The sequence below is a fragment of the Abrus precatorius genome, unplaced genomic scaffold (assembly GCF_003935025.1).
Source record: "Abrus precatorius isolate BTA unplaced genomic scaffold, Abrus_2018 Scaffold8, whole genome shotgun sequence".
NCBI lineage: Eukaryota > Viridiplantae > Streptophyta > Magnoliopsida > Fabales > Fabaceae > Abrus > Abrus precatorius.
Genome location: NW_020874428.1, coordinates 27000319 through 27278279, shown reverse-complemented (window position 1 = coordinate 27278279; position 277961 = coordinate 27000319). Strand labels below are relative to the sequence as shown.

General features: G+C 31.9%; 44 protein-coding genes and 3 pseudogenes across 89 annotated transcripts in view; 25 read left to right on the top strand and 22 right to left on the bottom strand.

Moving 5' to 3' along the window:
* LOC113874596 (ABC transporter G family member 26-like) overlaps positions 1 to 462 on the bottom strand; it is a 3156-nt gene extending 2694 nt beyond the window's left edge. The window contains exons 1-2 of the mRNA XM_027512814.1: positions 256 to 462; positions 1 to 20 (exon numbers count right to left, since the gene is read on the bottom strand). The exon at positions 1 to 20 is cut by the window's left edge and continues 270 nt beyond it. Coding sequence (XP_027368615.1) covers positions 1 to 20; positions 256 to 462 — 227 coding nt within the window. The remainder of the gene's footprint in view (positions 21 to 255) is intronic.
* Positions 463 to 3020: 2558 nt separating this feature from the next.
* LOC113847604 (receptor-like protein 35) lies at positions 3021 to 6476 on the top strand. Its single transcript, XM_027476804.1, has one exon. It carries the CDS (start codon positions 3063 to 3065, stop codon positions 6261 to 6263), a length of 3201 nt encoding a protein of 1066 aa, XP_027332605.1. The 5' UTR covers positions 3021 to 3062; the 3' UTR covers positions 6264 to 6476.
* A 1845-nt stretch (positions 6477 to 8321) lies between these two features.
* Positions 8322 to 11214, top strand: LOC113847628 (nucleotide-sugar uncharacterized transporter 2). Its single transcript, XM_027476849.1, has 7 exons — positions 8322 to 8636; positions 9520 to 9671; positions 9828 to 10036; positions 10114 to 10207; positions 10346 to 10512; positions 10596 to 10766; positions 10920 to 11214. Exons 1-7 carry the CDS (start codon positions 8558 to 8560, stop codon positions 11206 to 11208), a joined length of 1161 nt encoding a protein of 386 aa, XP_027332650.1. The 5' UTR covers positions 8322 to 8557; the 3' UTR covers positions 11209 to 11214.
* Positions 11215 to 11881: 667 nt separating this feature from the next.
* On the bottom strand, positions 11882 to 19066 carry LOC113846055 (GBF-interacting protein 1-like). Of its 2 annotated transcripts, none has more exons than XM_027473879.1 (9): positions 18828 to 19066; positions 18126 to 18169; positions 17468 to 17567; positions 17116 to 17248; positions 15933 to 16528; positions 15189 to 15423; positions 14604 to 14901; positions 12791 to 13222; positions 11882 to 12581 (listed from the first exon to the last, which is right to left on the bottom strand). In XM_027473879.1, exons 1-9 carry the CDS (start codon positions 19003 to 19005, stop codon positions 12291 to 12293), a joined length of 2307 nt encoding a protein of 768 aa, XP_027329680.1. In that variant the 5' UTR covers positions 19006 to 19066; the 3' UTR covers positions 11882 to 12290. The 2 variants fall into 2 exon arrangements, with proteins under 2 accessions (XP_027329680.1, XP_027329681.1); XM_027473880.1 differs by having other exon boundaries at positions 11883 to 12494; positions 18828 to 19057.
* Positions 19067 to 22047: 2981 nt separating this feature from the next.
* LOC113846040 (ER membrane protein complex subunit 8/9 homolog) lies at positions 22048 to 24146 on the top strand. Its single transcript, XM_027473852.1, has 5 exons — positions 22048 to 22432; positions 22642 to 22788; positions 22874 to 22933; positions 23506 to 23672; positions 23783 to 24146. Exons 1-5 carry the CDS (start codon positions 22223 to 22225, stop codon positions 23811 to 23813), a joined length of 615 nt encoding a protein of 204 aa, XP_027329653.1. The 5' UTR covers positions 22048 to 22222; the 3' UTR covers positions 23814 to 24146.
* Positions 24147 to 25086: 940 nt separating this feature from the next.
* Positions 25087 to 28612, bottom strand: LOC113846038 (oligopeptide transporter 1-like). Of its 2 annotated transcripts, XM_027473850.1 has the most exons (8): positions 28483 to 28612; positions 28359 to 28448; positions 27772 to 28217; positions 27557 to 27654; positions 26751 to 27323; positions 26263 to 26530; positions 25953 to 26135; positions 25087 to 25867 (listed from the first exon to the last, which is right to left on the bottom strand). In XM_027473850.1, exons 2-8 carry the CDS (start codon positions 28405 to 28407, stop codon positions 25247 to 25249), a joined length of 2238 nt encoding a protein of 745 aa, XP_027329651.1. In that variant the 5' UTR covers positions 28408 to 28448; positions 28483 to 28612; the 3' UTR covers positions 25087 to 25246. The 2 variants fall into 2 exon arrangements, with proteins under 2 accessions (XP_027329651.1, XP_027329652.1); XM_027473851.1 differs by lacking the exons at positions 28359 to 28448; positions 28483 to 28612 and having other exon boundaries at positions 27772 to 28023; positions 28112 to 28214.
* A 4554-nt stretch (positions 28613 to 33166) lies between these two features.
* On the top strand, positions 33167 to 35221 carry LOC113847072 (red chlorophyll catabolite reductase, chloroplastic). Its single transcript, XM_027475927.1, has 2 exons — positions 33167 to 33645; positions 34368 to 35221. Exons 1-2 carry the CDS (start codon positions 33283 to 33285, stop codon positions 34977 to 34979), a joined length of 975 nt encoding a protein of 324 aa, XP_027331728.1. The 5' UTR covers positions 33167 to 33282; the 3' UTR covers positions 34980 to 35221.
* A 663-nt stretch (positions 35222 to 35884) lies between these two features.
* On the top strand, positions 35885 to 41492 carry LOC113846664 (SEC14 cytosolic factor-like). Of its 9 annotated transcripts, none has more exons than XM_027475163.1 (11): positions 35885 to 36080; positions 36260 to 36324; positions 38420 to 38503; positions 38626 to 38679; positions 39148 to 39222; positions 39508 to 39561; positions 39636 to 39695; positions 39767 to 39862; positions 40283 to 40384; positions 40508 to 40588; positions 41038 to 41492. In XM_027475163.1, the coding sequence occupies exons 1-11, from the start codon at positions 35888 to 35890 to the stop codon at positions 41326 to 41328; spliced, it is 1155 nt and encodes a 384-aa protein (XP_027330964.1). In that variant the 5' UTR covers positions 35885 to 35887; the 3' UTR covers positions 41329 to 41492. The 9 variants fall into 9 exon arrangements, with proteins under 9 accessions (XP_027330964.1, XP_027330965.1, XP_027330963.1 ...); XM_027475164.1 differs by having other exon boundaries at positions 39145 to 39222; positions 39636 to 39647; XM_027475162.1 differs by having other exon boundaries at positions 39145 to 39222.
* Positions 41493 to 42051: 559 nt separating this feature from the next.
* Positions 42052 to 45206, bottom strand: LOC113846663. Of its 2 annotated transcripts, XM_027475161.1 has the most exons (6): positions 44725 to 45197; positions 44465 to 44550; positions 44066 to 44371; positions 43868 to 43951; positions 42757 to 42852; positions 42052 to 42705 (listed from the first exon to the last, which is right to left on the bottom strand). In XM_027475161.1, exons 1-6 carry the CDS (start codon positions 45100 to 45102, stop codon positions 42378 to 42380), a joined length of 1278 nt encoding a protein of 425 aa, XP_027330962.1. In that variant the 5' UTR covers positions 45103 to 45197; the 3' UTR covers positions 42052 to 42377. The 2 variants fall into 2 exon arrangements, with proteins under 2 accessions (XP_027330962.1, XP_027330961.1); XM_027475160.1 differs by having other exon boundaries at positions 42052 to 42852; positions 44725 to 45206.
* A 1730-nt stretch (positions 45207 to 46936) lies between these two features.
* LOC113846934 (WEB family protein At5g55860-like) lies at positions 46937 to 50386 on the bottom strand. 2 transcript variants are annotated; one of them, XM_027475702.1, is made up of 3 exons: positions 49947 to 50340; positions 49646 to 49877; positions 46944 to 48999 (listed from the first exon to the last, which is right to left on the bottom strand). In XM_027475702.1, the coding sequence occupies exons 2-3, from the start codon at positions 49823 to 49825 to the stop codon at positions 47224 to 47226; spliced, it is 1956 nt and encodes a 651-aa protein (XP_027331503.1). In that variant the 5' UTR covers positions 49826 to 49877; positions 49947 to 50340; the 3' UTR covers positions 46944 to 47223. The 2 variants fall into 2 exon arrangements, with proteins under 2 accessions (XP_027331502.1, XP_027331503.1); XM_027475701.1 differs by having other exon boundaries at positions 46937 to 48999; positions 49646 to 50386.
* Positions 50387 to 52830: 2444 nt separating this feature from the next.
* On the bottom strand, positions 52831 to 55055 carry LOC113847751 (diphthine methyltransferase homolog). Of its 2 annotated transcripts, XM_027477014.1 has the most exons (3): positions 54976 to 55055; positions 54283 to 54696; positions 52831 to 53768 (listed from the first exon to the last, which is right to left on the bottom strand). In XM_027477014.1, exons 2-3 carry the CDS (start codon positions 54602 to 54604, stop codon positions 53050 to 53052), a joined length of 1041 nt encoding a protein of 346 aa, XP_027332815.1. In that variant the 5' UTR covers positions 54605 to 54696; positions 54976 to 55055; the 3' UTR covers positions 52831 to 53049. The 2 variants fall into 2 exon arrangements, with proteins under 2 accessions (XP_027332815.1, XP_027332816.1); XM_027477015.1 differs by lacking the exon at positions 54976 to 55055 and having other exon boundaries at positions 54301 to 54611.
* Positions 55056 to 56672: 1617 nt separating this feature from the next.
* Positions 56673 to 62350, top strand: LOC113874595 (annotated as a pseudogene).
* Positions 62351 to 63517: 1167 nt separating this feature from the next.
* On the top strand, positions 63518 to 70334 carry LOC113846023 (probable ribosomal RNA small subunit methyltransferase B). Of its 2 annotated transcripts, none has more exons than XM_027473817.1 (17): positions 63518 to 63704; positions 63795 to 63857; positions 63946 to 64100; positions 64756 to 64866; positions 65127 to 65192; positions 65667 to 65750; positions 65840 to 65926; positions 66627 to 66718; positions 66815 to 66875; positions 67130 to 67189; positions 67496 to 67556; positions 67995 to 68102; positions 68276 to 68394; positions 68478 to 68549; positions 68660 to 68745; positions 69038 to 69134; positions 69616 to 70334. In XM_027473817.1, exons 1-17 carry the CDS (start codon positions 63578 to 63580, stop codon positions 69745 to 69747), a joined length of 1581 nt encoding a protein of 526 aa, XP_027329618.1. In that variant the 5' UTR covers positions 63518 to 63577; the 3' UTR covers positions 69748 to 70334. The 2 variants fall into 2 exon arrangements, with proteins under 2 accessions (XP_027329618.1, XP_027329619.1); XM_027473818.1 differs by having other exon boundaries at positions 63526 to 63712; positions 63794 to 63857; positions 69616 to 70209.
* Positions 70335 to 77970: 7636 nt separating this feature from the next.
* On the bottom strand, positions 77971 to 84578 carry LOC113874594 (nuclear transcription factor Y subunit B-10-like). Its single transcript, XM_027512812.1, has 2 exons — positions 84548 to 84578; positions 77971 to 78539 (listed from the first exon to the last, which is right to left on the bottom strand). Exons 1-2 carry the CDS (start codon positions 84576 to 84578, stop codon positions 77971 to 77973), a joined length of 600 nt encoding a protein of 199 aa, XP_027368613.1.
* Positions 84579 to 85028: 450 nt separating this feature from the next.
* On the top strand, positions 85029 to 85532 carry LOC113874593 (extensin-2-like). The gene has a single exon (XM_027512811.1). It carries the CDS (start codon positions 85029 to 85031, stop codon positions 85530 to 85532), a length of 504 nt encoding a protein of 167 aa, XP_027368612.1.
* A 1-nt stretch (position 85533) lies between these two features.
* Positions 85534 to 96641, bottom strand: LOC113846393 (protein TIC 20-v, chloroplastic). The gene is made up of 2 exons (XM_027474590.1): positions 96637 to 96641; positions 85534 to 88140 (listed from the first exon to the last, which is right to left on the bottom strand). Exon 2 carries the CDS (start codon positions 88060 to 88062, stop codon positions 87427 to 87429), a length of 636 nt encoding a protein of 211 aa, XP_027330391.1. The 5' UTR covers positions 88063 to 88140; positions 96637 to 96641; the 3' UTR covers positions 85534 to 87426.
* On the bottom strand, positions 91230 to 92438 carry LOC113846394 (nuclear transcription factor Y subunit B-3-like). The gene has a single exon (XM_027474592.1). The coding sequence runs from the start codon at positions 92222 to 92224 to the stop codon at positions 91640 to 91642; it is 585 nt and encodes a 194-aa protein (XP_027330393.1). The 5' UTR covers positions 92225 to 92438; the 3' UTR covers positions 91230 to 91639.
* Positions 96642 to 96914: 273 nt separating the features above from the next.
* On the bottom strand, positions 96915 to 104549 carry LOC113846063 (myb-like protein X). Of its 6 annotated transcripts, none has more exons than XM_027473905.1 (15): positions 104411 to 104519; positions 103938 to 104067; positions 103209 to 103666; positions 103120 to 103139; positions 102661 to 103056; positions 102548 to 102581; positions 101315 to 101394; positions 101033 to 101092; positions 100787 to 100897; positions 100403 to 100483; positions 100199 to 100279; positions 98748 to 99204; positions 98423 to 98529; positions 97727 to 97757; positions 96927 to 97340 (listed from the first exon to the last, which is right to left on the bottom strand). In XM_027473905.1, exons 2-15 carry the CDS (start codon positions 103940 to 103942, stop codon positions 97183 to 97185), a joined length of 2079 nt encoding a protein of 692 aa, XP_027329706.1. In that variant the 5' UTR covers positions 103943 to 104067; positions 104411 to 104519; the 3' UTR covers positions 96927 to 97182. The 6 variants fall into 6 exon arrangements, with proteins under 6 accessions (XP_027329702.1, XP_027329706.1, XP_027329705.1 ...); XM_027473904.1 differs by having other exon boundaries at positions 103120 to 103194; positions 103225 to 103666; XM_027473901.1 differs by having other exon boundaries at positions 96915 to 97340; positions 98423 to 98526; positions 102661 to 103666.
* A 3935-nt stretch (positions 104550 to 108484) lies between these two features.
* Positions 108485 to 109246, bottom strand: LOC113874592 (annotated as a pseudogene).
* Positions 109247 to 123444: 14198 nt separating this feature from the next.
* On the top strand, positions 123445 to 125045 carry LOC113846962. 2 transcript variants are annotated; one of them, XM_027475753.1, is made up of 3 exons: positions 123445 to 123668; positions 124443 to 124513; positions 124651 to 125045. In XM_027475753.1, exons 1-3 carry the CDS (start codon positions 123614 to 123616, stop codon positions 124921 to 124923), a joined length of 399 nt encoding a protein of 132 aa, XP_027331554.1. In that variant the 5' UTR covers positions 123445 to 123613; the 3' UTR covers positions 124924 to 125045. The 2 variants fall into 2 exon arrangements, with proteins under 2 accessions (XP_027331554.1, XP_027331553.1); XM_027475752.1 differs by having other exon boundaries at positions 123447 to 123668; positions 124443 to 124540.
* A 195-nt stretch (positions 125046 to 125240) lies between these two features.
* Positions 125241 to 127917, bottom strand: LOC113846961 (cysteine synthase 2). The gene is made up of 6 exons (XM_027475751.1): positions 127676 to 127917; positions 127526 to 127600; positions 127195 to 127338; positions 126351 to 126737; positions 126030 to 126265; positions 125241 to 125869 (listed from the first exon to the last, which is right to left on the bottom strand). Exons 1-6 carry the CDS (start codon positions 127886 to 127888, stop codon positions 125647 to 125649), a joined length of 1278 nt encoding a protein of 425 aa, XP_027331552.1. The 5' UTR covers positions 127889 to 127917; the 3' UTR covers positions 125241 to 125646.
* Positions 127918 to 131661: 3744 nt separating this feature from the next.
* LOC113846107 (two-pore potassium channel 1) lies at positions 131662 to 134525 on the bottom strand. 2 transcript variants are annotated; one of them, XM_027474015.1, is made up of 3 exons: positions 134374 to 134525; positions 132336 to 133273; positions 131662 to 132063 (listed from the first exon to the last, which is right to left on the bottom strand). In XM_027474015.1, the coding sequence occupies exons 2-3, from the start codon at positions 133232 to 133234 to the stop codon at positions 131913 to 131915; spliced, it is 1050 nt and encodes a 349-aa protein (XP_027329816.1). In that variant the 5' UTR covers positions 133235 to 133273; positions 134374 to 134525; the 3' UTR covers positions 131662 to 131912. The 2 variants fall into 2 exon arrangements, with proteins under 2 accessions (XP_027329816.1, XP_027329817.1); XM_027474016.1 differs by lacking the exon at positions 134374 to 134525 and adding an exon at positions 133847 to 133882.
* Positions 134526 to 135016: 491 nt separating this feature from the next.
* On the top strand, positions 135017 to 138740 carry LOC113846106 (meiotic recombination protein SPO11-1). Of its 3 annotated transcripts, none has more exons than XM_027474013.1 (15): positions 135017 to 135137; positions 135227 to 135326; positions 135401 to 135474; positions 135600 to 135701; positions 136208 to 136281; positions 136460 to 136476; positions 136981 to 137050; positions 137131 to 137167; positions 137293 to 137340; positions 137433 to 137491; positions 137561 to 137592; positions 137758 to 137863; positions 138012 to 138132; positions 138223 to 138286; positions 138373 to 138740. In XM_027474013.1, exons 1-15 carry the CDS (start codon positions 135065 to 135067, stop codon positions 138497 to 138499), a joined length of 1104 nt encoding a protein of 367 aa, XP_027329814.1. In that variant the 5' UTR covers positions 135017 to 135064; the 3' UTR covers positions 138500 to 138740. The 3 variants fall into 3 exon arrangements, with proteins under 3 accessions (XP_027329814.1, XP_027329813.1, XP_027329815.1); XM_027474012.1 differs by having other exon boundaries at positions 137758 to 137905; XM_027474014.1 differs by having other exon boundaries at positions 135125 to 135137; positions 135227 to 135331; positions 136208 to 136353; positions 137433 to 137592; positions 137758 to 137905.
* Positions 138741 to 150240: 11500 nt separating this feature from the next.
* LOC113847460 (mitochondrial import inner membrane translocase subunit TIM50) lies at positions 150241 to 154559 on the top strand. The gene is made up of 10 exons (XM_027476589.1): positions 150241 to 150506; positions 150739 to 150827; positions 151033 to 151069; positions 151674 to 151735; positions 151852 to 151965; positions 152278 to 152382; positions 152469 to 152567; positions 152870 to 153029; positions 153158 to 153260; positions 154119 to 154559. Exons 1-10 carry the CDS (start codon positions 150308 to 150310, stop codon positions 154162 to 154164), a joined length of 1014 nt encoding a protein of 337 aa, XP_027332390.1. The 5' UTR covers positions 150241 to 150307; the 3' UTR covers positions 154165 to 154559.
* A 923-nt stretch (positions 154560 to 155482) lies between these two features.
* Positions 155483 to 157086, bottom strand: LOC113848308 (pectinesterase QRT1-like). The gene is made up of 5 exons (XM_027477768.1): positions 156794 to 157086; positions 156335 to 156530; positions 156042 to 156245; positions 155724 to 155956; positions 155483 to 155630 (listed from the first exon to the last, which is right to left on the bottom strand). Exons 1-5 carry the CDS (start codon positions 157084 to 157086, stop codon positions 155483 to 155485), a joined length of 1074 nt encoding a protein of 357 aa, XP_027333569.1.
* Positions 157087 to 161759: 4673 nt separating this feature from the next.
* LOC113874591 (pectinesterase QRT1-like) lies at positions 161760 to 164560 on the bottom strand. The gene is made up of 5 exons (XM_027512810.1): positions 164295 to 164560; positions 163192 to 163453; positions 162606 to 162803; positions 162245 to 162480; positions 161760 to 161907 (listed from the first exon to the last, which is right to left on the bottom strand). Exons 1-5 carry the CDS (start codon positions 164558 to 164560, stop codon positions 161760 to 161762), a joined length of 1110 nt encoding a protein of 369 aa, XP_027368611.1.
* A 3980-nt stretch (positions 164561 to 168540) lies between these two features.
* On the top strand, positions 168541 to 170019 carry LOC113847236 (serine acetyltransferase 1, chloroplastic-like). Its single transcript, XM_027476212.1, has one exon. It carries the CDS (start codon positions 168612 to 168614, stop codon positions 169647 to 169649), a length of 1038 nt encoding a protein of 345 aa, XP_027332013.1. The 5' UTR covers positions 168541 to 168611; the 3' UTR covers positions 169650 to 170019.
* Positions 170020 to 170773: 754 nt separating this feature from the next.
* Positions 170774 to 172685, top strand: LOC113848010 (premnaspirodiene oxygenase-like). Its single transcript, XM_027477357.1, has 2 exons — positions 170774 to 171652; positions 171855 to 172685. The coding sequence occupies exons 1-2, from the start codon at positions 170774 to 170776 to the stop codon at positions 172476 to 172478; spliced, it is 1503 nt and encodes a 500-aa protein (XP_027333158.1). The 3' UTR covers positions 172479 to 172685.
* Positions 172686 to 173589: 904 nt separating this feature from the next.
* On the top strand, positions 173590 to 175374 carry LOC113848174 (cytochrome P450 71D11-like). The gene is made up of 2 exons (XM_027477571.1): positions 173590 to 174468; positions 174751 to 175374. The coding sequence occupies exons 1-2, from the start codon at positions 173590 to 173592 to the stop codon at positions 175372 to 175374; spliced, it is 1503 nt and encodes a 500-aa protein (XP_027333372.1).
* A 1227-nt stretch (positions 175375 to 176601) lies between these two features.
* Positions 176602 to 180666, top strand: LOC113846610 (pentatricopeptide repeat-containing protein At3g06920). Of its 4 annotated transcripts, XR_003501704.1 has the most exons (4): positions 176602 to 176729; positions 176840 to 179727; positions 180057 to 180170; positions 180276 to 180666. XR_003501704.1 is itself a non-coding variant. In XM_027475078.1 (2 exons), the coding sequence occupies exons 1-2, from the start codon at positions 176708 to 176710 to the stop codon at positions 179527 to 179529; spliced, it is 2712 nt and encodes a 903-aa protein (XP_027330879.1). In that variant the 5' UTR covers positions 176602 to 176707; the 3' UTR covers positions 179530 to 179904. The 4 variants fall into 4 exon arrangements, 1 of the variants encoding a protein (XP_027330879.1); XR_003501703.1 differs by having other exon boundaries at positions 180057 to 180317; XR_003501702.1 differs by having other exon boundaries at positions 180007 to 180317.
* Positions 180667 to 182835: 2169 nt separating this feature from the next.
* On the top strand, positions 182836 to 184929 carry LOC113874590 (annotated as a pseudogene).
* A 1287-nt stretch (positions 184930 to 186216) lies between these two features.
* Positions 186217 to 188761, top strand: LOC113847572. The gene is made up of 2 exons (XM_027476760.1): positions 186217 to 187172; positions 188328 to 188761. The coding sequence occupies exons 1-2, from the start codon at positions 186275 to 186277 to the stop codon at positions 188687 to 188689; spliced, it is 1260 nt and encodes a 419-aa protein (XP_027332561.1). The 5' UTR covers positions 186217 to 186274; the 3' UTR covers positions 188690 to 188761.
* Positions 188762 to 190855: 2094 nt separating this feature from the next.
* On the bottom strand, positions 190856 to 193974 carry LOC113874589 (premnaspirodiene oxygenase-like). The gene is made up of 2 exons (XM_027512809.1): positions 193078 to 193974; positions 190856 to 191467 (listed from the first exon to the last, which is right to left on the bottom strand). The coding sequence occupies exons 1-2, from the start codon at positions 193972 to 193974 to the stop codon at positions 190856 to 190858; spliced, it is 1509 nt and encodes a 502-aa protein (XP_027368610.1).
* A 1244-nt stretch (positions 193975 to 195218) lies between these two features.
* Positions 195219 to 198180, top strand: LOC113846012 (cytochrome P450 71D10-like). 2 transcript variants are annotated; one of them, XM_027473804.1, is made up of 3 exons: positions 195219 to 195925; positions 195992 to 196233; positions 197017 to 198180. In XM_027473804.1, exons 1-3 carry the CDS (start codon positions 195337 to 195339, stop codon positions 197644 to 197646), a joined length of 1461 nt encoding a protein of 486 aa, XP_027329605.1. In that variant the 5' UTR covers positions 195219 to 195336; the 3' UTR covers positions 197647 to 198180. The 2 variants fall into 2 exon arrangements, with proteins under 2 accessions (XP_027329605.1, XP_027329604.1); XM_027473803.1 differs by having other exon boundaries at positions 195219 to 196233.
* A 3700-nt stretch (positions 198181 to 201880) lies between these two features.
* LOC113874996 (ABC transporter C family member 3-like) lies at positions 201881 to 208032 on the top strand. 2 transcript variants are annotated; one of them, XM_027513375.1, is made up of 11 exons: positions 201881 to 204337; positions 204522 to 204608; positions 204693 to 205343; positions 205531 to 205695; positions 205865 to 206159; positions 206269 to 206483; positions 206623 to 206836; positions 206912 to 206928; positions 207040 to 207103; positions 207188 to 207427; positions 207513 to 207869. In XM_027513375.1, exons 1-11 carry the CDS (start codon positions 201980 to 201982, stop codon positions 207635 to 207637), a joined length of 4431 nt encoding a protein of 1476 aa, XP_027369176.1. In that variant the 5' UTR covers positions 201881 to 201979; the 3' UTR covers positions 207638 to 207869. The 2 variants fall into 2 exon arrangements, with proteins under 2 accessions (XP_027369176.1, XP_027369175.1); XM_027513374.1 differs by having other exon boundaries at positions 206623 to 206928; positions 207513 to 208032.
* A 755-nt stretch (positions 208033 to 208787) lies between these two features.
* LOC113848093 (receptor-like protein 33) lies at positions 208788 to 213241 on the top strand. Its single transcript, XM_027477478.1, has one exon. It carries the CDS (start codon positions 209907 to 209909, stop codon positions 213066 to 213068), a length of 3162 nt encoding a protein of 1053 aa, XP_027333279.1. The 5' UTR covers positions 208788 to 209906; the 3' UTR covers positions 213069 to 213241.
* Positions 213242 to 214230: 989 nt separating this feature from the next.
* Positions 214231 to 223217, top strand: LOC113846555 (DUF21 domain-containing protein At1g55930, chloroplastic-like). Of its 3 annotated transcripts, XM_027474970.1 has the most exons (15): positions 214995 to 215215; positions 215715 to 215769; positions 215950 to 216047; positions 216135 to 216228; positions 216792 to 216869; positions 217033 to 217136; positions 217639 to 217720; positions 218033 to 218172; positions 218254 to 218332; positions 218443 to 218506; positions 219317 to 219408; positions 220234 to 220299; positions 221537 to 221653; positions 222073 to 222243; positions 222532 to 223217. In XM_027474970.1, the coding sequence occupies exons 2-15, from the start codon at positions 215764 to 215766 to the stop codon at positions 222772 to 222774; spliced, it is 1434 nt and encodes a 477-aa protein (XP_027330771.1). In that variant the 5' UTR covers positions 214995 to 215215; positions 215715 to 215763; the 3' UTR covers positions 222775 to 223217. The 3 variants fall into 3 exon arrangements, with proteins under 3 accessions (XP_027330769.1, XP_027330771.1, XP_027330770.1); XM_027474968.1 differs by lacking the exon at positions 215715 to 215769 and having other exon boundaries at positions 214231 to 215215; positions 222532 to 222990; XM_027474969.1 differs by having other exon boundaries at positions 215016 to 215215; positions 215330 to 216047; positions 222532 to 222988.
* A 1361-nt stretch (positions 223218 to 224578) lies between these two features.
* Positions 224579 to 224924, bottom strand: LOC113848506 (heavy metal-associated isoprenylated plant protein 47-like). The gene is made up of 2 exons (XM_027478064.1): positions 224837 to 224924; positions 224579 to 224724 (listed from the first exon to the last, which is right to left on the bottom strand). The coding sequence occupies exons 1-2, from the start codon at positions 224922 to 224924 to the stop codon at positions 224579 to 224581; spliced, it is 234 nt and encodes a 77-aa protein (XP_027333865.1).
* Positions 224925 to 227752: 2828 nt separating this feature from the next.
* LOC113848507 (heavy metal-associated isoprenylated plant protein 47-like) lies at positions 227753 to 228155 on the bottom strand. Its single transcript, XM_027478065.1, has 2 exons — positions 228068 to 228155; positions 227753 to 227898 (listed from the first exon to the last, which is right to left on the bottom strand). The coding sequence occupies exons 1-2, from the start codon at positions 228153 to 228155 to the stop codon at positions 227753 to 227755; spliced, it is 234 nt and encodes a 77-aa protein (XP_027333866.1).
* A 5663-nt stretch (positions 228156 to 233818) lies between these two features.
* On the top strand, positions 233819 to 239184 carry LOC113846363 (zinc finger CCCH domain-containing protein 18-like). Of its 8 annotated transcripts, XM_027474526.1 has the most exons (9): positions 233829 to 234534; positions 235240 to 235888; positions 235925 to 236164; positions 236258 to 236419; positions 236516 to 236695; positions 237438 to 237511; positions 237719 to 237889; positions 237986 to 238079; positions 239009 to 239184. In XM_027474526.1, the coding sequence occupies exons 1-9, from the start codon at positions 234471 to 234473 to the stop codon at positions 239055 to 239057; spliced, it is 1683 nt and encodes a 560-aa protein (XP_027330327.1). In that variant the 5' UTR covers positions 233829 to 234470; the 3' UTR covers positions 239058 to 239184. The 8 variants fall into 8 exon arrangements, with proteins under 8 accessions (XP_027330329.1, XP_027330327.1, XP_027330330.1 ...); XM_027474528.1 differs by having other exon boundaries at positions 233819 to 234534; positions 235253 to 236164; XM_027474529.1 differs by having other exon boundaries at positions 233829 to 234016; positions 235240 to 236164.
* Positions 239185 to 242233: 3049 nt separating this feature from the next.
* On the bottom strand, positions 242234 to 245441 carry LOC113846898 (transcription termination factor MTERF9, chloroplastic). Of its 3 annotated transcripts, none has more exons than XR_003501731.1 (6): positions 245096 to 245441; positions 244628 to 244694; positions 244417 to 244550; positions 243636 to 244325; positions 242755 to 243405; positions 242234 to 242679 (listed from the first exon to the last, which is right to left on the bottom strand). XR_003501731.1 is itself a non-coding variant. In XM_027475627.1 (5 exons), the coding sequence occupies exons 1-5, from the start codon at positions 245369 to 245371 to the stop codon at positions 243088 to 243090; spliced, it is 1551 nt and encodes a 516-aa protein (XP_027331428.1). In that variant the 5' UTR covers positions 245372 to 245420; the 3' UTR covers positions 242389 to 243087. The 3 variants fall into 3 exon arrangements, 1 of the variants encoding a protein (XP_027331428.1); XR_003501732.1 differs by having other exon boundaries at positions 242254 to 242679; positions 244435 to 244550; XM_027475627.1 differs by having other exon boundaries at positions 242389 to 243405; positions 243552 to 244325; positions 244435 to 244550; positions 245096 to 245420.
* Positions 245442 to 245645: 204 nt separating this feature from the next.
* LOC113848025 lies at positions 245646 to 247097 on the top strand. Its single transcript, XM_027477377.1, has 4 exons — positions 245646 to 245888; positions 246002 to 246051; positions 246143 to 246224; positions 246868 to 247097. The coding sequence occupies exons 1-4, from the start codon at positions 245663 to 245665 to the stop codon at positions 246912 to 246914; spliced, it is 405 nt and encodes a 134-aa protein (XP_027333178.1). The 5' UTR covers positions 245646 to 245662; the 3' UTR covers positions 246915 to 247097.
* A 4021-nt stretch (positions 247098 to 251118) lies between these two features.
* LOC113846453 (scarecrow-like protein 21) lies at positions 251119 to 254861 on the top strand. 5 transcript variants are annotated; one of them, XM_027474754.1, is made up of 3 exons: positions 251119 to 251342; positions 251464 to 251658; positions 252762 to 254811. In XM_027474754.1, the coding sequence occupies exon 3, from the start codon at positions 253007 to 253009 to the stop codon at positions 254636 to 254638; it is 1632 nt and encodes a 543-aa protein (XP_027330555.1). In that variant the 5' UTR covers positions 251119 to 251342; positions 251464 to 251658; positions 252762 to 253006; the 3' UTR covers positions 254639 to 254811. The 5 variants fall into 5 exon arrangements, with proteins under 5 accessions (XP_027330555.1, XP_027330551.1, XP_027330552.1 ...); XM_027474751.1 differs by lacking the exon at positions 251464 to 251658 and adding an exon at positions 251727 to 251771 and having other exon boundaries at positions 251248 to 251342; positions 252762 to 254742; XM_027474752.1 differs by lacking the exons at positions 251119 to 251342; positions 251464 to 251658 and adding exons at positions 251368 to 251413; positions 251727 to 251771 and having other exon boundaries at positions 252762 to 254742.
* Positions 254862 to 254875: 14 nt separating this feature from the next.
* Positions 254876 to 255892, bottom strand: LOC113874588. Its single transcript, XM_027512808.1, has 2 exons — positions 255688 to 255892; positions 254876 to 255465 (listed from the first exon to the last, which is right to left on the bottom strand). The coding sequence occupies exons 1-2, from the start codon at positions 255890 to 255892 to the stop codon at positions 254876 to 254878; spliced, it is 795 nt and encodes a 264-aa protein (XP_027368609.1).
* Positions 255893 to 258980: 3088 nt separating this feature from the next.
* Positions 258981 to 264924, bottom strand: LOC113846587 (probable WRKY transcription factor 20). 3 transcript variants are annotated; one of them, XM_027475032.1, is made up of 7 exons: positions 264398 to 264924; positions 262736 to 262912; positions 262181 to 262405; positions 261859 to 262132; positions 261594 to 261759; positions 261350 to 261508; positions 258994 to 259797 (listed from the first exon to the last, which is right to left on the bottom strand). In XM_027475032.1, the coding sequence occupies exons 1-7, from the start codon at positions 264617 to 264619 to the stop codon at positions 259317 to 259319; spliced, it is 1704 nt and encodes a 567-aa protein (XP_027330833.1). In that variant the 5' UTR covers positions 264620 to 264924; the 3' UTR covers positions 258994 to 259316. The 3 variants fall into 3 exon arrangements, with proteins under 3 accessions (XP_027330832.1, XP_027330833.1, XP_027330834.1); XM_027475031.1 differs by having other exon boundaries at positions 258981 to 259797; positions 261859 to 262405; positions 264398 to 264921; XM_027475033.1 differs by lacking the exon at positions 264398 to 264924 and adding an exon at positions 263093 to 263682 and having other exon boundaries at positions 261859 to 262405.
* Positions 264925 to 269902: 4978 nt separating this feature from the next.
* On the bottom strand, positions 269903 to 271898 carry LOC113847716 (truncated FRIGIDA-like protein 1). The gene is given in 3 exon segments (XM_027476966.1): positions 269903 to 270475; positions 270550 to 270713; positions 271000 to 271898. Coding segments are annotated over 3 exon segments (1584 nt in total). The 5' UTR covers positions 271847 to 271898.
* A 3594-nt stretch (positions 271899 to 275492) lies between these two features.
* LOC113847416 (probable serine/threonine-protein kinase WNK11) lies at positions 275493 to 277712 on the top strand. Its single transcript, XM_027476515.1, has 3 exons — positions 275493 to 275600; positions 276040 to 276543; positions 277036 to 277712. Exons 1-3 carry the CDS (start codon positions 275598 to 275600, stop codon positions 277435 to 277437), a joined length of 909 nt encoding a protein of 302 aa, XP_027332316.1. The 5' UTR covers positions 275493 to 275597; the 3' UTR covers positions 277438 to 277712.
* The last annotated feature ends 249 nt before the right edge of the window (positions 277713 to 277961 follow it).

Here is a 277961-nt window from a genome sequence, read left to right as displayed (position 1 = left end):
TTAAACTCTACATCTTCAAACTGCACATTAATGAGAAGCTTGAGAGCAAGTGAAAGAAATCAAAACTACTAATTAAGAACAAAATATTGTTGATAACACTATTTTGACTGATTGAAATCAGCTTTCATTCTCAAGTGATGAATCATCAAGACTCTAGATTCCATTTCTTGAAAAACTAAGATTTTAATAAAAAGAAAAGCATTGCTCTAAAAGTGAAAAAACCAAATGTTGTAGAATTGAGTCATTTCTCTCCACCTTGAGATATATGGGGAGGGGTGGATCTTGGTTGAAACTAGAATCCTCAACTTTTATGTCAATCTCTGAGTACCTATTCGGAAGGTATGCCTGAGACATGTACTCCATGCTATGACCAAAGCCATTGCTCCCTGCAATCTGCATGGAGCCCGTGGATGGGGGTGACATTGGCATGTCTTCAATCTCATCTTCTCTTCCGTTCTCCATGATCTTGGATGCCAATGAAAACTAGGATGAAGCCAAGTCTAATAATAGAGTTTAGATGTCATGAGTCAACTGTATTAGACCAAGAGCTTGCCTATATATGGAGACTGAATTTTGGTTGGTGTGCCACATACTTTTCATGGCAAGTAAATTTCTTGGTCCATGAAAGGCATGAATGTTTGCAGATATCCTCCTTTCAATTCAACCATTTTCATTTGTCAAAAGAACATGTCAAGAGCATGAGTAAAATTGGCTTGGTTAAGTAACTGAACATTTATGAAATGCAATTTGGCATTCTATCATTTAGATGCGACTACTCTCATTCAAATAGGAACAATATTTTACAAAGCATTAAATGAGAAAATTATGTGACTGAAATTAAACAGTTGCGTCCATAGCTGGGATGCGATTTTGTAGGTTCGGGGAAGTCTACAATTAGGACTAGTCCCTCTTGAATATCATTTTCCCCTTTAATGCTAATTTTTCCACTAGTCTAGTAGTTATGGATTGAAATCAAACTCCAGAGCATGGCCTTGCACTTGTTTGGATTTCTGTTCTGTAATAAACAATATAAATATATCCTAACATCTGTTCTGTAATAAACAATATAAATATATCCTAACAATTTGAAATCATCTAACGTTCTTTTATTTGTACCTTAAATTACTGAAAAATTGCAGAAGTTGGGTTACTGCAATAGGTTATCCTTTTATATCAGTTCTGTGAACAAGATCAAGACCATCAAGAGTAGGTGTACTAGTGTGATTTTGTGAGTCCATCCAACTTGATCAGATTATGAATTGTTTGTAGAAACTATAACTCAAAAACACACATTAGATACTTAAAATAGCTTTTTTTCATGCAACCTTTGTTGCTATTATTTCCATTGCTTGGAGCATTATTCTGCAATTTTTGTTGTTTTAAACATCAGTTGCATATTTATATCCATGGTTTGGATTGGACATGTTACCCGCTATCATATATGCTTCTTTTTTTCACATCTTGTCTAACTTGACTTATTGTTCTTCATGAGTCCTTCATGATTCGTATTACACGATCAGTAGCCATATTTCACTCCATTTTAACCAAGTAGAATACAATTTTTCTTTCTTATTTTGCTTGTGTTTTTGTTGAGGCATGTGGGGTTTGCTATGATTACCCTTTCATACTCTATACTCATAGCAAGCCTGTTTGCTACTAAATTATGTTTTTCCAATGCGGAAAACAAAATTATGTGACTACAAAAATTACTTCAGAATACACCTGCATTCCAAGTGAGATATATTACATCAGTCTAACTCTTATTTTTTCTTCATGCATGATTTTATTTTTTTCAATTATCTGTACACAAAACAAATAAGCATTATCTATGAGGTCAGGTATCTCACAACGCCATTATGCTGGGCCAAAAGAACTCAACATTCGGCAGCAAAGACCAATAGCACGGTCATACTTCTGCTGAAGGTGTGCACTTGCTACCTATTCCTAATTCAATTATCTCTTGACCACACTCAAGTGCTAATTCTGCTTCAATTATCCACCAAAAAAAAAAAATATATTGTATATAATACCTTTCTATGTTGCAAAAGTGATCATGATTTTTATGACCCTAGTAACCTTTGCAAGTATTAGACAAATTTCCTTGATTACTTGTATTGTTTTGCATCAAAAATTGATTGAGTTGATTTTAGTTCCTTCAACTTGTTTCTCTGGACATATATGTAAGGGCAGATTTTTATTACTTCTAAAAACTCTTAATACTCCAGTCACCTGTTAAATATAAATTAAATCAAAAATTTTAAATTAAATATAAAAATTTTAAATTAAATATAAAAGTTTTGAAATTTATATTAGTATAAAAAATTTTGTCGATTAAATTTAGAAATTAGGTTTTGTTACAATATTTTATAAAATTTAGCTTCATAAATCAGAGTCAATAGGAAAGGCAAACTCATTCAGCCGTTTATCCTAACATCACAATAAATTAAGGATAAGTTTAAATATTTATTAATTCAGGTCTTATTTATTAAAAAAAAGATCTTTTAGGTTTAAATATAAAAAAAAATTTAAAAAAATACATTAATGGTTAAATACTTTTTATATCTTTGTTTGTTGTAAGATTTATACTAATTAGATATTTATCTTTTATCCTTTAGAGTGGATATATTTATTTATTTAATATATAACACACGAATTTAATTATTTAATAGATGAATATTTTAGAAATAAGAGTAAAAATTTATAATATATAAATATTTTATTGGTCTTAATAAATTAAGTACTTAATTTTTATAAATAAGACTAAAATATTTAATATATGAAAGTTTATAATATGAATTTTTATAAAATTAATTAAAATAAAAAAATTATAAGAACCTTAAAGGATAAGCCGTAACGGAAGTGGCGAAGTCCTGTCTTTTGCAGACAAGGACATCCAAGTGGACGTAACTGGCAGTGTTGGAAACGGCCTTAATAGCGTTATAGATGGGGTGGAAAAAATGAACAGTATGAAGATGACACTACTAACTACAAATTTTATATAGGAAATTTCAATTGGCTATAAATAGTGTGTGTTTGCATTTGTTCCTTAACCAAAACCATCCATGGGGCGATTCCTTGTACTGTCTTTGCACTTGTTCCTCTTCCTTCTTGCATCCTTCCATTCCCATTCCTATTCCTTAGCTCATTCCCACGATACCTTTACCTTGCTTCAATTCAACAACTCCTTCACTGTTAATTTCACTCATTATTATTATCCTGATTTATCATTTGATTGCCCACGTCCATATCCGAGGACAAATACATGGAAAAATGGGACAGACTGCTGCTCATGGCTTGGGGTCACGTGCCATCCCACGTCGGGTCACGTGATCGCACTCGATCTCACCTGCAGTGGGCTTTCTGGTAAAATCGAAGCAAACAGTAGCCTTTTCCGTCTCTCTCATCTCCAATCACTCAATCTCGCTTTCAATAATCTCTCTCAATCTCCATTGTCGTCTCTCTTTGGAGGGCTTACGAGTATGAGTATCACACATCTCAACTTGTCTGGCTCTCTCATTGAAGGTGAAATTCCTATCCAAATCTCACACCTTTCAAAATTATCCTCACTTGATCTCTCTTTCAATTATGATTTAAGATGGAAAGAAAGGAGTTGGAAGAGGCTGCTCCAGAACGCAACACTTTTAAGGGACCTTGTTTTGGATCGTACAGATATGTCTTCAACTTCAATCAAACCAATCAATCTCGCTTCATCTCTCCGTATCTTGCATCTTTCACGATGTCAGTTCCAAGGATCAATTCCTCCCTCTTTCTCTAACCTCACCCGTCTCACTTCCTTGGATCTCTCACGGAACGAACTCAATGGTTCAATCCCATCCTCTTTCTCTAACCTCACCCGTCTCACTTCCTTGGATCTCTCATGGAACAACCTCAATGGTTCAATCCCATCCTCTTTCTCTAACCTCACCCGTCTCACTTCCTTGGATCTCTCAGGAAACAACATTGGTTCAATCCCATCCTCTTTCTCGAACCTCACCCGTCTCACTTCCTTGGATCTCTCATGGAACAACCTCAATGGTTCAATCCCATCCTCTTTCTCTAACCTCACCCGTCTCACTTCCTTGTATCTCTCATCCAACAAACTCAGTTCAATCCCATCCTCTTTCTCGAACCTCACCCGTCTCACTTCCTTGTATCTCTCAGGAAACAACATTGGTTCAATCCCATCCTCTTTCTCTAACCTCACCCGTCTCACTTCCTTGGATCTCTCATGGAACAACCTCAGTTCAATCCCAGATATGTTTGGTGGGCTAATCAATTTGGAAGCCGTCCGTCTCAATGACAACAAATTAGGAGGACAAATCCCATCTTCATTGTTTGACTTAACTCATCTTTCTCTTTTGGATTGTTCTTATAATCAATTAGAGGGCCCTCTGCTTACCAAAATAACTGGCCTTTCTAACCTAACTTATTTAAGCTTAAATAACAACTTACTAAACGAGACAATTCCCTCTTGGTGTTTGTCTTTGCCATCTTTGGTGCAGTTAGATCTATCCACTAATCACTTCACAGGACATATAAGTGCAATCTCATCGTATTCCTTAGAGTATCTAGATTTGTCCAGCAACAAGCTGCATGGAAATATTCCACAGTCAATTTTCAGTCTTGCAAACCTTACTCACTTAGATTTGTCATTTAACAACTTGAGTGGTCTTGTCTACTTTCCACTCTTCTCCAAGCTTCAAAATCTGAAAACTATTTCCCTTTCTCAAAATACTCAATTGTCATTAAACTTCGAATCAAATGTAAATTACAGTTTCCCTATCCTAAGTGCAGTGAAGTTATCTTCTTTAGGTTTAACTGAATTTCCTAAACTCCGAAGAAAATTGTCGACTTTGGGGCTTCTCGATTTATCAAACAATAAACTTAATGGAAGAGTGCCCAACTATTTATGTGAAATGGATTCATTACGAAATTTGAACCTCTCTCACAACTTTTTGACATCCACGTGCCAATTCTTAGAGAATCAAGAGCTCCAACACCTTGATCTCAGTTTCAACTTGCTGGCTGATGACATTTCTTTGTCAAAATGCAATGCAAGGGAACTTGCTATTCTCAACTTGTCCCACAACAAGTTGACTGGCATCATTCCGCAGTGTCTCGCAAACTTATCATCACTTGCAGTTTTGGATCTACAGGAGAACAAACTTTACGGCACTTTGCCAAGTGCCTTCTCAAACTCCATCACTTTGCTGAATCTCAATGGCAACAAGATAGAAGGTTTTTTACCTAAATCGTTGTCCAATTGCACAGGATTGGAGGTTCTAGATCTTGGCAACAACCAAATCATGGATACATTTCCCCATTGGCTTGAAGCTATGCCATATTTGAGAGTACTAGTCTTGCGAGCAAACAAGTTGCACGGTCCCATTTCCAATTTAAAGGCTAAGCATCTGTTTCCAAGTTTAAAAGTTTTTGATATCTCACACAACAACTTCGTAGGTCCAATTCCAAAATCCTACATGCAAAAATTTAAAGCTATGAAGAATGTAGTTCAAGATGAAGCGGATAGCAATCCGCGATACATTGAAATACCACTTAGCATCAGTTACATTAATCGGGGTGAAATTATAAGCTTCGACGATATTTTTTTCTATTATTCTATGACTATAACAATAAAAGGTGTCAGCGTTGCACTCGTAAAAGTTCCCAAAATCTTTGTAAATATTGATTTGTCAAGAAATAAATTCGAAGGGGAAATTCCAAGAGTTATTGGAGAGCTCCATGCACTCAAAGGGCTCAACCTTTCTCATAACAGACTCATTGGCCCTATTCCTCAATCCATGGGAAATTTGACAAACTTGGAATCATTGGATCTCTCCTCAAATATGTTGAATGGTGAAATTCCTACAGAACTATCCAATCTGAACTTTCTTGAAGTCTTGAATCTTTCTCAAAATCGTCTTGTGGGAGAAATACCTAAAGGAAAACAGTTCAATACATTTTCAAATGATTCATATGTAGGAAATTTGGGGTTATGTGGATTTCCAATGTCAATAGACTGCAACAACGACCCCAAACATGGTCCTTCACCTTCACCAGCCTTCTGGAATGAACAGAAATTTGGATTTGGTTGGAAACCAGTGGCCATAGGATATGGATGTGGAATGGTATTTGGGATAGCCTTGGGATGTTGTCTATTGTCAATAGGAAAACCTCAATGGCTCGTGAGAATGGTTGGAGATTTGCCTAATAAAAGAGCAAAAAGGAGGACGAGGATGACGACTCATGAAAGAATGCATTAATCTGGATGTCATGATTAAGCATGTCTTATAATATTGTATTTTCTTTCATTTTAGCTCTACTTTTCTTAAAAAATAAATCCATGAGTGAACATCTCCTTCTAACTCTTATGTATCTATTCAGCTTTACATGATGCATCGCAAGTTTTCTAGTTTTATTTGGAAGTGGTGGTTCTTAGTTGTTTCACAAATTATTATCATTACATAATCGAGTTCTTCCTTGACATATATGGATGTTTTTGTGTCTTTTGGAGAACAAAATATCAAAATTTCATGGACATCTACCGTAATTGTCATCCAAAAAACATCCCGAAACACTGCAAGTACGCTAACATCAAGCAAGCATGTCTTGAAAGAAATTAGGGAGTAGGGAGTTTCAATTGGAGAGCTATTTTATCCAAGAACATTAACACATGCTATGCGCAAATGAAATTGTCTTTGGGTACGCATGAAAGTTTTTGTATTGCCGCATAACCACACAAACATAACCACACATATATGTTTGTGTATATACACACACAAGAAAATACAGTAAATTGGAGATGTAGAACGAAAACAATCAATCAGAGGTAAACAAAGAGATGATGTGTAATGTATAATCTGCACACTTTCACTGTCCCTGTTGTAAAAGAAAAACAAAACAAAGGAATATTTGTTATTATTATCTTGTTGGCATCCCTGTACAATTCTTCATTTTAGCCCTTCAAATCACTTTCCCCTCTTTCAAAATCCTTTATGCCATGTTTAGATGAAATAAAAAATAGTACTATATATGTATATACATATATATATACAAAAGTAACAAATTTTAAATTAGAGTTAAATAAACATTTTTACTTTTCACATCTTGTTTTAAAAGAGTCAAATCTCTTTTGCAAATATTATTTCTTAGAATTAGAGCTCATTTGCTTAAGCTTTTAAAATGTTATCTAGGAAGTATTAAAAGAATAATTATTTTAAAAAACTATTTTTTGTTGCAATAAGTATTTTTAACTTTGAAAATCAATTATAGCCAGTGAGTTTGTCGTGCATTACACGGTACTGTTGACTTAAAAGGAATTTTTTAAATAAAGTAAAGTTATATTGCATGATTATTTTTAAATTTTATAAATTAAAAAAATATTTTTATTAATAAAAATAAATATTATATTAAATAGACTAAATTAAAAAATAAGAAATAAAATACAAACTATTCAAAATTTAAATTAAGATTGAATTACAAAATAAATATTGAGTACAAAAAAAGCCAAATAATATAACAAAGAAAATAACAAATCCTAAGAGTACTCTTATTTAAGATAATTCTTAAAAACATTGTTATTTGAGAATGAGAACTCACATGAAGAACTCAAAATAATTTTTAAAAACTTTTTAATTTTGGATTATTTAAGAGCTTTAAAACATCACAATAATCATTTTTAAAGTAGGAATTATATATAAAAAAAGAGAGGTTTTCAAAGGCTGAAATAAATAAGCTCTTGTTCATCTTCATTATACTTTATCTTTATTCATTTCTAATCATTCGTTTAACTCATGTTTGATAATACTTTATCATTGATTTTCAAATTTTACCCAAATCCCAACTAAATTTGCAAATTTGTTATATCTTTGCATCACCTAGTGCACAAAACGGTTAAGGTACCAACCAGTTGGTGGGATATCTGCAAATATAGATTTTAGTTAGAGTAAGATGAAACTTTAGCATCAACCTTAAGTGATGATATCTTAATCTTATCACAAAAGAAGTTGCATCCACGAGATGAGGCAATCTTACCTAAAACCCAAGAGCACATGACGGTCGTTGCTACAACTGTATTGACTGTTTCTTAATCATACAACAAAATAACAATATTTCATGATGTTACCTTAACTTCCCCGTAAATCAACAGTTCATCAATTTCAAGTATACAAAAAATTTAGACAGGTGTTACTAATACCCTCACCATGAGTTCTACCACTTTGAATTGAGAAACACGTGTTGCTAAATTGTTGGTGTCACACCAAATGCAATATTATTATTCTCGTAGAACACAAAGTAAATTCCCTTAACTTCCCTTTTTCTTTTTCTTCTTTTTCTTTTTCTTTCATGTTTTTGGAAAACCCCTCTTTGAAGAATGTCAATTTTCTGTTACCTACATTGATTGTATTTTAAGCAACATGGCCTAATAATTCATATTTATATGCCCCTTTTTTTTTCTTTGCTTTTGTTTTGGTTTCTGTATCTAATTTGTATTACGAAGAGTGTCTGGCATTTTGATTGAACATGTGATCCAAGTCCATGAATATGCCAGATTGTTATGGGGTGGTTGGATTCACTGTGGGGTGAACAAGGACGAAAGTTTATTAAAAGGAAAGACAGTGATGCAGGCGAAACAGGTCTATTCTGAATTTCTTAGCCGAGTTTTTTTGCATGCAAATGAGTAATTTTTTTTTAAATCTAATTTGCATAATTTATATCAAACTCTCGTTTATGCCTCAATTGTATTCTTGATTTTCTGAAGAGATTTCAACTATCATATGTTAATATCGTTCTCTCTTGTCTGTGAAATTATATTTTATCTTTAAAAATCATTGGATACTCCGGTTTTGATGGTTACGTTACTTTAATTCTTTTATAAAATTTCATTGTCTTTACGGTTTATGTTATGCTCTATCATGATTGCATCACATGGTATTACTGATCAGAGACTTTCTCAGACCAATTTGCATTTTTTATTTGAACTGATACTGCTCTGTTTATGTTTCTGCAAATTTGATTGATGTTCTCACTAGGGAATTAAAAAAAAAATGGACACCACCTTCGATCTTCCTTTAGAACCTCTTCGTAAATTATTGAAGCTATGTTTGGAAAATGTCCATCTTGCTTTCACTCTTCCTCCTTTAGGATCTGCTCATTCTTCTTTTACTATAAATGTAAATCAGTTCTTCTATGAACAAAACTTAGGTACAATTCGTAAGATGTTATTAATAATGTTTACCAATTACAACTAGCGTTTTCACCTCAATAAAGGTTCACATTTAATGTTGTCATGGGTTATCGATACAAAACTCTAATTTTAATTGGTAAACACAATTGCACCTCAAGTTTTTCGTTCTTTTATCTCCTCAATGTTTAGAAGCTTCCCAATCGCAATGATATATGCTATTGCTATTCATTACAATTGATGCTAATATCTTTGCTCCCAATAATATATCAATACAAACTAGAGACTTGGTGTGTACTTCAGCTAATGCTGGTTCTTATGATACAAATGATCAGGTAGAGGACTGGAGGAACTCAGAGCTTCTCTCTACAATGAGTTCCGAACATCAGAAGGAGCAAAGCGACAACAGCAAAGATATTGTGGACCAGTGGTGGCACTGACCTTCAACTTTATGGTTGCAGTTGGGATTATCATGACAAACAAATTGGTCCGTAAAATTTGCTTCTTTTGTTGCATGTATTTTATGATGTGATGACCTACTGCAAAAGGATGAAATGCTCCAACTAGACATTACCTCTTTAGAATTTCTGCCTATTGATCAAACATTCTGACACGTACAATATGCATATAACTATGTTAACAGGTGATGGGGAAAGTTGGCTTCAATTTCCCAATTTTCCTCACATTTGTTCACTACATCACTGCATGGATTCTCCTTGCCATTTTCAAGGCACTTTCAGTGCTTCCTGTGTCCCCTCCATCTAAAACAACTCCATTCTCTTCTTTGTTTGCACTGGGTGCCGTTATGGCTTTTGCCTCTGGCCTTGCAAACACCAGCCTCAAGTATAACAGGTTTCTGCTCTTTCTTTAACTTGTTCATAATAAAAGATTTAGAACTTCGCTGTTTTCTGACAATCCAGTTCATGCAGTGTTGGTTTCTACCAAATGGCTAAGATTGCTGTTACTCCAACAATTGTTCTTGCTGAGTTCATTCTTTTTAGAAAAACCATTTCTTTTAAAAAGGTTAAGAATTATGCTCCTTTACTTCTTTTTCTTTACTTCTCTTTCACAATCACAAAGCAGTTCAAATGTGTGAAAAAGGACTAGTCCACCCCCTTCTTTATATCTTTATGAACTAATCATGTCATTGCAACGATGCAGGTTTTGGCTTTGGCTGTCGTCTCAGTTGGTGTAGCAGTTGCAACTGTAACAGATTTAGAGTTCAATTTATTTGGTGCTCTAATTGCAATTGCATGGATAATCCCAAGTGCCATAAATAAGATTTTGTGGTCTACTTTACAACAGCAAGGCAACTGGACAGCTTTGGCGTAAGTACTAGTACTCACTACCGAATTGCTCCTTGGTAAAATTAAGTTATAAATACCCTGACTTTGAATCTTTCTCATTGTAGGTTGATGTGGAAGACAACCCCCATCACAGTTTTCTTCCTAGGGGCTTTGATGCCCTGGATAGATCCACCAGGAGTCCTATCCTTCAAGTGGGATGTGAACAATTCAACTGCCATTTTGGTATCTGCACTCCTTGGTTTTCTCTTACAGTGGTCAGGTGCCTTGGCATTGGGGTGAGATAGATAGCCATCCTCTTCCAACAAGAGGCTGATAAATAAACTATTTTTGACACACAATGCTAATACCCTTCCTCTTCCTTTAATATGGTTGCTACTTGCTGAGGGATAAGATTAGCCGGCTAACATCACATTTATCAATCATTGCAGGGCCACTTCTGCTACGACCCATGTTGTTTTAGGACAGTTTAAAACCTGCGTAATTCTGTTGGGAGGATATCTATTATTCAACTCAGATCCTGGGGTTGTGAGCATTGGCGGTGCTGTTATTGCTCTCTCTGGGATGTCAGTTTACACAACAAGGAATTTGCAAGAGTCCCAGGAAAATACAAGCAAGCAACTCCCAAAGCAAATTTTGCCGTCATCGAAGACGAAATCAACAAGTGAAGAAAGCGCAGATTTGAATGTAAATACTACCACTACCACCATTGTTGTCTGAGTCGCATAGTTCGATGACTACAAGAAAACCAAACTATTCCAACACTAATCTCACGACCTTTGTTTTAGCAACTCAGTGCAGTCAAGACTTTTTTTTGTATAGACGACAGATCAGTCACAATGATGAAAATATGAAATTTTGTTGAGATTATTTTAAGGGTAATTTTCCAGAAAATCCTGTCAATCTTTTAAATCTCTTGAACGGAAAAAGTAGGCTCGACGAAATGAAGATCAAGGGCTTTAGCACACATTATAAAAGTTCATTGATCACCAAACATTCTAAGATAATGAGTAGCATCGGCAGAAAAGATAAGCCTAAAACTTAACAGATGACATGTCTGATAAGGTGAGGAAAAAATTAGGAACAAGCACGTTCTTGCAGAAGAAAACCGAAAAAAGAATTACATATGGAATATTACGGTTTCAAGAAGCTGTCACACAAGGGCTGGCCAGACAATAATTTCTCTATAATTGGTTGTGTTGAAAGAGAAATTTGAATCAAGCCGTATAGAAATTAGAGTTCAAAAATTTCAAACCAAAAGAATCGGACAACATAAATCCATAAACAAGTACGTTCCCCCATGCAAAATCAGGTCAGCCTTTCGAAGGGCTAGACAACGAGACCTGAAATGTGCTACTGAAGAAAATAGATATCACAGTTGTCATGCTCCAAATAAAACTGTATAATTCAATGTCCTCTGATATCAAAATGTAATATACAGGTGAGAATTTAGAACGGAAAAATTGGCAAATCTCACCTGCTAACTCTTGGCTTAGTATATTATCACTAGGAATTACTAAGTTTCTTATACCAACAACTAAATGTTCTCTCGGGGGTAAAAGAAGAGGTGAGGGATAAATAAACTGAAAGCTCAAAATTAAATAAAGAAAAACCTGCAACTAGCACCCTTCAAAATCGTTAGCACCAAATAACTCCACCAAAAACAGTTACTAATTTTCTTTTCTCATTCTTTGGCCGCATTTTTATTTACACTTCAGATCAGGCCAGTGTTCATACTTCCTGGATCTGAGCACATCACATGTGCATTTGAACATTATCGCACCAAGAAAATGTTTTCCAGCCTAAAAATTAGAATTCCAATTGACATGTGCAGGCTGAGGCTGCTGATAAGATCCTGAAGGGAGGCCTACAGTTTCAACAGGGCCAGCGACAGCCTGAGACTGTTGCAAAAGAGTTGAAGGTGAAGCTACTGACTGCCCTGCTTGATAGATTCCAGCAAATGCCCCATGAGCAGCTTGTGTTGCGGAGAATGTGAGATGTTGTCCCTGAGGGGCAAGGTTATACAGAGAATTAACTTGCAAACTGGATATATCTTGGCCTGGTGCAGGTATCCACACTGCAGAGCCTTCATTCTAGAAAAATAATATAAAACCATATAAAGTTTAGTGATAACAGAAAGTCCAAGAATTTATTTTCATGTTGATGAAGCAAACGTAAACTCTTAATAAAATTAGATTGATGGTTTTGAAGCCAAAGACCACCGTATAGCACAAAATTTCCTATTTTATCAAGAAAGAGGCATGAATGAAATAAAAGGACATTAATAAGGAAGTAAACCAACCAGCTGTCCAGTTGTATAGATCTGATTTTCCTTCAACTGAGACACTGCAAGATCATCACTTCCAGTGGAGCTTCCAGTATTCACTGTTGGACTAGGTGCGTATCCTACAGGTGGAGTGATGAACGATCCCGAAGGAATTCCAATATGAGCTGTATTTCCCGTGTTTGCTCCTGCCTTGAATTGAGGGATAGGGATTTTTATCCCAGCAGCTGCTGGTAGATACATATTGCCAGCTGATGGCTGTTGAGGGAAACCATTATGGCTTAAAAATTGGTGTATTGGAGACACGTAAATAGGGGGGTAATAGTGGCCATATGGGAAGAAGTTAGTAGGGTATGGTGGCCTGAAAATAGAAACCGACTGTGGAGACACAGGTATAGAGCTCTGCAGGGGTGGAGTTGGGCTAGGGGATACAACCTGAGAACTTGCATTCTGCAATAATAATAATAATAGAAACACAAGGAAAAAAAAAAAAAAAACAAAATCATATAAAAGGAAAGAAATACAGTCATAATTAAAAATATTAAATTGAAAGGAAAATACCTCCCAAACATACCCAGGACGATATATATATATTCAAAGAATTAGGGTGGTAAAAAGGAGGGGTGTGTGAAGATGCAAAACACACCAGAAAACTTGACAAATCTCTGTTGAATCTCATTAAAAAAAATCAACATGTACATTCTGATTCCATAATTCAAAACCAACTGCTAATGTTTTAAACTGCAAAAGCTTCATATACCAACACAAGAAAACTTTACTTTCATGACTTATTTTACAAAGTACTGTTCTCACTTCTCACAACTGCTTGATATCTCTTGGATCATCTATGATGAGTAATCTTGTCAATTTCACTTCATATTTCATGAGGCATTAAGTTAAATGTCCAGATGGCTCATAAAATGCCAGGCCACATTAGCCCATCAGTATAACTGATGCTAAAAACTACTGATCAGTTCCAACATTGCTTCTACTTTTGTAAACCACAACTGAAACTATGTATAGGTTAGAGTAGAAATTCATGCTGTACAGTAAATTATGTACATTGATAAAAATACAAGCACATTTAAATGTAAACATATGAAGAAAAACACCGAAGATCACAATGTAATCCAAGAAACAAAACATAAAAGCAGGGCAGACTTTTGTGTGTTTATGAAGGGAACCATAAAGGTAGCTAGGCATAGTCCAAGATAGGTAGAGTCTAGACATAACACATTCCTTGCATGTTGACAAGAAATTACTGAATAATAGAAACTGCAAATATGACATTTAAATGTAAGCATATGATGAGAAACATCGAAGACCACCATGTAAAACAAGAAGTACAACATCCAAGCAAGGCTGATTTTTCATGCTTCTATGAAGCAAACCATAAAGGTCGCTAGGCATAGTCTAGATAGGTGGAATCTAGACACAACACATTCCTTGTTTGTTGAAAAGAAATAACTGATAATAGAAACTGTGAATGATAGTAGGGGCATTAGATATATTAAGTTCAATATTAAGCATGCAATCGGCAAGAATGATGTCCTTTCCTGATATAAACATTCATTTTATTGCTGATTTCCCAATCATAAAATTCAGGGAAATCAACCCAGAGCAAACAGCTTCAATATATAGAAAAACAAAAAATCACACTAAAAAATACAAAATAAACAAATGTTTTAGAATTGGATTCTTCTCTTGAATGAGTAAACTAATTTGCCAAAGCAGTAAAAGAAAGTATTAAAACATGGAAAACACAATTTTAATAAATATTAACCACAGGAAGATCTTAAGAAAAAAGAGGTAAGAGTGTAGAGAAACTTACAACAAAGTTTGGAAAACGAGATGTATCTTGTGACTGAGGCTCAGTTCCCTCAAATTGAATTTGCTGGGTCCCTAACATTGTGGACATGAAATTCAAACCATAGTTCTGAGCAGTTTGAACAGTTGGAATTGGATGGGCCTCAGGAGCCAACAAATTTTCCTTCTTTGGTTGATCAACCTTTGTGTCAGTACTAGTTATAGAATTGCCTTCTGTTGCTGGTGTCTTTTCAATCAAATAAGATGAAGAATGTGGATAATCAAGATGATCTCCTTGTTCAGTCAATGACACACTTTGGTTGCTACATCCAAACAAGAAAGACCATCAACAAAACAGAAATTACAAGAGCACACATTGACACAAGTAATACCTTTGGTAACAGGAAGAGAAATCAATTAACTACACCAAAATAATTCATGAAATAAATAATAATTGCCAAAGGACATTGAAAAAGGTATAATACTACCTCCAAAGGTAACCTTACCACCACTTTTTTACACCACTTAAAAGGGCATGACAGGAAACAGAGAGGGATCTGTGATTTGATGAGCAAAAAAAAGCAACACAAGAAGCATATGAATTACAAACCTAGAAGCAGCAGCTTCATCATTCCCTAGTGAAGCAGCAAGAGCAGAAGGGCTATTGTCACCACCAGTTCCACTGCTAGATTTTTCACTTGGGCCAAAAGTATCAAAGCTTCCAAACGTCAGACCACTTTTTAAAGCCTTGGGTACTTGGAAATGGTTTGGAAAAGTAACATGTTGCCTCATCTCTGCTGAAGATTGCACACAAGCTTCTGATGTTGAAACCTCTGTGACATTAGCTGTTTCAGATGCATGAGAATGAGTAAAAGGCATTATAAGGGACATAATTAAAGATATATTGAAAGAATGGAGAGAAAAAAAACTTGTAAAAAGTTAATTCTTGATTTTGTTAGGAAGATTCCTTCCAATATCGAACAGAGTATCTCAGCAAGTAAAATTTTGGGGTTAGCTCATGGAAGCAGAACCCAAACAAGTGACATGGCTTATTTAAATTATAGGCTTAGTCAGGCAGCTTCTCACTTAAAATACCTTCAGGAATGGTTTCAAATGTTCTTCTCCTGACTTATTTCCTCCTATTCCTGTGGGCTTTTCTTCACTTTCTCTTCTGAGAATTTACATTGTCCTACTTTCTACAATAGGGAGACCAATGATTGTATCCGTATGGTAGAAAAAGTTTGATCAGAAAATTCAAGGAATACTTCAACCAATACCCCTTGTACATCAAGGGAAACAGGATATGTAAAGCAACCCTATTAGTAGACTTAACAAATATAGAACAAAACTTTACCTTGGGGTGGCTGGCTACTAGAACTAGAAGATGGCCTCAACGAACCATTTAGTGATGAAGAGGATGAAACTTGAGAGGGTTCCAAAAACTGATTATTTTCAACTTCATTTGACTTCTGTAGGGCATTTATTTTGCTTGTTGAATTCATAGACTCAGATTTTTCATTCTTGGGTGCTGATACATCATTAACTTCATGAGGAACAACTTTATTTGCTTGAACATCTTTTGGTCCAGAAGATATCCAGTTACTCCCAACTTCCCGACTAATAGCACCACTACTACCAGGATTCCGGGAGACAGATGATGCTACTACAGGATCCAAAGAAGAATAGACACCAGATACAGAAGTTTGTAGTTGATCAGACCTTGACAGAGATTTTCCCTGGTCAGTACTGGTAACTGAGCCAAAGGTTGGAGTAGTGGAAGAGGCTGCTGCAACAACAGCAGCTTGAGGTTGAGCATTTTCTTGATAGCCAGTGTCATTAGCATCACAACTACTTTTAGGTACACCACCTATGGGAGATTGGCCAGCAGAAATATGACCTGACTTCCCATTGGATTGATTTGCCACAGCATGCAGTGCAACAGCTGAAACTCTGCAGTTGAAGAAAAATCATTTTAAAGAGGATGCATGTAACTATGAAATGAATAAGCAATGCCAATATTAACACTGGTGTATTTCTTATCACACCAATGAACATCTTCATATAAAATATATTTTAGCAATCCAATCATCGAATCATGAGGTATTATCAAGTTGATCATGCAAGTCAAATTTAAAGCAAGTTGGTTATCAATAAATCCAAAAATAAGTAGGTTCTTACTTCTTGTAGTTATTATATATTAAACCTATGAAATAATAAACAATAAATTTTAAGCATGATTTACATGATTTGATCTTTTGAATGAATGGTAAATTTTGTAAAAACTAAAACAATACCTTATAAAAAGTTATTTAGCATTATAACTTAAATGTGAGACTTGGTTGGAATTTTAGGTTCAAAAGGAAAAAAAGAGTGAAGCTATTTTCAACTTTCTTTCTTTTACTTTTGTTTGTGCCTTGCCTTTCATTCTATAAAATAAGGAAAAGATAAGCTGATTCTTTGCAACATAATATATTCTCATAAACATTATTAATTCACTGAATTAAACAAAGTAAAGCAAATATAAATGAAAATGCAACCTTGTGGTTTGAGATGTTGTACTAGTCTTAGTTTTCTGCAAAACTGGCTGGGTAGAGGGAGCATGATTTCTCTCTGCATTGTGATTGACTCCATTTTCCCTTCGAATAGCAAGGTTCCTCCCACCGCCACCATCTAAACACATACATTTGCAAGACAGTACACTGATAAGCTAACAAACTAACCAAAAAATTGCTAATTCTTAGAACAGTTCTCTGTACTAAAACAATGTTTTATATAGTGAGCAAAAGAAAACTGAAAGTGAAACAACAAGAAAAGATAAATGGTGGGGAGGAAGAAAATTAATAACAAGGCTCAAAGTCGAGCCTCTAAAAGATGGGGAAAAAATTGTACCAGGAAAGTTGGAGGAATTTCCTCCTGAAGCACCCCTTCCCCCCCTCCCTTGTCCACCTTGCTTTAACCTATACTCCTCCGAAGCCCTGCCGCTCAATCCCTGCAATGATAAACTTAAACACAAATCACTCAGGCTAAGAAATATTAAAGTGAGAAGGATGGGAAAATACAAGCACATTTACTCACTTATAACTAGACATATGCAATTACAACACACACCAACAAAATAAACCCTATACATGACAAAACAAGACCCAGATCTTTCACTCAGCATATATTGCATGATCACACACTTTATACAATTTCAACATGGAGTCTGCCAACCACTCTGCTCATAAAATGACACAATGGCAGATCATGATACAAGGAAAGCTTGCCTAGCATGTCACAACAATCAAAATAATGATTACACCATGATGATTACTGTATAAAGTATAAACAAATGAAAGATTCGTCCATTTCAATAGATCTACTCATTAGCACAAAGAGAAGACTTCAGCACTTTACTGGATAGGTAAGAAATTAATCTGATTCAGCAACTCAACTTTCGAGAGCTGTCACAAAAAACCAACCGAAACATTGAAACAGAGCAAGTAACCGCAAGTGGGGAAGGGGTAGTACACAGAACTTCAAATTGGGGGAAGAAAAAGCATCTTACCTCCTTCTTTCGGTCACGTCTCCTTCTCACTTCATGAAAAGTATCTGAGAACAAAAAAAAAAAATAATAATAATAATAACTCAATAAACCATTAATACAAGGAACATTAAAATAAAAAAAAATAAAAAATAAAGACAACAACAACAACAGAATCTCCAAGATGCCATAAAAACATTTCTTTCCCAGAAAATGATTAATGATTACGATGCATAAAGTGCTCAACCCATTAATTGAGAAACGCGAGTGAACAGAAAGCCTGAACGATACCAACAAACCAGAAGAATTAATTAGGTTATATTCAATAACTAAAGCTAATTCCTCATCACAGAAACGCAAATCCCATTCTGTAAGCTTTTATCTCACTGAAGTGCTAACACACAATCTCGTTTCCACGCATTGAATAATAAAAAAATAAACTCTCAATGTTCAAAGAGCCACACAAATAGCTTCCTCGCAGCTTAACACAAATCACCAAAAACACTAAACATTAAAAATAGGTTAAATTAAATTAAACTAAAAGTATGAACTAAACTTCCACAACCATGAGTTAACAGTAAAGTGGAGCTTCAAACTCGTAACCATTATGCTCATTCATTTATCGAGAAAGAGAAAGGGAAACAGTGTATCTACGAATGAATAAAGAAAGAAAGAGGAAAGATAAGAGAGAGGAGAAATTGGATCGCGAGGAAGGAGAAGTGAAACCTAAATAGAGAAGCTTCTGAGCGGTCTCATTGGGATCCATAGAGCATTCCTTGAGGACGGCGTAGATTTCGTCGTCGGTGTGCTGTTTTCCGGTGATCTCTCTGATGTCTTGGATGATTTTGCGGACATTGTTTGGGATCGGAACCCTAGAATTCGAAGACCCACCACCGCCGCTCATCTTTTCTGTCTGTAACACAGCAACGAAGGAGGGACACTCTCTGTTTCTCAGACTTATTACAAGAGAGAGAACACAACACAATCACTTTGAATCATTAATATACTCCAATTCTTTATTCTTTTTCCTCTTTTTCTTTTTTATCAATATTCAATTCAAATTACACTACAATTTTTGTTTATCAATAGTTTATGAAGCTCTGCATCCTTCATCGTTATTGCATGTTGAGAAATTGTGTATTTGCACAATGAATTTTTATTTTTTATTGACTAGGGAGTAGTCGAAAGAGAAGATAAAAAATGAGAAAGAGTCATGATATAACAAAGAAAAATATATATTATATAAAAAAATCGTAAAAATAATACAAGAGCTTAACTGATTTACTAATAAAATGAACAACCTAAAATAGATTTAGAAATATATCAATAAATTTATAAATGTAAAAATTATTATTAATAATATTAAAATAAACATATATTTACTTACATTTTAATGTAAAATTATACATGATAATATTTTTTAGTTAATCATGTTAGTAAAACAAAACTTAAAACTAAAAATTATCAAGGATAAAAAATTTTATAAAATATAAAAACTAAATAAAATTACTTAAATATAAAGAAATATTATACTCACGTTCTCTAAACTAGACAATATAAATAAATATATATATATATATATATATATATAAAATGAATGATATGATATAAAAAATATAAATATTTTAAAAGATTTATAAAGAAAATAATATTGTACTTAATTAATTAATATTTTATTGCATTTTTATGTATAATAAGATAATAGGGTATTTGAGTTAGGAGAAGAGTGTTAAGAAGGGACGGAAGAGGCTTAAGGTGGATAGACGCACATGACAATTTGTGAAAGGTGAAATTTTTTTTTAGAGATATTTGAAAATAAGAAAATTAGAGTAGGGTGAATCATAAGATTATTGAAAAGAAGGGTGATGGGAAAAACAGTTTGCATTGTACAAAATGAAAGTTAGAAGGTGTGAGAGGGGTGGAGGGTCAAGGTGAGTGAATGCTTGTGACATGAAGAAGAGATTGAGTTTCGTAACAATGGGTAACGTGGGACAGTGAATATGTCTAAATAAAGTCAATAAACAGAAAATTACAAAACAAGTTTCGATTGTGTGTGTAAAGGTTTCGAGCATTGAAACTGAAGAGAGATTGTAACCAAGATAGAAGAGAAAAGTAGTGTTAATAGTGGAGAAGCTACATAGATATGGTGAAGGTGAAGGGTGTGGTTATGGCCAAGAATGCAGGGTGGGTACCTAAGAGTGCAGTATCATAACGAGTTTCATGTTGACCCAGTGCTATAAGGTGGTTGTGAGAAGGTTACTCTCAATAGTGTGACTAACTGCCTTTATCGAGAATCATGTCAAGGCCATTAACATGGGTGATGATATGATTCTATTAGAAGAGAGGTTATAAGATAGTTTGTCTAAACTGTTTTATACAATTAATTGGTGACATATGGTATGGTAGTTGTTAATAGTGAATGAATGATGACACAACTTCTCGAACACATGCACTAATTAATCAATGAAGATATAAAGATTTATATTGATGATCTCGTATACTTAATCGAGATAGTTAAGGAACATGAGAGAGAATTATTTCAAGGAGTATGACGGTATCATAGTTCAAATACTTCATCGTTGTAGAGTTATGACGATACTTTATTAGATTTGAGAATGAAAGTTCAGATAATTGTGAGAAGGACTGTGATCTAACATCAGTAAGCATAGTAAAAAAATAATGACCAAAGATGGTGGGGAGAGCACAGAGGAGGAACAGGAGGTGGATTATTGGGGCAAAATTTTTTATGATTCCATATTAGACATTGCATAATATTAGTAAGAGTTTGAAAGTACGAAATCAAATCTATAGGCTTTATTAGTAGATTTTCTTATAGATCAAACAAAACTAATCAATATTGAGTTAAAGACTATATTCCCTTTAATCTAATGCTGTTGTTGAGATGGTAGTGCATAAAATAATTAATATTAGAAGTGCACTTCGCATGACGAGGAGGAAGAAGCACGACTTCAAGCTCTGGGTTCCATCTAAGCTTTGACCTAATATTTAGAATATATATCTTGAAAGTGGCTTACAACAAAGTCTTTAAGAAAAAATAATCCCTTAACATATATTATTATTTTTCTTTAGAGTTATAATGTATTAGAGTACTTTTTGTATTTTAAATTTATCTTTAATATAATATTAATATTTAAAAAAAGAATATATTTTAATTGAAAAAAGAAGGACATTATTGTCTTCATTCTAATTATAATGGACAAAGGATTGGCATGTAATTAGCAAATTCAAATATGGAATAAGGTCAATAATTTTCTTGTATTCATGTTTATTTGTTTCATTTTAAGATTACAATTTTTTTAGATTATAATGTCAGATAAATAAAATAAAATAATACTATCCTATTATCTATGTTTAATCTTTAACCGGTATGTAAAGAATAGTTTCTTCTATTTTATAAATGATATTATTTAATTATATTCTAACGAAAAAATTATGATTCACATATATAATATTTTTTAATCATTATTTGTTAAAGTTATAGTATAAAAATTAATATTTTTAAAATAAGATTATTATATTAACCAAAAAAATATGAATCGTTTTAATTTATTTTACTCCGTCTATTTCTATCAATGCAATCATAGCCGAAGTTTGATGGTTAGTTTCATACGAAGAAACATATACCGAACATGACATGAATGACCAATTTTTAACGACTTTATTTAATATTTACTGAAAAATGAAAGGAAATAGCTTTAATAATTATAATTATTTTTTCACTTATCATTGCGAGACACACTAGAAACTGATACCTATATAGTTTAACATTTTCACAAATTAATTAGAATTATTAACTTTAAATAAGAAATTTCAAAACCTTTGCAAATGCACACTTTGTATACTTGAAATGAATTTTTTTATATAAACACAACGTTGTAATTGGGCTGAAGAGCCCAATAAGAAGTGAAAGTGCAAAGCACATGCTATGATAATACGACATCGTTATGGAGAGTGGAAAGCAAGAGCCAAGAAAACGGCGGAGTCCACAACGGTTGATAGTAGATTGCATCTCCATCTGTTTGTGCTTGACAATTGACACATCAGAAGGGAACAGAACAAGAACGAGGAACCTCTTTGTGTGTGTGTCGTGAATCTGAGTCATGGGTAGCAGCGATTTGAGGTACGAGATTGCACAAAACGCTTACATCAAGGTCGTGCTTCACTCTCTTAAACACCCCACCTCCGCCGTCAACGGTGTCTTGATCGGCCGTATTTCCCCTTCAAACGATGCCGTTGAGATCGTCGATGCCGTCCCTCTCTTCCACTCTCACATCCCTCTTCTCCCCCAATTGGAGATCTCCCTCTTGCTGGTTATTTCTCTCTCTAGGGTTTTCTGTGTTTTTCTTATTCAATTTTGTCCCCTTACGGTTATTTATGAAATTATGCATACAGACCTATGCTTTTTTAAATATCATATAACATATTCAATTTGTTTATTTTTCTTTCTTTCGGGTGTCAATTATTTTTTGCGTGATTCTCAGCATTTTTTTAAAAAAATCTCATTTTTTTGGTGGAATAGATAGAGGAATATTTTTCTGCGAAAGGGTTGAACATAGTTGGCTATTTTCATGCGAATGAGAGATCTGATGACTGTGAGCTTTCTGGTGTGGCGAAGAATATTGGTGACCACATATGCCGATACTTTCCCCAAGCTGCTATTCTATTGGTATGCTGTTGAATTTTTTGCTAATTTTATTTTTAATTGTCTACTTTTGTTTATCAACTTTCTGCTCCTTTTCAATTCTTCGCAGTTAGATAACAAGAAGCTTGATGCTTTGAAAAAGAGCAAGGACCGTAGTGCCATAATGCAGGTTAGCAATACTAGTATTTGTAAACCTCATTCATCAAAGCCTCTTAACATTTTTTATAACATCACTGCGTTTAACTACTATATGAATTGTTTTTGGGATTTTTCTACATGATATGTTTGATCAAATCATTTAATAAATAGAATTCCTCGTGGGCTTTTGTGAATGGACGAAACAAACTTTCTGTTTATGAAATCATGAAAACCTTTGAACTCGTTAGAATATGTGTATCTTCTGTAGTCCCCTTTTGCATTGGACAATGAGCAGTTCGCATATGTTTGTTGGTTTCCCCGTCTTGTTTTCCTTATTTTGGCCCTTCATTGGTTGTAACATCTCGGAACTCATATTGGATGGAAGCAAGACTTAAAATTGCACGCTTGAATATTGTTATATATATTATGGCACATCCAGAAAGCACTTTTTAACTTTTCTCTTAATGAAAGAAGAAACTCATGAACTACTTGTTATATAGCTAGGTTGCAAGTGTTTATACTATTTTATATGGTTCCCCCCACATTTAGAGCCATATTTTTGTTGGTTACATTAACCGAGATTGCCTTTTTCTTATGGTTTAGCTTTATGTTAGGGATACATCTAAGAACTGGAAGTTGGTTCAGTCAGACGGGAACAATCGATTCTCTCTCAAAGAACCATCGGCAAATCTAGTCTTATTGGACTATATTGAATCACAGAAATGGAGTAACATTGTAGATTTTGATGATCACCTTGATGACATAAGCAAGTAAGTGTTTTTGCCTTGCACATTCCTTTTTTTCCTTAGTTGTTTCTTTCCTCTTAATTTGTGCAGTGATCATTGACTTTTTCCCAATCTGTATTCCATTTTGTTTTCAGGGATTGGCTAAACCCAGGGCTCTTCAACTGATCACAGCCCTAGTTGTCTCCATTTTTGCCCAATTTACTTTGCAAGTGGAAGATGTTTAGGCTTATTATGGTGCATACGCTGGATTCTTGATGATGAACAATTAGAAAATAGATTTTGACCTTTGGAACGCTGTTTCATTAAACTTTTTCAGATGCATAATAAGCAGGATATTTACCACCCGTCTGTGAAGGATTTTGGTTGCAGAGCCAATTTTTTTTTATTGGATGTTATATATTATTATTGATGTTATTGCTTTGCATGTGATGAACTTTTACTTGGTAGAAACAAAAGAACCCATGTCCTCCGTTATCTTAGTTAATCCATTGGTTTGCTTACACTTTTATGGTTGCAATGTATTCTCTATTAAGATTTTTCTTGGGTCGAATATTTTTTTCAGATTTATCTTTGTAATATTTTTTTCACAAGATAAAATTTGCTACACACAACAGGAGCGAGAAACATTGATAACATTGTAAATGATCACCGGAGGAAAAAATGAAAGCAAACATTTAAAAAAAATTATTTGCAGTAAACGGTATTTTAAAAGAATTTATAGAAATTTTATTAAAAAATTAGTTTGACTCTCAGATTTTGGCTTATTTAGATAATTTTATAAAGTAGTTTAAAGGTATAATACTAAATATGAAAAATGTTTTTTAAAAAATTACCATAGAAATTTTCCACTATTCCTGTCAATTCTCTAATTTTTTTAAAAATTTTTATTTAGTGTTAACCAGTAAAATCATCTTTGTATTTTGTAAGTTTGCACTAGTTTTTTTTTTTTTTGGTACCAAAAAGCACTGTCATTACAAAAAAATTTAAATTTATTTTAATAAATTTCATAATTAAACTTAAGACATAAACTGTCATGTAAATAAACTTTATTTAATATGCACTCTAATTAAGCTGTTTATTCAAACGCCCCATAAATCTTCAGGAAAATGTTGTGAAAGTAAATTAGTGTAATGCAACATGCACCGTTAAAGTCTGTAGAACTGCAGATAACTGTGAAAGTAAATTAGTGTAAGAAACGGAAACATAAAATAATGTACATGCCAACGGTAGCGAATACGTGTTATTGAATTAGTTTCCCATTATTTCAACCACTAACAAAGAGTTGATGAAAAATAAAAACTCCTAACAAAGATGTTTACACCACCGTGAGTTTCATCTGACAGATTTCATGCAACGCTAAACTTATATTTCATTGAATAGAAACCAACGATCAAGGTAAAACATAGTATTTGATATACAGGATTTTGGTTGCCTTGCTGAAATAACAAAATGTAATTCTGTACAGCTTGTTCAACTTTCTATTCTATTGTATTTCTACAACGAGTATAGATAGATGGTATTATGTTGAAAGAAAATAAATAATATCAAGACATTCTGTACATTTTTTATGAGCAATATTATGCCAATATGTTGAGAATTCAGTGAATAGGACATCCTGGAGCAGTTACACCTGGAGCTGTGGGGCATCTAGCCAAAGGGCAGTGATCATCAGCTTCTAGACCCCACCATGCTGGACCAGGAATATTATAATTTTGGAGTGCAAAATAGAGCAACACACCCATGAAAGCAACCCCAGCATCTAAAGCAGCTGAAAGAATGTATGTATGTCTAGCCCACCATGCCTTGAACCTACTATAAACGTAGAAGTTGAAGAAGATTCCAACAACCCCCCAAGTTATATAGTTCACGGATCTTGCTGGTGGGATACCATTAGCACCTGCAATGATGAGGGGCATGTTGATGAGTTCAATCCACTGGTGGTTGGGGAATTTGCGAGCAAGTAGCCACACTGGAACAGGAGCAAGTAGACCGATGAGGAAAAACCAATTCATCCCAGGATAAATGCCATCCTTTGTAAACATTCTCTTTGGCCCTACTACTCCCCATATGATTGAAGCATTGTAGAACACATCATCACCAGGGCATGTCCATGGACTACCATTTGGCAATGCTGATTCATCACAGATGTTTGGAATAGTTGAGAGAAGCCACCATGCTGTGCCAAAGTACACCCCTGAAGCAACTATTGTCCCTACCAACTAAGACAAAAGAAATGGCTTAAGGTTCGATACGTTGCATTAAAAAGTTTTATGTATTTTTTCAAGGCATGTTTTCACATCATACCTGCACAATGAACATAGATTTTGGAGGAATTTTCATGTAGTGGCCTAATTTGAAGTCACCAAGGAACCCAAGTGCCTGTGACATGCTGATGTACCCGTAAGTCTTGAAGGCTACATTGGCAAGGGGCCTTCCTGGGTAGAGGTACCCAATTATCAATTCTGTAATCACATTGAGTCCGGTTTGCTGCAAAACAAGTTACTGTATGTTGAGAAAGAGACAAACTTTGAAGCAATGACAAGTTGTTTAAGATGTTGAAAGAGGTCCAAGGCACCGCATGTATAACTATTTCTATTTGAACAACGGACTTTACCATATTTGTTGTTGCTTGAATGACCCCAACTGGCAAAGTGAAAACTAATGCAATTGCTAGAGAAAATATGACTCCCCACCACGGCAATTGGAGTTGCTTGCCAAAGCCTTCGCAAGTTATCAAGGCTACAACAACCATTAGAACTAAAATGCTGACAAACCACCATTCAGGTACTTGTTCATAGTTTCTCTTCATAATTCTGGTGTGCACATCACCAAGTTCTCCTTTTAGTGCACTTGTTGTCTTCGTCCACATACGATAAATCGTTCTTTCAAATAGACAATCGACAGAACAATTAGATGGTTTATTATACAAAATGGAATATATATAAACAATTAGTGATATTGTTCTCCAATCAAAATTGACCAGTGTGTCATATTTCATCTCGGTAACTAGTGTTATATTTTGAGAACAGAACTGTTCGAACCTATAGCACTGTATCTAAGTTTTATCGTATACATATAGAATTACAAATCAGGGAAACTTACTTTCCATGGAAGAGGGCAACATGTGAAATAGTGGCGGTCAGAGTTGCAAAGCTCAATCCATAGTCAAATGCAAATGTGATACTAAGATAGAGCTTGCTGTAATTGTTATAATTATCTATGTCAATATCAAAAGTCTTAGCATTCAGAATCCGACTGACATTATATGTTGCACCAGTGGAATCAAAGGTGTGAGAACTAATAAGGGGGAACTTTTTGGCATCATATAAGTTATTCCAATAGGCAATCGGAATCAGAACATAAATAAACAACACAAATCCAACCAGCATGTTGAGGATGGCAAAGCCAGGAACAGCCAAAGGACTGCCCAAAAAGCCAGCAACTGTGTTCCAATCAAGGCCAAATGAGCCAATGCCAAGGCCTCTCATGCCTGAACCAATCTGTTGAGCAAGGACAGAATCTTTCCAGATATAGCAAACAAAGGATATTGTTGATATTGCCTGGAAGAAGTAGCCTGGAATTACATAATAAGCAAAACTTGATACAAAGACCAGGAAAAAGAATTGCAGCCTAGTATTGCCTCCTTTAGGCCTTTTCTCCTTTTCATGAAACGCCCTGCCATTCAACAATTATCTGTCATTCACATATTGAATGCTATAAATCCAAAATATATGACAGTCAATTACTCTTCCTTTGAAAGCAATTTTCTTGATTCGTTTAAAAATATTAACAAAATTATTTCTCAAACAGGCAACAAAATATCTCAAAATTAAATGGGTGATTAGCTTTTTAATACCTTTCATCAATGAAAAAAAAACAAAAATTTGCAATAACCACCAATGAAATACCTGAATAGAGACACCTGGACGAGATTTGAAGGCCACCACATGTAAGGGGAGTCAACAAGGAATTTTCTGAAAATCCCAGCCCATCCATAACCAAGCATCTAAAAATTCAAGGACGCGGTTTAGCACTTAACCAAATTTCAAAATGAATATTCTTTTGATTAACCATCTTATTATTTAAAAAAATTACATAAATAGCCAAATTAACATTTATTCACCTGGGTTGAGAGGGCCAACAAAAAAGCCGCCAGTGGATGGATGCTCCTGTGGTAGAAAGCCTTAACAATTGTGATAATGTTAATGGCATAAACACCACTAGATCCAGCACTAGCAAAGATGGTGATAAGTGCATGTTCTTTCAAACTGAAAGGACCAGGGTTCAAAGAAAAAGACCATTTTGTAAAAGGGAGTGGAATTGGCTTGGTGGGAAGTGTTGCAGCCATCATTTTCCCAAGTGGGAGAGAGAGAATCTGAGCTGACACAGAAGAAATGAATAAAGGGTTGGTTCTGTAACCAAAGAATTGGTTCACAAATGACAGGATAATGCATGATGCCAACCCCAAAGTCCATGTCCTAAATGTCAGTGCTGGCTGTGTTGGGTCATCGGTTATTGGAACTGTAAGCCTCACTTGCTCAATAGGAGAATCATCCACCTCTTCATCATCTGTTTAACATATAGTAATATTTATTATGCCACAACAAAAAATGTTATAACATAAAAGTTTAATGAAAGTTAGCTAACCACGAGAATGTCACTAACTGATTAAGAACAAAACATTAGTATATGTCAAAAGAATGTTGTTACCAGCTATGACAACTTTGGATTGGTGATGATTTTCGACAACCCCAGCCATTGCAGCGGGATAACGTTGAACTGTGTTGTTGTCCCTCTCTCTCTCTCTCTCTCTCTCTCTCTCTCTCTCTCTCTCAGTTCTCACACCAAAATGCATTGCTTGTCGGTAACATTTTATAGGGAAGTGTGCAAATGCCTGGCGTTACAATGTGAAGCCCATCTGTCCCGTTTTGCGGTGTTGATTCATTTTCTGATGCAAAAATTATGAGTATCTATTACAAAATTTGGGCTAAGCGAAGAAAAATGCTGCATTTAAGGATGAATCTTTATATTTTGGCAAAAGCTGTTTCGTGATTCTGTCATAATTTATTTGCTTCGCTGTAACGCCTATATTTTGTTATTGACTCTTTTTAGTGCTTTTCCCTCCTCTTTAAGAGACATTACTGCTCACATTTCATTTCAAATTAACTGGTTCTCCAAAATAATAATAAAAAAAATTATATCAATTTAACATTGCACGAAATTAAAGTTTTGATTTTTTTACTGTATGCTTAAAGTACACGAAATAAAAAAAATACTGAAAATAAATATATCTTTTATTTCAAAATCATAAAAATTATTTAAAACAGAGTTTTGATGATAATTTAAATTATCTAATGAGGTGCATTTACTATTTCTTAATATGTGTCCCTTCACGATGTTAGAAATTCTGAGAGTTTATATAAAGTAAATTTTTATTAAAATTTATAAAATTCAATGTATTAATATTATTAGATATTATAGTATTTAATGAAATTGTATTATTTATTAATTTTTTATTATCAATACAATTGTGCAAGTTAAGAAAATTGATAAATAAATAGTAAACTTAGATTGAAAATTGCAAATTTCAGTTTCGTCAATTCTTTAAATTATGTAATATATTGTAATTTTTAATAAATATTATTATGCATAAATAAATAAATTACACTGGTGATATCCAAATAAAAACTAAACACGCGTAATAAACTAATATGTTGAGTTTAGTAGAAGAAGCCAACATTGGCAGAAAATCGAATCACAATTTGAATTTTTATTTAATATTAATATTTCATGTTTCTTGTATTTAATATTTAATTTAACGTTTATTTTAAAAATAAATTTTAAAAACATTTTTCATCAATTTAAATTTTAAATCTTAATATACTATATTCAATTAAAAATTCTTTAAAATACGTTCAATTTTAAAATTATTATAACTTTAAGAATCTTAATCTAAATTAAATTTTTAAATTAGAAAATTGATTCCCTTTTTCTTAAGGGGTAAACTAGTGATTGTAAAGTTAAAATTATTTTTTTGGAGCCCTTTTGCTACCTTTAAGAGACATTACAAAGGCAGTATTTAAGTAGCACGAATGATACATGTTGAGTTTAGTAAAATGGACCAACATTCGCATAAATGTGAATAACAGTTTATATTTTATTCGATCTAATTTTAAATAGGATTAAAAAAAAACCTAAATTATTAATTTTAAATAAAAAATTTATTAGGATTAATTCTCATCTTTGTTAGGTTACTAAATTTTTCTTATATTATATATTTTATTATTTTTAAATATTATCTCTTAATTTTAATTTGACTTGAATTTAAAATATTGATATACTATACAAAATTGACATTTTTTTTTGTCATTATATATTTTTTAGATAACTTAAAATATATGTTACTATAATCTCAATTTACATATTAACTTGGTCTTTAAGTTGATATTAACTATTTAAAATATATAATATTTTATTAAAAGTAAAGTATTTATTTCATTCTTCAAATAGAAATAATCAGTATAATAACCAATGTTAACAAAATCAAATTGTAAGAATCTAATCTCTTCAATTTAATGCTCTCCAATTTCTTTCCTTTTTATACATATTTTTACTTATAATCAATGTTATAAATGGATTCTTAATAAATTTGTAGAAAAATAAAATTGATATATTTTAATTTACATGTTTAATAAATTTGTGTCTTATTGAAAAAGGAAAATATCTTTTTTGAAATTAATTAATATATTATTATATATTCTTATAAAATGTTTTTCTGTAGTTTAAATATTAAATACTGTATATAGATATTAAATTAGTTATTTATTTTATTCAATGTAAAGTAGAATATTAAAAAATAGTAATACATAAATACACAGGAATTTTTATAATTTTGTTATTCAATTACCGAAGGAATCATCAAGCAGTCAATTAAAGAGTTAAAAAAAAAGAATAAAGGAAAATATGGTTATACTAAAGATTCATTGGAAATATAATTTTTATTTTTTCATTTTATGTACACGAAAAATATTCTTTGGATGAAACTTATAACCATTGAATGAATGATAATTATATTATACATATAAACATGTGATTATAAACTGGTTATCCAAAAATGATAATTTTTTTTATAAAATCAAATTTTAACTTTATATTTACTTATTTAATAGATTGTTAACTATTGAAATATTAATATTCTTATAGATATGAAGAAGGTGGAAGATGATTTGAACAATATTAAAATATCTCTTTTGGGATGTGCCGTATTTGTCGCATTCAAATATAAATGGGTTTTAAAATACTAATCAATTAAACATTTTAAATAATATTTTATGCTATAAATTTAATCACTAATTTATGATAATAAATTAAAAACAAATTACTTTAGCATATTATACTAACAAATTTATTCAATACAATTTTTATAATTATTAATAAACCAATAAATTTCAATTTTGTAATTGGATCATGACCATTGCTACTCTGAACCTTTAAAAATTCAATCCTTGGGAATCTCACACAACTTGATAGTTAACAAAAAGAAGACAAATATAAAATTCTAAAAAAATAGAATTAAAAATTATAGATGCTAGAAATCTTATCTTTCCCATATTTTCCAACTTTGAGTTAAAAATTCAAAGGCATTATTAAAAGATGAACAATGAAGTGCAAACCGTGCAATTGTCACACAAAAATGATTGCTTTGCCTTTTTAATATGAACGCTTCGTTTAGTCAATTTCCTTATTACTAACCAAAAATATCGTCAACATTTTCCGTACTACTTATAACTGAAATTAAGCATTAGTCTTAAGAACATTAAATTATATTTAAATGTATATTTGTACAATCTTTTCTACAATAAAGAGAATAAAAATTAAACAAATTTAAATTATTTTCGATTAAAAGTAAAAACTATATCAAAATTAAAGGATCATGTATATACACTAGAAAATATAAAAAAAATGGTGGTGGATACATTAATTGTTAATTTAATGAGTTATATTATAATGTAATAACCTAACCAAACCATGCATGTGGGTGTCACGTGCAGTGTGTGATTTCTCATTTATCACAATCAGACGTTACATTTGAAAACATATTAATGTTCACATGTTTTGTCAGTTTTCTAAACATGTTGAGAGCATCCTATGAGTTCAACCTTTTAAAGAACAAAATTTCACTTTCTTACACATAATCACACTGTTGCAAATGCATTAAGTTATTGAATTACAATTCAAATTCTGATTTGTCCAGTTAATTTTCGCAAACTCGTAATGTGTTAAATCAAAGTTCCCTAATCACAGTTTAAATTCTCACTCGTCAAGTTAAATTTTGAATTATGAATTGATGTGTATTGAATTATAAAAATTTTATATTTTTTTAATATATTTTATAAGAAATAATTAAATGCAATGTGAAATGTTGATTTTTTGCAAAATACATATTAGTGAAATCAAATTCATGCATCGTAAAATTTAAAGTCATTTACGAATTATCACATGACAAGTCAAACCATATCGAGTCATGTTATTCAAATCATGGATTAAACTATGATTAATATATTTAAATGTATATGTTAAGATATGAAAATCGACATTAAAATTGTTATTCAAATGAATATAAGTTTAAGGAATAGTGTTTCTTCTGAAATGCAAATATCGTAGTGATTGTGATTTTTAAAGAATTATGACAATTGGGCCCAACTAAATAAAAAGGCGTAAATGGATCAGTCATAGGTTTGAATGGGCCACTTCCACTTTCATCGGAAAAGTAGAAAGATTTCGTGTGTGTTGGGCCTAGTTGCTTTAGTATCACAAAATAGGTGAACCCTGTTAACTATAAACACAATTTATTCTCATTTTTTTACTTCGAAATTAATATTTATTTTGTATATTATTTTGGTATTCAAATTTTAAATAATAATAAAAAGTGTGTTGTTAAAATTTTTTTTAATATCAAATTTATTTACTTTTAATTTATACGAAATTATGAATAATTTTTTTATAAAAATTAATAAAATCATTTGAACAAATTGAAAATAATTTATATGAATAATTAAATAATAAAATTAAAAAAAATATAATATAAAATAACATTTACTTATAAGAAATTTATCTATTTTATTATTTAATTTGTTATTTCTATAAATATTTATTAAGAATTTTATTAAAATTAAACCTTAATCATTTATTAAGTGAATGAGATTACAATTTTTATAAAAACTTATTTTGATAAAAAGCTAGATTTCGTGTCTTTTATTTTTAAACTTAAAATTCTTTATTATTATACTATATTAAAATTTAAATGCAAATCCGACTCAAGAATATAAAAGACCTAATTACATAAAAAGTTTTAATAATTTAGACACATAATTTAAGCTTTTATTATCTGAGAACAGAATATGTTTGCTACGTGATTCTCTTTGTCAAATTAAAAAAAGTTAAAACAAAATTTTACATATGATTTGTTGGTTTTTAAAATTTAGTTTTTAAAGAGAGATTAGAATGGAATTTATTTGGAGGTAAAAATAAAAAAGAAGTGAAGGTGTAGTGAAGGGTGAGGGAGAAAGGCATCATCATAAACATAAATTGGTGACATGTAATATGTAACAGAGTTGTGGAATTGTTGGAGCTGATGGAAGTGATGATCTGTAACCATTTCCTATATTCACCACTCTCTCTCTTATCTTCTTCTTCTTCTTCTTTTTCTACACCTTTCTCTACTTCCTCTTTAAGCCTTAAATTCTCTGCTTCATCTGTGTCTTGCTCTCTCATGGAAGATACACACAACAACCATGGCCGCACCAAATTCTTGGAGTTTCCCTTTGTTTCAGGGGCCCACAAGAACCTCATGGTTGATCTTGTTTCAACACTTGAGAACCGCTTTAACTCTCAGCTCCTTCCTTGCTCACTTCCCCCTCATATTCAGCATTACCAAAGCCAGAGTGGTTCTGCACAAGCTTCCCTGCATATTAGAGCAGGCCACACTAACTCCCCGGTAATTTCCCTTCTGCTTTCTGCTCTCAAAATCATTAATTTCAATTCTAAATTTTCAATTTCTCCCTAGTCTCTTCTAGCTCCCAAATTATTCATGTTCTCTTGTCAATTTCTTGTCTCTCTTTTTTGTTGATTTTTTGTCCTTTGCATGTATATTTTTTTCTATTTGACTTATTTTTGAGTGGCTGATGGCTTTTTGAAATTTTATTTTGTTAAATTTTTGTCCTTTGTATTTGTATAATAATGGGCTGGGAATTAGGTACTCAATCTACAATGTCGGATTAGATACTGGAGCAAATGAGCATGGTTGGATTTTTGTCCTTTTCTGTGCTTGAATATGAATGGCACTGTCAGCTTAGTTAATGGGTGCCAACTTCTAGGCTATCTAAGATGGCTGAATTTGTTCTTTGATTAGTTGCAGCCTAAGTGTTGATTGACAATAATGATGTACTACTTATCTTTCTTAAATAGAGAAGATCAGTATTTTGAGGGCATCTTCAACTTCAGTGTTGGATATGGCTAATGCTAAGGTCCTAGCATCTAATTGTTGACCTTGTGTTATTATTTCTACATTTATTAACTTATTCTATCTGCATATGGCTAATGCTAAAGTCCTAGCATCTAATTTTCTCCACCCTTCCAACGATTTTATCTGTACGGAAGAAAAATAATTACATTTATATCCTTTGTTCTGAATTTGATCCTTGTTTGTCTTTGTCTCAGATAGATTTTGTATTGGGAAGCTGGGTGCATTCTGATCTACCAACAGGAGGGTCCTTAGATATAACAAGTCTCTCAGGCTATCTGAACACTTCAACTGATTCACCAAATTTTGTGTTTGAAATGATTCGAAGTAGTCCAACCATGCTAGTTCTCATTCTTGATTTGCCACCCCGAAAAGACCTTGTACTTTGGCCTGATGACCTCAAAACTTTCTATGAAGAAACTCAATTGGATACGCATAGGCAAGCTCTGGAGAGAGTTCCAGAGATTCAACCTTACTTCTCTTCTTCCCTTTACATCCGCACTGTTGCCTCCCCTACAGCCATAATGGTTCGAATTCAGACTGAAAACGGCGGAGGGGAACGCATGGAGGAGATCATCAGGAACCACTTGAACCACATTTCAAAGCAAGTGTTGGGGATCTGGTTGGATCATTGTGCTTGTGCCAAGAGAGAAGTAGGAGAGGCAGAAAGAGCTTATCTTAAAAAAAGGGATGGTCTCATTAGAAACAAGACTATCGAGATTGATCTAGGATCAAGCTTTCCAAGGTTGTTTGGTCCAGAAGTAGCAAACAAGGTGCTGGAAGCCATCAAGGAGTATTTCACTGTCTGAGATCAGATGCAAATTTATTTAAAATTGTTGGATATTCTCTATGTTACATCTATGTACCTAATTTCCCTGTAGTCTAGTGAGGCTGGGTTTTCTCTGAATCTCTAGTCAAATATCACGTCTGTAAATCATAGTTTGTCCTCATTATTGGCTGTGCATCAGCACTATGCTTATATATGTAGTTACTAGGGATGTGACTCAGAAATCTGGACCTAATTAATGCAGACATTTTCCCGTTTCTTAGTTGACATAATTTCTGAAAAAAATCTTAAATGTGTTGCTTAGATCATGCTATAAGAGCTAGTGCCAAGTTAAATTTTCATAAATTCACCCGATTAATCATAAAAGAAAAGTTTATTTGTCAAATCTTAATAAATATTATTAAGCTTATTCAAGAATTGCTATGCAGTATCCATTAAAAAACTTTAAATTAAAGATTATTATTAGTAAAGAATCAGCTTAGTGAATTCAGGCATCATAGTTTTGAGGAACCGAAAGCAATAAAGAACCATCAATATTTTATCTGCCGATCCGTATCAGATACTGTGAAGTGTATACGGTGGCGAATATTATAAATTTTTTAATATCCTTCACGCACTCATCAAAATTATACAATTTCCATGCACGTACGAACAGATATTTTCAGCACATGATTCTATTCCTTATACCTTAATCTCTCTGAAGTTAAGCATTTCACCTTGTCCCCAACTTTTTTTACCATATATAAGTATTTATTAAAAGCCTTAAATAGTACTTAGGGATACAATAAATCCAAATCTCAAATTAATACGAAAACAGCATATGATATTCATTGTTGAGCTTTGATGTGTGACGTGTGTCTCAGTGACATATACACACACTACATAAATTATGTACATCACAGACAAAACAAAAAGCAAAGAGGAAAGAAAATGTTAGCACAAGGAAGAAACATGGGAAGCAGATTCACCCCATTTTTGGCCATGCTCCTATGCTTTGGAATCAACTTGGTGCAATGTGAATATTATTATTCTGAGGAAACCTCAAAGGTGGTCATGTACGTGGATTATGCCTTCACCTCAGATGAGTTCAATGGAAGCTCCATTTTCTCAACATCACACAACTAGTGATGGGATTATTGAGTATAACATAACAGTGTTTCGTTAGTAAATAATATAATATATCAAATGTTACTAAATAATGATAATAAAAAAAAAGTTACTAAATAAGACTTATTTTTTTCTCCCTTAACTTTCTGTTTTACTTTTCTTCCCTAATTCCATTTTGAATGGTCATGTATGACAATAGTAGATACAATGAAGCCATTAAAATTGAGCTCGTAGTGAGGGACATATATAGGATGCAAGAGGTAACGTGTTTAAACCTCATTATCAGTATTATGTAATCAATATATCAATAATAGATACAATAAGCCTTCCAATTAAGTGGAAGTATAAATATTCTAAACTTTACTATGAATTCCATGGTATAATTGTTGCGTGGTATGTCTTAACCATATTACTCATTCAAAATATTGGAACCATGATCCATTGAAATTCAGTCTCTTTATCTTCGATTTCTTTCTTTCTTTCGTTCGCATGAGTTATGTTCATTTATTGGATGCTTTTTCCGTTTTATCTGGGTAAATGTATAGTTTAATTAATTGACATGTGTTATAACAGACAAATGTACATTTTCTGGTGTTGTTCTTTTGGCTGTCACACCACATCTTTTCATTAAATATTTAAATGAGGTGAATCTCCTTTCTTAAACAAATTAACTAAACAACTGTGATTTATTACGGCATCGATCCTTAACATGGAAAAACATGTCATTTGGCATTATCTATAATTTTCTGACTTCTGCGATGCTCTTCTTTTCTTTCTTAATGTAATCCTCTATCAACCAGCATCTCTATTGTTGGCCACCGAAATCTTTAAGCAAAAGGAATAAGTTTATCTTTTATCTACTGAAAATCACGCACTAGATGTGTCTTCATAATTTAGGAAACGGGTATTTTGAAATTCATTTAATCCACATTCTTTTATAATTTTTAAAGATTCGGAAAACAATTGCCAATTGCATACTTAGAATATTAAAACTTTCATTTTTAAAGTGAAACTTCCTCATCTCCGTATATGTACAATATATGCTGCTGCAATTAACGTTTTATATTACTTGTTGCCCATATATTAAGCTATTAATTATATAAATGAGCTCCCAAAGTCCTAATACTACTTTATTTTCCTTTCTAATGATGACCACTGTTCAAAATTCGCAGGGAAGTTGCAACAAAGTCCAAAAAAGTTGCATGCAATGTGAAGTGGACAAAACAAAGCTAGATTCTCTACAAAAAGGGTACCCTCTACCTTTCTGTGTTCCACCCGCTATTGGTGAACTAGTATAATTTTTGTGGGCAATAGCTTAAGGAGTTGAAGGGATCATTGTTCAAAACTCATACGGATTTTATTGAAAATTTCTCAGCTTGTTAGTTTTCAATCTTGTGTTATCACAGAGATAACATGGGTATTAGTAATGAGGAGGCAATCAAGCAGTTGCAGTCCCTTATGGAAAACTGTGAGCATTCTTCTGTTCTTTTATGATCCCTATTGATTTGTTATTGACAAATCTCTTCAACTGCTTTCTTGCTAAACAACTTTCCCCTCTTTTGGTGCAGTGGATGAGCAACAGAAAAATACATTCCAGGTTAGGTTCTTCAGTCTTATAGTTTGCTTGATCTCAGGTGTTGAGAAGGATAATGACAAAAATAATAAGTAGAAGTCATAAGTTGATGATCAATAACATGGAACATGGTTATATTTGTATCTACTCATCTTGAATAAACAAAATCACCATAACTTTTATACGTATCACAAAATTTTAGTTGGTACATTTCAACTTCTAAACCCAAAAAGTATATTTTATGTAGTTTAGAATCAGAAGCTGACATAATGATTGCAGTAGATGTATCCCGGATTTTAGTGATCATGTAGGAATATAAAGCCTTGCTTGAAGCAAGTGAAAGTAGAAGGATCGGAAGCAGAGAGGTGAAAACTTTGCAATCTGACAAAACAAACATGTCCATATATATATGTTGCTTTCGTCCCTTTGTTATATAACTAACAAAGAGACTATAAATGATCAATTTTATCAGAACAGAATACTACGGAAATATTCCTTTGTGTTAATTTGATTTTTGATTAGTCATCATGAAGAGAAAATTTGTCCCGACAAAGACTTTCACTTCGGGCGTAGTTAAGAATCATTGAATAAACGAGAAGTTGTAGTGTGGTTCATGTATTTTGTCAGCATTTTTCTCTTATATTTAGTAAATCTCTAAATTTGGTCGTACTATATTAGCCTATCATTGCTACATAATGTGTTAACCAGTGAGAAAATTGTTTTAGTTCTTTGTGTTCTTTTTGCTACAATCATCATGAATATTTCCTCTTTTTGTGTTTCAGAACATGCACCAGGGTTATCCAACTGAAACACTAGTTCGGTTTCTCAAAGCAAGGGACGGGAATGTTGCCAAAGCGCATAAAATGGTTAGAATGTGAGCTGTAAAAGCTTCTTGTTGGAAAATTTCCCAAGTTGATTGCTTGTAGAACCATTCTTGATTCTTTATCTTTGGATGTACACACTTTGCTAACGGTTTAAACTATCACAGTTAATTGATTGCTTACAATGGAGGGTGGAAAATGAGATTGACAATGTCTTAGCGGTGAGTTCCTTTACTTTTCATATTAGCATTGAAATAATATTGATTTTGGAACAGCATATGCATTTTAAACTATCCTGATTCCTTCCTATTATGGATAAACAACTTACATAATTGAGGACTGTCACCTTCATCTGTTGTGTAGATGGATAATTTTTTTTAGTCCCATCAACCAAGATTTTTTTAAAATTTATTTTTTACCTCAAAATGTTATGTATTGAGATAAGGATGCACGGCATTGCCTAAAATATAGGAACCTTGTTATTGCTGATATGAGAGGTTTGGGTTAAGCCAGTAAAATGAAATTTAAATGGTCACTGGAGTTATTTGACATGCTTCCTTATTCTTATTCAAATCTATGCATCATTCTTTGAGCATCAAATAGATGTCTAGTATATTTCTTGATCATCGTGAATTCATATCATAAATGTTCTTCATTGTTGAAATTTTCTCCTTTTGTTTTTAAAGCAGAAGCCAATCCCCCCTGATTTGTACAGAGGTTTGCGAGATTCTCAACTCACAGGAATGTCTGGTGTTTCAAAGGAGGTATTCTATGGTTTGGATAGATCTAATAAAAGTTTTGATTTCAGGCATAAATTTATTTTGTATTCCTTCTTCCTCATGTTTCTTCCCTGCCTTTAGCCAGTATGAATGATGTTATTAACTACAAAGAGATGGAATGGCCTATTTATTTGACTGTATAAGCATTGCAGATGATCAATAAAGATATAATCTCTTACATACAAATCGAAGATGATCAAGAAGAGGTCATCTTTTACATATAACATACGTGATTGCTAATTTATTTTATTTTTGGTTGAATAATGGCAGGGTCTACCTGTCATTGCTGTTGGGGTTGGACTCAGCACATTACATGAAGAGTTTGTAAGGACCTCATCTCTAAGCCATCATAATCCAATCATTACAATTATATTCTAAATTGCCAAATTTTCGTTCAGGACAAATACTATATACAGTCACATATCCAAATGAATGAATATCGGGATCGGGTGATTTTGGTGAGTTCCTGGATTTTTTTCCTCATAAATTCTCTGATCCGCTGCTCGCTTATTTGGATTTTTCATTGTAGCCAACGGCTACCAAGACTCATGGACGATACATTGGCACCTGTGTAAAAGTCTTGGACATGACTGGTTTAAAACTATCAGCACTAAAACAATTGAGGGTATGCCTGCTACTTAGAAAATTCCATTATCTTTTAATATACTTTTATATTAGTCCCTATAATTGTTAGTATCAATCACATTAGTCTTGACATTTTTAAATCTTTATTTAGGGTATGTTTGTTTGTACTTTTAAAGAGTTAACATACCCTTAGTCTTCGATTTTGAAAAAAGTTATTCACTTTAGATATAGTTACACCTTATTTTTCAGTTGCGTTAAAGACTAAAATGATTGAATTCAGAGACTAAATGATAATTTAAAACACTACAGATTAAAGCGATCAATGTTTACAATCTTAGGAGCTATTTTGAATCATATGGGAGTTCCTTGATAGGGGATTTATCACAATTTTTTTACCCCCTCCACGCACTAGATGCTTTCCAAGTTGAGGAGTTGACACACTCTGTTTGTTCACCTTCAGCTTTTGACTTCTATATCTACAATTGACGACTTGAACTACCCAGAAAAAACAGACGCATATTATATCGTTAATGCTCCGTATGTATTCTCAGCATGTTGGAAGGTTTGTGTCTATGTTAATGTTTGAGGAGTTCGGACTTTTTACTTCATTATCATATGCATAATTCAAAATCATGATATTTATAGCTAAGCTCCTCTTAGCTATTACTTTAACAACAAATGACAGGTTGTAAAGCCTCTTTTGCAAGAAAGAACAAGAAGGAAGGTCCACGTGCTGAAAGGTTGTGGGATGGAGGAATTACTGAAGGTAGAATTAGCTTTACTTTCAACTATAACCTTGACCCCTCATATTATACACCCTATATATATGAGGTTGCCTCTTTGTTCTCTTGACTAAACTAAAGTCACATTAATAAAAGAGAAATTAAATTTATACAATCTTTTTGTACAATAAAGAGAGATAAGATAGTTAATGTAATAGAGGGAGATAGAGAGAAAAATTAATGTTATAGAAAACGTTGAATGAATAGTCTAATTCTTAATAAAATTAAGTGCAGCAGTTGGATTTTGCCCCTTAGATCAATGTGGTTTACTACCTCTCCATTATAGAGTCCCTGCATATCACGAAGCTTCCATATTTCCCCATCTTTTTTATACTTTTTGTTAATAATCTCTGTCATGGATACTTGAAACTTAGTACTGCCAAATTGAATTCATCCATTCTTACTAGACAGTGCTTTTTAAAATTGTGAACAGGTTATGGACTATGCATCCCTCCCGCATTTTTGCAGAAAGGAGGATTCCAGGTTACCCCAAGATTATGCAGCTGGAAATACTGAAAATTGTTTCTCCTTTGATCATGTCTTCCATCAACAACTCTATAATTATATCACACAGCAAGTTATATTATTGGAGTCCATATCACAAATTAGACGTGGTTCTTTCCATGTAGAGTTACCAGAGCCAGACCCAGATGATGCCAAAATAGCCAAGACTATAGAAACTGAGTTCCACAAACTGGAAATTCAGAATGGCCTAACTAACTGACTAATGATCTTGTAGCTCATGGTCATAAAACCCGGAGAATCCGGAATACACTCTTTCGATAGAGCCATGTTTAACTGTTGAGTATTACATAATCCATTTCAAGTAGGAGGGTCATAATTCTTGTTCTATATGTTAGTTATATTCAGTTATTGGATGTCATATCAAATGTTATCATCCTACTCATAATTCTTGTTCTTTATGTTGGTTATACAAGTTATTGAGTGTAATATCAAACATTTGCATCAAGTTGATGCTTTCACGAAAGAACTTCTAATCTAATTCTATAATTACCTCGGAATGATGAGCATAATACATTTGTTCGATGTTGGAATTAATACAATTCATACAAAATGCAGAAGTGCTCAGAACTGCGTCTGCCACACAGATCATGCATGGAACTAACATTCCATTCATCAGCTTACTAAAGCAGTTAGAAAAAACGTTTTTCCTCAAGTTGATGGGTTCTATAATATCCTGCAACAAAACTTAGTTTTACCAAAGATATTAATATTAGCCTAGGATGGTTAAGCCATCATGTAATGACCTACAACTCCATTTATCAGAAATATTCACGCACTCTCTTTCCCTTGAGACAACCAGGACCTAGAATTAGCCTGAACATCTTTACGCAACTTCATATTATATTAGGAAATTTATTTATCAATCACGTTTTAGGTGAAACTAGGGTTGCCAAGCAAGTTGCATTTAGGTCTAGGATTAACTAGCAAGATTGAGAAACACCAAAACTTTACATTTAATTGAGAAAGGTTACAAAATCCAATTCTACCTAAACAAACTGTTAGTATTTAATTTGAATATTCTGAGGCTAAGGTTTCTTATATGTACAAAATAAGCTAACTGGCCTCGGCCAATAATATTTTTCAAGTAGTAAAGAACACACATCCAGACTAAAGACTGAACTCCCACTCAATTCCCTGCATGTCCAGTAAGGACTGATCTAAAGAACTACACTAGCATCTGAAAACATGAGGCTAATATATGGATATAGTGAAGCTTAAGTTATCTGAACCGCTAAATCACACAGCCTCTTATCTCAATTGTTTGTAGCAGTTATAGGCAATGGCGACTGACACAGCAGCACATACAACAGCAAGAGCAGCATAAGTATCTTCTTGCTCCCAGCCGTCAAGCCATGTTGTCAGGGAATGAAACTTGCGTGAAGCCCCTTTGCCACTATTGATCCGAGAAATCAGAGTCTCGCTGCTCTTATTATCAGCTAAGAGCTTTGCCTCCGTCTCAACAATATCAGGGTCCTTTATCTTTAATACATGATTCTGAGAGAAGGAAGAGTTTCTATTCTCTTGGCAGCAGCTCACACCATTTGATTGGCAGCAGCTCGCTAAATTGTCTTGAGATCTAGACACTGCAGTGTTGCAGCAGCTAACAAAATTATCTTGAGATCTACACACTTCAGTGCTTGCTACTAAATTTTTTATGTCATCCAGAAGAAGCCTCTGTTCTTGCTTTTCAATCTGTTCATTTTCTGATAAACCCATCTGACCCCTGATGGCAATGTTCAAAAGAGTAACAAAGAACACAAGTCAGCATATGTTCCAGTGACCTATGATCTAAAGCTCTCATAACTCAGCAGCCTGCTACAAACTATTATCTTAACTATGTAAAGGATTTTAGTAGCCTAATTTCAGAAGAGAGGGAACCTATCACCTGAAGGATCATTGTTTCCCAGTACAAAGAATCTAGGGTTTCTGAACATTCTGAAGTGGAGAAAATAAAAGCATTGCAAGAGGAATTGACCATCATATATACTTCATTTTAGTAATGACTTAAATTTGTAGGATAAGTTCTTGGTGCGGAGAAAAAGCTTTATGAGAGGAACTTGTAAATGGAAAGTTTAAATGGTTAACATTCAACAATGGAACTGGCAGGTCACAGATGCCATTTAAAGCATATGGAGCAAAGCTGTCATACCGTCAGATCAAGAGTATGAACATGCCACTTGTTACCTGACCATAATCTCAATTTGAAAATATGGAAACCAAAGTTGAATTAAGGTATTATTCTGACTTTCAGAACAAAAGATAAAACCACACATTAAACAATTGACAGTACGAGATAGACCAATAGGGGAAAAGACCATTTTTGAAAAACAAAGCTATGTCTTATTATTTGCAGTAAAACTTCGGACAAAGAACACAGCCATCCTCAAGGAGTGGAAAAATTTTGATCAGTTGATTGTATTAAAACTAATTTCTGAGAAAGCTTAGAATATTGCCAATTGACTCTTCTTTTAATGTTGCATTTCCATTTTCTAGATATTTTGACTGGCAAATGACAATAACTCTTTCAAATATAATTAAAATTTCACCTTTCTTTGTCTACTCAGACTATGTAAAATCAACTTCTAAACCTACAGGCCTAGCACCTACACTCAAAATGCCAAGAGCCAGTGGGAGAGAGATCGCCCAGCTGTTGTCTTTTAGTGGATGTAACTTGAAGTGAAACACAACCATCTTTCCAAAATGATAAAGAAAATAAAGCATCACAGGAAAATAATTACCTCCATAATGAGTCTACAATCTCCCCTTTTATGATATGCTGTTGAAGCAACAACGGTACATCATCTGGGGTAACATATCCATACCTAGATAATCAACATAACAAACAACGGTATTTTGGTATTTCCAGCTTCAAAATAATAAATAAAAAACTTCAGTTAGCAGAAGAAATAGTAACAACCATTAGGTATTCTCCTTACCAGTGCCCAGTGACTTCTCCATTCATGTCAGATATAAATATAATGACATTTCCGGCATACTTATGTCCCCCAATGTGTGAGCACGGGCTAACAAATACTTTACCTTGAAGACAATGTAATTCAATCTCTTCCCTGAATCTACTAACCAAGACAGGTCCACAAACCCCGCACCTGCGATCCCGGGATCCATGTGAACACACAAAAACAAATGAACCTTTTAACGCCTCCGGGGTTCCGGGAAGCCATTCTCCATCCTTCACAAGAACTTCTTCAACAAATGTTTCAACATCAAAATGCGTTAATCTCCTGCAATTTCACTAAAACCAGTTGACAACAACGATCTAGAGGGAGAAAAATTAAAAAAAAATCAAAACTTGCAAAACAAAAACTTATACTAACCTATATCTGATCATGTCAGGAAAGATCAACACATCCCCATTAGATGTCTCAGTCCCATCATGCCCCTCACAAATCGTCAAGCGGTTCTACCAATGTCACAAGTACAACACATGATTACAAAGAAAACATTACAAGATGCAACATTTTCACAATAAGCACTCAACAAACACATAATAATTATGAAGTTAAAACCTCACTAACAAAAAAAGAGACACCAAAATTCACATCACAGAATAAAAAAGTGAAGGGCTTTTTAGCACCTCCTTCTTCATATGGGTCTTCCTTGCAACAACAGCAGCATAAAGCAACCTGGGCAAGCGATCAAACTCTGCAGCTTCGATGCGGGGTGGCCAAAAGCGAGGGTTTTTGTAGCAGAGGAAAACATGGCGTTCGTAGAACTCAACGGTGCCAACGAGGGGGCTCTGGCGGAAATCGGGGCGGGAGAATCCGAAGTCGGCATCGACGGAGGAGTCGCCGGCGGAGAGAAGGCCGTCGTTCTGGAAGCTTCCAGAAGCGCTTCTTGGGTCTGTGAGGTAGCTGTCAAGTTGGTCGGATACAGTGATGGGTGAAGAATGGGAAGAAGATGAAGGGATTGTGAATGTGAGGGCTTCTTCTCTCTCTCTGTTGCTGCCCATCATCGTCAAATCGATATAGCGCAAGTGAGTCTTTCTCTTTCTCTCTCTAACAGGACAGGGTTGTTCTTGTTGTGTGAGTGAGTGTCTCTGTTTTTTTGAGTTTGTGTGCTCTCTCATTCCTCCTCTTTCGAGGGGTTTGATGATGTTGGACGGGGCTGTGTTCATGTGTTGTCGGGACTAGCCCTTGTTGGTGGAATCGGGTCATCCATTGGGTCATGTTTGATGGATCTATTAATACTAATAGGAGCATGAGATTTTAGGCAAATCTTTGACCCAACAAAAATAAAAAATATTTTCGGCAAGTCAGATTCTCTAGAATTGGAAATTTGTAATTTCCTTTTTTAAATTAGTTTTCAAATACAGATAATAATAAATTTTTAATGGGAAATTATTTTTTATATATCTTAATAAAAATTTATTACCTATAAATTTTTATCATGTATTATATATATTTAAAATTTTTATTTATACACGTTAATGCTTAATTTTGTTAAGTTAATATCTTTCTTTAATGGGTAAGATTTCTTAAAGTTTTTAGAGAATCCCGATTTAAGGTATGTATAATTTCATTTATGGAACATTTACACTTTTCAGTAATTTGAAAAGAAAGTATTAAATAATTTGTATTTTAATTACATGATTTATTTAACATTTTTTTAACATATATTTAAGATATACAATACAATTTTATGCATGATAAGTTTTTTTTATTGAAAATTATACAGTAATGCCAAATTCAACGTATTATTGTCATTTTAATAAATATTGACTATTTACTAATTTCTTATTATATATCATTGAACACATATTAAAAAATATTTCTTTAAATACTTGTTATGTGTAATTTTCTTAATTAATGTATTGATAACAATGTTTTAGAATTTTGTAAGTTTTATCATGATTTAAACATTCATAAAAATCATTTACGTTTAAATTATTTTTAAATATTTCTTAAAGTATTTTCTTAATCTTTTCTTTATATCTAGGTATTATTAGATTTTTATAGGGCCATCTAATTACCAAATATATATATATATATATATATATATATATATATATTAGAATAATATCAATAAATATTTTATAGGATCCGTATTAAAGCGGATAGGAAACAAAAAATAAATAAATATCAAATAATATACTTCATGATTTTTAGTGCAATTTTATCATAATTTTTTAAAATCCTCTGTTAAACTAATATCCTAACAAGATCCTATTTTGCAATATAAAAAATAAATAATGCAACTACCTAAAAGATGAGATTGTTTATTGTTTGGCGTGATAACCAATAATCAGGATCCTTACATGACAACAGTGTTTGTACTGTCATCACAACATTCATAGAATTTATAATCAAAATCATTTTTGATAAATTTTTTTTTTGTCTTGCCCGTAGCTCTATTTAAAACTAGTAGATTATCCTTTACCTGATTCACTGATTGGTTCTCTTGATCCATGTCAAATTACATATATTTGTACACACACACATTGGTGCTTCAATGTGAAATATTTTAATTTTTTATAACATTTTTTTTATTTGTAAAACGTTTTATTGGAAAAACTGCTTGAAGCAGCATCTCTCTTTAGCATCAGTAACAGTTTATTTACTTTCTCTTTATCAAGAAGAGAAATTCTAACAATGCATTGTTTTTTTACATATATGTTTTTATTGTATCTATGTAAATCTCCCAAAATAAATTGATTCAACTCTCCATCAAACAACATAATTCACAGGAAATTTATCCACTAATAAACAATGCTAAAAAGAGTAATAAACAATGTTTTATTAGGCATTTGATGAAGCATCAAGTAACTAATTGGAAAGGAGAACGAATAGAATAAGACATATGGAATAATATATTATTTTCTTTTGAATAATTATCATTATTATAATGCTTGCCATAAAATAGTTCATCATACTACCAAGATATGAAATAGCAATGTACAATAATCTATTACTCAAGTTCCATTATAAAATAATTGTGACCAAACTACTAGCATTTCAAAATTATCTTCCCTCATACTATGTTGACAAATATCTGATCACATTGGCCTCAGCTTTTTGGCATACAAGTCAACATGTTTATCTCACATTCATAAGCTGCACAAAAGCAAGAGCAAATTTCATGCAGTATTCTCCCCAGGCAGGTAAGAAGGAGATGTTCCCTCAACCTGGTTCTTTTTCCTGTGGAAGATGCCACTAATACTAGGCAACAGAACTTTCTTTGAAACTGACACCTTCTCTTTTTCTAGCTTCCTCATCTCCACTTTTTTTGGAGGAGAGTTCTGCTTTTGAGTCCTATAGTGCTGAGGAGATAGTTCTGGTGTTTCAACCAATTTTCTAGCTGCAGCTTCTGCCGCCTTCTTCTGCTCTCGCTCACGCCATTTTCTAAGCTCACTCTCCACCGCCCTCTTGGCGGCTTCAGCCATCTCAGCTCTTTTTAAGGCCTCCTGTGTCTCTGTCTTTATATCCCCAATCTCCTTTTGAGTTTCCTCCAACCTTTTGAGAACATCACTTTCACTAGCCTTCACAGATTCAACCTGTGTTGTGGCTTCAGCCACTTTGATGTCTGCTGATTTATTAGACTTCTCAACCTTACGACTTAGGATTTCAAACTCCTCCCTTGAGATTGTAATTTTTGCACTAGCTTCAGAAGTTGATGAGTGAGCAGCGCTAGTCGTCTCAGATAAGATCCTGATCTGATCAAGAGCATTTGCCTCTGTTGCTTTTGCTGCTTCTGCTTCTTCCAATGCTACTTTAAGCTTTACTTCAGCATCTTCTAACACGAGTTTGGAGACTGCAGCTTCAGTCCTCAATTCTGTTGCCATGTTCTTCATATCTTCTGCTTCACGCCTTGCATTTTCAGTTTCAGATGACAACTGATTCAGTTGCAAGATCATTTCCCCTGACGCACCTCTAGCTTTATATTCTTCTGCCAAGTAGAATTCAAGCTCAGACTCATTTCTCTTGAGTTCTACCTGCAGATTCCTAACAATGGATTCAGTTTGGGATTCTTTCTCCTTCAATTCAGACTGTTCTCTTTTTACATTCTCTAGCTCCACTCTAAGAGATTCCACCAAGCTTCTAAGGGAGTTTTCCTGTTCTGTTACTTTCTGTAGTGATTCTTTAGCATCATCAAGCTCCAGGGTGACACTTCTCAAAGAGTCCAAATCTGATGTCTTTTTATTTTCTATTTGCTTTTGGAGAGTCGCAATTTCGTTCGTTGTCTCAGTCAGTTGCATTTCAAGATTTTTGGTAAGGTCTGGATTGAATTCCCTTTTTAAATCAAGCACCTTCTTTTTCGATTCTTCAAGGGTGGATTCATATGATTGTCTTAGAACATTTTGCTCAGCGAATATCTCTTCTTCATATTGATGTGCTTGAACAGATGCAACCTTCATATGCTCAATTGAGTCCTGTACAGCTAAAATTTCTTTGGAGAGTTCTGACGCTCTTTCGGTGTTTGCCTTCATTGCATCTTCAGCTTCTGCTGCTTGCTGGAGGGCAGAAACTCTTGCTTCCAAGGATGAATCATACCCTTGACGAATTTTCCTCAGTTCTTGCTTTGCAACATCTAGTTCTATAATGACAGATGCATACCTTTTAACGGCAGTTTCTAACTCTTCTTTCCAAGCACCATTTGTTCCATCAAGATTGCCACATTTTTCTTCATTAAGCTGCTTTGCTAGATTTTTTGAAGCTTCTGTTGCTTGAATTGCTGATTCTCTGGATTCACTCAGAACTTTAAGCTTTTGTGTCAGATCCTCAGCCTCTCTTTTAGACTTTTCAAGCTCCACCAGGACTTGAGCCTTGGTAGTTTCCGCATTCTTTAGCTGTTCCTTCAATTTTTTCAGCTCTTTCTGGGCTGAGTGAAGTTGTGTCTCCTTGGCCCAAACACTCTAATTAAATAACAAAGCTTGTAAGTTGTAATATCCAATATTAAAAAGGCAAGGTACATTCACAGTTAACATTGAAAAAATCAAACAATTTGAAGAGATTGTCCAACTAGTTCACCTTGAAGAGATTTTTTTTTCCCACTTTTTCAATAACTGATTATCTAATTTGAAGGCAATACTTTTACATAATGTCTTCAAAACTTGTCACAGAACCTATAAATCCACATGAACTCCAATCTAAACCATAGAAACAACTTTCACTAATGTGGTAAGTGGCAGCACGTCATTGATGAATATGATACATGTTAACAAGGACTTGTCCTCAGCTAAAAAGGCAAAGCACAATACTGGATTATGTTGAACAAATTGTCAAAGTTTGATAACCAAATTATAATATAAAAGAATTTGAACTAATAAGAACAAATGTTTCCATTTTTTTTTAATATTTCACCATCCGCCAAACTTTTTCCATCAGAACAAGTAGAATCACAAATTTAGATTCATAAATTCTATACCAATTCTAGAAATGAATTTTGCGCTAAATTTATTGCTCCATTGTACTTCATATATGCAACTTCAGGTATAGTTTTACAATTAGCCTATGAGATTTGTAATTTATAACACATTAAGAATACAAAACTAACGTTACCTCAGCAGAATAAGGTTTTGGCTTCTTAATGGAAGGTTTTTCGCCAGAGAAAGCGCCTTCACCAAATAGAGAAACAGCATCTTTAACAGATTGAAAAGGTAGACTGGTATCAATCTCTCCAACCTTTGGTTTTGTTGGATTAGGCGAGTTAGTAACACTTCGCTTGATTTTGGCTACCATAGTGCCTTTTATTTAAATATTTATAATATTAATGGCCTTCGAAGCCAACCTGCTAAAAACGCAACATGTTACAACTTACAATACCGAAACAAAAATAAAAATACATAAAACTCAAAAATACCACATATCAGAGATCTCTTTTCGAATCCACACAAAAGCAACCACCAAATAGCTTATTCAGACATTTTAACAAAAACCCACGAACAAAATCGCATCAAAGTTTCTATCTTTAGCTGAATCCCCAAGAAAAATCGTTAAAAATGTTCCAAAAAAAAAAAACTTTCAAGGCCTGCCACTTGAAGATTTTCAAGACAAAATAGAATTTCTGGCATTGAATTGCAGAGTGAAATCGCGGTGAAGAATCTTGATATACTTGAAGGAAGGGAAAGAGAGAGAGATGGGTATGTATGAACAGAAAATGTGAAGCGTGTGTGTGTTTGAAGACAAATTTTGCATTAACAAGTAAGGTGGACAGAGTGAAAAGAGAATAATCATGTGCAATCGTTTCTATTATCAAGATTCCACTCACTGAAGTGCTTCTAATTCAAGTACCTTATACGTTCTTTAATAAAATTACTTTTATGCACAAAGCATTATTATGGCTTTGTTTGAGAAACGTAACGTAAGATTCTGTCAGAAAAAGAGTTGTAGAAAAGATGGGTATGCCACGTTAGCATTGCCACTTCCCCCGTCCAAGAAAACACTTACCAGTCACAGTGTACAGTAGGAAAATTTTAATTAAAAAAGGAAGAAAAATAGAAGAATTTTTTTTAAAAAAAATGTAAAAGACGGTGATAATTGAATTAGAAAGATGGCAAAAAGACAAGCTCTTTTGTCCTTTTTCACAATGTTTCTCAAACTTTTGCCAGCAATTATTGGCGACGCTCATGCTTTGGTTCCCCTTAGATGGATCTCTCTAATTTTCATTATGTTAATTTTTAAGGTTTGTACCCATTTAATTGCTGATTCAGTGAGATTGGCATGGGATTCCATTTATATTTGATATATTTAAATGATGGACAACTTTCTTCACCTTAATCATTAGGGTGATTTTAAAATAATAAATTCTTATTACAAAATAAATTATATATTGAAATAAAAATATTAGCATATAATCTGAAATATATCATTTTATGACTTTATTGATATTTGATTTTTAAGTATTTAAAAGTAATATTTTTATTAAATTTGATATCAAGAACTAATTTCAACTTTTTTTATATTATAATAAACTTTGAATTACAAAAAGAAGCTACACTAGTGTTAAGATTTTCTTTCATGGGAGAATGATTTGTGGATATCTTGGGTCCAAAATCTCACAGAATAACATGGCGAGTGTATGTATAAGTCACTTTCTATTCTCTGGATGGTACTAATGGTGGGGTTTCGAAAAGTCAGCTTGACCTAGAAATGGATTGGAGTAGGCATTGGGCAGCTATAATGTATTTAAAGCTCTATTATTCGTGTTTTATTATAGTTAGTTTTCTACTACCACAGCTAAATCTCATTTATTGCTTTACATGTTATTTCCTAAATCTATTTACAATTTTAATTTAATTTAAATTTTGATATACTGTGTCAAATTAAAGAAAATTTTAAAAAAACTATAATTTTAAATTATTGTAATTCTAGTAAATCATAATTTTAATTTAATTTCAAAATTTTGAATTTTGTCATACGATTTTAATAAAGATTGTCTTGGTATATATATATGATTTATTTTCATAATTTTTTGCTTATTCTAAAAGTTTTTCTTTAATTTATATCTATTTATATAATAAAATATTTATTATAAATAATAAAAAATTAATTATATACTTTTTAAATTTTTTATATACAAATTTTATTTAAATTAAAAAAACGTTCTATGCAATGTAAGTGCAGATGATCACTATTTCAGTATGACCGCAGCGGTTATTTTTGTAAGTGCAGATGATCGTTATTCTTATCACCTTATGGAATTACAATGACAAATAAGAAGAAGCTTAAATAGAATATTTGACACTTAACTGGTTAAGTGTTGATTCAATAAGCGAAAGTTTATGTTAAAAATTGAATCCTAAAATTTATTAAAACAAGTTAAACACAATTATTTTAATAAGTTTTGAAAAATTTTAGTCATGACTAGTTATTTTTACAAATTCTTTCAAACATCTTCCAAGTTTATCTAAAACACCATAACAAAGTTCTGACCTTTTATACAGAGAAAAAGCTCTGGTATGGTATAGAGAAATAGAAAAAACAAATAAACAGAATCTCCCTCATTTGACACGAGAGAAGAAACGGAAGAAAGAAAAAAAGGTATGGTAACCATGATTTTTTGAAGTGAAACTGCAGAGAGAAAACTGAGCCATTGTTTACATTTTCCTTAGGGCCCACAATTCATTGATCAATGGAGCAATCAGTGAAGCTAAAGGGGAACCCTAAAGAGTGAGAGAGAAGAGAGGTAGCAAAAATAGACAGAGTGATATAAAAAGAAAAATGGAGGGTCTCTGCATGTAAAATTCTTCTATGTTTAACTTCAAGCTAAAATTCATCTATGTTAACCAGCAACAAGGCAATAAAAAGGGTTAGTATTCTATATCGCATTATAGGTATAGTAAAAACGTTGTATATGAATAACATGAAAATATATTGTATAAATATAAACTTATAGTTATATAATTTAAAAAAAATTCTTTTTTGACACCCTAAAATGACATGCGAAACAGGTGGAAAAGAAAAGAAGAAAAAGAAAAGAATGTCAAAAAGAGTGTATAATTTTAAGGTTAGTTTTTTTTTAGGTTACTGTTAAATCATGACAATCAATTACCATAGTGAGAGTGACACGTTAACCCATGCTCCAAGCTGTCAATACTGTCATCTATTTGTCAAGCATGAGGCCGCAAAATTGGTATTTGGCATGATCATAGCCAGCAATAGTGGCGATGATATGATGATAGCACTTGACTATCTTGCATGGCAGATAAATTGTGATACCGTGATAAAATATGCATGATCCTCATCATAAATCTCACCTAAATCAAGTACGCTGGGCAGGATAGGTTAATAGCTGCATGGCCATCATTATCACCATTTTTCTTAAATAAGGGTAAGATTGGAGAGTAAATAAGCGAGTTTGAAATCATGGTAAGTTGCAGATGAAAGTCACTTAATGCAAGCACGATTCAACAAATAAATAGCTACATATTACATTTCCAACTGGGCTAACGTTAAGCATCAATCTACAAGATAATATCATTTCCGGGTCTCCATACCCGTATAAGTTTGTCATAGAATGAACAAGTAGCCACTAGTGGTTTCGTTTTCTCACCTCTTTGATTTGCTTCTCCTTTCTGCCAGTCTGCTCCGTATGCAAGAGAATCATGTTTCTTGTAAGTTTCCACAATTTCAGCTTTGTCACCTTTAATGGCAACAATAGCAAAACCATTGTGCATACAGGCAGCCAAGACCAGGCCAGGAATGAAGGGGTGGTGCTTCACCCTCCAAACTCCTCCCCCTAACCTAATTGAAGTCTCATTAACGGGTTTTGAGATAGATCTTAAATCCCATACCCTCAAGAATTCATCATAGCTGCCGGTTAATAAAATATTTGGGTCATGAGGACTCTTTTCAATGCAACAAACGCCCATTTTGTGGACTTCAGAGGTCTGAAATACCATATTGGGAGGACTATCCCTTAGATCCCAACAACTGAACTTACAATCATCAGAGCCAGTATATACCAAATTTGGCTGGTGGATATCAAAGGAGGTTGTCCAAAGTTCAAAATCATGTGCCTTCCACTCTTCCTGTATTTCCAGCTTGGATTCAAGAAGAGATACAATAGATACTGAGCCATCAGAAAGCCCTACTGTGATGGATGTGGCTGAAGGGTTCCAATCCAAATAAAGGCACATAGAGTTACTAATCTTTTCACTTGTCATCTCTTTTAGATAAGCCCCTACCATAGAATCAATAACAAATCTGAATATAATGTGACTGAGCAAATTAAAGAATGAAAGTTAGATCTCTTTAGCAGAATACAAACTTGGAAAAAAAGATAATATTAATGTCATCAATGAATCCATCAATAATTGATCAACAACATATCCTATAGGTTGACAACTTTTGACATCGCCTTTACATGTAGACGAACCAAATCTTAATGCCAAAATTAAAAAGAATAGCCGCTAACAAAATTACAATGTATGTGGAATTGTTATGAGGTCAAACAATAGGCGTAAGAAGTATTGCAGTAATCATACCAGTATGCAAGGAATAAAACCTTCCATTTAAAAAGAAACAGTGATAAAACAGACCCAGGTTATAATCCTAGAAAAAGCCATAAAAGGGAGACACACATGATAGAAGGATGCCATAAATAAATATGGTAATATGGTTACAAATGTTATCAAGTTTGATATTTTCATTCAAAAAATAGTTTAATAGAAATGAATCAAGGACTAAATCCATACCTTCCACCCCATTACAACCACCCTCCAGCATTTTAATTCTCAAGTATCCATCAGCATCTGCTTGAGCCAAAGAAGGACTCGCATGCCCTCCACATGGATTCCACTTTATGTCAAAAATCCCAGAGGTTTTCTCACTATAAACCATGTCAAGGTGGCCCAAGTCCACATCAACATTGAAGAGAAAAATGCTCCCATGTCTACTAGGCTGGCCACCTTCTAGCAGTGTGTAAGTGGAAGCCGCTAAAACATTGTGACAGGAATCATGTGGACAAAATTCCACAGCATCAGCATTACCCTCTAAATAGCACTGTGCTATGTCCATGCCAACGAAACAACTGCACAACTAGTATAACCGCCGCAACTTAACCATTACACACATAAGTAAACCACGGACAGTGGAAAACTATTAGAAATCTGTGTTAAAAAAAAATAAAAATGAGAAAATGACATCAGTTTAAGCAGAAATATTTCAATAAATTATCGATTGCACATTATCACTCTTCTATACACTGAAACTCAAATCAACTTACGCTGAGACAGAACACGTGACAGATGAAAAAAGAACAAATTAATAGATTAAACAGGATGAAAGTTGCAGAAATTTTGAAAACACAAAACCAAAAGAGAATCGTAGATTTTTATGACAAAAATGAATGGTTGATTATATAAAGTTAGAGGATACGAGACACGTACAAATTCGTTGAAGAACCACGCTTTCTTCGAAGGCAACTTCAAAGTTTCTTTCCCCTTTCTACACTGAAACGTGTGAAGCTATGGAACACTTTTTGTTTTTTTGTCCACATATATTATAGGCAAGTAAAGAAAGGACCAAGTTAGGCCCAACAAGAGACCAAACGGGGCAATAAGCCCACTTCCAAATTGTATTAGTTTGACATACTGATTTAAACATACTTCTCGACAAAAAAAAATAAGTACTTATAATTTTATAAAATATAATAAATGAATCTTTTAATTTTAATTATATAAAAAATTTATTCATTTATTTTCATTTTAAATAGGTTATGTAGAAGTAGTATCGTGCTGAAGATAAAAATAAGGGAGTTAAAGAAGGGTTTTCTCTTATTAAACAATTTTAGAAGAAAAAGCAAAAAATAAAAATATAAATGATGAAAAGAAAATATTGCAAAAGGAATCCTTGTAAAAATTTATTTCAATATTCATTGGCCCAACAAGGTCACAAAGGTAACAATTATTAAAATTGAAAATATATGTAAAAAAAACTTTAAATATTAATATGGAGTCAAAGACATAATCAATAGCAACAACAATAATAATTTTATATATTTTCTTAATTTAAAAGATGTCATTTTATTAAGAAAGGATTGTAAAAGCACATATGATAAAATATATTAAAATTTCAAATTGATATATGAAAGATAATGTCAGATATATTTAATTTAGTCTCAAAAAGAAAAAATTAAAATTAAATTTTAAATGTGAAATTTATTATTTATTTTAATTTTTTGCTACAATTTATTAGCAAACTCTCACATATATAACAAAAGGTAACTAAAAAATATTTCATTATTGTCTCTCACATAACCTTTTTTATTTAGAATGTGCACAAAAATGAGAATTTTTCAGTTATTTTAGATCATAACATTCTTAGTTAACATGATTAAAAATACATTAACATGTTGTATTAAATTTAATGTAGCATGTATTTTTATAACAAATTTTAATAAAGATACTAAAATGAATAATAAATTATATTAACTTTTTAAATATCAAATAGAAGAACTTCTTATCTTTTGTGATAAAAATTTAATATTTTAGTGAATAAAAGAAGATGAGGATGGATGGAGGAGTCAACTACAACTAGTCATAACAAGCAACTTGTTTTATATCTCCATTCACCCACCAGCTTCAAAGCTTTATGCACTTTGCTTGCTAACTCAAGCCACGATAAAGAGAAATGACGATTAATTGTTTAATACTTATATAAGTTTTAATAAAAAAAACAATCAGTAGTTATTTATTTATTATTAAAATTATATATATGAAGAATGATTTTCTTACATTAGTGTAAGTTTAAAAACTCTTACACTTAATATAAATTTTTTATTTAATTTAAATCTAACTGTCAGTAATAAACTATAACTTTAAATTTAAATTAAATAAAAAGTTCAGATTGAGTATAAGAATTTTTAAATTTACACCAATTTAAAAAGATTATGCCACTTATTTACACAATTTTTTCATTCTTAAACGATATAAATGTATTTGAGCTTCCTTTTTCACCTGAAAGTGATTGAATATTCCCCATAATCCTACAAAATCTGAGAATATTTTGTCATTTTGTGAAAACTAAACAATAAGAGCCCTGCTTAGTGTACTAGCTAATAGGAACAATATTATCAAACAGAGAGAGAGAGAGAGAGAGAATGGGAGAAGAGGGTTTGTTTGAAGCAAAAGAAAGAAGGTTGGGTGGTGTTTACAAGGTGTTTGCAGGGACGATATTTGCAGCAATGAGTTTGATTTGGGTATACAGAGTGGTAAACATGGCGAGCATCACGGAGGGAAGATGGGCTTGGATTGCTCTTTTCTTTTCGGAGTTGGCTTTTGGATTCTATTGGATCACCACTCAGTCCACTCGTTGGAGGATTCTCTATCACACTCCTTTCAAACACACCCTCTTACGTAGGTTCGTTACTTTCTTCATTTGCATGCACACTACTGTCTAACTCGATCTTCATCTTCCCAACCTCCCCATCAATGGTTCCACAAGTAAATCACCTTCATAAATGAAGGATTTGCTTCACGCAGTTATATTTACAATTGCACAAATAAAAAGTAATAATAATCAAAGAAGAGATTTTGAAAACTTGTAAAAGTTGCTCTTATTTTTCTGTCTTAGAAACACTTATTTTGGAAACAATCTTCAAAACTTCAAGTGAAGACAGCGTAATCAAACAAGTTTTTTCGTTTTTGAAATAAAACAAACTTAATTTGCTAGTTTATTTCAATGGGAAGAAGCGATGCTGTTTTTTTTTTATTTAGTTTTTTTTAACATACACATTTAATTTCTATAATCAATATTCATTTATAAATTATTTTTATATTTAAAATTTTATATTTTAATTTTTATTTTGAATATCTTATTACATTTTTCTTTTTTCTTATCAGTTAAATTAAAAAGTAATTTTTTATTAAAAATATCATAACGATAGATGTTAAAAAATAACAAAAACTCATATAAAGATTAAATAAAATTTTTTAATATAAAAAATAATTCATAAATAAATATCAATTATAAAAATTAAACTTATATTGTAACTTTTGATTATTTTATTTTATTTTTCTTACAAAAATAACATATAAGTATGTGCAAGAGGACTCTTCCTTAATTCAAATCTCCCAAACATGAATATTTTTTTCTCTCTACTATTTTTCTATCCAAATAGTTGGCAGGACCATTCGTTTCTATGTTAATTCAACTTGATTTAGATTCAATGATATTGAGACATGACTAGATGTACTCGATTTACAAACTAAATGTATTAATTTTAACATTGAGTATAACTAAATCATAAAATTAATAAAGTATAAAATTAAAATTAAAGTGTATCTTAAAATCTTATTACTATCATAAAATTATTTTAAAAAATATATTTTAAATGAAAAAAATCAACTCAAGTTGAAACAACCCAAAATATACACAAACTTTTTCTTAATATATATATCACCCCTAAATGACATGCAAATTAAAATATATAATTTCTGTATATTTTGATTTAATATTTTAACAAAAATGCAAATTACCAATTAAGGTTAAGAACAAACGACTGTATTAGAAACATTCTAGGAAAAGAAATAAAAAATAAAAAATAATAATACATCAAATATAAAAAATAGTATAAAAATATTATTATTATAAAAATTATATTAAATTATTAATGACGGTGGTTTGGCGGACCATAGCCGGGTCAGACGATGACAGCTTTTGCCTATTTATTCGATGTGGGAACGTTGAGGCCAGTTTTTGCTTCGATCTTTTATGCCTCACAACATTTGTAGTGTAGTAAAAATTGTTAAACATCTTTTTGGATACACTGTGACTCCTAAAATGCCAAATGATGAGTTATAATGGTTTCAAAATAATTATATGAAGATATTGTTCTGCTACACTAACAAAAATAAAGCAAATAGAATAGAGAACAGTAACAATTAAGAGCCTCCAGCATAAATTTATGTACATTTAATTGTTATCGCTCACAGTTTATGTGTCACATTCATGTTTACAACTATTTCATAGTTTCAAAAATATACAAAATCTTTGATGGAGCCACGTTTGGCTAAGGAGTCCACACATTGAATTGGTTGGCTTCCTAAAGCACGTGTTTCATATGGATGTCGGCAAGTTAAGCTCCATATCTGTGAAATTTTGCAGCATCATGACTGAATGTGTGTTTGATAATACAGTCAAAAACCGTGAAACATGAATTATGAATAATAAGGTTAAAGTAAATATTCGTTTAAGGCCTCTTTAGAATCTGTTTGAAACAGCACTTCCTCTATTCAAGTAAAATTTTAATTGATAAATAGCACTAATAACACAAATTTTCTCCATCTTAAAACTTTCATTTACACTGATTTTTAACCTGTCTCCTTTATTATACATATATTATTAAAATAAAATTGTAATTATAATGAGTGGACAACATTAATCATAATCATAATTATATTTACAATACAGTTGAGAAGAAACATTTATTGAAAAAATAAACATTGAAAAAAAAGTAGAAAAAGATATTTGTTTCTTTAATTTTTCCAAACTGTCGCTATACATGATCTTCATTCCATGAGACACAGAAAAAACATAAACCTAACCAAACTGTGACCTTTAATTATATTTGATTTTCTGGTAAAAGTACTGAAACATTTAGGCATATTTTACAGATATGATGAAGAGAATTTACCTGCAGTGGACATTTTTGTATTCACAGCTGACCCATTACTGGAGCCTCCATTGATGGTTATTAACACAGTATTATCAGCAATGGCATACAATTATCCTTTGAATAAATTGAGTGTATATCTCTCTGATGATGGAGGATCGGAATTAACATTCTATGCTCTCTTTAAGGCCTCCATTTTCTCTAAACATTGGTTGCCATTCTGTAGAAAATTCAACATTGAACCCAGATCGCCCGAGGCATACTTTGCCTCCCAAAATTGCAGCAGTGATAATAATAGCACTGAATATGCCCATGCATGGCTCTCCCTCAAGGTAACAAGCATCATGCATTGTCTTATCCTAAACATTTCTATGTATAAAAAGTAATATTATTTTGTTTAAATTATTAATATGGGTAATAACATAAGTAATATTATCATAAAATTGCACAATTATATACTAGTGTGTGTATCAGTTTAAAGAACAGTTTAATTATTTATTCAAATTTTAAGTTATATCCTTTATACATTTATGTGATTATTTCAAAATTATATTTTCTATAATTTGCTTTTTAAAGTTAAAAACTAAAGATATATGTTTTATTTTTGTTTCTTAATTTATTTGGTTAATTCTCTAATCTCACTCTGTGATGGAAAATTTCTCCATATTCCATTACATGTACACCAGAAATTATACGAAGACATGAAAAGTGAGATAGAATCAGCAGTAGCAAAGGGGAAGGTTCCAGAGAATGTGAGGAATGAGCACAGAGGATTCTCACAATGGAACCCGAAAACAACAAAGCAGGATCATCAACCTATCGTGCAGGTATCAACATTTTTTAAAATTCACATTGAAATGAACCTACATTTTTGGTTTTTAACTTTGAATATAATGTTTGTTCTTCATATTATAGATGATAATCGATGGAAGGGACACAAATGCTGTAGATGAAGATGGAATTCAATTGCCAACAGTCGTATACGTGGCACGCGAGAAACGACCAAATTACCCTCACCACTTCAAAGCGGGAGCTGTGAATGCACTCGTGAGTGTAAAATATTTCATCTCACTTATACAAATTTTATATTATAATATCAAAATTTATTAGAAGGATGTATTATTGACATTTTTTAATCAACTGACTGATATTAATCATCAATGCATATTCTTATTATATTTTTAATTCGTATCACATACAAAAAAATTATATATTCTAAATTGTTTTAGAAATTATAAAATTTCATGTATTAATAATACTAAATTATATATTATAAATTTTAATAAAAAATTATTATTTATTTTTTATTATACATCTTTAAGAACCCAAAAACTAATATTTTTTTTGCTTATGATGCTAGGTGACCAAAAAGGATAAAAATAAATGAGAGATACATACTATACTAATTTTTAGTGATTTATATATACATATACATATATATATATTTAATGATTATGATTTTATACTTAGAAGAGCCAACCTATATTTGCCTAGTACTTTCATTTTTCTTTATGTCATATTACATCAAGTTTTGTTTTGCAGATAAGAGTATCATCAGAGATAAGCAACGCCCCTTTCATCCTCAAATTGGACTGTGATATGTACTCAAATAATGCAGATACAATTCGAGAAATACTATGTTTCTTCATGGATGAAAAAAAAGGTCATGATATAGCTTATGTGCAATTGCCACAGAGCTTTAATAACATCACAAAAAATGACCATTACGCAAACTCTTTTGTTGTGACCAATGAGGTGTGTAATAATCTAATGCAATTGCTTTAACCTACATATATAATCTACATATAGACATGAGGGTGAACTAACGCTAACACATGGTGTTGTGTTTGATTTGCTTATATGCATATAAAGTATGAGCTTGCTGGTATATCTGGTCATGGAGCAGCCTTGTATTGTGGAACTGGATGTTTACATCGGAGAGAAAGTCTATCAGGAACTTCTTTGAAAGATTACAAAGCAAAGAGGGTCATAAAGCCTAAAACAAAAGATAATAGAACAGTTGATGAATTGATTGAAGCATCTAAGGCTTTTGCCACTTGCAACTATGAGCAAGGCACTCAATGGGGGAAGGAGGTTTGTGTTTGTGTATAGCTTTTTACCTCAGAAATTTAGATAATTGGTAACATTAATAAATTTTGCAGATGGGATTAGTATATGGTATTCTTGTGGAAGATGTTGCTACTGGCCTCATAATCTCATGCAGGGGTTGGAAATCTATTTATTACAACCCAAAAAAGAAGGCTTTTGTGGGTGTGGCTCCAACAACCTTAGATGTGGCTTGTGTTCAACATAAGAGGTGGTCAGAAGGCATGTTCCAAATTTTCCTCTCCCAGTATTGCCCTTTCATGTATGGACATAGGAAGATAAACTTGATTGTACAAATGGATATTGTAATTTTCTCTTTTGGGCTCCAATGTCTCTGCCTACTCTGTGTTATGTCATTGTTTCTCCTATTTGCTTGCTTCATGGCATTCCTTTGTTCCCGCAGGTTGTCTATCTTATGGAGTTAATCTGCTATTATTCTTTAAAAGTTAATTTTCTTTCACTTATTCCCTCTACTTCATGTTTTTTTGCAGCTTTCAAGCCTATGGTTACTTCCTTTTGCATATGCATTTCTTGTTAACAATGCCTATAGCTTGTGTGAGTATTTGAGTTGTGGGTCTACTACAGCAATGGGTTGGTGGAACTTGCAAAGAATGAAGCTCATCCATAGGACCACCTCATACCTCTTTGGTTTCATTGATGTAGTGGCCAAACAATTAGGACTATCGCAGATAAACTTTGTTGTCACGAATAAAGTGGTTACTGAGGATATCCAGAAGAGATATGAGCAAGAGATAATTAATTTTGGAGGCTCTTCAATCATGTTAACCATATTAACAACAGTGGCAATGCTAAACCTTTTTGGTTTGATTGGAGGAATTAGGAGGATTTTGATGGATTTGGAATTCAACTTAAGCCAATTGATGATGCAGATTATACTGAGTTCATTGATAGTAATGATCAATTTACCAGTTTACAAGGCACTTTTCATCCGTAGTGACAAAGGTTGTATTTCATCATCAGTCATGTTCAAGTCCATTGTTTTAGTTTTATCGGTCTTTTATCTTGCACCTTTCGTCTACTAGTATTTTCCCCCTTACAGAGTCCAACATTGAATCTTGAAAGTGTGGTGGACTAGTGATAATAATCTCTAATAATTCCTATTTTGATTTTTATTGGCTTGATGCATTAAGTTTGTACACCAATTATTTTGATTGAAAAAAATTTCAAATTGATTCTTATTTAATAAAGAACTCTTCAGTTCAATTTTTTAAAATAAAATATTAAAATTAATTTCAAAATGCATGAATTATTATTATTATAATTTTTTAAGTTCTTCTATTAATTTTTTTAGATGTAGTTGTATTAATTAACTCTAATAAAAATAATTATGTAGCATATTAAATGTAATAAAACACTTAATTAATATATGTTAATGTAAATTGTTTTGCAACACTTTCTTCTTTTCAAAATATTTTATTAAAATACAATTAATTTTTCTTTATTAATGGTAAAGTAATAAAAATTGAACCCCATTATTTTTTTTAACAATATCTCTAATAATTAAAGTTATAAATGCATTAGGAATATTGGATGACACCATTTATAAGTAAATTATTATTATTGTTATTAACCTCAATTTAAGTACATATGCAATAAAAGATAATAGTTAATAATTAAATTAACTCTTTAAATGTGTAAAATATGAGTTATTAAAAATCATAAAAGATAGAATATAAGTATTTTATAATATATTTAAATTGACATAAAATATATTCAAATAAAAATTTATTTCGACATTGTAAATTGTAATTTTTATATTAAAATATTTGTTAACTTTATTTTATAGATTTTCAAACACCTATTGAATAATATTTAAAAAAAGACAACCATAATAAGACTTTATTTGCATAAATAATTTAATACTGATACCAGATTAGTAATTTCTATATAAAACTACGCTAAATTTATCTAAAAGTCGAAGGAAGCACTACGTTTTAAAATAACTGATATACATATACGATATTGTAATTCCTTGTCAAAAAATAATGAAATAAATTTTTGCAACTACTTAGTGTATATATGTGTTATAATATAATTTTAATTATTATTCAATAATTTTTTATTTTATTTATGAGAGAATTTAATATACATTCTATTGTTATTCGAAATTGAAAAATTGTAGAACAAAAATAAATTGAATATTTCAAAATATACTTCTTTAGAGAGAAAAAAAAAAAACCAATATCATTATCCAAACATAAGAGCCAAACGGCAACAACATTAGGAATCGAAAATCATAGAAAATAAACATGGCGCAGGTTCTGCACCTGGGTTTGCCTTTCATGGCAGAACCTCAGAAAATTTCTTCTTCTTCTTCCAAATCGTTGAAGCTTACCCATAGAACTCACAGTACCAACATATCCATTCCTACAAAGGGTAACAACAACAAACCATACTCTTTCATTTCCTACGACAATGCTACTTGTTTCTCGATGCTTCGTTCACAAAAAATTTTGAAACTTTCAGGTGGTGCCAACCGTTTGCACAAAACCCAGAAGCTGAATTTAGAGGTTTCTCCTCATAGAGCTGGTATGTTCTGCTGCTACGAGAATGTTCCGAAGATGCTGAATTTAGAGGTTTCTCCTCATTTGTTGGTTTGATTTTGTGTATGTTGTAGTGTCAGCTGTTAGATTGATGAGGATTGAGCTTGGTGGTGCTTTTGCTGATCTTCTCAACGAGAAAGGGAAAGGTTCTGGTGAAAACGAAATGGGATATGTTCAAAGAACTCTTGGCTTTCGCACTCGAGAATTAAATCATCACGATCTTAGATTGGTTTGTTATCACTTTCAATCCTGTTCTCTGCTGCACATGCAACACACCATGTTCTTTTATTTATTATTTATATACTGAAGGCCCGGTTAGAAGAGTTCATAGACAGTTTGTAGAAATAGCTTTTGACTCTCCTAAGCTTGTTTTTATAAGATTCTTGGTATAACTTATCACATTAAGTTGTTTTCAGCTTATTTCAATAACGTTCATGGTTAAATTTATGACAAAAAAAACTTAATAAGTGTTTAATTAAGCTGTATATTCAAACACACTCCTAAATGTTTTTTTTTTTTTTCATATTAAATAACTTAAGAATTGGATGCTTTGGGAAACAACTTTCTACTTTTATGAAAAGATGAAAGTGAGTTTCTGTTACCTTCTATGAACATGGTGTATGGCATTGGGTCACTTATCTTCATCTGGGGTTAAGCTCAACTGTCTCTGTATAGTGTTTGGTTTACAGTTATACTGGGGTGTTGATCCGTCCTTTCCCCAACTTTGTCTTGTTTGATTTTGACCGGACTCTGTATGGCGTACTATATCACTCCTAATTAGATTGATTATAAGTATTTTGATTTCTAAACTCCCTTTTATGTCACTCGGAATCCATGAACTAATTGGTTGATTATTTCCTTGTTTCATACTACAAATTACATAGGTTACAGACATTGTTGGGGGCACGATTCGTTGGAGAAGATATCTTGATCATCTCATCAGTTCGCTCTGTCATGATAAAGATATATCTAGCATGGAACCTCTTCTCTTACAGGTGACTTTGGGCTCTATACTTCTTAGGAGCATGTTTTCATGAGCCATCAACTAAGTCAATACTTCATGTACAGCACTAATAAAAGGAGAATAGAAGAAAAATTGACCTAATGTTCTAATTTTGTTGAACACTGCTCAGTAAAGATTTTGTAGGCAAACTTTTTGAAATAAAGACAACTGGTCTAATCATATATTCATTGGTCGTAGTCCATATATTCTATGGACATATTATTACTGATCTTAGTACATTGTTTGTTGCAGATTCTACGAATTGGCTTCTATGAGATTGTCAAATTAGATATGCCGCCTTATGCTGTTGTAGATGAGGTAGTTTTTTGGCCCATATACATGTATATAATCCTTGTTTCATAATTGAATAGATTGGATTGATGTTGCTTGAGGCTTGAGCATATATTGGAAAGAATCTAATTTCAATAATTGGATATGAATTAAATTTACAGTTGCAAAAGATTTTCATTTTTTTCATTTGATTTTTTTAAATGTTGTCTGCCATTAAAGATTATTTTTATGATTACTTGCAGATTATTGATTTGAAATTCAACTTATATTTCATTTTATGAAGATATATTTTAAAAATAAAACCTGATGTCATGTTATTGTTATTGTAAATTTGATTGATTAATTTTAAGATTTTGGTTCAATAAAATTTATACTATAGAACGTGTTATTGGTTATTCCTTTTTTGTGACTGATGAATAATGAGTGGGTTGAAAGTTTTAATTATTTTTCAGTGTCCAACCTTCTCTTCATTGTTTTGTCAATACGCTGTATGACATGCAGAACGTCAAGCTTGCTAAAGTTGCTCTCAGATCTGGTGCTGGAAACATGGTTAATGGAGTCCTTCGAAAGCTAGTTGTGCTTAAGGTTTTACATTTTGCAGATTACATATGTGTCAACTGTGTGAGTAGGGAACTGTGAAGAATTTATCAAATCCATTCATGTTTGGCTTGCAGGAGAATGAAACTCTTCCTTTCCCCAAAGTGGAGGGTGATGACCGTGCCCAAGCACGTGCTCTGGCAACTCTGTACTCACATCCAGTTGTGAGTGTCTGACTTCCATCATTTTTTTGGTACCACTTTAATTCTTATGGCAGATCAGGAATGAACACATTTATTTGTGCTCAGAATCAATGCAAGTATGGGTATGACATAATCATAAGATGTGCAGAATAGCTCGAAACAAGAATTTCAACAAAGAATACTTGAAAAACTTTATGCTTAATACTTGGGTTATACTCATTTTCTACCAATCTCTAGCATGCCTAGTGCTGGTGGTATTTTGTTAATATGTTGTGGTTGTTATCAAAGCATACTTGACAGGATAACTTTGAAAAACTGAAAATTTTTATTGAGGTGGAGGATTGTATTTCAGATACACTGCAATAAAATCTATATATCTCATATTGCCATATTGAATGGTGTTTTCTAGGTTGTTTATACTTCTTAGACATATCATTGGTCAACCATAAGTTTAAGTTTGTTGTACCTAAGATCAAACGCTTAGATATATATCCTAAATATCTGTCCCTGTTTTGAGCTCATAACAATTTTATTTTATTTTTATAAATCGCTGTATAATGGATAATTAAGTGTCCAGCCAGCCAGAAAAATATTATTTTATTCAAATTTCAAACTAACAATGTAAATGGTAATAGAAACTTTATGATTCACCGAACTTGATATTGTCAAAATAAGGAAAGCAAAATTTAATTGGAACATTTTCTTATTGCCTGTTTTGTAGTGGATGGTAAGGAGATGGACAAAGCATCTTGGCCAGGAAGAGGCCATTAAATTGATGATATGGAACAACAGTGAACCCAGTTTCAGCTTAAGGCTAGTAATGTTTCTTCCATTTTTCTGTGCTCCACACAAAGTAGCATGTAAAACAGACAAAAAAGAACTCAAGCTATATATTTGTACTAATTTCAGAGCAAACCGTGCAATAGGTTTTTCAAGAGATGACCTCGTCAAGCAGCTCAATGGATTGAAGGTGCTACCACTTTCATGATTCAATGTGGCATTGATTTCAGCTTATGATACTATTAATTTTTGTTGTATTATTTTAATGTTGCTTTGAAATTCAAAGATTCCTGCTTCCTGCAATTTCTTTTGAACGAATTCCTGCAATGTCGTTTTATTACTTTAATGTTATTTGTGCACATTAGAATTATATTTTACCTCTTGTTCTCTGTATTATCTTTGTCTACATAACTAACGGACATACGCCTCTTTTATTAAAATCAGGTCCCACACAAGCTTTCATTGCATTTGGATGAATTTGTTCGTCTCAAAACTGGGTTGCAGGTATGATAATGAGACATTGGGTTGATTATTAGGATGATTTCATATGTGAATTTCCTAACTAGAATAAGGAATTTCTAGAGTCAACTACTGGTTAAAAGAGAAAAGCTGTGTGGACTGAACTATACAATGTATATTTTCTACCTTGTGATAGTGTGAAATTGGGTTTTAGGTTGCTACTGACCTACTGCAGGTGCATCTTTTCCTTTTATTCACATGGGAGCCATTGAAGTAATGTGTGTCTTGCTGTTATTGTCAGTTAGCATGACTTTCTCATTTAAGTTGACTATTTGTAGTTTCATATTTCAGACTGTCATTCATGCTGGTCTGCTCAAAAAGGGTTTATGTTCAGTTCAGGATGAAAGTGCAGGTCAACTTGTCATCTTTTCTCATAGAAGGGATGCCTTATAAATCTGTAATATCTTGAGTTTCTTTTTCCTTCTTTTGCATTTTACTTGGAACTCTGGTCTCTGCTTAACATGATCCAGCAGGAATATTGCATTATTTATATGCATTCATGTTCATGTATTAGTAGGACCATAGTTTCTTTGTAAGATTCTCTTGCGCTTAATGGAATGTGAGTTGCCATGTATTGCACAATATATTAATTAAAATAAAAATTTCCAGTTGTCTTTATTTCCCTTTTTTAATTTGCCTAGTTACCAATGGCCCTTGCCTTTTGTGTATACTATGCTTTACAGGATATATTAATTAAAATAAAAATTTCAAGTTGTCTTTGTTTACCTTTTATAATTAAAATTTGCATGGTTATATTCTCATAAAATGTGTCACACATTCTTGATTGCAGGTCTGGTAGTTTCTGTTGTGGATCCCCAACCTGGTGAAACCATCATTGATTGTTGTGCTGCTCCTGGTGGAAAAACACTCTACATGGCCTCTCAACTAAGTGGCCAAGGTATTAATTGCTCTAAGAGAATTTATTGAATTCATGTTGGATTTCAGTTTCTTCAGAAACTCTAATAAATTTTCTAACTTGCTGATGCATTGATACTTGATATACTAGTTTCTTGCTTTTTTACTTTACCACCCAACCAAATTAAGCATAAAAGGTAAAGCTTGTGTTTTCAGGTATGGTATTTGCAGTTGATGTAAATCGTGGTAGGTTGAGAATTCTTAAAGAGACAGCAAAGTTGCACCAAGTGGATGGTGTCGTTACCACCATCCATACTGATCTTCGTACATTAACTGTATGTTGTTTCATCCATACTCAATGTTAACTCGAACATTGTTTATTTAGTTATTTCTTATAGGTTTTCTTTGGATTTCCCAGGATGGTGAACCACTTAAGAGTAACAAAGTTTTGTTGGACACTCCTTGCTCTGGACTTGGTGTTCTTTCCAAGGTGCTTGTGTTAAATAGGTTATGTTTACTCATTGTTATTGTTTTCACAAAATCATTCAGTGCATGTCCCTTTTCTTGTTTTAATCTGTTTTTATTCCTTGTCTTCTGAAGAGAGCGGACTTGCGCTGGAACAGGAAGCTGGAGGATATAGAAGAACTGAAGAAATTACAGGATGAGCTCCTGGATGCAGCTTCCACGTAAGCCAGAAATCTTCTTTGATGTTCCCTCACTGTTTGTGTGGTGCGCGCATGTGAGGCATATTGACTAATAGAGTGGAACATTTTAATATTCCCTCATCCTAAACATGTCAATTCTCCATATTCTTAAAACGCTCACATAATGGTTGCTTATCATATAATGGATGAAGGCTTCTTGTATACTTAGATGATAACTTGAGTATCCAAATTTTAAAGTTAGATTGCACTAGCTGAAATTAATCTATGTCATGTTTCCCTCTCATGGAACTTTTTTCTTCTTCTGCATGTGTAGATTGGTAAAGCCTGGGGGAGTATTAGTTTACAGTACATGCTCCATAGATCCTGAAGAGAATGATGAGAGGGTAGCTGCATTTCTTGTAAGACATCCGGTAAGCATTATAACTAGTCACTAATATTCTTCAAATATAATCATTTTTGGTTTCAAATATACTTACCTTTTATAATACTTTTAATTACCATTGAGTATTTATCGTGAATTTTACATATCATTTATCATGTTCATCAGACATAACTTCTTTGCCCGCTGTTTCAAGTGCCAACAAATCCTCCTTTTAAGCTTGGTAATGGGCTTGCTTAGAGAAATTACATACTATATATATAGCAATGGAAATTGTTAAATATCTTTTAAAGTTACCTGGGAGTTCTAATTTAAATATGGAAAGTTAAACCCTTTTGTGTCATGATTAGGTCCTTATAAACTTTCTATGGCATGATTAATCTAATATTCTATTTAGACACATAACTGTGTGTGTTTGACAGGAGCAGCATGTATATCATTCTCTTTGGAGTTGAGTACTCTTGCATCCATCTCATTTTTCAAGTGCTAACATATCATTCTCTAAATTTCAGGACTTCCACATTGATCCTGTAGACAGATATGTTCCACCTGATTTTGTGACACAAAGGGGTTTCTTTTTCTCCAACCCAGTTAAGCATTCACTTGATGGATCCTTTGCAGCTCGATTAGTACGAGCTTTATAAAACGAATTTCGGGAAATCAATCCTTTGTGGCTCTATCACCAATTGAATGACATTCAATGAAAAATTAAAAGGCTGTTTATGAGCTGCTGTTCTGTTCTGTTCTATCTCTCTTCGATCTTCGCCCTTCGAAACCGAGCTTTTACCTTAAGTGGGATGCTTGAAAAGATTTATACATGAGACTGTCAGCAAGTTTTATTTCATCATAAACTTTGGAAGGATGATGAATTGATGATCCTTAAAACAAGTATGGAATGTCCAAGCTTCAAAGATTTCTCTCCAAATTCATGTGGGGCAATTACCATAATAATTATTCTGTTGCAGCAGAATATGCTGGATAGGTACTGCAGTTTGAGAGTTACTGTAAATTTCTATGCATGGCAAAGGTTGATTTTGAATGCAAGTTAGAAATGAATGTCTATAATTTGATATTTTTTAAGGTTACAAATAAACATGTTTACTTGGCGTAACATTTTCCTCCCCTCGGGGTATCATCAAGGATTGTCCAGTCCTAACCGTGCTTTTTGTCACTGGTTTTTCTAACATATGCTTGTAAATAGTAATGTTGTTTTCAATCGATTGGTTTCTGGTTAGTTTGGGCCTTGATCCGCAGTTTATCTATAATTTGATCCTTTTAGTTTAATTTTTTACATTTTTTTAATTATTTAAATTAAGTTTTTCATTCACTTTTAAGATTTATCAATAATATAATAAAAGTATGATATATTATTGATTTGTATAAATTAGTAAAGAAAAATGGATAAATATTTCAATAAAATAAGTTTGATTATGTTTTATATATTTTGATAATTATTTTTTTAAAAAAATTATACATCTTTTCTTAGAAAAAAATTGTATAAATCTATAATATGTTCCATATTTGTTAAATTTAGTTAATTATTGGATAAAATATTAAAATACGATTTAATTTGTACAATAAATTTTTTTATAGAATTAAATATGAGCAGTACAAAGACTTAAAAATGTAATGAAATTTAAAATAGAAATGATATTAAAATGATTAGAAATTAGTTATAATTTACTTACTGCAAGCAATAAATCAAACGTGTAAAATCAAATTAGGTAGCAGTTTAATTCTAATATGATCATTCTTTTATAAAATAAAAAGAAAATTTTTGACAAGAAAATTGTGTATAGTGAAGATTGATTGGATAAGCAGAGAGTAACAGTTACGTTGGCTGCGTTTACATTTGGCTTATTGGAATAATGCGTTGCCATGCATAGGCTACTGGTTGTTGTGCTTGTGCATGTCTACAACGTGGCATCCAAACTATGTTTTTTCTCAGAACAAACAAACTCTCTACAGAACACACATCATAGAGACACATTCTCAAACGCCAAAGCTCCAAGCTATGATTTTCTTAATATATAGTACAGGTATCTTCTGGAATAATTAAAAGCTGTCATATATTTTATATTTATAATTTTTCTAATTATTAAATTTTTTAGTATAATAAATATATATAATACTTATTGTATTAAATAATAGGAGAATTATTAATAAGATTTGTATGAATTAAGATTGAGCTTAATCAATTTTTAATTAAGAGAAGTAAGATGTAAAGTAAAAAAAGCAAAGTTATCCTTTCAAAAATTTAATACAACTGTATTTATTAGAACTCAAAACAAAAGATTAAATTAAAATAACTCATATATTCACATGTCTGGGGTTAGTAATGTATTATTTTAATATATTTTTAATTAATGATTAAAATTTTATTTAAAGATATTAAATGAGATGTGAGAAACATTAAATATAAAATTTATGTATTTGATAAGAATGTAATAGTTTTGAAGAATAGGGATATGTTAAAAAGAGAATGCATTTCTCTTTAATTAATTACTTAAGAAAATGATGCCCAAGAACACGTCTCAGCGGTTTGGCTAAGCTCTGTAATAAATACATAAATTTAATTAATTACAGAGCTTAGCCAGATCGCTAAGATATATACACCGTATGATGTTGAATTCAACGACCTTGATTTTGTATAAGAACCGCTACCTATCTGCGTTGTGATGCATTCCTTTCACACAGAGTTTTTGTTTGATACGTTTTTCTCTCCTCACTCTCGACCCTTCCTTTCGTTCAGGTGCCAAAAAAATGTCTTCATCTTCCCTCTCCATTACTCCATCTTAAATCTTCTTTACAATGCTTTTTGCATTCTCTATTCCCTTTCTTTCTCCCTGTTCAACCCTAGTGTTCTTGCGGTTCCTTGATCAATTAGATCATTTGGACATCTCAATTATTATTACAGAGAGAGAAGCTTTGATCTGTGAAGCTGCTTTGGGATGAGAAAATGATCAATATGCAGGTGAATTCATGCTTCACTTTTAACTCCTGTTCAAGCAAGAGCATCATGTACTAGTAATCTGTGTGCTGATTCTTCTCCCATTTATAATGATTATATATATACTACATATATCCTTATTGAGTTTTACATATTTCTAAGCATCATCAAAGATTGCACTAGTAATCTCCACACAAACACACATATTATAAAGCATCTCATTGAAATATAAGTTTGCATTGATATATGTTGATTACGATAAAATTCAAGGGTATATTCAATTACCTTTACTTTTTTTTCTTTTTTGCAAAAAAGGCCTAGATTGTGAAGAAATGCGTGGATGATCGACTAAAAATTAAAGCATCAATTTTGTTCTATGATCAAGCAATTTTCTGAAAACTATACTGGCAATTGATTATGATCCATCGTCAAGAAATGAAAAGATTATGTGTGCGTGCGTGGCCCCATAAATTTAATTATAATCGATAATTTTTTATTTTATTGAGAGACCAGTTGTAAATATAACATTAAAGAAAAGTTTTTTAAAATTTTTAAAGTATTTCTCAGGATTAGGGCCTGGACCATTTTCTGAGTAATAGTATTATTTCAAACTTGACCTCATTATTATATGTTCAACTGAAGTCCACTTTATTTAGATATCAACTACTATCTAATGAATTTATCTTATTGTAGATCTAAACTTCGTGAAACAGAAAATAATGCCAAAATAAATTCTGCAATAATTACATCAATGTATATGAATATATTTAGACCAACGATTTAGTAGTAAACGAAAAAAAAGGAAGATACAATGCATGTTTTGACATATGAAAGTTGCACATGCAATATATGAATGGTCTCATCCGAATACCTTTCTCATGCTGTTTTTGTTTCATAATGCACAGTGAGAACTTGATCACGAACAGTGCAGTAGAATGCATGTCTTGAACGGTTTATTGGCAGATGGGGATTGTGTGATGGGATATCTCATGTTGACAGAAGAGAGAGAGCACAACCCGGGAATGGCTAAAAGAGTTTTTGCCATTGTTGGGAGTGTGCTCTCTCTTCTTCTGTCATCATCACATGCCCTTGCTTTCTTGCTATAGTAGATGTGTACATGCAGCACTGTCTTCTACCATTCAAGGTATGTGAGCCTTTTCTATACCTGAGGTTGGATTGGTTAATATATATATGTCGTTTTCAAAATATTGAAATGGTCCTCATCATATCAAATATGATTGAGAATTAATACTCGAATTTAATAGGATACTTCTTTAAAAAATTAAAGAAATAGAATTTGAAAATTTTATTTCTACTTTTGAAAACATAAAAGTCACAGCTGAGAATTGGTTTTTAAAATATATGAAATAGAAGTATTCCATGAATTGAATTTTCTGTATCTTTAAGTATTGAAATTTTTATTTTTATTTTTTTAGAAAATATTCATTCAACATGTTCTTTTCTCCCTTTCTAGGAATTTCATAGATCAATTATCTAAACGGGGAAGAAATTAACAATCTCATTAAATAAAGTTGTTTAGTTACCATACACTTAATTTTGTTGCTAATCATGAGAGAAATGAGTACGATTTGTGAATAGCCGGCCTTGAAATGAGAGAGGAACCAAATCAATCAACAAGGAGAGCCAATTCGGATTCTTAAATAAAGGAGAGTAATTGTTGCAATGCTAACACCCCCCTGGTGGCTACACAAGTATAAGGAAGATATATAAAAGATCGATTATGTATTGTTATTCTGTTGGAACCCTTTTTAATTTAGTTGGTCTAAGGGAATTAATGTGTCATGCTGATATTTCAGCTGAGAAAAAGACCTCTTCCTTTCTTTTCCAATTCCTTTTGTTTTGGTGGTGTCACTGCTTGTCACATATCTAGTTTTGTATATAACATGCTTTTGATGAAAACGAATATGCACCACACATAATTGGTAGAAAAACCCTTACGTATATTTATGTGTATTTTACACCGAATCTAAAACTGGAATAAACAGAGACATATGGAAAATTGTGATGCTTACATGACATTAAAATTCCTGGATTCATGACTGAGAAAAGGTGGGTTTGGAATGAGTTTGTTCTCCAAACGTATTTACCCTGAAAGGTAAGAAATTTAATATATTTTAACGACTAAACTCAACTAATACAAAAAAAATAATAATGAAAGATTGGCAAATTTACTGTCTAAAACGAGAGATATATAACAAATCGTTTTCAAATTATAAAACACAGCAAATATAATTTCTTCTGATATTTGCCATTAAAATTTTGTTATTCCCTTTTTTTTTTTCATGTATTATCAATTCTTTACGTCCAAATCAACTACCATGCATTTTGAAAGCGTGAAATAAGAAGGCGGAATTAATTTTCAATTTACCTAGAATTAGTTCTTAGGAACTGACCAATGCCATTCAAGCATTTCTAGAAGGGGCTTTTTATGATGATGGATTAGGGCCCATTTACTAGATCAAATAAAAGAATAGAATAAGATACTTTTTTAATCTTATCATATTTTTAAGTGTCGGTTTAATCCATTAAATATAAATCTATTTTCTAAGCTTGTATTACTCTTGATTGTAAATTTTATGTGGTGAGATATCTAAGTTAGAAATAGATAAAATAGAATAATATAGTATATATAATTTATTATTTTAGTGTACATCGATCAAGTATAAAATAAAATGAGAGTTTGTTCTGAACTTATTTTATTATATTTTAATATATCCAACTTTTATATTATATTGTTTCTTATCTTATTAACAAATGGCGTCATGTGGTGTAACTTATAAGATTAATTATGAAGATCTATTATTAGATGCTGGCATGTTTTTGGTGTTATCACATGGAAGAATGGTCAAATGTTGTCTATAATTTTTAACCCTACTATAATATAGGATAACTCTATTATATTTGTCAAATCACATGAAAACACTTGAATAGCTCAAGTGTACAGTACTGCCAGCATGTGCGAAATCTCTTTCTAGCTAGAGTCATTAATGCTGCAAGGTTGAGTTGCAATATTGGCCATTCTGATTTGGGATTTTGGTTTGGACTATGGTATGATTGGGCACATGATCGAGTGGGACACTATTCCATTTCTGAGAGAATGGGTTTGTGGAAGACCATCCCATAAATTTTGCGTTGGATCTATTTGGGGTTCTGATTGTGATTTTGATGGGTTACTTTTCATTGATGCTTGGGAGATTGAAGAGTTCACAGGAACTCAATCAGGTGGTGATTCAAATTAATGGTAGGTATTTCTTTACAATGCTGCTGGTGTCTTTTTAAAAATTATTAGGTCTCATATATATATAGAAAGAGTCGGTTCCTCATAAAGTAATGAATTAGAGTTTAAATCTCTAACAAAAGAATTGTTTATATTTAATATTCATCTAATATAGGAGCATGATCGTCTTTTATGAATACTTATTGCTGAATTTTTTAAAAGATGAATAAGAGAATTTAATATATTTTGCTCTACGTTGTCACAACTACTTACAAATATTTCTTTAATTAGAGCACGACTACAATTGCATCTGCTCTCACAACTTTAATTCGGAACTAAATTTTAAGAGTCAAACATTAGTTCGTAGGAATTGCTATAATAATACTTTTAATAATCTTTAGCTTATATTCAAAGAAGTTGAGAAGTGAGAACTCCTAAAAAAAATTTGAATTTTGAACGTTAACTGTGGTTATAAATGTGGACAAAATGGCCTCGCAAGATAAATAATAAGGACAAAAATATTGCATCACAGGCAAAATGTAAACAAATGCAATTGAGTCGTTTCTTCTTACTAGATACATGGAAATTAACTTGTAATTGTGACAGCGAAGAACAGCATAGCAATTCAAAGAGAGAGATGAAGAGAAGAAACTGACAAAAGTGTATTGTAGAAAGAGGGAATTGTATATTAAAAATTTAAGTGACGGTTTTGGAATAGACCGAAGGACTTAGCTTAATGGTTAATTAAGACTTAAGAGAGTACTCCTTGTTACTAGTATTTGAACCTTAATTAAATCAGCAATTAAGATAATTAATATTAATATTCTCCAATTAATGCACCTGACCCGGTGATATCTTAAAACAGCACACTTCCTTAATCACCAACTCTTGGCACATGACCCAAGTCAGACCCTGCATATTATCGATTACATTATAGGATCTTGGTATGTGTAGAAGAACTTGTATCTCTAGTGTGTGATCTATTCCTTTTATATTTTATTTTCCTGGGAAAGCTGATGGGAAAGGAGTATTATTTTTAAGATTGTAGGAATCGAAACGGGTCTATTTGCACGGCTCTATCCTCTTAATTCTTACCACTTGAGCTAGAATTTTTTAGTTCATGACACAAATTAGCTTGTCAATAAAGATATTCATTTTGTAGGGAAATCAAAGTTAGCGCTCTTATAATGCTTAATGCCTTATTTCTAGATTCTATAGTACATGCATGACTTTTTACATAACAAAGAATAGTCCTTCAAATCATAATAATATATGCCTTAGTGACTACAGACATGTATGTATGATTCTATTTACTAGTTATTATTTCAAACAGCTTCAGCCTTCAACTGTATGATAGTTTGTTCAATTTTGACTTCCTGTTCCTACCCTTGATACTGGTTTAAACTTCTGATCAAAGCACTTTGCTTATGCTTCTGCTTCTTGGAAACAAGATGGGTGTGATACAATGATATTAGGCTTTATATCAAATTCCCTCATAAAATGGTCTTTTCCCGCATCTGATACCTGCTGAACTTGAATAAGGTCTTTGATTGCTTCAGGCATCGGTTAACCTATTTAGTATGAGATACGATAATGATTTAGTTTAATAAAATCAGAAAATTATAAAGTGAATGTAAATTTGAGCTGCTTGAGAAAAGATTAGCAAGAGAGATAAGACTACAAACAAACAAGGCAAAGATGGACTTCATTTCCTTGCTAGATATGCGCTTCTTGTTATTAGATGTGAATTAACGGCCCCCCAAGATAAACAAATAAATAATTATACAACTTGATTTTGTTTCGCTTGTAATAGTTATACATTCCTCTCAAGTTTCCATCTAATTATTAATTAATTGGTGCACACACGTTATCTAATATGTCTGTGTAAAAATGTTGTGCTTAATTACACCCGTTAATACGTTAACATAGTTTAGTGAGTTTGATATGTACTAGTTATAACGTAGTCGAAGTTTTAAAAAAAAGAGGCAACAGAAAATTTGACAGTAATATAAAATTAATAACTGAAAATACGTTAAAACTAAACTCTAATTGATATTATATTGTTAATTACTATTCACTCAATTTAATTGTACATGCATTTAATTTGATAAGACTCCTATTTTAAATTAATTGTCACTTTAAAACAATATTTTTTATATTAACAAGGTTTTTTTTTCTACTTCCATCCTTAAACAAACAATCAATGCAGTAGTTTTCAAATTTCTTTATTTTTTTTAACAGTCAAAGTTCTTTCTGCATTGCACGTGTAATGATAAAGCACATTACACGACAACATAACTGATTATACTCATTAAATGAATTATTATTTTTCTAATATTTGTGTAAAAATCTTAAACGGAAGTTAATTTAAAACGGAGGTAGTATATAATTAATAGAGAGGAGGATACACAGCAAAACACAAGCTCAATACTTAATACATTTATTGTTCCATACTTGCATTCATGTCGAGACAATTATTACACATGACAAAACAACACACATTATTTAGTCCTTAAAATACGATAAGCTTAAAAAATATACTTTAAAAGAGAATACGTTGTAACATTTCTCTTTTATACATATATATTAGAACATAAAATATAACACAGAAAGTCAACTACTACTACTCGACAAATGCATTACTTCCATGGTTGTAGTTGTTTTGCCACATGTCATGAATTAAGCAAAAGGGTCATAACAAAAGTTGGCCATAGTAGCATTGCCGGAGCCACTTCCACCTGAGACACCATTGTAAAACCCACCCGAGCCACCATTGTAAAACCCACCCATCTCCAATGTCTCAGGAAAAGTTTGGAAAGGTGCAGGGATCACAGGGAAACCGGTAGCAAAAGAAGGTGGTGGCGGCGGTGGCACGCGACTGGGGAAGCGCGCAGCAGCGTCATTTTGACGTAAGCGTTCAAGGTAAAGGGAGAGAACCACAGCATAGTTGTTGAAACCTAACGTTTTCAAAGCACGAATCAGATCTTCACCCGAAACCGTTCTGCGATGCTCGAGCTGGCATTGGTGGTTAGCTTCACTTGTGATGAACCCAATGAACTCAGTCACACACTCCAACATCGTTTCCTTCGATTCCTCCGTAACTTTTGCATGCAACGGAAGACCCTTCCTCATCAACCTCTTCACAGTCGCTAGTGGCAGGTTTGGATTCTCTTGAAGCGCCTCAGCTGCAGGCGCTTGCACCGCCAAGTCTTGGTTGTTCACTCCAGAACCGTTCCCATCTTGCAAGTCTAAACTCACTTAAATCGTGTAATTAATCATAATCCAACTATTTCATTTAATACAATCAAACTAGTCATTAAATTAACAATTAGTTAAGCAGAAGACGACACCAGCAAGTTCTGAATGAAGTTGCTTAAGAGGGTAAATACAAAGTGAAACCGAAAACAACAACTCTGATACGAAAACCTAAGAGTAATGAATGATGGAAGCGAGAAACATGGATGTTTGTTCTGAGATCCAACGTTAAAGTTGGCAAATTTTGTCTTCACCTGTCTCTCTTGCGGGAATTCATGCTTTCTCCAGGAGCACCTTTTACTATGTCCCATATGGTAAAGTTCACCCAAAAAAACAAGCTTTTCTTTTATTATCACTTTTTTAATTGTTAAAAATTTACTTTTGAAATGGGTTTTTCTTTAGAAAAAAAGATTTTTTTTAAAAAATATATATTATTCAATGGCATTAATGTATTGATTGATGTGCTATTTTATTATTTTAATAAAAGATATTTTATATATTGTTACTCTTAGATACACATTAAAAAATTTTATATATATATATATATAGTATAGGTTAGTTCAAGGAATTTATCATTAAAATTTTTTTTTTACATAATCTTCAGACTATTTCTTAGAAAAATAAATTAACAGGTATGTCCTGCAACGTAGAATTATAAAATAAAATAAAATAAAAAAACTCTTTGTTGGAAAACCATTGAAATCGAATTTCAAGCATAGAATTTTAGAAATGATATATATAAAAAAAAATAAAAAACAAAATTTTCAATGTTTCAGACACAAAGAAGCAACAATCGTGGCACAGAGAGTGTGTGACCACTGCAAGAAAACCAAATCCTCACACACAAAAAATTAGAAAAAAAAAAGATATAAAAAAAAATTACCAAAACAACATGCAATAGAAAATTAACAAAAAAAAATAAAAATTGAAAGAATAATTATAGTGAAAAATGATCAAATCAAGGTAAAACGAAAACATGCATACATTTAACAAGTTTGCATGTTTAGAAATGCTTACTCAAGTCTGAAATGAGAGGCTGGGCATTCAGAAAGAGAGAACCTTGATGCTCCATCTCTTCTCCTTAAACAAAAGAATCAAAGTTTTTCTTTTCTTTCTCAATCTGCTTCTTCTGTGGTTCCAGTGAGTTGAATTTATAGAGGGGAAAAGATGATCTAATACCCTGTGTTATAATTAAGAGATTAATATGGTCTTATTTTTAGGATTCATTTATTGTAGTGAAATGAAAAATTTAATAAGTTATAAATAAGTGGATAAATTTAAACTATAAAAATATGGTTAATTAATATCACATTTAATTCTCAATTTATTTTACCTTTAATTTTTTATATTTTCATATTTTTTATATTATTTTTCTTCTACACCGAACTCATTAAAATTTTGCTTGGAAGTTAATTTTAAGAGAAAAAGAAAGAAAAAAAATTATAATAATTAATCTTTGTGAACTTTTAAAGGTGAAATATAATTTTATATTTTTTTCAAAATTTTTATAAATTCACGTTTTTAAGTTCCTTAAGTTAAAAGCTTCTTTTATTAATTTTTTTATTATTTTTAAATTTTTTTATTTTGTTTTAACGTTTTTTAAATAAATGGTTGTTGCAGTATTCTTAAACTTGAACTTGAAAAGCATTAAATACTCCTCTAAATTATATTGATATATTAAAAAATATTTATTTTTTAAATAAATCACTAGTTTTATTATTAAAATAAACCGTCGTAATTATTAAAAGAGTATAAAATACAATTCAATTGCTAGAGTATTATAGAATTTACCTTTAAACAAAGTTTAATTAAATATTTTTAATAATTTTTTAAAAAATTATAGTTATTAACATTTAACTACAAAGTGATTAGTGTAAATTTTGTATTTAGCTTCTAGATAGATTAGGTGTAATATAAAAATTGTCATATATTAATAAAAAATTAAAATTTTTAAAATATATTCAATATTAGATGATAAAAAATTATATAATAAATTTTTGTTAAAATATATAAATTATTAAAAAATTCCTAAATTTTCCATTATCTAAATTAATTGAATCATTTTAAATTTTTTTAAATTGAAATTCACAAGTTAAAAACTCATATTTTGAGTAAATATAAAAAAAACTGAAATTTTTTTATAGTAAACTCTAACCGGCCCTCATATCACAAAAAATTTAAATTTTATCTAAATTGCAGAATCTAATATCTCAAATAATTTGATATCCTAAAGAAATTTATTAAAATAAAAATTTTAAAAATTATTAAAATAAAATTGATGAAAAACATACTTGATTATAATAATTAAAACATAAAAAAACTAAATTAATTCAAGCAGGGACTAAAAACGTACATTAGTCATAATATAGAAGATACAAAAATAAAATCAATTTAAAAAAACTTAGGAGATATGTTTAATAAGATTGAATTAAATTTTTGATCTGTTATAAAAATTGCACAATTTAAAATTAATTCCTTATAAATTTTTTGTTATGATATAATATTTTTCACAAACTATCGTGTGTAGTCTCTTTAACTAAGTGAACAATATAAGATGTTATCTAGATCACATTAATTAGAAAGATTAAAAATAATAATTTGTGAAAAAGTATAAATTATATTTTAATAAAATATTTTATGAGAATTAAGTTTAAATTTTTTAGAAATTAAATATTTAATTAAATAGATTAATAAAAACCATATTGTCATAACATTTTTTATTTAAATAGCATTTACTTTTTCATGTATTATTATTTTTAATTTTTTTAACTGACAGTTTTTTAGATAATATCAAGTGTTATTTTTAGTTAGACTATATAAGTTAAAAAAATTAAAAATAATAATTCATAGATTATATTCTAACAAAATATCTTATAAAAATTAAGTTTAAATTATAAAATTTGTGTAAGAATCAAACATTTAACTAAGCATATTAATAAAATGAATGTTAACCTTCCATTAATAAAAATTAACATTTTATATTTAAATTGAAATTGATAGGGTAAAGTTACACATTAATTAAGAGCATTTATGTGATAGCATTATATAAAGTAAATATTCAATGAAAATATTTATTAATTTATTAGTGTGTTGAAAACATAACCACATTTCTTCATTTAGTAATTAGAAGAATTTATAAAAATAAAATGCACAAAAATTTAGAGTTATTTATATATAAATTAAGTGATAAAGATTCTATTTAATGTTTCAGTTATTAATTTTTCTTAACTTTCCCACGTTTGTTACTTTTTTTTTTCTTCATATTCATTAAAAAGATTGTTTTAAATTACTTAATTTGATTATATTAATTTGTGAAATCAATCAATGATAATCAGATTGGTGTAGTATTATAGCTAATTTTTACTATTTAAATTTAAAAGAATATATATATATATATATATATATATATATGGACAAAATTTTCTTATACTGGTGTAAATTTAAAAACTCTTACATTAAATTTGAATTTTTCATTTGACTTATATTTAACGAGTTATATTTATTACTTTACTGATTATTAAATGTAAATTAATTAAAAGATTAGTGTAAGAATACTTTACTGATATATATATATATATATATCTTAAAAATTTATAAGTTAAATCTCACTTTATATTATTTTTTTCTCTTCTTCAATTTCATATTCTTTTAAATAATTTCTAAAATTTCATAACTTAGGTTAAACAGTTTATTTCTACGTTTTCAAATGATATCAACATAATATATAGCTATATTATTTATTGAAAATAAAATATTAAAATTAATTATAGATTTTTATAAATAATTTAATAGCTAAAAAACTTAAACAAATAATATAAAAATTAATAATTTTATTATACAAAATCTCCTCATGTTTCACATAGTATCATTGGAAGGCTAAAGAAAGTCACTATCGTTTTGAAGAAATTCAGGAACTGAAAAAGAGAGCATTGTCTAGAGTCAGAAGGATGTTCTTATTGAAGCAATTTATCGGATATTTTTACATAAATCATGATTAGTTGTTTTAAGATTCTTGAGATCGTTTGCACCAATAAAGATTGAATCCATGATATCTAATTTCTATTGGGGCAAAAGCAAGAAAACGAAAGTTTATATAGTTTCAAAATCATTAGATTTCATGGAAGAAGCTTTGTAAAAGCAAGAAAAAGAAGGTTTTGAAGTGTTTAATACAATGATATTAGGCAAACAATTGAAGGCTCCTCGAAAGCCAAGATTCCATAGTCTTTAAATTGTCAAACAGGCCAACTTAGGGTTTGAACATAGATAATTGATTGGAAGATTTGTGTGGAGAGAGCATAATTGGAGCAAAAATGTTTTTGGGAAGGACATAGATCATTGATTGGAAGATATGGAAGGAAAGTGGAGATTTTTTAATTAACATAGATGGCTTCTTTTACAACCAAGACTTCAATGTTAGATTCCAAACTCCATTGATCCTAAAATGTTGTAGTTGACATGATTATAGATGAGGGAACCAAATCTTGAGAGTAGAAATTTATTGACTCCATCTTCATGGTTCACCCATGCGCAGGGAAGAACGAAATTAAAAACATTCCAATCCGTGTGCATTTACTACTGATATCAGGAAGCAAGATTTGGAAATTGAGAATCCTCTCCATTTCTAAAAGAACAGCACAGATTAGTTCATTGTTTACATTTAACAAACTAAGTTTATAATTCATTTTTACCATATTATAACAGTAAATGTCTCAACAATCCCACAAATAATATTTTTCCGGGATAAAAGCAGATCACATACGAAGTAACATAATGACAATACATCTATGAAGCATTCTTTTTCCAAACTACATCATTAGATGAACTTAGCGATGCATATCAACCTTAACATGTTAATGCTCATCAGCAAAGTCCAATGGCACATGTAAACACAAATTGCTTTCAATATATATGGCCTTCTAGTGTGAACGTGGAGTATGACATAATATAATAGAAAATTGGATTACTCAGAATATTCTCACACACTAAACACTAATTAGCTGACTATGACCACAATCTACATGTGAAATTGGTCCTCACATTCTTTAGCCAATATATAAAGCAACATAATTCTCTTGTAGCTTCCAGTCACAGGCCCTCGCGTTGTGGAAAAAGACCCTGGAATAAGAATGATGGATTCTTGAATACATGCACTGAAATTAGATTCTCACACTTTCTTATCAATGCCCCTTTATCTATATAACTCAGATCCTATATGACACCCTGCAGTCAAGAGAGATATCTTATAACAAAAAGCTAGTTTATGTTGAGTAACTTCCTAATTCCTATCCTACACTATGCCATATATAGGATACAAGTTTTCCTTATGAATGTGGTCAATGAGGTGCTATTGTTGGTCATTTTTCTACTACTGTTTTACTTTCAAATCTATGTTAATTTCTATTGACTCCAATTTTCGTTGGTGTGTTTTTACTTTTCTCCCAAAGTGAATGCTGTTTGAGGAATATGCTGTCCATCCTTTTACACAGAAGCAAGAGCTCTTCAAGTACGAAATTGATTTATGCTACGCAAAGTTAGAAAGGTGCTATGCTGACTCCCTCCACACCAATCTCATCATTTTTCTAGGAGCAGTTGAGTTATCTATATTTAAATAGCCATGATATGGACTAGTCTTCAAAGTCAGTCAAGGTCTTGGACAAAAATTGATTGACGTAATGAAATGTCATAAATGTTTCTTATGTCCCATCTTTAGCATAGCATACTTGTGGGATGTGGCTCTCTTGGGTCGAAATTCCAATAATCCCTTGACATAAAATAATCCTATGATTGGATTGAGATTAAAAAATTGCAAATTCAAAGTTTTCACCTAAAATTTTAACTTCGTTTTAAATTTTAAAACTTTCATCTTTGGACTTCCTTATTTACATACGAACAGAGGTTGTAAAGATGGTAAAAAAGATGTAGTGAAATCACGAATTCTTTTTTATTATTATTGTTTTTTTCTCCACTTAAAAGAGGCATTTCCTTGATAAAACTTTCTCACCTTTAACAGTCATCGTTGTGATGAACTCCATTATTGTCGATAGTACATGAGTAGTTATCTATATGAAAAAGACAGCTTCTAAGCCACCATGCAAACAAAAAATGAAAAGAGAAGAGAAGAAACACACCTTTAAAGAGAGAAAAAGAAAAAGTAGGTGTGAAAAGGAAAGGTTGAATGTTTAACAATCAGTTAGCACAGAGACTCATGCAAAGTGGTCGACATTTGTGTGCGTTGCTTCAATACTATGATGCCATACGGCACCACATCCTGTATTCAGTACAGAGAGAGGCGAAAGATCCAAGACTGTATTAAAACAGGTGCTGGTTACATATCAAAACAGGAAATCTAGAAGACTCTTTTCCTCTAAAGCTTTTGTCAGATCATCATTGCAAGCCTCATCATTTTACTCTCCACTCCTTTCCTTCTTTCTTCTTCTTATAAATTAATTTTTCTAGTCTGAAGTAAAACATTACTAGACGAGATGTTTCCACCAAAGTTTCTGCCAGTTGTAGTAGTTGTAACTCTTTCGTTATTAGAGTCCAATTTTCATTTTGAAGCTTATGGGGATGAATTAGGTGATGTAATCCCATCTCCAAGTTCTTGTGAGAACTGTTCCAAATGTGATCCACCTTGTCAGCAGCAAGTAAATCCACCACTTTCTGGTTATCCTTCTTATGGAGCTTCATCACCACCATCTCCTCCTTCTGGCTACTATATATATGGTGCCCCTCCACCACCTCATGAAGCAGGCCACACCAAGTGCCCTCCTGCTACAGGTGCTCAGTGTTGTACCCCTCCTGCTCCTTACACTTATGGATATGGTTATGGACCTCCAAATCCTTACTATGCACCTCCAAATCTTTATGCGCCTCCAAATCCTTACACCTATGTGCCTTATGGAGAAGGTCACGGCCATGCTTCCATGATTCTGCCAATTCTAGTCCCCCTTACCATGTTTTTTTCTTCTTTTATTTTTCTCGTCTGAATTTGACTGCTTTTTGTTGTTTATCATCGTTGAGTTAGGGAAAAAATTAGTGATCCTTGTAAATTGGACGTCGTGTGTAATATATAATAAATATCTGGTTGTCAATAATAATTATAGATGCTAGTGTACCATATTCATCTTGTGTTGCTCCATGTGGTATATACCATGGCAAGATCATCTACTAGTTCAATATCCATTAGTACTATAGTTTTAGTTAAATTTCGTTTTATTTATACTCTCGTCGATAAATATTCTTTTATGCAAATTTGTGAACGCAATTTTACGGGAAAAATACTTTGAGAGAACAAATTTTAGAACTAATGTGCCACACAAAAAAGATATTAGAACTAACGAATTGTCGAGCAGATTCAATTGACACATGCCACTTTATGCAGTGAGCGCACGAAATTCTTCAGCAAAAAGGTGAAAAATTTGTTAGGATTGTGCTCATCATATGGATTGTAACCCGTCACACACCGCTATATATGTAGTATCTCTTGTATCAGTAGCATCAGTGGTTCTCTGAGGTGTGCATACAAAATAGTAAGCAAGGGAACACGATGTGTATATTTGCCTCAATATTGCATATAACTACTGGTCTGTTAGCATTTGTCCTCACCTTACTATGCTGCCGACACTCTCAAACGAAACAATTAAAGTTGTCAACTTGATTCACAGCCATCGGTAGTAATTACGCAAATAATTAGCCCTTTTTGTGGTATTTTGACCATCAAAGACATGGTTAAATTCATGTAAACCTCATTTCAGTCACGATGTCCATCAAAGACACAACTTGGGAAGAGACGCGGACCGTTACATCCACACATCAGAAACTATACTGTATCAAACAACTTTCAATGCTAAGTGAAGATTGATAAAACACCGTTAGAATTATCCCAGTCCAACGAACTTTGACCATTGACACAATATCTTGTATCTCCCCTCAGCAAAGCTTGCAATAACTATTTACCAATTCATGTCATGCATATTTCAAGAATACTTACCACTTGCACTTTCAACTCCTGATCACACCCTATCATGACCATTATACATGTATTTAAGTCATAAACAAATATATTATTAATCAAACAGTGTTGAGAAACTAACTAAACGCTTTAAGATCTAACATAAGGATCCCCCCGCCTCTAAATTAATTAACTTTCCCTTGTCCATTAAGTACCCAAGAGTACATTTTGATTCAAGGCCTCCAGCAATAGCAGAGAAAATTGACATTAATACTATCCTCAACTGCATGATGCTTATGCATTCAGCTATTGATTTTCTTGCTGTTGCCTCCATCATAGGTAGAGAAGTGTACCAACTCAGAATACCAAATGGAAAGAGATATTTACAGTAAAGATTATAACAATAGGAAATTACTTCTATCTGCTTCCTCTTCTACTTATGCATAACTAAACTGTCAAAGAAAAACATCATTTGATCTCCCAGGAATAGGTCAAACTAAAAACCAACGATGTAAGAACTAAGAAGAGAAGATAGATAGAGTGTAACTGATTGACTAACATACAAAGAGCAAAAAGAATATCAGACTCGCCATCAAATACTAACTACATTATCCTTTCCATGGATATGTAAAATAGCCAAGATATGACAACTCAAAAACCATAACCATTCAGTAATTCCAGATATATATAACATTGAATTCAATTACCAATGAAGAAAGGGAGGTTCCTCTTTCTCTTCGTCTTACAAGAATTCAATCCTGATTTTTAAAGACATACTAAAATCCAGCAAAGCAAGAGAGAACTAAAATCTGTTTTGCAGAAAATTTCTAAGATTGCTACTAAGTGAAAATGCAAACTTTTCCACTACTATGCTGAAGTTGAACAAAAGTTATTTTCCTATACAAGTAAATCATCAATGGGTACAGGATTCAAAGAACTTGCCTATCAGCGGCATCAGCTACAATGGGCAACCTGGGGAGTTGACCCAGCAAGCAAGAAGAAGAACCATAAATCAAGCACACCAAAAGGAACAAGAACACAGTGCTATCCAAACTCATCATCAAATCCAATCCCAACCCACTTCTGGGATTAAACCCTCTTTCCAATAGGTCAGGGAAAATCAAGAGCACATCAAGCACAATTGCTTGCATTGTATTGAACCTGACATATCTACTAAAATTGGGGTTTCTAACAACAACAAAGTAAAGGGTCAAAAACACAAGAAACCCATTTAAGGGGAAGCTCTTGAACACTCGTATAGCAGGAACCAAAGGTTGAACAATGGCTTGAACAGGGTAGAACTGAGTGATAACATACTTTCCATATTGTATGCCATCAAAAAAGGGGTAGAAGTAACAAAGGGCTGAAATCAAGCGATCAGGAACATCAGCAGTGTCATTTCCATTGGATTTGGCAACTATAAGGCTTCTGAATTGATGGGGTTTTCTAAATTTCTTGGGAAGAATGAAAATTGTGGAAGAATGAAGAAAGGTAGAATGAAGAGGTTTGTGTGAGAAGGTGGAGGATCCAAATGTTACAGAGGAAAGGAAGGTGGAAGTGGCCATAGTTCCACAGAAAAGATTCAATTTTGGGAAGTGGGTAGAGAAGAAGATGAGGAAGGAGAAAGGGATAGATAACACTCGCTCGGAAAAATAAAAATCTTTGCTTAGGTTAGTAAAAAAAATATCTTATTTCTTTCGACATGCATAACACAGAATTTGTTTTTTCCTTTTAAAATGTTAGTAATTAAGGTACAGTTAATTCTAAAAAGTGTTTTTATTATTTTTAATTGCTAAGTTTGATTATAAAAATATTATTTTTTTAATTTTTTTTTAACATTTATACAAGTACAATAAAAAATAAATTTTATATGGTTAATTAATTAAAAATTATCTCAATTTAAAATAAGATATAAATTTTGATATATTTTGATTAATATAAAAATTTATAAAGGAATTAGAATACACAATTTACAAGCCATTTCTTTTTTATACATTTACAATTATAGTGAAGCGGAGCAAAGCAATGGGAATATGGTTTGCCATTTGTTTTTAAAATAGATTTTATATTAGATAAAATATCAATTTCAAGAAGTAGTAAATTTTTTATAAAATAATTAATTTTAAAATTGAGATAAACAGAAGATAAATTTTAATTAACTACAAGATCATCAATATTATTAGCGTTGTTCTTTGTTCCAAATTAGAGTTTCATTTTAATAATTTAAATAATAAAAATTGATATTAAAAATTTATCTACTAACATTAAAAACTAGTACACATTATTTAAATAAAGTTTTCTTTAGTATAAAGAATACACAGTTTTTCAAGACATTTCTTTTTTATACATTTACGATTACAGTGGCGTGGAGCAAATCATTTGGAATATGGTGTGTCATTTGTTTTTAAAATAAATTATATATTAGATAAAAAAAAATCAATTTCAAGAGAAGTATTTTTCTATAAAATAATTAATTTTAAATTTGAGATACATAAAGGATAAAATTTAGGGTAAATCCATAAATGTTGTTAGTATTGAAGTATCATTTCAATAATTTATATAATAAAAGTTTATATTGAAAATTTGTGCAGTAGCATTAAAAATTAGTACAATTTATCAAAGTGAAATTATAATTTTAATTGAAAAATCCATGCTTAAACTTTCAACATAGTAACTATATTTACATTTTACAAATTTGTATATTTTAACGTCTCAATAAAATTACTTCTTTATTTTGTTATGAAAATATCATTTAAAAAAATAACTTTTTATCTTGAATTCTACATAATATTTTAAAAATATTATATTTTTATTATAATTGTACTAAATTTTAATTACACTTTTGATCTCCATATTTAGATGTATATATATTTTTAATTTTAATTACTCATATTTAATTTTTCTATTTTTTGAAAGGTTCAAATTAAGTCATTCGTTATAAATTTAAGATTTTTTTGGTATATTCTATTTTTTATATATTTTAAAAATATTTTATATGATTTTCTTTATTTATAAATTAATAAAATATCATACTTTTATTAAATTTTATTAATTACTAAATAAAACTTTAAGGTGTAAGACTCAATTTGAGTATTTAAAAAATTTGAAGAATTATACATGAATAATTAAAATTAAAAAGACTAAAATTACAAATACATTAAATTATAAAGACTAAAAATATAATTAAACTTAAAAATAGACAACTCTTTATCTAATAATCATGAATGTTTAATTTTTCTTTTTCATCTTTTAAGAAAAAAAAAAAGAGCTCAATAATTAAATTTCTTTGATTATTTATAAAGTCCATAAAAATTAATTCATTTATAGTAAAACATGAGTTATTACGATCTTAAAACTAATAACGAAAAACCAAAAAAGTATTGAATAAAAGTATGATAAAATTATATGGTTTAATTAAAATTTTATTTAAATATTTACATTTTAGTTATAAAGTGTAATAAATATATTATATAAATGTGAACAGGGTTAAATATTATAATGTCTATATTTTAGTGTATACTGACCCATTCGATAGATGCAAACCCTATTTATTTAAGATATATTTTTTAGATATTTATTGGGCTTGAATTTTATTGTGGTTCCCTAATTTTTATATCTTTTAAATTGTTTAAAAGTTTGTCGAAAAATGATTTTAAGATATTGGTCAAAGAATTAAAATGAAAGTTATCATAAAAAACAGATTACATATTTTTAAAAAATAAACATTAATAATTAGCAAAAAAAAAAACATTAATAAGTGATTTTAAGATATTAATTAAGAATTTAAAATTAAAAAATTATTAAAATAGTTTTTAAAATGTTTCTAACGTGATTTTTATTTTATTTTTGTTTTTTAAAATATTTTAACGAGGAACTACTGTATTTCAACTAAAACATATTGTTTATTTATGCAAAATTATTCATTTTTTGTGTCTATAGTTTTTTGAAGTCCCTAATTTTGTTAAAGTATACGTTTTTTTAATTTATATGATTAGATAAGCTTCATTAAGCAATGTCGCGACATTTATAATATATTTAAACCTAAATATTTTATAAAAAAACATTACACTCATTTCAAAACAAAATAATGATCTCCATAACCCTACTTAATTGAAAACAATCTTTCCTCAGCATCAAGTACGATGAACTGGTAGAAATTGTTCAACTTTAGAACAAAAAAAGAAAACCCTTTAAAAGAGCCTATTTGATAAGTGTTTTGTTCATCTTTAAAATCTCTCTTTTTAAGCAAATGGATACTATATAGTATATACATCCCAAGCCCAACGATTTCCCATTTTCATGCTATATGCTTTGTTTACATATCCTGGGCATGTCATCGTTTCAGCATGCATCGTCCATATATATTCTTTAACGTGAACGTTTCTGTGTTGGAATCATACTTTGCACCATTTTTTTATCTAATTATTGAATTCACGTGATCTCAATGCTTGAAAGATTTAACACCAATTTATCATCATAAAGTCTGGTTCATCATTTATCAATGTTCAAACCCATCAAAGAAACTGGACTTGGGAATAATCACTGGTTATTGCTTTTGCCATACGGATGAGTATAGAAATGCCATTATCTTAACCTAATATCTATCTCTTCCCAATTACTATACATCCCCACGTTCTTAACTGTTTATAGTATTAAAATGAACGTAATTTGCATTTAAAAATAACAAATGAAAATGCATCATATCATAACGTGAACCTTACTATATAATAATAATAAAATTAATGGATACCATTCACTAAGAAGGGGTAAGAAAAGGAAAGGAATATTTGAGTAATTGGATTGGACGTAAATAATAAAAGATGTGGTACAAAAAAAGGAGAAAAGAAGCACTATTTAATTCTATCTTAGAACAGTAACAATAACACTAACCCAGATTGGGATGGAAGAAGTGTAAAGTGTGTACTTACATGACAGATAACAGAGTGCTGCCAATCACCAATGACATTAAAATCCAAACTTATTTTTTGGTGTAATAGAATTCACTGAATGCTTCTTCTCACAAGCCCCCAAATTAGTCTTACAAGCTACAACTAAAACTCTTGCATTTTTATCAATTTTTTTTTAAAATACAAATGAAAAAAAAGAAGGGAAAAAAAAGGTAGTGGAGAGCGCACACCACATCTACCTGGGTCTACCCGCATTGGATCCAGCGGAAGGATAAGTGGGCCCGGGCTTACCCAAAACAGGAGAACCACTACCACCAGTGACACCCACTTGATGAAACGCATGAGAACCGTACACGTGTCCTTGGTGCATCATCATCCCTCCCCCTCCTCCGCCCGCAGCGGCCGAGTACTCGTACACGTTCGCGACGGCGGCGTCCTTGTCACGTGCGGCAACGGTCTTCTCTCCCTCCATCTCCCTAAAGCGTTGAAGGTAAATCTTTAGAGGCTCAACGTAGTCCTCGAAGCCCAAGGTCGTCATGGCCCAAAGTAGGTCGTCGCCGTTTATAGTTTTGCGCTTCTCTCTCTGGCACTTGTCGGAGGCTTCGCCGGTGATGAAGCTGATGAACTCCGACACGCATTCTTGCACCGTCTCTTTCGCGTCCTTTGAGATCTTGGCGTTCGCCGGAAGCGCCTTCTTCATGATTCTGCTAACGTTCGCTATCGGCAAGAACCGGTCTTGCTCCCGGGGCGATAACTCGCTGCTGTTGGCATTGTTTCCCGCGTTGTGCGCTCCTCCTGAGTCGTTGTCCGAGTCCGCCATCTTCCCCACTCGCTGGCTCCGATTCCAACTCGCTCAATGTTTGAATCTGCGTTGACTTCGAGGACAGAGTAATTTCGTCGAATTATGGAACGAGATGGTGATGTTGGTGATGTAGGGGACGGAGACGGAGACGGACGGACGGACGGCGAGTGTTCCGGCGAGGAGCGGAGAGAGGAGTGAAATGGAATGAGCAGGGTCCGTTGGATCGGGCGGGTTAATAAGGGTGTATCTGGTGGACACGTGGACCGTTGTGGACCGTTGTTAGTCGATAAGTGTATGGTTTCACGGAGGAGTTATGAGCCATGGGATTGGATGAGGGATGAATGATCTCCACCCTTCCTTTCGTATCTGCCACTGACTTGGACTCTCTAATCGCCCTCTCTCTATTTCCCCCATTTTTTATTTATTTTTTCCTCTTACTTTATTATATTAATAAATAAATTAGAATCTGAGTAGTAGTTTATGTTTATTATAGATTCCAATATGTAAAAATACATTGATAATCTATTTTTAAAAAGATAAATAAGAGAATCTTTCTATTTTTATGTTATTATGTATAAATTTGGTTACTCCAAAACAATAAAAGACAGCAGAGGATATTGATGCCAAACAAGTCGTCCATTACTCCATTCTCTAATTACTTCTTTGATTTTGTTTAGAAGCTTCTCTTTGAACCTTTCCATAAAGATTATTTTAATCTCCATAATCATCTAATATTAATTATTATTTTATATTATACATGTAAAAACCAAGTGAACAAGTAAGCGTAGTTTCAAATTCTATGCACGTTGTGTTAAAAAGAAAAAGGGGTTGATTAGATGTGTCGGTGTTGCTAATGACACGCTCTCTTGTACGGTGGGATCCTCATTCAGTTGCTATGCTGTGGTCGTTTAATGGCTTTGTGCTGTGTGCTGTGTGTTGTGTCCACACAACCAAACACTATTCACAAATCGCAATAAGTGCAAATGTGAATTATTATTCACTAAACGTTCCTTTTGTTTCACGATATTTTAATCTTTAAACTTTGACTCTTGTTAACTGTTATTTAGAAATTATTGTTACAAATTAACATGTTATTTTAAAAAATTTATATACTAAATTATAACGAGAATTTAATTAATTATTATTTAGAGGGTCCATGACGTGGAATGAATACTGAACAGTGGTTGGTGACTTTTACTTTTCTTCCTTTTGAAGCAAATTTGATCTTCGCTTAATCTATTTGGGCATAACGTACATGGCATATTGAAGCTGCACTTAGAATGGGAAGTTCACTGTGCAAGTACAAATTATGACCCTCCCAAATCATTGTCACGCTGACATTCAACATGTTGGATATTTCATCCATTGGTTTGATTAGTTTTTGGGAAAGAAAAGAAATGTAAGCTGAATTGATATAGTTAAAGTAAAACAACTTGGTGTGATTTATTAGGTTTGATAATTTACTAGTTAAAAGTTGTTATATTATAAATATAAGCAATAAAAAAGAAATATAGAATATGTTCGAATTATTTGGTTTGATAATTATTTTTAAAATGATGCATTGCAATTGATATATGAACAAAAGATTATTTAGTTTTATAATTTTCTTTTCAAACCAAAATCTCTTAAGAGAGGAGATAAAAATATTTGTGGGCATGATCAAGTGTTACCTCATAGATATTAAAGCAAAATGAAATTAATTTATTTTATTTTTTAAAAGAAAGCATATGGCATGTCTTCTTTTTCCCCAAATCAGTTGACCTCAACTAGAGAGACCCCACCATTATATGTAGCAATCTCCAAACTCCAATTGTTGCAAAGCACCTAAAGCTATTTTCTTGCAAGAACTAGTGATGGCCCCAATTCCTTGAAAACATGGTCACTTCTCCTCTCTCAAAATCTCACATCCAAAAACACTCCCATCTCATCACACATCAAATTCATCCTTTAATCACTAACCAATTAGAAAGAAGAATAAATTATAATATCATACATCGTAAAAGAAAATTAAAAAAATTATTTTTTCAGTTGAAATACACGCATTTCAATTATTATAATTCATGTTTGAGAGAACTGATAAATTTAGGAAGCAGCAGTTTCATGGGCACAGAACATTGCTATACATCATCGCACTATTCTTGTTTGTAATTAAATTAAACTCACCTAATGGGCTTCTTGAAGCTTTTATTTTAATGAATTACTCTTAAGCCTTTAATAAAATTCCACTTATACAAAACTAAAAAGCTTAAATAACTAAACAGTTCCTTAAATAAACAACACTTTTGTTTCTCCATTGGTTGCACTCTACAAATATTAAGATACATGAAACATATTTTAATAGCAGATATTTCATGATCGAAAATGTGATAAAACTTAACCTTATTCTTCTTGGACTAGGGGATTAACTTATATACCAGAAATAAAAGATAAAGAAGGTACAAGCAAATTGTTTATCTCCTGTTTTAAAAAATATTTTACGTACACTTATTTTAAGGCTTTTGGAATAAGTAGAACAATTTTACAACTATATATTGAGAAAATGTATACAAAATTATTTACTGGCTTGTAATAGTTTTTATCACCAGTGTCTCTGATTTTTTTATTTTTTTATTTCTACATATATACTATACATATTTAAGAAAAATAACATAAAAACTTATAAAATTACATATTATCGAATTCATGTTACGATGTTATAGAATATTATTTAATCTAAGCACTTATAAAGCTAATTAGATAAGCAACTTTTACATGTTATAATAAAATTAAGTAGTTATCTAACTTCAACCATTCAAATAAAATAATATTTAAACAATGTAATGTATGAGTGCAATTCATCAGATGTTACCTTATAGTAGACATATATATGTATACCTCTCTGCAAACGGTACAAAATATGATACATCACTTGCATATCAGCAACACACATAGGAAAAATAATTATAATATCGGTGCCATGTAATAAAAATCACTTTAAAACAGTAAATAATTGGCAAATGATTGATAAATAGATGCCATTGACAACCTCGTGGTACCACAAGCTGAATCGACAATTGGTCCATAACTTGTAATAAACGATGAAGAAGAAAATGTTCAATTATGACCTCCAAGGTAAGAAGATAATAATAATAATAATAATAATTGACTGCTAGTCATCTAACTTTTATGTAATATATTCGGTTTAAAAGAAGGAAAGGGAGGGAAGTAACTTTAACAAAAGGAAGAAATATTTTATTTAATTAATATAGTTTTTCTCTTTTAATTTTTTTTATTTTTTGAAAGAAATTAAAGTTAAATTAGAATAAATTTGAATTCTATCTCATTATTTTTTTTTAAAATATCTCTTTCCTTTCATTTTTATCCAACTATCCACTATGTTTGGCGCCGTATAATATTTCTAAAGTAATGAGTCTTATTACATGGTTGGGACTATGATCTTATGTGGTTAGTTTTTTAATTTCACAAAATCTTGACCATTTAAAATGTTCCATATTATAATAAAAATATTGGTGATGATTAATTGTGCACCTAGTGCAGTTCAAATTTTGATTAGGGTATCGAGTGGCATGTGAGAGTACAGAGCATTAAGTTATATACACACACCCACCCACATAATAATTTAATCATTTGGAGACATAGGCCTTTCAAATATACAAATAGGTGGCACTAGTTATAGTCAGTGGTCACATACATAGTGACTATGCATGTAGGCCTCCACTATTAAACATTATTAGGGGTTCTAAGTGGGTCACCGACTCATTCATCATTGGTTTAATTTCTATTCTTGATGTGATGTCCTTTACCCAATTTTGTTTCATATTTTGTTCATACTCTCTTGTTTTTTACTTATATTTCTCTTTAGTGATACGAAAACTAGAAGATATCAAATTCAATTGGGTTTCAAAGTTTTTTAACACACCAAGTCTTTACATAACTATATGTGATCTTTAAAAGTAACTTGTGTCACTGTAAAGACGAAATTTTACCCTAAATATATATTGGGTCTGGACTCTGCAATCCCTTGAAAAGGATTAAGAACACAAGTTAAAATTTCAACTTAGATTACTCACATTAAATTGTACTTTCCCATTTTAGAAATACTTCAACAATACTACTCTTCTTAATTTTAAAAGCTATACTCCATTTCATTGAGAAAGGAATCATGTTACACTTCAATTCGTTTTAATGTAAATTAACATCATAGAGATATCTTTCTCTTTCTGCTGTTCTCCATATCATCATTAGTTTTGAACTTTTGTCATCAAGACTGTGACTTTATAAATTAAAGATTTTAGATGAAGTCAATACCAACATTTAAAACTTTATTTTAATACTTACATGTGCTTAGATTTGACCTGACTATACACTTCATGATCAAACCATGGTTTTGTGGTTCCAAAAGCTAAACCAAACATGCTTTAAGAAGACACTTGTTCTAGATTTAAACCAACAGATGTTTTAAAAAGCAGACTTAGGAAGAAATAGATCAGACTGAAAGGCAATGGACTTGAGGTTTATGGCATGGAACTGATGGTGAACAAGCCACCCACGCGATAGAGTCAGAGATATACAAATGGTGTGGCTATGACAAATCAAATGATGCAGCCACAAAGTCTTAAGATTAAAACGATAAAAGACTTAACCCCACAGCATCATTACAAGCAATCAAAATGCACATTAAGGTGACAACTTAAAATGTTAAATATCTATTAAACTGGCAAATTGTATTTCTGAGCTATATTCATGGACAGTAAAACCCCACAAAATGTGTTCATGTCTACTTAAAAAACTGCAAACTGGCAGCTACAAAAAGCCTTCAGGCCCTGCACTAAATTTTGCAAATACTGTTTCGTTGTCTCATAGATTGGACGGATGCTAAGAATAAGTTACAACCACTTATATTCCACAAAGTGTACAAATAATGTACAACAGGGGTCAAAGTATACATTGTTAAACCTATCACCAAGCAGTCATATCTAATCCTCAGAGGCTTCTACGTCTTGGCCGGTTGATTGAGTCTCAGCATCCTCTTCATCATCATCATCTGCTGCATCAGCTAGTTTTGTCAGCTCTTCCTGAATAATGATCTTTATAGATGCCTTTCTTGGGGTGAGATCCACATCAAATTGCTTGGCTGAAAAACGGTCATCAATTTTGTTAGGCACCTAAATTTAAGCCAAATTCTTGTTTTTATTTTCACAAATTGTAAACTTCGTTTTATGTCCAATGTCGGTCATATTTGCAATGTTTGGCCTTTATTTTTTTTTATAGAACTCTTAGTCAGCTGTAGATCCTTAAATATCCAAGATTAGTAAACGGCTTTAGCTACAGTGGAAGATATGCTACAGGTTCCAAAATAATTATTATCAGCCAAAATTCACAGTCGCACACAAAATGAGGCTTTGCTCATAAAGCCACTAAAGTCACATCATCCGTAATGTAATAGTTGCAACTAAAAAAGGTATCAATATCATTATTAAAATTAAAACCAAAAAAAGGTAGAAGGGAACCTATACATACCAAGTTTCTTCAGAATGTCAGTAAATGTAGCCTGCAAAAGAGAAAGAGCTTTAATTTTAAACAACAGAAAATTTTCAGTGAAGGCATAATTAACATTAAAATCACATTAACAACTAACATAAATATAAATATCTAATTGAATATGAGTAGCAAACAGCATACCCAAAAGCGGGAATGGTAAAGTAAAACCACAAAAAAACAAGATATTAAGAAGCAGAATCAACACCCAAAAACTCAATCACAGTCAGTCACAAAACTCAGTTGTACAGCCAAGGTCACATGCCATCACTCGGCTCAATCACACATGAAAGCAAGGTTTTTGGGTAGAAGAACAGGTAGCTTTAAGTCTGGACTCTGCATGGGATAGTCGGACCTGGTGGTCTTTGAAGCATTGGATATATGTGATCCAAGCAATTCCACAGTCTTACACGTGATTCACCAATGATCCCAGAGGCTGGGATAAGGTAACAAGTAGAATGAATGATTCTGAGTTAAGAGTATAATAAAAACAACCAAGGCAAAAACCACATGGACACTATCATTTTCAAAGCCACAAGACATTCTGTAAAAATGAAAAAGCTGGCCAATCTAGTAGTAACAGCAATGCAAATTGTAATATGTTCCTAATCTAGTTTAATAAATTCCATTTGCAATGGGGAAGAACCGTGCAGCTTCCAAAATAATGCAACTTCTTACCGTATTGAAGTCAACTTCTTTGAGAATTTCACATGTTGCATCACGTAACTGATCATCACTCGGAGTTGACTTTTTGTTATTGCGTTTTCCTTTAGTAACCTTTTCTGCTTGATACATACAGAAAGATTTGGTTTCAAGTACACAAGGTAATGATGTTATGTTTAGACAAATGAGAAAAGTAAACGTGTTAACTTGTAAGATTGTATTGCTCATTTCAGCTAAAACTTGTTATTTTTCACCAATCACCAGAACATTAAAGGTATGCAGATCATAACATTTGTAGAAGAAATAATGAAAACAGGGATGGAGAGTTCATGATATCTACCAGTTTTCTCTTTGGAGGAAGATGACTTAGTCATGGTCAAGGTCTTCTGCTTTCCTCGTTTCTCATTTTGCTTCTTCCTTGAAGAGACCTTTGGACTTTCCTCAGTATCATCATCAGACTCTGAGTGTGTTTTCTTAGAAATTCTCTTTGGTGCTGAGCGAGATTTTGTTTCAACTGTATTTTTCTTTCTTTTACCTTTTGCAGCAGATTGTTTCTTTGTGGATGATGTTTTATTAGTTTTTCTTGGTTTCTTTGCATCTTCAGATTCATTATCAGAATCACTTTTATCCTCACTTTCAGATTGCTCTGGCATTTCATCCTCAGATTTGTCAGGAACACCATTTTCATTTTCCTCCTCATTTTCTTCATCTTTCTCTTCATCCTCCGACTCATCTTCTGTGTCAGTTGTACTCTTTACTTCATCAGCTACTGAAGAATCTTTATTTTTCTTCTGAATCTGGAAAACATACTGTAAAGGTTAGAAACCCAATCAACTAAGAAGTTCTCAACACAAAAGCAAAGTAATATTGCACATGCCATTTATCAAGCAATTAATAGCAGTATATGGTCATCACAAGCATTGTATTCATTTACTATCCTGGGGTAGCTATGCGGTGCTCAAACAAGTCTCATTAGATTTACAAGTGATGTCAAAGATATGCATTAACAAGACAACAATTACAATAAGAAATGTTACTACTAATGAACCACTAGATATAGCCTATAGTGCTATCCAATGATATTAAAATCAAGATCCTATGTAAGATTGAGAGAGGGCTGAAAGATTATAAATCATGTGATCATAACATGGATGGTAAATCCTACCAAAAAAATAATAGTATATTTTAACATAAAAATATAATAACATAATCAACTGACACATGCAATAATTACACTAAAATTCAAGTAAAGAATTTCAATGTTGATTTTACAGTTTATGTGTTTGTTGCCTTCATTTGGTCAGTTAGAATCACCCCAAGGATTTGATGGGCTTAACATCTCAGCCCATGACACCAATAACAGGTGCAACAATGCAATCCCTTAAGCTAGATGTCCCTTCAGCCATCATGCTGCCATGGTTGCCATTTGACACCACTAAATATACATTTTTAACTAAACAATCTAATGATACTCAAATTTCTCACATAAATCATTTAACTTATATATAAATTTATTAGATATCTATAAACAACCCTTTACCCCCTTCCCCTAGGGCCCTAGGTTCAAGTATGAGAATAAAACCAGTCACTACTAAAAAAGAATTATGAGGAAAATAGCAATGAAAATAACGAAAAACATGCAGAAGTTGGATAAACACAAAGTCTAAGGGCAGGTGAGACTGATATTCTACTACCAGACTTAAAACTTAGAAAGCACTAAACCAATTATAGTACATATCTTAAATCACATTTTAATTTCAAGTATCTGCTATTCAAGGAGTGAAATAGAACCTTAGCAGAACGTCTTGATGTTGTTCCAGATCTTGATGAACCTTGTCTAGTTGTGCGCTTGCGCTTTCTTCCCTTGGTTGACTGAGAAAATTGGAAAAGGAAAAATAATATGAATATGTTCCACCAGAAACACATGCCTTTAATAAAAAACAGAGTAACACAGTACCCTAAGGGAGAAAAAATCAAAAGGGAAATACAATAAACCTTCTCCTTTTCTGCAAGAAGCACATTTGTTGTGACTTGAGGGGTAACCAAAAAGTCTATTAGCTTTGCAATAATATCTTCCTGCTTACAGAGAATATTATTATCATAGAAACAACAGAGATGTTAAATCAAGCAAAAAGGCTTCACAGCAATAGATGCACTATAATTATTATTATCAACTGCATTAACAATTGTCTTAATCCATGCACATACTCAAGTATGAACAAATATAAAGTGAATTAGTCATATCATCCTGTATTGAAAAAGATCACATTTTTAAAAGAAATAACATGATTAGCAGATAAAGTTTTGACAGAAAATTACTTCCCATAAAAGTGTTAACAATTCACGCACAACAATTGCATCAGCAGTGCTAAAACAAACCTTCCTTGTTGTTGCCTTTGCAAGTGGTATGTCCAGCACATCACAGAATTCCAGCAACCTCTCCTTGTTACACTTTTCAAACTTTTCTTTTACTTTAATCATTTGTTTTTCCTGCCGAAACAATATTTGGTTTTAGAAGTTTAGGCAAAGAACTTTATTACAAAAACAATCATTCATTTAATGAAATTACTAGAAACAAGTCATAAAATCCTTCATTTTTTTATATTTGACTTGATTACAAATTACCTCATTTTCATTCCACACAAAACCAGAAAACCTTAATATATTGCTCTTCATTTGAACCGCCTGCAAAATATAAAAGCGTAAAAATGAGTCACAGAGGCAAAATAAAATCTGCATGACTTGCCAATTTCATTATCCCAGCTATGCGTAATCTTTTACCAGTCTAAGTATGCACCATCCTATATCCTTAACTACAGTGAAGGGGTAATATATATGACAGCCTAACAGGACAATAAAATATGATTGAGACAGAAAAAAAAAAAAATTGTTCAGAGTAGGAAATACCTTCCCTCTCCTACCAAAGAGGATGTTATGGAGCATTTTGATAGTATCATCAATCTTCCTTCTAGAGAATTTAAAGGCCACTGAAGCAGAAAATACAAGAATCACAAAGTTATTAGCAGTTCTGAAGAAGCAGAAACAAGCATCCCCTACCCATAAGACAAGAATTATTCCAGGCCAGCCTTTAAGAGAAACAAGAGATAAGCAATAAGCCAAATATTCTCTGTTACCAAGAGAACAATTTAGTGTTATTAGAGAGTCAGTGTCTAACACATCACAAAATCATGGCTCCAACCTGAAGCATAGATATTTCATTGGTGCTCCAAATTGGTTTAATATTAGTAGGAGCCCTGAATCGCAGAAAGGTGGGACTCAGCTTCATAGTTGCCAGTTCAAGATACAACTCATGAATCAGGAATCCCATTCCCATTTTACAAATTGTAATATTTGCAAATGAAATCATGGGATACAATGACAAAGTTGATAAAAAGCTAAAAAATTAAAACATTTCAGTTTTATGCCATCATACACCACCCAACAACTAAAATTTAATGCTTTCCTTTTCTTTAGTTTAATTTTCCATAATGAGCCAAATTCAATCTGATTATATAACAAAAAGTGCATTAATTTAGCTAAATAAATTTCATCCCTAAAATATAAAATTCCTCAATTGAGGGCCTACAAGTTTTCTTTGCACCAGAATTTTCATTTTATTAATCCATTAAATAGTGCAAGCAAATGAACTTGCCAGTATCATCATTAAGGCAGCTAAAAATGCCATACATCTAAATGGTCTACAGTTAAAGGCTTGATATTTAGTAGGAAAAAAGCATTTAAGAATTTATCCTTGACTCAATCAATAAAGTATAACCATTGAAGGGTAAATACACAGCTATTCAATCAACTATCTCCATGGATGGAATACTCTAAACCGTAACAGGGAAAAATATAAATCATATATGTCCAACTTTGATCCAGCATTGCTTGCCTGAAATATATTCTATTATATCCAATTCTTACACTGTTATTTCTAGATTTTGTCATAACACAGAATAACATAACATGCTGCTGACCAGTCTGTGCAATGACAATATGCATTAGGTTAACTTCTGCTGGCTAGACTAAATAGAAGGAGGTTTGTAAACCATAACAACAATAACAACCAAGCCTTATCCCACTAGGTTTGTAAACCATAACGAAAGAATAATTCAAACAAAGGCAAAACCAACACCATACCATTGGGTATATCTTTCAAAGGTGTACCACGACCCTGCAACATAAAAGCAAACTTGTAATATGTTCTGATATATCATACAATTAAGGTTAAATATGAAACTATAAATGAATACCTTTTCAATGTGGAATTCTTTGGAGGCATCCTTCTCAATGGATGTTACCAACCTCTCAACTGTTTTCCTTTCCCGCACAGGGCGATTGATAGCAGGAGTCCTGGGCTCTGTCTCCTTCAGTTCTTTTCTTTTCTTTTTCACCTTCTCCCCATTGATCTTTCCTCTTCCTCGCTTTTTCAAACCTTTCTCAACCTTAATATCTTCCACCTTATCTTCTTCTTTTAACTTATCTTCAATCTCAAACCCATCATCCTCTACTAGAATCTTCTCCTTTTCACTGCTCTCACCTTTATCTATAGGGATGCTCTCATCTTCTTTTGCATCTAATTCTGGTTCCTCAGCTTCAGCATCTTCCTTTTTTTCTTTATCATCCACAGTTTGTTTAACTTCAGTTTCTTCATCCAATTTGTCGTATTTTAACCCATCACCATCCTTCTTATTTTCTCCTGTCTCATTCACAGAATCATCTTTCTTATTTTCTTCTATTTCTTTCACACCATCATCTTTCTTATCTTCTTCTATTTCTTTCACACCCTCATCTTTCTTATCTTCTATTTCTTTCACACCGTCATCTTTCTTATCTTCTTCTATTTTTTTCGCACCATCATCTTTCTTATCTTCCTCTATCTCCTTCACACCATCATCTTTCTTATCTTCTTCTATTTCTTTCACACCATTATCTTCTTTATCCTTTTGTATTTCTTCCACATGATCAACTTTCTTATCATCTTCTAATTCTTCCACACAACCAACTTTCTTAAAGTCATTTACTACTTCACCATCATCAACTTTCTTATCCTCTTCTACTTCATCTTTCTTATCAACTTCCATTTCTTTTATGCCGTCCTCCTTCAACCCTTTGACTCCATTACTCTCCAACACTTTTCCTCCCTCAGATTTCAAGTCTTTCTTTTCACTCATATCATCTAAAGTTTTCTCTGGCACGCTTTCCACACCCATACCAATACTGGCCTTGCCCCCAAATCTACAAACAACTTCCTGCACACTGCTTCTACAAACAACTAAATCCTATCAAAGGTAAGAAAGAAAAACCCTTTAGTTTAAGAATGTCAAATAACACACAGCGCAAGCAGGCAGGATTACTAACCCTAGAATACGCAATATGCATACAAATAATCCCATTTCATATGATGGAAGATAATTTTAAACAGGTCCACATCTGAGAAAAAAGTTTTTTTTTTTTTCAACTGCTGTTCCAATTGAAAAAAAAAAAAGTCAAATTGACAACCAATTTCAATAAAAGATTATAAATTTGCCCCATCCCAAACTCAAAAAGAAAAATGCAGTTTACATACAAAAAATCAACAAAACAAACAGCACTCCCCAACTAGGAAGGAAAAATAATTGAGCTGAAAAAAACAATGAATTTAAAATTTGCAATAGTTCCTGACAAAAATCAGTAGACCAAGGTCACACAAAAGAAGGGCAACCATAGTCATGCCACTTTCAACCAAAAAAAAAAAAAAAACATTAACAGAACTGTACATACACAGTGAACAAAAAAATTCCAAACATCTGAGTATTTGTCTGTCAAACCCTGGAAAAATCACCCCAGAAGCCAAACAGAAAATTATGTCGAATTGTAACAGGGAGAAGCAAAGTTGAACTTTTTTTCGACAAGAAGCATTTTCAAAGCCCTAAAGTCTCACACATGAAAGATGCAATTTTTTCACTTAAGAAAACAGCAAAAGCAGTGAGAAGAGAGGGGATTTGAAGAACAGAAGCTTACAAATTTAGAGGTTGAAAGAGAACAGAACCATGCTTTGGATTTCTCAGTGGCAAGTTTGCTTGCTTCGATCTCTCACACACACTCAGTGACTCAAACGTGGGGTATTTCTGTCAATTTATATTCGGACTTCAAATGCGAATTAAATGCAAAATTTGTGCCACGTAGGACGTGCGTTTTACTGGGTTATTAATGAGACATCATCGACGGCTGAGATGTGTTGTTCGTGGCTACGTGATAGATCAACGGTTGTGATTTGAATTCCTTATAATTTTGTCTTTTCTCGTAGACACCCTGGCCCTCTATGCATGGCATCAAACCACACTTGTGAGCTCATTATTTGTTAATTCTTTTTAATTACTTGATTAAGGAGTGTTTATGATTATGTACTTTAATTCTAAATCGTAAGTTTTTCAAAAATCTCATTTGCTTCATGCATGTTGTGTTTTTATAATTTCTTGGTCTTTGTTTAATGAATTGCAAGTATCTTATGTAATGTTTGAGACATGAGTGGTGAAAAATATTTTCACAAACCAGCTAAATTTGATCCCTTATTATTGCGATAATGAATAAAATATATAACAAATACTTATTTATTTAATAAAATTTATTGCTATTAATCACTTAAATTCAACTTTTACCTAACAATTTTTTGTAATATAATACAAGTTATGACAAGTGCTAATAGCGTTTTTTATTTATTTCAATCATTCAAAAGTAAATATTTAACACATAATGTGATAAAATTAATGTAAATTTCCAAATATATTGGGTTGACTGAATTTTCAAAAAAATACTTAATTATTTAATTAATATTTTACCTTTGAGACACATTAATTGTTTCCATTTAAAATATCCAACCAAATCTTATTTTTATGAAAAATAATTATCAACATTTAGTAAATTATTAATTTATTTCAATATACTATATTTAAAAATATAATTATATTAATAACTAAAACATGACCATTATCATTTTCAAAATTCATTAATGAGAACAATACAAAAATTTCATGAATTTAAATAAAAAATTATTTTGATTAAATTATATTTTATAATTAATTAAAATTGATTGTAAATAGAATTTAATGAATAAATATCAAATTTTAATTATTTTTAATTAAAAATACAACTTATTCAAATAATTATAAACATTTAATTAATGCAAACTAAATAATATGTAAAAAGATGAAAAATAATACTAATATGGGAATTTAAAATTTTAAGTTTATAGATACAGTAAAAAAAAAACATTAATATCGGTAAGAGTTTAATTTCGGTGTGTTGTTAGGGTAAATTCTATTATATTATTAACCAATTTAAATATATCATAAAATTTATTATTTTTATTAATATAGTAATTTATAATTAAATGATAATATTAAAAAATTTATACTTTCAGTGTATTTAAATTAAATTTAATATTTATTATTATTTTCACAATAATTTTTATGGTATCTACATTAAAATGCATTTTTATAATATTCTTTAATTAATTGATAAGTCAAATTCTTACACTAATAATACATTAAAATTAAACTCTTAAATTCTTATATTACATGGAAGAAAAAATTCTTAAAGAATTATAATTATTATGTCTCTCGTTTAAAATGATTTACCTCTTTTATCATGTTTCTGTAGCTGTAATTTCAACACTATTTATAAATTATTGGAAAATATCTTATTCAATCAATTGATATATGAAGCAATATTGATTATATCTACTATAATAATTAAATTAATTAATTAATATTTATCAAATATTCGTACTAGGCTAAATAAATTTGACATGAAAAAAAAAACGCAATCAGATAGTTTTAGGGTTATTATTTTATCAGTGTATAAATGTTTGAGTCACACAAATTTTTCAATCTTTTTATTCTTTTTCACAAAATTTTTCTAATCTTTTTATTTTTTGTTATCTCCAATCTTAAATAATATTTTAAGATATTTATTTAGATGGATAAAATTAATATTAAATAAATGTTGTGTTGACTGATTATTACATTTAATAGTTGATTTTAATACACTAATTAGTAAATTATATATATAGAGAGAGAGAGATTGGTATTAATTTGTTATAATATATATGTGAGACAAAGCATTAAAGTTTATTTAAAACAATGAAACTATTTACTTAATTAATGCAAAATATCCATGACAACAAATTTTCTTATAAATTTTTAATATAGAATAATATATAACAAATTTGAATTATCATTCTAAGATGATTTTAATGTTTGTGCATTATACAAAGAAAAAGTATATTGGTTTGTTTAGAATATTTAATTATAATTATTTTTAAATGTTTTAAACAATAAAAAATTAATCGATTGTAAGTCTTAAAAATAATTGGTATATATATATATATATAGACTTAAAAAGATTTTAATATGAAATAATTTCTAAAAGAACTAGATTCTTCAGCTAGTTAAAATTTCTTGCTAAATATATTCATAAAAATTTTGACCCTTCATATAAGAATTTTTTTATAATGATGAACATGTATTTAATTTCTTAAAATAAAATAAATAATAAGACTCAATATTAGACCACCGTATTGTCTCTTCAAAATAAGAAAGATTTTTTTTCCTAAAACTATAATTGTGCAAAAACGTTCAATGTTTTTATTATTTTTAAAAATAATAATAATAATATCAATACTATTAGTAAATTTTTTTCAAACTTATAATTTTTAAAATAGATATTTTTAATATTTTGAGATTTTGTATAGTTTTAATAATAATGATTTGCTAAAAAATGGTATACTATCTTTTATATTTAATTCATCTCCATATAAATAATTTTAATTAATGGTGTAATAGTTTTATGCACTTTCTTTATATCTCACTTTATTCTTTTTTTTAATCAACGGTCAAAAATCAAAGAATATGTTTAGGTCCAAATGGTCTAACACCAATATCTACTCACGATTCATAGCTACTGTCGCTAGTTCAACAAAATGTTATATACAGTAAAATTCGAATACATCATTATTTTATAACATTTTTGTAATTTATATTTATTATTTTAATATTATAATACCATTTTATTAAGATGTCTAAGTTTATGCATCATTATTTTATTACAACCATGGAAAATATATGTATATAATTTGATTCAAATTATTTAATTATTTAACAATAATGTATCCTTAATTGTTTTGTTATTTGCGGCTTAGTACACTATGAGCATTATGTTGGAAATAAATTACCACAATGCAAACTTCATATAAAAAAATTACTTATCACCCTATATTTAATAATTTTTAACTCCATAACGTCACATGATTTATATAATTAATTTTAATTAAACAGTACAATATTCAGATTAAAATATGTAAAAAAATTGACTTAAAATATAAGATATATATATATAATTTCTTTTATCAGATCTATCACTTCCCTAGATTGATGGATCTATATTTTATTATTTCCAGAAAAGAACAATTAGAAAAAAAAGATTGTTTATCCACTGGTGAGACCAATTTTGATCCATTCATTGTTCATAAAATTCATGGAGATGCCAAGCATACACATTAGAGAAACAATTAGCATATTGGTTACCTAGAATATGTTTTGTCAGTGAATCACTTCATATATAGTGTTTTTTCATTCAAAATAGGCTTTGATTGTTTTGCAAGGAGTAACACATTGATTCATAAAATTACGAATACTAATTGATTTAATTCCTAAATTTACGAAAATAACATTTGCCCCTAAAATTATCAACGTTGATCAATATATTCTTTATTCTATAATTCTCTGAACTAGAGTTATGCAGGTTGATAAACTTTCTTGGATATAAAATGGAATAAAAGATCTGAAAAAAGAAAGGAAAAGAGGAAAAGAACAACAAAAATTAATGACCTGCACTCAAAAAAGTTTCTTTGTGGATTGGAGGAGGAGCCATGTGTAAAGGCATTCAAACAAAGATAATCATACAATCTGCTAAAGATTAAGATGCAAGTTAATAGAAGAGAACAAAATTTTGCTAAACATGAAGAAGGAAAATAGTTAATGGCTAAAAAACTAGACCTAAAATAGCAGCTTGAGATAAAAATTAGCAATAAGGAGGTCAATCACTAAGAACACATTGAGCTCCTAAACATGTTGACTCCTTCAATCTCTAATCTTGATGTTTGGAGGATCTCAGGGAAATATCAATCTCAATTAAATTTTCATCATCATTCATCTCATTAATTTCTGTCAAGAGGTCAGTGAGATCCTGTTGCTTGAAAATGGATTCTGGCAAGAACTTTGAAAAATTGGAAACAGGATCCTCAGTTAAACCCAAGAAGGTGTTATTTGGAAGTTTGATTTCAATCAGGCCATCCTCATCATCCTCATTATCAAAGTCCAAGCTATGAAATATATCCATATTTTGATTTCTATTGTGATCAATCTCAAAACTTTCGCTCATGATTGAGCTAGGACTGCTTTCACTATCTGATGGAAGTGAAGTATCTGACTGTGGATCATCTTGTTGCTCATACTTCTGATCACTGAGTTCAAAACATCTATCCATGATGTTTCTGCTTTCACAATCTAATGGAAATGAAGAATCTGACAGTGCTTCAGCTTGCTCTTCTCGCCCATGAGCAGTTTCATTTTGTTGGGTATGAGTAGCATTGTGTAGGGACCATTTTTTCTTTTTCAGTGAGACAAGGAACAAGGTAGATAGTAAAGCAATTAGTACTGTAAGAAGGGTAGATGAGGATTCAGAAACTGAAAAGAAAACGAAAATTGAAAATAGAACAAGAACCAGAATGGTAAATAGGAAAGTGGAGAAAGTAGAAGCCAACTTTTGACAAATTTGTTGCTTGGTTACTGTCTCCATGACCATTCACTGAAATATATGTCAAAGCCACACCAAAAGCTAAAAACCAAGTCACCCAACAAAGGCTGCAAGAACTACTGTTGAAAAGGAGAAGAAGATCTTTGGAAACACTGAAAGCAAGTGACTGAAAATTTGTTCAACTTGCACCTTTTTAACCCCTTAAAATAAGATTGTAACAGAGCAAAGCTAGAGAAAATTTTCAACGTGCGACTGAGAAACCTGAGAGTGTCAAAAGAGCCTTTTAACTGTCAGCTTCTACCCTTTTGCCCATTTTGCAGAACCGTTGCTAAAATGTCAAACAGGAAGCAAAGGGGGAAAGTTTTATCTTTTCATATGAAGAAGATTCAATAGATCATAGCTTGAACTCCAAAGCTTTCTTCTTCATCAAACCTAAAAAGGGTGACATTTGGAGATCTCATTCTTGAAAGATCATTTACCTTTCCACTGCTCAGCAACTGCAAACCGAACCGTTTCTTCTGTTTTTCCTCTGACACGAAACCTTTTCTTATTAATTTATCTGCAACTGATTCTCTTGGAGCTACCAAATCTGTTTGTTTTCCAACAATGTTTACAACCTCAAAGCCTTGGACCTGTGGAATGCATGTGACCCCTCCCCAACACATGGCAAGATACCGGACCCAAGAAAACTATTTCATGCTTCTTCCTCTATTTTTTTCACAACCAAACAAAATTATAAAACCCGTTAAAAAAATCTCAATATACCAAAACAAGTAACAACAAATTTTCAAGACAACCCTTTTTTATGAGAGTTCCTTTGTTGAAATATTTTCCCAGTAAAATAAAGTAAGCATAGGCAATTCTATGACATTTTTCCTTACTATACCTCAACCACATATATCAAAGAAACGTTTAAATTTATAACACTTTTTTTATAGCAGTGAAATTCTGTAATAATGATACAAATTCTATAATTGTTCTGAGGTCCTTTTCTGCATGGCTTTAATGGAGTTGAGGCCCCATTGTAGAAGAGATCTTGTGGTGACATTGTTAGGTAGCTATATTACTATACTTTTCCACACTGGGAAACATATCAGCTACTAGGACCAATTGGTTACAGTTAGCGATTGGTACAAGGCTTCAAGGCATTGCGTAAGCAACTTACTAAACTAGATGCCTAGATTATCTAATTTGATCCATCTAAAACTACTTGTGTTTTGTTGGTGAAGGATCTTTCTAATTATAATAATGGTTTTGGTAGGATATAATAGATTTTTTATAGTAAGATGGGGTTAGTGATCATGCAGATACACATACTATTTTGCCTGAGAGTAATTAAAAAGGTCTAACAAAAAGTTAGGTATATAGGTATCAAAAATATGGATTTGCAAATCTATTATCTTAAGAAATTATGAATAGTAAGAATATGTTTGACAATTTGTAATGTTAAGTTTGTTTAATAAATTTCTTTAACTTTCAACTTCTTAATTTAGAAATATTACCATTTTTTCACCTTTGCGATGCACGAATTTTGACAAGAAAATAACAATTATTGATGGGAATAAAATTTATTAATTTTTTTTTTTATAGTTACATATTATTAATTTGTATCAACTAACTAAACATTACAAAAGTTTATTTAAAACTTTCTTGTAAACAACATTTTTAGTTGTGTTTGAAATAATATTTTTCCTATCGTAAGTGCCATGACATTTAAGTGGAATAAGACTTGGAGTTGACATATTCTCATTCTACCATAGATAACCGGATTTTTCACAAGAGAAACTTCTTTTAACAAAACTTGACAAATTCTTGAATAAATTATCATCAAGTACCATTATAAGATGTAATTGCTATATTTGGTAAAAAAAAAAAGGCTAATATTAAAGAGAACTCATTGATTACAAAATTATATTATCTCAATCAACTATGAATTGATGAAGAACCTAGTTGCAAATTTAATGTTGCACAATGCCCTTGGGCTTCACTTGAGAATTAATCCCTAAATAAATATCAAATTTACCACTATATCTTAGACCATAAGTTCACCAAAAATATATTTGGATAATTTTTATTTTCATCCATTGCATGATGATAATAATTGGGCCTATATCTTACACCAAATAGTGCACTATAATTTCTTTTTCCTACACATTCGAATATGCAATATTTTATGTATTTGAGTTAAGGAAATATTTAAATACATACTAAAGGAGAATCAAAATCTTCAATGAAAAAAAATTTTAAACAACTAAGGTTAAACAATAAACCAAAAGCACACTTACTCAATATCCTCAGAATGTAGAATCAACTTCCAATGACGCACATCCCTTCTAGCTTTCTTTGAATCTTCAATCTCATTAACTCATCGCATAATATCTAAATGGTTGAAAAATAATTATCAATAGCCCCACAAAAGTATATGAATATTAAAAGCACTATTTGTCACATTATTATAAATACCATAGAAGGAACGACATACCAACTAAAATTCGATCATCAACTCTAGAAGATAACACATCACCAAATGACATAAATATTAACCCAAATTAATGAATAACATCAGTAGGCTCACAAAGACAAACGGAAGTTAAAGATTGGAAGTTGATCTTAAAATAATGGTTAGTGCAACAGTAATCTCTCGTATTCTGTCTCACTCCAAAGTTACCCAAAACATAAAGTTTATCTTCATGAAACACATCCTTAAACTTATTTAGGTTGTTAAGGAAAATAAATTAATTCAAAATATTATTATTACTTCCTGCAAAATTATGACTAATTCAATAATAATATAACTCACATGGACATCAAGCAAAACTATTTCAACATAAATAATATTATATTCATTACCATATTTAGTTATATTCTACTTGCAAATTACCCGTGCCTTAATTTTTTATATTAACTTGAGTGAAGAAATGTCAGAAATCTTGTTCAAATTGGGAGCCATATTCTCACAATTAAAGGAGTGCCAAACTTACCTACCAAATTAACTTTCAATCATTAAAACCTTAAGGGACAATGAGGAACTTAACCAATTGTTAGTGTTTAAGAAAAATAATCAAACAATATATTGAAATAAAATATATGAAGTATGAATGAACATGCCTATTCCAAAATAACAAAATATAAACACTATTTCATTATATTATAAAATATTAAAAGAAAAAAGAATGTTATCACAATTAAATAATGAATATAGTCACCCAAAGAATTATAGATGTGACCATTATTTTATAGCAAAATGTATGAACATAGTCATCAAAGGAATTATAGGGTATACTATAATAATTAGTATTTTATTTTGATTTAATTTTATTTCTGATTATGCACTCTTAGAATAATTATAGACAAAAATTCTCTCGCATTAAGACTAATTAAAAAGCATATAATATAAAAATAAGATAAAATATTTAGTTCAAATTATTTATTTTTTTATTTAAATTATTTTATTGTATCTCTAATTCAAAGATTTTTTTATTATTAGAAAATTTTCAAAAAGAAATAGTAACTATTACTCTATAATTTCTTTAGACAATATAATTTGATTTTATTGTATCTCTAATTCAAATTTTTTTTATTATTAGAAAATTTTTAAAAAGAATTATAAGGTGTACTATAATAATTAGTAAATATTATTATTCTTGTTTAAGGTATTTTATATTGGTTTAAATTGATTTTTAATTTTATTTCTAATTATGCACAATTGAGTAATTAGAAAAATTAGTGCAATTAAAAAACTAAAGATGAAAAGAGAAATTTCCATTGCGAAAATTTTTCTTGTCAATTAGTAATTAGAAGAATTAATGCAATTAAACTAGTTTCTCATTTACGGTTAAAAAAATTAAAAATATTTTAGAATTTTTTATTTTTAAAAACTCTTTAAAAATTCTCCTTCTACCACATCCACGTGTAAAGAGGTAGATTATGTTTAGTATATTATACAAATGATATATTAATTATTAACTTGTATTCTCTCTTGTCAGTTTACATAAGGTTTGTCACGACCCTAACAGATCGATAACATTTATCAATTATCGACTTACTAATAGGCAATACAAATTAAAAGTATGAAATCCATATATCTCATTCAAAATTCAATAAGGTTTCTTACAATAAAGTTCATCAAAGTCATAAAATAATACATTTAACTTAAACTACTCAAAATATATATAATTCCAATACATAACTTCCTCTACATGAGGTTTAAAAATCCAAAGAAAAACTACCAATGCTAAGACTCAACTCTAGCCCTCTAACATTTCTCAGCCTTTACTACAGTATGATCATCGCAGTACACACATACACAATAGCATGGATAGAAATACAAGGGTGAGTTTACTAAAAAAAAATCATAAGAATAAAATAAAGATAAGAAGCAAAACATACAACAATAACTCCATGCATTCCCCTCCCCAGCCCATCTAATGCAATGCATGAAATGATACTAACTGGTTTCATAGTTTAAGTAATCCAGAAGGAATCGGTCTGGTCAGAGAGTGACCTTTCTCGATGTCTAGATCCAGACAGCACAGCACAGCTCAACATGTTTTATCGTTACACATTTAGGTGGGTAATACTAAGCTCTATAATGGTACAAAACATATATCTTAGCATGATGCAGCACATTTGAAATCATATTTTAACAGCTCAGCTAAAAAAACATGTTTTATGACATCACAGCCAGATCTCAGCATATTTCAATTGATTATCGGCATTTTCAATTTAGAAAACAACTTTTCATGTATCAAATCATCCAGATCTAGACTTATTATAGAAAACTCCATCATAGTCATATCAAAACTTCCTTTAATAGCATAACAAATTGTTCAAAACATAGTTTAGTAGTTGAGGTAAGCTCCCCATACCTTAGAACAACGTTTATCACCAGATCCACCAAATATTACTTGTTTTAATGTAAGATTCATCGAAGATTTGACTTTAGAACAAAGTTTCTCCTAAGAACACCATGAACATCTATGAGAAAGAGAAGAAGAAGATAAATGAACGGTGAATCTAACTTCAAACTTAGAGAAACTTACTTCAAATCTATTAGAACGGACGTAGAATCACAGATTTGGAGAGAAATCTAAATTTAGGAGGATTTAGTATGAGATAAAATGGTGGAATATGGCCTTGGAACTCTTGAGAACTTTTGAGAATTGTAAAGGAATGAAAATTTCATGAAAACCTACTGTTTATAAGAAAAAATTTGAAAAGTTATTGTTCATGCTGGAATTATTATTCATCAACATACTGTTCATGCTAGAATTATTGGTCGCTCTGACATTACTGTTCATCGACATTGTTCACTTTTTAAAAAAAAATAAAAAATTTAAACTCTATCTAAATCTATTCAAATATTAAATAATCATTCAATTAACATTTAGTAAGTACAAAACATTACAAATTATTCAATAATAAATTACAAGACTGACAAAGTTAATATTTTATATATAAAAAAAACTCTATTTCACATTTAAATTACAATTAATTTATATTTATTTTGATGCTATTAGTTATAGTTTTTGCATTACATCACATTTATAGTTTGTTTTTTTTTTTAAGTTAATCTAAATATACACTAAATTCGTGAATAGATTAAGATGGGAAAAAAAAGTTTCTTGGCCTTAATCCCACTCATAATTGTTTGCTCATGCCAACGAAGAAATGATGTTATGAAAAATAAAAGAGAAGAAAGACAAGAAAACAGAGGAATGTAGAAAAAGACATTGCATTGCTCAAATGCTTTCTCGTGACTTAGATTGCATTGTTTGATTATTATGCCTACTCGTTAATCATTCTTGTACTTCACATATGTAAAATTTTCTCCCTTTTTATAATTTATTGAATTCATCTTATTTTTTCAATATTACTTTTTAAACAATGAGGAGAGTTTTCAGTAACTTTAGTGTATAATTAAAATTGCATCAATATATAAATACATAAATAATAAATTTTCAATTGTTATATATATATATATATATATATATATAAAACAAGTTTTTGTCTTCAATTTGCTTTAATTTCATTTTGATTGCTATTTTATCTATTTCTTCATATTTCACTTACTCTTCAATTATAATACATATTGTTTAATGAGATAGGATCTATTGACACTAAGTGTAAGTCTAAAAGACTTACACCAAATTTCAACCGTACAAATCAAAAAATATAATGATTGAAAAGTTATCTTTTCTACGCTCTTGTATTTTATTGCTTTAGTTAAACTAAGTAATTTTTTTGACTTAGGGACAGTAACAATTTCGTTTAAGATATTAAGTAAAGATTGTATTTATTTTGATATTCTCTCCATCTCAAAAGGAAATACCTATGATTGGCATTTGACAGATACTTTGTGTAAAAATCCAAAATGAAACTATATGAATATAACAAGTGAGAACGACCTATATTCAAATGGATTCTTCCCAACTCATATACAATACTGCTATGAACTTAACTCATACAAAACTAAAGCTTTAAATCTAAGCTTAATTCAGTGTTTGCGCGAGCTGTAGCTACCTGAACAGTGTACATCACAGGCGACAATTAGATATATAGATCGGTCTAATCCAAGTTGCAGTGGTCCATCTTAGAAACAGTTAAGTGAATTAGTACATATAGATAATAGACTTGCATATAAACAATTGGGCTTTTCACTTTCAACTTGTGGGGTAGGCTGGCTAGGCAACTCTGGAAAAAAAAATGCCTAAAAAGGAAAAAAATGAGCATATGATCTCAAGAATCCCACTTGAGAATTGAAACGACAAAATTATCCTTCTGAAAAACTACACTATTAAGGCCAGTAATGGAAGACTGATCGATATTAAACACCAAAGAAGAGGGCGAAGATGCACTGCTTATATGAGAGACTTGTCAATGGAAGAATAACTCTAGGATTCTTAACTTTCTTTACAATTTTGTGATGAATTTTTTTGGTCAAAAAATCTGTTACTAACCTCCTTGTGACGAATTTCTTTTGTCAAATTTATGACCTCATAAGCAAAACTCTAGGCGCATTTCTTTTGTCAAATTTACGACCTCATAACAAAAACTCTAGGCGCATTTCTTTTGTTAAATTAACGACCTCATAAGGAAAACTCTAGGCGCAGAATCGTTAAGCAACGGATTTTTTATGTCAAAAAATCTGTTACTAACATACTTGAGACGAATTTTTTTGTCAAATTAATGACCTCATAAGGAAAACTCTAGACACAAGACCGTTCAGCAATGTCTTTTCCATATTAAACACAAAGAAGAGCACCAGGTTGCGTTATCCTCGCTTGTATGGAGGTTCGTCAATGAAAAAATAACCCTAGGAGTTCTTAACTTTCTTCACAATTTTACGATAATTTTTTGTTTTCAAAAAAATTGTTACTAACCTACTTGTGCCAATTTTTTTTTTTGTCAAATGTACGACCTCATAAGGAAAACTATAGGCACATGACCGTTCAACAATGTCTTATCCATATTAAACACCAAAGAAGAGCGCAAAGTTGCATTTTTCTTACTTGCATGGGAGGTTCGTCAATGGAAAAATAACTCCAGTAATTTTTAACTTTCTTCACAATTTTGCAACAAATTTTTTAGGTTAAAAAATCTGTAACTAACTTACTTGCACCAGATTATTTTTGTCAAATTTACGACCTCATAAGGAAAACTCTAGGTGCAGAACCGTTCAACAATGCTTTTTCTATAGTAAAAACTAAATAAGAATGAGAAGAAGCATTGTCCTCGCTTGTATGAGAGGCTCGTCAATGGAAGAATAATACAGGAGTTCTTAACTTTTTTCACAATTTTGGGACGAATTTTGTTTTTCAAAAAATCTGTTACTAACCTACTTGCGACAGATTTTTTTTTGTCAAATTTATGGCCTCATAAAAAAAAACCTAGGTGCAGAACTGTTAAGAAATGTCTTGCCATATTAAACACTAATTAACCACTAAGGCCAGTAAAGGAAATAACTAATAGTGATACTAATTCTATTTTGTTTGATTGGTTTCATCATTTCTCCTCTTTAATTTTCAACAACTTACTTGATGACTCTCATTCTGTGGATTCCTTGGCCAGAGTGCACCAATATCCAAATTAAATTGCAAATCCTTTTTCTCCATCTTTATAGTTTTGATGTAAGACATGCTGAACCTGTCAAGCATTGAAAATATTAAGTATTTTTTATTTCTAGTTTATAGTTTTGCAATAAATGAAATCCTTAAGTATTTGTGTGACAATTTTCATGTCCATTAATATTCCATGCTCATTATGCTTAAACTGTGATATATGAGAACACTCAAATGGACTAAACTTCTGAAAGTGCACGATCTTACACAAGTCATTATTTGGCTTATCTTCATGGTGCAAATTAAGATTTTTTAATAGTTGTTGTCCATTCTGACAAAAAAAATACAAGTAATAAGACAATAAACACAACTAAAAATAGAAGTAGAAATCAAAATTAGAATCATAATTTCTCTACAAGCTATACTTTATGGGCATCGGAAAGGAGTTTTAATTGTGCTTCATTGCTGGCTTTACTTTTTTGGTCAAAAAATCTGTTACTAACCTACTTGCTACAGATTTTTTGGTTAAATTAACGACCTCATAAGTAAAACTTTAGGCGCAGGACCGTTCAGCAATGCCTTTTCCATATTAAACACCAAAGAAGAGTGTAAAGTTGCATTTTTCTTGCTTGTATGGGAGGCTCGTCAATGGAAAAATAACCTCATTAATTCTTAATTTTCTTCACAATTTGGCGACAAATATTTTAGGTTAAAAAATCTGTTACTAACCTACTTGCGCCAGATTTTTTTTGTCAAATTTACGACTTCATAAGAAAAACTCTAGGCACAACACTGTTTAGTAATGCTTTTTCCATATTAAACACCAAATATGAGCGAGAAGAAGCATTGTCCTCGCTTGTATGGGAGGCTCGTCAATGGAAGAATAATACCAGAAGTTCTTAACTTTCTTCACAATTTTGCGATGGATTTTCTTTTCAAAAAATCTGTTACTAACCTGCGACGACTTTTTTTGTCAAATTTGTGACCTCATAAGGAAAACTCTAGGTAAAAAACCGTTCAACAATGTCTTTTTCATATTAAACACCAAAGAAGAGTACGAGGTTGCGTTGTCCTCGCTTGTATGAGAGGCTCGTCAATGAAAAAAGTAACCCTAAGAGTTCTTAACTTTCTTCACAATTTTGCAACAGATTTTTTTTTTCAAAATTTTTTTTACTAACTTACTTGTGACAGATTCTTTTTGTCAAATTTATGGCCTCATGAGGAAAATCTTAGGTGCAAAACTGTTCAGCAATGTCTTGCCATATTAAACACTAATTAACCACTAAGGCCAGTAAAAGAAATAACTACTAGTGATACTAATTCTATTTTGTTTGATTGGTTTCATCATTTCTCCTTTTTAATTTTTAACAAATTACCTGATGACTCTCATCATGTGGATTCCTTGGCTAGAGTGCACCAGTATCCAAATTAAATTGCAAATCTTTTTTCCCCATCTTCATAGTTTTGATGTAAGACATGCTAAACATGTCAAGCATTAAAAATATTAAGTATTTTTTATTTCTAGTTTATAGTTTTGCAATAAATGAAATCCTTAAGTATTTGTGTGACAATTTTCATGTCCATTAATATTCCATGCTCATTATGCTTAAACTGTGATATATGAGAACACTCAAATGGACTAAACTTCTGAGAGTGCTCGATCTTACATAAGTCATTATTTGGCTTATCTTCATGGTGCAAATTAAGATTTTTTAATGGTTACTGTCCAATCTGACAAAAAAAATACAAGTATTAAGACAATAAACACAACTAAAAATAGAAGTATAAGTCAAAATTAGAATCATAATTTCTCTACAAGCTATACTTTATGGGCATCGGAAAGGAGTTTTTATTGTACTTCATTGCTGGCTTTACTTTTTTTGATAAAAAAATGTTCCTACTTGCGACGGATTTTTTGGTTAAATTAACGACCTCATAAGTAAAACTCTAGGCGCAGAACCGTTCAGCAATGTCTTTTCCATATTAAACACAAAATAAGAGTGCAAAGTTGCGTTTTTCTTGCTTGTATTGGAGGCTCATCAATGGAAAAATAACCGCAGGAATTCTTAACTTTCTTCACAACTTTGCGACAGATTTTTTAGGTTAAAAAATCTATTATTAACCTACTTGCGCCAGATTTTTTTTGTCAAATTTACGACCTCATAGGAAAAATTCTAGGCGCAAAACCGTTCAATAATGCTTTTTTCATATTAAACACCAAATAAGAGCGAGAAGAAGCATTGTCCTCGCTTGTATGGGAGGCTCGTCAGGAAGAATAATACTAGGAGTTCTTAACTTTCTTCACCGACGAATTTTTTTTCAAAAAATCTGTTACTAACCTACTTGCGACAACTTTTTTTGTCAAATTTATGACCTCATAAGGAAAACTCTAGGCACAAAACTGTTCAATAATGTCTTTTCCATATTAAACACCAAAGAAAAGTACAAGATTGTTGCATTGTCCTCGCTATGAGAGACTCGTCAATGAAAAAATAATCCCAAGAGTTCTTAACTTTCTTCACAATTTTGCGACGGATTTTTTTTTCAAAAAATCTGTTACTAACCTCCTTGCGACAGATTTTTTTTGTCAAATTTACTGCCTCATAAGAAAAATCCTAGGTGCAGAACTGTTCAACAACCTTAGATGTGGCTTGTGTTCAACATAAGAGTGGTCATAAGGCATGTTCTAAATTTTCTTCTCCTAGTGTTCCCCTTTCATTTATGGGCATGGGAAGATAAACTTGATTGTACAAATGGGATATTGTAATTTCCTCTTTTGGGCTCCAATGTCTCTGCCTATTCTATGTTATGTTAGTGTTTCTCCTATTTGTTTGCTTCATGGCATTCCCTTGTTCCCACAGGTTGTCTATCTTGTGGAGTTAATCTGATTTTATTCCTTAAAAGGTTAATTTTCTTTCACTTACTCCCTCTACTTCATGTTTTTTGCAGCTTTCAAGTCTATGGTTCCATCCTTGCGTATGCATTTCTTGCTAACAATGCATATAGCTTGTGTGAGTATTTGAGTTGTGGGTCTACTACAACAATGGGTCGGTGGAACTTGCAAAGAATGAAGCTCGTCCATAGGACCAGCTCGTACTTTGGTTTCATTGATGTAGTGGCCAAGCAATTTGGACTGGCACAGACAAACTTTGCTGTCACGGATAAAGTGGTTACCGAAGATGTTCAAAAGAGAGATGAGCAAGAGGTAATCGATTTTGGAGGCTCTTCAATCATGTTAACCATATTAGCAACAGTGGCAATGCTGAACCTTCTTGGTCTCGTTGAGAGAATTAAGAGGATTCTAATGGATTTGGAATTCAGCTCAAGCCAATTGATGATGCAGATAGCAGATAATCATGTTCAAGTCCATTGTTTTGGCTTCATTGGCCTTTTGTCTAGCACCTTTCATCTACTAGTCTTACTCCTTGGCAGAGTGCAATACTGAATCTTAAAAGCGGAGTTCACTAGTGATAATAATCTCTAATAATTCATGTTTTGCAACACTTTCTTCTCCTCAAAATACTTTACTAAATATAAAACATAATTAATTCTGTTTTATTTATAGTAAAGTAATAAAAATTGAACCCTGTTATTTTTTTTTTAACAATATCTCTAATAATTAAAGTTATATTAAAATCTATAAATGCATTAGAAATATTGGATGACACCATTTATAAGTATATTATTATTATTATTATTATTATTATTAACCTCAATTTAAGTACATATATAATAAAAGATAATAGAGAATAGTTTAATTAACACTTAAAATATGTAAAATATGAGTTAGTAAAAATAAAAAAAGATAGAATAGAAATTTGTGTGTGTAACAATTATTTTATAGGAAAATATATGAATATAGTCATAAAAAAATTATAAGATATACTATAATAATTAGTAAATATTATTATTTTTATTTAAGATATTTTATTTTAATTTTATTTTATTTGTGATAATGCACTGTTAGAATAATTATAAAAAAAATTCTCTCGTGTTAAGCCTAATTAGGAAGTATATAATAAAAAATATAATTTAATATTTAGTTCAAATTATTTTTTATTTTTTATTTAAATTATTTTATTATATCTCTAATTCAATAATTTTTTATTATTAATTTTTTAAAAAAAAATACTAATTATTACTCCATAATTTTTCTGGATAATTATTTTTTATTTTATTGTATCACTAATTCAAATATTTTTTTATCATTAAAAAATTTTAAAAAAGAATTATAGGATATATTATAATAATTAATAAATATTATTATTCTTATTTAAAATATTCTATTTTAATTTAATTTAATTTCTAATTATGCACTTTTAAAGTAATTATAAAAAAATTGTTCAATTTATCTATAAAATTATATAAAAATTATAATATTACAATTAAGATAAAATATTTATTGACAACTTTGACTACGTCCTTCTTCAAGATAACTTTTATCCTTTATTTTAAAATTTATAAATTTGGTTATCAAGCATAAACAGAAACATTTAAATTTTGTAGAAATAACACAAATTCTAATAAGGGTAGATCACCGTTTTGTTTGGTTTATTGTTAATTAAGTTATATAATTTGTCCTTAAATTAGACAATAAATTAGAAATATAAAATAAAATTATAATTAATATAATTAATTCTTCAAATGTATAAAATATGAGCTAGTAAAAATCATAAAAGATAAAATATAAGTTTTATATATCATATATCACTTGCATATTAATAATATATTTAAATTGACATAAAATATATTCAAATATAAATTTATTATGACATTATAAATTGTAATTTTTATATTAAAATATTTGTTAACATTATTTTATTAGATTTTCAAACACCTACTGAATAATATTTTAAAAAAGATAACCATAATACGACTTTATTTGCATAAAACACCTACTGTATATATGTGTTATAATATAATTTTATATTTTATTTATGAGAAAATTTAATACAACGTTCTATTGTTATTCGAAATTGAACAATAGTAGAACACAACAAAAATGAAAAATTCAAAATATACTTCTTTAGAGAAAGGAGAAAAACCAATATCATTATCCAAACATAAAAGCCAAACGGCAACAACATTAGGAATCGAAAATCATAGAAAATAAACATGGCGCAGGTTCTGCACCTTGGTTTGCCTTTCATGGCAGAACCTCAGAAAATTTCTTCTTCTTCCATATATGTGAAATTTTGTAGCATCATGACCAAAGGTGTGTTTGATAATACAGTCAAATAACAAGGTTAAAGTAAATATTCGTTGAAGGACTCTTTAGAATCTGTTTCAAACAGCACTTCCTTTATTAAAGTAAAATTTTAATTGATAAATAGCACTAATAACACAGTTTTTCTCTATCATAAAACTGTCATTTACACTGATTTTTAACTTGTCTCCTTTATTATACGTATATTATTAAAATAAAATTGTCATTATAATGAGTAGACAACATTAATCATAATCATATTTATAATAATACAGTTGAGAAGAAACATTTATTGAAAAAAATTTAGAAAAAGATGTTCTAAATGTTTTTAAAATTTTTCCAAAAGGTTGCTATACATGATCTTTAGTGGACCTTTTTGTATGCACAGCTGACCCATTACTGGAGCAAATCATCGACTTTGTGACCCATTACTTTTTATGTTTAACCTATAATATAATTCATCGGTCGAAATACTAAAGAAGGACAAAGAATTACTGTAAAAAAGACCTCACACTCAGCATGAACTCACTCCGAGACTTTCTCCATCCCAAATGCTAACTTTCAATTCTATATATCAGATGATAGTGCAGAAATAAAATCTATTTTTTTAAATTGATAATTATAATAATATTTTATGCTCCAAAAAAGCATACTTTACTCTCAAAGAATAAACTTTTTAGAATACATATTATTTATAAGAATTAAAATAAAAATTAATATCGCATATGTGGACTTTTTTAAATTTAACAAAAATAAAATAGCGAATCATATTTTCCAATATAATATTGTGAAGCATATGATCTCAAGAATCTTCTTGAGAATTGAAACGACAAAACTACCCTTGTTCAGTGGACAACTACACTACAATCTTCAAACAATTGGGCCCCAAATAATGGGGCAATTCGGGCACTTATTCAAACGCGCCTGCCGAAACCCTAACTCTAGGGTTTAATTGCCCTCCCAAATCCCAATTTCCTCCACAAAGAAAGCATCTTCAATCTTTGGATTGATTGCTAAGGTTCGTTTTTTATTTGCCTTTTATTCGTTTCTCTGACATCGGTGTTGTGAAATTTTGGTTGCTCTCTCTCTGCAATCGGGCTTTATCGCCCATTGAGCGTTCAAATCCATGGTCGTCAGTTTTCAATGGACCCCTTCCCAGTGCGCACCACTCCTCCAATTGAACAAGAAGACGAGTGGGGTATGCCATTTTTTCCTTCAATTCTTTTTTGGTAATTTTTTTCTTTTTGGGTTCTTGAAGACACAATCAAGAAGGAGAAAAAAAGGATCTTCTGAGGTTGTTGTGTGTTAACTTTTGGGTATGTCATGTTTTCTTTTCAAAACAATTTTTTGGGGAGGTATTTTATTGATTTGCACATGGGTCTTTAAATTGGTGAAAAATATGAGGTTTTGTTGCTGTGTTATGCCCAGATTGCATCTTGTTGATTTATTGCATATGTACTGATGCAAAAAATTTGACAGTGAAATCCGTTATCTGTTCGCTGTTCTAATTTTCTGTCATTGGGACTACATCCGTGTGGAATGCATGTAGCTATGGCTTGATTTGATATCCGGCTGAGTCTGATTGATTTTTTTTTTTTCATTTGTTTTAAATCAATTGGCACTAGTTGATTTTTATGTAAGGTTGGCATCATAATGTCCCAGTATACATAGAATTTTAGCAATGGTATTATTGCATGTTTAGACTTGTGCTTGAATATTTTTCAGATTTACAATTTATCATGCCGTTTGGAGTTGTACTTGTTTTCTGAGAATCAGGTCTGTGACTTGTGCTTGTTTAATGGTCTGGGGAGTAGTTGTTTGGTACTTTGGTTTAGGTATTTCCTGTGAGATACATCATGCATGCATCTTAACATTAAATTTTGCCGAAATGGGATGGGTTTTTTTGGGGACAAATGGATTTTGTTTGCATTTAACTTTCGATTTTGAATGGGTGGACTCTTTCTTGTTGTAGACACTGATGGATTTGTGATTCCAAGTTTGGGAATTGGAGACTCGGATCGAAGTAAACCTTTTGTACCCGAGATAGAATCTTCAAATTCTTGTGCAAAGGTCAGCTGAAAGAAATGTTTCTTATTAGACTGAAAGTTTTTAAGTTTTAGGTGTTGGAACTAGTTGTGTAGACAAAGTATATACTCACTATATATGTTTGTGTATCTTAGTCTAAGAAGGAAGAAAACATCTATTTGGGCCCGCACGGAGCGCCTCCTTCACAATCAAAACAGCAAGAGCTAAATTCATCGAACCGGAAGCAGCGGTTGAAGCAAAAATTGAAAGAAGCTGATATGAGAATTAGTGGGACGGGTAGGGAGAATAAAGTTGATAATCTGAGGGAGCTTGTGGGCGGTGGAAAAAAAAGTGTCAACATGGCAGAGGGATCCCCCAAGGACTGGTTAGATCCACATTGCCATGAATCTCAGTTTGAGAGGAGGTAATGCATGCGTTGGAGATTTTGGTTTCATTCAGCTATTTTTTCTTGGAGAACGTCCACTTTAGCCCTTTTTGTTATATCGTTTGATGCATCTCTTGAAACCCCCGTTTCCGACGTTATGTACTCTGACAATAAATTTAGCACTTGGTCGTTGGATAATAAAGGTCTTATGCCTCGTAGTAAAATTCAGTTATTTGAGGAAATCATAGCCTTCACACTTTGATCTCGGTTAAATACTAGTATAGATCAAGTTTAGTATTACTTTAGTATTACTGGTATTACAAAAAAAAAAAAAGTTCTCACTCTGAATGGTGTGTCATTTCATTAATCTTGTAATAAAAAAATCTTGCTTAATTCATCGTTCTCAAATTGTTTGAATTGAACATACTTTGCTGACAAATAATTGGTAGTCATCGTTCACTACTAGTTAAATAAATCATAAAGTCTAACAAAGAATGAAAGCATATAATATCCCCTCTCCAACCCCAAAAAGGCGAACTGTCAATCAACAAGCATAATACCCCCTCGAAGTTAATTACAATGAACTTAGTTCTAACTTCGTGGTGGCCACTCACAGATGATGTGAAAGAGGTCGTCCGCATTGGCACCTGAGGCAGGGCATTAAGCACCGGAGATTCAAATAACATAGTACCGAACCAGTAGCAATTTTTTTTGGTCAAGAACCAGTGGCATATAAACTTCAAAACTCTGAAAGTGGAACCAAAATTCATGTGATACCTAAGAACTCCAATCCAGTTGCTTTGGGTGTCAAACCAAGCTGAGTCAAGTATTCGGCACTGTGGAACTTGCTCAGATGTCTCATTCCACTGTCGCAAAGAATGGTTACAATTGTGTGACCAGGGCCAATTGACTGTGCTACTCTAACTGCTCCAACACAGTTCATTGCAGAGGAACTCCCAAGGAAGAGCCCGTCACTCTTCAAAAGAAACCTGATACATTAAAAAAAAGACAGTTGATGACGCGCATTAATTCTAGTTCATTTAATCATTTATGCCAGTTGTTGACACATTATAAAGAACAAGGACGAAAGAAAAAAAAAACTTCGAAAATAAGAAAAGTAGGATGGCTAAGAAAAGAGTAAGGAATAACCTGGCCATTTCAACAGCCTCCCTATCTGTGCCTCTAAATGCCCCATCAAGTTTTGCCATCGCAAAATTTCTTGTTATCCTGTTAATTCCAATCCCTTCTGTTATAGTGTCAAATGGATTCTTAAGTCTTCGTCCTTCTGCCTCCTCTTTGGTGTACATCACCCCCCTTGTTACCTTATTAAACAAACCAGAGCCAGGAGGATCTACGAGGAAGCACTTGATTCTTGGATTCTTTTCCTGTTGAACATAAGACAACAAATTCAGGCAACTTTCACAATCAAAATGAGAAAAAATCTAAAATGTGGAGGAAAGGGAGGTGAACCTGAAGAAACCTAGAAACACCAGCCAATGTACCACCAGTGCCTGCTGCTGCAACAAATGCATCTAAATTTCCTTTGGTCTGTTCCCAAATCTCAGGCCCTGTACCCTCATAATGGGCCCTGAAGTTTGCTAAGTTCTCAAACTGATCAGCAAAAAAGCCACCTTGACAATCATTAGAAAAGACCGAGCTGTGACAGTATCCATCAGATTCATGACCATTTATTTTCTCTGCATCCTTGCCGTTCAAATGTGAATATCCATGCTTAGATGCAAACTCATTAGCTTCAGATGCCCGCCTTCTTGCAATATTGACAAAATGGTCTTTGTGAGTAATTGACACTGGTCGTACTCTCTCAACAGTTGCCCCAAGGGCTTCAAGTGTTTGAGACTGAAGGGTGGTTCATGCAAGGCAATCAATCATATACAAAATCTTAGGTTTTATGGCTAGATTGTATAATAGGCTTATAGCACGTTTGAACCAAACACAGACTTGCTTGATTAGGGCTGTGTTTGGTAACACAAGTTTATGATTAATTTAGGAGCTTATAGCTTTTTTTTGGTCAATAAGCTAACAGAGTTGTATGGGAGAGAAAAACTACTTCAAGTAACTTTTAGCTTATTGAAAGCTGGCTTCTAATAATAATTTTATTCATTTTTACCTTTAATCTTTTAAACAATTTACACTCACACAAAATAATCTTAAAATATGTATTTTTAATCATTTTACATATTTCAACTAGTTTAACAACTAAGTAAGCCGAAGAACTCTAATTCAATCGGCTAGTTATATGTTTTCAGCTAGTTTTATCAAATAGAGCCTAGATTACAAGGGTAAAATAAAATACCTTCTCAGTGGCAGCATCATCTGGTATAACAACATGGGTTTTGCATCCAAATGCAGGAGCAACAGTGGCAATGCTAATGGCGGTGCTTCCAGCACTCCCTTCAGTAACAATTCCACCTGGAAGTAGCTGGCCAGATTCCAAAGCCTGCAAAGAGCAAAATCAACCACAGGGAAAATGAAACAAAACACGAAGCTAAGATAACTGAATGATGAATTATCCCTTCTTATATTGTTCGTATAAAACTCTGAATAACAGAACATGTGAGTGATTCAAATAGAAAAAAAAAATTAAAAATACATGTACAAATTTTTAGACTGATGAATTTGTCTACCTCTTCAATGATTTTAACTGCAACACGATCCTTGACACTGCCACCAGGGTTCAGAAACTCGCACTTGCCGAGAATCTGAAGAGCAATTAACTGTGAGTTGAAATTCTAAAGAGAAAATAAAAATCAATATAAGTGGAGAAGGACGCTCACTTCGCAACCAGTGGCGTCAGAAAGGCTATTGATTCGAATCAAAGGAGTGTCTCCGATAGCGTCGACGAGCCCCTTCGTAGATTTCTTCTTCTTCTTCTTCTTCTTCGATGAGTTGAAGCGACGGTCGCAGAAGAAATAAGCGACAGCGAGTGAGACGAAGATGGCAGCTCCAACGCTAACGGCGCCTGTGCTTCTCCCTGCCACAGGCGCCATTTTTGCACCTTCCCCACTCCGTTTTCTTTTCTGTGAAGTTTCCAAACATTACATTCGCAGCGATGATTCCCCAAAGTTAATGGGCTTCGCTGATGTTTGGGCCTCACTTTCTTGCTGGCGCGCTTACTGTTGAGTTCATATCTTTCCAAATGTAATGACAACGAAAACAACTGGGCCCAAAAATGTTTTATGACCAAAAAATTCCAAATGCTCAAAGGAATAGAACTGTGGGAGTGAGAGACACAAATTTATTTCCTTACCTTCAATGTTGCAATTTTTCATTGGAACAACTATGCACATGTCATTATCCCTTCTGATCTTTATTTAATTGAAAAACAAATGTAGTTAAGAACAAAATTGTTTTTTCTTTGTTATTTTCTCAATTATTTAAGGAATAATTTTTTTTTCTATTCACTCAAGTAGTGTAAAAATTCTTATTTTCTTTTTACATTTAATTAAAATGTAAAAAAAATAACACCAGTTCCATTATTTCTAAACATTAAATAACTGAGGTTATATTTAAGATTATGATACAGTTGGGGTAAATTTCTAAAATTAGAAGTTTTATTCATTTTTAGAAATTTACTTAAGTTGAGCTTATATATGATTACATTTATCTTTTTATATATTCGTTGATCAAACATTTTGCTTGTTTTAATTTAAAATAAAAACTGTGGAGTAGAAAATAGTCTCTGCACACTTGAATTAGTGTCGTGATCTGGGGATAAAATGGAGATTCCATTTAAGGGAGTGAAAAAAGAGTGACTCAGCGAAAATCCAAAAAAAGCAGCACTTTGTGTGAGAGAATCTCTGCAGAGAAAACACAGAACCTCACCTTGTCAATCACTCACTCACCCATGGAGATCCCAGAAAAGGTTCTCAAGTTAAGGTACCATATTCTTGGGGCACTGGTCCTCTCTCTCATCATTTTCTCTCTCCTATTCATGGCTCCAAAATTCATCACACTCTTCGCCTATTTCTGGCCACTCTTCCTCTCCACAGCCCTCGTCCTTGCCCTTGTCTTCTTCTTCGCCAAGACTTCCCCTTTACCCCATTCCGACGCTAATTCCCTCCACAATGCAGGCCAAGGCCTCCTCGATTACGTCGCCGGCCACCACGAATCGCCATTCGATACTCGCTACAAGTTCGATTAAGGTGACCGTCTCTCGCTTCAGAATCAGAAACTCATCGTTATGTCCTACTGTATCACTGTAACCCTTTCATTCAACTCTAATCTTTCTTTTTTATGTTATTTTTATTGTAACTTTTTTTCTTAATTATCAGTTTTGAATTTGATACTATTAATTTAACTTTATTTTAAGTAACTTAAAAGGAGAAAAAAATTATTAACATAATCGGTAATTTTTGGTGCAATATATTTTATTTTGAAAAACCTTAATTTATTGTGGGAGAATAAAAAAAAAGGTAGTGTTAAAGTGAATTTTATTTGGGGGTTGCGGCTGTGACAGGGTCTTTTTAAGTTTTGATCAGTGGTGGCAGTGTTTATGAGTGACAGTGAAAGATGAATTGTGTACACAATTCATCGTTGATGAAGTAATGCTTTGGTCACGACCAGGCTACGATTGATTGCTGCAAGTTGCTTTGAATATATTTTGTTTATTGTGTAAAGTAATAAGAAAAAATGTTTATTGTTGATTTAGATTTTTTGACAAAACAATGTACTAACTAGTGATTACGCGTTTGATCTCTTGTTTTAGCTGGAAAAAGCCTATCATTAGGAAGAGTTAAGCCTTTGTTAAGAAACCTAATTTCGACTATTCAAAGTTAAGCCAAACACCAAAGTATTTAATTATATGTTTCATTGTGATTAATTATGAATTTCTTTTATATATGTGTGCGTAATTTGAACACAAGTTATATTAAATATTGAATAAATTAACATAAATAAACAGGTTCAGATAGTGATTAGTATAAATTAATTTTTAACGATGGGAATCCAAGAATCGGTCTCGAAAGTTGTAGAACCGTCGCACTGGTACATTGCACCATGTGCCATCCATTTTAGCTATCGAGTGCTTATTTGTTAATGGGTCCTACTAATTAGTACTTATTTCGGTTTTTAATGTTAGGGGTATATCGTGTTAAGAAATGTTAAATACACTTATTTGAAAGTGAAAAATGCTTTTGAAGGCAAATTAAATGTAATTATTTAAAACTGTTTTTAAAGTAAATAAAAAATCAACATTAAATGATAAAATGAGTTTTAAAATATTTACTTCACAAAAATATATCATCTATTTAAAAAATTAGGTATTTTGTTTGACTAGATAATTTTTATTTTTATTTTTTGTTAATCAACTTACACTGAAATAAACTCGTAGGAATATCTAAAAACAAAATCCTTGATATCTTTGTTGGTTTAAAATAAATAATTTAAATAAAAATGGGATGCTGATTCAGTGAAGGTGAGTATGCAGAAAGAGCAATGATATTCATACAGACAAAGAAGGTTCTGACAAATTGTTAATTTTAGCCACCAACCAAAACTGATAAATTTTAATTGAAATGTAACTAAATTCGTAAACATTTTATGTACAGATTGTTCTGGGCCTTGAATCTGTTTATAGCTATTTGTCTTTGCAGGTGATTCGATTTATAGCAGTTTGTCTTTGCAGGTGGGTGTAAAGGTGATGCATAAGCGACAATGCCATTATTTTTAGTTTGAAAAAATGGTGGTGATGGTAATGGTGGACCATTACCATTTTTTGAAATTGGCTGCAATTCATAGACAGCAAACGATGAGGATGCTTTATGGATAGAGGGATAGATAAAGGATTCAAAATCTTGAACTAGTAGATAACAGCCAGACAACTCTAGCCCATGTTTTTTTTAATAATTAGAAAAGTTTAAAAGTAAAATTAATAAAAATCGTGTACTTTCTTAAATGATTATGGAAAAAAGCTCTGGTCCAGTATTTTTTTTAAAATCAAATATACCAACAAAGAAAATTCTAAAACTAAATTTAATTTTTTTTCCGGGTAAAGTTTATTCAAACATTGCTGTTATAGTTTTTGGTACTCCATTTTTTCATAAGAATTTTTTAATGCACTATAAATAGCCGTTCAACTATGAAAAATAGCACAGCTTATTTTCCTACCTTTCTAATATAATTATTACTATTATTATTATTATTATTATTATTTAGCTAAATCATTTTTTAAAAAAAGTGTTAACTTCATTTTATTTTCGCTATAAATTTTAATGGAAAAAGGTGTATTTGGAACCCTATTTTAAATTTTTTTTTACATAATAAACTTTAATATCAGGCTAGACTTTTAAAAAAGCACAAGTTAGATTAAAAAATAAAAAACTTATATCAAGTAAATAAGTGGGTTAAACTTAGGATTAAAGTTAAAGTAGATAAAGGTTTGATCTTATAAATCCTAGCTTAGGCCAATCCATTTCTACCCTTGCCACCGGCTTCCCTATTTCCTTTGAAATGTTTATAAGTTGGATGGATGATATATATTCACCTTCAAAACCCTATTAGTAAAATTCGTCCTCATTCACATTAAAAACATCTTTATGAAAGTAAGGTTCCTTATGTATCATTTCCTTCTTGTACTGATCAATCACTAAGGTCAACCCTAACATTTTGATGCGACTCATTCTCAAATTTTTAAACACTTATCCATAAAATTTACAAATAATAACCTCCAAATCAGTGCCTTGAGCTTATTCTACTTGATCGGACTAAAAGTGTAAAATAAGCAAAAGGCAAATATGCCTTGATTGTTGCAAGTTCATGTGTATAGACAGGAGTTTGTTAAATACAAAAAACTATAAAGATTAAACTTTTACGCTTTATAGTTACATGATATGATATAAGAAGCTCCTTGATTAAGTAGTTAAGAATTTGAAAGTCGGAGACTGACCAATAAGCGCCAACCCTTCAAATAAATTTCAGACTTTTCATCCTCATCAAAGCTCTAGTGTGCAATTTGTGATCAAAGTGGAAAATGCGAACCACTCTTTATCAACTTAGTGAATGTAATGTGTTGGTCTAAGAAGACTGAGTAAGTGTTAAGTCAGAAGTTGACAGTGTACCGGACTGATCAACATCAAGCTCTTCAAACTCTTGCATTACAAGTGATATATCTTCTTGACTAATCTTCCCCATCTCTTTGAGCTTATAAATAACAAACTCAGCAGCCCTAAGATAAACAAAACAAATGAGATAAACACAATGAAGCCTTGTAAATCATTGATGGTATAATATATATAAATTTTTCTAACCTGTGCAAGAAGTTATATAATAATTTTTTAATAAAAATTACAAAATTCAATGTAATTAAATGCATTGATACTACTAAATGTTACAATTTTCAATAAAATTTTATTTCTATACATATCTTTTTATGTTGTACAATGTTTTGCAGGTTAGAAAAATCACATATGTATGACTTTGAAAGAAGGCTCAACTAACCCAACAGTTCCATCCTCATCAAGATCTGCAGCCTCCAAATCCAAATTGGTCATCTTCCTTGTAAGAACCCACTTGACAAGCTCCTTTTGTCTGCTTTCAGTGTTTAGCTCAGCAATATAGAGGAAAAGCTGAGCTAAAGAAATAGTACCGGTCAATATCCAAAACACAGCAAATATTCTTCCTGCTTGAGTTGAGAAACTTTTATCTCCATAACCCAGGGTTGTAAATGTAGAACAAACACAGTAGAAGGCATCAATAATATCCAACTTCTCAACAGTGACCAAGAAAATAGTCCCTGAAATAATGAGAATCAAGAGAATGGAAAGGACCAGAATAAATTTGTATCTCGCTTTATTGATCTCAACCTCCTTTAAAATTTCAGTTGGACCAGATTTTTTGTGCATGCGCATAGCTTTAACAAGCAAAACTTCTTGTTTCTCAACCAAGTAATCTGCTGCTTTGCTTAGGATTAGTCCAATCAATGCCATTCCAGAGAAAACAAAAGCACATGCAAGTAGTTTTGTAAGGCTGCTATTGGGAACTAGGTCTCCATATCCAACAGTGGTCATTGTCACAATTGTAAAGTATAAAGCATCAAGAATTCCATCTGTTTTCATCCCCTTGATCTGGTTCCTCACAAGGTAGAAGATTAAAGCACCTACACCTAAATAGACTGCAAGGTAGAGGGCCACCTTTTTAAAGCTTGGATGTAAATTCTCAAATATGGACACATTACGAGGAACTGATTCATTGCCATTTGTTATCTCAGTAGGAACAATATCCATGGCAGGAGCACTTCTACAGCGGAGGAACCTTCTCTTGTTTAATGGCGGTTTAGCATTTTGAGTTGCAGGATCCAGTGATCCCAACAGCGGCTCCTTTGCACCATTATTGTCCATGCAGATGAACTTAGAAAGAAAAGATCAGTAGAAGAGGACCTGATTCAGTTGCAAAGTAGTCCAAACGAGTAACGTCAGTGAAATAACAGAGGGATTTATACATAACTCCATAAGATGCAAGGCTTTAAAAAAATGAAGCATAGAGTAACTTCATCCAAATAGCTTCATGGAAAAACGTGGCAGTGATCAATCCAAATTCTACTTCAATTGACTACCACAAACACAAAATAAATTCCTTTGGATCATCGCATAAAAGCCATATATGGATATCCCCAATTGCATGCCTTCATTTAATAAAAGAAAGAAAATGCATCCATTTCTTCCAGCTATAGAGAAGGATATTGACCATGTAAGCACAATAACTAATAGGCATTAGAAGTAGCATAATAGAATCAAAGCACAGTAACCTTTGCGAATAAAATCTAGGTGAAAAGGACTAAAAAAAAAAAAAACTTGAGCAGAACCCATCACATCTAATCAACAAGGACTTCCCAAACACTTCAAATTCCATCGTCATTAAATATGATGAACGAACATCCCTAGTTAAGTTCTCAGTTTGAAAAACAGAATAAAAGGGAACGGAAATGAGATAAACCTAAAGAAAAACAATACAGCTTTGAAGAAAATTCCATTTTTTTGCTCCCTTTGCTCAGTTCATTAGTGACCACATGAAACTTCACCCTAAAAGTATTTTCATCCAGTCATGGGCAATCCTCCAAAGAAAAACAGTTCCCAACAACATCAACCCAAAATGACACAAACAAGACAGGCTTTATCCCTTCAAAATAGCAACTTGCACGAGACATTGCAAAGAAATAAAACTATAGTTCAAGATCGCAGTTCATAATTTAAACAAAATTCTGCTTTGTTAAGAGTTAAGACAATAATGATGATACATTAGATTTAGCATAAACTGTACAAAGTGGATCTAAGTTAAGGATCCTACGGGTAACACTTCTAATGCTGATCATGTGAAAGACTTGTTCCACTGTAGTCTATTTCAAGTAGCATTGGATTTTCAGAAATAGCAACAGTGTTACACAAATTCAACCTAACAGTAACACACACACTACAAAAACTGAAAAAGAAAAAAAAAGAAAATTACGTACTTTACCGGTCAAATATGATGAATCACTAACCAGAAGGGAATTCAAACGAAACAATAAGCAGTGGCGAATCCAATCAAGTAGGAGCTGAGCTTATGAAAGCTTTCACCTTTCAAGCGATTTTGTTGTTGCTGTGTGAGATCCGTGTGGTGAAAGCTTCCGAAAGCTTCTGATTCAGTGGAAGTGGATCCCATGTTCTTGTTTCTCCATAATTTTTTAATAATTATGAACTAATATCCATGTTAAAGAAAATTTGCTTATTTATTAAAATAAATAAATAGCTCGCTTTTTGTTTTTAAATTTTTAAAAAATATTTTTTAATGTTTTTTTAAATTCTCACTTGACCACTAAATATGTAAATTATTTTATTAAGATCGTTTTAATTAATTAATAATTTTGAGTAGCTATGTCTGAAAGAAAAAATCCCACTTGTCAGGTGTTCTTTCAAGTTTCAACCATATGTTGACTTTTCTTTTGCCAGAGTATAAAAACGACATGGTTTCAGTTCCGGATTTGGAGAACACTCTTCAATTTTGCAGCAATTGGTTCGCTTGGTTTTTCTAGAATGCGACGTTAACTGTTTCGGTCTTTGTGGGCCAAAGCCCATTACTGCGTTGGCATTTGGGCCATGATGAACTAAACATACTCGCTGACCAAAAAACAAACCAATATCTCTTTATTCAAAACAGTTCTATCTGTTCATAAATTAGAAGAGAAACGAAAAATGGAGGGAAAGAGGATGAGGTCCGGATCACAGTCACAGCCACAGAGCGTGATTCTACTCGCCAAAATCAAAGGTTACGAAACCGTTCAATTTTCCTAAAACTGAACAATTCATTCACCTTCAATCTCGATTCATTGATGCTTGTTTTCGTTGCATTTGCAGAATTCACTCGAGTTTTGCTTTCAGACCTCACCAACGGACACTCTCCGCTTATTCATATTAATCGCTTTAGAAATTACTGCACCCTTCCAGACACCAACTGGTTCCGTTCGAATCCCACACAGTTATAAGTTTCGTTTACGTTTTAACTCTTTGATCGAGTGTTTCGCAATGCAGCTTTTGCGGCTCCGATTTGCCGTGCGGAAAGGAAGTTGTCACACTCCGCAGGGAATCTCACGTCCACCGATTAGGTCAATATACCTTCGATTTTCATGAATTTGAATTATTATGTATATTACAGAAACGAATACGGTTATGTTGGTTTTTGAATCTGTTGACGAGGTTTTGTTTTGGTTTGGATTTGTTCTACTTTCAGATGTTATGTTGAGAGTGCTGCTGATTGTTCAGAAACTTCTGCAAGAGAATAAGCATAGTTCTAAGAGAGACATTTATTACATGCATCCATCTGTGTTTTCCGGTTAGTTCTTCAATTGGCAATATGGATGATATTCTTTTCTTTAACTTAACTGGATGATGAATGAGATCCATTGGTTGGATTTGGAAGTAAGGGTTATATTGATTATTGAAACAAAATTATGACTAGTTATGAAATGCAGTGAATGCAGTATCCATACTGAAAGAGGGAATTGCCTTGCATTGGTATAGAGTTAGGACTCTTTAATTTTCTGCTTCAACTGTCTTTCCCTTCGTGATGACGTGATTTGTTATAGCATCATAGGTGTAGGATAACATTGTTGAAAGCGTGATTGATATTTTTTAACTGCTGCGGGGTCATCAAAATAAAATTGTTTAGTTTTACAATACAAGGTTCCCTTTCTACTTGTACCATTGTCTTTTCATAAAAGCCTCAAATGTCATACCGAAAGTCTACTATGATTCTTCATTATACTCAGGTCTAACTTGTCATAATCTTGGAACAAGGGTTTTTTTTTTTCATGTATTCTACTTCTTTTCACAATGCAGATCAGTTAGTGGTGGACAATGCAATTAATGATATATGTGTTCTTATGCAGTGCAGTCGTCATAACCTTAATGTGGTAGACTTCTTGCTCTTTATCGTCGTGTGCTGTTTTTCTTTCCCTTTTGCTCTCTCAATTTGGTGGATTTTGGTGAATAAAGTTTTTACTTCTCGAGTTTCTTATTCATTTGAAATAGAAAGTTACTCGTTTCACGTCCGGAATGCTTATATTTTTTTTCTCATTTTCTTTTTTGTAGGTTTCTGCAGGGAATGGGTACAATATGAGATCACACTCAATTTTAGAAAATGCACTTTGCTGTCAGAATTCTCTACACATGAATAATATTAATATTTTTATTTTCACTTGTGATACTATTTTACGAATGTGGGTACATTTTTGTATGAAATAAAATCCCTCCATTAGTGCATGTATAAGTTATTATGAACTTCAAAGGATACAATTTTGTCTTTTTTTTTTTTTTCGGAATTATGAGATTCGTTGTTGGTTAACTTGGTTTTGCAAATTACGTTGTTATCCTAATTGTTTTAGAGTGATAAAGTGTGATTCATTAGTTTATATTTCGTACATCGATAAAGCTGGCATATGTGGCATTCTGCCTTATAATTTATTAAATTCCTCTTTCTCGTTGCATTAGAATTATTAATTACTTTTCTCAAAACCGATCCGTTTTGTCTTCCATTTACTTCATATTATAATGACGTGTTAGAAGTTGTTTTAACTGGTTAGACTTACGGGTCAAGTTTGCTTTTGCCATAGGTTAGTTATGGGCTGGATAAGATTCTTTGAAGGAGAAAGATTCTTTGACTGCATCAGTTCTCCCAACACCGTAAGAACTATGAACTAAATTTAATGCAGTGATAATTTTTTACCATTCAAATTACATGAAGGCATTTTGCTTTTCTGCAGGCCCACCCTGTTCCTGTTCATGTTGAGGAAGTTAAAGGTATCCTAATTTCTGGGTGAATATGTATTGCAATTGTTTAGTTTCCTCCTAATTATATTTGCTACTTCACATTAAAATACAAAGTCATTAGCGATGAGAAGAAACGCTGCTTAACTCGTGTACAGATATCGTTAGTTTTGCTCATTACATATTAGTTGTTGAGAAGGAATCAGGTAAGAAAGTGCTATTATTTTGGAGAAAAAAAAGGTTCTTCCCTAATATGTTTTCTATTGAAAACACAGTCCATGTTGAACTTGGCTTGCAGTTTTCCAAAGATTAGCAAACGATAAATTCTGTAATGCAAATCATTGCATTGTAATCACTGTAAGCATTTTTCTAAAGACTTTAGCTTCTTTTACAACATTTCTTTGTTTGAATTCATTCTTGGTACAGGGAAGAGGCTACCCAGACATTCCTACAAGAAGGTCCGGAAAATATTTTTAACATGCTTAAGATATTATGCTATCAAGTATCAAGCCATATACCAGCTTGCCTTTTCATACTGCTTCTTAAAGGTGTCTGTGTGCACAGTTGGGAATGTGCCTGCTCGGTCGTTGGTTTTATGCATTTTGTAATTTGTCCCCTGACAGGTTTTTGCGGCTTCTGGTTGAGAATTTGCACCTGCCTGCTTATTGCTTGGTAGATTGTGATCCCTATGGCTTTGACATCTTAACCACTTACAGATTTGGTTCAATGGTTAGTATTTGCAAGTTTCTCAATTCAGGAATTCTTCAACATGTATGTGAAATGTACAGATTACTGAGTGGAGTATTGAATCTCTGCGTAATGTCTGGGTAACATTTTGGTTCCCTGCCTGACTAATCTATTCCGACTATTATGTTAGCACATGGCTTATGACACGACACATCTTCGTGTCCCAGAGATTCACTGGCTTGGAGCCTTTCCTTCGGATTTTGAGAGATATTCTGTTCCAAAGCAGTGTCTCCTTCCTCTGACTGCTGAAGGTAACAACGGATATTGCTTGTGGTGCTTCATCAGACTGAAATAGTCACATTGATGATCTAATCAATATTCTCTTCAATGTTCTTTTTTAGACGAGAGAAAAATTGAAGCCATGTTGCACAGATGCTACCTGCAAAGGGAGGTGCCACAATGGAGGTAATATTCGTATACATTCCTCGTTTTTCTTCAACCAGATTGAGATAGTATTCTGTGTGTCTTAAATCTTAATGTTGCTTTTGAAGGCTGGAGCTAAAGCTGATGCTACAGAATGGAGTAAAGTTTGAGATTGAAGCGTTATCTGTGCGAACACTTTCATTCTTGTCGGAGTTTTACATTCCGTCTAAAGTTCAAGGTAAAATGAAAATCTAGCAAGTGTTTCGGAGTTTTACACACTTTCGTTTATGTGTCTGGCACTCTATATATGCAATTGGGTTTGGGGACATTTAGTGCATACCATGTATTAAAGCTTTTTGGAAGATTAAGGTGAAGTCCACTGTTTGGACGGCAGAATTCAAGCCAATAATTTGTTTGCAGACTCGAATATAACACACAAGGGTATTTCTACTGTGTCAATGTATTTCGGAGTTGATCTCCTCCTGCCCAGTAAGTTGTGGAATGGGCTCACTGGCATTGTAGGGTTGCAGTGGGCTTCTCTTGGATCTTTGGGTCGATATTTGCATACCCAATACAAAGGTTTTATAAGCAAGAATATATGAAAAATCTTCGGCATTGTTCTTTGTTTGCTGTGATTTGGAATTCGTGCCTTTGCGGGTTGACTTAACGCCGGAATCTTGAATAAAAAATTTCTCCATTCTCATCTTATGGGGGAAAGTATTATTTCTTAGCTTATGCATTACTTTAAGAGCCCAAGAGCAAGTTTGGTGAATAAGATTACATAGCAAGATAATTTTTTTTTAACATTGCTAATGATAAAAAATTATACATAAAATTTAATTGAAGATTACATAATTTAATACATTAATGCTTTTAAACATTATAATTTTAATAAAAATTTATTATATAATTTTGTTATCTTGTGTAATGTAATATAAGTTAATTTTTGTATATCAAAGTTTATTGTATAAGTATTTTTTTAATGTAGATTTTATCTTATGAGATTGAGTTAAAAATAGATAAAATATAATACATCTAATTTGGTATCCAAACCAGCATCATATGAAAAATGAGATAAAAATTATCATACCGTTATTTATCTTATTCTTATCCAAGTTTTATATCCTTTTTTATTTAATTATTTTACTCGTAAAAAAAATCCTATGCACTTCCTGTCATGGATCTTCCATTAGATAAAAAGAATGAGATAAAAGTAGTACAAATCAACAGGCAGATTACTAACATTTAGATTCGTGTTGAAATATTTTATATTTTCTAACTTCTACGTTTGCTTCAAGTTTAGAAAATTTTCAACATAAATATATTTTTTTTGGGTAGATTTTAACATGAATCTATATACACACGATAGAACTGACAAAATGGCCTTGATTGCTGGCCCGTTCAAACAAATTTTACCCGTCCTGTTTCGGTAAACTAATGGTAGGATAAGGAGAACTTGCTTGTCGTACCAATCTTTTCTAAAAAATTTAGAATAATTAAAATATATTCCCCATTAGTTTTCTAATTTATTAGTTTTATATTATTTTAATTGGGGAAACTCAAGAGGAGACACTTAAAGGAATCGGTGATCTCTGTTCCAACTTTGCGTCAAATAAAAGCTTATGAATGTAAGATTACAAGACACACTTTTACCAAAATTAAAGCGCCATTTTTGGTGCAAGACCTTTAGCTCAATCTGCACAAGTTTTAGTGTTACATCTCGTATCAAATTCCAAGTTTTTCCCGTTGTTTTAGCCAATCATTTTCATCTTTATATCAAATTGTACACTTCCTTGGCTAGTCATCAACCAGTGAAACAAATTTTTAGCTCTCCAAAGAGTATATGATTTTAATTAAAATAATGACTGATATGTATGATTACTTTTTTTTTTCTTTCTATTTTAATTCTTTTAGTCAAATAAAAGAAAACTATCAAATTAAGAGTACTAAATATCAAAGAAATAGGTAATAAGTGTACCAAAATTTTGCTCCAATCAGGTTCATCAATGGAAGACGCGTTCTTAGTGAGCACTCTTGTAGATTGTCACTTGATTTTGCAGGATTTATGAATTTTTATTTAATTATGTAATGTATATAATTACACCACGATAACAAATATGTGAAGCCTCCGACATTTAGAGTTTTATGAGCAGTCGCGTGTTAGCTAAAAATTGCTAACTGTATTTCTGCATTTATATTCATATATACTGTGTTTGATACAATCATTATTTAATTTGCCGGACCTATATGGAAAACTTTCAATTCTTATTTGGTGATGTTAATTGTTGACATTGTGTTATCGAGAGTAAATTTCACCTTAATTAGGGAGAAATTTCAGGAAGCGATGAGTAATATGTTTATGGAAATGAAAAAATTCAGTTAGGCAAGTTAAAATGTCATTAATTAAATATAAACTACACAAAATCAAATCCTGTGCAAAAAGAGTATGAAGTTAAAATAGCAGATGCTGGTTTGGTATTGCACTCGAACATCACCACATATTTCATGCTCGATCCAAAGTGATAATAAAACCTTACTTGGTATGTCAAAGGTGTAAAGTTGTGACTCACGCAATGGACTACTCTTCAGCTGAAATGGTGATATTAAAATATATACATCTTCATTTTTCGATCTGTTTCGTTGTGTTTTCCCCTTTACACATTATTTGATTTTATATCCATTCTTTATCCTTTAATTTGTTTTCAGACTTGTATTCTAAAAATAAATATCCAGTGCGAGGGATGTAAGGCAAAGGTGATGCAGATCTTGCGGAACATTCGCGGTATTTGTAATTATTGAATTATTTAAATTATTGAAACTGGTTTGGAATGTACAGGGCTTGTGCTTTTCTATTGAAAATAAATGATTTCATGCATGCATGATTATTTTCAGGGGTGTACAATATCACCGTTGATGGAGAACAAGGAACAGTGCAAGTTACTGGGAGAGTAAACCCAAACATATTATTACGTGTGCTAGAAAAGTGTGGGAATCATGCAGAAGTGAAATATGTCAAGTTTGATGGTGGGGCTGTGGAAAGGAACCCTCTTTATAATAGTTATGGAGAATGTGAATATGCTTCTCCCTATGGTATGGAATGCTCATATCCCCCATTGGGATGTCCTCAGCACCAAACAAGTCTTAGCTTTTCTCCACCTTCGCTTCCACCACCGCCTCCTCCACCACTAGCATCATTCTGGACACCACCACCTCGTCCTTATGGACCTCCTCCTTATATGGTACCTTTTTCGACACCCCACCCACCTACTCATACCCGCAAATCACGACAAAATAGAAAGATGGGAACGGAACGAAACCATTGCGCAGTCATGTAGCTAGGAACTGTTACAAGTCATGCTTCAATTCTCTGATTGATTATTAGTGACTCGCAAAAAGCAATTAATGATACCCATGATCATAGCAGGCTACAGAAGATTTGTATTATGGTATTTGCGTGATGATATATTGGTATGAAAGAAAGAAACCAGTTAGAAATGATCATTTGTTGAAGGACAGTAAATTTGTAGCACAGAAAATGTCATTAGAGCAATCTGCGGAGAAATTGCTCAATTTTGTTTGCATAAAGATTAATAAAAATAACTTCTTTAGAAAATATGTATCCAAGCTGAGTTACAAGGTTCATTTGTTTTTATTGCTATTTACTTTCTAATTTGTCCTCAACATAATATTGGTTAGCGTGGTTCCATGTGAAGGAAATTTTGCATGTGGGCTCTTACAAATTCTGATCGATCCACGAATTCAGAACTTGTTGAATATTTATTTTCTTTTATTATTTGACAAGTCACAGAAGTACATCTTATAGTTGATATCATGAACTATCTCAAGAAGACTCAAGAGGTCGAAATACAAAATCTGCTGGAACTCTCACTCCAGTTAGCTTCATTCTCTTTGATCTTATTCACTTTCTGATTATGAACACGATGCCCCGCTTCTTCTTAGGTTCTTGATTCTTTATAGACACATAGGATAATTAGTGCTAACCAATTAGCCTAGCCATAACCAATTGGATGTGATTCTTTATAAGCCAGCAAGTGACTCACAGCTGGCTGTAACTATTCTCCTTTAAAGTTGTTTCACAAGAAGATGTGATTTGGATATTTTATTTTAAAGGATCTTTGTTGTCACTCTTATGTTTTTTTATTGTTATTTCTATTCAAATTATTTTTTTCCTTTGTTAATAAAATATAATTAAATAAGAACAGTGATAAATATAGCAGAGTGACGATATACAGATACTTTCTACATTATATACTATGCGAATACCTAAATATTAGTTTTTTGGAATATACAAGAAGGTAAGAAGGTTTTGAAACTTTTTCTCTAGTCTATCATTTAGCCATTTTCTTCATCATCGTTTAAGCAATTATAAAAAAGTGAGACCTTAAGTCATATCATACAGCTTTTTGAAAGCATTCTTGTATCTCTTTATCATAATTAAGGTTAATTGAAAACTTGGACAGCTTTGGATATACCCGTTTCACAATAATGTATGAACTATTACAAATTTACAAGTCATACTTGAATCTCTGATTAACAGTGACTTGTACAATGTAATAATGCACACGATAATTATAAAATAAAAACTATTATTGTATTTGTATGATACTACATTATTGGTATGAGACCACATTTGACAATAATCAATTTGGAGGACAAAAAATTATAATATCAAAGTGTACTTAGGTTGCCTCGATTTTGTTTTTTAATTATTTATAATACAAGACTTAATAAGAGTGTTTGTATGCTGTATAATTTTTGTACTCTCCCAAGTCCTAACCAAATACTGTGCTCGTAGAGGCTTGTAAGATTACTTTATAATAGATATATCAAGTCACTGAGGCCTCTGTCTAGTTTCCCCTGCACCAGAAGGAAAGGAACCACACTCAAAATGCCATTGAAAACGTCAAACACTGCTTTCTAGGATCAAGATTTTAGATATATCATAATTAGTTATTACCTTTCTTTGAAGATTTAGACATCACATTAAAATATCCAGCAACTATTATTTATACACAAATGCTAGTTTATTGAAAGTACAATATAGCAGTTGTGGCATTATCCTTAATACAAATATCATGGATGCGGTCTAGTGTAAGTGGTAACACAAAGTTATAGAAAAAGAATCCTAATCAGTTCTAGATAATATTGTTTAAGTGGGCCTTTCTGCATACTTATATATTTACATTGTAAAAATAGCATCAAATATGAAGAATTAATCCATCAATTCTAGAATTTACAACTTTTAAGTGAACACTGTACAGTTTACATATCTTTGGGGAAACATCTGAAAAATTAGTCACTTTCAAGAATCCCCCAAAAGCTGTTGTGCACATGTGTGCACTCCACTTAGGTTTCTATTTAGCACATTATTGAGATAAAATTTGTGATGTAAATCAATTGCAAGCAGCAAACATACAGCTCCCATTTCTCATTCTTTACATGAAGTAAATTAACTCCATTTTCAAGGGGCTAAGCTACCGGATTAAAAGACCCCACTTCATTATTGAGTATAGAAATGCATTATTGGTGTTGAAGGGACAATCTTTTCAACTGTCATCATCAATGTGATTTATGCATGTACCTTCATATGTGCTTAGTTTTACACATCAAAAGCGACTTCTAAGTCATGCTAATCAATAATTTATCAATCAAAGACACCCTTGCCACATGATATAAGGGCTCACGTGGACGTTCATCTTCCATTTTTATGTAACAATCTGTACCTTTCCTTATTCTCTATCTTGGATTTGCCTTCTTTTTATTATTGAGTTATTTATGCATGCATGAATCAGTACCTTGTAGGACACAAGGACAATCTTTTTTTATCTAGAAGGAAGATATCTTAAGTTAGACTTTACTACTATTATGTAGTCTTTTGTCTCGTGAGTTATTCCCACCAAGTTTGAAAGGGTCCTTCCACACCTCATACATAATATCCTCTATACCTAAGGGAAAGATCAAACAAATTGTTTCAATTTCGAGATTGACTTCACTTTGGTGGAGAGGATCCACTTGGGACTTACCTACATTGTTATGAAAATCCATTTAAGGGAGTGATAATGAAAGGCCCATAGTTTTGTGCTATATCAATGTAATGGCATTTATGGAGTCTTGGCCATATGTACCATGTAACTTGCTCTTAAGTTGCTTTCAGAAATAAAAACAAAGTCTCTAGTTTTTTATTTTTAACGTTGTTATAGTAACATGCTGTATTTGTTTCAACTTTCAAGCCTATAGTTACACTGTTCTATATTATTAAGATCCTACATTTCTGCTTCAGGGTAAGATTCCTATTATACCCTTGTTGGCCTTACATGGATAGATATTAGAAATTTGATTGAGCATAGAGATATGGCATGGACAGTAGGAAATCAAGGAACTGTAACATGGTTTAATGGGTTTGACTTTGAGAAGGGTCCTGAAAAATTGCTAGTGCTGAGTTAAACTTTCGGGTGAAATTACACTTTGTATGTGGGTATGAAGGTGTGTCACATCAATTTTCATTTTTGTTTCCCGTGTTATGGAAAAATGAAACTGTAGAAAAATCATGTGGCTGCAAAGAAAAGGAACTACATGCAAAGCTTTATTGATTGATTATGTTACCACTTTATAAAATTGGCTATAATTACCACTCAGAAATTTCACAACATAGTGTTTATCATGGCTAATTGTTTAAGGTGTATAATGCTACGTATTAACCTTAAGCAAACACGGTATCTCGAGAGACAACATAGGTTTGAGATGTGAGCTAAGTTTTTTGTTTTAAGAATAAAGAAGCATTGCCAAGTATGAGAACTTCTAATTTTCCGGCCCCTCAAATTTTTTGTATCAATTCTTTGAACTTTAACTGTGTGTCAATTATTTATATATTCTTGGGGCCATCTTCAGATTTGATATTCTGAAACTTCACTTTCATAAGGTCGGTTTATGTTGGGTGCAAATCATTAACTCTATTTTGCTCCTAGCCACTGTATGAGACTTGTCCGTGCGTACTTCAATCTTTCTAATGCATCAAAAGTGAATTCCGAGGAGGAAGTAGCTAAATTCTGTTTGATGGAAGTGAAATAAAAAAGAATAACAAAAGGGCAGTGAGAATTCTTATTATTCATCTTTTTATTTATCTATTTAGTCGATTAGATGTCGGTTCCTTTTTAAATCTTATTACTTCAATTGTAATTTGAGTTATTTTTTCACGGGAATCAGTCTTCACATAAAATAAGATATGTATGTATAATTCATTAAAGATAATGGATGTCAACATATATAGTATCTTTAAAAATAATAAAGTAAGAATGACTAGGGAGTTGAGTAAATTTTCAAATTAACTAGGGTTTAGGTATGAACTATCATTAATCTCTCAGAGAAGATCAGTGTCATTATCTCAAAATATTGAGAAAATAAAAAAGCTAGTTTATTTGGTTGTTATGATTGACTCTCAACTTAAAGACAAAGATATTTATTTATTCAATAAACTTGCACTTTATTTCTCATTAACTTATGATCAGAATCAACTCACATACTATGCCAAAAATCAGATCTTCCAAGTGTTTACATGTTTAGGAATAATTGCTTCTCTCCAAAGAATGTTATTTTGTCCGAGATCGTACTATGCTTGTACTTTGCAAGTTGATGGGAATAATGTGTGTTATCTTTCTTAGCCATCAGTAACTAATCACTGATAGGCTCATGAACTGTATCAATCAAATTTGGATCCTACCATTTGCTCTGGCTAATACGATCGCAAATCCTTTTCAATTATTTGGAAAACGGTAGAATCATACAGATGTTTAATTTCAACCATAGTTCAACATGTTTTCTTCAAGATTCCACTTATTGGCCAGACAATGATATAAGTACCCATAACCAAACAAATGGTTTGTATTTGTGGTCCCAAATTTCATCAACTAATTGAACATGTATATAAACATAGTACTGACCCACTTCTTAATTATGAATCTCGGTTCTTAATCATTGGTTTGTTTACATTCAGATTACCAAGTTTTATTTAATAAAAGAATAAAGACTAAGACATCTAGTCTGAATTTCTCTCGTGCACGTTAAAGTACGGCCATATTCTGTTGCTGAGATCATACTATATTTTTTAATATAGATAATGGACTCTATGATCAATCTCGTGAGTTCTGCATAATATAAATTGTTTCTCATCCTCCCTAATAATTCATATCCTATTATTTAAGACTATAGTAGAATCCAAATTTATTTCTATTCCGATGCACAACATCATGTTACGAAATCCTAAGAGTGCATTGCATAGATTATAGTGGAAGGGGATACTTTTTATTGTGTCCTCAAACTGTGCCATATGTGTGGATTTACACCATTAACAATGTGATCATGTGCTTGGATTATGGTTTACAAAATTCATGAGCCGAGCTTGCTCTTTGATGTTTGCAATCATTGGAGAAAAGCAGAGAAATGGTTTACAAAATTTCAGTTGATACATAAGATACAAGAGAAGTGGAATAAGAAAAGATGAAAGGATAGACCTAACAAATAAATAGGTCTCCCAAGAAAAAAGACCAAATGAAAAAAAAAAAAAAAAGAAACATGATCAGGGCTATCACTAAGTCAAACAATGACTAATTGCCTTTGAGCTTCAGTTCTTAGACCTTCCTTCATCTTTCTAATGAATTCTTCTATTTTTTTGTTCAACTCCTCTGTGCTCAACACACAACTTTCTTCTTCTACATCTTCTTCTTCTTCTTCTATGTTCTCTTCAATCAGAAAGTAATCAGTTTCTGACCCTTGATCTTCCTCTTCATCAGCTACATCTAACACTTCAGTTTCTTCATCTAGCTCCTCCTCCTCTTCTTCCAAAACTAACTGACTACTTTCTTTTCCTTGTTCTTCATCTACCAAAATTATCTTCTCAATGTTTTCTTGTACTACTTCTTCAGCACAGGTTTTTATTTCTATCACTTGCTCTATTGCAAAGCTATGCTCATCAGGTTCACTAGTTCTCTCTTCAGATTCTATCTCCAACATTAGCTCTTTGGCCTCAACATCTGGAAACTGAGCTTGTGAACCAACTTCAATATACTTAGAAGGTTTATCATCACCACTAGACCCAGAGAGAGATCTAGTTATACCAACAAAAACGAGGAGACCATTGCAAAGGAGAAACATGCAGTTTTTGTCTATGTTGTGGGTGTAGAGTTGAAAAGGGAATGTGGAGAAATAGAATTTGAAGTAATGGAAGAAAACAAGCAAAGAAGAAGGTGAAAAGATGAAGGAACACACAGAAACTGAAACAAACAATTGGGTAAGCATAATTAGATAGTAATGAGATTTTATGTTGTGAGTCAAGGTTGCTATATTTTGGATTTTATGTTGATCCATAGTGTCCTCTCTATTGGAGAAAGGAAATAGCACTAGGGAGGGTTGGTAACACAGGTTGTTCTGAAATGGTGTGGTTGGTGTATGAATTATGCAAGAGGTCTCCTTATATAGAATGGTGGGGTGATCCTATTATTATTTTGGTTCCAGAAATGCCCATGGATGCCAAAATTATTGTGAGGCAGATGGCACTTTACACTGTCCTAAGGTTCACCTGCTCTTCAGGGATTTTGTCATAAATGAAGATAGCTACTTGAAGGGTAAGTAGCCACTTGTCAAACTACTGTTTGTTGCAGAAATTGACTATTTTTTTCTTCTTCATTCATCCATTTCAGATTTTGAGGTTCACTTGTGAAGTGGCATTCATTCAAAGTTATCCCACAATGATTCTAGGACTAAAAGTTTTTATTGAAAATCATTTTTAGTTTTTTAGTAGGGATACTAATTAGATTTTACCTTAATCTCATAATAAAATTAAAAATTGAGATAAAATAAATGTGTAATGTTATATATGTTTTTGGTGCTATTATATATGTAAAATTTAAAGAATAACATAAAAAATACTTATAATACAACGCTTAAGTTTTGTCTTAAAAATTAAAGTTTCAATGCTCACGTGTTGTTGAGTGAGTGCTTTTGAGTTGCAAAAACTATGCTGTGTTTGATTATTGCATTAATCCAAATGACATTGCTAATAGTGGTTGGTTTTATTATCAATCAAAGACTTCATATAATAATCACTGTATAACAAAAATATGAATTTCTTTTTTTTTTCGTTTCTCCTAATCTTCTCATCATGAGTGTATTAAAATTAAGTAGTAGCTTGTTTGGAACAACTCATTATTGTCATGGAAGCAGCGTTTAAAGATATGCACCAAAATATCATTTACACTTTTTGCCTCCACCACACCCAACAAGAACAACAAATTGCATAAACTATAGAAAGGAAAGGAATAATAGACAAGCACTGCATTTTTTTAGTTCTAAAAAGAGGATGGTAAAGCTTGGGCCAATTGATTCCCTATCTAAACTTTATGTGAAGTTGATCCTAAAACTCAATTTTGGGATTATCTAATAGAAAGTTAACTTATTCACTGTGACAAGGATTGCTCATGCTTTCGGCATAACTTATTTACTATTCTTTATATCTTGAAAAGGGTTAAGATACATTAAAACGTTGAAAGAAAAAAAAATTAAAGAGTTTTTAAAAAAAAAGAGAAAAAAAAAGTTTTAAAGATAATAGAAGAGAAAGAAAGGAAGAAAAATTAATACAAGATTTTCTAATTTGTAGAACTTAAAATCATAGAATTAGAGAAGTTTTAAAAGCTTTATAAATCATCTTCTTCCCATCTTAAAACTTCTAAATAAGAATAATTATAACATTAGTCCTTTTATTTTTTTAAAAAGAATTTTTAAACAAAGTTTAAAGGTACATTAGGTAAAAAAACGAAGATAATTATTTCACAAAAATTATAACTTTTTTCCAAATTAAATAAGATAATCGTAAATACTAATTTTTAAAGTATTTAAAATTTTAAATAAAAAGTACCGATAAAATTAAATTAACTTGTGCTAATTAACTTTCATAGTTCCACGATACTATTATTTTCATTATAGTTATAAATGTACTTTTATCTTTGAAAAATTAATGTGTGTTATAATGTAGTCTATTTTAAAAGTAAATAAAACTATTAAAAATCATTTTTTTTCTTTTTGTGACTTGGGATTATTCGTAACTAGTTTTAAATACCTTTCATCACTTTTAAAATTTTAAAGGATGAAATAAAAATTATATACTACGAATGTTAAAAATGTTATTTTTATCTATTAAAGTGTAAAATTATAATTATGATATTCAAAATTAGTTTTTTAAAAAAAAGGAAAAAAAAAAAAACAGCCTTAAGACGTTTCTTTATAGTTAGTAACTGGTGCACCTCTAACAAACTTGTTATTATTAAGACAAGCTTAAATGTAACATATACTGATAGGTAACTGTATAACTTAGACATTTCTTTAAGAAGGAAAATATATTTTATTTAAAAAATTTGGGTAATTTAATATTTTAATAATCCTTGTAACAATAAATCGCTTAATAAGTATCTAGATGGATTTACTAGAGATTTTAATATATTTAATTATGTTATTTTATATTCAATATATTTATAGTGATTAGTGAGAGATTTGAATAAATTGAACTATAAATATGATCATACATTTCACTACCTATTAATTGAACTGATTATTGTTATATTTATCATGCTAGAAAGTGAGACATTAAATTTATATAGTTAAATTTATATTGTTTAATTTTTACTATAAAATTTGAAATATCACAAAATGGGCCAACCTTTTGAACAATATATTACTATTTGTGTTGTAAGTGATGATATGATTCGTATTAGTTTAATTATAAATATATTATTATTTTCATTCATTTTTTTAAAAAAAGAATTTAATTTTAAAATAAACTGAATCTAAGATGTTATATATTTTTGGGCACAAGGTGGGTCATCCAAACAAAGAAGCGGGTCTGAAGGCCAAACACAGCCTGGAAAAAAAGATTAAAAGAAAAATGGAATAAAAGAAGCACCCAAACAGGGCATAGTTGATCTATGGCTTTGTAAATTGCAAAAGCGAGCAAAACCCTACTTGAACCACTTCATTTCACACTCATTGCACACGACTATGTCGTTGGGAATTGTTCGATCGCGAGCAATTTCCTTCGCATCCAAGCGATTCCTCTGCACCAATGCGGGTTCTGCTGCTGCTTCTTCTCCTCCTCCTCCTCCTTCCACCGCCTCTCCAAGCCGCTGGAACTTTCTCAAATACGCCGTCGTCGGTGCATTCACCGGAGCCACCGTCTTTACCGGTTACGCCTCTTACGGTTCGTTTTCTCTCTTGTTACTGTTTTCTCCTTCATTGCGATTTTCAGAGTAGCCGTTTAGGGATCATTACGGTTCATCAATAGTGTTAAGTATCTTTATTAGCTTATGTTCGTCTGTGCTTTGTTCCGTATTCTGATTTGATATGTTAGGGTTGTTCTTGAATCGTATTGATCTGGAAATGATGTTTAGTTGAAGAGATTTTTCTTGTTTTTGTTGGAATGCAATGTGCAGCTTACACTTTGGACGAAATAGATGAGAAGACTAGGTCTTTGCGTGATTCCGCCAAGTACACTGTTGGTGATGGAGCCACTGCCCTTGACGTGAGTTCTGATTACTTCTCTAGCTTTTTTAACATTCAGTTTTCTATGGAGCCACTGCCCTTGTTGGACACCTTATTGTTACTTAGTTTTGGACTCTGCCTGGTTTTGATATAATAAATTATCACTTTTCCTTCATTTTAATATATTAATATTAATTGGCCATAACATTAGTAGGGTGACATGTTCTAGTCCATATTTTGTGCAGAAATTTCAAGGCTTGCTATACTCAACTGCAATGACGGGTGAGTTCCCCTGAGGTTTATTCTGTACGTGAAGTTTCCTATAGTAGTTTTGTTATGTTCTTTACACTTTACATAAATAACTTGTGCTCTCGTTTATTGATGTGTCTGTTAATCTCTTGGGCTGTTGCTGTTACATGAATGGGAATGGATGAGCTAACTTAGTCATTTGGATGGTTCTGTATTTCTCTTGTGGTTTGTGAAGCGCATTTGCTTATGGATAAGGGTGAACTTTTTAATTTTATTCATCAACTGGAATACTGTTTGCACGAGTGTTAGGGGCAACATTAACAATTACTATAATCATTAATGTTCATTTTCTGATATACCATAGGATCTGTTCAATTATAGTCATTATATTATCCACACACTTTTGCTGCAGAAAAAAATGCAAATGGATGAGAATGTGGGATATGAGCATGGTTCTTGCCACCTTCTTAGGAGGGTTGGGGGGGTGCTAGGGAAAGCAAGTGGCCAGTGGAAAACACTTCTTGTGTTGTTGTGACATGGTGCAGATAAATTAACATTGTATGCATCTTTTTGGGGTATACATCTGTGTGCCTTTATTAGTAACAAAATGCTGATTCTTTTGCATGTGATTTCTCAGTGCCTGCTAAAGCAGTAGAACTTTATTTGGATGCAAGAAGGCTAATTGAAGAACAAGTTAGGGTATGCACATGCTTTTTTATTCGCTGATTTTGATTTTGACATGTCTTTTTTTACTAATTTTTTTTTTGGTGTTTGTTTTAAATTTTTAATGATGATCTCTTCCTGCTTTCTTTTAGAGTTATACTGAACCATACACAGACAAGCTCCTTCCTGATTTGCTTCCTCAGGAGCAACATGTGTTTACACTGGTTTTAGATCTTAACGAGACATTGATCCACTATATTTGGACGGTAAGACTTCAACTGCAATTACACTTTTCTTTTGTTAACCGCACTCTTTTGAAGATACTCATTATTGTTGGTTGAAATTTTTTGTGGGACACACTTAACAAATAGTAAGACTCTCTAATTAGGGAGAGGAACCCATATGAATTTCAACCAATATTGAAGGGTGTTTTGTTGGCATTCTTCCTTCCTTTATACACTTTTTGTCACACAACAAATGTGTTGGGCCTCTTATTGCTTTGCTACTTGCTAGTGCTCCTTACATATTGTAGATGTATGACTATAATTTTAAATATTATTTTTATATGGTATGTAAAGAGAGATACAGGCTGGCAGACTTTTAAAAGACCTGGAGTTGATGCCTTCTTGGAACATTTAGCTCAGTTCTATGAAATAGTGGTGTATACAGATGAACAACAGATGGTAATATGAATTTTCTTCTCTATATTCTGAATGGATGCTTGTTATTATGAGTATTCTTATGTTCTTGCTTTTGTTGATTTGTGTAGTTTGTAGACCCTGTTTTAGATAGGCTGGATACCAAACATTGCATTAGATACAGGCTATCGAGGACAGCTACAAAGTATCAAGATGGGAAACACTTCAGAGTATGTGTGAGCTTATATTCTTGTATTGTTCCCTCTCAAATTATATGTGAGTTTTTGTGGAAAGAGTAGAACCACCTGTGAAATAATAAAAGAACAAATGCCTTGGAATGGTTATCTATATTATAATGGTGAAAAGTAATTTTTCTTACACCTGAACAATATTAATAACAGACATATTGCATCATGTCCTTTGCTCAATTCCTGTCATTTTATTATGGTATGCCACAAATGCAGTGGTGTTTTGGATATTCTTATAAAGTTATAATGGGACATTCTTCCCTTTTTTCACCATTGCTTGGCAGGACCTTTCTAAACTAAATAGAAATCCAGCAAAAGTCCTCTATTTGAGTGGCCATGCTTTGGAAAGTTGCAAACAACCTGAGAACTGTGTTCCTATTAAGCCATGGCAGCAGCATGATATAGATGACACAGCTCTTTTGGATTTCATACCATTTCTTGAGTGTAAGCATTCATTCCTTAATTTATGTTGAAGGATGAATTCATTCCTCTATAAATGAATTCATGTTTGAAGTTATTGTTGAGACTTTTTATGCTTGTAAAAATTGATCACCTCCATTATCTATGTGCAGTTGTTGCCCGCAGTAGTCCACCTGATATAAGACCAGTGCTATCCTCTTACCAAGGATGTGATATTCCAACTGAATTCATCAGGCGTTCTAAAGAGCATCAGAGGTTGTTTAATATTTTCTAAATCTTGAAGAATAAAATATTTTCATTATTTCCTTCACAAAATTTTGAAAATATGAAACCAAATGAAAATATGAAAGCATTCTTGTAATTAGTTATAGTGAAACAAAAAAAAAAAAATCAATAACAAAACACAAGCTAAACATGTCCTTAAGGGGGTGTTTACTCGACAAAACTTTGAAAAAAGAAACAATGAAAATATGGTAATATTTTCGTCATTATCATTGAAAATATGAACTAAAATCAAAGCCAAAAACAGACCAAATGCACCCCCTTATATTGTCTAGTGAAATTGCATTTTAAATCCATTTTTTTTTTCACATCAACTTTGAGGATGTATCTTTCCTATTTGTTGGTGTGGTACAAGGGACAGTATGAGAATATATGCATATGTTATGCCGCTGTTGCATTTCTCTTTTGCATTCTGAACCCCCCACCACCCTAACCCCTAGTTTCAACTATTTGATATAAGGATTTGTGTTTGATAAACTCTTCAGTTTGATCAGGAAACTTACTGGAATAAGCTGAAGAGTATTTATTTTGATAAGCTATTTAAAAATCTTATTGAAATAAGTTGACAAGAGCTTGTGAGAGTTATTATAAGTTTCCCATAAGTTCTTCCAAATAAGCCCTTAGTCTGTTTGTGAGCTTGAAAATATTTCTGTTAAGCATGAGATGTGAAGTTTATTATATTTGTTGGGGTAGTTTACGTTTTTCCCCCATAAAATTTGATGAAATTAGTGTTCATTAATCTAGTCTAGCATATTATTTACGTTGATTTCATGTTGGTGGTTGAAGTTTTATTTTGTGTATATATTATTGATACTTTTCCAAATGATGCAGGAAAATGCAAGAACAAAAGCATCGTGGTCGCTTTTGGAGAAATTGATCCAAGAATAGCAATGAAACGTATAATAAATGTTCTTCATCGAGGCTAAGATTGTCAGTTCCATTGCCAGTTGATTCATTAGTTCACCAAAGATTTTGAAGTCATTGCAAGTTGATGAGTGATTACATCAAATATAGAAAATGTAGATTTTGTTTTACGCAAGTCTTGCAACTTTTGTCTTGAACCATTTGTTCTTTTGGCTATTGTAATTCTGTTGCTGGAAAGCACTTATTAATTTCGGGGGATGAAGTTCTTTTTCACCTGATAGAAGAATTCTATTTGCCAGATGTTTCTTGCCAGGTTATTTAACCTTGAGAGGATGAATTTGACCATCACACATATTTTACAACGGACAAAATAAAAGATTTTACTTAATCACAAATAGCCCGTTTTGTCTGAACATCCTGTTCTGAAGCTTGATCTAGTTATAGCCTATGTTGATTTTGAACATCCAATGCATAAATAATGACTTACAAGTTATTTAGTATTACGATTGGGACTTCTGACAATGACTGTAAAACTGCAGATTCGTGGAATGACTGTATATACAGTTTTTAGAAGTCAATTGTTGAACTTTTCAGTCCGCTAGAATGTTTAGAATATGCGGATAGTTATACGTCAGGAAGCTGATTGCCTTTTGATTTCTTTATTTGCCTTCATTGATGTGTAGTTTGAAGGGCTGTGCGTGCGTCTGTTGTTGGATATTAGATTTGTTTCATAGTAGACATAAATGAAGATGGTGGGAAGTTAGACAGGAGGGAAGTCGTGGGGGTGGGAGTTAGAATAGGATGAGGACTGGGACGAGGGAGTTGAGATTGTAAATGATTAATTGCTACTTTTTAATTTAATTGAATTTGATAATGCAAAAATATATATGCATCTTGTTACGCTCACCGTTTTGCATAATTGTTTATAGGTTCTTTCATTATTCAGTCTCATTTTATTTTTTCTTATTTTCATAGCATACGAGGCATGTTTATAGGTTTTTTTTTTCTTCTCGTCTATTCGTTGTTCTCGCATTCAATCGAAGCATAGTATGGTAACTAAATAATATGCCAGTGATAATGCTTTCCTTGCAAGTGTTGGTTCCAGTAGGGGGATGAACAAGAATAAGAGCACGTCAAGATTCATTATGATTTATGATTATGATACAGTTAAGCATTTGGGACCCTGGAATAGTCACCTATCAGTTATCCCAAGCATCACTTAAAAGATGAAAAGTAAGCATGAAAATTCATCATTTGGGTAACAAGTAACATAATTAACAAGGAGATAATTAATGAATAATAATATTTGGTATAATTAATGCAGCCTAATGCTACAGTCTAAGCCACTGGTCTCCATCTATGAAGCTCTTGTCCAGGAAAGGCCTTGCTTCTTGATAACTGAATGATTTTGACCAAGGCACCCGGTGTCTTCTATCTGCTCCTCTTCCCTTGCATTGATACTCACCAAACACTGCAGTCCTGAAATTGATAGCATATATGCTTTTAGACATAATCCACTATGAATTCAATAATGGAATAATAATGCCAAATTCAGAACAGACAATATCATACTTCCTTCTTTCTGGATGATTAAATTCTGACCATCCTTCAGGATTAATAATACCATCCATATTACAATTGGAGTATATAATTCTTGAGTACTTCCCCCATGCTCTGCCAAGGTACACACTGCCGGTTCCTCTAATGCTGCACCCCACAAAAGAAAAACCTGAATCATCTGGTTTATCTCTGTGATGTGCTGCTATTGCTCCATAGTTCTCAGCTATTGATTGAAGACGACACTTCTGTTCCATATTTCTCAAAAGTCAGAATTAAATTGACTTGGTCGCGAGTTTATTTTAGTAACATAGAAAAGGCTCATCATTTTACCTCAAAAAGTGATTTTGCATTGCCACAGATAAAGTCAACTTTTCCTTGTATGCGACACTTCAAGAAGTAATGTTTTCCTTCGTTGTCCAAAAGAGTGTCCTGTGTTCCCTTAATCCTCACTCGGTAGAACACGGCTCTTTCACTGTTTACCCTCAATGCCACTGCTTGCATCCCTTTCCCACCAGGAGCTGCGACCACCGTGTTCTGCAACCAACAAAGATTAACATTTGACAAAGTCCAAAATGCACTTGGTTACCCGTCTTGTGTTTGGGTAGCAAGAGTTGTGTCCTTACCTCAAAAGTGACCTCAGTTGCACAGAAATAATTTGAGTCCACTGCCACAGTTGCTGAATCATAGGTGCCCAATGCTTGACCATTTGGACCTTTATCAGATGACTTACTGTTCCAAGTAATAACAGCACTTTCTGTTCGATTTCTTTTACCTATAAATGATACATAAGGCTTGGTGACAGGCACAAACACTTTTTCTCTGCATAAATTGCAAATAAACTAAGGGTAAGAAAAACAGAACTCAAGTTTTTCGTGATAAAAAAGTAAGAAAAATAAATGTAATGTAACTATTAGATCAAAAAGACCTGCTGCCTTACCTAAAATACACAATGTATCTTTCAAAACAAATATTAATTAAGGCAAAGAATGAAAACAACTGCTTTTGATTAGAACTGAATAATGACACAGTGGTGGTGAAAGTAAAAGATAAACTCAAATGGTGAAACATGCAATTATACTAACCTGTAAATTCCTGGATAGATGTAAATTTTCACCCTTTTTCTGTTATTATCTGGAACCAAATCCACTGCTCCTTGAACAGTTTTCGAATGCCCCTTGCCATTCTGGTCAACAATGATAACTCGAACCTCGTTATTTGACTTCAAGGTCAACCTTTGTTCATCCACCTGCAGATCTTCCCAACTAATGTAATCCCTGACAACACCATGGCCATTGCTACCTTCTGCTAAATCCACCTGAACCCACATCAGGAAAACCAAAACAAACAAGAACACAACTCTAGAAGACAACCCCATCATCATCATCATTGTTTGGCCACTCAAGGAATAAGATATTCAGCATGAAGGTGTTTGGGTGTGTTAAAACTGTTGATCTGTTATTATAGTACCAAGGTGAGAACTAGAAACTCCAATGAGAACAAAAAGCTTGTGCTATTCATGAAACAGTGGTGTAACGTTTTCTAGAGTTGAAGCGTGGATTAGCTGATTGCAATAAATAAGCGAGCGTTAAAGTAATACGTCTGTTCCAATCCTGGTAAAGCTTGCATGTTGTTATAATAATAATGAAACGAAATATAAAGAGTCACACTTTCACAAATCACAATTCAAGTAAGGAATTGAAAATAAACATGGGTTTGCTTTTGAGTTTAATAAAAAGAACATAAAGAGACTTTGGCTCAATGATTAGTGAAGCTACTTTTTAAAAAGTAGAAAGAGTGTAGGGTAACCAAGTGGGTTTATGTTTTTAAACTTGATCGTATTTATAGAAGAGACGGTTATTGGTAGCGTGGTAGTATAGAAAAGATGAACTTGGCAACAAGAAGAGCTGTTGTAGCATCATGGGGTGTGGACATTGGGTGCAACTGCCCCCTACTATTGTGTTGGTTGTTTCTTTGTTTTGGTGAAACTGATCTTGGACGTTGGATCTTTCTCAATGGCTTTCAAATGTTCTGTTTTTTTCTTTCCTTTATAAATGATAAACCACTAATATGTATAATATGATGATACCATCTCTTTTTGTTTCTTTTTAATATTTTTTTTTGTTGCAACATAGGTATAGCTATTGGGATTTTGGAACAATGTTGAATGATTGATTTTCGTTCCATATTAGACGCACAGTGAGCTAGATTTTTTAAGTTATGGTTCAGCTACTACTACATATGTGAATATTCAAGTCTTTTATGTTGAGAAATCAGTTGATATATTATAATTATGAGAATGATGTTGGTCCCTTTTAATCTCTTGTGAGGATAGTGATATATTAGTAAAATGCAAGTGTAATTATTATATCAACATAATGAATATTATAAATATTTCTGTCTGAGTAATAGATTTATTGGAAACCATCTATAATGGCATTCGCTTTATTTTTCCCCCATTTCTTTCTCTTCTGATTCACACATAGATATAGATATTGTACAACAAAGACATGTTCTATCAAATTGTTTTAACTTGTGTTGAAAAACTGTCTTCTCTCTCGTAGACAAGTGTTTTATTTTTTTTAATAAATCACATTACATTAATGTTATAATTCCCAATTACTATATTTCATTAATTATTGTACTGGATTGCTATTAGAAGACAGATTCTAACAGCTGATAATTAAAAAAATATTAAGTAAAGAGCAGTTGAAGTTAAGGCTTGAAGACGTTCCTTTAGGGGGGAGGAAACTCCATATACCTGAGAAAAAAAAAAGCTAATCTATGAAATTAAGATGGAAAAATTAAAAGAAAAGGACAATAAATATAATTATCATATAAAATCACAGAGTATTAATAAATATATTCGTGCATTGCACAAATTTATACAAATATATAAATGTATATAATTTATTAGTTAATTTAATTAAAAATAATGATAATTTAAATAATAAATATTTTTAATGTGACACAAAAATAAAAATGAAAATTTTGATTATTTTTTAAAATAAATTATATATAAAAAATAAATATAACAGTTCAACTTAATTTTAATTATTTTTTATTTTAAATATATTATAATTTTTAATACACACTTTTAAATGTTAAATATATTAAACTAATTAATAAAATTATTTAAGTTAATATCATTTAAATTTGAATAAGACTTAAAATAATTTATATAATTTTATTTTTAATAAAACAATAATTCAAGAGATTTGTTAATTTTTTTAAAGTTATTTTTATATGATTTTAAGTATTTTTTTTATTTTCAAAATTTATGGTGTCTCGTTTTCACTTTTTTTATATAATCAAATTTAATAATTTTTTATTAAATATAATATATTACTAATTTTTCATTTGTATTTTTAAAATTGTATAATTATCAATGTAAAATTTTTATATATAATTAATTCTAATATTTTTTAAATATAATTTAAATATAATAATTATGAATTGATTATAATTTAAATTCTTAAGATATGTGAAATATTATAATTAATTTTAACAATTTTTTATTAAATACAATTTATAGTTAATTTGTTATTTTTATTTTTAATATATATTAACATCTATTTTGATAATATATGTGACAAGAATATATGTGATTTTAAGTATTTTAAAATTTTTAATAAATTTCTATTAAATGCAATTCATGATTAATTTGTTTTATTTTTAACATGTATAATTATCTATAACAATTATACGTGACTTTGAGTATTCTAAAGTTTAATAAGCATTATTTTTATTATAAATATATATAGTAATAAATAAGTGAGAAGTAATATATTATTTCTAATAATGTAACATTCATATTATTAGTAACTAATTAATTTTAAATATTATAAATTTTTGTAATTATAAAATTTGATATAAATATATAGTAATAAATAGTTAACATTATGAATATTATAGATGACTTTAAGTATTTTAAATTTTAATAATTATAAATTTTATTATAAATGTATATATTAATAAATAATCATAATTAATTTTACATATAAATGTAGATGTAGAATGTAGAGGCATAATATTGATAACAGATAGCAGTTACAATATCAAATACCAATGAGTTAGAGTAATGGGAGTTAATAGATTATTTTATTACCTTTTCATATTCCTTCAATTTTTACAACACCAAATCATTTCAAACTCTTCCTTCAGTGCAGTAACTGACCATTTAAGGCAAAAACAATTAATGGGATGCACTCATTAGTCACGAGTCCACGGTGGTGAGTATCATGATCCTCTCTCCGTATAATAATAACTTTCACACACACATGCTTCCCTCACACCATTTATAGGCAAGAGTTGGTTAGGCTCGTAGATTCATGTATTTGGATTTGCTCAGTTCAGTAGTTTTTCCACTGTTTCACATAAGAACAAGTAAAGGAAGTGCTTATTAAGCATAGGAAAAAGGTTACGGATGCAGGTACCAGAAATGTGAGCAAGAAAATACAAAAGAGTGAAAAGTTTGTTTTCTTGGTTTCAGTGAAAGATTCTTGGAATTTACCTTATGATCTCAGCTCAACGTTAGCCACAAAGAAAATGATATATGTGTTAAATAATTTTACACGCCTCGTCAAAATTTCAGGAAGTATATATATAGTTGCATATTTCAGTAAATTTCTAATTAAAAATTGTGTCTATTATTAAGTGATATGTGAGTCTATTATTCTAAAGCATATTCAGATTCACCTTTAAATAATATGTTAATCTACAAATGTTTAAATATGTTTCCTATCGAACACACCTAAGCAGGAAGGGTGATTGTTATATGTAGATCTCTAGATTATTATGAATGTGCCGTGCAATAATTAACAATTTTTGTGTGAAGGTTCTCTAAGAAGTAGTCATGAAGCATGATCGCGAGAGTAATTGTGTAAAATCTTATTATGCTTAAAGATTATTCATTATAGTTTCACATTGCTTGTGTAACACATGATGGAGTGGATGAATCAGTAGATATGGTGTTATGAGATAGAATTTGCACTCCACTTGGTTTAAAAAACATTAATTCATTTTATGTTTCTTGACTAGATCATCTAACCTTGTGATGCCCTAGATGGTAACTCTATATGACTAAATGGAAGCTGTAGGACATATATAGGTTTAATTTATGCAAGTTCTTGGGAGTATCATGTTAGGCAAAATATAGTTTTATTTCTCAGGTTGCTTGAGTTCTAAACTTTAAATTTAGAGGTCTGTTTATTTCTAAATTCAAATAAAATACATCTTTGACTCTTGAGGTATAGCTCAATTGGTCAAATAAGATTTTGATCCTCTGCAGTGAATTTTGTTCACTGTACCAAATTAATGTTAATCTCTACCATTCATTATTATATTTATTATTTTTAAAAAAGAATAAAATATTTCATAATTAAAATCTTTTCTAATAATAATGTTACTGCAAAGGATAAAATAGGTTAAGATTGTGAGAAAAATCAAAAGTTCAATTCCTATTAAACATACTCACAGGAATGGATGAAGAGTCTCAACATCAATATGGTGACTTTTGTAGAAGATTGGGAATTCCAGAGAACATTTTTGGTAGTTGATTTTATAGCTTTGCACTTATACCATCTTGTTTAGTCCAAAACATCTGAAGCTAGCCATGATTTGGATATTTAGTGTGACTGATGAGTATCTAATTATGAAATATTCATTTTTAACATATGATCAACAGATTTTTATTTTCCTGGTAAGCGTGTAATATGGTCAGTTATCATGGTGGTGTTACCACTAGAGGTGATATAACTCAACAGCAAGAGATTGTATTTATTGCTTGGTGTCAATTATTATTACTTACCTAAACAATTATTGTAATAGTTAAGTTTCCTTGGAGTACAGCCTCCATGTGCTGGCAAAGGTCCCAATTTAATATAATTTAAATAACACTTTTGGGCTGAATGCAAAATTGTTTACAACTATGATGATTATGATTCTATGACATTTTGTTTTGTGTCTTGAACTATAAGTTTTGTAAATAAATAAATAAAGAGATGAATAAAGAACCATCAACCATATATCATAAAGTGGGTGAAGCTGCTACTATAGTCTAAGCCATCTATCTCCATATATGTAGTCTCTGCTAAGGAAAGGCTTAGCTTCATCACTGCTCAAAGCTTTTGACCATCCCACCCTCTCAGTTCTGTTTGATCCTTTTCCTGAGCATTCGTACTCCCCAAACATAGCAGTCCTGTGATAAACAATAAAAGGGAAAAAAATTGTTGTGTTTAATTTATGAATTTAATTTAAATATATATTTTTTTACAATGGCATCCAATTGTAATTATTAATTTTTTCAATAACTAATATAAAATTCGGATGTACAGTATATACTTTTTGTACTGACAGTGCATTAAAATTAAACTCAATAAAAGAAAATGAAAAAATTTGGTCGTATTTAATTAATTTTTCAAATATTAATTTTCTTTCTCTCATCATGATTGGTTATTAGACATTTCTAAGTTCTCTAACAGTGTTCATATTAAGTAACATTTGAGATAATTTAAAAATGAGAATTTGGGTGATACTCTTGTCTAGATGGATTATCCCAATCGCTCCATCCCAATGGGTTAATGATATCACCCATGTCACAATAAGAATATATTGTTGTAGCATACTCTCCCCAAGCTCTCCCAAGAAAGATACTTCCGGTTCCTTTGATTTTGCACCCAACAAATGAAAATCCTGTGTCTTCATCAGCTGAATCTCTGTGATGAGCTGCAATTGCTCCCCAAAACTCAGCTACAGAGTTTAGTACACATTCCTGGTGGCAGACACAAACACCAAACATTACTATGTTAGTAAAAGTGAAAAAAAAAATGTTACATAAACAAACTATGTGAGTTATGTGTATAAGATTGTGGAACAAAAAAGGCACAATGTTAGTACATGGAACAATGATTTTGCGTTGCCACATATAAAATCAACGGATCCTTGAATGAAACTTCGGTAGAAATAATGGGTTCCTGTGTTATCTAAGAGGGTGTCTTGTTCTCCCACAAGCCTAACTCTGTAAAATACAGCTTTATCACCGTCTACACGCAACGCTACTGCTTGACGTTTATATGCATCTTTATCTACCAAATTCTGAAGAAATAAATAAATAAGAATCAGGCATGTTTGGTTTTTGTTTTCATAAATTCTTTCAAACATCTATTAATCTCATTTCAGATTATTATTTTTACAAAGATATCTTTACAATTCTCACCTTCTTTCTCTCATATGAATCAATTATCTAAAAAAGTTTAAATTTTTAAGTGAAGACATATTATGGTATGTATTATATTTCTAACACGTATAATATTTGAATTGAAGTGTGCATGATATATAAACTCACCCACGTTTGTTGAAATTCAACTTTTTTAATTAGAAGCATAGAGGATTATGCATATTTCTAATAAACCATCTCACAAACAAAGTAATAATTGAAATGAATTTAAGGGTTGATGGTTGGTAGCAATAAGATGGTGGTCACCTCAATAGTAAGAGCAGTGGCACAAAACAAATCAGATTCTACCCATACAGTTGCTGTACTAACAGTGCCCATTTCTTGACCATCTGAGCCTTTGTCTGATGCCTTAGTACTGTTTGTGATAATTGGTATGGCATTGCCAATGTCCGTAACATTTAATGCATTGGCATTAACTGTTACATTTCGTTCATTGCCATTCATTGTTATATTAGGTTTACCTATAAATGAAATAAACGGCTTGCTTTTCGGCACATGCACTCTTTCTCTGCATAAATTGTTCATCAGCTGCACATTATTGCTTATCCCAATTATTACAAATATTGACATTTAAATTGTGCATGTGACATGAGATGCATACTATTTCTTAATTACAAATAAATTTTCAGTGGCAAACCAAACCATTTATCTTCTTACAAAACGGATCTTTTCTATTTATATACATGACTTAAGATCAATTTCAGTCTCCACAATATATTATCCACTTTTCTAATTTAAAAATTGATTCTTTTCTCTCTTAAGAAATATAATACAGTTTAATTTACTGTAAGTATGTAACCAATTAGCTAGTGAGTAATTATAAGTCAGTTTCAAAGAGCATTTTTTTTTACCAATGTAATTTTGAATGTATTAAAACTTCAAAAGATATATAAAATAAAATTTTAAATTTACTTACTATTAAGTGTTGTCATTTCACAAAACCAAAAACATTTCAGTTTTTGAAATATTAAAATTGATAATATAAATTTAAAACTAGTAAATGCTAGGTGACATTAAGAGTAGTAGATATACAGAGAGAGAAAACGTATATCCCTAAAAAACTCAGTTACATTTAAATAAACTAAAGTAAAAAACTGGGAGGGAAGAGTTATATGTCTTGCATATAATCACATGTGGAGCACATATAATTCACATCATGTATCACTAGCACGTATAATTCACATCATATATCACTTTTCTTTTATCTAAAAAATGGTTTAACTTTTGTTCATGTGGAAATATTGAACAAGAAAAGAAAAATGACAGCATTGTGGAACTAGAATTAGGATGAGGATGCTTAAAAACAAGGAGAGATTGCATGTAGAGTTTAATTCTTATATATAGCAAACCTATAAGTTCCAGGATAAATATATATCTTCACCCTTTGTGTGTTGTTTTCAGCAACCATATCCACAGCCCCTTGAACAGTTGTTGAATCTCCATTACCACTTTGATCAACCACGATAACTCGACCCCCTCCATTGGAGGCGATACCATGTTCATTCACCATGAAATCATCCCAAGTAATGAAGTTCCTACCATCATCACTATCTCCACCTTGCACCTTAACACACACCAACAACAAAACTTGAAAAAACAAAACTGGTAACCCCATCTTAGCCATTAATTCCTCCTCTAGTCAATAGCTAGAAAAGATTGAACACTATATAGGGACGTATGAACTTATGAAAGTGAAAGAGACTAATACTCAAAACAATGGGAAAGCAAAGATGAATATTGAGTTCAAATGAAGGTGAAAAGGTGCTAAGAATATTAATAAGTTTAAGTAGAAAATCATAAAATGAAACTCAAAGGAATGATTTTGATTTTGCAAAGTTTATATAGAACTGAGCAACTAGAAGGGCGGTTGTAGCATTAGATGAAATATATATATTTTACTTGTATTGAATATCTATTAATTACTTAGGATAAAATCGGATCCCTATATTCGCTAGTGTTTTAAGATCGGAATAGTAGTTGTAAATTGTAAGTACAGTGGTAATAAGAAGACCCATGCACTTTGGGTTATAACATATAGTTTATTTCAAAATTATTCGATATAAAAATATTCATGTTATAAAAATAAAAAAGAAAACCTCTATTATTTTTGAATAATATATAAGGGCCACGTTGATAAAATGTTCAACTGTTGAGGAAGTTGGGCTTTCTCAACTGCCACCAAATTAAGAAATTGGGTACATTTGACAACTCAAAAGAGGGGAATTCAAAGTTGATTTTCTGAAAATCTTTCCTTCCTGCGGTGGACACTGTTACTTGATTACTCCATCCATTTGGTGGGAACAAAAAAGTAAACTATTTGCTCAATCCTGTTCCCTAATATAATAATACAATTATATTTATACTTTTCTATTTATCTTTTTCTCATCTCTTTCTAAGTGTACATGTATCACAGTGATTACAGTGCAAGGTAAAATTAGTTCAACAGAGAATGGTGGTGAAGTGGGTGGGTGAAAAATTCAAAAAATAAATAGGTGAATAAATAGGGTGTTGTCTTTGAGTGTGGCAATTAAAATGTTAGTGGGTTCTAAGTATAATGGTGAGTTACTACTTAGCACTGATTTCAACTCTTTATATCAATGTAGTAACGGTTAGTAGCCATTATTAACGAAAGCAATAAATAAACTCAATGATCTATCATCAGCTTCAAAGAAAGTACCTTCATTCATGGCGATCACCTTCTTTCACCACCATCTACCCTCCCATTTTTTATATTAAACTCATTCACACACACACGCACAAGTCCTGTGTTTGGTGGTGAAAGGAAAATCTAATTAGCCAAAAATGTTATTCTTTTATTTATCTTAAAAAAAAGATATAAATACTGAATTGGGCCTATGGACCTCGAATGACCACACATGAGGAAATCTCTTATTTATTTATATCCAAAATTCAATTTTGAAAATAATTTTTTGTAATGTGTCAAAATATTTATTAAAAATTAAATTTTATAATATTTTATGAATTAATTTTAAATTTTAATTTTTGAAGTAGTTTCAAATTTTGATTTTGAAAATAATTAAAAAAATCACGAGACAAATTAAAAAATATTTATTATCTTCGAATAAATGGTGATTAAATTTAGTTATTTTAAGGTTTGAGAAAAATTTCAAGTCCTGACATGATTTCCTTATGTCTTCATAGAAATTAGGAACTATTCAAGACATGATTTCCTTGTATGCAACTTGATCTTCCTGCTGCTGTTGATGGGGAGGTTGAGCTTTAAGGATAAAATAAACTTAGGTGAAATATTTATAGCACTATAATATTTTATGATACCGTGGTTGTTTAATTAGAATTTCAAGTTTTACTTAATTAATGTGTGTATTTTTAATTTTAATGTGCTATTTTTATCATATATTATTGGAATAAATTTTTTATTTTAATTAAATAATAATGTTAATTATATTTATAAATTATTAACATATATCCCATTGGTAGCATTCTCACTTTTATCAATTTATATAAAATAATAAAATAATATTTTTTATAATATTTAAAATAAAATGTTAGGTAAAATACTCAATTTTAGAAATTGAAACACTATAAACTTTAAATACAAATAATTAAAAAAAAAACTAAAATCATATTTAAGATATAAAATATGAGAAATAAAAGGTATGAAACCCTTATTTGTAAATAAGGTGCTAGCAAACAAGACAAGAATGCTTTGATTGGCAAGTTTGGTTCTAAAAAAATATTGATTTTGAAAAAGGCCCTTTACTTTACAATACCAATAATGCAAATTAGCTTTAGAAAACACATAGTTTTTTTAAGATAATAATGAAGACCTTTAAATAACAACCATCTAACACAAGATTCTCCATTGTCATACGAATACCCATAATGGGACAAAATATATTATATAAAATAGATGTTGCGAGACATAATAAAGACTTAAAAGATGTCTATCAAATATTTTTCATGTGAAAAATAAAATTTACACAATGTCATTTGAAGCATTTTGTTCTATTTTTCGTATAACAAAAACTACTGTGAGAGAAAAATCAATTATTTTATTAGCAATATTTTCAAATTTTTTCCACACTATAACAATATTTACAATTCTAAGGATTCAATACAAAATAACTCTCGCTAATTTGCCTGATGTCTAAATTAATTCCATATAGTTTAGAGACTTACATTTTAACTCCACTTATGTTCTACTATCTACTCTTTAATAGGCATATTAGAAAATAAAGATGAATTTAGATGCATTTTTTTTATTGTTGAATAAAATGATGTATTAAAGATATAAATACACATTTTATTAAATAAAAATTTATTATAGTTAATTATAGATTTATTGATTAAATTTAATATATATATATATATTCTCAACATAATTAATTAGTACAAGAGAATCCAAATGCATGGAAGATGGGGAAGAACATGAATTTGTGGTGATGTCTTTGCTTAGATGAGAACGGGTGGTATTGGTTGGGTCAAGGATAAGGTATATCTTTTGAAACAATTTGACTCAATGAAACAAAAGGTGGACTTTTCTTTTTATAAAACGTATAGGTTCTAAGTATCTTCAAAACTTTCAATAAACAATTAAATAATAAATCTTGCCAACCAATATTAATTTAAAAATTAAAAGAAATTTTTTATTAAAATTATATTAAACTTTTAAAAGTTATAATTATCATATTTTTTATAATTTTTAAAAAAAATTTAACTTGTTTTTTAAGAACACTAATTGATATTTATTGTAAATAATTAGACGTTAAATAATAAATCAAATTTTTAGAGTGAGGTAAATTCATCATATTGATTTTTATTCTTGTGACATATGATTTTATCATTTAAAACATTTTATTTTATGGTTCTTCAAATGTAAGTTAATTATTTTAATTTTCTATTAATGTTTCTTTCTATAAGTCAAGTAAATTTTATTTCATTTTACATTAATTTTTTATTTTTAATCTCAAATTATTATTTTTCGTACTCACCTTTATATATTAAAATTAGAGTATATCCTTCTATGTAATTTAGTCTTTTTTTATATTTAAAAATTTTAGATTTATTTAATCAATAAAATAATATAAATAACGATACATTTTAATTAAAATATATAAAAATAGTGATATATAATAAGAGTTTAATTTTAATTCATTATTTACCCCATAAATTATTTAAAATACATAATTAATTTAATTTTAAAATTAAATATTATAAAGATAAATAATTATGACTAATATAGTAATATTATGTGATTAGATGAATTATATATTTTTTTCGCTGTGATTATATTACAATTAAGTTTTGAAAACAAAATGTTAAAAAATGTGTTCTCTCATTTCAAGGTTAATTCAACTACATATTTTTTTCATTAATCCTCAAAATAAAATTTAAGTATAATTTCTTACATTTTTGAATATCATTAATTTAATTAAAATTTCAAGATTCACATCTTACACTGTCGTCAAACTATCAAAATAAAAATTTAATTTATTAAAAAATAAACCTAAAATATTCTTAAAAACTACTACTTTTTATCATAATTTAGAAAAGAACAAGCAAAGAGAGATACACACTATATATAGTGAAAATGTTGGAACGTGTTATCTCTACTCTTTTTTCTTCCCTTTTTTTCCTGAGACATTCTTTGCAAATCATTTTCCCAGAAAATCGTCCAATTTTCCATGAAAATCACGATGAGAGGACGCTTCCTTGTGACTCCAACACCCAAACACTTGCCCCTCTTCTTCGTTAGTCGCCACATAACACGCGCCACCAAATCTATAACTTCCAATTGCCAAACCCATCATCATCTCACTTTCTCTGTTCCTCTTCCCTTTTTCCCCATTAACAAACACACCCTCCACACTGGTTCCACTGTAGAGCAACAAGTTGAAGCATACGAGGTTGAACCCGATCTCTGGTCGAAGATTCTAGAAGAAGCAAGAAACGATGTCGCTGAAGAACCCATTTTGTGTAGTTACTACAACACCTCCATTTTGTCTCATAAATCGTTGGAAACTGCACTGGGTCATCACCTAGCTACCAAACTGAGCAGTGCAAGCCTTCCAAGTTGTGTCCTTTCTGATCTTTTCTTGAAAGTTCTTGAAGCTAATGAAACCCTCATGGATGCTACGAAGGATGATCTTAGAGCAGTGAAGGAAAGGGACCCTGCTTGCATTAGCCACGTGCACTGTTTCTTGAACTTCAAAGGGTTTTTGGCGTGTCAAGCTCATAGGGTGGCTCATAAATTGTGGCTTCAGGGTAGGAAGGTTCTGGCTGTGATGATTCAGAACCGTGTTTCTGAGGTTTTTGCAGTGGATATTCATCCTGGAGCTAAGGTTGGAAGTGGGATTTTGCTGGATCATGCAACTGGGATTGTTGTGGGTGAAACGGCTGTGATTGGGAACAATGTGTCAATTTTGCATAGTGTGACTTTGGGAGGGACTGGTAAGGTTTCTGGGGATAGGCACCCCAAGATTGGTGATGGGGTGCTTATTGGTGCAGGAACTTGTATCTTGGGGAATATTAAGATTGGTGAAGGAGCTAAAATTGGTGCTGGTTCAGTGGTGATTAAGGATGTGCCTGCAAGGACTACTGTTGTTGGGAACCCTGCTAAGTTGGTGGGAGGGAAGAACAACCCTGTTAAGTTGGACAAGATTCCTAGCTTCACTATGGACCATACTTCACATATTTCTGAGTTTTATGATTATTGTATTTAGACTAGAGTAATCTTCAAGCATGCTTAATTGCTTTTGAGTTTTACTATGTTCATGAATTTTAGGTTTAGTGATTTTGATTGGGGGTTCTTGTTTGTTAAGTAAGAGAGAATTGAAGTTCTCCTGCTTACAATAACAAATAGTGAAATGAATAAGAATAGAGTCCCTTTGATAATATGACGGGAGATATGCACAGGTGTCAGCAGCTGCATTCATGTATGCTACTGTTGTTGTAACTTGTAAGGTGCTTGATGGAACCATCCTTTATTACTATAAGTGTTGTAACTTGTACATGAATTTCTCTTTAATTGTTTTTATTTCCTGTTCTTCTTGTTGCTCATCCTTGTTGGATATAAGTGTGAGAAATTCTTTCAATTGTGGCTTTCCTGTCCAGTTATTAGCATCGCTTTCTGTTTTTGTTAGCAAGTCGTTTTGATTATATCATTCATGCCCCTACTTTGTTTCCTCACGGATGTAATTTTTTTCCACTACAGGTCAAATAGAAGAAGAAAAATTTTGCTGTTAGAATACAATTTGCCATTTGCTAGGAATGTCCAATATATACCTTGCTTACACTTAAATAGTTTTAGATTCTACTACTCTGCATGTAAAAATGGTTGGAAGGAATCATTTTATTTATAATGGAGTTTCTTATGCTTAATAATAAGGTACCAATGTGAAACTAAAGCACTACATGGAGAAAATTTAGTTGCGTGTTGGAAATAAAGTAGGTTATTATAAGAACATTTACCTCGATAAGAGTGTAATGTGCTGGGATCGATACGTGAAGAAAAGGAAAAAAAGAGGAAATACTTATTTTAGCCTTAAAATTATAAAGGTCAATAATTTAGTCTTTAAATTTATAAAAAAATTTACTTTAATTTTTGTCGTTTTGTTAATTTAGGCTTAAAGTAAGATTTTTGTGAAGTTAAGAACTAAAAATATTTTATGCCTACAATTCGAAGGACTAAAATAATATTTATTTGAAAAAGAAATATTATGGACAGATTACAAAAGATAGGTGAACCTGTAAGACGCCTGCATAAAATAGGATTTGAGATTGGTCCTCTTTGATAGCTAGTAATACTCACTCATCAACAACGTTGACCTGCTTTACATTTTCCCTCATGGATGATTATTTCTTATCATTTCTCGTCCTTCTCAGTCTTACCCTCTTGACGTTTTTTATCCTAAAAGTGGGAAAGAGTTTCAAAAGCATTGGCACAACCTCAAATCTTCCTCCAGGGCCATGGAAGCTGCCAATATTTGGAAGCATACATCACCTCATAGGCCATCTTCCCCACCACCGCATGAGAGAATTGTCCCAAAAATATGGTCCTCTCATGCACCTACAACTTGGAGAGACTTCAGCCATAGTGGTTTCTTCTCCAGAAATTGCCAAAGAGGTGCTGAAAACCCATGAAGTCACATTTGCTCATAGACCTCGCTTTGTTGCAGCAGAAATTGTAACTTATGGTTTCACTAATATCACCTTTTCACCCTATGGAGACTATTGGAAGCAGCTTAGAAAAATATGCACAATGGAGGTGTTGAGTGCTAAGCGTGTGCGATCATTCCAATCAATCAGGGAGGAAGAGGTGTCAAATTTAGTAAGATATATTTCAATGAACACCGGATCCACCATCAACCTTACAGATAAAGTTTTATCTATGACCTATAGCATCGTTGCAAGGGCAGCTTTTGGTGATATAGGTGAGGAACAAGAAGCGTTTATCTTATTTATGAGGAGGATTATGAGAATGAGCGAAGCTTTTGGTGTTACTAATTTGTTTCCTTCCCAAAATTGGCTACATGTGGTTACTGGAATGATGCATAAATTGAAGGAAATCCATAGAACTGGTGATATGCTGCTTGAAAATATCATCAACGCGGCAACAGCAAAGAATGGTGGAGTTGGAAGTCTTATGTCTGTTCTTTCTGATCTGAAAGATCGTGGAGCCCCTGAATGTCATTTGACAATCAACAACATCAAAGCCGTTATTCAGGTTTAGTTTGTATTTCTTTATACTTCATTTCATTTCATGTTATGTTTGTCATAGTGTTGTCCACACAAACTGGTTCGGTTTTTTAAAACAAGCGGGTGAAGCTTGTGTAACTAATTTGTCTAAAGAGCCTAAAATTTAAGACTAAGGACACTCTTGCTTATAAACCCTTTAATTTATTGTTAACACACAAATCCTGGTGCAGGATATTTTTATCGCTGGAAGTGAGACATCATCTGTAACTGTGGATTGGGCTTTCTCAGAAATGCTGAAAAATCCAATAGTACTAAAAAGGGCACAAGCAGAAGTTAGGCAAGTTTTTGGTAGCAAAGGATGCGTTGATGAAGTGGCTCTTCATGAATTGAAATATCTAAAAGTTGTCATTAAAGAAACTTTGAGATTACACCCTCCTGCTCCTTTGCTACTTCCAAGAGAGTGTGGTGAAACTTGTGAGATTAATGGATACACAATACCAGCTGGAACCCAAGTGTATGTAAATGCATGGGCAATTGGAAGAGACCCAAAATACTGGATTGAAGGAGACAAGTTTTATCCTGAGAGATTCCTGGATTGTCAAGTTGACTACAAGGGGTCTGATTTTGAGTACATACCGTTTGGTGCAGGAAAGAGAATATGTCCTGGAATTTTTTTTGCTACAACAAATATGGAAATTCTTCTTGCACAGTTGTTGTACTATTTTGATTGGGAACTTCCCTTTGGAGCCAGTGGTGAAAGTCTTGACATGAGTGAAATTTTTGGTACTACGGTGAGAAGGAAAATTGATCTATTTGTGATTCCCATTTCTTACAATCATGTGCATGTTGCATAAGACCGCATGGAAGTTGATTAAACAAACTGATCATCCATGCTTGACAGCTGGCGAACTTTAGTATATGTGATCCTGTGTTAACTTCTCTACCTCATCATACTATATTATTTACATTGTAACTTGTGTCCGTGATTAACTTCTTCAGTTTCTTTCTTTCTTTTCGGCCTACTTTTCCTTTTGAATCTTTTCAATAGAATGCACCAGTTCACGTTTACTCTTCATTATTTGGTGGATTGATTGCAATTTCAATGGAGGCTGGTGAATTTCTAGGTTGACTACACATATGACTAAAGTAAAACTTATAAAGGCTAAAACAATTGTTGTAGGTCCAAATTTAAGGAAGTATCGGAGCCTACTAGAATCATGCTTTATGAGAAATTAACAAACTTTTTTAATATTTTATTATTATTAGATAAAATTATGTGCATTATAGTTAAAGGGTTTTGTTAATATCAACTTTTAACAACAATTTAAAGAATTTTAAATATGTAATTTTTATTGAAAAAATATTTATTATATGAAAAATATAAAGTATAATAAATATTTTTTAAAATATTATTTTTGGATACTTAAAATCAATCTTAAATACTTATACTAGGAACAGGATTATGTGGCAAAAAATAATATATCTAAAAGGATAGATATATGGCGCTGAATGCAGAATATTTGCTACCATAATTGAGAGTGGAATAATTGGTCAATGAATTTAACGTACACACCCATTAGCCTCGTGTTTCTCACGGAACCATTTTATATGACATTATTGCTTCCAGGCTTTCGGTGGAGATCAAAGACTCAGTTAAACAAAGAGTTAATAGACAAACCGAATAGAACAATAGATATATAAAAGAGAAGGTAGTTGAAACGAAAGCGATTTTTCTAAGACTTTCATCACACTTAGCATGATGTCTAAAAACATATTATGCAAGTTTTACTAAATTGCAATCAACTGGGAGCATACTATAATATATTGCCACAGAGGGTATAATGGACAACAGATAAGTCAACCTGTTATTTGATTAAGATTGGTTCTCATTCATAACTATAAACTAGCTAGTAATAATCACTCATCAACAACACTAAAGCAGCACTGCATTTTGCATTGTTCCTCATGGAGGATCATTTCCTATCATTCCCTCTACTTCTTAGTCTTATCCTTCTTATGTTTTTTATCCTTAAAGTGGGAAAGAGATTCAAAAACACTGGCACAACTTCAAATTTTCCACCAGGTCCTTGGAAGCTGCCAATACTAGGAAACATACATCATTTAATTGGCAGTCTTCCTCACCAACGCATGAGTGAACTGTCCCAAAAATATGGCCCTCTCATGCACCTACAACTTGGAGAGACCTCAGCCATAGTGGTTTCTTCCCCAGAAATTGCCAAAGAGGTGTTGAAAACCCATGAAGTCACATTTGCTCATAGACCTCGCTTGGTTGCAGCAGAAATTGTAACTTATGGTTGCACTAACATCACCTTTTCACCCTATGGAGACTATTGGAAGCAGATAAGAAAAATATGCACCATGGAGCTGTTGAGTACTACACGTGTGAGATCATTCCAATCAATCAGGGAGGAAGAGGTGTCAAATTTGGTAAGAAATATTTCTACCAACATCGGATCCACCATCAACCTCACGGATGAAGTTTTATCCGCGCAATATAACATCATTGCGAGGGAAGCTTTTGGTGATATATGCAAGGACCATGAAGCTTATATCTTATTTATCAAGAAGATTATGAGAATGAACCAAGCTTTGGATGTTACTAATTTGTTTCCTTCCCAACATTGGTTACACGTAGTTACTGGAATGATTCATAAATTGAAGGAAATACACAGAACTGGTGATAGGCTTCTTGAAAATATAATCAATGCAGCAACAACAAAGAATGGTGGAGATGGAAATCTTCTGTTCGTTCTTCTTAATAAGAAAGATGGTGTAGACCCAGAATTTCATTTGACAGTCGAAAACATCAAAGCCATTATTCAGGTTAGTTTGTATTTGTTTATACTTCATTTCATTTCATTTCATGTCATGTTGGTCTAAATTATCAAAGCTTTTTAGGCTGACTTGTTTGTCTAAAAAGCTTTGATAATTTAGACCAACATGACATGACATGAAGTATAAATAATTTAGACTCGTGACCCTCTTGTTTATGAATCCTTTAACCTACTGTTAAGACACTAACGTGGAACTTTATTATCTAACACAATCCTTGTGAAATGAGGTTATTTTGCTTTTACTCAGTAGGAGTTCACTCTTGTGGTGCAGGACATTTTTATTGCTGGAAGTGAGACATCATCTGTAGCTGTTGATTGGGCTTTCTCAGAAATGATGAAAAACCCTAGAGTACTAAAAAGAGCTCAAGCAGAAGTTAGGCAAGTTTTTGGTGGCAAAGGATGTGTTGATGAAATGGCTCTTCATGAATTGAAATATCTAAAAGCTGTCATTAAAGAAACTTTGAGATTACACCCTCCTGGTCCTCTGCTACTTCCAAGAGAGTGTGGCGAAACATGTGAGATTAATGGATACACAATACCAGCTGGAACCCAAGTGTATGTAAATGCATGGGCAATTGGAAGAGACCCAAAATACTGGATTGAAGGAGACAAGTTCTATCCTGAGAGATTCTTGGATTCTCCAATTGACTACATGGGTTCAGATTTTGAGTACATACCATTTGGTGCAGGAAAGAGAATATGTCCTGCCACTATTTTTGCTGCAACTAATATGGAACTTCTTATAGCACAGTTGCTCTACTATTTTGATTGGAAACTTCCCTTTGGAATTAGTGGTGAAAATTTTGACATGAGTGAAGTTTTTGGTGCTACAGTGAGAAGGAAAGAAGATCTCTTTGTAATTCCTATTTCTTACAATCACGTGCCTTTTGAATAATACGACGTGCATCATCAGCTGGACAACCTTATATATATATGATTCTGCTGAAACTACATTAAATAAAAGGTTGTCTGTCATATTATGAAGATCAATTCCAAGTTGGAACTTAACAAACAAGCCATCAAATGGTTAATGTAAATTTTGTATATCATAGGTGTGAACAATTAGAGCCCAATGCTACTAGATCTTTCCAATATCTTGTGTGTATCTAAGTTAAAACGTTAGATTCTGCCACTATCTGTATGTAAAATTGGATTGGAAGGAATTAAGCAATGGATCTGTAGGATCAAGCACTTTTTATTGGATCACTTTTTGTTAGGATATAACTCTATTGTCAGAATTGAAAATAAAGTTGATATTGGTAGCTCATGGTCATTTTGATTTATATTCACCCTTGGAACTTGAACAAGGATGTTGATACAACTCGTTCTTGCTTTACAGGACATGTTTATTAACGAATTTAGACACCAAAGCCATTTTAAGCTCCAACTAATACAATTTAAGGGGACCAAAATTTCCCAAACCTTGTTTAAAATGAGTAAATTTCCTTTCCACTTATTTTAATAAAATAATTTCATTATCTTATTTTTAACTTATATTAAATTCACCCGTAAAGGGTTTTATGATAAAAATTAAACCGATAAATTATATCGTATTATTAGTTTAAAATTAAACTCTCTCAATTTGTAAATTGATTAATGCAAGATATTTAATATTTAGAGCAAACTCGTATATTTGTTCTGGTTTCTATTTGAAAGACCACTTGTTAATTTTTATATTGAAAATATTTATAAACTAATCATTATCTTTTTAAAAAAGTTTAATGATATTCGAGGTCTGTTATGTAGGATTTAAAATAAACATAGCGTGTCAAGCGTAAAAACTAAAATGTAAATTTATTTTCTACTAAAATGAAATGCAATTTTTTTTAGTAAAGATTAATAAAAAAAAATATTATAAAATATTGATATTAAATCTAAGATTCTTATAACATTAGTAAATCAAGTACTGTTAATTCATAAACACTTTTTAACATTGGCCCAAATATAATCTTTTATTAAAACAATATAATAACAACCAAACTTTATTTCACTGTCAGTTAAAATGAAAAAATAAATCATTTTTATCAGAAGAAAATGAAAAAGCATAAGTACGAAGATTTTAATTTAACAATGTAAAATTAAATAGCCCCTAATTGTATAATATTCTTGTTTTCCTATCAGTCTAAAGTGCACTTCCCCTGTTCTCACCAGCTCCCTCTTCTTGGTCTACTTTGTTTCTCTTCACGTTCTGGTGATTTTCCATTACAGTGAGTGCGTGTGCACGCATTATGATCCTCTCAAGGGACAAAGGTCTTTTTCTTTCCCCTTAAAATAAATCCATCATTGTCGCTCTTCGTTTCAGGATTGCAATTTGAAATCTGATTATTATTTTTATTTTTATTCTTAAATTTTTGTTGCAGTTATAAAGTTTCGGTATGCTCTTAAATGTGGGAAAATATACCCTTTATTGAACGGGTTTTCATCGTGTTCTTCAAATGGGTCTTCTTTTGGTTCTTCTGAAAATTTTGGTAAAGTAAATACCTTTGTGGATGATACCTACCAAGACAATGCAACAAAATTAGAGGGCATCAGAAAGGAACTGCATGATGTATGCCGGGTGTTGGATTCTGGTCCTTGGGGGCCTGTCCTTGAGGATGCACTCAACATGTGTGATGAAATGCCTCAACCAGAATTGGTTGTTGGAGTACTCAGAAGGTTGAAGGATGTGAAGGTGGCATTGCAGTATTTTAGGTGGGTGGAGCGGAAGACTGAACAAGCGCATTGCCCTGAAGCATACGATGCACTTCTCATGGTTATGGCTAGAACCAGAAATTTGGGCTACTTGGAACAGATTCTTGAAGAAATGAGTTTGGCTGGATTTGGACCCTCTAATAATACTTGTATTGAATTGGTTACTAGTTTTATCAAGTTGCGGAAGCTAGGAGAAGCTTTTGGTGTTATTGAAACGATGAGGAAGTTCAAGTTTCGCCCTGCTTATTCAGCTTATACGACATTGATTGGTGCCCTCTCTGCAGCTCATGAAGCTGATCTCATGCTCACTCTCTTGCACCAAATGCAGGAAATGGGTTATGAAGTAAGCGTACATTTGTTTACCACACTGATTCGTGTATTTGCCAGAGAGGGGCGCGTTGATGCTGCTCTATCCTTACTGGATGAGATGAAGAGTAATTCATTTAATGCTGACCTTGTCCTCTATAATGTATGTATAGATTGTTTTGGAAAAGTTGGTAAGGTAGATATGGCCTGGAAATTCTTTCATGAAATGAAATCACAAGGGTTGGTGCCAGATGATGTGACTTATACTAGCCTGATAGGGGTTCTTTGCAAGGCTGAGAGGTTGGATGAAGCTGTTGAGTTGTTTGAAGAGCTGGATCTCAACAGGAGTGTCCCTTGTGTTTATGCTTATAATACCATGATTATGGGTTATGGTTCAGTTGGGAAATTTGATGAAGCATACAACTTACTTGAGAGACAAAAGAAAAAGGGATGTATACCTAGTGTAATTGCATATAATTGCATCCTGACTTGCCTCGGAAGAAAGGGTAAAGTGGAGGAAGCATTAAGAATCTATGAAGAAATGAAAAAAGATGCAGCACCTAATCTTCCTACGTATAATATTTTAATTGACATGCTTTGCAAGGCAGGAGAACTTGAAACTGCTCTGAAAGTTCAGGATGCCATGAAAGAGGCCGGCTTATTCCCTAATATCATGACTGTGAACATAATGATTGATAGACTATGTAAAGCTCAGAGACTTGATGAAGCTTGCTCCATATTTTTAGAATTGGATCATAAAGTATGCACTCCTGACACAGTAACATTCTGTTCACTTATTGATGGCTTGGGCAGAAATGGCAAAGTGAATGATGCCTATATGCTTTATGAAAAGATGTTAGATTCTAATCGGACTCCAAATGTGGTGGTGTATACATCCCTTATTAGGAACTTCTTCAAGTGTGGTAGGAAGGAAGATGGTCACAAGATTTACAAGGAGATGATGCATACGGGCTGCTCTCCTGATCTGATGCTCCTTAATACCTACATGGATTGTGTTTTCAAAGCAGGTGAAATTGAGAAAGGGAGGGCTTTATTTGAAGAAATAAAGACTCGGGGTTTAATGCCTGATGTTCGGAGTTACTCAATTTTAATTCATGGTCTTGTGAAAGCAGGTTTTTCAAAAGAAACATACAAGTTGTTTTATGAGATGAAGGAACAAGGACTGCATTTGGACACTCGTGCTTACAACGCTGTTATTGATGGATTTTGCAAGTCTGGTAAGGTCAATAAAGCTTACCAACTACTGGAAGAAATGAAGACAAAGGGTCTCCAACCTACTGTTGTAACTTATGGTTCTGTTATTGATGGACTTTCTAAAATTGATAGGCTTGATGAAGCATATATGTTATTTGAAGAAGCAAAATCAAAAGGCGTTGATTTGAATGTAGTGATCTATAGTAGTCTAATTGATGGGTTTGGGAAGGTGGGAAGGATTGATGAAGCATATTTAATTTTGGAGGAGTTGATGCAGAAAGGTCTGACTGCAAACACATACACATGGAATTGCTTACTTGATGCATTAGTGAAAGCTGAGGAAATTGATGAAGCTCTTGTCTGCTTCCAGAACATGAAAAACTTGAAATGCTCTCCAAACGAAATAACTTACAGCATTATGATAAATGGTCTTTGTAAGGTTAGAAAATTTAATAAGGCCTTTGTATTCTGGCAAGAAATGCAGAAAAAGGGGTTAAAACCCAATACTATCACATACACCACCATGATTTCAGGACTTGCAAAGGCTGGAAATGTTCTAGAGGCAAAAGGCCTCTTTGAGAGATTTAAGGCAAGTGGGGGCCTACCTGATTCAGCTTGTTATAATGCTATGATAGAAGGATTAAGCAGTGCCAATAAGGCAATGGATGCATATACACTTTTTGAGGAAACTCGACTGAAAGGTTGTCGCATACATAGCAAAACATGTATTGTTCTTTTAGATGCATTGCATAAGGCTGACTGCCTTGAACAGGCAGCGATTGTTGGTGCTGTCTTAAGGGAAATGGCAAAGTCTCAACATGCTTCAAGATTGTCCTGACAACAGGTTGTGTGTATGTATTGTACTCACTGGAATAGATATCTGGCTTCTTGATCAAATTAAGCAGTGGTTATCTCAGTGTGTGCTTACCTTGTTACCCGTTGCCATTGACTGATGTGATAATTTGTGAGACAAAGTGAGCCACGAGATTTCTAATGTCAGCCGTTCTTTGACAAGTTTAATGGTCCAGCCTCAAAGGTAATTCTTACAAATTACATTAGTTATTCAGGTTCCAAAATCCAGAACTTTTGACTGCGTCATGCAGTTGAGTTGTGGAAGTGTTCTGCTACTCTTTGTTCTAACTCCTAAAAGTTTAGTATGAGTTTCAGGATTTTTTTTATTCCATGCTTGATGGTTTTCCTGGGAGACAAATATATAAAAGTTGTGCTTACATATATGCCACTTCTTTTATTTTGAAAACATATTCATGATCGATTTGAAAGGGTATTCTTAATATGTTTATATATTTTATTTCAGTGTGCAAGTCCCTAATCGATTTCTGTCTTTGTATTTTCCCATTCATGAAGGATATTTTCTCATACTTGACTGCCAATGGACCGTCTTCAAGTTCTCTCTATACTGTAAAATAATTCTAAGTTGGATGCCAATGAACTGTGGTCAGCTTCTCTTTATACTGTGAGGTAATTCTAGGTTGGATGCCAATTTTGGATTAGTCCCTCTACCATTTGGTGACTGCTTCTGAATAATTCATTTTCAAACCCTCTTGATTTTTTTGAAAAATGCAGGAAAATGTATATTTACATTATATTATAGGAATGTTATGATCACTCGACTCAAAAAAATTTGATCATCTGTGCTCACCTTGCTAAGCCAAAAGACACCATGGTATTACTTCTGGGTACCTAAATTGGGTCCTCTACACTCACTTTTCTTCCCTTTCCCTGCAGGTCATGAAGCACATTGCGTGTGACTTTATGTTATTTGCATTCCCATTTGAGTTCAAATTCTTTTGCCCCTAAAATTGACGTGTTTGTGCCCCATGATCATGTCTTCCTCCACTGTTACCGTTTGTATTGGTTGTAGATGTGCTATGTTGTAGTTTTGGCATAATAATTTGGGAACTAAATTTCATTGAGCATAGTGATCTCGAAACAGAAATTTGGACAATTTTTGCGTGCATCAGAAATTTCTGACTAATCAAATTATATAGCAGCTGATTGCGTCTACTGAAACTGAACCAAGCCTTGAGGCCAACTAGGGAATGATTTGGATTGGGATTTTAAAAGGAAAAAAATGAAGAAATTTTTTTAAACTGCAAAGAGTTATATAATGTTTATAAAAATAAATATAATGTTATAACATTATTTTTATGTTAATTTATCAATTTTTTATTTTAAAAATGACTAATTAGAAAATAATTATCAAAAATGGAAATTGTCCTCCTTTCTTTTTCTTTTAAAACCAAACTCCCCCACATCTTCTTAAGCTGTCTGAATTGGTGATAAAGAATGACATAGAGTGGAATGCAATGTAGTGACACTGTATGTTGTGTTATTATTTGGATTTTGAAGATATTAATGGAATAAAGTGACAATTAATGGAATATATTTCATCTCATTCTATCCTATTCTTCTAATTTTTGGTTCCTCTATTTGGAAGGCATGTAATGGAGTGGTAATTTTATTTTACTGTTGTAAAATATCTAAACAATGAAGCAATAGTTTTATTCCACTCAATTTCGTTCAATATTGTCACAGCTTCGTTTACCATTAATACCGACACGAAGTCTTAGACGAAAGGAAGGGGGATCTCCATCTTTGCCCTTGAATTTTCAGAAATTGTTTTTGGTCTGGAAGCCCTATCATCCTTACATGAATTCAGCCTCTACGAATTAATTTATCGTGAAGAGGGTTCATTAATATCATGCAATTAGTATTTTTGGTCGTCTAATTTGAAGTTTTTCATGTAACATAAGCTGTAAAATGGGCTTTTGGGTTGGGTCAAGTTTATGGTAGAGTCACAAATAAAATCGAATGGACTAGTTTTGCTTTATTCTCTTTGCGTTGTGAAATCAAAATATATCACTTTTCAGCTTTATATATAGTATATCGGCAAAAAAAGCAGCACTTTATTTATAGTTTTGCTTTACTTCTATTTTCTTTTACTAGCTAGAGTTCGGTCTATTAGAAGGGGTTGGTTTCTTTTCCGAAACAGCACATCATGATTGAATTCCTGTTGTAAGAGTAAGGTTTCCATATTTAGTGTCATAATAATCTTGAGACTTAACTTCCATAAACAGTACTCGTGAAAAAAAAAATGGGGGTATAAATGAAACTCATATCTTATGCTATGTCTGAATTTATGTTTACTAAATGCTACTTTTATGTTTCCAAGACAAAAACGAGCTTAAGATAGATAATCTGTCAAGGACTTGAAAAGTAGTATGTTAGCTTCAGGTTGGCATCTTATAAAATAGGGCCAGGTTTATTTAGATAAATCTAATTCAACTTAACATATTCTCATTCATACAATATAACGACTTCTTTATTCCTAATTTTAAAAAATGTTAACAATATGTTCTTTATCAATTTATTTATCTCATTTAAAAACTTCGAGTTCACTCTGTATTACTAATGTCAATGTTAAATTTTAATTAATAATAAAATATTTAAAAAGTGTTAATTAATAATTTATTAGAATTTCTCACCTTAGGCCTTAACTTTTGTGTGCCATCGTCTCAAATAAACTGAGTAGATCACAACCATTAAAAATAAATCTGAGTAGATACTTTTACAAGTAAAACCTCACAAATTCTCTGTTAAATTTATTTGGATCATTAATAAATTATAAAATATTTCAAGAGAAGTAAGGTGTTCATTTATATTGAGGAAGATAAATTCAATAAGCATCGTTTTCTTCACTTATTATTCTATCTTAACTTTCTCAAGTATTTAAAACATTATTTTCCTTTACCTTTGAATAAACAATTACATTACAAAATATTTTGTTACAAATTATCATTTATCTTAAAAATCAAACTTGTAGTAATTTACTGACGTTATATCACAAAGATTATAATCACATCTCTTTTCAAAGTTCATTTTATAGGACTAGTCATAAAACATTCCTCAGCGTTGAAAATTCAAAGTTGCCTCCAACTTATAGTAATTTACCGACTTTGTATCACAAAGATTATAATCACAAACATACCTCAGCGTTGAAAATTCAAAGTTGCATATGGCCAAACTCGTGCGTGCCTATAATTCATGTTGAATTTCCACTCCACTTTCTTCATTTCTCTTTATCCTTTAGCTGTTTGTCCTCTAAATTTCTTCTTCACTGCAACGAACTGCAAAGTTCTGGATCATTTTCTTGCCCTTCAAAAGCTTAGACCTCAATATAAAATCTTCACAAACTAACCATAAATTTACACCATATACATAATCTACTAGTCTTGAAAACTCACTAGTTCACGAATTTTCCATCTCAATTCCCTAGCATGGTGTTGGAGCTTCATATTTCCTTATACACAATCTTTCCTTTCTTCCTCTTTGTGTTCATGCTAATCAACACAGTTTGGAGATCAAAAACCAAGAACTCAAACTCCAAGTTGCCACCAGGACCGAGGAAGCTATCCCTCATAGGGAACATACACCACCTTGGAACACTACCTCATCGCTCTCTAGCAGAGTTGGCAAATCAATATGGTCCTCTCATGCACATGCAGCTTGGTGAGCTAAGCTGCATAGTGATATCTTCTCCCGAAATGGCAAAAGAAGTGATGAAAACACATGATATCATCTTTGCAAATAGGCCTCGTGTGCTTGCTGCTGATGTTATCACTTATGGCTCTAAAGGCATGGGTTTCAGCCCCTATGGAACTTACTGGAGACAGATGAGAAAGATTTGTACAATAGAATTACTATCACTAAAGCGTGTCGAGTCCTTCAGATCAATTAGGAAAGAAGAGTTATCTAATCTTGTTAAGGAGATATCTCTGAGTGAAGGGTCACTTATTAATCTTAGTGAGAAGATTAATTCATTGGCCTATGGGTTAACATCAAGGATTGCTTTTGGTAAAAAATCCAAAGACCAACAAGCCTATGTAGAACTTATGAAGGATGTCACAAAGGTAGTTGCGGGGTTCTCTGTTGCTGATCTTTATCCTTCCCTTGAAGGAGTCCTTCAAGTTCTTACTAGGGTTAGGACTAAAGTTGAGAAGCTCCATCAAGAAATGGATAGGATAATTGAGAACATTGTAAGGGATCACAGAGAGAAAAATATCGACACATTGGGTGCTGCTGAAGAAAATGGGGAAGATCTAGTTGATGTTCTTTTAAGGCTTCAAAAGAATGGTGACCTGGAACATCCCCTATCTGACAGTGTTGTCAAAGCAACCATTTTGGTTAGTTTATTTCTGTTAAAAATCCTTGTAAAATTTGCCTAGATAAATAGATCAAATCATATATTTACTTGATATGACCTTTTTGCTTAATTTTTTTCTTGGCTATGATTGTTTGATGAGGCAAAGTAGGATTAATTGTACCGGTCTAGAACATATTTTACAATATTGTCAAAGCAATCATGTTGTTTGGTATTTTATCTCTAGATAAGCATGCATAATTTGCATGAGTGAGTCATATAGTAGATTTCCTCCTAAGGCATACACTCATCTAATGTTATAGACTGAAGTGCTAGTTTTAAGTTATTCTCGCTTAAACTATGACTTAGATCAATTTAAACTGATAATTTTCGTTGTATGTTGAATCCTTGGTGATTATACACGTTAGTAATGTAATGCTCCAAGATCTCTTTCAGGACATCTTCAGTGCTGGAAGCGACACTTCATCGACAACTATGAATTGGGTGATGTCAGAACTGGTGAAAAATCCAAGGGTGCTGGAGAAAGTGCAATTTGAGGTAAGAAGGGTCTTTGAGGGAAATGGGTATGTGGATGAAACAAGTATTCATGAACTGAAATACTTGAGATCAGTTATCAAAGAAACTTTGCGTCTACATCCACCTGTTCCATTTCTACTTCCAAGGGAATGAAGTGAGAGATGTGAGATTAATGGGTATGAGATAGCAGCCAAGAGCAAGGTCATTGTTAATGCATGGACAATTGGGAGGGATCATAAGTATTGGATTGAAGCTGAGAAATTTTATCCTGAAAGGTTTATTGACAGCTCAATTGATTACAAAGGTGGAGAGTTTCAGTTTATTCCATTTGGAGCTGGAAGGAGGACATGCCCAGGCATCAATTTTGGCATTGTTAACATTGAATTCTCACTTGCAAATTTGCTTTTCCACTTTGATTGGAAGTTGGCTAAAGGGAACAAGCCTGAAGAACTTGATATGACTGAATCCTTTGCCTTGTCTGTTAAAAGAAAACAGGATTTGCAGTTGATTCCTATCATTTATCACTCAGCTACTAGTTAATTAAGGCCAAAACTATTGTGTGTACTCCCTTATTCCTATCAGACATTAACCATAATAATACATAATTCAAGCTCTTAATGTAATTGTCCTTTTTCCTCTCTCTAATTAATATATCTTTAATTTGGCTTATCTTTATAGAGTAAGTCTTTTTTTTTTTTTAAATTCTGTAATACTCTAAAAAAATATTATAAGTATTGTATCCAAAAATTATAAACCAATAAAAAAAAACACGTATTAAGTTAAAAAAATATTATATATAATTTATTTAAAATTATATTATTTATATTATTTGCTACATAGTCTTATTATATATATATATATATTGTATATTTAATTTTTTATTATGATTTTAAATAAAAATAATTATAATATAATATATTAATATAATAATTAAATATTAATAATAATAGAATTAAAAATATAAAAATATATTAACATAATATTTTTAAAAAAAATTTAGTTAGTTTAACTTTTATTATATATTTCTATTCAAAAATTTAATATTTTTGAGTTTGTTTAAATATAACAAATATAACAATTTATTATTAAATATATTTAATATAAATTATATTTTATTTAAAATTAAAAATTTATAAAAAATAAAATAAAAATTTTAATATACAAAATATATAATAATAAAATAATGTAGTAAATAATATAAATAATATAATTTAAAATAAATTATATATAATTTTTTAACTTAACATATATTTCTTTTTTATTGGTCTAATTTTTTTTAATACGAAACTCATAAAAAAGTTTTAGAATACTGTAGTTCACTTTTTATTTTTTTCCCCCTCCTGTAAGTCACAACCGTATCTTTGAAGATCGTAAAGTAGTATCATGCTGGGTAAAGCAGAGCAGAGCATTCTATAGCCTAGAATAAAGTAAGTTTTATTTATTGGTTGGATCTTGGATGACTAATAAATTTCTTAATTTTTTTTACCTTTTATGTTTATAAATTTTCTTAACTAATGAACAAATATTTAAAAAAATTATAAGTATTCTTCACATCCATAATTTTTATACTTTCATTTTTTAATATCTCTCTCTTTCCTCAAAATAAATATATATCTCTTGAAAAATGTACCATATGGAACCCAAGAGGCGTACCGGCAGATAACGCATTATGCTCATTTGTCCATTGTCCATAGACTTCAACTTGCTATGTTTAATACGGTGTCGTTCCCTCTTCTTCAGATTTTGGGTGCCATACTCAGCTTCAGAACCACCTTTCTTTTCTTCCTCATACACACATTGCCATCAATCAAAAGCTCCTAACTTTGACGAAACCCATTTCTCCTTCGCCCCTTTTCCCTAAATTTTTCATCTTTCTGGGTTTCTCATGGCATTTCAACACAAAATTGAACCTGTATCCCCACCAGGATTCACCCATAGAAGAAACTACAAAGAGATGAGCATTTCCGAGCTCGTTTCAGTTTTGCGCATTTCGTATCACGTGGATGATTTTGATCGAGTTGAAGACGAATTGGTGACAAGGGACGCCAAACTTAAAGCTGAGATTGTGCCACTTCAAGAGAAGATTGAGGGGGAGAAGCGAATGAGGGTTGAAGCTGAAGAAGAACTGAAAAAGAGAGAGGAACAGTGTGAGAGAGGGAAGAGAGCACAAGAGAGTTACGAGAAGTTGTTGAAGGATGTTAAGAGAAATGGCTTAGTTGATAAAGACATTATTGAGGAGCTGAAGAATAAGAACTTTGCATTAGAACGTGAGAATTTTGAGCTGAAGGAGTTGAACAAGAAATGGTTAGATGATAGCAATGCTTTGGTTGAGCTTAGGAGTAGAATTAGTCTGTTTGAGGATGAGAAGGTTGATGACAAGAATGCTTTGGATGCGCTTAGGATGAAGAACAAAGAATTGGAGGAAGCAGTGAAGAAGAATTTGGCAACCATAGAGGAGTTAAGAGCTGAAAATCGCAAACTGGTGGATGAGAAGGGCAGGCATGTAGCATTGGTTGAGTCTTTGGAGAGGAAATTTGGGGAATTGAATGTGCGTGTTGTGAAGTTGGAGGATGATACAAAGCTTTTGACGAGTGTCGATGACTATGCCTCTGGTGGTGGAAACACTGAAGTGAAGGCTCCAGCTGATACTTTTGTTGTCCAAGATGAAGTGGATGTTGGAAATCACTCTGGGGAACCTGTTACTTTGCAAGGAAATAAAGATATTCAACACCCTCGGTCTCCTATCAAAGGGAACAAGGATGATCAAGCTCTAGGTGCATCAGGTATGGAAATGGAAATTCTGTGTGCATCTCTAATAGCTATACAAATATGCATTTTTTTAAATGTTACCACAACAATATTGAATTGGATAGAAGTAATAGGAAGAGTGTGTTTTGATCAATTGCTTGGTATTTGATCCTGGAACCATGATTTTCTGATTTATTAAGGCATGGTGTAGGCAATGACTATGGTTGAGAGCTATGTTTTAGTAACTTCATTGAACTGTTGAGGTTAATAGTTATTAGTCCAACTGCCTTTAATTTATGATTTGACTTGATTATATTAAAATACAATAAACTCATCACTAGTTGCCACTGTAATTGGACACAATTTAGAAACTAAACTCATCACATCCTCCAATCTTGTTTTAAAGTGAAAATGTCTTAATTAGTTAACCACAAGTTTGATCGACCAAGTTTACGCAACAATTTTAGAAATTTGGGGAATAGCCTAAGGTGTCTTATATCTATGTGCAAATGCAAGGTATGACTGCCTACAGTCGATCCATGCAGTAGGTTAGACTTAGACCCTTCTTTGGACCCCTCACATAGGGGGAGCTTCATAGCACTAAGTTACCTGCCTAATACTTATGCAAAGAGCCCAATGTTGATTTTCTTAGTTACCTTAAGTCAAAATACAACATTGTTTCTATTGTCTCCATTTGATGCTCAACTCATGGTTTGATTTGGAGGGTCCTGATCATTTGTGCTCTATGAGATTTGAGGTCCCTAATTTTAACCTGTACCTTTTGAGGTTTTCTTCTGATTTATGTAAATTATGTTATATTGTATTCTTGTTCCCTAACAAAACTGCATATCGTCTCTTTTGCAATTTCTTCTTTTTCCCTTGATAAAATTTTCTTTCCATAAAAAACAGAAGAACTAACGATCAAAAGCAGACAAGATAACTCGTTTTATTTTTCCCGTACAAACTAGATTACATGATACCCTGCTGTATATATTATCCAATTTTGATAAAAGAATATATTGTCAATTACTTGAAGAGAATGAGACTGGATTTTCCATTATATGCTGGGGGAAACTACCAAATTTTTATTTGATTACAGAATCTATTATTTTTTATAAGCTTTTGCTTGAAGTGTTGTATTCTGTTGGCAAAAGTGTAAAGTAAGCTTTAACACGTCTCTTTTATGCCAGCTGGGGGAAGATTGGAAAATGCTATTGAGATCATCGACTTAGATGACGATGACAACGACAACAGATGTACATCACAAGGATTGCATGGAAAGGAAGCTATTTCTGAAATTACTGCAAAAAATGAACATCAAAGTTCGTCAGATGCACTCCAGCACAAAAGCATTTTTACACAAGCAGAAAGGATTGAATATTTCAAAAGAAAATATTATTTTTCTGATATTGAGACATCTACTTCCAATTCTAGTTCCTCTACTGACTCATTAAATATAGATAATATTCTGTTAAGTTCCATTGCTGTTAAATGTAAAAAGAGAAGTAAAACTTTGGGAGACGATTCTGGATTAAACACTTTGCCAAGGTGAATAAGGCAATGAGCTATATTAAATACCCCTATTAGCCATGCCCTTTTGTTAGGTTGTATTGAAAACAATTAACTTGGCCTTTTGTGTAAATTCTCGTTAACTATCAAAATCAAGAGCAGGTGATTCTCTAGCCAATCTTGTGTGGAAGTTTGGGTTAGTTCTTGGTTTTAAATATATGCGCATGTTGGAATTGTATACTGTAGATATGGTAGTCACAGTACAATTATGTTTGTTCAATTATGCATGCAAGATCATGGATGCATAAACTATAGTGAAACTTATATTCTTTCATAATTATAATAAAATCCTGCTGAGTTTCAGCTTTCAATAAACTTGTATATTTTGAATGGTTAAGATTAATTAGAGAAAGTGGAATGCTATTAAATGTATAATGGATGAATTATTCATGGCTGGACCATTCAGCAGAATTGGCTTTGATGAAATATTATATTTATAACGATTGTGTTAGTGATGGAAAGTTTTGAAGGTGTAAGAAATTATATTTTTGAGAAATGTTAGATACTTCTTTGAAGACGTTTTTCTGTATTTAGTTTTTTCAAAGTTAAATTATTTATTTTATAAATTTATTACTTTTTAAAGATTATTTTAACTTTTTACAAAATTTGAGTAATATGTGGAAGTGAGTTGAAAATTTTCTCTAAAAAAATGTTACAAATAATATTATATTTTGTTTATTTTTTAACTTCTGAAGTGTTCTATATCAATATACAAGATTAATATTATAGTTTCAAATTATCTGCAATATAGAATGGGCTGGTCCCAACTTTAAATGATGGTAGCCCAGTCATTACTCAAGAACAGTAACAGCAATGGCAAGTTTAGTCCATATTGTTCCGTCAGCGCATTTTAAGTAAAAAATTTTGACTTAAGCAAAAGTGTAAAATTTTATTTGACTAAACCGTTCAATTCATGCTAAAAGGGGAAAAAATTCCGATCCGCTGAAGAAAGCGCCATCATTGAGGAGGAAAGCAGTGAAGTGTTCAGCAGGAAACTATTTTCAATTTTCTGTGTGATCCCGTAACCTAGACACGTTGCATTTTTTGTTTAATTTTTTTTTACATTTTCTATGCAAAACATATATAATAGTTTTTTTTATATTCTAAAAACATATATTATTTATAATAAAAAATTATTGAATAATATTATCAAATATTAGACGATTTTAAAATATATAGAGCCAGAAATGCAACAATTAATTTTTTTTTTCCTTATAATCAGCCTTAATTTCACTAACTTGAAATTCATCTCAACGAGGGTCTAGCTTGTCTAGAAGAACACATCTTTAAAATATTTACTTTGGAATCGATTATTTGAGTAACCTTTAGCAGAAACAGGTAATTTAAACAGTACTTCAATACTAATAGGAAAGGAGGTTTACTTAATTTGCAAATTTTATACTAACATTAAAGTTGGCAGGACTAAACGGAGAATTGTATTAGTTGAATTTGAATAGAGAAGATACAGACAAAAAAAATGTAAAAAAATGTGCATTTAATTAAGTTTTTAATTCCTTAAGAATTCACAACTCTTTTATTTGATTTATAATTTTTTTTAAATAAGTCCTTTGTAAAACATTTTTTTTACAAAATCATATTTTTCATTTATTCTTACATTAAGTTTCTTAAAATATCACAATTTTTTTATTTTAAAGGATATAAATAAAAAATTGATGACATTTATAAGGACTAAATGAAAAACTCATAAAATGTAAATGAATAAAATAAAAATTTATGATATTTAAAATATAAAAATATTTTTACAAGTCTCGTTAAAAGAAAATAAAAATGAGAGGCCAAGTAAACAAAACCTAAAAGTATTTAAAATAAAGAAAGGTGAACAAGGAAGATGCATGGGACCGAAAACCTCTCTCATGCATGCAACAAGCCTTACATGAGATGGGTATCGTACGTTTTGCAGAAATCGACTTCTCATTTTGATTTATATCATTCAGATGTATAATAATTTTACACAACAACATTAATTTTTTATTATATATTATCAACTACCTTAATTATTTATTTATTTATTTATTTTTTTTTTCTATCTCTCTTTATTATACACTTCATAAATACAACTTCTCTTCTAATTTTATTGACACCCTCACAAGATAGAACTAACATTTATATATGGTCTTATGAAACAGAATTAAAAGGGATTGTAAGAAATTGGAACTAAGATAAGATCTTTTTTCCTTCTTGAGGAAGAGCCCGAAGCTTCAGTCATTTCTAGGTTTTCCATGGTTCCATTTGGAAGTTCCCAGTTATAGTAATAAAGTAGCTGTGCAAGACAAAGTTCAATACTTGATATAGCAAACAAAATTCCTGGGCACATTCTCCTTCCACCACCAAAGGGTATGAATTCCATATTTAAACCCTTGTAATCTATAGCACAATCCATGAATCTCTCTGGATAAAACTTTTCTGCTTCATCCCAGTAATTAGGGTCTCTTCCAATTGCCCATGCATTGACTATCACCCTGGTTCCAGCAGGAATTGTGTACCCTTCAACCTCACAAGTTTCTAAACATTCTCTAGGGAGAAGAAGAGGAAAAGGAGGGTGTAATCTAAGTGTTTCTTTGATCACTGCTCTCAGAAATTTTAGTTCTTGAAGAGTTGTTTCATTAGTGTATCCTTTGCTACCAAAAGCTTCTCTAACTTCTTCTTGAGCTTTGATCATTACTCTTGGGTTTTTCACCATTTCTGAAATGGCCCATTCTATGACTGCAGATGTTGTATCACCTCCAGCAGCAAATAAATCCTACACTAGGAAAATTAGTTCAAATTAATTAGCTATCTTTTCAATTTTAATGAAAATTGTACCTGCATGTGTCATGTATACAAAACCTTTCAGATAATAAGCAAAACAATTAAATCAAAGTGTATTTTTTTTATGTATATTAGAATATGCTGCATTTTTCTAAACATATCCAGAATTGTATGGAGGGCAAATGGATCAAAAGAAATATCGTTGTAAGCAAAAGTCAAGAAAAACTAGAAGCCTCTAAGATATGGAAAGCAACAACCATATATTAAACGAAGAAATTCCTATAGATAAAATATGCAGATAAATGAGAAGATTCCATAAATGTTCTTCTCAAGGGTTATCTACACATGATCGGTCGCTTAATAACTGAGACTCCACATATTGTAGTGATTGCAAAGTGTGCGGCAAACAAGTAATTCTAGCATCACCTTGTCAAGAATTTGTTTAAATAAATAATTTAATTAAAAATAAAAATTTATATACCATCAGTGTTTTTTAAAATATTGATTATAAAGTTTATTTTTAAAAAAATAATAAAAATTTATTTTAATAAGCTTTTCTAAGAAAATCATGAAATTAAAAACCTCAAAATGGTCATAAATTACAAATTCTTCTGTATACTCTAAATTAAAGTTTTCACTTAAAAGCAACGAGAAAAATGTTAACAGGTATAAAATAGTTTTTGTTAAAATCTAATGAAAGCATTTTTTTTTCAAAGTTAAAACTATTTTGTGTATTTAAAAAGTAATCAAAATTAGCTTAAATCATGTTTTAGGGGTGAAAATTTTAATAGCACTGAATTTAAATTTGAATGAATTTGATGTTAATTAAAATACACATATTCTCTTTCTACTTGAACTATAGCAACTTTCTCCTTAATTAAAAATTATTAGGTTGATTAAGAAACCGCATATAGAAATTTTTTTTTTCAAATAAAAATGTTTAACTACGTTAAAAATTATAAGAGAGACTTATTAATTATATTTTCTAAAAAATATTTTATCTTTTTTTATTTATTAAATAATATCCTTAGAACACTCATTAGCATTTGCCCAAATTATTTTATAATACTTTTGTTTTGTACAATTTGTTCTACGGCTAAAATAAAAGTATAAAAAAACAGAGAAAGAAAGAGTATTTCGGTCAATAATGATATTATTTTATTAGATTACCCTCATATTTTTTAATATATAAATCATAATATTGCTTGGTTTCTGAAAACACTTATTATTTTTAGTTACAAAATTTCCAAATTATTTTTTATTTTATTTTCTAAGATTTATATATAAAAAAAATATAATAAAAATAAGAAACATTTTTTGAAACCGAACAGTCCCTAAAATTCTTCTCGGGGGTAAAGACCAAAACGAAGCATAAACTTTTTTATATACGTTTAATATACGTTTCAAATTTAATATCATTATAACTTTAGAAAATAGAAAAAAATGAATGATTTGTAAACGTTTTTCTAATATAGAAATTAAAATATAAATTTTTTATATGAAAACAAAAATAAAAATAATAATATAAAAGGAAGGGAATAAAATTTATTTTAAACTCAATAAAAGCGACAAACAATTAGAAAATAATACACACATACTGACCAAGATTACAGCTTTGATGTTGTTGATTGTCAAGGGACATTCAAGGGCTTCATGATCTTTAATATTAAGAAGAACATTGAGAAGAGCCTCTACTTCTACTTCACCAGGCTTTTGTACTGCCTCCCGGATAATGTTTTCAAAAATTATATCAAATTTTCTATGCAACTTCTCCAATCTAGGTTTCACTCCACTGATCAGATGAAGCCACTTTTGGGAAGGGAAAAAATCAAGAACAATTAAACCTTTAGACAATTTCACAAGTTTCTTGACCAGGGAAATGAACTCTTCTTGGTCCTTGCATTTTTTACCAAAAGCTGCCCTTGCAGTGATGGCACTTGTCATGCAAGCCACTTTATCACTAAGGTTGACACAAGATCCATTCTTAGTAGCAATATATCTCATTAAATTGGACACTTTTTCTTCCCTTATAGATTGAAATGAGTGCACACGTTTTGGGCTAAGAAGCTCTTGTGAGCATATTTTTTTTAGTTGCTTCCAATAGCCTCCATATGGAGCAGTGGATATATCAGTGGAACCATAACACATGATATCTGCACCAATTAGATGGGGTCTTTGAGCAAAGATGGCATCATGGGTTTTCAACACTTCTTTGGCAACTTCTGGAGAAGAAACCACAATGGTTGATACTTCACCAAGTTTTAGGTGCATGAGAGGGCCATATTTTTGGGCTAGTTCTCTCAAGCGATGATGGGGTAGAGACCCAATTAGGTGATGTATGCTTCCAATGAGAGGAAGCTCCCATGGCCCTAAGGGAAGGTTCAATGGTTTTATCAATGTGACTTCGGATCTTGTTCCCAGTTTCAAAATCCACGAGAGGAGAAGGATGAAGCTCAGTGAAACTGCAAGAAAGGTTAAGAATGAGAAGCTATGCTCCATTAGGAAATGTATAGCTGATGAACACAAGTGATATGTGATTCAAGACTCTGTATATATATATATATATATATATATAGAATTTGTATTAATGTCATAGTATCATCAGTACTCGTTGGATTAAAAGTTGTTGTATGTACTATCATGCTCATTAATTGTTTAATAAATAAAAATAAGGTACCCTATCTATTTTTAAAATGGGCTTTATTCATGAATACACAATATTTCAAAAATCTAATTAATAGCTGCAAAAAATACATTACTTTTAATGAATTATATACGTCAAGTAGTTGTTAATTATGAAACTCATAAATCAGGTTTTGACTTGTGTGAAACAATTCGATTCCGTGACGACATCAAATGAAACTTTAACAAATTAATGCTACATTATCGATCAACGCCACTTTTCTCGAGCAAGACTTCTGCATCCTGTTGAAAACATTTGGATAGTCCAGTCGAAGAAGACCAATTTGAAGTTCTGGTCAATGAAAAAATTGAGTTCATTTCATTGATGTAAGCTTGAGTTAAATGAACTAACACCAAACTTGTATATCAATTATTTTCAACTATGTTCAGGATCCCCCTCTTGCCTTGTTGGATGGTATACCTAGAACTTTGTTGGATATTATTAGACTCAAATTGATTTTCACTAATTTTTATCCATTTTAATTTAAAATTATTTAATTACATATATCTCTTTTTTATTGGTCTAAATTTTTTAAATACGACATCTATAAAAAAAAAAATTTAAAGTAACACATCACACACCAAAATTATATATAATTATCATATCAGCCAGTAAAATTATCACAAGTCCAACATTTTAATGACATCACACACATCGATTAAGAATCCATCATAAATACGGTTTCCCTGGGTACCAAACAATTACTAAGAAGGAGATGAAAAAATATATTTTTCAAAATTTGTTAAAAGGATCACTCACTTCTATCTCTTCTCCTGTTGCATATTTTGTGCACAAAATAATTTTTGACACTTATTTATGGAAGTTTGGATAATGGGTGTTATGAGTGAAAGTTAAGAGATGAAAAAATAAAATAAAAATAGATGTACCAGAAAAAAAATAATAAAAAATATCGAAGTCCTCAGTTCACTGTAGCCACAAATTGTAGTGGGTAAATCATGTGTCACGTATATCCAAATTTGTGCTTTTAAATTGTAACAATAATAGAGCAAGCAATATGTCACCATCGTCCACTCACAGTGAAAGCCGAACACCACATATTTCAATGACTTGTATCCTTTCATACACGTCAAGTCCTTTGTATGGATACATGTCATGTCTTCAACTATATATAGATATATATTGCATTTCTCTTTGAATCCATCGACCCTCATCTCATCATGATTATGGAGCTTCACAACTACTACCTTTTCTCTATTTACCTTATCCCCTCCTTTCTCTTTCTCTTTGTGTTGTTCAAATTACTTCAAAGGTCCAGTTCCAGCAACGACACCACTAATTTACCCCCAGGACCAAGAACACTACCTCTAATAGGGAACCTACACCTGCTTGTTGGGTCACTACCTCATCATTGCTTGAAAAATTTGGCAGACAAGTATGGTCCATTAATGCACCTAAAACTAGGAGAGATATCCAACATCATTGTCACTTCACCAGAAATCGTCAAAGAGATTGTAAGAACACACGATATCAACTTTTCTGATAGGCCAAACCTCTTATCAACAAGAATAGCTACCTACAATGGTGATAGCATTGCCTTCTGTCAACATGGAGATTACTGGAGGCAAGTGCGAAAAATATGCACAATAGAACTATTAACTCCAAAGCGTGTCCAATCTTTTAGGTCCATAAGAGAAGAGGAAGTGTCAGAACTTGTTAGAAAAATATTAGCAAGTGAAGGGTCCATTTTTAATCTCTCTCAGCACATTTACCGGATGACATATGGGATAGCAGCAAGAACAGCTTTTGGTAAGAAAAGCAGATACCAGCAAGAGTTCATATCAAAACTTGATGAGCAATTGAACTTGGTTGCAGGATTTTCTGTGGCTGATCTTTATCCTTCGAGTAGAGTGCTTGAAATGATTGCTAAGCCAAAAATTGAGAAAGTGCATAGAGAGATAGATAGGATACTGCAAGACATCATTGAAGATCACAGAAACAGAGAAAGTGATCGCTGTGAAGGTGGGGAGGATCTAGTTGATGTGCTTCTCAAGTTTCAGCCAGAAAAAGAATCAGAATGTCCCCTAACTGATGACAAGATTAAAGCTATCATCCAGGTTAGTGTTTATTTGCATTTTATATATGTTAGAGAAATTAAAGAGAGACAGCAGTTACAAATAAAGCAAAGATTCTTACGAGTATAGTTTTAATATAATCTTTAAAATTTAAATTATACTTAAAAAAACATAAAAAAAATTAAAATTAATCTAAAACATGAATTTATTAAAATATTTTTTCTTAATTTTTATATTTTAATAAATTAAAATAAAATTAATACATAAAAAAAGTCCAAGCCCCTCTCCCTTCTCTCTCTGTTTCTCACTTTTCCTTTTAGGAGATTTTTTTTTTCAACCCCACCTTCAAAAACTTTCATCCTGCTCTTCTATTTTCTTCTTTCTCTCAGTTTTTTTAACCTCAAACCAAACACTCTCTAAGGGTAAAATTTTGTGTATTAAGCAAGAATAAAATTATCACTTTATAAATGAATATACTCTGTGTTCACTCTGATAATAATATGAACTTTTTCATCTTATTTCTATTAGCAAATCCTTGATACTATTTTCTCATGTTTTGGTTATATATATTCACCGAGTTTCGTGTTTTTAAAAAGCGGTCCGATCGATATTTTTTGTTATTGGTTGATTTTGAATAAAAAAATTTAAAATAAATTTAAAAAAGAGCATTTACAAAATATAGAATAATTATAAAAATATATATTAAAAAAGCACATTCAAAAGAGTGCAATACTAGCATTTATCTAGCAGAGAAAGTAAAATAATTGATGACTTGGTTGCATGGAAGAATATTCATTGCACTTATAACCATTAATCCATTTTCAGGACATAATCACTGGTGGTGGTGAAACATCATCCAGTGTTGTTGAATGGGGGATGTCAGAAATGATAAAGAATCCAAAGGTGATGGAAGCAGCACAAGCTGAAGTAAGAAGGGTGTTTGATTGGAAAGGACATGTGGATGAGACACAGTTGCATGAGTTAATATACTTAAAGTCCATCATCAAAGAAACCTTAAGGTTACACCCATCTGTGCCATTGTTAGTTCCTAGAGTAAATAGAGAGAGGTGTCAAATCAATGGATATGAGATACCAGCAAAGACCAGGATCCTTATCAATGCTTGGGCAATTGGAAGAGATCCCAAGTATTGGGATGAACCTGAGAGTTTCAAACCTGAAAGGTTTCTTAATAGTTCCATCGATTTTAAGGGCACAAACTTTGAATTAATTCCATTTGGTGTTGGAAGAAGGATGTGCCCAGGTATTGCTTTTGCCACGCCCAACATTGAGCTTCCACTTGCTCAGTTCCTTTACCATTTTGATTGGAAGCTTCCCAATGAAATGAAGACTGAAGAACTTGACATGGCTGAGTCCAATAAGATTACTGCAGGAAGAAAAAATGACCTCTTCTTGATTCCCATTACTCGCAGGCCTTTAAATGTATTGCCTAAGTGACTACTGTCATAAACTATTTAAGTTACCTTTACTACTTTCAGCATTATATTTTGTAATTGCTTCCAACTATGTTCCATTGCTATACCAGGTGGAATAAATTGAATTTGAATAATTAATAATAAAAATTATTAAAAAAATATCACTTCCTACAACATCGAAGTCATTGATGAAATTTTGTAAAGAAAATTCATGGTGTTCATATATGAACTAACACATTGATTTCATAACATCATTGTAAATTAGATTATTTTCTTTCAAACAGAATATCTCTAAACACTTACTGAATAAAAATCATAAACAATTCGAATCAATGTTATAAAACTTAACTCAGATGTCGACTTAATTAGGATAGTGAGCTAACATATCACTAGTGGAACGAGTGAGGTGCTACAGTACATGAAAACCTGAAAACTTTGAAGTTAGAATTTAAAAAAAAAAATCATAGATAAAAATAATCACTTATTTTAATTATTATATGTTTTATGCTTGCAAAAAATAGAGGCAAAATTAGCAAAACCAAAAATCACAACTAGTCTTGTTTACAATAAAAAATAATATATAGAAACAAAAGCAAACTCTACTCTGCATTGCTGCTTCTAGATGTCATCTTTCACAGTTTTTAATTGGAACAGTATAAATTCAAAGATTGAATGCATTCTTATAATATAACACAAAACGATAGTGATCTTGGAAGCTTCTTACCTTTATGTTTTTATTTTATGCCTTTGATTTGGTCTCAATAACCGCATAGCAACCCACAAGTCCAAAACACAAAACTGGCAACGAGAACACAACACAGATACAAGAACAAGGATCAGCCACTAGACATAAGAATATTATGATTGACGACCAAAGAGAACAAAAGATGACGATGACGATGTTCTTTTGTTACTTTAAGATTTTATTTTATTTTTAAATATAACCTTCAAGTCACCCCAATTCAAACCTGTTGTTCCACATTTTCAATGTGCTATGTGCATCAAACCTGTCCAGAGATCCATTTCCTGTTAAATGGTTTCACTGCCCAGTTGGATTACGTGCAAGAATTTATATATAATAAATTTTTACTAAAAATCATAAAAATTTTCAATTTTCATACTATTAAATATCATACTTTTTAATAAAAATTACTATTTTTATTATTAATTTTTATTGAAAGACTCAAACTTTTCACTCTTTCCTCATTTTTCTCTCTACTTAAAAACAGAAAACATAAGAATTTTCTCAAATCTCAAATACTGTATTCCATTTTCATTTTATCCATACGTTGAGGCAATAACATCCCCAACAATTGATTAGATAATATTTGTGTGACAATAGTTCAGTTCAATTTAATGTGGTAATCATAAATTGAGGATATTCTATACTCTCTGTAGCTTTATTATTTCAAAGATAAGAGAGTATTAATATTTTTTAATTAGACTACCAACTTTATTATTTATTAATATAAAATTAATGACAAATTATTTCATATACAAGAGAAAGTATCACAGCACCTCAACAGAAGGTTGCGTAGATTTTATCAAAATTAAAATGGGTAGAAGAAATGGATTTGAGTGGACAGATGTTTAAAAACTTACACCAAATACATAAATTATAGCTAAGATTAGGGTGGAGACGTAAAAACAGGCGTGATCAAGTTTTCTTGGTTAACGTCAAATCTATAAAATATTCCAAAATTGACAGATTTGTTGTTTTGATTGTGGACACCTTCTTCCACGCACACTTTAGACTAATTCACAGTTAATCAGCAAATAATACATAAAACAAAGACAGAGACCCAAACACAGACAAAACCAAACCCATCTTAGGCCCCACAATCACTAAACTTCATCCCCAAAGAGGGACACAAATGGTTTTATCAGTCCCCTCTAAGCTTCAAAGGTTCAATTCTTAAGAGATTTTTTTGTCCATTTTTTTAGCATTTTTTTATACATAAATTTTGAATTTTAAATATTATTCTAAAGTCATTTTGTCCTATTTTAACCAACTTCTGTTTGTAACTAAGCCTTATTTTCCTCTCCAAAAAACAAATTGAGTAAAATTAAAAATTCTTCTTCCTTGCATCTCTTTCATTTTTCTCATCATTTAACTGATCTTTTATTTTATATTAATTCTCAAAATTATTAAATTAAAATATCAATTTATGAAAGCATAGCTTCATTTTCTATTGGGACTATTTCATTAGTGATGAATATTTTAGAGCTGAACCAATTCAACAAAAATTGAAAAAAAAAAGAATAAAAAATAAACTACTTCTTAGATTGATTATATGCATCGGTTTTAAAAACAGATTTCGAAACCAATTAATCTAAAGTGAAATGAACCAAACTAAAATCACACACACAAATAATTTGATGAAATTATATTTTAAATTTAACTACAATTTTAGTTCCTATAAACGAGTTTACAAAAAGAGAAATAGTGGAAACATATCTTCTATCACCCTCTAACTTATTAAAAGTGAAACATTGTTTTTATGAATTTCAATAAATTTTGATTATTAATAATAATTTATTTAATCTGTGTGGTCAAATTTATATACTTTTAGCACCTTTTATAAAAAGAAATTGTTATAACGTTTAATATTTTTTTTAAATCACTTTCACTGATTAATTAAAATTGTAAAAATATAAATAAGAATTATTAAATGTGTAATCAATGAAATACAAGTATGTCGTAGCCATAAGGTCGTGTGTGACTGTGGGTAGGTAAGATAATCTCCATTATCCTGTGAATATTTATGAGAACATGCAAAGAGAAGCAAAGTCACTATTTCATTTTCATGCAATTTCATGCTACGTATTATGCGTAATGGAAGAATGTTCTTAATTCAAGTAAAAATTTTAAATAATTAAATATATAAAATATGAGTGATTAATTTAAATATTTATGTAAAAATATAAATAAGTGATATAAATGTAAGAAAAAAAACTTAATCAATAGGAAACGTTATATTGAGAATATATATGGAAAAAAACTGAAAAACGATTTTTAATATTGAATAAAAAATAAAAAAATTAATTAAATATTTGAAAGCAAAAGAAAAAGTATTGATCTAGAAGAGAATTTTAAAAAACAATTAATAATTTAAAAAATATAAAAGTCTGTTAAAAACTGCGAAATTTTGTGCTACAATCTCACATGCATATACTACAATTAATTTTGATTGAATTAGCTTTTCTTGGTAAATTTTTGTCTAATAGATATTAAAGTATAAATTTTGCATGATATTAGGAGAATGAGTTTATTGTTACTCCAAAATATTTATTTAAACTAATTTTATATAAAATACTATTTCTATTAGTTAATTAAAATAATAATAATAATAATAATATTTAAGTAGAAAAATATTAAACGAGAAATGACAATCGATACTACAATATATATATATATATATATATATATATCATATTAAAAAATTATTTTATTAATATAAAAAGTGATATATGTTATTAATACATTAAATATTAATATAATCTATCATATTATTTATATAAATTAGATTCATAATATTTATACTAATATATAAATTTTTTATTAGATAAGGATGATAATAAAGGTGTATCGTACAGAGTTTTTCCTTGTGAATCCTTAAATAAATATAAAAAATATTGTTTATGTTAACAAATAATAATTTTGTAGTAAGAGAAGGAAACATAATAAAAAAATAAAATGTAAAAACTAAACGTATTTAAATTTATTATATTTTAAAATATAAATAAATGATGAGACACTTTATAAAGTCATTCAACTGTTGAGATTTATAGTGCAGTGTAAATTATGTTGTGATGATAAATAGATACATTTGTGAGATGCGGAGCAAACACTGCAATCCAGAATCCCAATTGGATTGAGCTCATATGGCAGATTTTAAACCAGTTTTCAGCCACCAAGTATCCAAATTCAAAGTTCACTCTCTTTCTTCACCGTTCACAGAGTGAGTGAGTGAATGAGTTTCTGTGTCTCTTTCTGTGCTAAAACTTAACATATTTTTCCAACTTCACTTCTCTTTCCTGGAAGAAGAGCCACCAACAATAACCCTTTTGTCTCATTTCCGATTTTGTCCCTGCCCTTCGCTATCTCCGTCAACTAAACTCAAGTCTTGGCCACCACGTTACCCTATTCCCAAGGAACCACATTTTCCCTTTGACTCTCTCTCCCCTCTCCTCCTTTTTGACTTCACTGCGCACAACTTTCCACTCTTTATAACCTCAAAATTTTCGTCTTTAGTGTCATTCCAGCGCACCCTTTTAAGGGTTCAATTCAAGTCCCGCAAATAAACCTTTTTTCCCTTCTTTTCTGATTCATACTTCATTTTAACTGCACTACTATGTTGTCTGTTTTTTCTAACCTTTCCCTCATGCACTTTGCAACTGGTTTTCTCTTCAAACCCAATTTTCTTCATGGCTTATCTGGCTTTCTCCACCTACTGTTGTTGGTGGCGGTTTTGGTTTCATGGGTTTGGAAGAAAATCACTGTAGGTGCTAGGGATGAGTCTAAGGAGAAATCCAATAGCACTCTCTTTAAAACGACTGTGTTTTGTGCTCTTGGTGTTTCTGCTTTCAGTGTTGTGCTCTTCTTGTTCAATTACTTCTATTGGTATAGAAGTGGTTGGACAGAAGAAAAGCTCGTGACCCTTTTAGATTTGGCGTTCAAAACAGTTGCTTGGGGTGTTGTTTGTGTTTGCTTACACAACGGGTTCTTCAGTTCGGGTGAAAGGAGGTTCTCATTCTTCTTCAGAGCTTGGTGTGTCTTCTACCTCCTTATTTCTTGTTATTCCTTCGTAGTGGACATTGTTGTTCTCTATGAAAAAAATGTTGTTTTACCAGTTCAGTACTTGGTTTGTGATTTAGTGTCTACTTGTGCGGGCTTGTTTTTCTGTTACGTGGGGTATTTTTTGAAAAACGAAGGCCAAGATAACATTCTTCAAGAGCCTCTTTTGAATGGTGATACAAATGTTGGTAATGCCTTGGAGTCAAAAGAGACCAAGGGGGGTGACACTGTTACTCCTTATTCAAATGCTGGACTTCTCAGCAGTCTTACGTTCTCTTGGGTGGGTCCTCTTGTAGCTGTTGGCAAAAAGAAGACATTGGACCTTGAGGATGTTCCTCAACTAGATAGTGGAGATAGTGTAGTTGGTGCATTTCCAAGTTTCAGAGACAAACTTGAAGCTGATTGTGGTGCAATTAATAGTGTGACCATACTTAAGCTGGTGAAGTCAATAATTGTGTCATCGTGGAAGGAGATTCTTTTCACAGCTATTCTTGCATTGTTGAACACATTGGCTTCTTATGTTGGTCCTTATCTTATTGATGCTTTTGTCCAGTACCTTGATGGACAACGGCAATATGAAAACCAGGGCTATGCTTTGGTTTCTGCGTTTTTCTTTGCAAAGATTGTAGAGTGTCTCACTCAAAGGCATTGGTTCTTTAGGTTGCAGCAAGTTGGAATTCGAATTCGATCACTGCTTGTCACAATGATCTATAATAAGACTTTGACTCTTTCTTGTCAATCAAGGCAGGGCCACACTTCTGGGGAAATAATCAATTTCATGACTGTTGATGCTGAAAGAGTTGGTGTCTTCAGTTGGTACATGCATGATTTGTGGATGGTGGCTCTGCAAGTTACATTGGCCTTGCTGATTTTGTATAAGAACCTTGGCCTTGCTTCGATTGCTGCTTTCATTGCAACTATCGTTGTTATGTTGGCAAATGTTCCATTGGGATCATTGCTAGAGAAGTTTCAAGATGAGTTGATGAAGTCAAAAGATACAAGAATGAAGACCACATCTGAGATTTTAAGGAACATGAGGATCCTGAAACTACAAGGCTGGGAAATGAAGTTTCTATCTAAAATAACTGAACTCAGGAAAACTGAGCAAGGCTGGTTAAAAAAATATGTTTATAGTGCAGCCATAACAACGTTTGTGTTTTGGGGTGCCCCTACATTTGTATCTGTGGTTACTTTTGGTACTTGTATGCTAATGGGGATCCCACTTGAATCAGGGAAGATCTTGTCTGCACTTGCAACTTTCCGGATTCTTCAAGAGCCCATTTATAATCTTCCAGATACAATTTCAATGATAGCACAAACTAAAGTTTCTCTTGATAGGATTGCATCATTCCTTCGTCTTGATGACTTAAGGTCTGATATTGTAGAGAAACTTCCTTGGGGTGGTTCTGATATGGCAATTGAAGTAATTGATGGGAACTTTTCTTGGGATTTATCTGCCTCTGATCCAACGTTACAAAACATAAATCTCAGAGTTTTTCATGGGATGAGGGTTGCTGTCTGCGGTACTGTTGGATCGGGCAAGTCTACTTTGCTTTCTTGTGTATTGGGAGAAGTACCAAAAATATCAGGCATTCTTAAGGTTTGTGGAACAAAGGCCTATGTTGCTCAATCACCATGGATACAAAGTGGCAAGATAGAGGATAATATATTGTTCGGCAAACACATGGATAGGGAAAGGTACGAGAAGGTACTTGAAGCCTGTTCTCTGAAGAAGGATCTGGAGATTTTGTCATTTGGTGATCAGACCATTATAGGAGAGCGTGGAATAAATTTAAGTGGTGGACAGAAACAAAGAATACAAATTGCACGTGCTCTTTACCAAGATGCTGATATGTATCTATTTGATGATCCTTTTAGTGCTGTGGATGCTCATACAGGTTCTCACCTCTTTAAGGTAACTCAATCTTGTTATTTTGTTTGTTATGTTCGATATAAAACTGATCTCTTGTTTTCTGTGTGCACACAACCAAATACATATAATTCTTAATTTAATTATTTTGAAATGTAGTTCTTCCAGCACATTGGTGCTTTTATAATTATTTTAGTAAGTGAACTTTTCTGCTTTATTTGTGTGGCAGGAATGCTTGCTGGGCTTTTTAAGTTCAAAGACAGTGGTTTATGTCACTCATCAAGTGGAGTTCTTACCTGCTGCTGACCTTATATTGGTGAGTATTTTCTCATAATCTTATTGTCATTAATGTATGATATTTTTTATTTGTTAATTTCCTTATATTATGCCTTGTTGTTAGGTAATGAAAGATGGGAGAATTACTCAATGTGGAAAGTATGATGATCTTCTTAGCAATGGTACCGATTTTTTGGAACTTGTTGGTGCGCACAAAAAAGCACTCTCCACACTAAATTCATTGGATGGAGAGACAGTATCTAATGAAATAAGTGCTTCGGAACAAGATGTTAACGTCTCTGCCACTCATGATGTTCAAGAAAAAGAAGCAAACAAAGATGAGCCAAATGGCAAAACAGATGACACGAGTGAACCAAAAGGTCAGCTTGTTCAAGAAGAAGAAAGAGAAAAAGGTAAAGTTGGGTTTTCTGTCTACTGGAAATATATCACAACGGCATATGGAGGGGCTCTAGTACCATTCATTTTGTTAGCTCAGATTCTTTTTCAAGCTCTTCAAATTGGAAGCAACTATTGGATGGCTTGGGCGACTCCCATTTCATCAGATGTGGAGCCACCTGTTGGAGGAACGACTCTTATAGCAGTCTATGTTGGTTTGGCCATTGGAAGTTCTTTATGCATCCTTGTCAGAGCACTGCTTCTTGCCACAGCTGGTTATAAGACAGCTACTATTCTCTTTAATAAAATGCACTTCTGCATTTTCCGTGCTCCAATGTCCTTTTTCGATTCCACTCCAAGTGGGCGAATCCTCAACAGAGTACGCTCCATTCTTTCCATTTTTGTCCTTCTGATTTTTAGAGATGTGATTTTTGTATCTTTAATGGCTTTGTACTTTAGATTAATAGTCCCCCTCCTCCCCGCCCCCTCATTTTGTTAGTTGTTTTCAATAATTTAGATTATAGAATAATTTGTCACTTGTTTTCTTCCTGTCTGTTCTCTTGCAGGCCTCAACTGACCAAAGTGCAGTGGATACAGACATTCCTTATCAAATTGGATCATTTGCCTTCTCTCTGATCCAGCTTCTGGGAATTATTGTAGTGATGTCTCAGGTTGCATGGCAGGTTTTCTTTGTCTTTATACCTGTGATAGCAGTCAGCATCTGGTATCAGGTATTAACTGGACCATGTAAGGTGGCACATGTTTCTTGCATTGCCCCTATCCTTTCTGAATGTGGATTTACCTGAACAGATTACATACCAAATTTATTTTGCCAATTTGACTCCATTATACAATATTATGTGGTGATAGCTAACATCTTACAAACTTGTAATTCTGCAGCAATATTATCTACCATCGGCCCGGGAACTATCGCGTTTAGTTGGAGTGTGCAAGGCCCCAATCATTCAACACTTTGCTGAAACAATTTCTGGCACTTCAACCATTAGAAGCTTTGATCAGCAGTCAAGATTTCAGGAAACAAATATGAAACTGACTGATGGGTATTCTCGGCCGAAGTTCAACATTGCTGGTGCCATGGAATGGTTGTGCTTCCGCTTAGATATGTTGTCGTCTATCACATTTGCCTTTTCCTTAATATTCTTAATATCTATTCCACAAGGAGTCATAGATCCAGGTATGCAATTCCAATCTGGTATCTGTTACCAATCAAGGTTTAATCTACTTATGTAATATGGAATTGAACATGATTGTTTCCATTTGTATGTAATTTTCTAATTTTGAAGGCATTGCCGGTTTAGCCGTTACCTATGGACTTAATTTGAACATGATACAAGCTTGGGTGATATGGAATCTTTGCAACTTGGAGAACAAAATTATATCAGTAGAAAGAATACTTCAGTATACTTGTATTCCCAGCGAGCCTTCCCTTGTTGTAGAAGAAAATCGGCCTGATCCTTCTTGGCCCCCATATGGCAAGGTTGATATACAAGATTTGCAGGTAGTTGGAATTATTGTATGTTTATGGTTTTGTACTTTTGTTTTCTTTCAATTTGTAAAATGATTTATAAATTCATGCTAAAGTTTTCTTTTTTGAAATGCTTGCGCACATTTGCAACAATGTGTTACCCATGATGAAGGTTCGCTATGCTCCACATCTTCCACTTGTATTGCGGGGCCTTACATGCACGTTTTTGGGGGGACTGAAAACCGGCATAGTTGGGAGAACAGGAAGTGGTAAATCGACTCTTATACAAACACTTTTCCGAATTGTCGAGCCTACTTCTGGGCAAGTTATGATTGACGACATCAACATCTCTTCAATCGGACTTCATGATCTGAGGTCTAGACTAAGCATTATTCCCCAGGATCCAACAATGTTTGAAGGGACAGTGAGAAATAATCTGGACCCCCTGGAAGAGTACACTGATGAACAAATTTGGGAGGTGGGTTGATCTTGTTAGTTGAACAGATACAAGGTTCTGTTTAAAAGACTAGACTAGTAATTGTTCTTCTAATTTGGATTGCCTTCACCCACTTACATTTTTTTGAAATAGGCCCTGGATAAGTGTCAACTTGGAGATGAAGTTAGAAAGAAAGAAGGAAAGCTTGACTCTGCAGGTTTGTCTTCGAACTTTATTGAATAACAAATATGCAGTGAATCTAATCTTGAACTCATTGCTAACCTGGAAGTTGATGCTGCAGTTAGCGAAAATGGTGAGAATTGGAGTATGGGTCAGAGGCAGTTGGTCTGCCTTGGTAGGGTGTTGCTTAAGAAAAGCAAGGTTTTGGTGCTTGATGAAGCGACTGCATCTGTTGACACCGCCACGGATAATTTGATTCAGCAAACTCTCAGGCAACATTTCTCTGACTCCACAGTCATTACCATTGCACATCGAATAACATCTGTTCTTGATAGTGATATGGTTCTCCTTCTTAGTCAAGGTTAGGAAAAGCTACCATTCTTCATATCACTTAGAGTATTCTACCTTGATGTTTCATTTTCTGATTTGGTTGGACACTGGTGCAGGACTTATTGAGGAGTATAACTCCCCAACAACATTGCTAGAGAATAAGTCATCATCTTTTGCTCAACTTGTTGCAGAGTATACCATGAGATCCAACTCCAGTTTTGGAAAATCTGCTGATCGCTGATCGCAACATACAGAAATAAATAGTTTCTTGACAATGACGAAGAGCTGGTGGGGGAGGGGTTACACTCTTATCAATGGATTTTGTAATTCTTTTGTCATTAAGTATGTTTGTTAGAAAAATGTATTTTATATAACGAGGCTTTTGACATGCTATGAAACGCTGTCATGTCTACCCCCACTTTTTTACAAGGATGAAGGAAGAAATTATTAAGAGGGAAGATTTATATAAAGCGAAACAGAAAGTCCAATTGATTTTGATGCATTGCTGGTATGTGTCGACCATAGACGACGTTGTCTATTGGAGATGAGATAATACATTTGCTGGCTGGGAAAGATATTAACCTTAATTTCACACTAATACATTTTCTCATTGAAAGCTGAGGAGGATTTCGAATGGAATTTGGTTGTTTGGTAAATCATATGAAGGTTAAAATACACATTTAGTCCCTAAGTTTTGGTAAGATATTAACCTTAATTTCACTAATACCAGAATGGAATTTTATTGCTTGGTAAATCATGATTCCTGAAGTAACAAAATGGACAAAAATTTGGCTGGTGTACTTTTTTTTTCATACCAAAAAGAATAACCTCTTGACTCAAAGAATTAAAATCTAGCATATCAGTGATAAGCATGACATGACAACTTTAGAAGGATTATGACCCCTACCTACGGCCTACCAAAACTAGTCTTGGTATGTCTGTTTTCTGTGATTGCAGTGTACCTCGTATTAAATTAAAAGAAAAAATTATTAAATTAAGAGTATGTCTCACATAATATTATAATTTTTTAAATAAATTTTAACCAATAATTAAGTTTGTGTTGAAAAAATGTATTGCTAATATTTTTCTTATAATACTTTAAAATTTTAAATCATCTAAAAGACGTAAGATTGTTTATGAAATACACCCTGCATTCTATCATTTAGATGCGACTCATCTCACTCAAAAAGGAACAATATATTCTCTCACAAAAGCAAAAAATGGTAAAATTAAGCGACTGAAATTAAACAGTTGCGTCCACAACAACAGGAATGTTACTTTGTAGGTTTGCGGAAGTAAACAATTAGAACCCAACCCTTTTTAACATAAATTTCCCATACCCGATTATCTAACCCTAAACGTTGATTTTTATTTTTTTTCCTTGGATCGGATTGGTCGAGTTTATCCAACCCATAAACACTACTATTGTTTGGACTTTTGTTATGTAATAATCAATATAAATATATTATAATTACAGCTTGAAAGCATTCAACCATTCTTTTACTTGCACCTTATGTACATTAAATTACATAAAAATGACAGAAGCTGAGTTACTGTGATAGGTTATCCTTTTATACCAGTTCTGTGAAGTGTGATATTGTGAATCCAATCCAATTTGATCAGATTATGTATTGTTTGCAGAAACTATAACTCAAAACACACATTAGACACTTAAAAAAGCAATTTTTCATGTTGCTTTTATTTCCACTGCTATTATTTTCTCATATCTCCTCTAACTTGACTTGTTTTTCACTGGTGTTTCGTGATTCACACGTTTTCTTCCCTACATTGCTTTTGCTTTTGTTTTTTTATTATTGTATGGCTACCATTTAATTTCTATGTTGCAAACGATTATCAATGTTTTTACTACTCTAATAGCCATCGCTAAATAAAATAAGACAATTTCTTTGATTACTTGTTTTGTGCTGCGTCAAAATTTGATTTTGAGTTGGTTTTTCTTTCTTAACAAAATTTGATTGAGTTGTTTTTGGGTCCTTCAGCTTGTTTCTGTGAGATGAATTAATTGACATATGGAAACATTAAACATTATGAATAGATGACAAATAAAAAATTGTGTACCTAAGTTCGGTCTTTTCAAGTCAACGTAAGTGACAGTATTTGGAAAGCGTCATGGATGGGTAGAAAGTGGTCATGTTATATTAAATTAACTCATCTGATTGGCTCCACTTCCCATAGTGCGTCTTTGCAGGAATTGACTCCCAAGTCAAGTCATGCAAATAGCAATGTTAAAAAAATATGATCAATCATTGTTAGTGTGTTTAATGGTGTGGGTTGTTAGGATCTTGAAGCTGGACAGCAATCAAATTTTGATTATTTTTGCTTTTGTTTCCGTGTTTATCATTTCATACTACAAAGCTTAATTTGACGAACAAAACTGCATGTATCTCCGTGTTTTGAATTTGGCTATAAATATGACCAATTATGATTGCTAAACATTCCCATTCCACTGGCCCTTTCCTTAATTTCTTTTCTACTGTTGTGAGGTTTGAATGCAATCATCGATGAGGTTGAGGCTGTTGCTTGTACTTTTACTTGTGTGTTTGCATTTGCTACTCTCTCATTTCACACCCTCCCATTCCTTGTGTAATCCCCATGACAGCTTTGCCTTGCTTCAATTCAAGAACTCATTCACCTTCAATACTACTCTTTATGATGATCCTTTTTTATATCATTCCTCTCAGTGCCTCCTTCCTCATCATAGGATCAAAACATGGGAAAATGAGACAGATTGCTGCTTATGGCTTGGGGTCACGTGCCATCCCATTTCTGGTCACGTGATCGGACTTGATCTCAGCTGCAGTGGGCTTTTGGGTGAAATCCATCCAAACAGTACCCTTTTCCGTCTTTCTAATCTCCAATCACTGAATCTTGCTCTCAATGATTTCTCTCAATCTCCATTGTCATCTCACTTTGGAGGGTTTTCAAGTTTGACACAACTCAACTTGTCGTCTTCTAACATTGGAGGAGAAATTCCATCCCAAATCTCACATCTTTCCAAATTAGTCTCACTTGATCTCTCTTGGAATTCTTTTCAGTTAAAATGGAAAGAAAGGAATTGGAAGAGGCTGCTCCAAAACGCAACAGTTTTAAGAGAGCTTATTTTGGATGAAACAGATATGTCTTCAACTTCACTCAAACCACTCAATCTCTCTTCCTCTTTGGTCACCCTTAGTCTTTTTGATACTCGAATAAGGGGAAACTTGACAAATGATAACATACTCTGTTTACCAAATCTTAAACACCTACATTTGTCATCTAATGATCTTGAAGGGCAGCTTCCGAAAGTGAGTTGTAGCATTGAACCATCTCTGAGTATCTTAGATCTTTCATATGGTCAGTTGCAAGGGTCAATTCCTCTCTCTTTCTCTAACCTCACACATCTTACATCCTTGGATCTCTCATACAACAACCTTAGTGGTTCAATCCCATCCTCACTTTTTACCCTTCCACTACTAACTTTTTTGCATCTCAGAGCTAATAATCTCAGTGGTCAAATCCCAAATGTCTTCCATCACTCAAACACATTTCAAGAAATAAATTTGGGTGAGAACCATATAGGAGGTGAGCTTCCATCATCACTTTCATACCTTCAACATCTCATTCGATTAGATCTTTCAAAGAATGAATTTAGCGGTCAAATCCCAGATGAGTTTGGTGGGCTAATCAATTTGGAAGCGGTCAGTCTCAGTGAGAACAAAATAGGAGGAAAAATCCCATCTTCATTGTTTGACTTAACTCATCTTTCTCTTCTGAATTGTTCTTATAATCAATTAGAGGGCCCTTTGCCCACCAAAATAACTGGCCTCTCTAACCTATTTCAATTATACTTAAATAACAATTTACTAAGAGAGACAATTCCGGCTTGGTGTTTGTCTTTGCCATCTTTGGGGATTTTAAATCTATCCACTAATCACTTCACACACTTCACATGGCCTACAAGTGCAATCCCATCGTATTCCCTGGTGTATCTAGATTTGTCCAACAACAAGCTGCAGGGAAATATTCCACAATCACTTTTCAGCTTTCCAAATCTTTTTGTCTTAGATCTATCATCAAACAACTTGAGCGGACATTTTCCACTCTTTTCCATGCTTCCAAATCTGGGGTCTCTTTCCCTATCACATAACAGTAAATTATCACTAAGCTTCACATCCGATGCCAATTACAGCTTCTACCCGCTTACAATTTTGGAGCTATCTTCCCTCACTTTGACTGAATTTCCCGAATCCTTACGACAATTCCAGAGTTTGCGACATCTGGATCTGTCCGTTAACAAAATTAATGGAAAAATACCCAATTGGTTACATGAAATGAATTCATTACAATTTTTGAACCTATCCCAGAACCTATTGACATCATTGATGGGCAATTTCCCTGACAATCTTGGTAGCCTTGATGTTAGTTTCAACTTACTCACTGGTGGCATCTCTTCCTCAATTTGCAATGCAAGTTCCCTTGAGGTTCTCAACTTGTCTTACAACAAGTTAACAGGAATTATTCCACAATGCCTTGGGAGCTTATCATACCTTGAAGCTTTGCATCTTCAAATGAATGAACTCTACGGATTTTTGCCAAATTTCTTTCCAAACAACAGCATGCTTACTGATCTAAATCTCAGTGGAAACCAGTTACAAGGTTCATTGCCTACATCTTTCTCCAAATGCACACAGTTGCAGGTTTTAAATCTCGGCAACAATCAAATTGAAGATACATTTCCTTATTGGCTTCACACACTGTCAAATTTGAAAGTACTGATTTTAAGAGCCAATAAGTTCCACGGTGATATCACTAGTTTGAAGACCAAGCACATCTTGCCAAATTTAACTATTTTTGATATCTCGGGCAATAATTTCAGTGGCTCATTACCAATAGCCTACATACAAAATTCTAAAGCAATGAAGAATTCTATTGGAATGGAAAGCTATATGCAATTTGAGAACAGGATATCTCGTAGGTACGACCAGTATTTATGGTATCACTTTCAATTATATGATTCCATGGTTGCAACAGTTAAAGGGATCAATATGATGTTCGCAAGAATTCCTACCATCTTTGCAGTTATTGATCTGTCAGCAAACAATTTTGACGGAGAGATTCCAAATGAAATTGGAGAGCTTCATGCAGTCATAGCGCTCAACCTTTCCCATAACAAACTCGTAGGTCCTATTCCTCAATCCATTGGAAATTTGAAAGGTCTTGAATCATTGGATTTTTCCTCAAATATGCTCACTGGTAGGATTCCTTCAGAGTTAAGCAATCTAAACTTTCTTGAATTCTTGAATCTTTCCCACAACCATCTTGTGGGAGAAATACCTCAAGGAAAGCAATTCAATACATTTTCAAATGATTCCTATGAGGGAAACTTGGGGTTATGCGGGGTCCCTTTGTCAATAAAATGTGACACAAACTCTGAACATCCTTCTTCACCTTCATCAACCTTGTGGAATGAACAAAAATTTGGTTTTGGTTGGAAACCAGTGGCAATAGGATATGGATGTGGAATGGTATTTGGGGTGGCCTTGGGATGTTGTGTAGTGTTAACAGGGAAGCCTCAATGGCTTGTGAGGATGCTTGGAAGTCAACCTGATAAAAGGGTGAAAAGAAGGACAAGGATTATGTCTCATGCAAGAATGAATGTGCAGATCTCATAATTGATACATGTGTCTTATTGTAGTTCTTTTCAATTTAATTTAGGTTGTCTTTCTTGGAAGAGAAAAATATATTACTGTTCATCTTGTTGGAGTTTTGAGTTGCAAGAGTTGTACTTTATTTGGGGTGTGATTGCAATATGTAGTATTCAATAAAATTGTAACTCCACTCTGTCTATTTGAAGTTATTTTTATATTTTTTTTTTACCTTATATACATTCTATATTTAATAAGTTTTATTTGCAATAATTTTACTCCTCACTGATAAAAATGTATTTGACCGTGAAAAAATAAATTCCATGAATTTTAATTTTTTAAAAATTATAAATAAAAATAATTCAAGACTATATTATTTTATAATTATTTTTATAATATCAATTAAAAATATATACGAAAATTATCATTCAACTGAAAGTATTGTGTTTGTTAATAAAGTGTGTTAATATATAAAATTTAAAAATCAAATTCTAATTATCATTAAATAAGATTTTAATAATTCTATAATTTAGTTTATCTAATAAAGAAAGATATTAATAAAATGTATCAAGTGTTAAAAGTTAAATAAGTTGTTGATGCATGACATGAATATTTCTAAAATTAAAGAAAATTTAAAATAAATAAAAAACACTCATTTTAAAAATACATGTCTTAATAATTTATAATAAAAACATTCATTTTAAAAGCATTTTTAAATTTATAATATATGACCCTCATTCCCATTAATATTATCAACTAAAATTATCACTAATAATTTAGTATTACCTGTGTCGTCACTCTCAACACAGCAATAGTAAATTAAGAAACAGAGAATAAATTTGTGATTTAATTTGGGTACATGAAAATTAGTTTTACTTGTTAAAATTTTTAATTTTGACAACTAAACTGTAGAATTAATATGCTAACATTTAAGTTGTTACAGCATGAAAAAATTCAATGATATTTTGACAATACTTTAAATCAGTTCAGAGTATTTTTAACATTAATATCATAAACTAATAAGAAAAATACAATTAATCTTAAGAAATTTCATTTTATTTTTTCTAAGTTCCAATAAATTATTAAATTTTAAGACATAATGAACGTATTAATAAACTCTTTTACATATTTTAACACAAGTAATTTAAGTTCACTTTTATAAGAAAAAAAAAATGGACTGAAATTGTCGATAGAAGGTTGAGAAAAAAAAGTTGAACTGAAAAAATTGTAATTACATCCCACTTGTTAAGCCGAACCTGGCATCTGACAAGAAAGCTTAGTAGCAAGGTCTGCGAATGCACGCGCCACCTCTTCCCGTTTCCACAGTTCCCTTTCAAACCCTAATTTTGCTCCAATTCTCCGTTTTCAATTGCAATTGATTATGCCAAGGCACCCAAAAAATATTAAATTTTTTACGTATATACGGTTTTTTTTTCTCCTTCCTATGTTGCCTAACACAACCAATTCTTTTAAGACCGTGATACCCATTTGATTATTTAGCAAAATAGAATAACTTTATTTGCTTACTTGGGCCTTTTTATAGTTACTTTGCATCCAGTTTTGATTTTGAGTTGGTGGGTGTTTTTGTTCTGTTATGAGTGATGGCACTCGAATCTTGGGTTCTCAGTCACCAAGTGTTCATGTCCAGTTCCAGATTGCTTTACCCTGTGCATGGGAATCGGCGAAAGAGCATGCCGATCAAAGTTTTGGGTAGAAACAATAAATACCCATTTCCCTTTGTGTCCAATTGTGATGGCCTATCCACTTTTACAAGCTTTAAGGTTTCAAGTTATGGAGCAAATCCCAAGTTACTAGATAGAGCTCGCTTGAGGTGTTTAGGTAGTAGCAGTGATTGTTTGAGCGAAATAAATGCTGTTTCCAGAGCCAATATGAACTTTATACTGGAGTTGTTGAAGAGGGGAATCATCTTGGCTGCAACTGTTTGTGGGGTGTTGGTGTTTGGATGTCCAAGAGTTTTTGCAACTGAAGGTGTAGTGAATGCAGGATATGGTGTTATTGGACAGAGCATTCTCTTGCTTAGGAATACATGGCCTAAAGTTTTGCAAGTTCTTCGTCTATTTAAGGAGCAAGGTTTGGTGCTGGCTCTGCTTTTGGGTCTTTCAGCTTTTTTCTCTATGGCAGAGACTTCAATTACCACACTTTGGCCTTGGAAGGTACCTGATTTATTTTGTCCTTGTTTTTCTGAATGATGCTTTTTATCTATATGTTCTATGAAAGTATAGACCTACTATAGGATGTAGTCAAGTTGATCAAAGGATTGTTGCCAGGGTTGAATTGGGTTTTGGTGGTGAACTTTGTGGAGAGAGGCTTATTATTCCTTATCATATGGTAACATTATTGACAATGAAATTTATTTTGGTATCCAATTGCTGAACCTGAAAGTTTCTCGACTTCGAAGAAATGAAGTTTGTATTTTGGATTAGATTATACTGACTAGAAATTCATCTGCTATATAACTGTGTGTAACAAGAAGATTTCATTGGTTCATTTATTCAATCCTTGTATCTCAAGTTATTAAGATATAAATTCATCAAGATTTGATGTAACAGCACATGTCAGAATATATTGCTTTATTTTATCGTGTTTTGTGCCAATGTCTAAAATCTAACAAAACATCACCATTTGATTGGAATATTGGTTTCACACTTTCAGTGCAGAATACATGAATGACTAAAAGCTAGGGATTTCATAACTCACCTATATGTTAGTAAGGAATTAACCGTTTCTGATCTAAGCATCAATTACAATATTTCCTTTTTCTTTCAAAAATGTTTTTGGTTCCTTTGATATGCTTGCATTTTCTGTGTACTACATTTGTAATTTCCCATATGATTAATCTAGCTGATTACAGTTTGAAGTCTAACAACTGCTGATAATAATGTGCAAGGTCCGTGAGTTGGCTGAAAAGGAGTCTGAAAATGGCGTCTTCAGACTACTTCGAAGTGATGTTACTCGATTCCTTACAACTATACTTATTGGCACAACGTACTCACCTTTTATTGGTCTTATAATATATCTTTTTTTCAACTACATTATAGAATGTTTCATGTGTTCACATTTTGTTGTACGCAGGGTGGTCAATATTGGGGCAACTGCTCTGGTCACTGAAGCAGCAACTGCAATATTTGGTGAAGCTGGTGTTAGTGCAGCAACAGGAGTGATGACTGTATGTTTCAATTTTCTTGATTGAATGTCAAAAAATATGAGTTCTAGGACATCAAAACATGCTTCAGAGGCTTTATGCATTAGTTTGATTATCCAAAATTCTGATTCACTAGGCAACTTGATTATTATTCATTTGGAACATTGAATCTTTCAGTATATCAACATGCTGCCCATTAAACTTGCAAACTCCTGCTGTGGTGGGAACAAGTATTTGACATGTAAAGCTTTCTAGCTTTATCACCAATTTGCGTAAAATAGAAAAGAAGGGGTCACATGATATGTTATGTGAATTTATAAATTTAAAAAAGGTCAGCAGCTTAGACAATAATATCAAATGTAGGATATACATATCCTCTTAATTCTCATGCATGCTTGGATAACCTTTTATTTGATGTTTCTGAGAGAGAAAATGGGATGCAACATTTTATATAGTTTCATAACTTTGTGTTTCCTCTCACTTCTTCAAGTATAATATATGTCGTGCAAGTTTGTACATATATATTCATATACTGCCTTTTCTTTTCATATTATCTGATTTCTCTATTCTCTCTGTAATCAAACAAGGTTGCCATTTTGCTTCTCACTGAAATCACTCCAAAAAGTATAGCGGTTCATAACGCCACAGAGGTGGCTCGGTTTGTGGTAAGTTTTAAATTTCTTGCCTTTTCTTTTGTAATATTTGGGAACAGAAATGATATTGATTAAGCATTTGTGTTTATTTTTCACATGTCATTCATATTTACATGATATTTCTGCTTCAACTTCTTTTTGTATCAAACATTGATGTTGATTCTAATGCCTCTAGGTCAGGCCAGTGGCATGGCTTTCCCTGGTGTTGTATCCTGTTGGAAGAATTGTTACTTATCTTTCAATGGGGATGCTGAAATTGCTTGGCTTGAAAGGAAGAAGGTCCGCTGAAAAGATAGCCTGAGATTAATCTTCTGTTGTCATATAGTATCTATTGTTTTTGCTTCTTTATGGATGTTTTGTGAAATGTAATTCTAATCTGATGCTAAATTATAGTTCCTTCATCTCAAGGATAATGCAATTATTTTTATCCATCCTCCGCATTAATTGTTCATTTTCCCAAGGTTAAGTATTTAATTGACGAAGAGACCAAATGGAGAAATGAAATTATTTTATTGATTACTACAAGGGGCTTATTTGTGGAAGATGGTTTGGTAACAGTTGCTGTTTTTGGATTAGTAATTTGGTTGAATCATATGGCACAAAACAATAATTTATTTATTTTTTATATTTTTGAACCCTGGTTTGAAAGAGCAGCCATAGTTTGCCTACTTATTATACAAATCATATGGAAAGTGGCATTGGTTTGTTAAAGTCGCGTCTGTGGGACATGCTTGTTGATTATTTTGAAATTCAACACTAAAGTCATTGTTTACTTTACCAGTGAGCCATATGTAACTGAGGACGAGCTAAAATTAATGCTAAGGGGAGCAGAATTAAGTGGGGCAATAGAGGAGGAAGAACAGGTACTGAATGTTGGGTTTAATATTCTAATAATATCATTATATATTTGTCTTCAAAAGTTTCAGCTTTTTCTCTCATTTATAGGGAATAAAACTTCATAAACATGTTTGTATACAAGATTTGCTTCTCTCAAAGTGCTTTATCATTTGAAGAAATGGTCACTGAAATTCCATCTAAAAAGCATAAATAAATTTCCAATTTTCCATATGACAATGTGCCCTTCCTTTTTTTTTCCTTCTAATAATGACATGCTTGTTGTTATGATTCACAACACTTACAAAAGCCTTATCTTCACGGATTGTTATATATTACAGGATATGATTGAAAATGTGTTGGAGATAAAAGACACACATGTCAGAGAGGTTATGACACCTCTTGTTGATGTTGTTGCAATTGATGCAAGTTCAAGCCTTGTAGATTTTCATCACTTGTGGGTCACACATCAATACTCAAGGTATTGGAAGATTTGCTGGCTTCAAATTTACAGTGATTTTATTTTCCCAATGTGCTGACTGGATCACAACATGTTTCCTAGGGTACCTGTTTTTGAGCAACGTGTTGATAATATAATGGGTATAGCATATGCAATGGATCTGCTGGATTATGTTCAGAAGGTTGGAAGATTTTATGCCTCATCTATTTATTTTAGTTACAAGTGCTTTACCTATTAATTGTTTCCCCCAATCTCATAGTTTGCAGAATTCTGATCTGTTTGATTTTGAAGGGCGAGTCACTAGAAAGTACTACAGTTGGAGATATGGCTCACAAGCCTGCATATTTTGTACCTGGTAAATCTTTTCCACCCTGAGTTCACTGATGTTGGTATTATTTCTTACCATGGCTGGGGTTGTATTGTTAGGTTGGTCATGCTCATCAATAACATAGGATTATTCTTTTTTGCACAAATAAAATGAAGAGATGGAAAGTAGATAAATGACAATTATCTGCTGTTGATAACAAATGCAAAGATGATTATGAATAAAATTGTTTACATATATAAACTATTATTCATTTTACCCAATGACTATAACTAAGCCAGATAGACTTGGTGAGGACAATAAAAAAGTCGGTTCTGTTAGACTTTTTTTACATTTAGCATTTTGTTAATCTAAATTGCAGGTGCATTAAAGCAAGTATCTTATTTACTGATTACATTGTCATCTCTGCTGTGTTGATTGTGTTACTCCATATTCAGTGCATTTTCAGAATCGGTTTTGGAGGCTCTAAATTGTCTTTCTGACCCTGTCAGTGTCTGTCCTAAATATGCTATGGCATCAGTGTTTCATCAATACATCGTTTGTTCTTTGATAATTTTTGCAATATCTTTTTATGCCCTGTTATAAGCTTAAACATGCAAACCAATTTGGCTTTTGTCAGGTGCTAGTTTTTATAAAAATATTCATTGATGTATGGATAAAGACTTGAGCAGAAGTTGACTTACTATGTCTTAACTGCTAAATTTATTGATTATGATTTTTCTCCTCATTTTGAAATTGAATTATTAAACTGGTTGAATTGTTTGGGATAGGAATGCATCTATATCTGTTTTACTTGGTGCAGAATATTGGATGGATAAATTCTTATTACTGATTTTGCAGATTCAATGTCTGTTTGGAATCTTCTTAGAGAGTTCAGAATCAGGAAGGTTCACATGGCTGTTGTTCTTAATGAGTATGGTGGAACTGTGGGGGTATGTGCGCAGCATACCCGAATACTACCCACTCATATCTGTTTCTTTGACATAAATATGAATGTATAAATTTCTTATTTGCTGATGATATATATACCATACTAATTACAACCATTGACCCAAAGAGAATGTGTTATCACATAGGTTTTGTTTTTTTCAAAATCTTTTGCTATTATATATCAACCTCTTTTTTATGTTAATTTGAAATAAAAACTAATGTAATCAACATTGAGATAATACCAGTCATCATGAACTATTGCAGGAATATTCATAAAAAATTCCTGTAGAAATATTAGTTTTTATTATTGTAGAATCATGTCTAAGTATTTTAAAAGCTGTATTGTAATATGTTGTGCTCTAATATAATCTAAAATATATTTCTCTCACTTTATGGATTCAAAAACATTGTAATAAAACCAAAAGTCTTTTATAAGGGAATTCTGATTTACTGAATGCCCTTATTCACGCACTATTCTTGTCATTCTCTTGACTGTGTCTTAACTAGTTCTGCTTACAATTAATTATGAATTTCTAGTGGCAATGTTCCTATGATCCTTTGAGTTCATTTTTTCATAATGATTTTATGTTTCATCCTTCCACATGCCTGTTGGGTTTAAAAATGGCTGTTTCAAGAGTGGGTGTAGTAAATCTTCTTTATTAATAGCTAAAATGAGATAGAGGTTTACTTCTTTATACAGTTTAATAGATTTAACTAAACTCTCGCAAGTCTTCTGAAACCATTCTGTGTCATCTGCCTAAAAGTTCTGACAATTTTCACAATTTATTGAATCTAGATATGTCTTATTGATATTGCCAATCTAACAGATTGTAACTCTTGAAGATGTTGTTGAGGAGATTGTTGGTGAAATCTTTGATGAAAATGACTCGAAGGTATGTTCTTCTGCTTAGTTCTTACTTTGCGTTTCAATTAACTGAAAATGAAGCATATATTGACTCTGTACTCTCTTTCACCCCCCATAAAAAGAAATTTAAAATCTTTTTTCTCTGTATTCTTTGTTCAACAACAGTTTTGTGTAGAATATTTGTTTGTCCTGACTGCTCGAACTTTGTATACCTTTCTTAGTTATTTATATTATTAACAATTTAGAAGCCGACAACTATACCACTAACGGCTAATAGTTCTTTGCTGAAAATCCAGTTTTTAGGCTCTATTTGCATGGCTTCAGATTGATATAATTCAAAGTGGCTGAAAAGGTCTAAGTTTTTGGAGGCCCTGCAACATGAGCCGAAGTTTATAATGTTAAGCAACAGAATCTCCTGAAGGAAAGAAAGAGGACTATTGAGAAGGATCAGTGTTTGAGGAAGGATAGGCTTGATGTTATTTCATAGTTAGTGGCAGTCTTGTTTGATAAATTTAAATTAAATTAAAATCAATACCCATAACATCATTTAAAGAGGAAATGTTGAACACAAATTACAGAAAGAAATACAGATAGTTCAAAGGCATTTAAGAGGGCTTGGTATCTCCCTCTACCTATCTTATTCTTTCTTACCCGATCCTGCCTTATTCTTTCCCTGTTATCCTACCCCTCCCTACTGAATCTGCTCCCCTAACTTCCTGCCCATGGGCAAGTTGTTCCTATGTGAACCCACCTCATGCTTATCACATTTCTTTGGTCCCCCACTCCCCATTTTCCGTATGAATCATAGTCGAGCATAGTACAGTTTTATAAACATCTTAACCTTTCTGGTAAACAAAGGGTTAGCAAAAGAATATACTTTTGGGAGTCATAAGTGAGAACTCTAGGCTTAACTGTGTTAAATAATTTTGTTTAGTATGTAATTCATTTTATGGTGGCTACGTTATCTGGAATGATACTAATCTTCGTTCAGGTTCTGCTCAGCCGAAAAAAAGAAAAATGATCCATTTTGTTCTATTCTGTCATTCCTACAAGTTTAAAATACATCAATACATGGCTTACTCATATTGTTTAATTGTTCAAGTCATTGTCTAACAGCAGTAGGGCATTAATGCACTTTAAATTTAGCTGTTAGTGGCTAATTATGCTTTTTACATTGTTGGTTACAATTATTTGTTGCTATATTGATTGACTAGCTGATTTGTCATTAAGGAACCTCATTATATTCTTTCCTGGTGATTCTACAGGAGGAGATACAGAAAAAAACTGGCTACATAGTAATGCGAGCTGAGGGTGTATTTGACGTGGATGCGAATACATCCATTGATCAGCTATCTGAAGATTTGAACATCAAGATGCCAGAGGTTTAACACTTTATATTGGCTATTGACATATTTGTCTTCTGATGGCTGTGCTTTAGATATTATTGTAGTTAATAATCTTCTATTTGTTACCTAGATTTAGTGTGACTTTCATCGCTGCAGTAGTAGTAGTACCCAGACAGGTTTTCTTTTATAGGGAAAAAAAATCCAAGATTACAACTTGTGTCTAGTTCTGCACTTCAGAATCATTGTAGCGTTATAGGCCTATCTTTGCATCTCAAATAGGCATCTGCTCCACTGGATTTCAATCAGCTTATCTTAATACTTTGGTGTAATGAATCCTTGGGTTTAGAGTTGAGACAGTGACCTCATTGAAATTAACTATGCTTACTATTCCATGTTGCCAAGTCTGGCTAAGAATTTCAGGCCTCTTGATACATAGGTTACTTCTACTATTTCAGGGTCACCAATATGAGACAGTATCCGGCTTTGTCTGTGAAGCATTTGGATACATTCCAAGGACAGGTGAGTGCATCAAAGTAGTTCTCGAAAGGGAAGATGAAGATGAAAATAACGAATCCAATGCTGATCAGCAGGATCAGAAGGAGAAGAACCAGATTTTCAAACTCGAGGTAATCCGTTTGTTGCTTTCTCAAAATGGTCACTTAAGGTAGTCTTAATGATTTTCACTATGCCATCCAAAGTTGGAGAGAATAGATGATGAGCATAACTACATAACTAATATCAGAAAGTGGAATGATAGCATAACACAACTACAATATACTTTCATATACCTTCTTTACAATATGGTTACTGTTACTCAAGCAACACTGAATCTAGAACCTCTCCTTGGCCTTCCCGCTCCATTTCCCTTTTGTCTTTAGAGTGGAAAACATGCAGCTTTGTTATTTTTGGTGCAGATACTAGCAGGAAATGCCAGAAAGGTGAGTGCTGTTCGATTTGAAAGGATGAACAACACTGAAGAAATGTTGGAGACTAAAGAGGTAACACGCTTGGTCCCCAAAATAATGAAAAGAAAATGGAGCAGTGATGAGAACTCGGCGGATGATGCAGAATATGATGGAGATACATTTGCAAAGAGACCACAGGATGACATTTCCGGTGAATATTTAGTTGATCAAGAAAATTCTAACAGAGATTAAGTCCTTTCTTTATTCATCTTTTTCTCCTTTCTTTACACTTGGCATGCTTTTGTGCCATTTTTGCAACGTATAAAATGGGAAATTTGAGATACATGTACAAATGAGAAGCAATGAGTTGAAACATTTAGAACTTTGCAAAGGCAAATTCGAAGAATCTATTCTATGCCAACAAAAGTCTTTGAAGGCTTTGGTGTAATAAAGATGTCAAATTTGTTTGATCAATCCTCTAACCACACCCTCCCCAGAAGTGAGGTGTTAGCAATAATCCATGTTTTGGCAGTGTAAGCTAAGAAACATGTTATTTTACTTTTTTTTATTCAATACTTTCATTATAAATCAATTTGTATACTATAAATTCAACTCTTCATTCTTAAATATGAGGAGATTCTATTTTGTACTTATTTTCATATTTTTAAAAGAATTATTAAATTATTAATTATTTTCATATTTTTCTTCTCCTTAAGATTTCCTTTTATAGTAACATTTATTTCCATGTTAAGATTTTAATATTCTCAAATCTCAAGTTTAATTGTCTTAAAAATTTTCCTTCTCATCTCAAATAATCACCAAAACTCATTAATTGTCCTCATTTTTGAAAAATTGATCTGTTCTCCCTAAACTTTTTCAACCTGTAATGCACAGGATAGATGCTAATTATTAGAAAGATTGTGTATCATCAGAGGATAGAGAATAATCCTTTCAATAATTCTTTCTTAAAAAGGAAAACTTGGGGGGGGGGGGGTGTGGAAATGAAACTCTCTTTATTAAATGAAAAAATAGATTATATAAGATTGCTAAATCCAATGCAAAAGTTACTTGTTTTACTTAATTCAAATGTGCTCTTTTAGGGGGGGAAATTGATTATAGTTATGGGAAACAACAACCGAACATGATTTTTTTTTCAAAAAATTATTTTGACCCTTTCAAAAGCAAGATTGGAAACTGAATATTCCTTACTAATTGAATTTGTAGACGTACCATGAGTTGAGTTTCTATATTTACCACGACATTTAAATTACTGTGTCCATGCATCGTGAATTCTAGTTATTTTTCTTTACCTTTAAATATACGCATATTTAAATTTAAAAGAAACATAATTTAATTTCCTAGCCAATGATGTGTGAGGTATAAAATTTAATTAATGCAGCATACACATCATCAAGCTTAAAGATGAAGTAATGACTTGTATTGAAGGAGGGTAGCCATCAAGGTCGCTTTTTGTTACTAAAGATTATGTGTTCGATACAAAGTTGGGATGTGAAGGTTCCTCGTGCGGATGTTCTTTTCTTTTGGGCTTAGGCACTGAATTTTACCAAAAATTAAACATTATTAATAGCATCTCCACGTCAAAATAATTAATATTATTATGGGATAATAATAATAATAATAAATTTTACTTAAGTTAAAAAGGAAAAGTGCAATGGATATAATAGATCAGGTAAATATATATGATTTCTAAATGTTTTATATTAACATAACTTATTATACGAATTAAAGAAACATGCTCATTACATATGACGACAATATATAGACTTTCTACAAATCTGGTGTACAAACAAATGGATACAGTTTTGTTTAATAGAATAGGACAACATTAACAAATTCATAAAATCACTTCCTAAAACCTACGTATATGAATACTACAAATAAGTTACCAGGCTATAAGGTGATGAAGATACGAAATTCAGATTCTAAGTTTACAATAATACGAATTAGAAGATGGATTCAAAAGAAAAAACATGGGTACGTAGCTAGCTGAGGCTGAGGTTGGTAAATTGACTTGGCATATGTTAATATGTTAACTCTATTCATCTTTGGCCACACTAACTAGCTTAGCATACTTGTTAACCTTCTCCCTCAAACGTGATGTCACCCCAGCTGCATCAATTCCTTCTCCTTTAATCACCACTTGATCTTTGCCTTCTCTTTGAAAAGTAAAGGATGTAACACCTGCATGCATATATACAAATAATTATGTCCAAAATAAAGAATATCATCAGCATTGAAATAAAAATGTTTTTGTGAAACATGTAATTAACTAAGCATGCATGATCATCAGTACCATCTGCCGTCGTGCATATGGCCATGATCTTCTTCTTGCATTTCGCACAGTGAAGTGGCACCTCAATTACGATCTTTTGCTGCATCATTTATTAATTTATAAGTTGAAGTTTTCTTGACAAAGGAAAGAAAAAGAAACTCAAATTCAATGAAGCAAATTGCTTACCCTCATATTTTTTCCCCTCAAATTGGTGAAACCAGCTTGAGTTGAGACTCTTCTCAATTGGAAGAGTTAAAGATCCATCATCACACACACATATATATAAGAATATAGGCTTAAATATTTTAGTTAATTTCAACTAAATAATATAACTTGGTATGTAAACATTCGCTTAAATATTGCACATTTTTGGAGCGATCCACTTTTTATGGATTCAACGCGGTTGCCATTTTGGAGTATATGTCAAACGAAAAATAAGTCAGCCTTAAAAGTCAAATTTTGTTAATCATGTTGTCTATGAAAGTAATTTGAATGGAGATGTATCTGAATCTCTTATCATAATATTATATATATAGATGCTATTCAATTTTAAGTTCTTTTAAAAAAAGTAAGTTATACTTTTTCTCTTTTTTTGAAATATGAAAATATAATTACGTTTTAATTTATTGTAATATAAAGAAATCTCCTGTTCTATAAGAAAATTTTCAAAGGAGCTTTATGATAAATTTTCTATTTTTATTATTCTCATTATTATTAATAATTAATATTAAATTCATACTATAAACTTTGAGAGTTAAAAAGACATGCTTATATTAAAATGAATTAAAAAAAAGTATATATTAATATCTTATTAGACTGAAATTAAAGGTAATTTTTTTTATTTGATTACTTCTAGTTTAAATGGAACATGTTATTTCGGAAAACTATATAATTTTCAAATTAAAATCATGTGGCCATAATAATGAAACTACAAAATCTAATTAGTTATCGTTCATTTTTACACCTCAAATCATTCTTTTTTTACATATTAAAATAAATATGAGAAAATAAAGTAAATGAAAGAGAGAAAAAAATGATTAATTGTTTCTTATTTGTTTAAAAAATAAACAAGTTAAATACTTTTTATATTATTTAAATACGACGTTTGATTCATAAGTAAATAGATCAATGTGTCATTTCAATAAAGCAAAATCTTCTTCTCGTATTTTTTTTTTTTTAATTTTTCAAGTTTTGTCATGTGTTTATTTGCATTCTTTTATAATTTTTTTCTTAAGTAGTAAGAAATATATTTTTTATTAATTTTTTTTATTTTTCTTCAATCAAGAATTTGCCATAATGTATTTTCCTCGTCAGCAGAAAGTTATACATTGTCAAAATGTCTAAAATAAATTCTCCTTTATTTTATTAAACTAAACGAATGAAGAGAAAAAATATTTGTTTACTTTCTCTCTATTTTTCAATTGAATCAACTAAGATATAAAATTAATTCATTTTTCATTTATTTTTTCTAATTTTTAATAAAAGCTTTCATAAAAACATTAAAACAATAAATCTGAAAAAAATTCAGACAATATAATAATGAATTTTTCACATTTTTTAAAGCGGCGCGAAACAGGTGTAAATATTTTTTAAAAAATAAAAAATATAATAAATAATGTGATAAAATTTATCAAAATAAAAAATAAAAATATCATTGTTGCTCTAATAAAGGCACGGTCCATAACATTGATCGTAAACAGCACATGACATGTTATTGCGTTGTTTTTCATATGATGACGCCATTGCCAAACTCATCATTTGATCAGTTGATGATGTCATTACAGAGAGTTTGACCTGTATACCATGTTATGACCCTCTCACAACCATGCATGCACATGCACCCATCCTTCATATATATAATTCAAAAGTCAATATATATATATTAGAATTATAGATATCTAGATACTAAGTTAAATATCCGACTATATAAATGGTTTTTTTAAAATAAAATTATATGTATATAAAAAATAAAAAATTTTAAGCCAATCTAATAAAGAAATCAATTATAAAAAATATATTAAAAAAATTTATGACAGAACACATTATATCAATTGATATTTGATAACGAATCTAATAAATTTCATACCAAAGTGCTTAGAGGGGGATGATATCTTCACTTGAAATTCATTTTACATTATGATTTTTGAAACGTATCTTTGATGACAAATTAACTCTTTAAATATAAAGAGAATGAATGACAGGTGTTGATTTTTGAAACAAATATTTCAGGTTTTTTTTTACATTACTTCGACATTTAAATTATTGTATTCATGCATCGTGAATTCTAGGTTTTTTTTTTTTTTACCTTTAAATATACTTGTGTTTAAATTTAAAAGAAACATAATTTAATTTCCTTGCCAATGATGTGTGAGGTATAAAATTTAATTAATGTTCAACACAAAGTTGGGATGTGAAAGTTTCTCGTGTAGATGTTTTTTTCGTTTAGGCACTGAATTTTACCAAAAAATAAACATTATTAATAGTATGTGCACGTCAAAATAATTAATATTGATTATGGAATAATAATAATATTACGATAATACTTAAGTTAAAAAAGAAAAGTGCAATGGATATAATAGATCAGGTAAATATATATGATTTCTAAAAATTCAAATTAACATAACTTATTATACAAATTAAAGAAACATGTTTATTACATATGACGACAATATATAGACTTTCTCAAATCTGGGGTACTACAAACAAATGGATACAGTTTTCTTTAATTATATAGAACAACAATAACATATTAATAAAATCACTTCCTAGAACATACGTATATGAATACTACAAATAATTTACGAGGCTATAAGGTGATGAAGACACGAAATTCAGATTCTAAGTTTACAATAATACAAATTAGAAGATGAATTCAGAAGAAAAAACATGGCTAGTAACTGAGGCTGAGGTTGGTAATTGACTTAGCATATGTTAACTCTATTCATCTTTGGCCACACTAACTAGCTTAGCATACTTGTTAACCTTCTTCCTCAAACGTGATGTCACCCCATATGCATCAATTCCTTCTCCTTTAATCACCACTTGATCTTTGCCTTCTCTTTGAAAAGCAAAGGATGTAACACCTGTATGCATATATACAAATAATTAATAAATAAGTATTATATTTTTACACTTATTCTCTTTAATTTTTATATTTTTTTATTTTTTTTATTACATCAGTATTTATCACAAAATAAAAATGTTTTTGTGAAACATGTAATTAACTAAGCATGCATGAACATCGATCAGTACCATCTGCTGTCATGCATATGGCCATGATCTCCCTCCTGCACTCCTCACAGTGAAGTGGCACCTCAATTACGATCTTTTGCTGCATCATGTATTTATAAGTATAACATTTCATGATTAACCAAATACACAATACACTTATATCCACAATTTGCTGAAACATATTTAAGAAAATCGTTCTGGAACTGTAAATGAGTCAAGTTTAAGTTTTCTTGACAAAGAAAAGAAAAAGAAACTCAAAACTATGAAGCAATTTGCTTACCCTCATATTCTCCCCCTCAAATTCGTGAAACCAGCTTGAGTCGAGACTCTTCTTAATCAAAAAGTTAATGACCCATCATCACATATATATATACACACACGCTTAAAAATTGTAGTTAGGTTCAACTAATGATTGTACATTTGATTTTAAAAACTCTATATTTTGGAGCGATCCACTTTTTATGGATTCAACGCGGTTGCCATTTCGTATTGTATGTCAAACGAAAAATAAGTCAGCCTCAAAGTAAAAAATTTGCTAATCATGCTGTGTATGAAAGTAATTTAGAAGATATATATATATATATATATATATATATATATATATATATAATAAGTTATACTTTCTCTCTTTTCTTGAAATATTAAAATATAATTACATTTTAATTTATTGTAATATAAATAAATCCCTTATTCTATATGAAAAATTAAGGAGCTTTAAGAGATTAATTTTCTATTTTTATTACTCTCATTATTATTAATAATTAATATTAAATTCATACTACCAACTTTGAGAGTTAAGAAGACATGATTATATTAAAATAAAGTATATATTAATCTCTTATAAGAATGAAATTAAACGTAATTTTTCAAAAAAATATATGTAGATGGCAATGAAGTTTAATTTTTTTATTTATTTGATTACATCTAATTTAAATGGAACATGTTATTTCGCCAGACTAATTTTCAAATTAAATCATGTCGCCAAAATAATGAAACTACAAAATCTAATTATTCATCGTTCATTTTTACTCCTCAAATCATTCTTTTATTACATATTAAAATAAAAATGAAAAAATAAAGTAATTGAAAGAGAGAGAAAATAATTAATTGTTTCTTCTTATTTGTTTAAAAATTAAAATATTAAATAATTTTTATATCATAAGATGTTTGATTCATAAGTAAATAGATCAATGTGTCATTTCAGTAAAAAAAATTTCTTCTTGTTATTTATTTTTCATTTTGCATGAGTCTCTGTTTATTTTCTTCTTTTGTCTTTTGAAGTTTAGTAATAGATATACTTTTTATTAATTTTTTATTTGTCTTCAATAAAATAAGACTTTGCCATAATGTATTTTTTTAAAAGAAATAAAGTAACATAAAAAAGGAAAAGCAAAAAAAAAAAGTGGAAATTTCCTACGAAACTTTCTCTCTCATCAGGAGAGAGTTATACATTGTCAAAATGGCTAAAATAGATTATCCTTTATTTTACACCAAATATTAAATTAAAGGTAAAATAGTAATTGCATTTGAATTTTGTTTTTTCTTTTTACCTTCTTTTTCAATTAAACTAAACAAATATTTGTTTAGTTTCTCTGTATTTTTCAATTGAATCAAATAAGCTATAAAATTTATTCATTATCATTTATTTTTCTAACTTTTAAGAAAAGCTTTCGTAAAAACATTAAAACAATAAATCTGAAAAAAAATTCAGACAACATAATAATAAGGGCACGGCCCATAACATTGATCATAAACAGAACATGCGATGTTATTGCGTTTTTTATATGATGACCAAACTCATCATTTTATCAATGGATGATGCCATCTTGATGTTGTGATCCTCTCACAACCATGCATGCCCATCCACCTATCCTTCATAATCATATATATCTCACAAATTAATCATTCAAAATTCGAAATATAGAAAGTATCTGTGATGAACAAATTAGGGTTTAAACCTTGTATCTTTGAATGTACGATGTTGACTTTTGAAACAAATTTAGTATTTGTTCACACCACATGGGGAAAAATAAATGACAAAAAATGACATGAAATCAATGACAAAGATTATCTGTCTGAGTTGTTTGTCATCTTCCTCCTTTTCAAGATATATTGTTTTAGTTTCACTCATCTTCACACTTTTTAGGTCGGAAATGTATTCAAACATAGAATAAGGGAAACATATACTAACGCTTCAAAGCACTGAAATTCTCTTTAGTTTTCAATATATGGTATCAAATTATTGTAACTAACCCCTAAACACAATCTCAAAATTTTCAGGATGAGTTGTATATTTTGGATGTGCAAAAATATACGTGCATGAATGTTTTAATGAACTCTTGAGAATCTAATGGGTGCTTCTTCTTTTTTTTTTTATATGGAAGAAAATAAAAAATTACTAAAATATGGTATTTAAAAAAAAATTATTATAAATTTTTTAAAAAAATCCCGGTAGCCATTTTTAAAACATAGTAACTTTTCGTTGTTCTATTATACCTATACTAAAAATTGTCACTGATTTTTAAATCTCATATTTTTGTAATTCTTTTATAAATACTATATATATATATATATATATATATATATATATATATATATTAAATCTCATATGTAAAAATTATCCAAATCTAACATCATATTTCTGTTTTATGAAGGAGAAAAGGATTTTATAAAAAACACTATCTATTGTATGTTGTATAATTTATGATTTATATTGATGAGCTTTTCAATTCACAAGTGATACATATTGAACATAGTAAGACTAACCAACTTATTAATTCATAATCATGTTTATGGGTTATCTTTTGGTTTTTACAATATTGGGTAAACTAATCAAATATAAAGATCCCAAAGTGCTGAAGGCTTGGGCTAGTCACGACATGCTACAAATAATCAAATTTCACTACAATCCCAAAGACTAGCCCATTCATTTTGCAAAATGATTGGGTTTTAAGACTAATTCTCATCTGTTCATCATGCAGCCCAAAACCAGCCCTGAAAAGTGGATATTTCAACATTTAGATCAAAAGTAAAAGAAAATTGTAAGATTTGTATTCTCTGAGATATGGTCATGTTAGAAAAAGAAAGAATTTTTTTACATCAATTCAATTAATAAATCCTACAATATAACCACATCATGTTAGTCAATAAAAGGAGAGCATCTAAATTCAAAATTGTATAATGGGTTTTTCTTAAATAAGTTTTGGGCTAAACTTTGCAAGATTAGCTGTAATCCAAGAAGAAAAACACGCAACAAAAACAAAATGAATAGACAATCACAATCCTTCTTGTGGTTGTGGTCCTCTAAGCTACAATAAGTAGAATCCCAATTCCCAATTAGCTGCTCCATTTGCGGATCTTGGGATTTGTTCCAAAAACTGGGTGCAATTGAACTGTAACCTTGATGACACATGGTGACAAAATAGGGAAGAGAGTACATGCATTTTTCTTCTTAACTTACCTCTTTTGGTTGACATACTTGCTCATTAGTTACACAACAAAATAGTCACCTATTCGGTGTGCTATCAAGCAGTGTAAAATATGACAATGATAGTGCTGAAAAAGTTTTATGTTAAAGGCCAAAAGTATGCTTCAAGAAATTCTGTGAACTTTTTCTAAAGCAAAAACAACCAAACTTATGAAAATCCTATAACCCACAAACTTGATTGGATCAAATTTAAAAGGCTGGCAAAATGGTATAAAACTCTATGGTATTCGTATATATGGGTTGAAAGGTCCTGTGAGTAAAAGTTAATTTAGTATCTTTTAATTTGAAAAACATTTTGTGATCTCTGACTGAAAAAGAAAAAAATTGATTAGATCATCCAACGTTTTAAGGAGTGTTCATGTATTTTTAATCTTAAAATATTCACTGCAAGAACATGCATTTCACTGGCATCAACACATGATTATTAGGACAATTTTTCAAATTGGTGAGGTAGCTTCTCTCTGAAGGGTTGCATGTTTTTGTTTGAAACAATGGGGCAGGGAAAAGGTTCTGAAGCATATATATATATGAATGGTTTCTGTGCTTGTCTTTTTTCACATAAAACAAGGTATTCAATCGATACATATTTTGCACATTTTTTTAAGTATATATCCATAAAAATGTCTATGTAATCATTTTATTTATTTATTTATTATTTTTTTAATCTATTTGAAGAGTGACTAATTGATATCAACTTTATTATTGTTATTTAACTCGTTCATTGCTTATGGTTTATTTTAAAAATAAAACACTAACGACATGTATTTGTCATTTTTTTTATTAGTCTGTTAATAAACAAATGTTTTTATAGATCTTATAAAGTCTCTTAATTTGGTATTCAAGATGTATTATACAGAAGAGATAAAATCAAATGATTATAATGTGTGTTTTTTTTTTTGAAATGTTTGAAAATACATTATAAAATATAAAATAAATAAATAAATATTATCATATTCATTGCTTTTAAAGGAATAAATCCATACGCTATGAAGAAGATTTAACAAAATTATTAAAAATATTTTTTATAAAATAAAGTCATTAAAAATTTACAAACCTATCTAAAAATATTTCAAAATGAGAATAAAAAACATAAGCATAATCTTAAAGATGATATATCATTTAAAATGAATTAAAAAAATGAAAAATAGTGACTTTTTAAAAATAAATAGTTTACAAATTTCAAGTTATTTAATATGCCTTTTACACTTATAAACTAAGTTATTTGATTAATTCAATCAATTAATTTAATCTTGATTTTTCAAGTTAACTTATTTACTAGTTTTGTTTACATGATTTAATCAACTGATACACTATACAGTTAAATTTTCATTCATAAATATAAGCCTATGTTTTGTTATTTTATAGTTTAATTTTTGTGACAGGTGATACCATCATTATTTACTATGTATTTTTTATTTGATTTAAAATTTAATTATTTTTTTAAAATTTCCTTTTTCCCTAAATTTACTTTTAGTTTAGAACAACTCCCAAAGTTCTTGGGACCAAGCAAGGGGAGAGAGAGAGAGAGAGAAATGAACGACATAGTTAAACAAAATATTATCAAAACAAACCTGCCCTGTGTTAAGGTAAACAAAATAAACGTGTTATAAATAAAAGAATATTGAAGGGACTCATAAGATCAAACTCAGGATTATATTTGACTAATAAAATATTCAATCTGAGAACAAAAACATAAACCAGTTCCATTGAATATATAGGCCACAAATTAAGCTTTGTCCCAAGAAGATAAGATTTGAGGATTTGTTGGCATTCATTTTATACCCAATGTAGGGTATAACTATAATTATATAGCCAAATATAACAATGAAATGCCTAAGCTGTATCACTAATAACAAGAACATAATAAAACTGTTGGATGTTGTGGCCCCCTCACAGAAATGCAAAGGCCCCATTTACCATGACAAACAACTCAAAGAATGCAAAGGGTGGACCTTTAATCAAGTTGGCTATGTGACACTGATTTTTGCAACAACTTTTATATTTAAAGATGTGGCATTGTCCTATTCTGTGGTTGTGTTCCCTCCCAAATAAATTGAAATGTTCCACCACAACTAAGCCTTTAACCTTAGCCTCTTTCCAAGGTGTATATTTTCCCTCTCATCATGGTCCCCGCTATATAAGATTTGAGTTTCTGAATCTCAAGGATCTTATCCAATGGTGCAGATTCAACCAGGGCCCATCTCTTTATCTAATTTTTTTTTTCCCACTTAATGATTATTTTCATACATAGCTTTTAAGTTGAGGATTTTTTTTTTAAACAAGGAATGTATAGATTAATTTTATGATAAAATTTCTTGTTCAACTTACCTTAAACATCTATGTCACAATTTTAAAAGAAATATCAAATCAAACTTAACTCTAAATACAGATAAAAGAAAGTAAGAAACTTCATTTTTGTGTCACTCAACTCGAGAGATATACACATGACATTGCCGACCTCACAGTGCAGTTGAAGAGTTGAAGTACTAAATTTAGCACATTGGTTTTTCCGAATAATTATTAATTGTTATTATTTATTAAAAAAAAAAAGAGAGTTAAAAGGGTGTTTTTAGTAATTGGGGCAGTTTCCAAGCAGTTATAGTCTTCGAAGAACAAGCAAAATATTCTGCCTCAAAATTGTGACTATTCAACAGCTGTATGTGATTTTCTATAAAGTCTAAAATTTGTAAGGAAACTAAAAATATACAACACTGCAGAGTCATTTATTAGTGTACTGCTTCTAGAGTGAGTGTAGAGGTTACTGGATTTGATTTTACAGAAGAGAGAGAGCCATCAATGGTGTCTTTGTTACTCTCTTGATTCTGAACCCTTTTAAAAGCATTTCTTTCTTTGCTTTTTGGATTAAGATGATAGCTATCTGAATGTATGTGAAGGTCTTTGTAGAGAGAGAGAGAAAAAGAATGGTGGAATGAGCTAATGTTAGAAAAAGTTTGGTTCTTGAAACACTTGCAGCACTGTTTCTCATTCTGCTCTTTGATGGGTATGCAGCTTCTGAAGTTTTTGCTTATTTACTGGTTTCTTTCTCAGGTTTGAATTGTTTATTTGGAGAGGGGGTGTTTCTAGCCAACTTTTCTCTATTTTGCAAGAAAAAAAAAAGAAAAAAAAAGAGAAGCTTTTTTAGACTCAAATTTTGAAATGTCAGTGCTGGTTTATAGTTTGCAAATGCTGGTTTGTTTTCTGTTGATGTTTTTTGAATTTTTGGTGCATGTGATTAGCGAATGTTGGTATTTCTGAGCGTGTTTCGTGCTCATTTCCACATGAGGAGCGAGGCCCATTTATGCTATGCATTAAAAATGTTTCCTTTTTGGGTGATGACAGAGAAAATTGAGGGAAATATAGTTTACACTGGAGTGTTTTTCTCTTCCAACAATCTTTCACTCGTTGTGTCTTGTTAGGTTTTTTATAACTCAATTCATGGAATAGGGTGTCTTTTGTTCAACAACATCGCTTTCTTTTGTTTCTCTTTGGGTTTGTTGAATCCCTTGCTCAGAACTAGTAGTTTTTTGTTTTATTTTGTTTTACTATTCAATTGTTATGGTATATTAGGTGTGCAATTTGATTTTAAGATTAGGAATTTGGTTTCTTTCACCCTAAATGTTTTGTGCTGAATCTTTGTGACGCGGCTTCGAGTTTCTTTATGCTTGTTTTCTGAGCAGTATTCACTAAGTTTTGTTTATAGCGTTGGGATTTTCTTGCAGTGACAAGATAAGAGCTATGGATATTTCAGACTACACAAGGATTGTCTTTGATAAAATTCAGAAAATTGAGCCGGAGCATGCTACAAAGATAATTGGCTACCTCCTTTTGCAAGACAATGGGGAGCAAGAAATGGCTAAATTGGCTTCATGCCCCGATCATTTCATCCGTGAAGTGGCATTTAAGGCCAAAAATGATCTTCAAAGGTTGGCTGCTACACCAGCTATGCTCTCAATTTCACCCACTGTCAACCCTCCACAAGGTTTAAGCCATTTATCAGTAATCTCCCCTAGGACTCCTACTTCACCACCAAGCTTCCAGGTTCCCTCTCCCTATTGGGATCCTCACTCTGCTACCAATACCAATCCAGACTTTATGGGAATTAATTACTTGGATTCTATAGCAGAACTTCAGAAGCAGACACAGTTGTTCGGTTTGGAGAATCATATGGATCCTGTTAATACTGGAACTGGAGGGATTGTCAATGATTTCTATGGCTTAGATGCTTCTGCAGCCAATTTGAGTGGAAAATCTGGTAGAAGGTTTTCTGAATTTCCATTCAAGGTCTGTCACTATTTCAACAAAGGATTCTGTAAGCATGGAGCAAACTGTAAATTCTATCATGGGCAAGTTCCTGAGTGCTTATCTCAGATGTATGGAAATGATGCTATTAGTGAGGACCAGGTGGTTTCTCCAGGTTCACTAGCACAGTTAGAGTTGGAAATTATTGAGCTCCTAAAATCAAGAAGCACTCCAATGTCAATTGCTTCCCTGCCAATGGCATACTATGATAAATATAAAAAGGTCCTGCAAGCAGATGGTTATTTAACTGAGAGTCAGAGACATGGTAAGTCTGGCTATAGTTTGACAAAGCTTCTTGCTCGACTGAAAAATAGTATTCGGCTAATAGACAGGTGAAGTCTTATGATCACTTTGCATGCATTCTTATGTATTGAATGTTTGATGTTTCTTACTCTAATTTGACTTTTCTCATGGTTAATTTACAGACCTCATGGGCAGCATGCTGTGGTGCTGGCCGAAGATGCAGCGGCTCCCACATATCTGCAAAGGGGAGAGTTTGCTCGACATATAAGTGCATCACGACAAATATATTTGACATTTCCTGCTGAAAGCACTTTCACAGAGGATGATGTGTCAGATTACTTCAAGTATATTACTTTTTTTTAGTGTTAAACTGCATGTATACTCTTCTTCACAGTTAATTGTTGGTGTTAATGAATTGCTTTTACATATTTCCTTTGTAGCACATTTGGGGAAGTTGAAGATGTTAGGATTCCAAACCAGTCCAAAAGGATGTTTGGATTTGTGACATTTGTTGATCCAGAAACTGTCAAAACTATTTTGGGCAAGGGGAATCCCCATTATGTTCATGGGTCTCGGGTGCTTGTGAAACCATACCGGGAGAAAGGAAAGGTTAATGAAAGGTGAATTCCTTGTCCATTTATTTTGATTTATTTTTCTGATTGGAAGTTCTTTTAGTTTTATGGCTTCAAGTTCTCATTTATTATGTATGCGTTATTGCTTTTAGTTTTAGTTCATGTTGCAAAATGAAAGCTTATACTTAAGTTTGAAATGACTGCAAAATTGTCATCAACATTGACAATTGAAGAAAAATTATTCCTTGGTGTTTGATTCTCTGGTTCTTGGCTCTTCCTTCCTGTCCAGCCATTGCTCCTAATTATACTAATACTGATCTGATATACAAATTTTAGGGCTTAGCATCCGAGTCCTCTATGCAAGATGCAAAATTTAATTCCAAAATGTGTCAAGTTATGGTTAGTGTAAAGTTCTTTGGGATTTATTTCCTCTAAATTGAGAAGGTAAGGGTGTATCCACCTTGATTTGAATTAAAGTACCTCATAAACTTTACCTATTTCAAATCAAGGGTGGATACAACCTTGATTTCTTACTTTACACACCTCCTCACTTTAAAGAAGCCAAATACACTATTTGAAGTTTCAAAACTAGTCTGTTCTCTCTCTATATTCTTTAAATGCAAAGGTAAGATGGACAGGTGCAGTAATTTGAATCAGTATTTTCATCTTAAGAAATCTTGCATGCTATGATGCTACTCATATACCTTTTAGTAAGATTCTATTATATTTTGTTAATGCCTTTAATTTTTTTCCCATAATAATTTTCATGTACATTTTAATTTGGATGCAGGAAGTGCACCGATAGAACTGAGCTCCATATTTGTTCACCGCACTATTTAGATACGGACTTTGAACATAACTCAAGTATGATGTTATCTATCAAGTTTGGAACCTAAATTATTGCTCATGGTTAACAATTTAGAACACATATAGCTCGCCTCTGTGATTGATTTTCTCATCCAATTTATTTAGCTGTTTTTAATTATTTTTGTGATATGCTTATGTTCTGCATTATTTCTGTTTCCTATTGTGAGAGATGCATTTGTACAATCTAATGTGAAATTTATGTAGTTCTGAGAAGTTGTGGGAACCATAGATCCATAAGGAGACAGCTGATTGAAGAGCAGGATCAAGCCCTGCGAATTCAGAGAAGACAGCTTGCACAGCTTCAGTTTGCTCAAAAACCTTTCACCAGTTCACCTCGTTTTGGCTTCTCTGTGGATGAGCCAAGAGTTTTAGATGGTGTGTATGCATATATATTACATTTTTTCTTTTTAAGTTTCAATGTTTTCGATCTCTCCTTCTATGTTATATTGATTGAAAGAATTTTTCTTGCAGATCATTTCAATTTCCAGCAAGCAGAAGAATCTTTCAGTTATCTACAGGATGACAAACCTAGACTATTAGACACCAATTTCTCTGATGAGAACAGGTATGCATCAATTTCTAATAGATTTCTCTTCCCTACCCCAATCTACTGCTCACCTGTCTTGTGTACAGTTAGGCTTAGTTGTATTTTTGGTGTCTCAACTATGATTGACGTGCGATTCTGGTCTCCTAATAATTTTATGCTTGAACTTAGTCCCTCAATATTTTAATTTTTGCAATAAACTCTTTCTATTAGTATTTTTTTTTCCTATCTAAAACTCTCAGATTCTTATATTTTCTCTCCAAATCTCTGTGAACTAAACCCGTTAAACCATTTTACATCTTTTTATTTGAAAACCCACCAATTAAAATATCAATTTCACCCAAAATTAATAGATCCCAAATTTCCCCCTCTTTGAAACCTTTTTTAAACAAGTTCCCCTCTATGAACCGAACCTTAACGTTGCACAATATAAAATCTCTTTCAAATTTCATAATTATTTTTTTTACTTTTGTATCTTTTGAATCATTTGGTACCCTAAATTCACCTTAAATCTCTAGTTGTTAGTAAATAAGGATTTGATGGTTTAATGTGAATAGAATTGGCAGAAGGATTTGATTGTAATAATTCAAAATTTGAGGGACTAATTCGAATAAAAAAAATATTGAGACTGAAATCACACATTGGATGTAACAGATTGACAAAAAAATGCAATTAAGTCTATACATTATATTCTCTTGGTATGGATTTTCTATTTTCTACCTTTTTGATATATCAACTATACCGTGGTCCATAAACAATAATTCCATGTTATCTGCTAAAGGATTTGTAAAACATAATTTTCTTTGATGATCTCAGCAATCATACCATTACAAGTTCTTTGTTGATGACATTATTTGTTTCCAAACATGCAGTTTGGCTGCTACACATATCCTAAAATATTTGATTTACTATGGATGATGATGTTACTTATTTATTTTAATTTTATCCAGCAATCAAGCACTCAATCTCCCAGACAGTCCATTTGCATTTCCAATATAAAGCGGGACGTAGACAGACATAGTTTCAGATACTACACATAGAAGAAATATAGAGTTCAAACAGATCCAGGCCAGAGATAGAAGCTTTCTTTTGATACATTATACAGTACTATTGAACTATTTCTCAACTAGTTTCGGCACATGAGTCAATTCCGGCAAGTACATACATGCTGAAGAAGAGACATAGGAAGAATTTCCTCTTCAAAATTGGAATTGGTGGCATTAACATAAGTTTAATGATACATGTAAGAAGGTTATAGTTTTTAATTACACAAAGGTGCAAAAGGTTTTATTTTTAGATCATATAGTTTTCTGAGTTTTATCAAGTCCTTAGTGGATGAAAAGAATTAGGTATATAGTCCACAGTTTTCAGTATTGAAGAACCCCTTAGAATATGTGGCTATGGACCGAGGAACTAATTCACACCCTATGAACAACTTCAATAATGGTTTATGTTTGTCATTGTCCTTAACATGCATGAAGTTGTTTGAGGTTAGAAATCAAAATATTTTATTTGGAAATGCTTCAGTGCTACCCAAAAGGGTAAAATTAGGAGATGTTCAATTTTAAAAAAATGTTTTTTGTTCTCATTTTTGTTTTTATTTTTAATTATAAAATTATTTTATTTTAATTTTGTTGTTGTTTTCAAAGATGTATACAAAAACCTTCTAGATACAATATTTAGATTTCTAGTTTTAGACAGTTTATATCTTTTGTAAATTGTCTTTTATGTTTTTTTTTTCTTTTCTTCTTTACCCAAGAAGAAAAACATGTACATTTGTTTGTTTTCTATTTTTAAAAATATTTTTTTCTTTTTAAAAGTAAAGTAAAATGAAATAAAATAAAATTTGTTTGTTAACATAAATTTTATTTTCATTTTCTTTTTAAAAATGGTTTTCTAAAATTGTTTTAAAATATAGTTTTTGAAAATAAAAACATAAAATGGAAACAAACAAGGCCTAGCTTTTTTCTATTTTTTTTATTGTTTCTTGTACACATTTGAAAATAGACAATAGAATGAAAATAAAATAGTAATTTTATAACTAAAAGTGAAAATATAAAATAAAAACAAAAAATGCAATTTGAAACCAAACTCCTTACTATTATTGTTTTTGCCGAGTCAAATGTTGTTTTGTTTCTCTTTATTTTGCTTAATTTTTGTTTCGTTCATCTACTTTATTACATTTTTGGTAGATATGTTTTGCATGTATAGCATATATGATATTGAGGAAAAATTGTCCCAAACAACGTTGTTTGGATCAAATAGTTCCAATGGAAATTGAATGAGGCGGGCCAAAATTGACAAAGACATATGTCAATGCATTCATTATTGGAAAGTGACATCCATGCAAGATGATAATGGAGACTTGACTCTACCCACAAAGTAATAATAGTAAAAAAAAAGTTTCCAGTTAAAATGAATAAATATTGGTTATTATAAACTTAATATTGTAGTTAATTTAATCTTGATAAGAAAAGAAGAGCCAACTTAGAACAAGTAAAGTTAATAAATTAAAAATAAATGTATTTGTTTAAGTTGTGCCAAAAAATTCAAAAATTCTTGATTCAATTATCGTTTTCCAGGTTGAATTTTCATCATGTTTTGCACTTTAAACCACTTTCTTTTCACATATCACTTCCCTTCTAAACTAAAAACAAATAGATTATCAGTTGTTAACGATAATGATTGATTGTTTTAACTTGCCTATGGCTCCATCAATTTCTCAGTTCAATTTTTTATCAAATAATTTTGAAGTTTACATAATTTAGGCTACTGGAAACATGTTACAAGAAGACCAAGATAGCTTTAGTGAGAATATGAGTATTTATGTAAGTTTGTACAAGTACCATTATTCTTTTCTGCATGTGGTGGACTTCACTACCACAGATTTCAACGATTTTTTCAACAGGACTTCAAACCTTCGTCTGCTTGCACAAAGATACCATGAAATATAGCCCATGAGACTCAACCTTATCAAATTGTGAGTGGATGATATATGACAAGGATAATGTTAGTCACAAACAAAACTACTCAACTCAAGGAAAAGTTTGCTGCACGTGAGTTTCGTGAATGTAATTTCACAAAGGCCAATATGCATCACTGATTTTGACGGAAAAAAAGAGAGAAAGAAAGAAATAATAATAATAATAATAATTAATATTATTAATTTTGATGAAAAAAACAACAAAGAAATGATAGTAAGAATTGTTATTTAAGACTATCTTTTTCCAGCTGATAAACTCTTTTTATAGTGGAGGCAAAAGAGAGACTCATAATCTAGTCTCAATCTTGTCAAAATATATGACATGACTACAGGCTAATGAACAAGTTGCTGAGTACTGAGTACACTTAAGAAAAACAAATGAAATGAGTCACCACGAGAAAATAAAATATAAAAAGGCTAATAAAATCTATGAACGGAAATCCGAATGATAGTGAAAGTGAAGATGTTATGAAAGAGATTTTCCAAGATAATGTTTCATTATCTTGAAAGGAAATCTTCTTAGCCATTTCAATATCTGTTTTTGGAAAAGGATTGGACGCGTTGATCTTTCTTTGAGGTGAAAGAGCTCAACCTTTCTAATGGTTATACTCATTTCATTCTAGAAATTTTGTCATTCAATAAATGTCATTTGCTTTATGATAACCACAAATATCACACACTAGGAACCCATCATGTTAGAGAAGATACTGTGTCCAAATGTCTTTGAAACAAGATGGTCAAAGGATGCAAAAATATCACAAGCACAAAATATAAAAATAACACAAAAAACACTTATGTGATTGAGGAGGAAACAACCGTTAAATGTATATTTGAAAATTCACTAAAACCATGTTAAACCATGTTTCAACATGGAAGTTATATTGTAGTATTGAAATTGTTAATACAGGTTTCAGTAGATTTTACTCAATTCAAACACACCCTAAATATAGTAAGTTCACTCGTCTATTCCATTGCAAATCAACACGACAAAAAAGTTTTTAGAGCCAGCAACAACTTTTGATTTATTAATTATTGGATAAAAATCTATTTGAATGAGTACCTACAAATAAAGAATGACTGACTAATTCCATGTTTTATACAAGAACATTGATTTTAACCCGTCTCTTGCATCTTTGTCTTTATCACAATAAAAAAAATTATCTTTTTCTCAGGTGAATCTACCAATACTTGAGGGAAATTTTTTTTTTTCTGAGAATACATGAGTGAAAGATGAAAGTGATATATTACACCAACTAAAACTGTATTACATCTCATAAACTAAGCAAATAACTCCTCCCCCACCAAATGAAGAATCATATCCAGAAGTTAGAATTCAATAGTGCTTGACGAGAATCAAAATGTCATTTCAACTCATACATGTGATACAAATGGCCGCAGGGTAACAAAAGAATCGCATATACTTGTCGGGATGGTGACAAGGGTAACAAAATAAGTCCTATTGATTTCAGATATACAAAGGAATGAAAGCAGAAAAATAAATACACATACACACACATCATTGAAGGTAAAATGGAAACAACAAAGTAGTATTGACAGAATCTATAAGCTGGATCTTAGATTTGATACAGCTTCATTCTTCAATTTATACCAATATAAGTTTGCAAAATTGCCCTCAACCTGCATAAAGTTAAGGACTTAGGATTAAAAACAAAATATCGAATGCATTAATTCTTAATTATCAAATAAACTCACCTTATGGTGACAAACCGCACTGTGATATGTTCTTCCTTTCAGGTCACAAGCACTTGGTAAACTACTATTTGACTACAAAACAAACAGCAATACTAAATTTTGCAAAAGTAGTTGAGCAACTTCTGCGGGGATAAGACCCAATACTTGAGTGTGTCGTGACATCATGTACAAATAGTATGCCGAGTCGCTGATTAAACTCTAGTGATTGTGCTTTAGCCACAATGCTGACCAAGAACATTTTTTAGCAACATGTTGCATGGCAATAATATTACAACAGATTTTCATCTTCTGGTACTCATGCAGGTTGACTGATACAAACTTGATTCTGATCTGTCACATTTTTCTTTCATATTTCTCAGCAAACTTTTTAAGTAATAATCTCTGGCGGAATGCCAAATACGCATCTAAACTAGTTCCAGCCCACTGTTGACAAAAAGATTCATCAGTTGGAACGAGAGATCCAAGTGGAAATGGCCCTTTTGGAGCTTTCTTTAGGGAAACCAAGAACCTATGACGAGGACGAATTCTCTGGTCCAAAGACAAGCTAAGATACATTGGGTATTTGGTCAAGGATTGCACCTCATTGTTAAGTTCATTTACCAAGTACAAATACTTGGGTTTTAGATTCTCCTCCAAGGACAGAGATAGCACCTGCAGGTACAGTAGAAAACATTAACAAGAGATACATACTATTCTTCACATTATTTGAAGGATCGATTCAAAAGATTGTAACAATGATAATATCATATAACATGTTATTTTCCCTGTTCTATGTGTGCAATTTTAGGGTATCCTACAAAACAGCATAAAATGGAAATTTGGAACAGTAAAACAGGATAATCACCATAAATTAATAATGAGGAAAATACATGCAAAATGACCTGTGTAAGGCTAGTCAAGACTTTCACGATGTCTGAATTTTTCATTCCTATGCTCCTTAGGAATTTTATTCTTGGAAGTAATCCATCATCTATGCTGTAATGGAGAAGCTGGGGATGTTTTGTCACCATCTTCACAATGCTATCTCTGGGTGCACCCAACTCTTTCGTAAGAAACATATATCGAGTATTCCATGAAATGTCAATTCGCTGCACAAGAATTTGGGGACTAAGCTGAATGACTTTACCCAAATCTTTTTCCTTGATGCCGACTTCCTCAACTAAATATCTTACAGTTGGTTTTAATGAATTCTCGACACTATAAGAAAATAGGGATGGAGTAGTTGTAATGATTTGCCCTATTCTGGAATTAGGTATGCCCAGGCCCCTCAAGAACGCAACATGAGACTTCAAATTGTTCTCCACTGTATACTCAAGAATATGTGGCTGCCTCAAAAGAATTCTTCTTACATCTCTATGTTTAACACCAACACTCAATAAGTATTCCAATCTTTCCTGTGCAGAACAAACATTAATTTGAAGTGATTGCATGTGCCTCTCATACATTTGGATAAAGTGTGATTCCTTAATTCCAAAGGTGCTTAAATAATCAAGAAGCGGTAACCATTTATCATCCAAATCAATCTCTTCGGACAACTGTGGATACTTTTCCTCCTTTAAATTTCTACTAAACTGCAATTCAAAAAAAAGAAAGACAAAGAAAGTAAGGTTCCTGGACACCACAGGTACATCCAATGGCTCAATTTGACACTTAACAGCTTACGTTATCACCATTTGGTACCTTTCTACTGTCATTTCGTTGTAACGATGCCACTCGCTCACTTTTGGTCATTGCAGTTCTTTGTTCATTGTTATAAGATCTCACACCCCAATCCCTTTCCTGTTGTGTATCTTTTCCTGCACAAGCACAAACAAGATCATGAATATTTTATCTTTTCTCTTAAAACAAATCAACAGAACTCTTTCAAGCACACCTTTAATTGTCTGTGACTTAAATCTCTTGTTATTAACATCAAAGTCAGCAGGCTCAGCAAATTCATCCTGGGCACATGTTCCACAATGGAAAAAACAATCAATAATAAACAATAAAAAAAAAAAATCAAATATCAACATATAATTAAAATTTAAACATCATGTTGTTCAATTATGCTGTCCAAAGTGCAGAGCTTAACCATCAACAATCCAAGCAGAAAATAAACACAACCGAATTTTCAAACAGGAAATGCATTATGCACATGATTGAAATTTAACACTTTCTTCCCAAAATTCCAGCAACGCTGAACACTACTACATCCCTTTTTTCGTCAATGCAAATATATTTGGGGAAAATAAAAAAGTTCAAACCTTTAAAATGCATAATCAATGACCCACTTCACTTTTTCAATAACTTAGAAATTCACCAGATGAATTAACGCACAATTGAATCACAAAACAAAACTCACATCAGAAAGGCAAACATCATCGTCTTCGTCATCATCATCGTCCATTTCTTCATCGTCTTCATCACTGTCATACAGTGAGAAGGCTTGTCCATACCTTGACCTTCGGTTAGTCTTGAGAATCTTCGGATTGGAATGTGCTGCAAGCTCCACCAAATTCTTCCACCTTCTGGAACCCAATTGAAATCTCTCCAAGTTTCGAATTGGAGAAGTAGAACACGAAGGAATTGTAATGTGTAACATAGGATTATAAGGATAGAGAGATATAATAGCAGCCATTGCTGAAGAGAGAGAAACAGAAAAGAATATACTCCAAAACCCTAAACCAGAATCTAAGCACTGTTATGTTAGCACACTGAGGTTTATCTTCCTTTTTTCTACGAGTAAGCCCGTGGGGCCCAATTCCCACCATTGAAACGGTGTCGTTTTCTTTTACAACCATATCTGGAACATGAGTCACACAAAGTAATGTGTGGGTGGCGCGAGCCCGAGGGCTAAAATAGCCCACGTGGCATTATTTATAACTGTTATTTGGGTGTGGAAACTGAAACGGTTTTGGCAGTTACGATCATGGAAACAGCAATGTCTGCTTTGTCTATGCTTTCATTTACGAGTGTGAAAACTAGGAGCACAGTTACACGAAATTGTCCAATAATTCACAGAAAAAGTTGTGATCTTTGGGTAAAGAATGCAAGCAGAAGAACAAGGGTGGGTGCTGTGAATGTTGATGATGTAACCTCGGTGCTTGATCCGGTTCCAGTGGAAGTTACCTGGCAAATTGTGGTTGGTGCTATAGGTACCTTCTTAACTCTCACACCCTTTGGTGGTTAATTCAAGGTTTATTTGTTCACAAAGAGAAAGGTGTGTTGTGTTTGATTTTGTGTGTGTTTGTTGTTTTGAATTTTGTAGCTGGGGTTACACCTTTTGTGGTGGCAGGAATTGAATTTAACAAGAGAATTGTAAGTAATTATTTTAGTTGGTTCAGTTAGGCTTGGAGGTGCTTGTGCATAAATTATGAATCTTATGCTTCGCTGTTGCATGTTGGTACAGATAGCTCAAAGAAGGTGTGAGAAGTGTGGAGGGTCAGGGCTTGTTTTAAGGGAAAAGGAGTATTTCCGTTGCCCAGAATGTGGTATGATTGCTTCTAATCATTTTCATACCTTTGTTCACCCTTTATTGTTAAAACTTCAAACGTATTATGTATGTAAGTGTCTCTTGTATGTTTCTCATGTCATTAGGTACTATATTTAAGCAATTAAGTATGCAGCCGGGTGAATGTCATTGTATGCCTCTGAAATATTCCTGATTTATAGGATTTTTGAGGAATTTAGATGTGTCAGTGATTAACATCAAACTCAGCAACTTGAATGTATGTAAATTTAAAATCTAATGTTTGGTATGAAATTAAGAAATTATTTGGATGTAAATTGAATACCTAGGAGTTGTAGAAATCCCTGCATTCCCAAGCTAGTTCAAATATCTATTGTCAACCTCTTGAGTCTTTTGATGTTAAAATGGAGATATTTTTCATAGATCATCCTCTTCATAGTTCCTGTCATTTGGGCTGTGAACTGTGACAAATGATATGATGGTCAATTCTTGCATTTCTTTAGTAATTCTATTACTGCAGTAATTATTCTGAAAGTATCAATGACTTGTTGCTTCTCATTGCTTTGTTGTTTCTCTATTGTTCTTCTCATTTATGTTTTCTTGATGTAATTTTTTATTATGTAAAGTTGATTACCTTATAGTCCTTCAAATGCTATCTATTGCAGGTGGGTTTCTTCCTTGGCAGTCCTGGAAAAGATTCTTTTCCGGTTAATTTCTACAGCATTGTACAAAACAAACATACTTCAACGATGACAACTTTATAATAGCACAGATTCTATGTTTGTGGGAACATTCTCCATTATACACAACTTTATTAGCAATTATCACCAACTATAAAATTTATTGGAAAGATCAATGTTATTTCTTGAGAGAGATAGTATTTGTTACCTTATTAAAACACACCTAGAAAAATTGTATACACTAATGATGAATGAAAAGAATGAGAACTCTGTTTTACTAAAATCAAACAAAATCTAGCTTGATATCAATATTGGATTTTGTTTTAAATAATATTTGGGCTGTTTTGTGTAAGTGGTAGAATAGAAAATTGATTTATTTATTCTGAACGCATTAGAATTCTAGCTATTTTTTTTATTATTATTAATTATTCCTTTATCTAAGATTCTAATTGAATTGACTTTAATTTTTATTATTATAGGATGTAATGCTAGCTACCCAATAAATACATTTAAGATATACAGAGCAAATATTTAATGCCAATACTTGGAAATTTAGCAAAAGGGTAGCTTCCCCAATTTTCCATTTTAAGACTATCGATCCATTGGTTGAGATGAATAAAAGAAATTTTAATCCATTTCCTATGAATGCAAGTGAAATCAATAAAATTTTGCATGCTTTCTTCGGTTTTGGATCCTCTGCGGCCGTCCAACGTGTCCCACAAAAGAAGTAGTATATAAAAAAATATAAAATTAAACTAAAAATATTATAATCTTTTATGACTGTAAGATGCAAAATTATTAGTAAAGATTTCTGCAGAAGACACAGACGACTGTTTAGAATCCAAATTCACTTTTTCCATAATAACGAATAATCATTGTTAAAGATCGTCCAGTGTCTCTTTTTAATAACCAATGCTCCAAGAACCCAAATAGATCTATAGATGCTTTACTATTTAACATTTTGCTGAATGTTTGGTTTTTGCTAGAATATATTAGAAACTTAAGTTTTTTATTTTTATTTATTATTCTCTAATTTAATAAGTTTTTTGAAACAAAAGAAATAAATGATAAATTAACATAAATATAAAATGTTAATCTTTTATTTACTTTATAAATATTAAATTTAAAAATAAAATATCTGTCCAAATTGCATTTGTAGCATCCAAAACTAAGCCCAAATTGCATTTGTAGTGTAATAATGCATTGATAGTATAAAAATTATTGACACCAATCATGCCCAATTCTCCAAGTTTCACCGTCTATTTGAAGCTACAAACCAATCCAGAGTTGAAAAACCGTTGCCTCTGGAAGCAGATTATGATTTTGAACTTGACTCTTTTAATACCTTTAATTAATATAGTCAACACCAGTTTTTTTCAGTATTTCTCTTATCAGAAACCCAGTGCATTAAAGGACTTTGACATTATATAAAATCTTAGTATGACCAACGCCGTAACAAGATTTTTCTTTAGAACAAAAATTAATTATATATATATATATATATATATATATATATGTATATATATTATTCTTTATATCTTTGTCATGTCATTAATGATGTGAGAGACGGGTAATGACTCTTGCTATAATTAATTGTTACTGCTTGACTCTACTCTAGCTAACGTAGTTTACACAAATCTACAACCAAATCTGAGAACCTTATCCTTTGTTTACTTTCCCTGCTTTTAAGACTTTCTTATATTGACTATGATGAATGTGTGTATGGCCAATGACCATCTTCTTTATGCGTGCATCTTGCAGCAAGTTAAGACTATACCCACCAAAAAGTGTTCATAACGTTGTTGTACCTATGGTGACTTATTTATTAGAGAGAAGAAATTGTATAGATTTATAAATTTATTTTATAAAAGTTAATTGTTCTTTACTGATTTTTTTTAGTCTTAAACTATTCTAATAATATGAAGATAATTAATATTATTTTTGATTTTTGTCAAAACAGATGAATAAAAATAGTTTCCTTTTCTCTGTGAACAGATAAATACAAATAAAGATAATAGTTTCCTTGGCTTGGTGTTTGAATTGGTGACACGGCCACAATTTTAGACCTCCCATTTTCTATCTGTTAAACTAAATTGTTATTGGTATTTGGTGAAGTTCAACTACTATTTTTGTTACTGTATTGTAGTAGTGTTACTTTCTGTAATTTTTTACTATATTGATCTATACATTTAGCTGGATCTTTATATATCACCTTGCAAATGATTCAATTCATTTGTTGGTATATCTTACATAAAATTCTAACCAGTGAATCTTAATTCATCCTACCGAAACTTCAGCTAGAAAGTTGATAAACAGTTAAATTGAAGATTTCTTAAAATGTTACAGAAGTCAGAACTTAGGAAAAGAACAATTAATATTTCCTGGGCACGAGTAATGTGATGCTGAACAAGTTGTTGAGTATTTAATATACTTTAATTAATTGCTTCTAATAATTTAAAAAATAAATATAAAATGAGTTGTATTTTTAATATAATAAATATAATTTTTTTCTGAATTAGTGTTGCAAAGTCACTCATTAAGCTGTTTATTCCTCTCCTCATTAATTACTTCTTGTCTATCAAGAAATGGAAAATAAAAATGGTAAGCATTACAAATCTATGACGCATGGCTGACATGAAATTCATGTCATCCTATATTTCGATTTATGACATGAATAATTAAGGTGGGCGGCATGTTGGGGTTGAAAACAAACACAACAACAAAAGTGAAAACATGAGTTTTTTTTAACTCAACTTTCAGAATTAGATAGCTTCTACAAAAATTGGTTTTTCAACGCTCAAAGGACAACACAAACACTTGCGTTTGTAGTTCTAAGTGTATAAAGACACATTTATGCATGTAGGTGTTATTGCACATAAAAGTGGTTGAGGCCAAAAGAGACACATGAGGGGTTAAGTCCAATTTAGACATAGGTTGGGTTGGGTGGAATTTGTACAATCACTGGATTTGCTAAAAAGAAAATAAGGGTCAAAACAGCATAAAAGAAATTATACTTTGTTTAACCTATAAACTGTATGGATAAAAAGTAATTTAATAACAACCATATATCAAATTTGTGCTCACAATAAAAAAGACCAATATATAACTTCTATACTTTCATATACTTTCTTTTTCAAATCTATTCCCACATATAACAAAATATATAATTCAAAGAACTTTACAGTAAATCTTAGTCAATAACACAATTTTTTAGGCTCATGCACACTGTTGCAGTTGTAATCATGCACACATGCAAAATCTAAGAGCTGTGCGATAATTAATAGTTTTGTTATTTGAACATTTTAAAATTAATACTATATATGACATGGTATTCAATTTTATATAGATATATACACTTATTTCAAATTTATACTTCAAAATTAAAGTTACAACATTTTGTTATTCCAAAATTGTGTTTAAAAGCACTTTTCCAGAAGAAGAAAACATGTGTTAGTATTTTGAAATGTTGGAAACCGTGTGGGAACGTTAGAACAGGAACAAGACAACAATTGTTGTACCGACATACTCCTTTTCCCTTTATTACCTTTTTTTTTTCTTTTCAAATAACAACAATAAACGAATCATTACGGCATTTACCATTTAAGAGACGTAAATGACCAAACTAAATTAAAATCTTGATGTCGATGGTGAAAATTTATCTCTACATGATTTTTTGTTCTGCACATACACGTGAGGTTAATTTTACAAGTACATTAGCTTAGTTTAAAAGGTTAATTTATTAAAAGTTAAATCATAACACTTTTTTAAAAAATGATGTATGAATTATAATTGGGATCGTTGCTTGCATTTTACTCTCTACCGTTTAATATTAGTATTATTTGGATATAAGAAATTAGCATTATGCACATTTTTTCTTACTTTTTTTTTATATATACGTGTAGATATAAAAATACACATAAAAAATTAAAGGTATATCTTTTTTTTATCCCAAATTAGTGTTAAAAAACATTTTCTATCCTCTAATTAATGTTTACGTGTCATGCACGTGCGTTTGCATTCGGAGCAATGGAACACAAATAGAACATAGCGGCTTTAGAGTTGTTGCGCATTAATATTTAAATGTTGTTTATCTTTTATGTTAGAAGAGCATGAAAAGAACGATGAGTTTAGAAAAAAGAAAAAAAATTAAAAGGGGATTAGCATAAATGACACGATTTAACTTAAAAAATAAGTTGATTAACAACTTAAAAACGACAAGTTTGGGAGATAAATTTTAAACATGATTGAATGCGTTTAGTGGCTTCAAAGTAATTACAAAAAAGAAGAAAAACAAGACTTTTTGGTTGCTTAAGTAAGCTTTGCTATAAAATATAGCAATCAACAACCTTGTATTTGGTCTTACCTCCTACTTTGAATAAAACCACAAAAACAAAAAGTCTCTATAGCATAAGCATATACATATACATGCCAAGTCCTCTCTACTTTTAGCTGCAATAAAGGTGGGTCAGTGCATTACTTTTGTATTGTTTTGGCTTCAAAGTTCCAAATCATACTTTCCTTTTCATTTGAGGTGAGAGTTTCTGAAATTATAGCACTGATTTTTGTTTTCTTGGTTTGTAGGGATGTTGTGGGAGGGAAGTGATTTTACCATATAAGTGTCTTTGCTTGTTAGGTTGAAGTTGAAGGAGATGTTGCATCTTGTTTAACTTATCATCATAGCATAATTTATTTTAGTGGCAGTTATTGTGTTTGTGAAAACGGGTTGCTAATGAAACTTTTAATGATGGCATGTTTAACTGCAGAAATGGTTTCCAGGTTTCATCTCTTTCTGGTTTCTAGTTTAATGAGTCTTCGCTTTCTTTGTTATTTTTTTCAGCTTTTAGGGGGCAAACTTAGTGGATCACTTTAGGTATTATTGAGTCAGCATGGTGATTGATCAGAATTTCTCTCTGTGTCTTGGTGTTTCACTATGTTTGAACTTTGAATGATTTTACAATTTTGTTAATATAGCCTTGAGAGGTGAAGTTAAGGATACAAAAGTAGAAAAGTTTTATTAGAAAAAGTTCATTATATCAGAAATAGGAAGTCATTTTTTTCAGGAAAAATTACCATTTTTTTAATCAATAATTTTATATTTGAACTTCCAATATTTTTTTTTATTGGAAATCACTATTGCAAGGAAAGTGGTGGTCAAATGTAATTGAGGTGAACTTCAGAACATGCTTCAATAATTTTGCGTTCCAGAGAATACTAATGGATCTTTCGAGTCTACCTTTAAGGAATTGAAGACCAAGAATAGCATGTGGGAGGCATTTCTGAACGACTCAATCTTTACACTTCTTTAGTGAATAAGAGAAAAACAAAAAGAAAAGATCTCACTTTAGTAGCAGCAGGTGTTCCAAAATTCATTTAGTTAGATTTGTTTTAGCCGATGTCCATTTCCTGATTGCATCCAATTGGAAAGCACAAACAATATCAAGTGGTAGAAATTGAAAACTAAAGCATATATTGATTAGTGATAAAAAAAATTCAAGTAAAATGATAAAATTGCAGTTGTGTTTAGAGGTTAATAACACAACTGCCTGTGTGGATAAAATCAAACACTTTGGTGTGCAGCTATTTGGAATAGCATATACTAATCTAAATCTGGAAACTATAGTATGCTGTATCTTCAAGTTTTAAAATGCCTGCTCATGGCTTCAATAAATTATCCAACTCTATTCTTATTGGTTTCTAGCCTTTATTTGAGTAATATATTCCATAAACCTAAAAAAAAAGATCAATTTGAGGAAACGGCCTCTTATTCCATCAGGACATAGACTGCATTTTTCGTTTTATAGCTCTGGTTATTTTATGTTATTTTTTTATTTTTATTTTTATTTTTTTTTGCTTTAATTGTTGTGTTACCCTTTCTGCAGAATATCTCAGATTTTGAGTAGACAGCTCGTGTCCATCAGAAATTAGATTAAAATGTGGAGAACGATCACAGAGCTTAAAATTAGAAGTTACTAACATTAGTTATTTCAATTCCAAGTTTCAACAAAAAGAGAAACCAGAAAAACTGAGTTTGTAGCAGAAACACACTGGTGTTGTTTGAGCATATTCAAAGAATTGGTTGCTTGCCTCAAAAGAAAGAACAAGAACCAGCTGCTTTTCAATGTAAATGTCTCAGAAACATAAAATGTCCTTTGGCTCTGGCAGCTTCAGCATTGAGCCTGTGCAAAATCTGGGGTCATATTGCTTCTTGCAAAATGAGAACACAGACAACTACTCATCCTCTGATAACAGTAGCCATGCAACCTACCCTTCTTTTCATAATTTAGAACAATATTGCACCCTTGAATCCTCTGCAAACAACAGTTTCCCTTACTTAAATTCTCCATCTACTGTCAGTTTCTCACCTAACAATAGCCCAGTCTCAAAGCTACAGTCAAAATCATACGTGTTGAGTTCGCAGCATTCTCTTGAAATTATTAATGATTCACTAGAAAATGAATCTTGTTTGACACATAACCAGGATGATCTGAGGCACAAGATAAGAGAGCTTGAAAGTGCTATGTTGGGACATGATTCAGACATTCTGGATACATATGATACTGTTATTCCAGAAGAATCTGATTCATTTTTGTTAGAGGCAGAGAGGTGGAAGAAAATGATGGAAGTGATATCAAGAGGGGATTTGAAAGAGATGCTTTTTACATGTGCGAAAGCAGTGGCTGGAAATGATATGGAGACAGCTGAATGGTTGATGTCCGAGTTGCGTAAAATGGTCTCCATTTCAGGCAACCCAACTGAACGATTAGGAGCCTACATGTTGGAAGCTCTTGTTGCAAGGCTGTCCTCTTCAGGAAGCACAATCTACAAAGCCTCAAAATGTAAAGAGCCAACTGGAAAAGAACTCCTTTCATACATGCATTTGCTTTATGAAGTTTGTCCATATCTCAAATTTGGGTACATGTCAGCAAATGGAGCAATTGCTGAAGCTGTGAAGGAGGAAAGTGAAGTCCACATAATTGATTTTCAGATTAACCAGGGAATCCAGTGGGTAAGCCTGATCCAAGCCCTTGCTAGCCGAGCTGGAGGACCGCCAAAGATCAGAATAACAGGTGTTGATGACTCCAATTCAGCTTATTACAGGGGAGGGGGCCTTGAAATTGTTGGAAAAAGGTTATCAAGGCTTGCACATTCATGTAATGTACCCTTTGAGTTCCATGCTATAGGAGTTGCTCCTTCTGAGGTGAGACTTGAAGACCTTGAACTTCGACCTAGTGAAGCTATTGCTGTGAATTTTGCCATGATGCTGCACCATGTACCAGATGAAAGTGTGGACTGTCAGAATCATCGTGACCGGTTGGTGAGATTGGCAAAGTGCTTGTCTCCTAAGGTGGTGACACTGGTTGAGCAAGAATCAAATACCAACCACCTTCCGTTCTTGCCCCGTTTTGTTGAGACAATGAATTACTACTTGGCCGTTTTTGAGTCTATTGATGTTGCTTTGCCAAGGGAGCACAAAGAAAGGATTAATGTGGAACAGCATTGTTTGGCTACAGAAGTTGTTAACTTAGTAGCATGTGAAGGGGCAGAAAGAGTGGAACGTCATGAGCTTCTGCTGAAGTGGAGATCACGTTTCACAATGGCCGGATTCACACCATATCCATTGAGCTCCTTTATTAATGGTTCAATAAAAAATCTTCAGCAAAGCTACCAAGGACAATACACTCTAGAAGAGAGAGATGGTGCTCTATGTCTTGGTTGGATGAACCAAGCTCTTGTTTCCTCTTGTGCTTGGAGGTGATAATCCAATGACAACTAGTTCATTTTTGTGACTGCAGGCTTTTAGTTTATGTATCATCCTTATCTTCTTTCCCAGTTACTCATTTCATAGTCAAATTACTCTATAAATTGTTAAAAAAATACACTTGATTTTATGTCAATAATGCCAGTACAATCAAGCAGGACTATATATTCTATAATTTACTGATACCCCTTACAATGTTAAAAGAATAGTGATAATTTACACCTACAAAACATGTCAGCTGAATATTATTACAAAACAAGGAAGAATAGAACTGGGATTTTTTACAACAAATTCTTCTAAACTAAACTGCATTTCTCCTAACCCGCTTGAGTCAGACCCTTCACCATAGACTTCATTTACCGCAGTTCCAGCAATTATCCGGCAAATTATTGCAGATCTTTTCACATTATGTACTCTTGCAGTGGCAGTTCTCCTGTTGCTCAACTCTCTGTCACTTGTATTCAAATGAACCTTGGGATATTGTGTGTGTAAATTAAATTGAATTATTTGGCAAAGACAACAAGATGGATCTTTACAGGGATCATAAACTTTCTTCGTAGATTTCCTTTGGAAACATCTCATTGTAGTTCCATAGAACCGCAACAATTCATTACCATCTACTGTGCTCCTCGGATGCCTTGGATATTGCTCACAAGCATTTTTCTTCACATTTTCCCTGTACTCTTCAAACCTTTCAAGGACTTCTGCTGAGTAGCTTACCCTAAGCACTGTTCTAACCTTCCTTAGTGGCTTTGAGTTGTTCAACCAGGCTTTCTGAAAGATCATCTCAACAATTTTCCTTGATGGGTCTGCCACACTTAGCTCTGCCAAAATTTTATGATGACATGAACTAGTTAGTATATACCTGGCATAGATAATGAATGAAAGAATAAAGGAAGTTTAAAACTAGGCAATTATGCATTAACTTCTCTAACTATTTTCTTCTAACATTTAAAACTCTATCTTGAAACATCATGGTATACTGTGAGTTTTGAATACACAAAAGCATGTTGTGTTCATGCAAATAGTAGCAACAAGGAACTTACCATGAAGCCGTACCAGTGTGTTGCTTGGTCTTGAAACTAACAGTCTAGTTGTAGTTTCCATTGGAGGACTATTATATCTGTTCATTTTCTCCTTTTCTGAAACATAGTTACTTCCTTTGTTGCATTTTGGTTGCTGCCTTACTACATCAGTGAGCTTGTTTCCACATTTGACATTATCCTTCAAGGAGACCCACAAGGCATGCATCTCTTTCTTGCTCCTCTTCCTCTGTGTGCGGATTGAAATATATGAGCACAAAATGAATGGCTTCTTTTTGACCCAGTTTGGTGTTCCAGCAACATACACAAATTTGAGTGACAAAAATAAAGTGGATAGATCACATATTTTGATATATACGTGTGTGTGCGCGCTCACTAAATTCATTCCAATTTTATACTTGCTCGATGAAAAAATAGTCATTATTGATATAATGTTTTTAATCTTGCTGTAACTTGACAAAATTGAAAATTCTGGAAAAGGATAAGAAATTTATATTTTGTTTTTACATACAATCATTTTCAATTTAGTTCTTATATTTTATGGTCGTGTGTTAATTTTAATGTATTATAATGGTAAGAAACAAGGAGAATAACATGAAATGAAATTAAAATATTTTTTTTGTACATGTTCTGAATTAAATATAGTGAATTAGGACAACAATATATTTTAACCTTTTTCGTTTTCCTTCTGTCATTATGTGACACAGTTTAGAAATGATAGATCTATTCGTGAAATGAGTGAAATCTCTACTCTGGAATGCTTGAGAAAGGTGGACTGTCCTTGGTCATTTATTGCTCATTTGTCAGCTTGGGGCCAGCAATTCTTTGATTTTAACTTTATTTACAATGTCAATATCATATGCATAGCTAATCAAAATTTACAAAAGCAAGATTAATTACACCTCTTCAGTCATAAAATATGTACCTTACATATACCATTTTACCAACCTTACATTTACATATAATGAAAAAGAAAAAGCCATATTCACCAGACTAAAGACAAAGAGAATATCAACTGTTTGTATATTGGTTCTGAAAAGTCGCTTCACACATAAAAAAAGATACAATCATACCGAAAATATTGTTGTGGCTTTTTCGTGGTCTAAAGTGTCATGTCACTAGCATTACTTTTTTCATTCACATGATAAATAAAGCATAAAAGAAATTGTGCTCAAGGGTGGCTCATTTGACTCTAGGGAGAAGGATCAACCCAGAATCCAAACTTCTCCATTGGATAAATGGGGCACGATGGCTGCATGATTCTTCAGTCCTGGTTAAGCTAAGACAATTTTATGAATTTAAGAATGTTGTACTTTACTTGCACTACACCAACGTGAACATGTCATAATGGTTCAAAGATAAAGCCAAAGGAATCCTAGATTTAATTCCATCAATATTCCAAGTATAGAAATTGTTGATGGATTATAATAAAAGGTTTTCATCCTAAATCTAAGAAACTTCATGCAGAAAATGCAAGATGTGTATATTTATTGCAAAATGGTGCTAAAATTATTTGTACTCGTCCATCAAGCTAGCACATTCAGTTGTACATATTGTTTCATCAAAATCTATTATGCTTGCAGGATTCATTAAACTTTACTGCAATTTGTTTTGCTAATCAACAAAGGGTATGGTGGTGGTGCTAACAGCATGTTAAGGAAAGGTTGCTATAAGAAAAATTTACCACTTACCATCGATGAGAGAGCATTTCAATATATTCTCTGTTGATTTCGCATAACAGAAACTCACAGTTTGATGCAATCCATTCATTTTTCATAATTTCTCTTCCCGTGAGGATATGTATATATTATATACATTTATCTTGCCCGTTTTAATGTATAAAAAGTGTACTCCGGTTATATTTAATTACTTAGTTTAGTTAGCATTTAAATCTAAATTACAAATATCTTTTACTAAAAAGTAAATTATACTTGAATGAAGTGAAATGATTATATGCAATAAAGTTCTATAACTCTTGATATTTAATGCAATTGCATGTCCAAATAATCCACTCCAAACATTAAGCTATACTAATACAGCCTGACAAGTGACAACAAAGGATCACAGCGGCAAAATTATAATTGTTAGTGTAATGTACTAAGAACATAAAAAAGTAATTAGTTTTTGTTCAGTTTTCTAGAACACAGCGAGCACAGCACAATTACCGATGCAGCGGTCCCCCTTCACTTCCCAAATTACAGGTTGAAAGGGACCTTGTCCTTTTTGCTTCCCAGAACAAGGAATGGAGGGATTTCAGTCTACCAGTTGTTAAAGTGAGGATAAGGCTTCACCCAGTTTTTCATACAAAAATAGACATGAATAACTGTAAATCCTCTTACCATTTACCCCTTTTAAATTTATGATTTTTTTAATTATTAAAGAAAATTATTAAATAATAAATAATTTTATTTATAATTATTAATTATGATTTTAAAATAATAAATATATACACTTTTATTTAATTTATTTTTTATAAAACTATTTTTTAATGTATGTTTTGAGAACACGTTAAGAAATCAATAAATAATATTTTATTAGTATTATTATTAATTATAAAAATTTATACAGTGCTTCAAGTACACATTAAAAAAACTGTTTATAAAATAATAAAAAGATTATTCAAATAAATTTATGATAATTCACGGAAATAAAAACATAATCCTCTGTATCCACGAAAAAATAATTGGGTAGCCTGAGACTACGTGGTCCCAAATATTTATATTATATTATGTGTCAAAATTTTACAATTTATTAAAAAAAAAATACATGCATATCACGATGTGAGTAGTGGAGACCATATGATCACGAATCACAGAAAAATCTCTGATACTCAAGTTCTATATTAAATAGTGAGCCTTCCTATATGAAATATGAAATTTGACAACTTCAATTCTTAGAACTAAACTTAAATATTTAAAAGTAATTAACTTTTATTCAAAAATAATATTTTTATCATATTAACATTATAGAAATGTGACAAATGTGTTTCTTGTAACAACTTTTTACTGTTATCAGTACTTAAAACTATTAAAAACTGAAGTTTACATCATTTATAGAATATGATGTTTATCTCTCGTCCCATACACCCGTGTCAATCGTGAAAAAAACTGGCAGTAGAAGTCTAATCTGCACAAAATAGTGTGAGAAAATTTAACAAGCACAAATTGATGGTATCATCACGTGCATTCCATCCAATTTCACTATATCAAAACAGGTCATCAATCACGGGGTATGTGTACGTTACCAATGAGAGTAGTGGGGTCTAGAGACAGGTTTTCCACATGCAAAATTTTGGTAAAAGGCTAAATGCTACGTAATTAGTTTCATTCAAGCACTTCTACAAGGTTTTGTGGAAGCAGCTTTAATATCAGCTTCATATTTATACAGAAAAATTTGGATATAATTATAATTATACAATTACAAACAACAATTAGACTGAAAAAGTCAACATGGAGCTGCTACCAATTCTACTAAACAGCAGCTCTCAAATAGTGATATAAACATGAAAGAACTATCTGCATTTTCTAAAAGAAAATGAGACGTTTTTACCTTTGAAGCTATACCCGCCAAGAAAAAGAAAGAAAGCAAAATGCTACTAATAATTTTTATTTTAGTATGTTATGTGAACAATTTCATGGACCCATTAGTATTCTTCCCATGTTCTGTGGGCAAGGATACGAGGAATGGTTCAAAGATGAACCATCACTCCTATTGTCTCTAGAACCATATGGATTGGTGCTGTTATTTAGAACACCAAAGTATACAGGAGCTGCGGTGGTATGAACAAACTTGAAATTGGAATTGCTGGTGTGAGTTTGAGTGTTCACAAATTCAGAGTGCAGTGTTTTCCCTTGCCCGTGTGATCTGTTTTCGGCGGCTGGGCTAATGCCCATGCCGAGGTCAAGGCTAATTGTATCGCTTTCTTCTAACTTAATTCGTGTTTGTCCAGCTGCAGCTGCTGGTCCTGCCATGTCATGGCTGCTATTCCTTGCAGCTGGCACATCGTGGTTGTGTTTACCTTCGTATGTCGTTATTACTGCTTTTGGATCATGCGATGCCCTCTCCACATGCTTTCTAACGGGGCAACCAGCATTTGTGCATTTATAATAACTCCTGCAAGATAAGCATATTAAGAAATGAGTTTTACAAGAAATATGCAGTTAAGTATCGTATTTAGTTAACTGCAGTAAGTCATTAACATGTAACGAGCCTCATCCACCAAGGTCTAAGTATACATGTGATTTGAATTCATTCCATGCTTTCAAGCTCTTCCTAAAGCACTGATCCACTAATATTACAGAGGAAACAGAAGAAGTAAACTTTTTGAGTGTAATAGTAACAGCCACATCAATGATTTCCTCCATAAAATATAAATGTTTAGTAAGAGACTTCCTAGGACAACTATAACAACAAAATTAACTCAGGTAAATAAATATAGCCCAATTTATAAGTACTTGCTTAAGTGCTTAATGACTTCATAAAATGACATCAATATCAGGCTTTAGTTATAACACCGTGCTCAACTACAGCAGTCATTCATTAAAACCAGCATGATAGTAGTACTATTTTCCTTGGAAATAAAATAAAAAAAGTACACCATCCATATGGCCTACAATTTTGACAATTGGGCATAAAGCCTGTAATCATGTGTCAGCGTGAATATCTACTTGCTTTCCTATCCCCCTACCCTAAATTCCTTACAACATAGTATTGGCTTGCAAAATTAATATTCACTCCTTTCCTTCTAGAGAAACATCTATTAATATTTTCCTATATCTCAGCCTACAGCCAATTTAATTCACCACTGTATGTCTTTGCAAATTTTCATCAATCATTGTCTTAATTTTCAACTTATATCCAAACTATTTTGAATTTAGTCATTCTAGTTCTTTTTTAAGATCCTCCATCCCCACATGTTCTCTCATCAACTTTCTACTGCCAAGTAGAACTTTGCAAATATCACACATTTGATACCCACAAACATGATAAAACCTCGGAACTAAAACAACTTCCAAAGTCATCCAAGTGAAATTCTACTACGCAATTGTTTCATGAGCTTAGCAATCAGCATCTAGCGTACTACTTTCCATTACTACTCTTAGCACCATGAAACACCATCTACCACACTCGCATGCCCATCTTAGTGTTCCTGGAAAAACAAATCTATCGGTAGGTATTCCTTGTATTTCTTAGTTAAATCCTTCAAAAAGTTGGTGTTTTGTAGATTCATTTGTCTAGCTTACTGTTATTGAGGACAGCCTTATACCAATACAATGCATATAAGCAAAATTCCCTCCCTTCTTTTGCAACTATATATATCCTTCGCATGTACATATCTGAATATACTCAAGTGCAAGATACAGACTCTTTTTTATGGACTATGTTAGCTACATAGCTACAACTGGAGACTCAAAACCTCATATGAAGCTAACACCAATGCTAAATCATAATAAAACAAAGCAGATCGTAGAGAAAAATGACTGAGAAGTGATTATATAGGCTTCAATAAACTATCATATCAAATTTATTCCATAATTCAATTAGACAGCACGTACCAGAGTAAACACTCTAAAAATACTACAAAAAAATCCTTTGAAAAAGGACATGTTAAATTGGAAAAATGTTAACTTCTTAGTTTCTTAGTTTCATCAATGTGAGGACATACCTTGGGTTAGGATTTCCCCTTACTACCTTCTGCCCATACTTACGCCAGCGGTACCCATCATCCAATATATCAACCTCGCTTAAAGTTTGTACAACAACTCGTGGTTCCCGGATAGGTTTAACTACTGGAGCAATGTCAGCACTTCCAAGTTCCATTTTTCTGCTCAACAAAAAGGAAAAGTCATCATCAGCAAGTAAGCACACATGCTGGCAAAAATTTAGAGCTTTGAACTAAATTGTCACACCTTCGCTTCAAGAAGGGATCGTCATCATCAACCTCATCATTTGTCCTGTTTGACACAAACCCAGCACCCTCTGGACTATCATCATTTGTTGCTACAGGTGACAGCTCTGGAGTACCGTTGGGCTCAGCAGGGTGAGATACCTGACCATGCATATTGGATGCTTTGTCTACAATTCAAGAATTAGAAGAAAAAGAAAGCAAGCTTAATTTCTTTGCAATAAGTAATAATAAAATGAAAGCAATGAGAAGCATCTGGCTGGTATTACCATCTCGGCCAGCCAAAGAAGAAGCCCTATCAGATCTCTCTCCTTGAATAGACATAGCACTACCAGCAGAGTATCGGCAGCTTGGTTGAGGTTTAGGATGATCATGTTTTCCCTTGTAAATTATCTCAGTAATTTGACCATCATGAGAGCGTTCAAAAAGTTTTTTCACTTCACAGTTAGGATGTGTACATTTGTAATAACTGCGTGGAAATTCACTTCCTTTAACATGTTTTTGCCCATATTTTCGCCAATTGTATCCATCATCAGATGTTTTCTCAGCTGCAACTGAAAGTCCACTGCCTCTAACCTCAACATAGGAGACTTGAAGCCCATTAGCTGTGTTGCCTTTGTGGTTAATGTCATCCAAATCAACATCAACAGGAGCAGTAGCCCCAGAACTAACCACTTGAACAGGTGATGATAAGCTTAATTCATTAGAGGGAACTGCTATCTCACTTTCAACTAATGGCGAGGAAGTAAATGAGTGAGATTTTCCTGGACCTTGAGTAGATTGTTTACTTACATGGCTGTTGAAGTCTTCAGGAACCTTAACATGAGTGAATAGCATTGAATAAGTGCTAAGCAAATAATGATCCTCCACACAATATTTAATCAGAACATGAAACATGACAACCCAATTTGTTCCTGACTAACACTTTAAAACCCAAAAAATAAAACTATTTAAAAGATTATAAGACTTCAGGAATTTATTTTGTCTTTTGTGACAAAGTGATCAGTACCCATGATACATCTGATTAAATATAGGTTTGAATCATGCAAAATCACAGGAGAAAGAAAGAAAAAATCCAAGCTCTATCCATGTGATCCAAAAGTTACATTTATTGAAGTGTTACTAACATCAATCAAGTTTCATTACCATATTTGATCTATTGTATGGTTTAAACTCAAAGAAGCTTGGTTTTCTGTCATCAACATTACTGGTATTGAAGCGAGCAGTAGTTGCAGGAAATGTAGCAGATGCAGCAGAAGCCATAGAACCATGTACTGTTTGTAGAAGCTTAGGAAGGGACCCTGTAGTCGGTGAAGGCTCCACCTGCAAAGCATGGAACAAATAATATTTAAACTACAACGTTCTATTTGCAACAATTGCTCAATCAAATGAATAATTATGAATTCAAATGCACCACAAGATAAAGAAAATAACTTTAATTTCTCAGAGAAACAATAAAAAGAGAGGGGGGCAAGGGCAAAATGACCACAAGTTTCTGAATACCTGCAAACCCCAAGGCCCCAAACAGCAACCAATCAACCTATGAAATCAGTAAATAACAATGGAAAGAGAGCATATACATAATCATCTGAATAAACCAAACAGCAGCAAAAAGTTATCACCCAACAATGCAAACGGCCCACTCTTGTTGACCATAAACAAAGTACTCTATTTCCTCCTCTTGATAATATTGCAAGATGATTATTTGGAGTCCTTCTCCTTATGACAAAGATAGCAGAGTACATTACAATATGCGGAAGTTAGTTATATAAACAATCAGTCATAGTTTAGAAAAGCCATTCCCACATGAAAGTAGCACATAATTCTACACGAATTAGGACCATCTAGACGATTAACGTCTAGAAAATCAAGTCCTTCCAAAAAAATCTAGACCCACAATCTTTCTGACATTCCTTATACTATTCTCACAGCAACACAACTAAAATCAATCCACTAATCGTTGGCAATGCATTGATTCGTTTGTTCCAAATATATAAATAGTAAAGGAAAAGAAGAAGACTTTTCCGTGCACACTGCTGCACCGTTGAAACAAAAACAAACAAAAAGGTCAAGCACCAACAAAAAAGAAGATTCATTATGTGAAAAAACAACACTGAGATTAAAATAAATAAAAGGAGAATGTCGAGTGATCCTCAGCTAAAGTCATATTCCAACAGAATACCGTATTGAGCATAAAGCAGCCAATACACAATTCTATAAGAGCAAGCATCAGAACCTAACGGACCCATACACAAAATCTACTAATAAGTGAAGGATCCAACAAGGAAAGAGCCAGCTTTACAGAAACAATTTGCCACGAGACTAAATAAGCATATAAGAATTTCGAATTTTTTTTCTTTTCACAAACAAAAACAGCATCTTCAGCTTATCACTCATCAGCATTCAAATCAAGTCATTTTAAGTCATCAAATTATTCCATCACCCAATTGATAAGATTTGAGGCAAACCCTGATACGCGCTGTTTGGCAGCTGAGAAATTGCAACAAAATCATAATGAAAAGAACCAATTTTTGATATGCCACTCACAATAAGTGACCTTTACCTTAGATGGGTCAAGTAAAAACACAAACTTTGACCCAAAAAACCATAAAATAAAAAGCAACAACATTCTGCTAATGGATTCACTAAAGCATTTAACTTTCCTTCTTATTTTACATCTTCCCTCAGAAAAATTAAAACCCATTTAAAAATTCTCCCTCTCAACACCCCCATTTTATACCTAACACTTCAATTGGAACCAACGAAGAAGAAGGAGAAGAAGAAGAATAAATTGAAGAGAAGAGTCACCTTCATGTTTGAAAGAAGAACAGGGGATTCCAAAAACGAAGTCGGACTCAGCCCCGGAGGAATCGTGATACACGGCGACCTCGAGATCGGAAGTTTCGCCGGCGACATGAGCTTGTACCTAGCAGACGAATTCTGACCCGACCCGGTTCGATTGGGATCATCGTTGATTCGGAGCTCCGAATTCAAGTAGGGTTCGCCGGAGTTACTGGCGGCAGCGTCCATTGTGGGGTGGTGGCGTTGCCGAGAGTCAAAGCAGAAGTAGGGAAGGAGGGAAGGGCAAAAGGGTCATTTCAAAGTGGCATTTTGTTTTCTGGGTCTTTGGTTTTGTGTTGTGTTTTTTCTGTGTCTTTGAAGGTTCTGTCAGAGATGCTGAGAGAGTGGGACTCAGTTGACTTGCAACGTTGGATCTGTTTCTCTCACAACTCATTCATGTGTGACTCTCTCTTCTGTGTCATTGCCTTGTCATTTTAAACCCCTCTTTCTCAGCTTTTTTTTAATTTTATTTTATTTTTTGTTTCTTCTTAATAACTCATCCCATGATTTTAAAAAAAAATCTTCATGGTAATAATTGAAGTTGAATTGTTGGCACAAAAAGAAATTTTAAAATTTGAGAGGAATGAGAGGATGGGATGGAGAGAGAAGATAATTGGTTGTATGGATTTAACTTTTAGACTTTTTAAAGCTGAGAGGTGGATGATTTTGTCAATGAATGATTCACTATTGGACAAAGATCTTGTAACAAAATGATTATTTTACTATTTGTTAAAAGAATTATTTTTTAAAAAGAATTATGATGTGTTTTTTTAGCTAGGTAAGATTTGAAAGTGAAAAGTGGTGTGCCAAGTACCAACTCTATGTTACTCTTTACCATACACAATCAATATGAGTGATTGGTGCAAAACTGCAAATCACTTTCTACAAGTTGAAAGCCAAAGCCAAACCAGAATTGGTTCCGCAAAGGGTTAGATTCAAATAATTTAACTCCATGGATAGCAGAGTCAGTCTCAAGCAATGACCTCAGTGTGTAGTTTTGTCTATGTTATTTGAACTTTGATCACTATTTCAAATCAAGGAAGGCACCGTCGGCAATTCCTATGTGGGATTTTTGTGTATCAAACAAGTAGAAGTGAGTGAAGTAGCAAGTGGAGATGGATTAAACCTGAATTAGTTCTCATAATCATGTTGTGCTTGAGGTTTTTGGGCACTGTCTACGTTGCTTAGAGCATCTAAATATGGCAATTGTTGACCTGACCTCTTAATTTGATTTGGGTATTAATTCAACTTTCAGTCACAATAAATGATGAGAATGTTGTCAATTTTTCATGGATATGCTGTAAAGATCTACGAAAGAGTAAGTTAACATGTTAGTCTCACACTAATAAATATCTTCTTTACTAATCTCATATCAATTTGTTAAAAGGGGTTAAAAAATAAGTAGAGGCTTAATTTTTGGTCCACTGCTATAATTTATAGGGTGTGTTATAAATGAAATATGGACTAGAAAAGCACAAGTTATAGAAACATTTCATTAGAGTTTGTCTTCTCTATACGATGTGTGTTTTTACTTTTTACAAGTGTGGAGACACAAGAAAAAGAAGGTTGTACCTATGCCTATGATTTGGTGAAGATAAAGGAAAACAACGGCAAATCTAAGCATTTAACGGCTTGAGATGCAGTTAAAGCAAAATTCTGACTAGTTTTCTATTTCTTTACAATTTTTTTATTCAGTAATCTCTTTCCTCCCAATTGAACTTTACTATATTAAAATGCTAAAGCATGTCACATCCAATACAATTGCATATCAAAGCATTCTATCCAAAATCGCCTACCTTATCTATCTATCTCTTAACATTTTTGCTTATTTGGTGACAAATTTCTAGATACAACTAAAGTATGAATCTCCATTGTTTATAAAACATTACAAAAAAAAAAAATTATGAATAAATGATTTTTAACTTATGAGAGAAATTTTGTTTTATTAATTTTTTATACTAATTTTTTTTTCTCCTGTAATACTTTTCTTAAAATTGACCCAAACAGGCCTAAATATATTAAACACCATCTTATCAATTTAATGTTTTTATATTTATTTCTCAATGTCTTTGAAATATGAATAAGAAAAACCATTCTCATTTGAACTTCTATAATTATAAATTCCCGAAGATAAACTTAAATTTACTATTTGAATTGCTCCTTATAAATTGAAGTGTGTTTCTTTATTGACAGTGATTTTAAGGGGATGGGAGCTCATTATAAAAACTGTTAAAATGAAAATAAATAAGTAAACCTACTGTTAAGATAATATATGCTTTAGTTGTCTCATTTTTATCTAACTCTGAAATTAGGTAAGCAAAAAGTGTATCTCTCTCTTTAAAATTATAAATAAGGAAATATTCATTTATTTTTAATATAATTTTCAAATTTCAGAGGTTATTTTGACAGTATGATGATCTTAAAATATACGATATAAATATTTGAGAAGAAATTAAGAATAATAGTTCATTAACTCGAAACGGAACATAGTAAATAAATAATATTTTAAGAAGACGGTGAAAAAACAACCAAGTCTAATAAATTATAAAAGAACTTGTGTAAAATCTAAAGATAAAACTAATAATATATATCATTTATATAATATTGCCGTTGAAAATAAAGCTGTCGTCATCCATGCACTATGTATTTTTCGATTTTCTTAATTGTTACTAATGAATAATCAACAGCATAATCAACACTTAATGTGATAGAAAATGACAAGGCTACTTGAAAGTTGAAAGTATAATTGTTGCATAGATGCGGAGGCAAAGGAGGGACGTGAAGGCGCGTCCACCCCAGCTTTATATTTTTAAATACATTCTTTGTATATAGTATAGTTTATTCCATTAAATTTTAATATATGAAAAGCTTTTATTGGCATCATTCAAAACCAAAGGTAAATAATAAAATATTGGTAGAAACCAAAGAATCAGATGTTAAAAGCAAAAAGTGAAAAATTAGATACCCATCTTTCAATCGATAAATCATAAATTGCTTATATTTGTTGTCTGTTCTTGTGTTGACAAATAAATTGCCTCTATTCTTTACTTTTCGTACCTTTTCAGCAATGAAAAGTATAAAAACAATAATGTGTAGCGAGATAGAAAAGGAGTTTCTTACAAAATACATTATTATTTACATAAAATTTACAAGAACACAAATAATAAACAACTTCTATTTCACAAAATAACATTGAACAGTGTGCTCAATTAAACAGTGAAGTTAAGTATATATAATCATTTTGTATTCAATTGTTCCAATATATATAAAAATAACAAATATGAAAGTAAAGGTGTTGCACAAATCTCGTAAAACAACTAGAGTCTTATTAACAAAAACTATAATATATTCACCACTATTCTCTGCCAAATTAAAAGTCTGAATGAAATTCTCACTACTCAAAAGAAGAAAGCTGGCAAGTCATGTACTATCCATTTTCATAGAACACACTGAGAATACGTCTCAACCATCAGTGGAGTAAACATATAGAAAAAGAGGTCTCTTACATGTTACATTACCAAACCATCAATACAAAAAGATAAGCAGTGTTCTGAAAAGGTGAGAGGAACAATCTATACAACAGCAAATAATAATACAAACACGCATCATTTCATAGGTAATAGATCACTTCATAGGTAGAACAGTTCAAATTCCTCTCATACACTTATCTTTCTTTAAGTATTAACTGTTTACAAGTAAAACTCGAGCTAATATCTTCCCAATAGTCAGATTGGAAACTTGTAGATCAAAATGCCGTACAGAAACATGCATAGAGAAATGTCAGTAGTCATCATCATAGCTTCATCATTGGACGACACAAAATCAACTAGTGCTATGATTATTAAGAGAACATCCCTAGTAGTATGTGTGTGTGGCAGTGTGTGCATATACAAGACTAATTTATTAAGCTAATCTTCACCTTACCAGCCACAATGGGATAATTACTTCTTTTTTTGTGATTAAATGATACAAAATCTATAGACCAAGTCATAGACAGCCCAAGAGTTTATTTTCCCACATTTTCACTGTATCACCTTGGATTGAAAATCAAGGGGGCTAGCCCAACTCCCCAAGGTTTAGTAATTCAACAGTTTGTGATTGATGGGAACCCAAATATACTGCAATTTGGGCTGCTTTCTAGAAAAACGAGACCTCAACTATTATAGACCAAGATATACATACCATGACTCGAACAAATATCACTACCACATGATGATAGTTAACATCAATTCATCTACATCTACTTAAGGTATAAGTTACCCAATTAGAACCAGTTCTGCTAGTCACACAATTAATACAAAATAATCAGAAAGATGTCAAATTGTCAACAAATCAATTGTGGAATAGACAATGAGACATATTTCACATTTACAGATGATTATTATAGAACAGTGGCAACCATAATCCCTAATAACACCTTTCACCATCACAAGATATGAATTAGTTCAATATACAGAAGAATAACGTATTTAACTTCAAATTCAAAGAATGAAAAATAATTTTTTTCTCTGTTCTTTTCTGCACAAAGGATATGAGCTAAAGAAGTAAATAAAGCCAACATTTTTCTTTTTTGGTATTTCATACACTACAGTCATGAATGGGCCAAAACACAAAGGAAAACAGAGAAACCAGAGATGAGAAACTGTACTGAATGCCAGTCCCATTTGTAAGAGACATCCTAAGATATTTGACCAATGACAAGATCAAAAGTAAAGATCTGAGAACAAAGACAACTCATAGAGGGGAATAACAAAAGAGAATATATCTTGTACTTTTCCAACCATGTGGATGGTGCATGGTCGCATGGAAGAGAACAATCAACACAAAGCTTCAGAAATGGAAAGATTACCCTATGTTTTAGGATTAAAATCCTTGAAATCAATGGATGAGAAAAGTGAGTTTCTATCTACAGTGAGAGGGAACCAAACAAAGATTAAAATCCAGAGAGAGATGTTGGGGTATGCCATAACACTAAATACTTTCCATCCCATTAATAAATTTTGATAGGATTAACTCATAATTGCCTTAAAACATCACCCCTGAAACAAATGTAGACTTGGTTTAATAAATAATTCTCTATAATTCTCAAGCAAAACTACACCTAATACAAATCTGGAAATTTTCTAGTTGAGATGGTTTACGTTGAAACCTGTCTAAGCCTCAATGCCTACAAAGACAATCAGAGGTAGGTGGCCAGGAAGAGCAAAAACAGAGAAATTAAAGAAGACCGTGATTAGCCTAAAAGGAATCTTGTAGATGCAAAATGATTCAAGTAACTAACATTGTGAAACTAATCATTCTCTGACAATTCTTCATTACTAAATCTAAATCTTGTCCTATAATCATGGAGATCAACAAAACAAGCTATGCTTTTAATAATCCAAAGCCAGAAGAACAAAGTAATGGAGAAACTAAAATACCAAGTTACCAACCCAGTAGTTCAGAATTGAAAACAAAGTGCAAGTTCTTGATCTATTGTGGATAAGATGTTTGGTAACAATGTTGCAAACCATAACCACTATAAGCAGAGACACAATCATGATAACCCAATGCTGATGAATTTGGAAGAGAACAACCTTGACCAAGGTTGCCATTGGGACCCATTGGGACACCATCAAGATCATAAGGCCCAGTTGAAGGGCCTGTATAAGGCAAGATGGTTGAGGTTGAAGCCATCATGCCATACGGCATGGGTGGCAAGTTCATGCACGGATTTGGATGTTCCAGCAACAAACCAGGAGACTGGAAAGTAGGTTGTTGGTAGTGGTGTACGGATGAACTGGCACTAGTGACATTATTCAGGACATCTGCGGGACCAACTGGAGCAGATATTCGAGGACGCTTGATCCCACTTTGTAGCTGCTGATGCTGAGGAGGCTTTGCAGCAAAAGACGGCACAGCCTGTTTTACATTTGTCTTTTGCTTCATCAATTGCTCTATACGCTGTTCTAGGCTGGCACGTGGATATTCAGATTCAAGATTATGACTCTCAATAACCTTAATCACCGATTTCAGTGCATGAATTTCTCTAGCTGTGATCTCATTCTGCAAAAATATGTAAATAAACATAGGCAATGACACCATGTACCTTGCCAATCAATCAAGGGAAGCATACTTACAAGTGACTTTCCTTCCTGGGAAAGTCTCCTAGCAAGTTTCTGAGATTCATTTACATGAGCTTTCAAAATTGGAACCGGTGGGATCTTATCAGCAAGATTGAACTCAAAAACATACTAGACAGCCAGAATATGTTTTCCCTTATCAAGAAGTTTCTGAATAAGACCTGTAAAACACATAAAAAAAAAAATGCCTTGCAAATTAAACCACCAAAAAGGTTCACACTAGAAATCCACTAACACGTTCATCATTTCAAATTACAACCTTAATACCACTTTTTTGAAAAAAACCAACTTCAAGAACACAGTAACATAAACAAAGTAGTGTCACAGAAACTATTTAAGCATTAACATGCTACAGCAATAAAACAAAAACACAAACACAGTCACACAATGCCACCTCCTAACAGCTCAAATGAAACCACAAATCAAATTCAACTAGGACACTCCAACCTGGAACTTTATCTGTCAAACCGATAATCTGGTAAAGCTCAGGAAGCTCATCGTTAGCAGCAGCCATTGCAGAAAAGGTGGCGAGCTCATTCATGGTCAACTCAGAAAGCAAACCATAAGCCGCCACAAAATGCAAGAAAGCCATAGCACCCACTGCATCAGCATTATCATTCACCAAGCTTACCTTCCATTCTGCACCCAACCTCTTGGCTTTCTTCCTCACATTAGAACTCACAAACGTAGACACAGCCCTCATCTGCTGGAACAACACACTGCAACACTTCTTCATTCTGCGCAGTACCTTATCATCCTTCACTGCATTTGCACCCACAACACCATCCAAGGAATCAAGAACCATGGATGCAGCATCAGAGGCAAACTTTAAGGCACTCCTAAGCTCAACCTTGATCACAACCTTGTCTCTCAAGTGCTCCCCAACGTAATCCCTCAACCCCTTTCCGTCCATGTTCTTGCACAGCGCACACAACTGCTCTGCATGGTTTTTGGGCAATGTAGAGGTTCCATTTGGGTCGGAAGAAGAAGGTGGGTCGTTAGGGAATGGAAAAAAGTTGGGATCTTTGGGATTTGAATGGGATAATTTGGAGGTAGAGGGTGATGGGTTGTTGTGGGGTGGTTGTTGTTGAGATTCAAGGGATTGAAGGAAGATGAAGCGTTGAGTGAGGGAATTTTGAATGGAGGTGAAGTGGGAATCGATGTGGGACCATGAAAGAGAGAAAGAGGAGAGAAGAGAGGAGTGAGATTGAATATCATCGTAGGCTTCCTTCAGATTCTGTTTCTTTGCTTCCACTAGTTTCAGAGCTGCAGAGATAGCCTTCAATGTAGCCATTGTTCTGTTTTTTCTAAGTATTTCAGAAAATATGTGTTTAAACACTTAATTAGAATTGAATTGAATTGAATTGAATGAGAATGAATAGTAATCGTGCTGTGATTAGGCTGCAACGAACAAGGAATTGAGACTTCAGACTCTTTTTTGTTTTTTTGGGTAAAGAGAAGAAGTTGATCAAGAAGTTTGAGATGGACCACCAATTAATAAAAAAGAGGGATATTGGGTTGGGCCACAGGTTCCCAACTCTTATGAGATTTGGGCTTCTCTCACTTATTAAAGATGCTATTTGAATCTAATTGCTCATAAACTCAAATTAATTATAGAGATAAAAAAAATCTCATCTAAATGATAAAATAATCCATACTAATATGAGTAGAATAAGATAAGCTCCACAAGAGAAGAAGAGGAGCCTCCAAGGGGCAGTGGCGACTATGCTTAGGTTTTTCTTTTGAGAAATAGGAAAAAAAAAAGTAATTTTTCTAACATGTTAACATTACACACAACTGAAAATTAATAAATAATATTTTTTTATTAAAAATTATAATATTTAACATTATTAATCCATTGAATTATTAATTTTTTAATAAAATTTATTATATATAATTCCTTATTACATGTAATATAGTATGATTTAAAAAAATAGTTATACAAAAAATTAAGATATAATCAAAGTCAGATTCAGGAAAAGATAAAATCTCAAATTGTAAATAAGATTACTTGTAAAATATAATATATTCCTCTATTTATAAAGATATTTACTTTAAAACTCAAAGGATACCAAAAACAACTCCTCCTCTGTATTAAATTCGAATTTTTTTACTCATTAAAAATAAAACAATTCTAAATCTTTTTATAATCTAATTTTTTATATATAAATCATTCTACTTACTAAATTAATATATATTACGATTTAATTCTTGATGTTTATGAATTAAAAAAAATAACTTTGTTCATGTGTATAGAATATTATGTTATTGTCTTTTAGAAGGATTGATTCGGTCTATATTTATTTTACTTTAAATTTTAAGAAATAATAAGTGTCGATTTTATAATAATTCCCTCACCAAATTAAACATAAATAAATATTATATTAGAACAAATTGAATAAACTTTAAAATTAATGGTACACATAATATCATTAATCATTATTGAAAACCAAGTCCTGAACTCAAAGTAATGATCCATTTTCCTTCTGATTCCTTGGTAAATGGTATCTAAATGATTCATGGCTTTCCAAGTTGAAATGGGTGGGCATATGATACAAGCTAGTAACTCGCATGAGCATGCATGAGAGAGCTATACGTGACTCAATCACTCTCAACCAAAATTGGCATTCCCCATGGATGAGGTCAGTTGCCAATGGAAATAATCACATTATTCTTACATTGTGATACCGTAAGGTCCATTTATCCATTTATGGAAGTGAAAGTTATCAATATATATATATATATATATAATATTTAAGTTAAATAAAAAAATTTAAAATTGAATATAAGAATTTTTAAACTTATACTAGTATAAAAAGATCAACTCCTATATATATAGCAACATATAAACTTTCATCTCTTACGAAGTATATCATAATTTTCTCTTTAAATATTTTTTTTTTATAAATAGTAGCAACAATAAAAGGTAAATTATATATATTTAGAAAGAGAAGTACTAACAACACAATTTTTTAAATATATTTTTAATTATTAACTAAAATTTAATAAAAACTTTACTGTTAATTTAATGTGTATCACTAATTAAAGAGAAACCTTAAAAGTTGAGAATCAAAAACTCAAATTGGTAAACTTTTATTGAGAAATAAATTATTTATTATTTTGAGAATATTAATATTAATATTCAGTTTAAAGGTTTGAAATCAATAAAATCAAGTATATTTTACCACTTGGGTGGTTCTAGGGATGTTGTAAAGTCAGCAACCAATTAATTACTATAATTATTTTCAAGATATTGGATTAAATTGATGATTAGAATATAAGGAAATGTGTATATATTGAGTTAGCAATGATTTCACATGAGTGAACCCAAAATATATGCCACAATTATTGGGTTTATTTGTTGGCAAGAAATGAAATAGAAGAATAGTAGATGAATGCTTTCCTTCTTCACCAATATAATATTTTGTTGAAACACTGCGAACCATGTGACATTTGCAATATGAATGCAAGTGCTAAGTAAGTACCTAACACAAAAATAAATGTGAAAACGTCACAAACATGTATTTTTTGTTCTAATTGGTTAATAGGGTAAAAGATTTTATATTGATAATACACTAAAACTAAATTCTTAAAAAAATTTAAATCATCTCTTATGATTTCATTTTTCCATATTATCTCTAAAGATTGATTTTTATATTTTATTGTTATCTCATTAATTAATTCTACATTCAATTAAGATTATGATTTAGGATTAGTGTAAATAAAGAATGCTATTTTTGTATTTTTCTATTATAATTAAAAATCATTTGAAGAGTCATGGTGATTTTATACATATATATATGATTAAAAATATTTAATACATATTATTTTTATATACTTTTAAAAAAAACCAAAGGTAACAATAATTTTTTTAAATAAAACACTATTTTAGTGAAAAAAAAAAGAATCGATAAATTTAATTTTTTATATCAATTTAGTCATTTTACTAGATTGGATTTCAGTTTTATGTTTTAAGACAAAAATAACTTTATTTTATTTAATTTTTCAACATGAATGCAATTGACTAAAAAATTTTCAGAAATCAAACTAACGTTGAACTAAAAAGTATTTTGCAATTCTCTTTATTGGATTCCTGTCAGTGTCAACAACAACAGAATGTGATTCTCAAGTCACTAGATCAAATCGTTCATAGCCCTTTTTCCCTCTTTCTTTCATTTTCTATTGTTTTCTTAGAAGGCAAACACTAAGAAGCTGAACCCCTATTACTTGGAAAGGTATAAGCATCTTAACACGATGTTTGGAAGTGCCCTCACGCGCAGACGCGCTGCCATCAACGGCTACACGCGTTGACCCAGAAAAGGAAAAGAGACTAAACTATGTTTATAACGGCTTTGTTTACCGTTGATTAATTCCTAGGTTCCAGGATTTGACTTTGTTCGTAACAAATAATGATGCAAACCCAGTTACCCACTCCTTTGGAAAAAACATTGACATTTTGACTAAACGTGTATGCATCACCCATGACAACCAAAATTCAACAATGCCACACGCATGATTAAAATTAAGAAAACAATAATAATGTTGAGGTACAATCTTAAATAGATAAAAATAACAAAATCCACAATGAATAATTTAATGGGAAGAAATTTGAGATAGAAAAAAAAAGGTAAAAATACTGTAAATAGATTGATAGATTGATGTTACTACTATAAAATAAATAGGAAAGTTGCTAACTGATATTCTTAAAACATCCATTTTAAAAAATTAAAATTTTGATATTATTTATACATTAATATTATAATCTTTGATAATTTTTTATCTATTATTTTAAGATCAAGTTGAATTTGAAAAAAGAAAGGAAAAAGCAAAAGATTAAAAAAAGAAAAACTGCTGATATTTTATAGTCCAAATTAAATTGCTCCATGATATTTGTATAAATAGACAGAAACAACACGTCTCCCTCCCCTTTTTCTGTGTCCCATTTTATTTCTTTTTCAGTTAGGAGTTTCGTCAGCTTCTCTCTTCTGCCGAAAGTTGCAAACTTGTGTTTTCTGTCCTTAAGGGTCAAGCAATCGGTGTTCTTCATGGTATTCAATCTTAATCTTGCTCTCTTTGCATTATGTTCAATCACAATTCTCCTATTAAATGTGTCAAAAACTCACAAATTTTAAGCCTTTTGCTTTTCGTTTTTTCTCATTCTTTGGCTCTTCGATTTTGATACAAGTTCTCATTCACACACTGTATATCCCTCAACAACACATAGCAATTTGTTTTTGTTTTTTTTTTTTTTATCTGAAAGCTGAATTTTTATCATCTGAACTTTAAAGGGTGGTTGTTTTTGTGTGCTACTGTGCTTTTCCTTTTTCTCCCACAGAAAAAAAAAATTAGTGAAATGCTGAATTTGTTCTTCCAGAAAAGCCAAATAAAAAAAACTATAATCAGTTTTTCACTGTGATTTGGTTTTATATGATTTGATTTTGATTTTGCTCTGCCTCTGATTTGTGTTTCATGTTTGTGTGGTGATAGATGCCGAGTGTTAACCCTGACCCATCTGACAAAGATTCTGAGCCATTTGTCGAAACCGACCCAACTGGGAGATATGGTAGATACAGCGAGTTACTTGGATGTGGTGCTGTGAAAAAAGTGTACCGTGCATTTGACCAAGAGGAAGGAATAGAGGTGGCTTGGAACCAAGTGAAGCTCAGAAACTTCTGTGATGATCCTGCCATGGTGGATAGGCTTTACTCTGAAGTAAGGTTGCTCAGAAGCTTGACCAACAGAAACATCATTGCCCTTTACAGTGTGTGGAGGGATGAGCAACGTAACACTCTCAATTTCATCACAGAGGTTTGTACAAGTGGGAATTTGAGGGAGTACAGAAAAAAGCACAAGCATGTTTCCATGAAGGCCCTCAAGAAGTGGTCTAAGCAGATTTTGAAAGGGTTGAATTATTTGCATACTCATGAGCCATGCATCATTCACAGAGATCTCAATTGTAGCAATGTGTTTGTCAATGGGAATATTGGCCAGGTAAACAGTTTATTCAAACTTTATTTTTATTTTCAATTACATGTTTGCTTGATTAACAAGTTGAAAGTCAACTACAAAAAAGAGTAAGAAGAAATTGATTTTTTTTTTTTAAATCCTTATGCTTTTTATTAAATTTCATTTGACTCGATACCTTCTGTGTGAGATCTAAGTATCCAACTTGAGCAAGTCATGGAAGGTGTCTCCGGTTAGCTAGGCAAAAGAATCAAACTACAGCTTGATGACTATTTTTTCCTCTTGTTCTGTTTGTTACACCACTAATTTACTACCATGAAGAACAATGATAGGGCAAATTAGTCATGCTCATCATTATCACTGTGTTTATCAGCTGTTGGTGTTTGTATCAAGACAAGAGCTGCAATAACTTTGTTTTAGTCAACTGTTAAAATTAAAACCCAGTGTAATCTTATTTTTTCTGTTATGTAATAACCAAAAAGGTGTTATTAGTAATCTTTTATTTTCAATGATTTGCAGGTTAAGATTGGTGACTTGGGTCTGGCGGCAATTGTGGGCAAGAATCATTGCGCACACTCAATTCTTGGTACACCAGAATTTATGGCTCCAGAGTTATACGATGAAGACTACACAGAATTGGTGGATATATACTCATTTGGGATGTGTGTGTTAGAGATGGTGACACTAGAGATTCCTTATAGTGAATGTGACAACGTTGCAAAGATATACAAGAAAGTGTCTTCTGGAGTTAGACCTGCTGCATTGAACAAGGTCAAAGATTCAGAGGTGAAGGCCTTCATTGAGAAGTGCCTTGCTCAGCCAAGGGCTAGACCTTCTGCTTCTGAGCTTCTCAAAGATCCTTTTTTTGATGAGATTGTTGATGATGATGACGAAAATGATGACTGTTCTTGTTCATACTAATATTGTCCTTACTGTGACATAATATGTTGATGTGTTGGTTTTTTAATTTGATTTATATACTTGTTAAAGTTTATATGTCAATTTGGGGCAGGTTACAGCATGTTCTTGTTTTGATTTTTCCCCTTTGGCTAGCTGTGAAATTGGATAAGGGTTGAATAATATGGTAAAGATGGGGTAGCCTGGCCCTGGGGAGGGCTTGAGTGGGGATGGTGTCATTCTGTACATAGGAATTTTTCCAGACGAGTTGTGAAACATTTATTGAATGATCATTTGACAATAAATGTTTAATAATTATATATTAAATACAATCAATTAGCTGTCAAGAGATGCTTGATAGAATATAGATACAATATTTTGAAAATAAAGAGAGTAAAATGTCTTGAATGTAATCATAGAAAGGAAAATTTATTTTCAAAATGTGTAATTATCACATTTTAGAATTTCATGATTCTACTTAAAATTGAATTAGTTAATGAATCCATTAAGTTACTCAGTTCATGGTTTATTACATTTATTATGATTGA

Coding starts and splice junctions, on each gene's coding strand:
- LOC113847604 (XM_027476804.1), top strand. CDS start 3,063: ATGGGGCGATTCCTTGTACTGTCTTTGCACTTGTTCCTCTTCCTTCTT.
- LOC113847628 (XM_027476849.1), top strand. CDS start 8,558: ATGGGGTGGTTGGATTCACTGTGGGGTGAACAAGGACGAAAGTTTATT. Junction 10,208..10,345: donor AAACCATTTCTTTTAAAAAG/GTTAAGAATTAT, acceptor GCAACGATGCAG/GTTTTGGCTTTGGCTGTCGT. Junction 10,767..10,919: donor TCAGGTGCCTTGGCATTGGG/GTGAGATAGATA, acceptor CAATCATTGCAG/GGCCACTTCTGCTACGACCC.
- LOC113846055 (XM_027473879.1), bottom strand. CDS start 19,005: ATGAGCGGCGGTGGTGGGTCTTCGAATTCTAGGGTTCCGATCCCAAAC. Junction 16,529..17,115: donor ACAACATCTCAAACCACAAG/GTTGCATTTTCA, acceptor CTTCAACTGCAG/AGTTTCAGCTGTTGCACTGC. Junction 14,902..15,188: donor GATGAAGCTGCTGCTTCTAG/GTTTGTAATTCA, acceptor GTTTGGATGTAG/CAACCAAAGTGTGTCATTGA.
- LOC113846040 (XM_027473852.1), top strand. CDS start 22,223: ATGGGTAGCAGCGATTTGAGGTACGAGATTGCACAAAACGCTTACATC. Junction 22,433..22,641: donor TGGAGATCTCCCTCTTGCTG/GTTATTTCTCTC, acceptor TTGGTGGAATAG/ATAGAGGAATATTTTTCTGC. Junction 22,934..23,505: donor ACCGTAGTGCCATAATGCAG/GTTAGCAATACT, acceptor CTTATGGTTTAG/CTTTATGTTAGGGATACATC.
- LOC113846038 (XM_027473850.1), bottom strand. CDS start 28,407: ATGGCTGGGGTTGTCGAAAATCATCACCAATCCAAAGTTGTCATAGCT. Junction 27,655..27,771: donor TGTTGGCCCTCTCAACCCAG/GTGAATAAATGT, acceptor TTGAATTTTTAG/ATGCTTGGTTATGGATGGGC. Junction 25,868..25,952: donor AATCTATGTTCATTGTGCAG/GTATGATGTGAA, acceptor CTTTTGTCTTAG/TTGGTAGGGACAATAGTTGC.
- LOC113847072 (XM_027475927.1), top strand. CDS start 33,283: ATGGAAGTGATGATCTGTAACCATTTCCTATATTCACCACTCTCTCTC. Junction 33,646..34,367: donor CAGGCCACACTAACTCCCCG/GTAATTTCCCTT, acceptor TCTTTGTCTCAG/ATAGATTTTGTATTGGGAAG.
- LOC113846664 (XM_027475162.1), top strand. CDS start 35,888: ATGTTAGCACAAGGAAGAAACATGGGAAGCAGATTCACCCCATTTTTG. Junction 38,680..39,144: donor AGATTGACAATGTCTTAGCG/GTGAGTTCCTTT, acceptor TTGTTTTTAAAG/CAGAAGCCAATCCCCCCTGA. Junction 40,589..41,037: donor GGATGGAGGAATTACTGAAG/GTAGAATTAGCT, acceptor AATTGTGAACAG/GTTATGGACTATGCATCCCT.
- LOC113846663 (XM_027475160.1), bottom strand. CDS start 45,102: ATGATGGGCAGCAACAGAGAGAGAGAAGAAGCCCTCACATTCACAATC. Junction 44,372..44,464: donor CCTGACATGATCAGATATAG/GTTAGTATAAGT, acceptor GTGAAATTGCAG/GAGATTAACGCATTTTGATG. Junction 42,853..43,867: donor ATTGTAGACTCATTATGGAG/GTAATTATTTTC, acceptor CATTGCCATCAG/GGGTCAGATGGGTTTATCAG.
- LOC113846934 (XM_027475701.1), bottom strand. CDS start 49,825: ATGGTAGCCAAAATCAAGCGAAGTGTTACTAACTCGCCTAATCCAACA. Junction 49,000..49,645: donor CAAAACCTTATTCTGCTGAG/GTAACGTTAGTT, acceptor TTATTTAATTAG/AGTGTTTGGGCCAAGGAGAC.
- LOC113847751 (XM_027477014.1), bottom strand. CDS start 54,604: ATGGACATAGCACAGTGCTATTTAGAGGGTAATGCTGATGCTGTGGAA. Junction 53,769..54,282: donor TGGTTGTAATGGGGTGGAAG/GTATGGATTTAG, acceptor ATTCTATGGTAG/GGGCTTATCTAAAAGAGATG.
- LOC113846023 (XM_027473818.1), top strand. CDS start 63,578: ATGGCGCAGGTTCTGCACCTGGGTTTGCCTTTCATGGCAGAACCTCAG. Junction 63,858..63,945: donor GGTTTCTCCTCATAGAGCTG/GTATGTTCTGCT, acceptor TGTATGTTGTAG/TGTCAGCTGTTAGATTGATG. Junction 69,135..69,615: donor CATTTCTTGTAAGACATCCG/GTAAGCATTATA, acceptor TCTAAATTTCAG/GACTTCCACATTGATCCTGT.
- LOC113874594 (XM_027512812.1), bottom strand. CDS start 84,578: ATGGAGTTCATCACAACGATGACTGTTAAAG. Junction 78,540..84,547: donor CACAACGATGACTGTTAAAG/GTGAGAAAGTTT, acceptor AAGTGAGTTTAG/ACTTGCAAGATGGGAACGGT.
- LOC113874593 (XM_027512811.1), top strand. CDS start 85,029: ATGTTTCCACCAAAGTTTCTGCCAGTTGTAGTAGTTGTAACTCTTTCG.
- LOC113846393 (XM_027474590.1), bottom strand. CDS start 88,062: ATGGCCACTTCCACCTTCCTTTCCTCTGTAACATTTGGATCCTCCACC.
- LOC113846394 (XM_027474592.1), bottom strand. CDS start 92,224: ATGGCGGACTCGGACAACGACTCAGGAGGAGCGCACAACGCGGGAAAC.
- LOC113846063 (XM_027473900.1), bottom strand. Junction 100,484..100,786: donor CAAAGGCAACAACAAGGAAG/GTTTGTTTTAGC, acceptor CTCTGTAAGCAG/GAAGATATTATTGCAAAGCT. Junction 97,341..97,726: donor TGACATTCTGAAGAAACTTG/GTATGTATAGGT, acceptor ACCGTTTTTCAG/CCAAGCAATTTGATGTGGAT.
- LOC113846962 (XM_027475752.1), top strand. CDS start 123,614: ATGGACCCCTTCCCAGTGCGCACCACTCCTCCAATTGAACAAGAAGAC. Junction 123,669..124,442: donor TGAACAAGAAGACGAGTGGG/GTATGCCATTTT, acceptor TTCTTGTTGTAG/ACACTGATGGATTTGTGATT. Junction 124,541..124,650: donor CTTCAAATTCTTGTGCAAAG/GTCAGCTGAAAG, acceptor TGTGTATCTTAG/TCTAAGAAGGAAGAAAACAT.
- LOC113846961 (XM_027475751.1), bottom strand. CDS start 127,888: ATGGCGCCTGTGGCAGGGAGAAGCACAGGCGCCGTTAGCGTTGGAGCT. Junction 127,339..127,525: donor CAGTTAAAATCATTGAAGAG/GTAGACAAATTC, acceptor TGCTCTTTGCAG/GCTTTGGAATCTGGCCAGCT. Junction 126,738..127,194: donor ATGATGCTGCCACTGAGAAG/GTATTTTATTTT, acceptor ACCACCCTTCAG/TCTCAAACACTTGAAGCCCT.
- LOC113846107 (XM_027474015.1), bottom strand. CDS start 133,234: ATGGACAATAATGGTGCAAAGGAGCCGCTGTTGGGATCACTGGATCCT. Junction 132,064..132,335: donor GATGAGGATGGAACTGTTGG/GTTAGTTGAGCC, acceptor TGTTTATCTTAG/GGCTGCTGAGTTTGTTATTT.
- LOC113846106 (XM_027474012.1), top strand. CDS start 135,065: ATGGAGGGAAAGAGGATGAGGTCCGGATCACAGTCACAGCCACAGAGC. Junction 135,327..135,400: donor ACCCTTCCAGACACCAACTG/GTTCCGTTCGAA, acceptor TTCGCAATGCAG/CTTTTGCGGCTCCGATTTGC. Junction 138,133..138,222: donor CCTTCCTCTGACTGCTGAAG/GTAACAACGGAT, acceptor GTTCTTTTTTAG/ACGAGAGAAAAATTGAAGCC.
- LOC113847460 (XM_027476589.1), top strand. CDS start 150,308: ATGTCGTTGGGAATTGTTCGATCGCGAGCAATTTCCTTCGCATCCAAG. Junction 150,507..150,738: donor TACCGGTTACGCCTCTTACG/GTTCGTTTTCTC, acceptor TGCAATGTGCAG/CTTACACTTTGGACGAAATA. Junction 152,383..152,468: donor ATACAGATGAACAACAGATG/GTAATATGAATT, acceptor TGATTTGTGTAG/TTTGTAGACCCTGTTTTAGA.
- LOC113848308 (XM_027477768.1), bottom strand. CDS start 157,086: ATGGGGTTGTCTTCTAGAGTTGTGTTCTTGTTTGTTTTGGTTTTCCTG. Junction 156,531..156,793: donor ATCTATCCAGGAATTTACAG/GTTAGTATAATT, acceptor CAATTTATGCAG/AGAAAAAGTGTTTGTGCCTG. Junction 156,246..156,334: donor CAACTGAGGTCACTTTTGAG/GTAAGGACACAA, acceptor TGTTGGTTGCAG/AACACGGTGGTCGCAGCTCC.
- LOC113874591 (XM_027512810.1), bottom strand. CDS start 164,560: ATGGGGTTACCAGTTTTGTTTTTTCAAGTTTTGTTGTTGGTGTGTGTT. Junction 163,454..164,294: donor ATTTATCCTGGAACTTATAG/GTTTGCTATATA, acceptor CAATTTATGCAG/AGAAAGAGTGCATGTGCCGA. Junction 162,481..162,605: donor ACGCAAAATCATTGTTCCAT/GTACTAACATTG, acceptor GTCTGCCACCAG/GAATGTGTACTAAACTCTGT.
- LOC113847236 (XM_027476212.1), top strand. CDS start 168,612: ATGAAAATCACGATGAGAGGACGCTTCCTTGTGACTCCAACACCCAAA.
- LOC113848010 (XM_027477357.1), top strand. CDS start 170,774: ATGGATGATTATTTCTTATCATTTCTCGTCCTTCTCAGTCTTACCCTC. Junction 171,653..171,854: donor ACATCAAAGCCGTTATTCAG/GTTTAGTTTGTA, acceptor ATCCTGGTGCAG/GATATTTTTATCGCTGGAAG.
- LOC113848174 (XM_027477571.1), top strand. CDS start 173,590: ATGGAGGATCATTTCCTATCATTCCCTCTACTTCTTAGTCTTATCCTT. Junction 174,469..174,750: donor ACATCAAAGCCATTATTCAG/GTTAGTTTGTAT, acceptor CTTGTGGTGCAG/GACATTTTTATTGCTGGAAG.
- LOC113846610 (XM_027475078.1), top strand. CDS start 176,708: ATGATCCTCTCAAGGGACAAAG. Junction 176,730..176,839: donor GATCCTCTCAAGGGACAAAG/GTCTTTTTCTTT, acceptor TTTTTGTTGCAG/TTATAAAGTTTCGGTATGCT.
- LOC113847572 (XM_027476760.1), top strand. CDS start 186,275: ATGGCATTTCAACACAAAATTGAACCTGTATCCCCACCAGGATTCACC. Junction 187,173..188,327: donor TCAAGCTCTAGGTGCATCAG/GTATGGAAATGG, acceptor CTTTTATGCCAG/CTGGGGGAAGATTGGAAAAT.
- LOC113874589 (XM_027512809.1), bottom strand. CDS start 193,974: ATGGAGCATAGCTTCTCATTCTTAACCTTTCTTGCAGTTTCACTGAGC. Junction 191,468..193,077: donor ACATCAAAGCTGTAATCTTG/GTCAGTATGTGT, acceptor TTCCTAGTGTAG/GATTTATTTGCTGCTGGAGG.
- LOC113846012 (XM_027473803.1), top strand. CDS start 195,337: ATGATTATGGAGCTTCACAACTACTACCTTTTCTCTATTTACCTTATC. Junction 196,234..197,016: donor AGATTAAAGCTATCATCCAG/GTTAGTGTTTAT, acceptor ATCCATTTTCAG/GACATAATCACTGGTGGTGG.
- LOC113874996 (XM_027513374.1), top strand. CDS start 201,980: ATGTTGTCTGTTTTTTCTAACCTTTCCCTCATGCACTTTGCAACTGGT. Junction 204,609..204,692: donor CTGCTGCTGACCTTATATTG/GTGAGTATTTTC, acceptor CCTTGTTGTTAG/GTAATGAAAGATGGGAGAAT. Junction 205,696..205,864: donor CAGTCAGCATCTGGTATCAG/GTATTAACTGGA, acceptor GTAATTCTGCAG/CAATATTATCTACCATCGGC.
- LOC113848093 (XM_027477478.1), top strand. CDS start 209,907: ATGCAATCATCGATGAGGTTGAGGCTGTTGCTTGTACTTTTACTTGTG.
- LOC113846555 (XM_027474968.1), top strand. CDS start 214,643: ATGGCACTCGAATCTTGGGTTCTCAGTCACCAAGTGTTCATGTCCAGT. Junction 216,870..217,032: donor CAGAGGTGGCTCGGTTTGTG/GTAAGTTTTAAA, acceptor TAATGCCTCTAG/GTCAGGCCAGTGGCATGGCT. Junction 218,173..218,253: donor GTCACACATCAATACTCAAG/GTATTGGAAGAT, acceptor CATGTTTCCTAG/GGTACCTGTTTTTGAGCAAC.
- LOC113848506 (XM_027478064.1), bottom strand. CDS start 224,924: ATGATGCAGCAAAAGATCGTAATTGAGGTGCCACTTCACTGTGCGAAA. Junction 224,725..224,836: donor CATATGCACGACGGCAGATG/GTACTGATGATC, acceptor ATATGCATGCAG/GTGTTACATCCTTTACTTTT.
- LOC113848507 (XM_027478065.1), bottom strand. CDS start 228,155: ATGATGCAGCAAAAGATCGTAATTGAGGTGCCACTTCACTGTGAGGAG. Junction 227,899..228,067: donor CATATGCATGACAGCAGATG/GTACTGATCGAT, acceptor ATATGCATACAG/GTGTTACATCCTTTGCTTTT.
- LOC113846363 (XM_027474525.1), top strand. CDS start 234,471: ATGTTAGAAAAAGTTTGGTTCTTGAAACACTTGCAGCACTGTTTCTCA. Junction 234,535..235,233: donor CTCATTCTGCTCTTTGATGG/GTATGCAGCTTC, acceptor TTTTGTTTATAG/CGTTGGGATTTTCTTGCAGT. Junction 237,512..237,718: donor GGACTTTGAACATAACTCAA/GTATGATGTTAT, acceptor AAATTTATGTAG/TTCTGAGAAGTTGTGGGAAC.
- LOC113846898 (XM_027475627.1), bottom strand. CDS start 245,371: ATGGCTGCTATTATATCTCTCTATCCTTATAATCCTATGTTACACATT. Junction 244,551..244,627: donor TAAGTCACAGACAATTAAAG/GTGTGCTTGAAA, acceptor GTGCTTGTGCAG/GAAAAGATACACAACAGGAA. Junction 244,326..244,434: donor AACGAAATGACAGTAGAAAG/GTACCAAATGGT, acceptor TTTGAATTGCAG/TTTAGTAGAAATTTAAAGGA.
- LOC113848025 (XM_027477377.1), top strand. CDS start 245,663: ATGGAAACAGCAATGTCTGCTTTGTCTATGCTTTCATTTACGAGTGTG. Junction 245,889..246,001: donor AATTGTGGTTGGTGCTATAG/GTACCTTCTTAA, acceptor TGAATTTTGTAG/CTGGGGTTACACCTTTTGTG. Junction 246,052..246,142: donor TTGAATTTAACAAGAGAATT/GTAAGTAATTAT, acceptor ATGTTGGTACAG/ATAGCTCAAAGAAGGTGTGA.
- LOC113846453 (XM_027474750.1), top strand. CDS start 253,007: ATGTCTCAGAAACATAAAATGTCCTTTGGCTCTGGCAGCTTCAGCATT.
- LOC113874588 (XM_027512808.1), bottom strand. CDS start 255,892: ATGCATGCCTTGTGGGTCTCCTTGAAGGATAATGTCAAATGTGGAAAC. Junction 255,466..255,687: donor CACACTGGTACGGCTTCATG/GTAAGTTCCTTG, acceptor AAATTTTGGCAG/AGCTAAGTGTGGCAGACCCA.
- LOC113846587 (XM_027475031.1), bottom strand. CDS start 264,619: ATGGACGCTGCCGCCAGTAACTCCGGCGAACCCTACTTGAATTCGGAG. Junction 262,406..262,735: donor CATACAATAGATCAAATATG/GTAATGAAACTT, acceptor ACTCATGTTAAG/GTTCCTGAAGACTTCAACAG. Junction 259,798..261,349: donor AGGGGAAATCCTAACCCAAG/GTATGTCCTCAC, acceptor CTTATCTTGCAG/GAGTTATTATAAATGCACAA.
- LOC113847416 (XM_027476515.1), top strand. Junction 276,544..277,035: donor TCAATGGGAATATTGGCCAG/GTAAACAGTTTA, acceptor AATGATTTGCAG/GTTAAGATTGGTGACTTGGG.